This window comes from Rhinopithecus roxellana, chromosome 3 (genome assembly GCF_007565055.1).
Source record: "Rhinopithecus roxellana isolate Shanxi Qingling chromosome 3, ASM756505v1, whole genome shotgun sequence".
Lineage (NCBI taxonomy): Eukaryota > Metazoa > Chordata > Mammalia > Primates > Cercopithecidae > Rhinopithecus > Rhinopithecus roxellana.
This window is the reverse complement of record NC_044551.1, coordinates 146,512,483-146,756,666: the sequence shown is the minus strand read 5'-3', so window position 1 is coordinate 146,756,666 and position 244,184 is coordinate 146,512,483. Positions and strand designations below refer to the sequence as shown.

General features: G+C 38.9%; 1 protein-coding gene, 1 non-coding gene and 3 pseudogenes across 2 annotated transcripts; 3 read left to right on the top strand and 2 right to left on the bottom strand.

Annotated features, from left to right (window-relative positions):
* Nucleotides 1-4,819: 4,819 nt before the first annotated feature.
* Nucleotides 4,820-6,394, bottom strand: LOC115896489 (annotated as a pseudogene).
* An 18,327-nt stretch (nt 6,395-24,721) lies between these two features.
* HOMER1 (homer scaffold protein 1) lies at nt 24,722-162,254 on the bottom strand. The gene is given in 10 exon segments (XM_010364098.2): nt 24,722-27,810; nt 46,430-46,510; nt 47,130-47,240; nt 51,162-51,318; nt 80,111-80,146; nt 87,185-87,324; nt 95,261-95,353; nt 99,241-99,372; nt 105,176-105,332; nt 162,045-162,254. Coding segments are annotated over 10 exon segments (1,101 nt in total). The 5' UTR covers nt 162,050-162,254; the 3' UTR covers nt 24,722-27,621.
* On the top strand, nt 137,538-137,639 carry LOC115896604. Its single transcript, XR_004056523.1, has one exon. It is a non-coding gene; the product is annotated as a U6 spliceosomal RNA (small nuclear RNA).
* On the top strand, nt 159,722-160,186 carry LOC104662977 (annotated as a pseudogene).
* Nucleotides 162,255-179,211: 16,957 nt separating the features above from the next.
* On the top strand, nt 179,212-180,170 carry LOC104674564 (annotated as a pseudogene).
* The last annotated feature ends 64,014 nt before the right edge of the window (nt 180,171-244,184 follow it).

Here is a 244,184-nt window from a genome sequence, read left to right as displayed (position 1 = left end):
AGCTGGGCATGTGGCATTGCCTGTAGTCCTAGCTACTTGGGAGACTGAGGTTGGAGAACCACTTGAGCCTGAGAGGTTGAGGCTTTGGTGAATGATCGTGCCATTGCACTCCAACCTGGGCAACAGAGCAAGCCCCTGTCTCAAAGGAAAAAAAAAAAGAAAAGCTAAGGGTACAACATCAAGTTACACTAGAAGAAAACATTGCTTTTCTAGGTCTTAAAGATAGTCATTTTAGCAGCAGGTCATAACAGCAGAGTTAGAACTGGAAAAAAAGTCACAAGAGCTTACTAAAAAGCTGAAAAAGTTAATATCTCAGCTGAACCAAAATATATGCCTTTTCAAGAGGGGAAAAGAGAGTTGAAGACAATGATACATGCCCTCAAATCATGTGCAGTGAGACACAGCCAAAGCTGAACTTCTGAGATATGAATCCGAGAAACTTCTAGAGGAAAACTCTACCTCAAGAAATGAAATTACCGGGCCGGGCGCGGTGGCTCAAGCCTGTAATCCCAGCACTTTGGGAGGCCGAGACGGGCGGATCACGAGGTCAGGAGATCAAGACCATCCTGGCTAACACGGTGAAACCCCGTCTCTACTAAAAAATACAAAAAAAACTAGCCGGGCGAGGTGGCGGGCGCCTGTAGTCCCAGCTACTCGGGAGGCTGAGGCAGGAGAATGGCGTAAACCCGGGAGGCGGAGCTTGCAGTGAGCTGAGATCCGGCCACTGCACTCCAGCCTGGGCCACAGAGCGAGACTCCGTCTCAAAAAAAAAAAAAAAAAAAAAAAAAAAAAGAAATGAAATTACCACTCTGAATAAAAAAGACAGCATGTTTAACCTAAAACTATAGAAATTAAATGAATCTCAGGACAAAATATGGCAGTAATATAAACTGCAATTTAGAAGATGGCTGTTACAAAGGAGATTTCAGATTTAAAAATCAAAACCTCTTGCAATTTTACTAAGAGCAAATCAATATTTCAAGAAAATCAACTAGCCTGGGCAACATGGTGAGACCCCATCACTACAAAAATTTTAACAGTTATCTCAGTGTGGTGGTGCATGTCTATGGTTCCAGCTACTAGGGAGGCTGAGGTGGGAGGATCACTTGAGTCTGGGAGGCTGAGGCTGCAGTCAGCTGTGATCAGGCCACTGAACTCCAGCCTGGATGACTGAGTGAGAGCCTTTCTCGAAAAATAAAAAATTAAAAAATAAAACCTTGTTGTTCTAGCATAAGAAACTACACTTCAATTTTGCATTTGTGTATTTTTTTTTTTTTTTTTTAGATGGAGTCTTGCTCTGTCACCAGGTTGGAGTGTAGTGGCACGACCTCGGCTCACTGCAACCTCCACCTCCCAGGTTCAAGCAATTCTCCTGCCTCAGCCTCCTGAGTAGCTGGGACTACAGGCACACGCCACCGTGCCCGGCTAATTTTTGTATTTTTGGTAGAGATGAGGTTTCACCATGTTGGACAGGATGATCTTGATCTCTTGACCTCTTGATTCACCCTCCTCAGTCTCCCAAAATGCTGGGATTACAGGCATGAACCACTGTGCCCAGCTGCATTAGTGTATTTTTAATATCAAAGCTCACTTATAACGTAGAAACACTTACAAATAATTCCCCTCTAATTATACCCAACTGAATCACACACACAACTCCTTTCATAAATTTCTTCTCCACAAACCTTTTTCATGGCTTACTCATACCATTGACAACATGCTCAGACTTTCTGCTTTGTCCTATACTTCCTCTTAAACAACTAGTAAGGTAAAAATTTACCACATAAACACCAGGCACAGTGGGTCACCCCTGTAATCCTAACACTTTGGGAGGTTGAGGTTGGTGGACTACTCGAGGCCAGGAGTGCAAGATCAACATGGCAAGACCCTGCCTTTCAAAAAGAAAATGAAATAAATAAATTTACCACATAAGATTCTTTCTCATACAAATTTATTCTCTTTTCTTTTTATGCTTTCTTACCAAAAATACACCTTGCTTTCTTTCTTTTTCTTCTGTTGTTTTCTTTTCTTTTCTTTTCTTTTTTTGAGACAAGGTCTCACTCTGTCTCCCAGGCTGGAATGTAGTGGCACGATCTCTGCTCATTGCAACCTTCACCTCCTGGGCTCAAGCAATTCTCCTGCCTCAGCCTCCTGAGTAGCTGGGATTACAGGTGACCACCACCAAGCCTGGCTACATTTTTGTATTTTTAGTAGAGATGGGGGTTTCACCATGTTGGCCAAGCTGGTTTTGAACTCCTGACCTCAAATGATCTGCCTGCCTCAGCCTCCCAAAGTGCTGGGATTACAGGCATGAGCCACTGTGCCCAGTCATCTTTCTTTTCAGGGTTTTGCTCTGCTGCCTAGGCTGGAGTACAGTGGCACATTCATAGCTCACTGCAGCCTAAAACTCCTAGGCTCAGATGATTCTCCCACCTCAGCCTCCAGAGTAGCTGGGACTACAGATACATGCCACCATACCCAGCTAAATTTTTTGTTTTTTTTTGAGACGAGGTCTTGCTACATTGTGCAGGCTGGTCTCAAACTGCTGACCTCAAGTGATCCTGCCACCTCAGCCTCCCAAAGTGCTGGGATTACAAGTGTAAGTCACTGCATGTGGCACATAACTTACTTTCTCTCTTTCCTACTTACTGGTTCCTTTCTGTCTTGTTTCTATTTCCTTCCTAAATTTATATTTTGAAATAATTTTAAAATAACCTCAAAATCAGACAAACATACTCTTCTTACTCAATAAAGAGCACATTTTTGTCTTATAATTTTTTCTTACAAAAAACACACATTATTTTGTGTGTATTAATAGACTCAAGTATATTTAGTCTTTGTATAAAATTTAAGAAACAACAAATAAACTTATATTCAGCAATTTGTTTCAGAGTTTTTTTTTTGTTTTTTGTTTTTTTGAGACAGAGTCTCACTTTGTTGCCTGGGCTGGAGTGCAGTGGCGTGATCTCGGCTCACTGCAACCTCTCCCTCCTGGGTTCAACTGATTCTTCTGCCTCAGCCTCCTGAGTAGCTGGGATTAAAGGCACCTGTCACTGCGCTGGGCTAATTTTTTGTATTTTTACTAGAGGTGGGGTTTTGCCATCTTGGCCAGGCTGGTCTTGAACTCCTGATCTCGTGATCCACCCGCCTCAGCCTCCCAAAGTGCTGGGATTACAGGCGTGAGCAATCACGCCCGACCTGGTTCAATTTTTTAAAAATCTTATTTGGAAATGACCCAGACATTTAATGAGTATCTATTATGAGTATCTATTACTTAATTTAACATAATTTTAAGATTTCAAATTAAATGAAGTTTCTTTATAAATATTTATACCATTTACATTTACACAATTTAATAATTTATCTAGATTACTTATAAAAACTGACATATTAGACAAAGCCTAGAACCCTTTCAAATTATTTTGCTATTAACCATTTTTATAGTCTGTGAGTATCAGGTATTCACCTAAGTCACAACTTTAAATACAAACATATAAGTATTTTGTCTATGACTCATAAGATAAAGCTGTTTTCATTATGAGCAACATTTAATTAGTTTTACATATCAAAGAGTTAAACACAAAGATCATTCTGGTTTATGCTGGGTTTATAGTTATATAACCTTTGTGTCAAACCTGGACATCTTAAAACATCTAGTAGAGACAAATATAAAACTGTCTGACAAGTAAACCCTAGGAAAAATGTACGTTGATACTTCTGAAGATATCTGTATTTTTATTTTACCTATAGTTTTAAAAGCATCTTATAAACAATTTACTTAAGTCCTGTGAACTAAAAGACACTTGAATTACCACATATTTTATATGAGCACTCATTTATATAAGCCAATCTGAAAAGAATTTTTTTTTTCTTTTTTTTTTTGAGATGGAGTCTCACTCTTTTACCCAGGCTAGAGTGCAGTGGCGTGATCTTGGCTCAATGCAACCTCCACCTCGTGGTCCAAGCAATTCTCCTGCCTCAGCCTCCTGAGTTAGCTGGGATTACAGGCATGTGCCACCACGCCCAGCTAATTTTTTAATTTTTAGTTGAGATGAGGTTTCGCCATGTTGGCTAGGCTGGTCTTGAACTCCTGACCTCAGGTGATCTGCCCACCTTAGCCTCCTAAAGTGCTGGGATTACAGGCATGAGCCACTGCATCCGGCCCAACCTGAAAAGAATTTCTTAATGATTTCTGGCCAACCACAGCAGATTTGATCATGCAGACACAACATAATATATGTACATATGCACAAACATACCTAAACACACACACACGCACACACAAACGAAGATGTTACAGCTTTCATTTTACAATTTTATTCATGAGATAGTGATACAAACTCACCAGCTTATAAAACATACTTGGATTGTCGGGCACAGTGGCTCACGCCTGTAATCCCAGCAGTTTGGTAAACTGAGGTAGGAGGATCACCTGAAGTGGAGAGTTTGAGAACAGCCTGACCAACATAGAGAAACCGTGTCTCTACTAAAAATACAAAATTAGCCGGGCATGGTGGCTCATGCCTGTAATCCCAGCTACTCAGGAGGCTGAGGCAGCAGAATTGCTTGAACCTGGGAGGCAGAGGTTGTGGTGAGCTGAGATTGTGGTATTGCACTCCAGCCTGGGCAACAAGAGTGAAACTCTGCCTCAAAAAAAAATAAAAATAAAAAATGAATAAAACATACTTGGATTCAAGTTATGACAAAATTTCAGACAAAACTGGGACATATTTATACAACCAAACGTATTTTCCCCAAATAGGTAATCTAATGAAGGCTGTGGACTAAAATGTTGGGTAAAGCAATTTTCATAGCAGTGTTTTTTTTTCAAGAGAATTAAATCGTTTATTGATTACACATGATAATGGATGATACACAAGCTTCATTCCCATCTATAATTTTATCTGGTACCATTATTCAATTTAGATATATTGCATAGGATGTGCCAACAATCACTTTTATAACCAATAATTCCATGATTTTGCTTGTGTAATCCCTTTTAATGGTGAACTTCAGGTCACAACAGTAACTATCAGTTCAACTACACCAAGGTTTCCGAAGACAATGGCTTTTCCACCCAAGCAGGTTGTATATAAATTCCAAATAGAACCTGGCATCACCCTGAAGGAATTCTAACTTCACACTGTTGGGGAAATTTACCAAGATGGCTTCAGAGTAGACTAACTTTACACAGCACATTAAAAAAAAAAAGACTTTTATTCAGCGTCACGATCAGACTATTACATTTAGCAATCAACAGCATGGGTGCAAAAAAAAAAAATCTACATTAAAACCCTTTGTTGGTATACTTTACACTTTCCATAGAACAGAAACTAAAATAACCTGTTATACAAGTAGTCACAAATACAGTCCTTGAGTTTTTTGCCCATACACATGAGTATTTGTCTAAAACATGTCTTCTTTGTAGCAGCTAGGCCCTGCCACCACTGTGCTTGGCTGAGTTCACAAATCTGTTGTAACCTGTAGCTTCCCTGTCACTTCTCTGGCTCTCCTCTCCTGCTAAGATTTGTTTGCTAATTAAAATCTTCTGCCACTGCCATAGCTACTGCTGCTGCTGGAACCGCCATAGCCACCTTGATTTCGTGGTTTTGCGAAGTATTGGCCTCCACCACCATAGGGGCCAGAGCTTCCGCCTCCAAAATTTCCTCCCTTCATGGGTCCAACATTTGAAGACTGTTGTAATTGCCAAAATCATTGTAGCTTCTACCACCTCCAAAATTGCTTCCATCATTACCAAATCCATTATAGCCATCCCCACTGCCACCATATCCACCACCACCACAGCTGCCACCTAAGCCACCACGACCACTGAAGTTTCCTCCACGACCAAAGTTGCCATTCCCACTGAAACCACCTCCACAACCACCACCAAAGTTTCTAGAACCACTTCGACCTCTTTGGCTGGATGAAGCACTAGCCATCTCTTGCTTTGACAGGGCTTTCCTAACTTCACAGTTGTGGTCAATCACAGTATGGTATTTCTGAATGACAATCTTATCCACAGAGTCATGGTCGTCAAAGGTTACAAAGGCAAAGCCCCTTTTCTTGCCACTACCTCGGTCAGTCATGATTTCAATCACTTCGATTTTCCCATACTGTTCAAAATAATCTCTTAGGTAATGTTCTTCAGTGTCTTAATGCCACCAACAAATATCTTTTTCACAGTTAAGTGGGCACCTGGTCTTTGAGAATCTTCTCTTGAGACAGCTCTCTTTGGTTTCACAACTCTTCCGTCTACCTTGTGTGGCCTTGCATTCATGGCTGCATTCACCTCCTCCACAGTGGCATATGTGACAAACCCACAGCCCCTGGAACGCTTGGTGTTTGGATCTCTCATTACCACATAGTCCGTGAGCATTCCCCATTGCTCAAAATGGCTCCTCAGGCTCTCATCGGTTGTTTCAAACCTCAGCCCTCCAATGAAGAGCTTCCTCAGCTGTTCGGGCTCTTTAGGAGACTCTCAGACATGACGGCAGGGAGAAGAGAGACTTTAACGATGCTTCTTCGGCGGCGTCCACGGGCAGATAGCAGTTTGATTTTTTAAAAACTCCTTCACCTTTTTTTCTCTTTTTTCCTTAGTTTCAAATAAGTTTAGTGTCAAATTTTCAATGTTTATATTTTAGACAGGACTGGCCAAACTGTATAAGAAAAACAAAATATCTAAGTAGCTTTGTATTCTTTTTTGGAGACAGAATCTTGCTCAGTTGCCCAGGCTGGAGGGCAGTGGTGTGATCTCAGTTCACTGCAGCCTCTGCTTCCTGGGTTCAAGCAACTCTCATGCCTCAGCCTCCCAAGCAGCTAGGATTACAGGCATGCACCACCACACCCAGCTAATTTTTATTTTTTTGTATTTTTAGTAGAGATAGGGTTTCACCATGTTGGCCAGGCTGGTCTTGAACTCCTGACCTCAAGTGATCTGCCCGTCTTGGCCTTCCAAAGTGCTGGGATTATAGGCGTGAGCCACCACGCCTGGTTGGCCTTGTATTTTTAGTAACAATCTATCTTTTGCCAATCTGGTGTGTTTGACTAGTCAAGGTGGGCAGGGAAACATCTTAGAAGGCTTTGCTTTGTTTTTGTTTTGACTTTCTCCTTTTGGCCCCTGCATGGCAGACAAAGCAAATTTTTTATGCTGGACAAAGATATCATATTATTGCTCTAAGCTCAAGATTTTGATATATTTGATCTGAGTGTATAACTTTATAAACATTTATCTGGTTTTTTGTTTGTTTGTTTATGTGAGACGGAGTCTCACTCTGTCGCTCAGGCTGGAGCGCAGTGGCATGATCTCTGCTCACTGCAACCTCCGCCTCCTGGTTTCAAGCGATTATCCAGCCTGTCTCCTGAGTATCTGGGATTACAGGTGTGCGCCACCACACCCGGCTAATTTTTGTATTTTGTATTTTAGGAGTTTCACCATATTGGTCAGGCTGGTCTCAAACTCCTGACCTCATAATTTGACCACCTCAGCCTCCCAAAGTATTGGGATTACAGGTGTGAACCACTGCACCTGGCCTTATCTGGTTCTTTTTCTTTTATACTATCAATCCTTCAGTTATCCATTTCATCACAATATGCAATTATTAGTCAGGCAAACCTAAATTTACATTCCCAAAGATTTCTAGATTGTTACTTGCCATGGAGCTATTGTAATGTGTAAAGCCAATAATTTGAAAGAGCTTTAAAATCTTTTTTTCTTTTTTTTTTTTTCTTTTTGAGACAGGGTCTCAGTCTGTCACCCAGGCTGGAGTACAGTGGCATGAACAGAGCTCATTGGAGCTTCAAACTCCTAGGCCCAAGTGATCCTCCTGCCTCAGCCTCTCAATTAAGTAGGACTATAGGCATGCACCACCATGCCCAGCTAGTGTAAAATACTTCTTTTTTCTTTTTCTGGTAGAAATGGGGTCTTGCTGTTTTGCCCAGCCTGGTCTTGAACTCCTGGCTTCAAGCAATTCTCTTGTCTCGGCCTTCCAATGTGCCGGGATTACAGGCATGGGCCACCATGCCCAGCCCAGTACCTTTTCTGGAATGCCATAAACAGTGAGTTTTATCTTAACACCAATAGAAAAGTCAGCAGATTCAAAGTAGGCAGAAGAAAAAAGAAAATAGAGAGAGGCAGACAAATAACTCAGAAGGCTCTATATGCTAACTCTATAGTTGCAAGGTTTTTAAAGAGAGTTTAAAATAATGAGCATTTTGGCTCTGAATTTTCCATGATGTACTTTGTCTGTTAAAAAATATGCACAAGTACTGGTCATATGTAGCTGGCTTCAGTCCCAGAAAACGTGGCATGCCATAATGTTTGAGAATCTCATTCTGTTCTCATTAACATCTTGAGAGCAAAGACAATCCTATAAGTCCCATCAGAGAATGTCAGGACTTTGGACCAATGTTTAGATGGTGGCTGCCCTAGTGGCTTTTAATTAGCCATTTTGTGCCCACTATTTAGAATTTTTATTTTTGCTCTCAGAAGATATTCAGTTGTAAACAAGCAAGGGAAAAGGGTCAAATCACAGATGCCTGTAACCAAATGAAACCAGGGTAAGAGTGTTCACAAAAATTTTAAGCCAGGTTTGCAGATCAAACAAAATATCAAATTAAAAAGTAAGTTCACCAGAAAAAACATGCCTCAAAGAGTGTAAATTCCATAGAATTCGGAGTGCTCATCCCAGAAAGACACTTGTCTTTGTATCAAAAATAACTTGCCAGAAAAAAACAAAAAGTGTTTTATCATTCCAGGAGGGATCTGAGGTCCTTTTTTTTTTTTTTCTTTTTTTGAGACGGAGTCTCACTCTATTACCCAGGCTGGAGTGCAGTGGCAGTGATCTCGGCTCACTGCAACCTCCACCTCCCAGGTTCCAGTGATTCTCCTGCCTCACTCTTCTGAGTAGCTGGAATTATAGGCGCCCACCACCATGCCCAGCTAATTTTTGTATTTTCAGTAGAGACGGTGTTTCACCGTGTTGACCAGGCTGGTCTGGAACTCCTGACCTCAGGTGATCTGCCTGCCTTGGCCTCCCAAAGTGTTGGGATTACAGGTGTGAGCCACTGTGGTTGGCTAGGTCCTTTTTTTTTTTTTTTTTTTTTTGAGACAGTGTCTCACTCTGTCACTCAGGTTGGAGTGCTGTGGCGCCATCTTGGCTCACTACAACTTCTGCCTCCCGGGCTCAAGCAATCCTCCCACCTCAGCCTCCCAAGAAGCTGGGATTACAGGCACATGCCACCATGCCTGGCTGATTTTTGTCTTTTTTGTAGAGATAGGATTTTGCTATGTTGCTCAGGATGGTTTCGAACTCCTGAGTTCAAGGATCCACTTGCCTTCTAAAGTGCTGGGAATACAGGCATGAGCCACCATGCCCAACCTTTAAGGTCTTTTACTAAGGTAGGCTTATAACCAAAGTGATCCCCCCAAAATTTTTAAAGCCTCTACCAAAAAGAGGGAGGCTCAGCCTGAGAGAAGACTCACCAGGGCAGAAGAGGTGAGTTGCGAAAGTGGAGCGCCCAAAGGGCTCCTGTAAGTGCTGCACACTGGTATCAAGAATTGCCAGCTCTGTCCAAAACTGATCCTACATCAGGTCCTGCTTCCAGATACTATTTGTCACCCTAAATAACAGAGAGGCTCTCTAAAAAAAAAAAAAAAAAAATTCAGGAATAGAGCATTGCAATAGGAATATGAATGCCATAGCAAACTATGTATATATTCAGGGAGGCAAAAGAAGACAAAAGGTTTTAAAGGAAAAATGAGGAGGATTACAGATTACATAATTGTTTTGAAATGATTATTCTAAACTACGAAGATCAACAACAGTGGTGACTGAGGTTGGACAGGTAGTTGCTGAGCAGATGTCCTCATAGAAATATTTTCTGTGTAAGGTTGTGATGGCCTTTGTGCAAGGTTGTGGGTTTTGCAGTCTTTTGTGATAGCTTTTGTTATCAGGCATGCAAGTGAGAACCCTCTCTTCATAGCCCTCCCTGGATCTATTTGTTAGGGTTTTATTTTCCTCTTTTTATTTTTTATTCTTTTGAGATAGAGTCTCACTCTGTCACCCAGGCCGGAGTGCAGTGGTGTGACCTCGGCTCACTGCAACCTCCGCCTCCCGGGTTCAAGTGATTCTCCTGCCTCAGCCTCCTCAGTAGCCGGGACTAGAGGCACCCACCACCACACCCGGCTAATTTTGTATTTTTAGTAGAGGCAGTTTTCACCATGTTGGCCAGGCTGGTCTTGAACTCCTAACGTCAAATGATCCACCCACCTCGGCCTCCCTAAGCGCTGGGATTATTGCGCGAGCCACTGTGCCCAGCCAATTTTTTACTTTTTTTTGAGACGGAGTCACAATTTTCCTCCATCACCAACGCTGGAGTGTGATGGTGTGATCACAGCTCACTGCAGCCTCGACCTCCTGGGATCAAGTGATTCTCCCACCTCAACCTCCCAAGTAGGACCCCCAAGTCCCCCAAGTGGCACTACAGGTGTGTACTACCATGCATGGCTAATTTTTAAACTTTTTTTGTAGATATGGAGTCTTTCTATGTTGCCAAGGCTGGTCTCAAACCCTTGGCCTCAAGAAATCCTTCCACCTCAGCCTCCCAAAGTGCTGAGGTTACAGGCATAAGCCACTGTGCCCTGCCCTTTTCCTAATTTTTAACACAACTGACTCCATTTTGATTCTGATAACCTTCAAAAGTGCTTCCTCATGACAGTTCAACAGTCAAAGCAAGCAGCTTGTTATGAGCTTTGATACTGGATTTGAAGAAGGAAAAATTGATACTAATGACTTACAATATTAGTAGCCACACTTCTAACCAGAACGGTCATTAGAGATAAGCATAGATAATATGCTAGAGAGGAAAGCTTCCTATCACTGGATTGGGTTACCTTTAATGCAGCCTTACTCACCTCCATAATGTTACTGCAAGGTAGATTGTAATTCACATACACAAATAACACTTCTGTATGTTTTGTCAAGGTGCTATGAAGATTATTTTCACTCTATTACCCAATTCTCCTTTTAAGAAAAGATCTCTGTCTCAACTTATTGTGAGAGATTAGGACTAGATACATTTGTCCTTTTTGTATCTAGTCCTAATCTCTTCCTTCCAGGCAGAGAGAACTACATAAATCCATCATTCCCTCATCACTGTGGCTCTTTAAATGTCCTATAGCATCAAGCAATCAAGTGTTACTTCTGCTATTGTTGATATATAGATTGACTACTGGGAAAAAGCTTCCTTGAATTATTTATCAGAATGAACTTCATAACTAATATATGAAGACATCAGCTATATGTCAACTGTCAACCTTAAAGATAGTTTTTTTAAAAAGTGTACAATTATGATATTTTTCTCTTGTTTTGTTTTTTTGAGACAGGGTCTTGCTCTGTCACCCAGGCTGGAGTGTAACGGTGCATTATAGCTCACTGCAGCCTTGACCTCCCAGGTTCAAGTGATCCTCTGGCCTCGGCCACTTGAGTAGCTGGGACCACAGGTGCATGCCTGGCTAATTTTTAGGTTTCTTTTTTGTAGAAATGAGGCTTCACTATGTTGCCTAGGTTTGTCTTGAACTCTCGGCTTCAAGTGATCCTCCTGCCTTGGCCTCCCAAAGTGCTGGGATTACAGGTGTGAGCCACCACAGCCAGCTGACTTAGACTTTTTTTTTCAATTAGCTATTCTATATCTTGCCAAATGCACCAAAGATTTGAAGTAACTTTTGATGAAAACAAATTTATCAGACCAGTATAACAGGACCAAAAAACTGATCAAGAAATAGGAGCAGGAACAAATAAATAAGGGCTAAGAGGAAGAAAACACTAGAATTATAGAAACTATCTGAGGAACATTATAGCAATTAAGCCCAAAATCTGGTCTTGAGCTTCCCAGGAGCCACAGTGAAGAGGGAATGATGGATTCATGTAGTCCTCTGCCTAGAAGACCCATAGGCCAAAAAGGACAAATTTATCTAGTCCTAATGTCTGACAATGATTTGAGAGAGATCTTTTCTTAAAAGGGGAATTGGGTAATACAGTGAAAAAATCCTAACAGCATGTTGACAAAGCACACAGAAGTGTTCTGTGTGTATGTGAACTATAATTTACCTTGCAGTAACATTATGACAAGTAAGGCTGCACTGCATTAGCACAAATTAGTCCCTGCAGTCAGCCTCCTGGCATCCCTGGGCAATGAGAACATTGTCTTAAGTTCCAATGTGAGGCCGATAATTTCCTGATCAATAAGAAAAGCCTAAGGCCGGCATAAAAAAAGATGAGTTTGCGTCCTTTGTAGGGACATGGATGCAGCTGGAAACCATCATTCTCAGCAAACTATCACAAGACGAGAAAACCAAACACGGCATGTTCTCACTCATAGGTGGGAACTGAACAATGAGATCACTTGGACTTGGGAAGGGGAACATCACACACTGGGGACTATCATGCGGAGGGGGGAGAAGGGAGGGATTGCAGTGGGGAGTTATACATGATATAAATGATGAATTAATGGGTGCTGACGAGTTGATGGGTGCAGCACACCAACATGGCATAAGTATACATATGTAACAAACCTGCACGTTATGCACATGTACCCCAGAACTTAAAGTATAATAATAAAAAAAAAAAAAAAAAAAAAAAAAAAAAAGCCTAAGGCCAGGCATGGTGGCTCACACCTGTAACCCCAGCACTTTGGGAGGCTGAGGAGGGCAGATAACCTGAAGTCGGGAGTTCAAGACCAGCCTAGCCAACATGGCGAAAACCCGTCTCCACTAAAAAATACAAAAATTAGCTGGGTGTGTGGTGAGTGCCTGTAATCCCAGCTACTTGGAAGGCTGAGGTAGGGATAATTGCTTGAATCCTAGAGGCAGAGGTTGCAGTGAGGCGAGAGCGTGCCATTGTACTCCAGCCTGGGAGACAGAGCAAGACTCTGTCTCAAAACAAAACAAAACAAAACAAAACAAACAAACAAACAAACAAAAAAAACCATGATAAAGAGTTTCTGTGCAACCCTGAACTATCCTTGGGCTGGATGCTTTGATTGTTTGATTATCTGGCATCACTTACCAGTTCTTCTTCAGGTCATGTTGGATCTTTCTTTACAGGGTCCTTTCCAAGTCCTTTTCCCTGCATACTCTTTAACTGTCAGGGTTTGCTAGGGCTCCTGTTCTCTTCATCCTCTATTTGATTTCATTTGCTCATGGCCTTACCCACTGCTTTTCTGGTAACCCCCAAACTTATTTCCCCAGCTTATACTCTCTCCCATGCTTCAGATACAGAAGACTTCTGGAGAAGCAACTCAAATTCAAAATGTCCAAAGCATCTTTCTTCAACCAAATCCAGAAGCTTCAAAGTCCTCCAGAGTGGTATCACATCCTGCAATGTCTATTGCTAGTGGGAACATCTTCTCAGGTCATAACTAGGGAATGCAAAGAATATAATTTTGTTCTTCTAAATTTTGTTCCAAAATTCATTTTTCTACCTGGCAGTAGAAACATTGTTTTTGTCAAGTCAATATAAACTCAGAGAATTTAAGGTTTCTCCTCTGCCACCTGCTCCCTCGGGTTACATCTAAGTGATGGCAGTGTTCAAGCACTTCGGGGCTGGGGTGTGGCAGGTTCTGTTTTTTTTCTTTTCTTTTTTTTTTTTTTGAGACATAGTTTCACTCGTCACCCAGGCCGGAGTGCAACGGCACGATCTTGGCTCACTGCAACCTCCCCCTCCCAGGTTCAAGTGATTCTCCTGCCTCAGCCTCCCAAGTAGCTGGGATTACAGGTGCCTGCCACCATGCCCAGCTAATTTTTGTATTTTTAGTAGAGACGGGATTTCACCATGTTGGCCAGGCTGGTCTTGAACTCTTGACCTCAGGTGATCCATTCACCTCAGCCTCCCAAAGTGCTGGGATTATAGGCGTGAGCCACCGTGCCCAGCCAGGGGTTCTGTTTCTTGATCCACCTGATTTATGCTGGCATTTGCTCAGACAGTGGGCTCCCTCTGGCCCTGGTCACTGGCTCCTTTCTCTACCAGCATCCACTGAGATGTCCATCTTGTCTTTGGTCCCATATCCACCCAGGTGAACGTGTGTCCTCATTATCTAACACAGTAGCTCTTTTGTCATACCTGCTAGAGCAATGGGACACGGAAACATTTCAGAAGCCTTCCTATGCCACACTGGAGCCCCAAGAAATGTGTGGGGCCCCTCTTGGCTTAAAAACACCATGTTGTCATTTCCACTCAGTGGCTGCTGCATCACCCTGGCCCAAGGATACTCTTCTGTAGGTCACACCTGGAACTTGAAGCATGGGCGTCCTCTGCTCTTCAATCTCCTCTCCCGTCTGAAGGTTCACTTTTTTACCCTCCCTGCTCCCATCTAAGGCTGATGTACTGGGCAACCAGGGAGAGGAGGTTGTGCTCAGGGCCCCTCCATAGTGATATTTGCCACCCTCTCATTTCCTTCCACTCTCCTTCCTTGCTACACGCAGGGGTGTCATTTTAAAAAAAAAATCTCATTTGAGGTGGGAAATTCAAAAATAGAGAACTGACCCTTTCATTACTATGGTAATAACCCAAACCTGAGGGCCAAGTGAGTAGAATACATTTGTTGAAACGAACAATAAATGCCAGGAAAGCAGCAGAAATCCAAATTTTAAAACATCATCCCATCACATACCTCTTGAACATCTCTCATATTCAGTTCAGCTGTTTTTGCATCATTACAGTTGTCTCTTACCTGGATTGCTACAATAAAAAAAAAAAAAAAAAAAAAAAAAAAAGATCTTCCTGAATATGGTTTTCTATAAGCTTTCTTGTTTTAAGAAACTATTATTAATTTTTATAAAGACGAGGTCTCACAATGTTGCCCAGGCTGGTCTTGAACTCCTGGGTTCAAGCAATCTTTCTACCTTGGCCTCCCAAAGTGCTGGGATTATAGGCATGAGCCACTGCACCTGGCCTTCCATAAATCTTTTTTTTTTTTTTCTTTTAAGACAGAGTCTCACTCTGTCACCCAGGTTAGAGAGTGGTGGTGTGATTTTGGCTCACTGCGATCTCTGCCTCCTGGGTTAAAGTGATTCTCATGTCTCAGTCTCCTGAGTAGCTGGAATTATAGGCAAGTGTCACCATGGCTGGCAAATTTTTGTACTTTTAGTAGACAGGGTTCCATTATGTTGGCCAGGCTGGTCTCAAACTCCTGACCTCAAGTGATTTGTCCACCTCGGCCTCCCAAAGTGCTGGGATTATATGCATGAGCCACCACACCTGGCCCCATAAGCTTTCTTTAGGTCATTCTTGACACTGTAGCCAGAATGTTTTACTGTCTCTAAAATGTGCATCCAGTCATGCTATGTCTCCTCCTCAAAGGCTTCAGTGGCTTTCCACTGCCTTTGGGAAAAGTCAGAAGTGCTGAGGACATGAAACGAAGTCCACAGTCAGGACTCTGTGTGACGTGTTTTCTCTGATTCCCCAAGCTCAGCCAGACTGTATGTCAGGACTGTGAATTCAAATGTGTGGCTTGCTTTCCTCCATCACTCCAATCTTCAAAGTGAACATCTATTCATCTTTCACACTTAGTTCCAATGTTACCTTCTCAGTGATAGTGGCTAATTCTCCCCTGTGTATATCCTTTCATAACAGCATTGATGTCTGATTGTTTCTTGGTTAACATGTATGCTTCCCTCATTAGATTATAAGCTTCTTGAGGATAGGACTGTGTCTTCCCATCTTTGCATTTCAGTGCCTGGCATTGTACCTAGTGACATTGTAGGTATTCACAAGATGTTTGACTGAATAGCCAACTGGCAGAGGATGCTTTCAGAAGCAAAGCCACCAATCGGGAGACAAAAGGCTCTTGACGTAAGAGAGAAAAATGTCTGGATATACTGGGGTTCAAACATTTCCCTATTCCTTCTTTCCTTTTTAATCCTACCTTTTACTTTCCCACTTTGAAGGCTACAAAGCACAGCACTTTGGGTTTTAAACTTGGTGATCCCCAAGCATCTCCAGATGATGACACCATACAATAGTTGAAAGATCAAGTCACTGAGCAAAGGTTAAAATTTACATGTGGTGGCCGGGTGTGGTGGCTCGCCCCTGTAATCCCAGCACTTTGGGAGGCCAAGGTGGGTGGATCACTTGAGGTCAGGAGTTCAAGACCAGCCTGGCCAACATGGTGAAACCTGTCTCTACTAAATATACAAAAATAAGCTGGGCATGGCGGTGCGCACCTGTAATCCCAGCTACTCGGGAGGCTGAGGCAAGAGAATCCTTTGAACATGGGAGGCAGAGGTTGCAGTGAGCTGGGATTTCGCCACTGCACTCCAGCTTGGACAACAGAGCGAGACTCCAGCTTGGGCAACAGAGCGAGACTCCATCTCAAAAAAAAAAAAAAAAAAAAGAAAAATTACATGTGGCACCTTCTCTTTCCTAAGGCAGTAAACATGTACAGTCATTTAACACATTTATTGTGCAATTATTATGTCCAAAGTATGTTGCTAGATATTGTTTGAGTATAGTTTGGAAAGATTTTCATCAAAGCTAGTAAAACTTATTTTTGAGTTTTAATTTTCCGGAATATTTGTTCATCTGCAGTTCATTCTCCCCAGTGAGAGAAGACATTAGAAGCACTGCAAGACATTTGGTGACTGGGTACTAATTATTCCTGAATATTGCTAACATTTAACAAGTAGCCTCAATGTGGGGAAGAAGTGGGTGCATGAAAATGAAAAGAAAAAATATTGAAATGTTTAAATAAATCATATATAGCTATAAAATGAAATAATACTCTGAAGGAGTTAGGAGGAATAAGGTTGATCTGTACGTATTAACTTGGACAGATCGTCTAATAAGATTAAGTTCAAAAAGGCAAATTGTAGAATAAAACATATCATATGATAAAATTTATGACTCTTTGCCCTCCAAAACTACATGTTTCTATAAGTACATACATATTGTATAAAAATGCATGTAAAATGCTGAAAGGACAGACATTAAAGAGCTTATAGTAACAGTTTTTAGGGATAGAACTGAGAGGTCAAGGATGACTTTTGCTTTACCTGTATTATTAAAAACAATTACAAAAAAAAGTATACATGAACCACTTACATAATTAAAATCAAACTTGTTTCTCCTAAAAAAAAAGGTAGGGTGAAATTCGAAGACATAATACTATTGTGAAATGGAAAACCATTCGATCCTTCTCGTTAAGTGATAGATTGATAAATATTGAAAACTGATAAACTCTTGTACCTGCCTTCTTAAAAAATACCCACAGGTCAGTTCAGGCATGATGGAGAAAGGCACAGAGGAGGCAGAGGACTTGTTTTATTCCTGGTTCTGCCTCTTATTTGGCCGATCACTTTATCTTGCTGAACCTCAGACTCCCCATCTATAAAATGGGGATAACAATTTAACACTGAGGTCATGAAAGTGCATGAAAACTGTTGTGAGACGGAGTAGTTGGCCATGCACCATAGACTATGTAGTTCTATGCTTTATACTATTATGTATAACGCTGAGATTTTAATGCACAGATTGTAATATAAAATAAAGGCTCTGCTACAGGAGACCACTATTAATCACTAAGTAGAAAAATATAAACAAAAGTTGTTTAAAAGTTAGACTTTATTAGAAAATTTGCAAGTGATCTGCAAATTTTCTGGGTTATTTGGAGCCAATGTTGAGTACTGATCATTCCTTTTTTCTTCCTGGACCGTCGAACATGCTCAATTTGTTGACCAAGTAGTGTAAGTCATGTCTACTCAAGAAATTCAAACTCATTTTAATTGTAATTTAAACTGGAAATAAAAATCAAATACCATACAGTCGTCTAAAACCAAATACAGAGTATAATTTGAGAGCATTTCTATCAGAGATAATTTGTATGCAGTTATGTTTATGAGTCAATATGAAAAAAAGCGTCAGGACCATTTAAGATAACAGAAATACTAACTCTCTAAACTTTCTATAGCAATGCAAACACAAAGTTACGTGGTCCTTGTGATGTATTCAGTATCAAAACAATACATGTAAAAAGAAACACAATACACACAAGCCTCTAAAACTTGAAGAGAGGCAAATAAGCCACAGAAAGAAAGTGGTGTTGGTTAACTTCTTCTTGGCTACATACACCTCCCCATCCCTTAAAAATGACAACATCAAAGCCCCATATATTAACAGAAGGAATGGGATGTCACACTTAAGCAGTAAGTCATTCAATAGAAATCATTTTCTTTTTTTCTTTTTTTTTTTTTTTGAGACGGAGTCTCGCTCTGTTGCCCAGGCTGGAGTGCAGTGGCCGGATCTCGGCTCACTGCAAGCTCCGCCTCCCGGGTTCACGCCATTCTCCTGCCTCAGCCTCCCGAGTAGCTGGGACTGCAGGCGCCCGCCAGGTCGCCCGGCTAGTTTTTTGTATTTTTAGTAGAGACGGGGTTTCACCGTGTTAGCCAGGATGGTCTTGATCTCCTGACCTCGTGATCCGCCCGTCTCGGCCATAAATCATTTTCATAAACAAACATTTGAGACTAGGTTTACAGAAGACAGAAGTTATCTTATGTAGACCCTATTTCTGTATTTTGTTTCAGTGACAAAGCATTGAGAAAGCCGTGATTCACACTGAGAAATGGTACCAGTTCTTTTAACAGCTCACCTTGAAATACCAGGAAGCTCTTCAATTTACCAGAGATGGCCTTATTCTGGCATCTGCACAAAAAAAACAGTTAACCTGGCACTGATGTTTGCTGGATTTCAACATTTTAAAATGTTAGAAACACCATATTTGAGTTTGTTAGTTTTTAACTCATGTTAAAATATATTTCAAAACCAAATATTAATGAAGGATCTCAACAGAACACAGTTTAAATACCATCACCTCGAGACACAAAGTTGATTTGTTGATGTTTCTGTGTGAAATCTGGCTTTCTGAAACTCCACTCAAGCTCCCGTGAGCTCCCACTCTTCTGGTTGTCCGCCCATCCCTCTTGGCCATTCCTTTCACAAGCTCTTGTCCTGCATCTGGCCCAAGGTGACATTTTCACCCTGCATTCTCTTATGCCCTCAATTACCACTACATAAAGTGACAACTCCCAAATATTTATCTCCAGCTCATAGTTATCTCTCAAGCTCCATCTAGACCCACAGTTCCACTTGGATATTCGATAGGCATGTAAAATGCAAAACAGAACTCACAAAACTGAGTTTCTGCCCTCCTGAATTCGCTCTCTGGGGAAATGAGATTATTCATCTGGTTGTCCACGAAATCTAGAAGCATCCTACATTCCTCTTTTCCTTGCCACCTAAATTAGTCAAGAAGTCCTACTGGTTCTACTGCCTATAGACTCTCTGGATCCATTCCCACCGCTACTGCCATAACACAGCCTCTCAACAGGGATTGTGATTTACATAGCTGCCTGACTTATAAAACATATTATTTTTTATAATTTTTTTTTTTTTTTTTAGATGGAGTCTCACTCTACCGCCCAGGCTGGAGTGAGGTGGCATGATCTTGGCTCACTGCAACCTCTGCCTCCCGGGTTCAAGCGATCCTCCTGCTTCAGTCTCCAGAGTAGCTGAGATTACAGGGGCCCACCACCACGCCCTGCTAATTTTTGTATTTTTCAGTAGAGATGGGGGTTTCACTATGTTGGCCAGGCTAGTCTCGAACTCCTGACCTCAAGTGATCGCCCACCTCAGCCTCCCAAAGTGCTGCAATTACGGGCGTGAGCCACTGTGTCCGGCCTATTTTTTATAATTTTTAATTTTTGTAGATACATAATAGCTATATAAAATATATTTCTGATTACATCATTTCTTTGCAAAAAAAAAAAAAAAATCCTCAATATTTCTCCATTACCTTCAGCATGAAATGGAAATATTTAAAATGACTTACAAAGTTCTTCCTGCTCTCGCCTTTGGCTAGAGCATCTGCATCTTTTGCCATGTCCTTCCCTAACATCCTATGCTTCAGCTGCACTGATCCATTCTAACTTTCCATATGTCCCAATATTTTCGTCACTCTTCTAAGCCTTTGCACAGCACACTCTCTGCAATTCTCTTTTACCTCTTCTTCAACTAGCCAGCTCCTGCTCCTCCACCAAGCCTCAGGCAGATGTCACCTCCTCTGGGAAAGACTTCCCAAGCTCTCTTCCCTCTGGACTGCCCTGTCCTAGTGTTCTCCTTTGTCATATAACTTGTGCACTGCAAAGTAACTGTGTTCTGCAATGAACTGCGAGCTTCTCTATAGCTTGTATTCCAAAATGGGGCCTGCGGCAAAGTAGGTGCTTAATAAATGTTTTAGGAAAGAAATGATAAAAGGCATGACTCAGGGGCCAATTAATTACACGCAGGTCTATTAACCATTCTATTAACCAGACACTAACCACAAGACTGATTTCCTAGTGAGCTATCACCTTGTTCTACAACTCTTTTAGGTTTACCTAATTCAAACCCAATCCTTTTGCAGTTCCTCAAAAAGTTAAACATAGAATTCTCACATAATCCAGCAATTCCTCTCCTACGTATATAGCCACAACAATGCTAGAAAGCAAGAACTCAGATAAATTGTACACAAATGTTCATAACAGCAACAATCACAAGAACCAAACAGTGGAATCGACCAAAGTATCCATCAACGGATGAATTAATAATCATATATCCACACAACAGGAAATTATTCAGCCTTGAAAAGTAATGAAATTCTGATACATGCCACAACATGGATGGATCTTGAAAGTATTATGCTAAATGAAACAAGCCAGACACAAAGAAAACAAATATTATACGAGTCCACTTACATGAGGTACCTAGAATAGGCCAACTTATAGAGGGATAAAGTAGAACAGAGGTTGTCACAGGCTGCAGGGGCAGGTGGGGAGGGTGGAGAGGGTAGAGAGGGTAGAAGAAATAGGGAGCTATTATTAAGTGGGTACAGAGTTTCTGTTTGGAATGATGAAAAGTTCTGGAAAGGGATACACGGTGATGGTTACACAATGTTGTGAATGTGCTTAATGTCACTGAATCATACACTTAAAAAATTGTGAAAACGGCAAATTTTGTTACGCACATTTTATTACAATAAGAAAGGTTAACAATTCAACACTTGAGGCTGGGCACAGTGGCTCACTCACCCCTGTAATCCCAGCACTTTGGGAAGCTGAGGTGGGTGGATCACCTGAGGTCAAGAGTTCAAGACCAGCCTGGCTAACATGGTAAAACCCCCATCTCTACTAAAAACACAAAAATTAGCCAGGTGTGGTAGCGTGCACCTGTAATCCCAGCTACTCAGGAGGCTGAGGCACAAGAATCGCTTGAACTTGGGTGACAGAGGTTGCAGCGAGCTGACATCGTGCCACTGCACTCCAGCCTGGGCGACAAGGGCAAAACTCTTAAGTCTCAACAACAACAACAACAACAACAACAAAAACCACGAAGTGTTTTCACCCTGATCTTTGTTACCATCTGTCTGAAGATCCTAGAGCCATGAGTTACTTCTGCAACTGATCTAATAGTTTGATCAAACTAGAAAGACATTAAGTTCTGGGCCGGGCACGGTGGCTCACACCTCAGCACTTTGGGAGGCTGAGGCAGGCGGATCACGAGGTCAGGAGATCGAGACCATCCTGGCTAACAGGATGAAACCCTGTCTCTACTAAAAATACAAAAAATTAGCCAGGCATGGTGGCAGGCACCTGTAGTCCCAGCTACTTGGGAGGCTGAGGCAGGAGAATGGTGTGAACCCAGGAGGTGGAACTTGCAGTGAGCCAAGATGGCACCACTGCACTCCAGCCTGGGGGATAGAGCAAGACTCCGCCTCAAAAAGAAAGAAAGACATTAAGTTCTGGCAGAACCAGAACTGACCACAAAGTCACCCAGTACTGACAGCAAAACCCATTCCTGTTGAACTACTATATAGTGTTGGGGGATGAGTTTTACAGGTTTACAACTCATTTCATTAAAAACTTAAGAGATGAGCTGCTTTCCCAAGGCCGAATAGTTTGCTACTTAAATTTTATAGATTAAAATTATGCATATAAAGTATTACTTACTTTCACTGGATTATTGGAAGTTTCTAAGTTGTAAAAAAAATTGAATCCAAAACATATTGCATAAATGACACCTGCAAAGAAAGTATAATTTATAACTTCATAAGAAGTACTGTAAACACCAAGGAAGGCTGAAGATGTTCAGAAGAGCAGATATGAAATATTTAGTTAACAAGTGCCCTAACAGAGATACTCTAGAGAGGCAAGGCATAAAAGCCAAAAAAACTGTACCACAAATATAAGCAAGACCTCCACCTTTTCACCAGTGTGCTGGATAACCCCAAGACTGATTTGCTAGTGAGCTACCACGTTGTTCTACAACTCTTAGACCAACAACCATGGGAACAGCAGGTAGAATCATCTGAGCCTCTCCCCTTCCTTATTTCCCTCCCCTCCCACAGGAATACCCCTGGAAAAGCCACTGTCCATAGAAATAAAATGTCATTAATACAGTGCCTATCACATAGCAGATGTTTAATACATACTTCTTGATGTTCCATTTCAAACTGAAGTCATAGGGAAAACATTCACTTCAACCACATTTACTTTCTAGTCATGCTTCCTGAGATAGTCATTCTTTATACATTAAGGTAGAATAATCAAGTCATATCCACAAGACATATAGAGTGACTGACAATATATCTGTGTATATAGTAAGGTAGTTATAATACACAGATAACGAGAAAAACCATGAATGTTGATAAAAAAACACAAAAGACATTTTTCTGTGCTACAGAAATGGCCTTATATTTGCAATTATTAGGTACCCATTATCTTCACTTCATATTGTTAGAAGAAAACAGAGCAATATTTCTATCCCTGGGTATATATGATATGAAAACAACTGACAACAGTAGGTCAGGGCCGGGCATGGCCTGTAATCCCAGCACTTTGGGAGGCCGAGGCGGGTGGATCACTTGAGGTCAGGAGTTTGAAAGTGGCCTAGGCAACATGGCAAAACCCCGACTCTAATAAAAATGCAAAAATTGGCCAGGCGTGGTGGCAGGCGCCTGTAGTCCCAGCTACTCAGAAGGCTGAGGCAAAATTGCTTGAACCTGGGAGACAGAGGTTGCAGTGAGCTGAGATCGCACCACTGCACTCCAACCTGGGCAACAGAGTGAGTGAGACTCCATCTCAAAAAAAAAAAAAAAAGGGTAGGTCAGAACCCCACAAAATGGTGAGTTCTGAATGTCATGTGTCTTATATGGGGTTACAAATCCTGACAAGACACGTGACAGGGTTTTCTGAAAGTCTCTGAAACTCATTAGTGCCATCTCAGTCTGGTTACAAGCAGCAGCAAGGTAGGAGATAGTTGGTCTTTGTCTCTGGCCATCCTAATATGTCTTAGATAAAAACTGAAGGCAGCATGTTCCTGTTCTTTTTTCTGCATCTGCTTTCACAACAAATATCCTCTTTCCACCCACATATAATATTGGTGTTTTCTGGAATGTGTCCTTTAACCTACACTTGATCTTAGCCAAAAGGCCAAGGAGCAGTGTGTCCTTTAACCTAAAGAAGAGGTCCTTACAGAGATCAGAGATTTGACAAGAAGTCGACTAGGAGTTTGTGGCCTTCTGTCTATTCTAGTCCAGATGCAATTTCTCCTTAGTTCATGTTTTTGGTAAAAATCACTTAATTTTTTTTTCTTCTTCTATTTAGTGTACTAAGCAGAAACCACTAGGCAGTGCAATGCTGATTGAGTTTTTTAGTTTTCTGGGATATGATTTTTAGCTGTTGTACTAGGTAATATATAAACAAAAAATGCTAAGTACCCACTACTTTAATTCAGTAACTTTGCTTGTATTTGTGTGACATCTATATATCAGTTTCTCATGAAGAAAAACTATCATAAACATTTTAACGTAAAATTTAACATGATTAGGAAAAATACACTTTCGCAATTTGGAGTAAGGTGAATTACACATCCTTTCCTTTTCTAGTAATTTCTAAATTTAGAAATTTGAGAAATTTTCTAAAAGTGTCAGTCTCAACTACTTCTTACCCAAAAGGTTTCTTTAAGATAAATTAATATGTATTAAGATTAATTAATATGTACCCAAAAGGTTTCTTTAAGATAAATTAATTTATAATAAGATAAGTATAAATTAATTTACTTCATGCTATACATTTAGGAAGCAAAAATTCAATGAAAACCATTTCATGACTTCAAGCACAGAATTTCAGGATGTCAAAATCATTTGATATCAAATAAATGCAATGATTAAAACGACAATAATAATCCACTGCCATCAAACAAACTTTCTGCCAACCTGCCTCCCATTCCAGTACTGACAAAATCAAGACCACAAGGAGATAAGTGACTGAAGTGTATATACTTCAGAGTTAAATAAAAACATGGGAGACTGTAGCCCACATGTTAAAGAATACATTTAATTTTAACAGGGCAAAGAAACTAGTTTTTAAAGGTAGTGGTGGTGGTGGCTTAATTTTGAGTGTTCCTTTTATTTCCACCTGAAAAAAAAAAGTGAGTTTTTCCTCTAACTGCTTCCCAACAGTTCAATGACAGCAGAACATCAAATCTATGATGGTACTGGAGATCTTCTATAGAGACAAGGAGAGATGCAACTTCGCGAGCATGTTTTAGTCTGCAGAAAGAAAGTGGAAAAGAGAAAGAGAGAGAGAGAGAGAGAGAGAGGAGAACAAAAACTAATTTTCCAGGCAGGGGAATACTTATAAAACCTTTTATGTCAAAGTTAGGATTTCACAACATAACACACTAATGCAAAATCCAGTAGCACCTGAAAGATTTAAGTAAATGCTGTCATCATTTAAATGCTTTTAAATATCTGTAAAAGACTGGAGGAAAAAAAGATAAAGTACATTCTCCAGAGAACAAATGTATTTCAAAATAAAAACTGTATTTTTGCTTTTCTTTTTTTTCAATTTTTGTTTTTGTACAAGATTCGATAGTTATCACATATTAACTTATACACAACGGGATCAACCTCCTCCTCCATGTCGCTTCAAGTCCACATGTTCAGGCTATAGTCCCCAACATTATTTTCTGAGAAATATATTACCACAGTTTGATTTAAATATAGATACAGTATATAATACTTGTCTCTGGGAAAAATCAAATTTTAATATGCAAATGTTTATATAATACAGAAATGGAAAAAGCTACAGTAGGCACACAACCTAATTATGACTTGTGGATGATGATTTCTACATACTCTCCTACTGTAAATGAATAGTTAAAAGTCTTAAGAAGATTTTATATATATGTGCACTTGTGTCCACCTTATCCCATATACTGTACATGTCTATTGACAATCTGGGAATTTAAAGGTGCAGCCCTCAAGAGATTGTTAAATCATTAAAAAAGGAAACAATTAGGCTCTATTGGACAAGAAAAACACTCACAAAATTTCCAATTTTAAATTTCTTATCAGTAGGAAAGTATTAAAAATAATTTTCTGTATATACATATGGGTATATGTATATATTGAATTACACATATGTCCCACATTATCAATACAATTCAAATGGAGCCATTTTGGTGAGTTTTTTCATTAAATGATCACTATGTCAAAATTTAAAAATATTTTATTACATAATTAAAATAATTCACTTGCCATATCAACAGCTTACACTGGTTTTTAATTTTTTTAACTCTTCATAACTAAACTCCCTGATCCCCAGTGTTAAATCCCCTATTTAAATTAAAACTTGGTGCTCTTTGTTACTCAGAAACTGATGGATAAAATCACATTTACTTCAAAATTCATCAATCAAATACATTTTGTTACCTGATTTATCAGAGAAATATCTCAGCTCTGAGCATGTGTATCTAAATTATTCTCCCTATAATAAATAGGAGAGGAAAATATCCTAAAAGAGATGGAGATAACATACATGATGTTACAGCACATATAATACATGATGATTGTTTGTTATAAATTTTTCAGAGACACCTGAAAACTCACTTTAGAAACTAACTTCAGAAACAAACCATTTATTTTTCACTCTAATGTAAATTAATATGTATGTATTTACGTACATACACATACATAAAAAACAAAATTGTCTAGTATTGAGTAGCTGTTTATGAGTGAAAAAATGGTTACAAATTGGTTAATTAGCTTAATTTTATACTTAACAATTCGATCATTTGGGGGTACAAACAATAAGTCAGTGCATTTATAGACTCCAGAGAGTCAGATACTCAAGCATACACTTTAAAAAAGAACCCTCCTCAACATCACAGGCATTGTACAGCAAGAATATATGTACTCTGATGCAATTCCTACTTTATAAGCAGACTAGACAGCACTTGGCTTACTTTTAAAATAGCTTCATAAAAGAAATATATAAAGAAATGCATGTTTGCTAAAAGTCTTTTAAAATTACATCAAAACAACATTAAAACCTGTTCACTGAGAAGAGCCTATTGAATTTAATTCCTGTTTTGAAATACCTAGTTAACAGTTCAGAATATTGCCTTGTGAGGTTTGAATCAAGATGTGATTGATGTGTAGAGCCAGATAGAGCACACAACTCCATCTCTATCTGCCACGATCACAATTTAGATAGTCCTCTGATCAGCTGTTTGATGTAAATGGATCCCCTTTAAAATAGCTATATACCTTAAAATTATCTATAATAAACAGTTCCCCAATAACCATTATTATTCGTAAATTGAAATGCATTGATCATTCAGAAAAGATTTCTTGCAAAATATATAAATAAATGTAACTGCATATTCTGTAAATATACTTAACATTGCTAGACCAGACCGTCAATGACGGGCTGCTGTATTTCAGTACTGTGTGTCAAATTTATTAGAAATTTAAAAAGAAAAATTTCTGAGGGACTCAGCTGCCTTCGTTAGTTGGCTTTAAAATGTGTAATAAAATGGGAGACAGTATCTTCTCATAAATACATGGAATCAATATGGAAAAGTAAACTATACAACAGACAAGATTAGAGAACATCAGAGTGTACCAGAGTAGTCACCAGAGTGAAATATCTTCCAGCACAAAAAAGGGAAGAACTCTATACACCCAGTTATAGTATATTTCAATTAAAGATACAGCTCTCTCTCACTCCTGGCAAGAATTAATTGGTAATGGCACTGCTTCTCAGCAGTGCAAAAATATCCTGAGAAATTATTCAGATTACAACAAAAGACAGGCTTTCATCACTAAGTTTTTGCACAAAACACAGCTCTAGATATCGTAAATAAATTAATTTAAAAAGCAGATAATCTTCACTGTGTTGAACACAAAAAGGGGATGTGACCCAGACATTGTTAATTCTCCCATTGGCTAATATCAGGAAAAAAGATTGCATTAAGTGTCTATTTATAACTTTCAGTTAACTATGGCCAATAATATACATGGAGGTAATTTGTAGTTCAAGTTTTTCATCTCTTTTTTCCCCAACTAGCTACAAGCTGGATTCTAAAATTTACAGTGAAATATACAATTCCAATTTTCAAAAGATCCTCCTCCTGGAGGAGTGATATTCAATTTTTTTGTGTGTGCAATCTTGATGCAGAGCCTAAACAGTCCTATGAAGAGAGACAGTGTATCTTTTAATTAATTGGCACTGAAATTTCACTTTCCTTAGCTGCATTCTAGTAGCTTGGCCAAGTTATCTCGTAATTCTGTTAGTTCAAATATTTTTCCATCCAGAATTTCTAAGAGTGTCTTCAGGTTATTGCGAAAAGCTTCTTGTTCATTCTGACTTTTCTCCAGACGTTGCTCTAAGTCAGACAGTTGTCCCTCCAGGTCTTTGTTCCGAATTTCTACTTCCTTCAGAAACAAAAGTGTAACACGTATATATGTCAATTCATCACTTAGAAAACAATACAACTCTCTATTACCAATATTGTGGTAATCAATGCAGTTTGACAGTCAGGATGAGCTTCAGAATCTTAATTTAGAACAATTTAAGGAGATTTTAGACTTGGCCATCCCAGAGAGCAATACGGTTTTAATGACTGGCTTGGTTATCACTCAATCTAACTACTCAACAAAAATCTACTGACTCATTACTTTGTCCCAGGCAACACTCTAGGTACTTCAAATACCAAGACAGGCTTGAAGACCTATTTATGGATCACTTAGATATTATTTTTATTGCTGTCCTCCTATTTCCCCTAGCGCATAATTATTAGCAAACACAGGTGAAAGCAGGCAGAGAAAGAGAGAAATTAACTTTTTCTGTTTACTGGCTACTCTAGAGAAAGATTTAGACAAGAAAGTAACTCTCTAAAATGTGATTTTAGGATCCTCTGAATATGCAAATTATTCTTTACTTTGCCTCAATATCAAATAAATGTGTATGTACAGAGTATCACTCATCTGCTAGAAACTGTAGTGAAGATACATAATAACCATACATAATAGAGAATTATAAGTTAACAGTTTCAATATATTGCAAGCCAAGGGAAAAAAAAAATGATAAAAGGAAATCAAATGTTCATGACAACAACAACAAAAAACACTAAACAATTTTTTTTGACAGAATAAACTCTGGCACACTTAAAAATTATTTAGAAGTTATTACTGCTTTTGTTTTTTTTTGTTGTTTTTGCTGTTTTTTGAGACGCAGTCTCACTCTGTCCCCCAGAACGGAGTGCAATGGTGCAATCTTGGCTCACTGCAACCTCCGCCTCCTGGGTTCAAGCCATTCTCCTGCCTCAGCCTCCAGAGTAGCTGGGATTACAGGCGTGCGCCACCACGCCTGGCTAATTTTTGTATTTTTAGTAGAGATGGGGTTTTACCATGTTAGCCAGGCCGGTCTTGAACTCTTGACCTCCAGTGATTCACCTGCCTCGGCCTCCAAAAGTTCTAAGATTACAGGCATGAGCCACCACGCCCGGCCTATTATTGCCTTTAAAATGTCTCTAAATGTGACAAATATAATAAAGCGAGTCTAAAAAAAATGACATAAATCAAGCTAATGATTTCATTTTGGTTAAAAAATCAGATTGAGAAAAACGGGAGAAAGCTAACACACTTTAAATAACCAATTCAGATAAGCAATGAATTGAAAGTTATATATCCTTTCTGGAAAGCTCACTTTTACGTTTGAGAGAAACTAAGTGACTGACACAAATTACATTAAGATATATAAAGTATATGGGACAGTGAAAATATCTTGATGTTAGTTACACAACATGATAGCCTCAGAAAATAAGATGTTTCAAAATGTTGATACATCATTGAAATATTAATTTCTAAAGGAATTCAATCAAGTCTAAACGACAGTGGAAATTAAAAAAAATAGATCACTGAAAGACAATCTGGTAAATGTTAAACAAAAAGAACAGAATATAGAGTAGCTCACTGAAACTGGTAAAAATTTGTATGCATGAGGACAAATACTAGGAATTAATGTAGAAATAGGAAATAAAAAATAGTTCTGGTGTTGAACTTATGGACACTTTTTCCCCAAAATTTATTTTTCTCCCAAGTTGGATAAAGAATGAAAAAAAAATTAAAAATTAAAATTTTCTCACAATGTAAAAATTAAACTTTCAAGAAAAATAATCGGGGCAGGGCTCACGCCTGTAATCCCAGAACTCTGGGAGGCCGAATCACCTGAGGTCAGGAGGTCGAGACCAACTTGGCCAACATGGCGAATCCCTTTGTCTCTACTAAAAATATAAAAACTAGCCGGGCGTGGTGGCGTACGCCTGTAATCTCAGCTACTCGGGAGGCTGAGGCAGGAGCTACTACTGAACCTGGAGGCGGAGGTTGTGGTGAGCCGAAATTACATCACTGCACTCCAGCCTGGGGTGACAGAGCTCTGTCTCCAAAAAAAAAAAAAAAAAAAAATGGAAATTGGCTCGAATACATTTAAAAAGTAATAACTCTGAGTTATCTTTGTCAGTGGTTTGACAAGGCTCAAGCAAGGATGCTACAGATGAGTTGCAAGAGCCTGGGAAAATACAAGAAAGGAATCAAGCAGCTATAATGATTTTTAAAGGAAGAATTTAAGGAATTGAATCTCAAACTATTGACTGTTAGATGTTAGCCAGGTATGTTTCTAATCTCTTGACTTTGGATAATCTGCAAGGTCAAGATAAATAAATTGAGAAGAGAATCTGAAACTAATAAAATATTTATAAATTCAGAAGCCAAACACATGGAGGTTTTAACTATGAGGAAGGAAACAGATCCTGAGATCAAATGTAAAAATTCCACTCATGACTGCACAGCATGCTCTCTTGCCTGCTTAAACAATAAGCTTAAGGGTAGAATGTTTCCAACTATAAAAATAGATCGAATGTCACTCACTAGCAGACACCCACTTCACCAGGCACCACCCAGCTTGTCCTCTAAAGCCCTCCTAAAAATGAAAGGCTCCCTTGTTTCTTTGCCAATCAATGAAACAGCCAAACATTTTCAATGGAAGCAAGCAAAACACAAAATTCCCTCAGCTAATAAAATTGTGTTATTCTCTCCAGAATGAATCTCCTACTCTAAGCATCTCTCTGTTTACAGGAATTTTACAAGTTAGATAACAAAAGGGACCTAATACACTGCTTGATGGTGCTAGTCTATTTTTAGGCAAAGAGAATATGTTCCTAGAGCAAGAATAGACAACTTAGAGCACAGGGGCCAAGACGTAACAGAAGCCATAGTGAGTGGCACTTTTCAGGTGTCTACCTTTTATCTATCTATCTATCTATCTATCTATCTATCTATCTATCTATCTATCTCAGAGAGAGAGAATTTTATATACATATATTCTGACAGTAATAACTTCAGCACCTTTTGCTCATATTTTCCAACCAACCTTTCCCTTCCTGCCCTTCTATTTGTTATTTTTTTGTAGAGACGGGGTCTCACTATGTTGCCTAGGCTGGTCTCAAACTCCTGGGCTCAAGTGATCCTCCTGCCTTGGCCTCCCAAAGTGCTGGGACTACAGACGTGAACCACCATGCCCAGCCTTGCCTTTCATTCTCCATCCAAACTCATTCTTCTGCTCACTATCATTTTGGCTCTGTTATTTCCCTCTTTTCCTTTACTGATGTAAGGCACACACCAGGGGCAACTAGAGAGAGGCATAGTTCAGCCCTGATAAAGCACAGTAGACCAGAATCATCAACTCCCTTCTGAGTTTTTTAAAAGGTGGGAGAGGATACAAGATGGCTGACTAGAAGCAATTTGTACTTGCCTTCTCTACTAAGAAGAACCGAAATAGTGACTAATCATACTACAAATGGATCATCCAAGAGAGGGCACTGGAATTCAACAGAAAAACTGACAAGAAATACCTAAAGCAAGGAAGGAGAAGGAAGTCAGCTTGGCCAGGATTGGTGGGGAGCTGAGATTCCCCAATATGCATAAAGGGTAAGAGAACCTCGGTGGTCCGTATTTCCACCATGAATCCTGCAATCCTAACCATGGGAAAGTCTCTTGGCCCTCCAGGCACTGGAAACTAACACTGCTGGGAGACTGTGTGACAGCACTGCTCTCGGGAGAGCGCTAGCGCTGGGTGCCACACGACCCGAGACCTAAGCTGCAGCAAGGCACCATTTTAGAGCCCACCTCCAATAAACTGCAGTGGCCTAGAGCCCAGCAGTGCTGTGGCTAAGGCCCAACAGAAACATGGGCTGTTATACCCAGTGCTTAGGTGCAAGTGACTGCGGGCTACTGCACCGAGGCTGAGTGCCATCAAGGCACAGGCTACCACCGTCAGAGCTAAGGGACAAGTGGTGTGCACACTTCCCACGCATCAGCCAAGGCTGCTAACAATGAAGGTGGCACTGTCCTCCTGAGCAGCAGGGCAACAATGTGAACATTCCTGGGGATTGCCCTGCCCCTACCTACCATGGCTGGCACCTGCACATACCATCAGGAGGCCTGAAAACTAGCCTAATTGGCCTGGCCTTGATCCCCTCCATGTAACAGCATACAATTGGGGGGTAGGGGGAGTGAAGGGATTGCCCAGCCCAGTCCACCAATGTTGGCACCTGAACACTCCTCCCAGGGGAATGAGGTTGGGCTTACCTTCCCGGCTGCTACCACCACAGCTGGCACCTACCTGCACATGCCACCTGCAGGCCTGGAGACTGACCTGTCCAGCCCTTTGCAGCCACTGCCAACACCAGCATGCACTGCACGAGACACAGAGGACTGTCCCACAACTGCTATCGCCCATACTACACCAGTTGCCCAGGGGTCAGAGAACTCACCCATCCTTGCACTGCTACCACTACTGGCTTCCAAGATACCAGGAGACCCCAAAATCAGCTTGCCTGGAACTGCTAACACTGGTGCAAGCATACACCACCCTGGAGCCTAAGGACAGGCACACTTGGCCCACTGCTGCCACCATCAGGGTCCAAAGACTGGCCCACTTGATGTCCTAGTCCCCAGCAAAATTTCACCACAGCCTCCACTAATAACTGCACCCTAAGCCACTAAGAAAATCACAGGTACTATTGATGCTATTTATAGCCAAATAAATCATACAGAGACCATGCTACTGAACACACTCAGAATAAAAGCCAAAGTGCCCTGTACATCCAATACCATAGACACATCTACAGGAAAGAATATTCCCCTATGAAAGCAAATTTTAAAAGCTGGCAGAAGTGACTGTTACACCAGCTATGTAGATATGAATGTAAGAATACATCAAACATGAGAAACACCTTCCAAGGAAAAGAATAATTTTCCAGCAACACATCCCAATCAAAACAAAATTCATTAAGTCCCCCCAAAATAATTCAAATTATTGATTCTAAAGAAGCTTAGTGAGATACAAGAAAATTCTAAAAAATGTACAAAGAGGCCGGGTGCAGTGGCTCACGTCTGTAATCCCAGAACTTTGGGAGGTTCCGGCAGGCAGATTGCTTGAGGTCAGAAGTTTGAGACCAGCCTGGTCAACATGGTGAAACCCTGTCTTTCCTAAAAATACAAAAATTTAGCTGGCCATGATGGTATGTGCCTGTAATCCCAGCTACTCTGAAGACTGAGGCAGGAGAGTCACATGAACCTGGGAGGCGGAAGTTGCAGTAAGCCGCGATTGTGCCACTGTGCTCCAGACTGGGCCACAAAGCAAAACTCCACCTCCAAAAAAAAAAAAAATACAAAGAAATCTGAAAAATAATTCAGACTATGAATGAGACATTTACTAAAGAGATACACACTATAACAGAAATTCTGGAAATGAAGAATTCATTTAATGAAATAAAAAATACATTCAAAAGATTCAACAATAGGCCAGATCAAACAGAAAAAATAATTTCAGAACTCATAGACAAGTCTTTTGAAATAATATAGACAAAAATAAAGAAAAAGTAATAAAAAAGAATAAGCAAAGCCTTTGTGACATATGGGACACCATAAAGTGGCCATAAAATATGCAAATTATCAGGGTTCCAGGAGGCAAACAGAGAGCAAAAGGGTAGAAAACCTAGTTAATGAAATATCAGATGAAAATGCCCCAAATCTACCAAGATATTTAGACATCCAGATACAGGAAGTTCTGACATCCCCAAACAGATAAAATGAAAGAAGGTCTTCTCCACAGCACATTATAGTCAAATTGTCTAAAATCGAAATTCTAAAAATAGCAAGAGATAAGCATCTTGTCACCTAAAAAGGACCCCCTTCAGACCAACAGGGTATTTCTCAGCAGAAACCTCACAGGCCAGGAAAGAATGGGGTGATATATTCATAGTATTGAAAGAAAAAAAACAAAAAACAAAACTGCTAGCCAAGCATACTACATCCAGCAAAATTATCCTTTGTAAATGAAGGAGAAATAAAGTCTTTCCCAGAGAACCAAAGGCTGAAAGAATTCATCACCAGTATATCAGCCCTACAAGAAATGCTCAAGGGAGTTCAAAGTCTGGAAATCAAAGGATGACATTTTCCATCCTGAAAACATATGAAAGTATAAAGCATTGTTAAAGCAAACACACAAACAAGGAAGAGAAAGGATTCAAATGGTATCACTACACCAAATCACCACAAGGAACAATAGGATAAAAAGGAAGGAACAAACAACAAAACAACCAGAAAGCAATTAGCAATGTGACAGGAACAAAACCTCAAATATCAACAGTAACCTAGAATGAAAATGGATTACATTCTCCACTTAAAAGATAGACTGGCTGAATGGATTACAATTATGACCAACTATATGCTGCTTACAAGAAACAGACTTTACTTATAAAAAGACTTACAGATCAAAAGTAAATGTATGGAAAAAGATATTCCATGCAAATGGAAACCAAAAGTGCACAGGAGTAGTTACACCTATATCAGATAAAATATACCTTAAGCCAAAAACAGTAGAAAACATGAAGTCACTATATAATGATAGAGAGATCAATCCAGCAAGAGGATATATATGTTTCCAACACTGGCATACCTAAACTCATGAAGTAAATATTACTAGACTGAAAGACAGATAGATTCCAATACAGTAATTTGTATGGTACTTCAACACCCCAGTCTCAGCATTAGACAGATCAAGACAGAAAATCAACAAAGAATCATTGTATTTAAACTGGGCCTTGGACAGATTGTAGTTAACAAACAGACTTAACAGACTTTTTTTTTTTTTTGAGACAGAGTCTAGCTCTGTCGTCTAGGCTAGAGTGCAGTGGTGTGATCTTGGCTCACTGCAACTGCTGCCTCCCGGGTTCAAGCGATTCTCCTGCCTTAGCCTCCCGAGTAGCTGGGACTACAGGCACCCGCCACCTCGCCTGGCTTTTGTATTTTTAGTAGAGACGGAGTTTCACCATGTTGGCCAGGTTGGTCTCAAACTCCTGACCTTGTGATCCGTCCACCTTGGCCTCCCAAAGTGCTAGAATTACAGGCATAAACCACTGCACCTGGCCTACAGAACATCTTACACAACAATTCTTCTCATTACCACATGGAAATTTCTCAAAGACAGATCATATGTTAAGCCACAAAACAAGTCTCAACAAATTTCTAAAAATTGAAATCGTATTAATTATCTTCTCAGACCACAATGAAATAAAAGCAGAAATCAATACCAAGAAAAATTTTGGAAACTATACAAATATATGAAAATTAAACAACATGCTCCTGAGCAACCATTGGGTCAATGAGGAAATTAAGATGAAAATTAAAAAATATCTTGAAACAAATGAAAACAGAAATACAACATACCAAACTCCATGTGACACAGCAAAAGCAAAAGCAGTACTAAGAGGCAAGTTTATAGCAATAAATGCCTACATCAAAAACGCAGATTTCAAATAACAATCTAACAATGTGCCCCAAGAAACTAGAAAAGCAAAAATAAACCAAACCCCAAAATAGCAGAAGGAAATAATAAAGACCAAAAAACAAAACAAAAAAATAAAGGATCAATGAAACAAAAATTTGGTTCTTTGAAACGATCAACAAAATTGATAAATCGCTAGCTAGACCAAGAAGAAAAAAAACCCAAATAAACAAAATCAGAAATGGAAAAGGAAGCATTACGACTCACACTACAGAAATACAAAAGATTACGAGAGACTATTATGAGGTACACACGAACAAACTGGAAAACCTGGAGGAAATGGATGAATTCCTGGAAACTTATAACTTACTAAGATTTGAATCAGAAACAGAAAACGTGAACAGACCAATAACGAGTAGCAAGACTGAATTAGTAGTAAGAAGTCTCCAAACAAAGAAAAGTGCAAGACCAGAGGGCTTCACTGCCGAATTCTACAAAACAATAAAGAACTAATACCAATCCCCTTCAAACTATTCCATAAAAATTGAAGAGGAGAGAATTTTTCCTAACTTATTCTATGAGGCCAGCATTACTCTGATGCCAAAAAGCAGACAAAGACACAACAAAAAAAGAAAACTATAGGCCAATATCGCTGATAAACACAGACATAAAAATCCTCAACAAAATACCAGCCAACTGAATTCAACAGTGTATCAAAAAGATGATATACCATAATCAAATGGGATTTACACCAAGGAAACAAGGATGGTTTAACACAGAGAAATTAATAAATGATATAACATATCAACAGAATGAAGGAAAAATATATGATCATCAATAGATGCAGAAAAAACATTTGATAAAATCCAACATCGCTTCATGATAAAAATGCTCAAAAAACTAGGCATAGAAGGAACATGTCTCAAAATAATAAAAGCCTAAGTGACAAACCCACAATTAACATCATAATGAAGGAGGAAAAGTTTTTCCCTCAGAGATAGAGTGAGACCTCTATCTCTCACCATATATAAAAATCAATTCAAGATGGATTAAAGACTTAAATGTATGACCTAAAACTATAAAATTACTAGAAGAAAACATTTTAAAAAACACTTCTGGACATTGGTGTAGGCAAAGACTTTATGTCTATGACTTCAAAAACATAGACAACTAAAACAAAAATAGACAAATGGGATTATATTAAACTAAAAAGCATCTGCACAGCAAAGGAAACAACAAAGAGACAACCTGTTGAATGGGAGAAACTATTTGCAAACTATTCATCTGACAAGGGACTAATATCCAGAATACACAAGAAACTCAAACAACTCAACAAAAAACCACAAATAATTCCACTAAAAAGTAGGCCAAGGACAAAGACAGTTCTCAAAAGAAGACATATTATGGCTAACAGGTATATTAAAAAATGCTCAATATCACTGATCATCAAGGAAATACAAATCAAAACCAAATAAGATATAATCTTATGGCCACGTGATGGCTCATGCCTATAATCCTAACACTTTCAGACGCTGAGGCAGGTGGATCACCTAAGGTCAAAAGTTCCAGACCAGCCTGACCAACATGGTGTAAACCCCACCTCTACTAAAAACACAAAAATTAGCTAGGCATGGTAGCGGGCATCTGTAATCCCAGCTACTCAGGAAGCTGAGGCAGGAGAATAGCTTGAACCTCGGAGGTGGAGGTTGCAGTGAGCTAAGATCGTGCCATTGTGCTCCAGCCTGGGTGACAGAGTGACACGCTGTCTCAAAAAAAAAAAAAAAAAAAAAAAGACAAAAAAGAAAAAGAAAAAAGAAAAGCTATCATCTTACTGTGATTACAATGGCCATTATTATTACTTTTAGATAACATCAGAATTGAATTGATAGAATAACTATCATTAAAAAGACAAAAAAGAAGAGATGCTGGTGAGGATACGGAGAAAAGGGCACTCTTACACAATGATGGTGGAAATGTAAATCAGTACAACTACTAAAAATTACTGGAGATTTTTTTTAAAAATTAAAAATAAAAAAACTACCATACAATCATGTAATCCCAATACTGGATATATGTCCAAGGGAAAATAAATCAGTACATCAAAGGGATACCCACACTTGCATGTTTATCACAGCACTATTCACAATACCAAAGACATGGAATCAACCTAAGTGCCCATTAGCAGACAGATGGATAAAGATAATGTGGTATATATACAATGGAATATTATTCAGCCTTAAAAAGGAGTAAAATCATTTCATTTGCTGCAACATGGATAGAACTGGAGGTCATCATGTTAAGTGAAATAAGCCAGGTACAGAAAGACAAATACTCCATCTTCTTACTGATAAGTGGGACCTGAAGAACTTGATCTCATGGACACAGAGTATAGAATGATGGTTACCATAAGCCAGGAAAGGTGTGATGGTGGGAGGAGAAAATGAAAAAAGATCAGTGAATGGGTATACATTTACAGTTAGATAGAAGAAATAAGTTCTAATGTTTGATAGCAGACTAGAGTTCCTATAGTTAGCAACAATATATTGTATATTTCAAAGTAGTTATAAGAGAGGGATTGAAATATTACCAACACACAGATAAGTATTCAAGGAGCTGAATACCTTGAACACCCTGACGTGATCATTACACAGACTACACATGCAAAAATTATCACATGTATCCCATAAATATGTAAAATATTATCTATCAATAAAAGGAAATAAAGGCAAAAACAAAGTATAAAATCCTACTGGGCAGGAGGTTATGCTCTGTATTTGTTAAAGAGCCTAAAATACTACAATGATTAAAAGAAAATTAATAACAATTATAAATACCACCAATGGGGCAGATTAACTTAATTTCCTTCCTTCCTCCTTCCTTCCCTCCCTTCCCTCCTTCCTTTCCTTTCTTCCTTCCCTTCCTTCCCTCCCTCCCTCTCTCTTCCTCCCCTTCCCTCGATTTTCCTGACTCAGAGTCCTGAGTAGCTGGGACTATAGGAGCATACCACCATGCCCAGTCAATTTTAAAAATATTTTTGTGGGCCGGGCGCGGTGGCTCAAGCCTGTAATCCCAGCACTTTGGGAGGCTGAGACGGGCGGATCACGACGTCAGGAGATCGAGACCATCCTGGCTAACACGGTGAAACCCTGTCTCTACTAAAAAATGCAAAAAAACACTAGCCAGGCGAGATGGCGGGCGCCTGTAGTCCCAGCTACTGGGGAGGCTGAGGCAGGAGAATGGCGTGAACCTGGGAGGCAGAGCTTGCAGTGAGCTGAGATCCGGCCACTGCACTCCCGCCTGGGTGACAGAGTGAGACTCCGTCTCAAAAAAAAAAAAAAATTTTTTTTGTGGAGACAGGGTCCCTACTATGTTGCCCAGGCTGGTCACAAACTCCTAGTCTCAAGCAATCCATCTTCCTCAGCATCCCAAAGTACTGAGATTATAGTACCAAATCCAGCTTTAATTTTCTATAAATTTAAATCTTGCATCATTTAATCTAAATAAAAGCTGTAGAAAAATTGACATCTGATATACATCTTAAGCTCTTATGAATAAGATGTATTATTGCCCTATAAGATTGTTAACCTTCTATATAATAGGAAATACAAATAATCAAGACAAGTATGAATAATTTAAAAGAAAAATGGGTAAAACACATACACACACATTTTGAAGAAGTTATTCAACAATTACATCTTCTGTGTACTAGGCATTGGGGATAAAGCAGTAAATAAAACAAAGGTGGTTCCTATTTTAATAGAACATACATTCTAAAAGGAAGACACTGGCAATAAAGAGGTAAACAGAATAGATTTCCGGGCAGCCATGGTAACAGTGACTGTGTATACTGCAATCTACCAACTATCCTCCCCAAACTGTATAAACTATACAAAGGTGTGCAAATTCCATGACTTTGACATAACTAGAAGACACAGAACAATACAAACATCAAATTGCCTTTAATTAGAAAATATAAGCATCAATTTCCAGCAGAGGTATTTCTCAAGCTCTCACTCTAACCCTTTGCAAAAGGGAAGGCAAAGTTGTGGGGGCAATGCCCAGAAGAGTAGAGAACAAAAGGCCTCAGACTAAACTACAGTAACCTCAAGAAAGAGAAAGACCATTACCAGTGTGAATGCCAGAATACTGAAAAAAAAGTTCTAGAAAACCTGAGCAGACTATAAGAAAGGAACTTAACAGTATAAACGAAACTTGAGGAAGTAGTCTGAGAAACGCTGAAGACAATTCCAAAGAGCAGAAGATAAAAGGAAGAGAAAGGAATCTTTCCGAGTAAAGGGAAAAAGAAGCAAGAAAGGAAAATTTAAGACCAAAGACAAACTATTAAAGGACATACAATCTTTCTTCCAACTGTCTCTGCAAAAGAGGGGGTTTTTGAACTAACAATTTATAAACCACCCCACACTGCTATTCTATCCACAAAACGCAAATGTGTAAGCAATCTTCATCTACACCAACTGTTATAAAAGGAAATAGAAAATAGAAAATGCTAAAAACACTTGAGTAGATGAATCTGCCCAAAACCAACTATGAAGCAGAAGAAAACTCTAACACAATATTCCACTCTGAACTAAATATTCTCAAATAAGCATTTAAAAACAAGTTTGAATTACATATTGAAAAACTTAGAATAGAAATGGGTAAAACAAACAGAACTCCAAAGAACAGAAAGGTTGACTGAACTCATGAAAGAAACAGAAGAAAAAGGCAAAATCTATCAGAAATGAAAACTGAGTTATAAGGACTCAAGGAAAAATAGATTTGAATAAAACTGTTTTTAATTCAATTATTACTTATTATTTTAAATAATCCTAGAGAATGAAAGTGAGATAAAGTAGAGAAAATAAAAAGAGGTTGCAAAAGACAAGAAATCAAATTACATAAAATTGGAGCTCCTGAAGAAGAAAAACAACACATTAGAACAGAACTAGTATTTAAAACTTTTATGCAAGAAAACTTCCTAGAAATACAGAAAAACCTGGATATACAAATTAAAAAGGCCCACTGTGTACCTGGGAAAACGCCCTCAACAATGGATTTTGTGAAATATTCTAGAATATTATTTAAACTTTATTTTAAAAATAAAGGAAAAATCCTCAGGGCATACAAGCAAAATGAATCCAAAACTTATAAGGCAAGAGAATCAGATTTCTCAAAAGAGATATACAAAACCCTTGTATAATGTAGTGTCATTTTCAAGTAATTCAATGAAAGAAAATTATGAACCAGGGATTTTATATTAAATATCTTGCCAAGCTGTCACCCCAATACTGAATATATGAGAAAAAAAAAAAAGTTTAAACAAGCAAGATCTCAGAAAATATGTATCCATAAGCTCTTTTGCAACCATCCACAAGAAGATAAGCTTTATCCAACCAAGAGATCACGTGGAAACTTCAGAAAAAGGACTGATGGTGAGTGCTATGATTTGAATGTGTCCCCTCCAAAATTCAAGTACTGAAATGTAATGGCCAATGAGATGCTATTAAGAAGTGGGGCCTTTAAGAGACGATTAGGTCATGAGGGCTCCTCTCCTCATGAATGGGAGTAAGGTCCTTATAAAAGAGGTTTCCTCTGCAGTGTTGCTGGCTTGCTCTTCCATCTTCCCCCACGTGAGGAGGCAGCATTCATTCCCTCTGGAGGATGCAGCAACAAGGCAATATCTTGGAAGGGGAAAGCAGTCCCACAACCAAACCTGCCCATACCTTGACCTCGGCTTTCCAGCTGCCAGAAATGTGAGAAATTTCTGTTCTTTATAAATTTCCCAGATTGTAGTTTTCTATTATAGCAGCACAAAAGGACTAAGACAGTAAACATTTAATATATTTCATGTATAAAGACTAAAACAAATGTAGACGATGGTTAAAAAATAACCTGTTAAGTATTCTGACAAGGTAGAAATAATGCAACCGAAAAACAGGAAGAGAAAGGGAAAAATGAAAGCAGAATAAGCACATTATTATTAAGTATGTTAATAGTTCAGAGTCAAAGGATATCATTAAAAACTAACAAACCAGGCCAGGTGCGGTGGCTCATGCCTGTAATCCCAGAACTTTGGGAGGCTAAGGTGGGAGGATTGTTTGGGCCCAGGAGTTCGAGACCAGCCTAGGCAACAGAGTGAAATCCCATTTCTACAAAAAATTTAAAAATTAGCCAGGCTTGGTGGCATACACTTGTAGTCCCAGCTCCTTGGGAGGCTGAGTAGAGAGAAATGCTTGAGCCCATGAGGTCGAGACTGTAGGTATCTGTGATTGCGCCACTGGCCTCCAGCCTGAGTGACAGAGTGAGACTGTTTCAAAAACAAAAACCAGCCGGGCGCGGTGGTTCAAGCCTGTAATCCCAGCACTTTGGGAGGCCGAGACGGGCGGATCACGAGGTCAGGAGATCGAGACCATCCTGGTTAACACGGTGAAACCCCATCTCTACTAAAAAATACAAAAAACTAGCCGGGCGAGGTGGCGGGCGCCTGTAGTCCCAGCTACTCCGGAGGCTGAGGGAGGAGAATGGCGTAAAACCCGGGAGGCGGAGCTTGCAGTGAGCTGAGATCCGGCCACTGCACTCCAGCCCGGGCGACAGAGCGAGACTCCGTCTCAAAAAACAAACAAACAAACAAACAAACAAACAAACAAACAAACCCCCCCCCCAAAAAACAAACCAGATAGTATATAAATATGAACACAGGTAACTAGGAACATTCTAAAGGGGTGGAAGTTCAAAGGTAACTATTACAACAAAATTAAGATCATTTTAAATATCAAGAGATATTTAAAAAGCAAATATAAAGAAAGTTAAAAAGAGCAAAGAACACATCATATAGAAAAATTATTAATATAATGCACACACAGAAATGATAACATAATGATGAGTTGAGACCAAACATAAAAATCACATCAATAAACACGAATGAGTTATCTACCAAAAAATATTTTCAGTTGGGTCACAAAGCACTATCCAAGTATATGTACACAAGACACACAAGGAGCATTCATAAAAACTGATAAAATATTCGGTCACCAAAAAAGCAGCAGTAAATTATGTAACACAGAAATTACACAAATAAAACCCTGTGATCCCAATGCAACAGAACTAGAAATTAATAACTAAATCAAAAGATTAAAAAGACCCTTCCACCAGGAAATTAAGGGACTTTTTATAGTTTTCATACAGCTGTTGTATGAAAAGGAAATAAGGTCAAAATTACAGAATTTCCAGAAATAATAATAAAAACATTAAATATCAGAATCTATGGGATACACTTAAAGCAATGATCAGAGGAAGATCAATAGCCTGAAACACATATATAAACAAAAGTGAAAGAATGAAAAAAAGGAATTAAATCCCCTTTCAAAATGCTAAAACATAGAAAACCAAACAAAGCACAAGGCAGGAATAAATAAGATAAAAATGGAAATTCATAAGGTAAATTCATAAGTGGCATTTACTAGTTAATCAAAATCTTGTGGGGTTTTTTTTTTTTCCAGTGAGACAGGTCTTGTTCTGTCTCCAGTGCTGAAGTGCCGTGGCACAATCCTGGCTCACTGCAACCTCAACCTCCTGGGCTCAAATGTTCCTCCTACCTCAGCCTCCCATGTAGCTGGGACCACAGGTAGGTGCTACTGGACCACAGGTAGGTGCTACCACATCCAGCTAATTTTTTGTAGAGACAAGGTCTGGCCATGTTGTCCAGTCTGGTCTCAAACTGCTGGACCCAAGCAATCTTCCCGCCATGGTCTCCTAAAGTGCTAGAATTACAGGTGTGAACCACTGCACCTGGCCAAAATCTTTTTTTTATGTATTGAAAAAAAAAAAAGGCCAGGTGCAGTGGCTTATGCCTGTAATCCCAGCAATTTGGGAGGCCGAGGCGGGCAGATTACAAGGTCAGGAGATCGAGACCATCCTGGTTAACACAGTGAAACCCCGTCTCTACAAAAAAATGCAAAAAATTAGCCGGGCGTGGTGGTGGGCGCCTGTAATCCCAGCTACTCGGGAGGCTGAGGCAGGAGAATAGCTTGAATCTGGGAGGCGGAAGTTGCAGTGAGCTGAGATCACGCCACTGCACTCCAGCCCAGGCAACAGAGCGAGACTCTGTCTCAAAAAAAAAAAAAAAAAAAAGAAAGAAAAGAAAAAGAAACTTCACAAAGTAGACACATCACTACTAACTTTAGGTAATCACAAAAGAAAGTGAGAAAGAACAAGTATATCAAATAAGAAGTATAAGAGTTCCCACTGAATACAGTCATGCACAGCATGACAATGTTTTGATCAACTGTGACCAGCATATGCAACAGTGGTCCCATAAGATTATAAGGGAGCTGAAAAACTCCTATCACCCAGCAGCTGCCATATCGTCACAGCACAATGCAGTACTCATGTGTTTGTGGTGATGCCTATATATCTACCATGCTGTCAGTTGTATAAATGCATAGCACATACAATGATGTATAGTACATAATATTTGATAAAAATAAATGGCTATGTCACTGGTTTATGTATTTATACTATACTATAATAAACTTTTAAAGTTACTTTAAAGTGTACTCCTTCTACTTATTTAAAAAAACATTAATTATCTGACAGTCCCAGGCAGGTGCTTCAGGGGGTATTTCAGAAGAAGGTAATGTTATCATAGGAGATGACAGCTCCATGCCTGTTATTGCCCTTGAAGACCTTCCAGTGGGACAAGATGTGGAGGTAGAAGACAGTGATATTGATGATCCCGACCCTGTGTAGGCATCGGCTAATATATGTGTTTGTGTCTTTGTTTTTTAAAAGAAGTTTAAAAAGTTTTAAAAACATTTTTTAATAGGAGGAAAGGTTATAGATTAAGGATATAAAGAAAATAGTTTTGTACAGCTGAATACATGTTTATGTTTGCAGCTATTACAAAAAAGTAAAAAGTTAAAAAAATTTAAATGTTTATGAAGTTAAAATGTTACAGTGAGCTAAGGCTAATTTATTACTGAAGAAAGAACATTTTTTAAAAAATAAATGTAGTATAGTCTAAGTGTAGTGTTGATAAAGTCTACAGCAGTGTATGGTAATATCTTAGGTCTTCACATTCACTCACCACTCACTCACTGACCCACCCAGAGCAACTTCCAATCCTACGGGTTCCATTCATGGTAAGTGTCCTATTCAAGCATACAATTTTTTATCTTTTCTACTGTATTTTTACTGTACCTTTTCTATCGTTTCTACTGTATTTTTACTCTATGTTTTCTGTGTTTAGATGTGCTTAGATACAAATACATGAATACTTACCACTGTCTTACAAGGGGGTGGATGGAGGGAGGGAGGGAAAAGAAGGGAGAGGAAGAGAGAGAGAAAGAAGAGAGCCATCCAGAATAAAACAAAGCAAATATAGCCAAAATGATATTTGGGGAATATAAGTAAAGGGTATATAAAAAATTTCTGTATTATTCTTGCAACTTTTCTGTAAGATTGAAATTATTTCAAAATAAAAAGTTTAAAGAACTTATTTATGTAACCAAACACCACCTGTTCCCAAAAATCTATTGAAATAAAAATAAATAAATAGTTTAAAAACAAAATAGATAAAAAACAAGATCATTTCAGATAGTGATAAGTACTAAAAGGAAAATAAAAATTAGTAATACTACAAAAAAATACCTGGGATGGGGTATGGGGACTGTAGCATAGTGAGTAAATTGGGAAGTCAGAGAAATTAACATCTGAACTAAGACCTAAACTAAAAATAGAAGCCAGCCATCTGAAGATCTGGGTAAAAGTTCCAGGTAAAGATATTCCACATGTTCTAAAGTGAAAATGTACTTGTGACTTCAAGTCACATATGTTAAGGCATATGTTAAGCATTTAACTTACATTAGCTCTAATTCTCACATTAACAGGTGGGGTATCCCCATTTTCAAAGAGAAGACAGCAGTTCAAAGGTGTTAACAAGTTATTAAGGCACTTAGCTAGAAAGTAATGAGGCCTAGATTTATTTTATTCCAAAGTCTTTTCTTTCTGCATTATCACACTTCTTCAGGCAACAGTCAAGTCATCCTTAATGATTCTTTTAAAAAATATTTTCAGTTATATACACATTTACATTGTCTCACTTATGAAGAGAAACCAAAAATTAAAAATCTTGGGAATTATTTCACTTATTGTTTAATATGTATTTGTTAATGATATTTTGATATTCAGTGAAATGATGGGTAAGAATTATATTCACAATTTCAAGTGCCAGCTATAAAATTCAATTACTGCTCTATAATGAAATCTATTCATTCACACATTTATTGAGAAAGGGTCTCATTCTGCCACCCAGGCTGGAGTGCAGTGATATGATGTCCAATACACAATTAAAAATGACTACATGATAGTTCCTTAATATTTTACGCAAGCGTAATACCACTCAAAAAAAATTTCATCCTAAAAAAAAGGTCACAATCTGACTTTATTCCATAAAATACCTTTAAATTTGACATGGAATCTAATACTTGGTACACATATGACTACCATTGACACATGATGTTTTTTGTACACTGGAATCAGGAAGCATACTATTTATGCAGAAAAACAGTGAGTAAAATTAATTACACTGAAGAACAAAGAGTACTAACTTGTGTTCCATTAGGGCACAACTATTGGTCTAATTCATACATTAGTACATTGTGGGGGGGGAAAAAAAGAGCAATGTTCCCAAATTGAATAAAATCAATTTGCAAATTTTTCTTTAAATCCAGGGTTTTCTTTCTTTCTTGTTCTTTCTTTCTCTCTCTCTATTTTTCTTTTTATTAAGACAGGATCCCATTCTGTTGCCCAGGCTGGAGTACAGTGGTGTGATCATGACTCACTGCAGCCTCAACCTTCTCGGCTCAAGTGATCTTCCTCAGTCTCCCAAAGTGCTGAAATTATAAGCATGAGCCACTACGCCCAACCCCAGGGTATTTTTTGTTTTTTAATTAAAAGTAGAAATTTCCAAAAGAATTTACTCAATAATTTACAATTTATAAATGACCATCTATGATAATTATAAGCTACATAGATGAAGTTACCAAGTAACTTTTTAAAAATCAAAGATTAGTCATGAATCAGAAGTCCTGGAAAAGAAAAATGACCAAAACCTACAAAAGGGAGTTTCAGAAAAAAAGTCACTGGTATGTGAAAAAATGATGCCTTTCTATGCAGAGATGAATAACAATTTTTACTACAGCTCACCTGTAGTTTCTGAGTCAAAGAGTCCCTCTGTTCTTGTAGTTCTCTGGCATTATCAATTTCTTGTTTTAATCTTTCTATTTCCTAGAAAAGGCAGAGAAATGTCTTAATATTTAAACTATATCAAGGAAAGGGAAGGTCTTGTTTTTCCCTGAAATTATTTATTTTAGAAAAAGATGATTTTAAAAACATTCCTTCATACTGACTTTTGGAGGGATGAATTTATCTTTATAAGTACGTTGTCTAGAACGGAATAATCTTAAGCAACAGCAACAAGTCTAACTTGGTGGTTCTGGTACAGCACTGCTTTGAAATAACAATCTGAATATTTTAATGTTGCTTCAAGCTTTGTGGATATAATTAATTCCTAAGATATTAAAGTTTTGACTGGAACCCAGAGAAAGCAACAGCTTTTAAAATCCATTTAACCGCTAATGATTTTCTGTTGACTGTATAAATGCAACTCTCATCTGGAAGGCAATAGGTGGTATCTCAGTCTGACTGCCTCACCACAGTTCACAATAACAGAAATGAGGATAGGGAAAATATGAGCAAGCGTAATACCACTCAAAAAAAATTTCATCCTAAAAAAAAGGTCACAATCTGACTTTATTCCATAAAACACCTTTAAATTTGACATGGAATCTAATACTTGGTACACATATGTTAGTTAGATTACAGATGAGTAAAAAGCAGCAAATACCTCTTCCTTCATTTTCAGTGTCTCTTCCAGTTCTTGTATTGTCTGATTTAACTCTGTCTTATGAGTATGTACTGCGTTTGCTTGGCTACTAACACATTCAAGTTCAGTCACCTAAAATCAAATGAGAACACAGATTAACTTAAAGTTCAGCTTTAAAGAGTTTCTTGCTAAAGACATAGCCCCAAATAAGTGAAGAGTATATTCTGAATAAATACATAAAAATTAATTTGAGAAATATTAAGACACTCAAGGTAGAGTGAATATAAAACTAGGAAAAGGGAAAAAGACTAAAGGAAATAATTATTTACATGGTTTGGTCATGGAAAGGTTACGATAACTTAAATTAAGTGATTAATGACAGTAGAGAATCCCTATAATGAAAGTCTTCTTTAAAAATTTCTTCCAAAAACATATTCAAGATCAGATATGGCCATCTGTCCTTCATCTGTAGCCTTCAAATTCAATATGGGTTCTGAAAACTGGCCTTGCAGAAGTGAGAATTTTTTCAAATACATTTCCAACATGTAAGAGAATCTGGAAGAGAAAATAGGCTTAAAATACAACTTAAATCATTACATACTAGAATGACTTTACATCAACAGTGTCTCTCATGGGTAAGATAAAATTTTGTTAGTCAATAAGAATTTACCGAGGTCCCAAAGAGTAATATAACTTTTAATGCGCACTTGGTATTTTCTGAGAGAACAGAGAGGGGCACTGTCCTTAAAGTTATACCATCCCAAACTAGAATCAATAATAGAAGTCAACATAAACACACACTCACACACACACGCACACACCCTATCGCAGCTCTTTACACATATCATGTACTCACAAAATTTTGGTTTACTAGAAAATAGTAAATTCTAGACTATTAAGGAAACAGAGTAAATCCCTCCCCCTGGCATTTTCCAAATACCAAATTACCTTCTACATTCTGTGATTCTATCTCTTATAAAATTTTCTTCTTCTTATATACTAATAGCCTCGTTACAAACCCTTATCACCCAGGCCTGAACAAAACCAACAGCCTCCCAATGGACTTAATTATAACCTTTTCCTATTCTTCTCTGCAAATTGCTAACAGATTCATCTTTCATTCCTGTGATTCCGCCATTCAAAGACTTTCAGCAGCTCATCTTTTTTACGATATCAGATCTAAATCCTCAGATCCTCTGTATATTGGCCCCAACCTTCTCAACCATCCACACTGCCCAAGATATTCAGTGAGTATTTCCAACTAAAAGCAGGCAAATCTCCTTGTCCTCAGAACAAGTGATATTCATTCCCAACTTGTTGATTTAACTTGAATGTCCTCTCTTGCCTCTGAAAACCGTTCAGACCTAACCAAACCCTTAACTCTTAGCTCAGCACGTACTTTCTCCAGCAAGTCATTCCTATCTGCCCAAGCCTTCAAGGCTCTCCTCTGGTTCATAAAACCAAGCATCTGTTCAAAAATCTTGGGAATTATTTCACTTATTGTTTAATATGTATTTGTTTTCTTTGTCTCATTATATAATAAATTCCTTAAGGGGAGTTCCAATTCTGATAATGATGAAATAGTTTTTATTGGAGTAACTTTCCTATAGAAAACAATTGCAAATTGTGGGCAAAACGTAAAAGTCAACTATTTGAAGTACCTGGTGAGTAACCAAAGTGGGCAAAAGACAGCAAGAAAGCAGTCACTTTGGGTGACATACACATTTCCACATCTGCAAGAAAGCAGTTACTTTGGGTGATATACACATTTCGATATCTTTTTGCCTGAAGGCACTCTGCAGTCTGGCTGCATTGCTTGACTGAACTCAAACAGAAATCCATAGTCTTATTTCTCTGAGGAGCCTGAGAATTTTAGGACTCTGCAGAACACCTGGAACAACTAGGAAAAGAGCTGGAAGGCTGAAAGAACTAAACTGTGACGGTGCTCAACACAGAGATGACAGTTTGAAGTTCTGCTAGTCCCTGCTAAATTAGAGGGCCTTGGTAAATACCTCAAGCTTTTCAGTGAAACCTTGGAAGGGTTATGTCTTAGAGATAAAGATTTCCTAGGACAATGTGATTTACCCTAGGGTTACAGCAAAATTGAAATAAATGAATTCTAACAAAGCATAAATACACAACTCCACAAATTCAAGATAATCCCCAAATAATTGAACTGCCTGCTGAAACAAAAACTGATTATTCAAAAATAACAAAATCTGTGGTCTCTGCAACATCTCATTTACGATGTCTAATACACAATTAAAAATGACTACATGATAGTTCCTTAATATTTTCTGACTATGACAACTGTCATAAATTGTTTTTTTTTAATTGTGGTAAAAAACATATAACATAAAATTTATCATCTTAGTCGTTTTAAGTGTGTAGTTCAATGGTGTTATGTATATTCACACTGCTGTGAAACAGATCTCCAGAACTTTTTTAACTTGCAAAACTGAAAGTCTATAACCATTAAACAACTCTCCTTTCCCCCATCTAAGTTAATTTTTATACACAGAATAGAAAAACATTTACTCAGGTTTCTAACTTTTCCTCCCTGTCTCAACTCCATTTCCTTTTTTTTTTCCTTGCTGTTAACCAAGCTGAAGTATGCAGTGGCGTGATCTCAGCTCACTTCAGCCTCCGCCTCCTGGGCTCAAGTGATGTTCCCACCTCAGCCTCCTGAGTAGCTGGAACTACAGGGACATGCCACCACACCCAGCTAATTTTTTTATTTTAGTGGAGACAGGGTTTTGCCATATTGCCCAGGCTGGTCTAGAACTCCTGGGCTCAAGCAATCTGCCCTCCTTAGCCTCCCAAAGTGCTGGGATTATAGATGTGAGCCAATGTGCCCAGCTTGGAATCCTTTTTAAAAAGAGAACTTAAAGGCATCTGTTGGGTGAAGCACTTCTATGCCTTGAATTTAAAAAAAAAAGTCTTCTTTTTTTCTTTTTTAGAGACAGGTCTTGCTCTGTCACCCAACCTAGAGTGCAGTGGGGCCATCATAATTCACTGCAGCCTCCAATTCCTGGGCTCAAGCAATCCTTCCCATTCAGCATTTCAAGTAGCTAGGACTACAGTATGTGTCACCATGTTTGGCTAATTTAATGGAGATGGGGTCTTGCCATGTTGCCCAGGCTAATCTCAAACTCTTGGCCTGAAGCATTAAAACACTTTACAAGTAATTATTTGGGCTTCTGATAGTAATGGTATTGAAATTTCTGATTTTCTTTTTCTGCACCAAATCTCTAATATTACCAAAGTTAATAATTTTCTACTTGTATTTTTCAAGTTATTCCTTCTTTAAAAAGAAAATAATAAAAGCAGCTTATTGACTCACTGCAACTCATTGAGACAGTGCAATTATATGGCACTTAAGTGTCTCAACAAATTTTCATAGGAATTGTACAGAATACATATTTTTGACTCGGTGCAACTACATGCCAATTAAGTATTCAATTAATCTTCATAGGAATTGTACAGAGTACTTGTTATTCCTATTTTACAGATGAGAATATTGACCTGGAAGAAGGAAATAACTTATCAAAGATCATATAGATAATAACCAGTAGAACTGGAATTCACACTCTGGAACACTCTCGTCTTGTAAACCAGAAATGGAGAATCCCCAACCCAGGACAACTTAGGGGAAAAGCATTCTCACTTCACCATCAACACCCAAAGCTGAAATTCTAATTAAACTACTCCCTGAATTTTTTCTCAGCACACATTTTAACTACCATGTCAGTACTAATCAACTAGCACTAATACATTAGTGCTTTTATGTACTTTGTGCATTACTGCTAGTCCCCATGGACAATATAGGGAATCAACATGGTTTGTTGACTTCAAAAGGCATATATTCTTCATTCTCATTAAACTATGGAAAATATTTTTCTTAACCAAACAAATGCATATAATACAACCCGTACATATGTCCTGACATCGTAGAACTAGAAGATACTCCTGTGCTGAATCTACATGCAAATTTCTTCTGATCAAGAAAACCTGTTAGCTCTAAATCCCTGTAGACATCAGCCCTGAAATTACCCGCTTGTGCAGACGTTCTGCTTCCTCTTGATAGGCAGCAAGTTGCTGTTTCCATTGTTTCACATTGGCAGTGGACTCCAGCAGGGCTGCAGTGAGTTTGGCATTATTTCCTTTGAGGGTAGCCAGTTCAGCCTCCCAATGTTTGCTGATTGCTGAACTGAAATAAAACAAAAAGAAAATTCTATCCATTACACCAACTACTGTTACCTTGAAGGGACAGCAGTACTCAGTTCTATTGTAGGGTTTATAGTCTAAGAATGTTTTCTTTTCTTTTCTTTTTTTTGAGATGGAGTCTTGCTCTGTCGCCAAGGCTAGAGGTGCAATCTTGGCTCACTGCAACCTCTGCCTCCTGGGTTCAAGTGATTCTCCAGCCTCAGCCTCCCAAGTAGCTGGGACTACAGGTGCACGCCACCATGTCCAGCTAATTTTTTTTATTTTTTTAGTACAGATGGGGTTTCGCCATGTTGGCCAGGCTGGTTTTGAACTCCTGACCTCAGGTAATCCACCTGCCTCAGCCTCCCAAAGTACTGGGATTACAGATGTAAGCCACCATGACCAGCCCTAAGAATGTTTTCAAAGACAACCCCAAAATACTAAAAAACACAAATACTTCGCCAAAATATTCCTAGTAAAGAAAACCTGGGCCGGGCGCGGTGGCTCAAGCCTGTAATCCCAGCACTTTGGGAGGCCGAGACGGGCGGATCACGAGGTCAGGAGATCGAGACCATCCTGGCTAACATGGTGAAACCCCGTCTCTACTAAAAAAATACAAAAAACTAGCCGGGCGAGGTGGCGGGCGCCTGTAGTCCCAGCTACTGGGAGGCTGAGGCAGGAGAATGGCGTAAACCCGGGAGGCGGAGCTTGCAGTGAGCTGAGATCCGGCCACTGCACTCCAGCCCGGGCGACAGAGCGAGACTCCGTCTCAAAAAAAAAAAAAAAAAAAAAAAAAAAAAAAAAAAAAAAAAAAAAAAGAAAACCTGGCAAGCGAAGAAATACAAAAAGTACCCAAGTACCAGGCTTAACGTGGAATGTTTCCCACCTTCATTATGACAGATACAGGTAACTACAGAAGAGTTTCCACCTATTCTCTTTTAAAGAACAAACATTATAGCCTGAAAAACATTTATTTAAAAAAACTAACAATGTATTATATTTTTACTTGTGTCAAACCCTGAAGTATAATGTCATTCCTTAATGAAAACATATGAGGATGCTTAAATGTCATAAGGTTTGGGATATGTAATGTAGTATTTCTTTTGAAATTGTTGTTGATTTATTTCATCTTATTCAGCACCTTAAAATGTCAAAAATATAAACATTTGCTACAATAAACTGATTTCATAGGAAAGGCTATGCCTAGAAACTGGTTCTAATGACTTGACTTCTGATATAATTCCAGTGTCATAAAAAGAAGAAGACTAAAGCAATCACCTTTTTTCCTCATTTAATGTTCTACTTGTTAAGCTACTACAGTTAAGTATCTCAACTAAGACAATTTTCTACTACAAGACAATTCTTTTAGTTGGAAAGACTCCTCTTGAAAATTCCTTTCTTAACTTTCCAATGAAGAAAGAATTGCCTCATTAGAAAGAAAAAGGTTGTTTCTCTTTCTCATTATTGAAGTTTATTTCTGTTAGTAAAATTCTACTAACCTCATCACATTAACTAAGTAGTTACTAAGTCACCATTTTTTGGGGGTTTGATAAGTCATTCGTATTCTAGGGTAAATTTGATGGATGGATATTTTATAGTAATTTTAGTTTATATTTTATTTTAAAAGCATAGTTTTCATCACCAAGATTTCTAAAGCTTATCACCAGAAATATGACAGATCAGCATCATGAACCCCTTGATATGATGATGCAAAGAGAACGACACAAGATTGTGTCTGTAGTATTCTTGCAATAAATGCGTAACTTCAGTCAAAGAATGAGAAAACATCATATAAACCCAAACTGAGGGACAATCTGTAAAATAACTGAAGCTCTTCAAACATGTGAAGAAAATGAAGGAAACAAGAAATAACAGTTAAATGCAAAGTGGGATCTTAGGTAGGTTCCTAGAACAGAAAGGGAACATTGGTGAAAACTGAGGCTTAGTTAGTAGTATTGTATCAATGCTACTGTCGTGGATTTGATCATTGTATTATGTTTACACAAGATGTGAACATTAAGGGAAGCTGGGTGAAGGGTATATGGGTACTCTGCACAGATTTTGTGATTTTTCTGTCTAAAATTAGTTTAAAATGAAAAGTTAAAAATATTCCTAAAGTTTACTGAGAAAATATCATCAAAACATGAAAGGACAGAATCAAGCAACAAGCTAAGCTATTAATTTAACAATTCATTTCTATCCTGAAAAAGAAAGCTCTTTTCTTATTCTTCCTTTGTAAAATGATTTTTCAGATTCAGGTCTTCTGAGCAAAGCATGCTTGGATTCACCTGCTCTAACTGAATTATAGATTTTTCTTTAAACCACCTACCAGTTTTTCCCCCTACAGAGATGCATTTTATTTAAATGGAAACTTCAATCTGACAATTGAAATCTTAGTGAACTAATTTAAACATTTGTTATATGTCAATAGCAGACCCTTCTTTAAAAATTAACTAGAAGAAAAAACGAGTATATACTCCTAAAATCCATTTGTCAAAATTATACAATTATAAAGTAAAATGGATTACCACATATTTATAGCAGGAGAAATAATTTTAAAATGAGGGTCTTTTTCTATCATATTTATCTGGGTTTTATTTTATAGTCACTAGACAGTAAAATCCATCAAGCATTTCATAACTGCTCACATCACAAGTATTCAGTAATTATCTATGTTACTTTGGAGCCAACACTCAAGCACTTTGGTTCTCAGTTCTTTATATGTCAAATAAAGAGATCAGTCAAGATTTATATTATCCAAATATTAGCATGTGGCTATTTAAACGTAATAGTTCAAAATTAAGGTAAAAAATTCAGCTTTGAATTTGAGACACATTTCATGCGCTAAACAGCCACACACGACTAGTGGCTACCACCCTGGACAGCAAAGATACAGAACATTTCATCATGACAAAAAGTTCTACTGAGCAGTACTATTCAAGAGGATCCCTACATTCTGCCTTTTCTTTCCTTTTTTTTTTTTTTGAGACGGAGTCTTGCTCTGTCGCCCAGGCTGCAGTGCAGTGGCCGGATCTCAGCTCATTGCAAGCTCCGCCTCCCAGGTTCACGCCATTCTCCTGCCTCAGCCTCCCGAGTAAGCTGGGACTACAGGCGCCCGCCACCTCGCCCAGCTAGTTTTTTGTATTTTTTAGTAGAGACGGGGTTTCACCATGTTAGCCAAGATGGTCTCAATCTCCTAACCTTGTGATCCGCCCGTCTCAGCCTCCCAAAGTGCTGGGATTACAGGCTTGAGCCACCGCACCCGGCCATTTTCTTTCACTTTTCTTTTCTTTTTTTTTTTTTTTTTGAGACGGAGTCTGGCTCTGTCGCCCAGGCTGGAGTGCTGTGGCCGGATCTCAGCTCACTGCAAGCTCCGCCTCCCGGGTTTACGCCATTCTCCTGCCTCAGCCTCCCGAGTAGCTGGGACTACAGGCGCCCACCACCTCACCCGGCTAGTTTTTTGTATTTTTTAGTAGAGACGGGGTTTCACCATATTAGCCAGGATGGTCTCGATCTCCTGACCTCGTGATCCGCCCGTCTCGGCCTCCCAAAGTGCTGGGATTACAGGCTTGAGCCACCGTGCCCGGCCCACTTTTCTTTTCTTTTCTCTTCTCGTCTCCTTTCTTCCTTTCTTTCTTATTTTGAGACAGAGTTTTGCTCTTGTTGCCCAGGCTGGAGCTCAATGGCACGATCTCAGCTCACACAACCTCCGCCCCCCAGGTTCAAGTGATTCTCCTGCCTTAGCCTCCCAAGTAGCTGGGATTATAGGCACCTGCCACCATACCCAGCAAATTTTTTTTGTGTTTTTAATAGAGATAGGGTTTCACCATGCTGGCCAGGCTGGTCGCTAACTCTTGACCTCAGGTGATCCACCCACCTCGGCCTCCCAAAGTGCTGGGATTACAGGTGAGAGCCACCATGCCCAGCCCTGATTGCGTCTTCAATTCTGTGCATGAGGCTGAACTGTGTCCCTCCAAAATTCATATATTGAAGTCCTAACTCCCAGGATCTCACAGTATGACTGTATTTGCAGATAGAGTCTTTAAAGAGGTAATTAAGGTTTAATGTGGTCACTAGTGTGGGCCATAATCCAGTATAAATGATGTCCTTACAAGAGGAGGAGATTAGGACACAGACACATGAACATAAAAAGCGACCACAGCCATCTACAAGTCAAGGAGAGAGGCCTTGGAAGAAACAACCCTGCAGACGCCTTGATCTCAGACTTCTAGCTTCCAGAACGATGAGAAAATAGATTTCTATAGTTTAAGCCACCCAGTCTACAGCATTTTTTAGGACAACTCAAGCAAACTAATAAACATAATTTTTTAAACCCACACTATGTAGCCTATCAATTTGCCCCATCTTCCTGAACTGAAGTACAAGGATTATATTTCCTGTTCTAATCAAGCTGGCTTTTCTGTGATGAGCTGTTCTCAATCAGATTCTCATTCGTTTTCTATGAATTTTTGTACAATTTTTTTCTATATTCAGAATCCATTTATCAGATTGCATTTTTTCCTTTCACTGATTCAAGTTTTCTCCAACAAGTATTTTCCAGTTATTACATCCATCCTTTCACTTACCAGCAAAGCCTGGTGCTTGCCAATCTGTGCATGCTTAACCAATGTGCTGACTAAATGAAAAGTAAAGTTATTCACTATGAAATAAGTGCCAGGCCAACCTCAGATCAAATTAATTAATTAGTACATTTTATAACACTTTAATTTTAATAAAGTTTTCAACACTAATAAAAACCTCAAATATAAATATTTTAGCTCTCACATCAGGGAGTAAATTTCACACTAGTTTTGGGTAGTAGAATCATAGGGAGTTTCTTGACTCCCATTTTAAACCTATCATGCATGCACATATGATAACAGGGATTTCATCTATAAAACACTGTAGATCTAGAACATGGAGAATCTACAACAAACCTGTTTTATTTATTTATTTATTTTTGAGATGGAGTCTCGCTCTATTGCCCAGGCTGAAGTGCAGTGGCTGGATCTCAGCTCACTGCAAGCTCCGCCTCCCGGGTTCACGTCATTCTCCTGCCTCAGCCTCCCGAGTAGCTGGGACTACAGGCGCCCGCCACCTCGCCCGGCTAGTTTTTTGTATTTTTTTTAGTAGAGACGGGGTTTCACTGTGTTAGCCAGGATGGTCTCGATCTCCTGACCTCGTGATCCGTCTGTCTCAGTCTCCCAAAGTTACAACAAACCTGTTTAAGAAAAGGTTGGTATTCCTGAACAAATTGCCTTGTTCTGGTGTAATTTACAACTTAATACCGACTGGCAGAAGTACTTTTTACATGAGTAGTCTAGGTAGTTATAATACCACATCAATTATTTTAAAACGCTTGACTGTTGAAATGTATGTTTAAAGTAGGTTAGCAGATTCTTCAAATTCATCCTAGCATCTTCCAGCATTTTCATATTTGGTCGGTATTTAGACCCAAGGAAGCTCAAGTTTAAGATACAACTCTGGTAAAATCTTAAAATATACGTTAATGATAAAATCCAGGTAAGTGTAATCATTTTATTTTCTACATGTATCAAGAAGATAACTTCACAATTTCATGTTTGGAATGGTACTTATGAGCAAGATGGCTACTAAAAGCATTTCTAAGGCTCTTGGGAGCCAGAGATACAAAAGGGAATTTGTACCCTCTTGCAGGCTCTTTACCACAGACTTCTATCAGGTTCTCAGGAGAAAGATTGGAGAGGCAGAGAGAGAGACTAAAGAAAGAATCCTGGATGAGGGGAGAGACTTCCATTTGGGAAATTCACAAAGTCTAGCCAAGACCCTTCTCCATAGGACCAAAATTTTAAACCAATGGGAGAAGAATACCCCTAAATCCTGTCATTCTCCCACTTAATCTGGATTTAGGTGAAGACCTGTTATGGCTGGAGGCAAAGAGAATAAAACTCTGTAACTCTGTTGAGAGGAACAGAAAATAGTTCTGGATTCAGAGGTCTCTAACCTATGGGACAGAGGCAGGAAACTCCTACACAAGACTCTCAAATACCACAAGGCTGAATTTACCTGCTACTGGGAGAGGGGCAGGATCACTGAGAAAGCCTCATTTCTGAGATCCTGGGACAAAGGGTCTATTCAAGACTGAGGCTGGACAAAAACAACAGAGAACCCCATTCTGTCCTCTATGATAGCAGCCTTCCATTGCAGGAAGGTCAAGACTGCAGAGACAGACCTTCTTTGAGGTGTGCACACACACAAAAATGACCAAAAATTGAGTATCGAGCAGTGAGTAGAACCCTCTGGCAACCCTAAGCACAAGGTAATGCTAGAGATGTTTAAAGGCTATAGCATACTCATAGTAACCACACCAACAACAAAATCAAAATCCATTTCAACCCCTGAATGGACTAATGTTCATATTAACAGCCTAGCAGAAGAGTCATACCCATTTCTAGGAGGAAATAGTGTTAATCATTACTGTCCTCCATGCAATGTTTGGCATTCAATGAAAAAAAAAATTACAAGATGTATCAAAAAGCAAGAAAAAAAACAAACAAAAAAAACACTACTCACTGTCAAGAGAGAAAGCAATCAACAGAATCATACTCAGAGATTAATCTGATCTTGAATATATCAAAGAAGGAAGTAAGACAGCCATGCTAAAGGTGTTAGTGGAAAGGAGGACATCACTTTCACTCAGATTGTGAATTTTAGCAGAGTAATGAAAACTATGGGAAAGGATCCAATAGAAATGTTAGAAATAAAGAACATAATAACAGAGGTGAAGAATGCCTTTGACAGGCTCAGTGAACTGGACACAGCTGCATAAAGTCGGTGAACATGAAAACAGATCAATAGAAATCAGCCAAACTGAAACACAAAGAGAAAAAAGAAAAAGAGTTTCTAAGATATGAAGGGCCATATAAACTATCTAACAAATGTTTAACTAGAATCATAGGAGAAGAAGAGAGAATGGCAGAGGAAATATCTGAAGACATAAAGGATGAGTACTTTCAAAAAATAAAAGACATGAAACCACAGGTGCAAAAAGCACAAAAACATATTATACATGGAGGAACAAAAATAGCAATTACAGTAGCTCCTTATTCATTGTTTCTCTTTCTGTGGTTCCAGTGACACATGGTCAACTGTAGTCTGAAAATATTACAGTATGATAAAATATTTTGAGAGAGGGAGAGAACACATGCATATAACTTTTATTACAGCATATTCCTAGAATTGTCCTATTTTATTGTTGTTCATGTTGTTAATCTCTTACTGTGTCCACTATATAAATTAAACTTTATCACAAGTATGTATCTACAGAAAAAAACATAATACATATAGGGTTCAGGAATATCCATGGTTTCAGGCATCCACTGGGAGTATTTCAATATATCTCCTGTGGTTAAGGAGGGACTACTGTATAGTAATACTCCATCACAGACAATGTAATCCAGAAGACAGTGGAGTGACAGTGTTGAAAGAAAACAATTCTCATCCTAGAATTCTACACATAGGAAAAATATCTTTCAAAATGAAGGTGAAATAGGGAGCTCAGACAATTTATTACTAGAAGATGTGTCCTACAAGAAATATTAAAGTTCTATAAGTGAGAGTATGATCCCAGACAGAAATGTAGATCTATACAAAGAGATGAAAGTATCTGAAAATTATTAAAATGAAGGTAATTATAAAAGGTCCAAAAGTATGATAATTCAAAGGAGAAATAATAGTCTTTTAAATAAATGATGCTAAAACAACTGGATAACCACATACAAAAATAAATAAATCTCAACCCATATTTCAGAGTCCATACACAAATTAACTAAAAATATAAAACTTCTATAAAATATAAAACTATAAAACTTGAAAAAATTCTTTGTGACCTTGGGTTAGGCAAAAATTTCTTAGATATTACACAATACCAAAAACATGGTCTATTAAAAAAATTGATCACTGGAACTTCATAAACTTAAAAACTTCTCTTTGAACAACACTATTTAAAAACTGAAGAGGCCAAGGCAGTGGCTCATTCCTGTAATCCCAGCACTTTGGGAGGCCACTGTGGGCAGATCACTTGAGGCCAGGAGTTTGAGAACAGACTGGCCAACATGTCAAAACCCTGTCTCTACTAAAAATACAAAAATTAGCGAGGTGTGGTGGTGGATGCTTGTAATCCCAGCTACTCAGGGGGCTGAGGCATGAGAAGTGCTTGAACCCAGGAGGCAGAGGTTGCAGTGAGCCAAGATCATGCCACTGCACTCTAGCCTGGTTGATGAAGCAAGATTCTGTCTTTAAAAAAAAAAAAAAAAAAATTTGAAGAGATCCTGGAATGCAAAGATGGTTCAACATACAAAAATCAATGTCATGACCAGGCGTGGTGGCTCATGCCTGTAATCCCAGCACTTTGGGAGGCCAAGGTGGGCAGATCACTTGAGGCCAGGAGTTTGAGACTAGCCTGGTCAACATGGCAAAACCCCGTCTCTACTAAAAATACAAAAATTAGCCAGGCATGGTGGTACACACCTGCAGTCCCAGCTATTCCAGAGGCTAAGACAGGAAAACCACTTGAACCAGGGAGGTGGAGGTTGTGGTGAGCCAAGACTGCTCCACTGTACCCCAGCCTAGGTGACAGGGCGAGACTCTAGCTCAAAATAAAAAAAAAAAAAAAAGGAGAAAACCTTTGTGACATTGGATCTGCAACGATTTCTTGAATATGACACCAAAAAAGCACAGGCAACAAAAGACAAAATAGATAACTTGGACTACATAAAAAAATGAAAAACTTCCATGTGTCAAAGGACACAATCAACAGAGTGAAAAGGCAATCCATGGAACGGGAGAAAATATTTGCAAATCATATATCTGATAAGGAATTAATATCTAGAATATACAAATAACTCCTATAACTCAACAATAACATTGTTATTAATTGTAATTAATTTTATTAATTTAATTGTATTTAATTTTATTAATTAATAAAATTAAAAATGAGCAAAGAACTTGAATAGACATTTTCCCAAAGAAGAGAAACAAACAGGTGCTAAACACTTGAAAAGATGTTTAACATCATTATCAAGGAAATACAAACCACAACCACAATGAGACACCACCTCACATCCACTAGGATGGCACTATCAAAAAACAAAATCAGGGTTGGGTTGATGAGGATGTGGAGAAAGTGGAACCCTGGTACGCTGTTGGTAGGAATGTAATATGGTGTAGCTGCTGTGGAAAACAGTATGGCTATTCCTCAAAAATTTAGAATTATAAAATCCAGCAATTCTACTTCTAGTTATATGCCCAAAGGCAGTGAAGCAGGGTCTCAAATAATTTTCTTTTTACCATTTTCTTTTTTCTTACATAGGTATTTCTTATATAGGTATTTACTTTTTTCTTACATAGGTATTATAAATTTGAATCTGAGAACAGTCTTGCTTCCTCTATTTTATCAGCTGCTCCTTTAATAATCTGTCTTTCTAGAGCAGTATGAAATACAGCTTAGGGTCAGGCACAGTGGCTCATGCCTGTAATCCCAGCACTTTGGGAGGCTGAGGCGGGCGGATCACCTGAGGCCAGGAGTTCGAGACCAGCCTGACCAACATGGAGAACCCACATCTCTACTAAAAACACAAAATTAGTTAGGCATGGTGATGCATGCCTGTAATCCCAGCCACTAGGGAGGCTGAGGCATGAGAATCGCTTGAACCCAGGAGGCAGAGGTTGCAGTGAGCTGAGATCACACCATTGCATTCCAACCTGGGTAACAAAGAGCGAAACTCTGTCTCAAAAATAAATAAATAAATAAATACAATTTAGGAAGCAAAATGTTTTTGATTTCGGTCAATCCTCCCTGTTCTCTTTGTAGCTTTTTCATATATTCCTTTCATCAAGTATAATAAATGCTCCTATTAGAATATCCTATACAACTTCAACTTATAATAAATTTCAAAAGATACCCTGAAGGAAGTTCTACATGTGAGCTATCTCAGATGTGTTCAATCCTTATACCCACACCCCTCAATACTTTGCACATTAATTTTGGGAAAAAAAGTTCCTTTCTTTAATCTTCAAATCAAAGATATGACATTTCTCCCCCATTAGACTTATTAGCAATAATTAATACCTTAGGATTAATTCTGATACCAAAATTTTAAGTTAGCATCTCACATTTCAGGAATACTTGTTTAGAACTGTTGCGGTTCTCTGGCTGCTAATTTGGTTTCTTTTTTATAGGTACAGTTTTGGTAGTTTTACCTTAAGAAAGCTGTTCACAAAGAAATCACTAAATTGCTTAGCTGGAGAGACCAGTGATTCAGAAGATATAGTGAAACACCATTATGATCTCACATCTGAACACTGAAATAAGGGCAACCCAATTCTGTATTCTTGTGGCTGTTAAGTAAAGTTTCCCTTGGAAATGGACCAGCTGGTATCCTGTTGGCTTTAAATCTAGAGGAAGTTCAAAACACTTCAAAAACACCATTTGAAAGGTTCCTTAAACTGGAATTTTACAGTTTTTCCCTTATCTAAAGTCAAAGTTCTGGCCAAGCACAGTGGCTCATGCCTATAATCCTAGCACTTTGGGAGGCCGAGGCAAGCAGATCGCTTGAGCTCAGGAGTTCAAGGCCAGCTGGGGCAACATGGCGAAAACTAGCTTCTACCAAAAATAGAAAAATTAGCCGGGCATGGTGGCACGTGCCTCTAGTCCCAGCTACTTGTGGGAATAAGGCAGGAGGATTGTTTGAACCTGAGAGGTCACGGCTGCAGTGACCCAAGATGGCGCCACTGCACTCCAGCCTGGGTGACAAAGGGAGACCCTGTCTCAAAAATAAAATAAAAATAAAGTCAAAGTTGTTCTATGAGAAAGTATTAAACTTCATTGAATTAGTTTATGTAAAATCAAGAAAAAGTACTTCAAAAGGCTCTATTTTCAAAATAAGAGTAATATACTTATCTAACCTACAGAGTAATGGTACATGGGAATGGTCACTTGCAGAGTCTAAGACAGCTGCCTCTCCCCCATTTCGCCAGGGCCTAGGACCCATAATTAGTCTCTATAATGGTAACGCATTGCATGTACTTTTTAGGCATGCTAATTATGTAGAACTGAGAAAAATTATTCCAACACTCTTTCAAAAACAATTTAAAAACGGTGCAGCTGGGTGTGGTGGCTCATGCCTGTAATCCCAGCACTTTGGGAGGCCAAGGCAGGTGGATCACTTGAGGTCAGGAATTCAACACCAGCCCGGCCAACATGGTGAAACCCCATCACTACTAAAAATACAAAAATTAGTCTGGCGTGGTGGCGCACACCTGCAATCCCAGCTAATCGAGAGGCTGAGGCAGGAGAATTGCTTGAACCTGGAGTTGGAGGTTGCAATGAGTGGAGATCACGCCACTGCACTCCAGCCTGGGCAACAGAGCATGACTCCATCTCAAAAATGAAATGAAATGAAATGAAATGAAAATAAATAGGTTGCAATAGGTTTTTTTCTTAACATTATTCTCTGTGTCAGTAGTGGGGTCAATCCCTGACTATGAAAGCACTCCACAGCACTGCTTGTCTCAGGATCTGCCTGCTGTCTTGTCTACTCACTTCCCATTCCAGAACTATGAATGCAGAAGCAACCAATATTGACTTAAAACTACTTGTGTGCTGCCTTCTGGGCTAGGTGCTTTCATATCAGCCTGTTGGCCCCAAGCCATAATAGGTTATCTTAGAAACTAATGACATTTTCAACAGTTTAGGGTCTGAATTTTTCTTTATAGAAGTTATCCTTTTAAAGGAAAGAAATGAAAACAGAATAATCTTGCATTATTTATAAATAATACTTATTGTCAAAGGACCTAAATGAGTAGCGATTTCAGGTCCCACTAGGCAAATAGCCTAGTATATGAAGGAAGTTTTCTATTAGATATAACTGAAAGCCTCCATTTGCTGGCGAGTCATTAACTTACTAATCACAGTACTTCTTGGGATCCTCTTATCAGATGTTTGCATTATTCTGATCTTTAAAAAAAAAGTTTATTATATTGTTATTTTGAGATAGGGTCTGGCTTTGTCACCCAGGCTGGAGTGCAGTGACGTGATCACTGCAACCTCTGCCTCCCCCAGGCTCAAGCAATCCTTCCACCTCAGCCTCCTGAGTAGCTGGGACTACAGGCATGCAACCATACCTGGCTAATTTTTGTTTTTATTTTTGTTTTTTTTATACAGATGCAGTTTTGCAAGGTTGTCCAGGCTGGTCTCAAACTCCTGGACTCAAGCGATCCACCCTCCTCAGTCTCCCAACAGTGGGCCTGGCCAGTTATTCACCTGGCCTGTTATTTTTAGAGACAGGATCTCCCTCTGTTGTCCAGGCTGGAGTGCAATGGTACAATCATAGCTCACTGCAACCTTGAACTCCTGGGCTCAAGCAATCCTCCTGCCTCAGCCTCCTGAGTAGTTGGGACAACAGGTACATACCACCACAATTGACTAATTTTTAAATTTTTTGTACAGAGGGGATCTTGTTATGTTGCCCAGGCTGGTCTTGAACTCCTGGACTCAAATGATCCTCCTCTCAAAGTGCTGGGATTTCTGCCTCTCAAAGTGCTGGGATTACACATATGAGCCACTGTGCCTGGCCCTGTTCTATTCTTTATACTTCTGCTGGCACTTGCTTCTAAATGTCACCTCCTCTGGCCCTTGTTTTTTTTTTTAATGTGCCTTGATAATCCCCCAGGTTTTACTTTCCATCTCAGATTCCTTCTCTGCCTAACAATCCACCACCTTTGCCACATAGTCTGGAATGTCTGGATCAACATACAATATAGTTGGCTACAGGTAAACAGATTGAGATATATGTTGACTGATGAAGTTTTACAGGAAGTTCCTATAATGAACTAGAAATCACTTGGTCATATTCTAGGAAACACAGTGTTTAGAAGTTAAGTAGAATTTAAGTACTAACACTTTTAATAAACATTGGAAGAAAATCCCAGAAATAAAAGTAGAATAGTTTTTTGGTTTTTGGTTTTTTGAGACAAGGTCTCACTCTGTCACTCAAGCTGGAGTGCAGTAGTGCAATCATGGCTCACTGCAGGCTCAACCTCCTGGGCTCAAGTGATCCTCCCACCTCAGTCTCCCAAGCAGCTGGGAATATAGACAAGTGCCACCACGCCTGGCTATTTTTTGTATTTTTTTGTAGAGACGGGGTTTCTCTATGTTGCCCAGGGTGGTCTTAAACTCCTGGGCCCAGGCAATCCACCTGCCTCAGTCTCCCAAAGTGCTGGCATTACTGTGCCTGGCCGAGAAAAGTTTTTAAAGAAACAATGTATCACCAATGTTACTGATAGCACACACACAAAAAATGATATTGGAGTGAAAAACATGGACATAAATTGTAGTCAGAAAGTGAATCAGAAGAGCTGGACCCTGCATATGATGAAGTTATAAGAACACCTTAAGCCATTTATTTTACATATATTATGTGTGTTCAAAAGAGGCTAGTATTAAAATCTATGTCCATGTAAACCTAAAAGAGTTGTCACAGTCATAGTTTAATTGACGATATTTTTTCTTGGTGCATCTTAGATCAGATAAAATATGGAATTTTACTCAGCTCTGGTAAAGAAAGCAAAACACTATTGACTTTTCTGAGGAAAATTAATCTGAAACAAATTACTTCAAAATGTATAGTGTGTGCCTTTATCACTCTATAAATATTTCTGAGTTTCAAAGAATTTTGTTAAACATCTGTATTAAGAATCAATTGCTGTAACAGCTGGTTAAAAGTGCAGGCTCGAATCTGATGACTTGCTTCAAACTATGGCTGTAGTCATTTAATAGTTATGGGCCTTGGGCAAGTTACCTAACCTCATCAGGTCTCAGTTTCCTCATGTATAAAATTAGGGTTAATAATAACTATCTTTATAGGGTGATTTTGAGAAGTAAATAGCCTATGTAAATGTACTCCTGAAGACAAAAAATAGACACTCAAATGGTGGTACCTTCCATATATGCAGTCAATAAAGAATCCTCAAAGAACCTTCTGCGAACTGCTAAAAAGCTGAAAAGATTTAACATTAAATATTTTAAAGTGGCTCCTTTTGATTAGTGTTGTAAAGAACAGAAATAGAAATAATTTAAATCAAACCCAGTTAATGATTTATATTGTATGCACTCAATGATTTATACTGTCATTCTTAGTTACTACAGATGTATTATTTGTAACAACTTTAAACCTGTCATGTAACCTGAGAATAAATTTAGCAAGTTAATGAAGCAATGAGAAAGTAAGTAAACATAAATGATTCTAAGAAGTGGTATGGTTAATTTCTGATTGTGAGAAGGGAGAAGGGAATCTACGTTATGTGTACTCCATAAAAACATTCTGTACTTTAGTGCAGAGTTTCCCATTTGATTTGAGAGAGCACAGCAAAAGTCTAGCTCTACTTCCATTTTTATTCGCTACAATGAAGAGTCCCATAAGGGGCCCTGAGAAATGTCCTGGTTCCTATAACTGTGCTTCTAGCAGTAAGAGCAACATTTCCATGTGCTGACGAGCAGCTCCCATTGGAGATGGCTCCACACTGTAACATCTGCTAACACGTGTGCACTGTTTGCCTGGCACAGTGCCTTCTGTAGTCTTTGCCACATGCCCTAACGTAGCTGTGGCTGAGGAATGGAAATACAAGGGTGAAGAGCCACAGGCAGTCCCGGCTTCACTTCCACTTTGTATCCTCGCTGCTGGTCCCTACCCACGATATGCTAAAGCCTCTTAAGAAATTCCCTTTGAAAATTTTAAGCAGCTTATCCTCTTTTAGGAAGGAGATGTGGATGCTAACTTCTTGCTCAGGGATATTTGTGAAAGGTTCAAAGTGCCTTACAGGTGTTTTAAATACCTTAATGTAAATCGTAGTTTCCCTACATCAGTGAATTTGGAGGGCTGAGAGACAGATCTGAGGGAAGGGAATAAAAAACCATTCAGTGGACCTACTGCTAGTTCCTAAGTGAGAAGAAAAACAAATTGACCCAAGGTGATACTGTGAATTACGTATCTACTAGATTCATAAAAGTATTTTTGTTGATTTCCCTTTTTAAAAAACTGACCATTGATTAAAAGTTTCTTTGGAAATTTATTCAAGAAATGATATTAGACCATTCCACAGTGGGATGTCTTCAGAAAACCAGTCTTACATACTGAATAAAAAATTATGTTTCTTTCAACTCCTATGAATATACATCTATCTCTTGCCAAGAGTGAGATCAATTTATTTCAAGCCCATTCTCTTATTTACAGGGTAATAGCATTATAATTATTATAATATTCAAGACAGAAATGAATGTTTTTATCTGGCCTTCTATAATTTGATTTAACTTTGGAGGCAAAAATGCCACCATTTCCTTGCAGAGTAGGTCACTGAAGGAAAATTCACCCTAAAAATTGTTTAGCACAATATATAGTGTTGTTGGAAAACACCATAATAATTAAAATAAAAATCTCTCTAGGTACTGGCAGAATTGAAAAGATGCTTATTAACAGATTTTACCAAAGTTAAAATTGCATGAAAAGATATGGATAATTTTACAGTAAAATGTGTTTCCAAATTTGTCATAAATTTTCATCTTTTAGAAAACAGTAGTAACCAATAATAAACTTTTGCATTCAGTTTAAATTCGTTTTTGAAGAGGAGGCCAGAATCAAAGGATATAACATCAAATTATTTAAATGTTTGTTAATAGCATGTTACTTGTGGCAGAATCATCCCTATCAACTTCATTTATTTAATGCACATATAAGCTATGTAAATAATATGCAAAGGTAAGGACCCTGATGAAAAATATTATGCAAATGAATTCTAAGCAAAGGGAGATGATAATAAATGAGTACAGCCCAGAATAAATAATAGCCTAGTCCACTACTGATTGCTCAGCTATTATCAAAAGAGGCTTTTCTTGGTTTTCCTTCTAAAGGCTTCCTGATCAGCCTCGATGGAAGCAAAAGTCTGCTATCTACAAGAACCAACTTTACTGGTCAATGTGATGAAGCCTGGCTGTATTCCAACTCCAGATTAGTTCAGCAAGAGTCACCACTTTAGCTACAGAAAGACAACACAACAGAAATTTCTTTCAGCAGGATATTTGCTTTGTTGTTTTTCCAGTACAGTGACAGTCTTGAGCATACTCCTCAGCTTCCCTTGATCTAACACGCTCTTTTGTAATCTGTGACTTTGAAAGAATTTTTCTTTGTAAGAAATTGTCATGTATGATATCTGGACCAGAGACTTGGGTTTCCTTTAACCTAAGTATGAATTAACTAACATAGGCTATTAAATTCAAATGCTGTAATGGATGGGTACTTTGTCTTCCATACCACAGCAATATTAAGATGCCCACCGTAAGGTTTTTCAAACTGAACTACAACGTCTTTTTTCACATGTGCTATTCCTTTGCTCTGTTACATTAGGGGTAATTTACAATTGGCTATATGCAGTTATATATATGGGTGTTGAGAATGCCACACAGAGATCACTGAAAAATAGGTGACTACTTTTAAACTAGTTTAGAATATGGATTAATAAAAACTAGTGATAATCAGATTATGCTAATCAAAAGGAAAAGTTGAGGTCAAATTATTTAATAGTTTGGTAAAGTATGGATTAAACGGATTTAAGTTATTGTTCTAAGGGCCTTAAATATCATAGCAAAATTTGCAAAACATATTTCAAAATGCAGAATAGTTACAAATATGGATGGACAAATAAAGTAGAAAGGATGTCCACATTTCTTTTTGAGGATATGGAAATAATAGACATCTATCATTAATACTTGAAAGACTTTACACTGTAGAGATGGATGACTGCATGCTTTGCCTATATTTATACGAAAAGTAAATAATTTTACAACAGTATGTAAACATGGATATCTGTGGAACTACTTCAGGCCTTACTGTTAACATTTGCTAGACTGCTTTCTATGGATGAATGCAGATTCTACTAAAACTAGGTTCTAAGTACTAAAATGTGCTTCTATAGGTTTACTTAGCTTATTAACAGCTTTCAGAAAACCATCCCAAATGACTACGTAGTCCCAAGCTTGAGAGGGGCTTTTATCATATACATTATGGTCACCCATATTAGTGAACTGCTTATGTAAAAGTTTATGAGCTTGTGATAAGTGGTATTTTCCCTTATCTTTCAACCAGTTAAACTATATCTCTGTGACTATTTCTTATTTATAGAAAACAAACTAAAGCCTGGAGACATTCTATATAGATCTGGAAGCATATCTGCCATGCTGAGTATTCTTCAAAAATAATATTAAAATGACTTGTGGCAACAAACTTCATATGCAAGCTAAAAAATGTTAATCTTTTCAAAATAAGTCATTCTTTCAAATGCATTTTTGTAAAGTTAATAAATTCAAGAAGAAAAACGCTTATTCTAGTTTCCATTTACTAATACTACTTAACATGATATTCACAGAGGATCTTAACAAACAGTGCTAAATGACATTCTGGATTTTAACACAAAAGTACCTTTTCCTTAAAATTTTTAGCAATTGAGAACCATATGACAAATTTCAATACAATTTGGGCATTTATATATCTTGACTCATGGGTTTCATTTGGAGGAGATGTAAAATGATTAAAGAAGCATTCTTTTTTTATCTGCATTATGATTTGCGTGTCTAATTTATTTAGACAGGTGATGCTGGTATTGTGATGGTCATGTACAACTAAATGGGCTCAGTTTGTGTAATTTCTGAACTTAAGCAATCAATGTATTAAATGCAATAAATCAACATTTATTGTCTTTTATGTATCTAATATTTTGGAAGATACAGATGTTATTGGCTAGTGAACTAGAAATCTATTTCTTCCTATTTCCTTTCTCTCAAAGCTAAATAGTGAACAATTCTCTCATTTCTTCCATACCAGTCCTTCTCTATAGATTCCTTCCAGTTGTCACTACCACGACCTCAGGATGAGGGCACTAAAACACCTAACTGCTTCAAAGGCCAAAGCAGATGCCCCTCCCTCTGCCGGGAGCGCTCCTTCCCCACTTTACAGGCCAACTTCGATCCACTGGAAGGATGAGTTATGTGTGACTCCACAAGGAGCCTACTTTCATGATCCAGCCATACCACCGTCTGCCCTCTTCCCTCACTTGGATCTCTTCTTTTGTGGCACTTTTCCTAACAGTAATTATATAGTTATGCAATTATTTCTCTTATTCCCTCACTGAAGTTTAAACACTATAAGAACAGAGACTGTTTACTTGTTCACTAATGTTTGCCTGGCACTCAAATATTTGTTAAAACTGTAAAGAAAGTATAACATCAGAGAATGTTGAAGTAATCATGGAGAGAGCTTGGGGACTCTTCTTTGAGTTTCCAGAGCACCCCATGGATCACTACCTCTGCATCATCCATACTGGTTATATATTCTGCTGCCTCATGAAGCCCTTTGAGGGCGATCTTATTCACCTTTGACCTGGCACAAAGACATGCTCCATACATGATTTTGAACTAAGTAGTATTAAAACGGACCTATGCCAAAGAGTTGCTCATGCTCGGTCTGGACACTAACCACTTACATGTGTGTGCTCATGGTGATTTTAGATGCAACTTGCTAGTTAAATGATTTCTAATTCATGTGATTATATATGTATATAACACGCCTACAAAATATTCCACAAAGATGACTATGCTTTCCAGGTACTCCCAGACTCTTGATATGTTTCAGTCACTGGTTTACAACAGAACTACTTTTGAGCTCTTTATTTCAAATAAAATTTAGAAACTATTTTTGAACTATTAGGGCAATATTTTGCAGAATACCTTTGAAGCTATGTTACAAGTTTCAACTTTCTACTTCTAAGAAATGACTTTTGTTACCAAGTTCCCCCAGATGCTGTAAGGTTGCTATACCATTACATGCAAATCTGAAAACTTGTAGGACAAGTGTTCCAAATGTTTGGTTATGTTACGCTGGTTTCAGAAACATAAAGCTTAACTCTCAGCGTGACTGAAACCTTTAGCCAGCTACTTGGTAAACATGCAGACTGGATTCTTAACTATATTACCAAATCAATAGACAAAAGAGCAAAGAAAGAATATAACATATAAGGAAAGTTTACCATGGCCTATAATCACGTAAATTACCTTAATCTAAGATCCTCTAATACTTTTGCTTTGTAAATGTAAACTACTAGTTACATAATCAAGAATACTATGAGCACACATACACACACAAGCACACACACTAAACCCTGTTAAGATATTTTTCTTTTTTGTTGAGAAAAGGCCTTGCTCTTGTTGCCCAGGCTGGAGTGCAATGGTGCAATCTTGGCTCACTGCAACCTCCGCCTCCGGGTTCAAGTGATTCTCCCACCTCAGCCTCCCGAGTAGCTAGGATTACAGGTACCCGCCACTATGCCTGGCTAATTTTTTTCTATTTTTTTAGTAGAAACAGGGTTTCTCCATGTTGGCCACACTGGTCTCAAATTCCTGACCTCAGGTGATCCACCTGACTCAGGTTCCCATAGTGTTGGGATTACAGGCATGAGCCATCGGGCCTGGCCAATATTTTTCAACGTAAATAGTTAAAAAATCAACATAGTCCAGACGCGGTGGCTCACACCTCTAATCCCAGCACTTTGGGAGGCTGAGGAGGGTGGATCATTTGAGGTCAGGAGTTCGAGACCACACTGTCCAACATGGTGAAACCCTATCTCTAAGAAACCTACAAAAATCAGCTAGGCGTGGTAGTGCACGTCTATAATCCCAGCTACTCAGGAGGCTGAGGTGGGAGAATCACTTGAACACGGGAGACAGAGGTTGCAGTGAGCCAAAATCGTGCCACTGCACTCAAGCCTGGGTGACAAGAGGGAGGCTCCATCTCAAAAAAATTAAAAAATAAAATAAAATCAACATGACCATGCTGACTTAACCGAAATACACAATATTTTCTTAAATATATTAAATGCCTATAGACTCAATACTCATTGAATTTCAACTACACATTTTAAAGATTCATAACTTATTTTTGCATCAAATAGTGAATCAATATTGTTAATTATCATCTTTCTGATATTTGGTCTCCATATGGTGACTTAAAATTTCTTCAAGACAGGTTAAGGAAAGACTGAAGTAGAGAAGCAAAGGATTCTAGAGTAAAGTTCTAATTCTGGTACCTAGCTATAGATTTTAGAAAAATTCCCTAACCATATGCTTTGGATTTTTCTTTCTGAAAAATTAGAAATTGTATCTATTCTACTTCTCATGAGACAACTGTCCAAAAAAAAAAAAAAAAAAAAAAAAAAAAAGCGTAGAGATAAAACTATAAAAAATAAAAATTATGAAAACACAGGATTAAATATAAACCCAAGTAGGCCCTTTTATGAATAGACTTCTACACACTATACCATCTAATTTTTGGAAGTACTAAGGATAGTGCTCACTACCGAGCATTCAAAGTTTTATACTGAGATTGCTGAATAAATGGACTCTTAAATCATTATGATTATTATTATTATTTTGACTAGTCAAGTAAAGCAGTGGGAGTGGAGCAAGATGATCTCTTAAGGAAGAAACATGAAGAACAACAAGGATCATCTTTCTCTCATTTGTTATCACTAACTTCACTGAATTAAAAACAAGTGATAGTCTTCCCTGGCCCTTCTGGGTATAACGCTTAAGTTAGTCTAGAACTTATACTAAGGACTGTAAGGTATGACTCACAGGTGAGATATCAAACAACACTACTTGAAGCACTAAATGTCTACAATATTTCCAAGTATAGCAGTATGTAAGTTATTAAATGTTTACATCTTGCTTTCCCAAAAATGGCATAATTGACTTCACTATTTTCCATTGATTGATATCATGTTTCAAAGAGAGCCACTAGACAGCACAAGTTGCATTTTGGTTTCTTTTTGCTGGTTATAATTTAATACTGCTAAAATCCATCCCCAAGTATAGAAGATTTAATTCAATCTATAAGTTTGAATCTATAAGCCTAGCTATTAGACAGCATTGTAGTTCAGAAATTTATCCCATTATAATAATCCATTCCAGGATACTATGAAGTAATGCGGTCTCTTGTGCTAATTTTACATTATTGTTGAAAAGTAGTAACTGATGGATCACATATTTTTAATCCATGATGCCATCTGGAAGGAATTTCAGTAATTTTAATTATGTGTGTGCATAATGCAAAAGCATAGGACACCACTTTTTTTCTAATGTTCTATTTAAAGACAGAAATAGCTAATCTGCCTTATGTAATGGGTTCTTTTCTATAGCACAATAACATTATCAGTGTTTTAATGATTATAAACCCAGTACTAAATCTCATGCTCTGCCATGGAGGGCCATAAGAGGACATCTTATTTATTTCCTAGACTAAAGGCAGGATCACTTTAAGATAATCAAGATAAGGAGATTAGAAACCATTACCCACCTGACCACCCCTTTTACTTAATATATGAGAAAACTGTAGCTCAGAGAGATAAAGTCTTTTGTCTAAGACTGTGAACACGACTGGTGGCACAGCTAGAAGAACCCAAGCACAATCCCTTCATTTTTGAGAGAGAGATGGTGGTAGGAATGCCATATTTTTAGAGACCAACAAAATAATGACAGACCACTGTATTATTCACATTTTCTCCCAGGAAATTATTTTCTCTTGAATTTTATCAGGTTCAGAACACATTCTATAAACTGTTCCCATAATAAAATGGGAACTGATACAACAAGCCCTTCTAAGTTTTAAATACCAGAAAAGCAATACTGTTAAGGTAATGACTAATTCTGTTATATTTCTTCCTTATTTCTAAAGTACATCTTCACCAATGTTAATATTTGCTTTCTATAATAGAAGAGCACACATATTGTATTAGTATCATATTTTGGGGAGGAAGTACCCTTTCTCTAAATATTTTAATCAAAAATAATTTATTGGTGTTAGATTCTAGAAGAGGTATGAATAATTAAATCTCAACTAAATAAAGGGGGAAACCAGACATTTTTACTTTAGCTTTTCTTTAATTGTATAAAAGCTCTTGGTTAAAAAAAAAATGCAACATTTCACGCAAATTATTCTTTATACAAGGATATGCACTGATAAATCAAGTACAAACTTCATTATCTTCCATTTAAAAATGTTACCTAATATCTATTCATAACTATGGGAAAGCATTTGTAAATTCTAAAATAAACAAAATCTTATGATTATAACTACCCACAAGAGTTATTATTTCTAAACTTTTCTTAGGAACATTTAAAATTTGCCTCACAACATCCCTGTGAGGTAGGGAGGTAAGTGTTCTCATATGACAACAAACCAAATTGATCAAAATATTAGTATCTGGTTACATGTAGAAACTGGCTATATTTTTAAATCTTAAAATAAATGGCATCTATGAGTCAGTTCTACAAAGAAGTCCAGGAAGATAAGGTTGCTTATTTTTCACTATATTTATCAGAAATAACGCTATTTTGATTTTCAACCAACAGAAATCTTTCTCCATCAAAGGCTTTTAAATCTTCTAAAAATTAGCAGAGCAAGTATAACGGCATTTCGCCAGAGAAACAAAACATGGGATGTCACGCCAAGTCATTCTCTTCTTCCTCTACATGGAGATAGCTTAAATGCTATCTAGGCATACAAAGGAATCCAAGCAGTTAAGTGTCTTCTTTAAACATACTACTTCTTCTGATTCTTCCAAGTTAAAGCTGTGATTACTGGGTCTTTTTAAATTTTCATGTTTCTTCCATGTTAGTTTCTCTCAGTCAGGGACTATTTGCATCTTGTCAATTAGGAAAAATTGTAGATCCTCTTCTTCCATGAGAAATGGTGACTCCACTAAGTTCCAAAACTAACGGTGATCAGAGAAATCATCCACCAAGGGAAACTGGCTGTCTCCGGAGTATGAAAAAAAAAATCTAACTTGGAGAACTGATCTTCTCTGTCTTCAAAAATATATCCAGTAGATATCAGGATGTAAGAGAGTAAAGAGTCCAGCTTTTCCATAAAAAGACAAAATGTTCAAGCAGAAAATTTTTAAAAAGTGGTAACGGGAAAGGGAGGAGAAACTATTTAGGTATGTTATGCTTTTTCTTTATTACTTACTGCTCAAGATAATTCTCTCTGCAAAAAACCCAGATGTGATAACATGTCTAGTATTAGTTCAAGGCTGAACATCTAGTAGATCACATGGGTTGTGAGACTTCAAATAAAGTACAGTTAAAGATCAGCTTCCTTCCTTGCTATGGAACCTAAGACTTTCTGACCATATGTAATAATGACAGAACAGTTTATCTGTTTTAAAAAGCTGAAAAGATATAACTACTAATAGTAGTGGTGTTCTTGGACTCAGGTAACACCCCATGATGTGGTTCTTCACATAACTTAACCAATTACTAGTATCCATTCTCTGTAACTCTAGAGGAAAAAAAAAAAAAAATCTATTACTTCGTAGAGCCAAAGAGACCTTAGGTGTCTCTTTAATAGTAACTTAGATTGTGAGTAAAGCATATCCTAAAATGATCCAATTACAAAAGGTAATTAAGCCATAAGATCGGGGCCGGGCGCGGTGGCTCAAGCCTGTAATCCCAGCACTTTGGGAGGCCGAGACGGGCGGATCACGAGGTCAGGAGATCGAGACCATCCTGGCTAACACGGTGAAACCCCGTCTCTACTAAAAATACAAAAACTAGCCGGGCGAGGTGGCGGGCGCCTGTAGTCCCAGCTACTCGGGAGGCTGAGGCAGGAGAATGGCGTAAACCCGGGAGGCGGAGCTTGCAGTGAGCTGAGATCCGGCCACTGCACTCCAGCCCCGGCGACAGAGCGAGACTCCGCCTCAAAAAAAAAAAAAAAAAAAAAAAAAAAAAAAAAAAAAAAAGAAAGAAAAAAAAAGCCATAAGATCAAATAAGCTTTCTGAAAACACTTTTGCTAATATAAATTTCCAATAGCCTCATGTTACAGATACCAATGCAGCTATGAAGGGAAACTTTCTCCATTAACTATGTCACATTAAATGTCATGGAGAATCTTTACTGTTGAAAATTAAAAAAAAAAAAATCCCTTTGGCGTGTCAGGTAAATGAGACTTGAAAGATTTGGATTTATTATCAAAGGGACAGAAAATAGCAAATGCTGGTGAGGATAGAAAGAGGAAAGTTCACACCCTGTTGGTGGGAAAGGTATATTAGTACAGCCACTATGAAAAACTGTGGATGTTCCTTAAAAGACTAAAAACAGAACTCACATGATCCAGCAATCCCACTGCTGGGTACATATCTAAAAGAAAGGAAATCAGTATATCAAAAAGTTATCTGCACTCCCATGTTTACTGCAGCACTATTCATAATAGTCAAGATACGGAATCAACCTAAGTGTCCACCAATGAATGGATATCTACCAATAGTACCACATTGTGTATATGTGGTACTATATGTGTTACACATACACAATGGAGTACTATTCTGCCATAAAAAAGAATGAGATCCTGTCATTTGCAACAACGTGAATGGAACTAGAGAACATTATGTTAAACGAAATAAGCCAGGCATAGAAAGACAAATGTTGTATATTCTCACTCATATGTGGAAGCTAAAAAAAATTGATGTCATGGAGGTAGAGAATAGAATGATTACCAGAAGCTGGGAAGGGTAGTGGGGAGGGCGATATAAAAAGGGGTTGATTAATGGGAATAAAAATAGTTAGATAGAAGAAGTAAGATCTAGAGTTTGGTAGCACAGTAAGGCAACTATAGTTAACAATAATTTATTATGTATATCAAAATGACTAGAGTATATGGGGAATGTTCCTAGCACAAAGAAATGATAAATGTTTGAGGTAATAGATATTCAGCTACCCAGATTTGATTGTTATACATTATATGTTTGTATCAAAATATCACATGTACCCCAATAAATATGTACAACTATAATGTATCCATAAAAATAAAAATTTAAAAAATTGGGTTTAGTGACTTAATTCTGTACTTTGTACATACAGCAGCCTTTAAAATATCCTTTGACATAATTATGGCATTGATATACTGCTTGAAGGTTAATATACAAGTATGCTGAATACTCAAAACATGTATCCAGAAAAACAAACCTTCTATAATAAAAACTAGGTAGAACACTGTCCATGTAAAACAAGTATTGACCATATAATTGGTCCTTTAAAATAATCATCAGCTGACATTTATATAATGCAATAAGGGAAAACACAAGTTAAGTCTTTTTCTAGAGTAATAATTACACTAGAAATAAGAGTTATTTGAAACATAATTTTTAGAATGTGTATTTTTATTCATATTTAATAAGAACATGCTTTATATTCATTGGAATAATCTTATAATTTATCAAGTTTTTTTGTGTTTGTTTGTTTTTCGGTTTTTTTTTTTTTTTTGAGGCAGAGTCTCGCTCTGTCACCCAGGCTGGAGTACAGTGGCACGATCTTAGCTCACCACAACTTTCGTCTCCCAGGTTCAAGCGATTCTCATGCCTCAGCCACTTGAGTAGCTGGGATTACAGGTGTGCACTACCATGCTCAGATAATTTTCATATTTTTGGTAGAGACGGGGTTTTGCCATGTAATGTTTACAATCTTCTTTCTTTCTTAAAAAAAAGGTTTTTTTGTATTATTTTCTTTCAATTAAAAAAAATTAAAGGAAAAAAATCAACTAAACCTCTTTAAAAGTCAGACAGCAAATGTACCCCCATTCCCAGTCTCTATAAGAGCTACCTCACCTATTTTGGAGAGATAAAATGCTAGAAGACAGGAAGGTTTCATATTTTTACATAGGAAAACTGATACTCAGTGAAGAGCTCTTAAAGATAGTGATATTTCAGTAAGAATTCTTCCTCTTTAGTCCAGCTCATTTTTCCTTTAAAATAAACCATCAATTAGCTTTTAAGAAATAAACATAAAAAAGCATATTGCTCTATTTATCAAAGAATAAATTCCTAAAGCCATCATGTTGTGAGGGTATAAGAGGAAATCATTAATCAATAGGAACAAACATTAATAGAAAAAACCAAACACTAAAAAACTAGGAATATAGGGGAACTTCCTCACCCTGATAAAGAGCATCCATGAAAAACATACAGTTAACATCATACTTAATGGTAAAAGACTCAATGCTTTCCTTCTATCAGGAACAAGATTAAGATGTCCACTCTTGTCACTTCTATTCAACACTGTACTACAGGTTCTAGCTAGAGCAATGAGTTTAAAAAAAAGAGAGAGAAAGAAAAGATATCCTGATAGGAAAGCAGAAAGTAAACTATCTTTATTTATAGATGATATAATTTTATGTATAGAAAATCCTAAGGAACCCCCTAAAAATGATTAAGACTAATAAATGAGTTCAGTAAGTTTGTAGGATACAAGATCATTATACAACAATCAATTGTCTTTCTATATACTAACAATGAACAATTCAAAAGTGAAAGTAACAAAACAATTTCACTTATAATAGCACCAAAAAGAATAAAATCTGAATAAATTTAGCAAAAGGAGAAAATCTATACTCTGAAAACCAAACAACAACATTGTTGAAATTAATTAAAGCAGCTCCAAATAAATGGGAAAACAGCTCATGTTCATGGATCACAAAAGTTAACATTAAGAGGAATATTTTGGCCATGAGCTCCAAACTGATCTACACATTCAATACAATCCTTATCAGAATCCCAATTGGTTTCATTGAAGAAACACAGAAGGAAATTCATATACAATTTCTAGGCACTAAAATTCATAGGGAAATTCTAAGTACTGAGAAGAGTCAAAACAATCTTGAAAATAATGCAGAAGTGATCATACTTCCCAATTTCAAAATTAACTACAAAGATAAATTAATTAAGACAGTGTAGGCCAGGCACAGTGGCTCACACTTGTAATCCCAGCACTTTGGAAAGCCAAGGCAGGAGGATCACTTGAGGTCAAGAGTTCAAGACCGGCCTGGCCAACATGGCGAAATCCTGCCTCTACTAAAAATACAAAATTAGCTAGGGGTGGTGGCGCCTGTCTATAGTCCCAGCTACTCAGGAGGCTGAGGCATGAGAATCACTTTGAGGCATGAAAATCGCTTGAACCCAGGAGGCGGAGGTTGCAGTGAGCCGAGATGGCCCCACTGCACTCCAGTTTGGGTGACAAAGCAAGACTCTGTCTGAAAAAAAGAAAGTGTAGTACTGGCATAAACATTGAGACCAATGGGACATAATTAAGATTCCAGAAATAAACCCTCATATTTACCATCAGCTGATTTTTGACAAGGGTGCCAAAACAGTTCAGTGTATAAAAAGCAGTCTTTTCAACAAATGGTGCTGGAACAACTGGATAGATGTGGGCCTCTATCTCACATCATATATAAAAATCAATGGACCAAAGACCTAAATCTAAGAGCCAAAACTATAAAACTCTCAGAAGAAAACATATGTGTTTATCACTGTAGCCTTAGATTAGGCAGTGATTTCTTAGATATGACACCAAAAGTGTAAGCATGAAAAAAATGAATTAGACTTATTTAAAAATTTAAAACATTTGTGCTGCAAAGCACCAAAAAAAGAGAAAAAAATTAGTGAAAAGACAATAGAACTGAAGAAAATATTTAAAAATCAATTATCTGGTAGGAGGTTAATAACTAGAAATTATAAAGAACTACAACTCAACAACAAAGAGACAAATAATCTAATTAAAAATGAGCAAAGGATCTGAACAGCCATTTTTCCAAAGAATATGCACAAGTCACTAATAAGGCACATGGTAATATGCTCAGTATCATTAGCCATCAAGGAAATACAAAACAAAACCACAATGAGATACCACTTCACACTTAAACCAGGATAGCTATAATAAAAAAGACAATAACAAGTGCTGATAACACGGAGAAATCGGAATCCTTATATATGTGCTGATGGGAATGCAAAATGGCACAGCTGCTTTGCAGTTCCTCCAAAGGCTAAACATAGAATTACCACACAACCCAGTGATTCTACTCTTAGGTATATACTCAAGAGAATTGAAAACATATGTCTGCACAAAAACTCATACACAAATGTTTATAACAGCATTATTCATAATACTGGAACTTTCAAAAAGTGGAAACAACCAAAGAGTCTATCAGCTGATGGATGGATAAATAAAATATGGTATATCCACAGAACAAGAACATGAGACAAGAAAAGGAAATGAAATACTGATATATTCTATAACATGGATCAACCTTAAAAACACATGCTGGCTGGGTGCAGTGGCTCGCACCTGTAATCCCAACACTTTGGGAGGCCGAGGCGGGTATATCACTTGAGGTCAGGAATTCAAGACCAGCCTAGCCAAGATGGTGAAACCCCATCTCTACAAAAAATATAAAAATTAGCCGGCATAGTGGCGCACTCCTGTAATCCCAGCTACTTGGGAGGCTGAGGAAGGAGAATTGCTTGAACCCAGGAAATGGAGATTGCAGTGAGCCGAGATCGTACCACTGCACTCCAGCCTGGGTGACAGAGCAAGACTCAAAACAGACAAACAAACAACACATGCTAAGTGAAAGGAGCCAGTCACAAAAGACCATGTATTATGATTCTATTTATACACAATGTTCAGAATAAGCAAATCTATAGAGACAGAAAGTTGATTTAGTGGTTGCCTAGGGTAGGTGGAGGGAGAGTGGAGGTGTATAGGGAGAATGACTACTAATGAGTACAGGGTTTTTTGGGGGTGGGGAGTAATGAAAATGTTCTAAAATTCACTGTGGAGATGGTTATGCAATTCTGTGAATATACTAAAAACCACTGAATTGTATACCTTAGGTAGTTAAGTTATTTAGTACGTGAATTATATCTCAATAAAGCTGAGATATAATAAAACAGGATCCCAAAACCTAACAATTTTGTCAACAGCGAATACACGGCCAAGCTAAACTCTAAATGGAAAATGGCAGACAGAAAACAAAAGTACAATGTACATTTATTTAAACTGTTCAGTCATATCTACATTTGACACATTCTACAAAGAAGGCAGTACCTGGAGAATGACCACTCTCAATATCAGTGATTGTGTCCTTATTTCCACATGAAGTGTGACTCTTATTTATTATCCCCATGATGCAAGAATGGATCCAATCTTTGCAGAGATTCCTTTTAAAGACGTAGACTAGAAACTATATGGGTTACCTAGTCTCCAACCTCGTTTGGCTTCATTTTAAAAAGCTGTAATATGTTTAGGTGAACCCTGCCCACTCCATTTTACCAAAGGCCTCACCACTATTTACTGTCACATATAACACAAATGTCACGCATTTTGTGGCTTGCCTGGCCTCTGCCTAGGTTTACACCTTTATCTTGGCCCTAACTATTTTGGTTAAGAGAAAAGATGGCCAAATCCAAAGGAAAAAAACGTTCTTCGCTATGTCCTAGAGCAAAACTGTCCATATCACCTACCTCCCTTCCAATGAAATCCCCACTGTAGCAGGCTAGAAACAGAAGTGGAGGGGAAAAAGGAATTTTTTTAAGCCCTCCACAAGAAAGAGATCATAATTAATCTAGGATCAATCTGTTCCATGGCAAATGACCACACCTGTATTTCCAGCCACTCTTCTTGAAAAGAGAAACTGACAATCACTAGGAATGGATTGATGAACATTCTTTCCCATTAATTATAATAGTAAGGCAGAGGTGAAGAAGAGGAAGGGTCTAATCGCCATTGGAGGTGGGTTAATAATGTCTTTATCTCACATGGTTTTTTTCTTGTGAATAATCTATATCAAGTGATAGTGCTTGACAAAATGGTGTAGCAAATTTTAACTTTTACCTCAAAATCTTTAGAGAATAAACACTAGTTCTTTAAAAAAATTCAAGACATGAAAATGTAAATGTATCTATTCAGAAAGCTAATAAACACTTAGTCACTAAATTATATTTCTTATTTCATCTTATTTTAAAATAAACAAACTGCTTCTCAGTTTCCAGAGAATGCAGAACAGTGTAAATGACCAAATTACTACATACTTCTTATAAAATACTATTGTTCACAATTATAGTAAAAAATGTCTGCCATCTCTAAATTGTTGAATTATGATCTCTCACAAATGTTCCCTGCCTTCAAGTTAATCTGGAAAAATCTAATCTAGTTTTTGAGTTTTGATGGAGGAATAATGATATTTAAGTCAATTATTAAGGAGAATCCTATAACTTAAAATTTTCACCTACAATTATATCAATGATAAAGTCACTTCTTCTGAAATCAAGTCCCAGCTTTATATACAGTACGCAGTCTTATCCAAACAAAAGTTATCCACAGAAATTACTTCTACTTTAGTTTATTACTATAATCTAAGATTTGCTTACTATCCATTAAAAAGGGAAACATATCACAGTGTGGAGAATATAGTACCTGAGAGCTCTTAACAGCCAATCACTTTTTTCCTGTTTTTATCATCTTAAAAGTACAGTAAATCCAAACTATATTTAAGATCAGGGCCAGGCGTGGTGGCTCATGTCTGTAATCCCCTTTGGGAGGCTGAGGCAGGCGGATCATTTGAGGCCAGGAGTTTGAGACCAGCCTGGCTTACATGGTGAAACCCTGTCTCTACTAAAAATACAAAAACTAGCCGGTCGTGGTGGTGTAAGCCTGTAATCCCAGCTACTTGGGAGGCTGAGACAGGAGAATGGCTTGAACCCGGGAGGTGGAGGTCGCAGTGAGCCGAGATCACACCACTGCACTCCAGCCTGGGCAAGAGAGTGAGACTCCATCTCAAGAAAAAAAAAAAAAAAAAAGAGTAAGCACTTCCTTTTGTATTTTAGTTTGCATTTATTCTGGTAAATATAAAAATGTTGTACTTATTTTGATGTTTTTGTATTTAACTAGCATTTAGTTAAAATGCTATGTAAAATTTCCAGGGAAATTTAGTTTTTGAAATTGCACAAAAATTCCTAGTCATAGTTTTAAAGTAAAGTGTTTCTAAAACTCTGATGATAAATACACACGGAGTAAACCCATACAGATGTCATACATTTTGATAAAACTGTAGTTATACTGATTTAAAGCAAGACTAATATGCTAGAAAGAAGTATTTCTGCATACATCCTTTAATGATTATCTGTTGGAAACACACAATGTGGCAGAAAACAATCTCTTTAACAGAATAGAAGGTACATGCAATATCCCCCAAAATACATAAATTCTAGAAGCACCATGAGAACACATTATCTAAACATTAGAAGAATCTAAATATAATCAGTGTTACCAGTGTTTAAAAGAGCCCATTTTCTATTAAGGTAATCAAACTGTTATTAAAATTTATCAGTACAAAAATAGCTTCACAAACTGCTAATGTATATCTTTTCTAAACTCTTGAAAATATGACAACAATTATTTATCAATATTGTACCATATTTGAGGATCAAAAAATTGTAATGAACAAAATGAAAACTTTAAGTTTTCAGTATTACATTGTGACAGCACTAGAATACTATAAAATCAACTATTTCCAAGATAATTTTCAGTGGCTTTAAATCTTTTTTAGAAAATCTATTATTATTTATTTAAAAAACAAACAAAACAAAACAAAACAAAAAAGTAAATTCTAGAATTCCAGACAGTTGATGCTATGAAGCAAACAAGAATTCCCTGGAAAGAGAACAAAACCTTCCCTCTTACGTATATGCCAGTCTATTAGTATATAGCTACTTTTCTTGATATATAACTAATCTAAGATTGGTTTCAAAGGATTTTCAAGTGTATACCTGCTCAATCTCAAAAGACATTATCATTTAGGTTAAAAAAAAGATAAACAGCAATTTAGATAAAATTTAATAACATTTCCCCCCCAAAAAATCAGTAAACATTTCATCCTCATGTATCTCCCTTTTTTACACATCTCTAAACTTTAAAAATAAGTACACTAAAACAGTATCAATTCACTGAAGCTTATTCAATAAGAATATTTTTGCATAGTTTATGACAAGGATATAATACAGTACTATAGCACTTGACTAAGGAGTATTGAGCAGCTCATACATTTAAAATTTAGTTCAGCTGCATAGCTAAAAATCAAAGAAAGTAGTAAATGATTCAAGGTAATTTATAATGCCACTGAATCAGGTATAATACAAAAAGTTGTAATAGCTTAGTAAATATGTTTTTCAAAAGTTCAAAAGTAATTTTAGAAAAGTATTTGTGAATTTGTTTTAAGAATAACACAGTGGAGGAGGAGTAGATGAGGGCAGAGATGAAACAAGACTGGCCATTTTTTCATAACTGTTGAAGGCAGGTGACATGTTTATATGAGTTCATTACAGTATTTTCTCTCTGATGTATGCTTGAAAATTTTTATAATAAAAAGTTATAAATATTAAAAATGTTTTAAATCTTGCTTATTTCTCTAAAGCTAAGTAACTTTTTAAGAAAGACTTAAAGAACAAACTGTAACCACATTACTAAAACTTTCAGTGCTAAATGAAAAGCAGGACCTTCTTTTGATATGTTAATTAACAAATTCATGAGGTTTAGTCATAAAATTTGAATTTTAAGAAAAGAACAAATAGCTTGCTAAGTAGCTGTTACTACAGTCAACTCTTAATTAATCTGACTGACTAGATCACTGTTTCCTTTATCCCCCTCCATCTTTTTTTAGAACGTAGACATTCCAGTGATTTTGCTCCTTATTCAGCAGTTAAATGGAATCAACTAAAACAGAAATACTGGCAAAAAAATTTTTTGCTATTGATTATTTTCTGCTAAAACACATATTGGAGAAGGAAGACAATATAGTCTAAGCATTAAAAACTTAAGATTTTATAGCACGTTGGGAGGCTGAGGCGGGTGGATCATGAGGTCAGGAGATCGAGACCATACTGGCTAACAGGGTGAAACCTCATCTCTACTAAAAATACAAAAAATTAGCCCGGCGTGGTGGCGGGTGCCTGTAGTCCCACCTACTCAGGAGGCTGAGGCAGGAGAAGGGTGTGAACCCGGGAGGTGGAGCTTGCAGTGAGCCGAGATTGAGCCACTGCACTCCAGCCTGGGCAACAGAGTGAGACTGTCTCTAAATAAATAAATAAATAAATAAATAGTTAATTGTGTTCCTTTGCGATGGGAAAAAATAATAGTGTGCCCAGTTTAAAAACTTGTGAGTTTTAGATTTCAATAAAATTTATTTTAATATTCTTTTTCTAATCATGAAACATGGATCTTATTTCTATACAGGTCTCCCAGGACAGGAACAGTTACTAACTTCCTGACACAACAATGTGCTTGTATTGGGTATTTGCCTAATGAACTGTAACTGACAGTGTATACCAGGATCAGAGCTGAGCTGTAGACTCACATTTGTTACTAATGAACTGTGTGACTTAGGCAACTCATCCAACCTCTGGGATTTAGTCTTCCACATGCCAAAGGCACACACTTTCAAACTTTGACATTTTACACTGTAATCAGCACACACACATATACGTACACTACTGAAACAGTTTCTACTCTCAATATGAGTTTTACTCTAATGTTTTCTCTTTGGTTTCATTATATTTCATTTTTCAGAAAGCCACAAATGGCCTATTAAACTGATATCAAACTACCACAGTTCGGAAAATCATGGATTATATCATCTCTGAGGTCTCTTCTAGCTCTGATATTCTGGGATTCTAGCATTAACTTAAAATACTCAATGTTCTACACCTCAGGTGGAAATTTTGTTTTCAGTCTACTAACTAGCTGAATACTAATTAATATTGACTAACGTAAAACCAAAACAAGTTCAGAGAATGTCTTAAAAAATCCTGTGAAGTATTTTTCAACAAGAACTACAAGATTATGTGATACCTCTCACATAATTAAAAACTTAAATTGACCTGTTAAGTTTTATATTCAGAACTCCGTCAAGTATCTTCATGACTCATCTATAAATTCCAGTAGTCAAAGCAGCTACGTACTTCAAGTCAAAGTAACTCTTATTAAAGACTCTTGAGAACAGAGAAAAACTATGGAGAAGACCAATTCCAGGTAGTAACTCCAAATACCAAGGATTGACAAAATTGTAGACATTGGAAAATTTTAGGTGCATAAAGTAAACTACAAATAGCTTTTACAAATGTTAAATACAAAATTTCTTATTTCTAAATGCTACAGTATTCAACACAGATAAGCCAAAGAAATCAAGTATATAATTACATTTGGTGAAGTTGTAAGTCTGTTTATTAAATGGATATGTTAAATCTAATTTAATAGCAAGAAAATTTTTCCTTTCCTCAATATAGTAAAATATTTGTTTAAATTGCATACTAATATGATTATTTACTTGTAACTGCATATTTTAAAAGACTATATAATGTAAACATATTATTCAGATCGAAAGAACTAAAATTTTTCATGTGTTCAGTCATCTTTATAACTATAAATAGAAAATATGGTTATACCACAATAAAACAATAAATCTATAACTCCACAATATATCTACTGTTTTACGTAAAATTATTAGCACTGTTAGCAACAAATTAGAATAGCCTCATAGTCAGTTTTCCTCTGTTCATTCCTAAACAAACTTTTTGTTTTTTATAGACAAGGTCTTACTTTGTCACCCAGGCTGCAGTACAGTGGCACAATCATAGCTCACTGCAGCCTTGGATTCCCAGGCTCAAGTGATCCTCCTGCCTCAGCCTCCCAAGCAGCTAAGAGGTGTGTGCACTACCATGCCTGGCCTAAGTTTTTACATTTTTGTAGAGACAGGGGTCTCACTATGTTGCCCAGGCTGGTCTCAAACTCCTGGCCTTAAGTGATCCTCCTACCTCAGCTTCCCAAAGTGCTGGGATTACAGGCATGTGCCACTGCACCTGGCCATTCCTTAAAAAATCTTAACTAATTTTTTCTTCTTCCTCAGCCTGACAATGAGGTCTCTCAATTTTAGCCTCTACTATATTTAATCCTATGCCCTTAATATTCAACAAATTTCAATCAAAATAAAAATTCTCATGAGAAAGACAGTTGAAGAGTATCTCACTTCACTTCAATTTTGCTTAATATGCCAAAGGATTTTTTTTAATTTGTCCCCAAAAGAAACGTACAATGAAGGAAAATTGTTTTCCTAATTTTAACTAAAACTAACCTAGTGAAAAGTTTCCAAAGAAGGATAAAAAATTAACTTTAAAATGGATGACTGATAGGTATTTGTTTTACATTTTCAAGATTGCAATTGCACAGACCTCCTTACATCCCAAATATACCAAGTATAGCCAATAATTAATGTAACTGGTTTGGAACACATTTAGGATAAATTATATGTTTTCAGAGTTATCAGATTCTTTTAAAATTCAAAAGCAAGTGAAGACTTATCTCCTGTTAGTTGGTGTACAAAGATAAATCTGCCATTAACATTAACAAACCCATGCTAAAAGTTATCCCACTGTTTCCTTCCGTGAAATCATGTGGTGAGATCACCTCAGACTATGATAAAGCTTAATTTCAGAGTGGAAAGCCTACTTAAAAAAAAAAAAATTCCAACTTACAACCTTCAAGAACATACACAAAAATAGAAACCAGGTTAATAAAGCAGGCCTTTTAGAGGCTATGTTAAAAGACAGGTAGAAGCAACTTACAAGATTTTATTTCACTGAAAAACAATTTGTACTGTAATTAGCCTAGTGCTCCTTTTTCTACATAAAGGAAATGTTCACTGCAGTCCATCTATGCAACTATAAACTATAAATTAATAAAAAGTTTGTGTATTTCATTTCTGAGGTTAACAGAAGCAGTAAAAAAAAAAAAAAAAAAGTCAAAGTCAACCTAGAATTTCCACTCAAAGCTTGTAACTACAAGGGTTCCTGAAACCAAACATTTCCATATTTACACATTTACTTAATCATGATTGCTGAATTGAATCTGTACCTATGTGAAAATGGCAATGCATTCTGAGTTGGTTCAACCCTTGGCTCTGAGTTCTGTGTCACATCAGGTGTTCTTTCATCGTCTGTCCCGTTGATACTTTCTGGTGTTAAAGGAGATTGAAGATCCCCACCTGCAGATTCCTTTAAAAAAGGGGGTGGAGGATAAAGAATAGTTACACTTTTGTTAAAGTACACAATATCATCTTTAGGTTAAAACTGCCATTGATGTATGCTAACTGATGAACCAAATTTCAACTGAAATTTGAGTCAAAGACTTAAAAAATAAAACATGGAAATTTTTATTTTTTATTCATGGCAAGCTATGAGAAAAAGTTTTGGAAGCTGGGCTACTCACAAGAAAACTCTCTGAAACATACAATTTAGAAATGGAAATATAATGCAATTTAGAAACAGTTTCAAATAACCGAAAAATGTTTGGTTTATATAACTAATTGGTCGGAATAAAAGATATTCAAAGAATTACTATACTTCAGAGGAAAAGATGCACAAAAACACACGAAGATGTGATTCTGGTGGAAGAAGTAGATAATGGAAGGGGTATAGGAGAAGAACTGGATGAAGAGGGGGGAGGATGAGGAAAGGGGTGAATGAAATTTGCAGTACGTTTTATCTGCCCTACTTTTCAATCCCTATAGAGCTACTTAGAAAAGCAAGAAGAAATGTCTCTATAACCTATTATCTAAAATGATGTTAGTGCATTTCAGCTTACCTTGTCTGGTACTCATAATGGAATTATTTTTCTTCACAAAATTTCCTGTCTTATTTCTACTTTTCATTAAGATTTGTCTTTCAAAGTAAATTTATTTAAATAGCATTAAAATTTATTTCATTTTAAATAAATTGAATTTAAAAGGAAGCTCAAGCTGACACTTATGTCTGCCACCATCGGATTAACCAAATTTGATATTGGAAATCAGAATGAGGAGTCATTTGATAGACCTATTAACTAGAGGAGGTGCTAAAACCAGACTGTTAAAGAGCAGCTTGGTGGACCTCTTATGATCCCTGGGCAATAAAATGTCACAATTGAAATATCTGTCTATATTTGGGGGCAAAAAATAAGTGTCCAACAGGACAGTGGTTAGGAATGATCATAATTTGTCAACTTAAAAAAATACAAGATTTCCTCTAATAAAAACAAGACAAATATGAGCAATGTAGCAAAATGCATATAATTTTTAAAACTCAGAATGTAAAACAGTAACTGGGTTATGATATTTATATCCTTCACATTTAGAATGTTACACATGAAGTGCTAGAAAAAAATATGTAAATATTAATGTGGTGAGACTTACGTTTTTGGGACTTCTGGTTTTATACTGCTGTATGTATTTTATTTCACATTTAAGTATTTTAATTAATAGTTCCATAATGCTATAAACTATACAAGCTGTTAAAGATCAAAAGGATACTTTCTTAATTCCACATTATCACTTAACCATTTTTCAATTTTCAGTAGAACCTCTATTTTGATCTTTAATTTCGTTTTTATTAAATCTTTCTCCTAAATCTGCTTTGTTTCCATTAGCTGACAGTCAATGCACGAATAAAATCTACAGTATAATGTGACAATATAAAAATGTTTTACAACAAAGTCAAATCCTATTAAGTGAATAATGGGAATAGCAATCACAAACCGACTACTTCTAGGTCAGTTATGGACCATATTAATTAGTCAGAAAAAATTTAACCAGCCAGTAAGAAACCATAAAATAATAATCTCTGGTATTAACAAATCAGGCTTATTACTCTCCAAGACAGGCCAAGCCAAACTAAAATAATAAAACATTGAATGTGCAAACTACTAAACAGTTAAATTGCTGAAGATTCAGTTCAGTAGAAATGATAAGAGAAACAAATTACCGGCTGGGCGCAGTGGCTCACACCTGTAATCCCAGCACTTTAGAAGGCCAAGGCAGGGGGATCACCTGAGGTCAGGAGTTCAAGACCAGCCTGGCTGACATGATGTAACCCAATCTCTACAAAAATACAAACAAAATTAGCTGGGCATGATGGCAGGTGCCTGTAGTCCCAGCTATTCGGGAGGCTGAGGTGGGAGAATTGCTTGAACCCAGGAGGTGGAGGTTGCAGTGAGCAGAGATCATGCCACTGCACTCCAGCCTGGGCAATAGAGCAAGACTCCATCTCAAAATAAAAAATAAAAATAAAAATAAGCAAATTACCTATTAAACTTAAAGGGCATAACCAGGGTTAGTAATTAAGGATTAACTCAGGGATTTGCTGGAACTGGTTGACAAGAGTGTGCAAAAATACATTAGGATCAAAAGAGAGAGAGGAAGAGCAGTAGCAGTTTGACTCCTGGTTGTTACCATCTTCTGGGATGAGGGTAACATAAGAGGGAGCAGGGTTTGAGGCATGGAACTTGGGGAGGCTACAAATGTTAATGCTACTAAAGTAGAAAGACTATTCCCAGTGGCAAGTTAAGAAGGGGAGAAAGAAAGGGATAGAGGTTGTAGCAATCCTAACATCTCAAAGCAGCAAGTTTTTCTTCAGAAAACTTGAATATTAGTTATATTTAAGTAAAGGCATAGTTATCCTAGGTCATTATACCTAAAATGAAAAACAAAAAGCCCACTCAAAGCATGGTATTTTATTTTATTTTTTAATTTTTTATTCTGAACCAATTGAGAACTTGGGTTTTTTAAAAGTTAGTTTTAAAATATAAAATTAGTATTTACTGATGAGACATAAGAAAAAATTCCAACAGTACATGAGGGCACAAAAGGAAATTGAAACCCTCTTTCCCTCCAACTACCCCAGAGGTAGCCAAAAGTATTCTGTAAAACCTTCCAGAAATTTTGCATATGCTAAAAATAGTACTTGAAACATATTTTGTATTTAATATATTCTAAGCATCTATTTCTTTTTTAATCTAAATTTTGTGTAATTTCCTAAACATCCTACTTCAGTTATTCTTTTTTGGGGTGTGTGTGTGTGTGTGTGTGTGTGTGTGTGTGTATACCCAAAGCTGATAAGAAAAATGAAAAAAAGCAAAAAATAAAACAAAATAAAGACAGATCAAATGATCCTTTCTATTGACTTTATATCCTTCCTTTGAGAAAATAAAACCACTTACATCTCATTTTGTTTCTGAGAAACTCTCCCTATAATTCCCACCGAAACAAATAATCTACAGTAAGAAAAAGAACAGTAGCACTGAAGAAAAAATACATGTTTAGAAGTACAAATCTGAGAGAATATCAAGGAAACCAAAACTAACAGATGCAACTTATTATAAAAAAGGCACCTGAGCACAGATGTGAGATTCAGGAAATGCTTCTTAAGAATTCTCTCTTCCTACCCATTTGTGAAGTGGGTAACTTAAAATTAAAATAAAACCCACAAATGAAATTTTGGCTCAAAAGTCAAAAAATGAGAAATATTCTGGGACACATGGAAAAAAAATTGACCTTGACCCTCACTCTAGGACAAGCCTTTAGGGTGTTATCAATGACCTACTGCATATTGGAAGGGTGGGCTGGGGAGGTTCGCAGCAGCACTGCCATGACCCACTATACCAAATATCACTACCACCTTCCATTTCATGCCAATAAAACCTGAAATTCCCATTACAGTTTCAACCTTGTTGGCTTAAGGAAAATAGGGCCCTTTCTTTACCATTTAACAAAAATTCACGGAAGACTCAGTCCATTCTAGTGTTTTATACTTAAACAAAGATGAGAACCACCACTGTTTTCTGAGCAGAGGGTCTGACAGAAAAATTGGGGGAGGAGCTAATAGTGTTGAGATCCTATGGCAGTGAGAATGGAAAGAAAGAAGACAGCAGGAGGATACATAAAGGAAGATGAGGCTGAGCTCTCAAACAAGATCCTCATATCCTCAGTCATACATTTTTCCTCTAGTTGGTCACCATCCAGAGCCACCATTTCTGAAATCCATTTTGTGACAACCACAGAAGTTCTTATAATCTGACTTTCTGGATTAATTTATGCTCTTCCTTCGCTATGTAAAGTATACTGGTTGATTGATGCTTAGGGTTAGTGGATTAACTGTCACTCTGCTTGAATATTTTGCAACCACGAGCTGCATCAAATGCTTACCAAGAGTCAGCTGTATGTGTCCCAAACCTGTTTATGCCAATTATATTTATATAACTGTAAAACTGAATTAAGTACCATGTAAACTACTGATTTTGAATGCAAAACTAGAGTGGTTATTTTAATGAAAACCAGGCTAAATACTTTGAAATGACTAAAATGTAAATGGCTAAAAAATTAAAATAAAACTCACAACTGAATTAGGCATATATAATATTCTACAATATAATATCTAACATAGGAATAGCTTCGGTATCTTCTAGAAACTTGTTAGAAACATAAATACTTGGGTACCATCTTAGACCTACTAAATCAGAAAGTCTGGGAGTGGAGCTCACCAACCTGAGTTTTAGCAAGTCTTTCAGGGAATTCTGATGCAGAATTCTGATGCACAGTATTTTTCAAATACATATTGTATAAATATACAATTAAGACATCTGCATTTTTAAAGACAACTGTTAGTGCCAGACACGATGTTAAGGCCTTACATCATCATCCTCCCCATTACAACCACATCAGTTGTTAATATTTATCTATTATCTACTATATGCTAAGTACTCTGTAATCCTCATTTAATTCTCACAATATTCCTAATAAGAACATATTGTTCTCATTCTCATTTTATAGAGGAAGAAAAACAGTGACTTGCCTAAGCTAAGAAAACTATTAAGGGTTGGAGCCCAATTTCAAATTCAGATTCTAGAACTCCCATTACTAACCATGACCTGACACTGTGTCGTTACCGTATTTATTGATGATGATCAATGATTCTATAAGTAACGTAATACTCATGTTACAAACATATAAACACACTTGTATTAAACAACCAAGTGTATTACATGGCAACAGAAAAGTAATTTATATCTAGGTTTGTCTGACTCAAACTTTTAACCAGTCTCTTACACCTCCCTCAAATAAAAACAAAAGCTATGACCAACCAAGTTTCTACTACTATCGATTTTCCTATTTAACCTATTATCAATTATCCCACTTAACCGTTCTTTTGCTAAATTCCACAGTAATGTTACATTCTTCAGGCAGCATTAATTCAGCAGACTGGATTAAACCACTGAGAATCAAGTAGGGTAGGCATGGCCAATGGTCATATAATTCAAACTAGAACAGACACATTAGATATTATCACCCAGGCTGCAGTGCAGTGACGTGATTGTAATAACTCACCGCAGCCTCAAACCACTGGGCTCAAGCTCCTCCCACCTTAGCTCCTGAGCAGCTGGGACTATAGGTGCATACCACGCCTGGCTGAACTGATAAACGTTTTTAAAAAAATGATTCTCTCTGGCTTCTGTATATTAAATTGACAATTAGGCTTCAAATGTTTTGATAAGATAAATTAAGGTCCATATATTTTGGCTCTCAAATAGTGATGAACTTAAGATATTTCCTTATTCTTTATATTTCATAGTATTTTTCAAATATAAGCATATTTTATATATTCCTTTAATCAAAGCAGAGGCTTAAAGTCATTCCTTCCACCAAAGAGGAACAGGTATTAGCAGCAACTTATAATGGTTCATGACCAGTTCAACTAAAACAGAAGTTACGATTACAGAAACAGAAACTAATTACAATGGCAAAGTTTAATCCATTGCAATTTTATTAAAATCCTTTGAGTACTCTTTTACTGAATGTGCTGTTTGTTGCATCTTCTCATAATACTGGAATCATTCACTAGAGGAACTAGAGCTCCCAACATGTACTGGCATTTAATTTTAAATGGGGTTTTATGTTTAAAAGTATCACTACACTTTCATAGCACTTAGAGAAGACAGATTCAAGAGAAGTTTCAAATGATCATCAAAGTTATTCCAGGTCACTGCATGTACAGATGCATAATGGAGCTTTGGCTTCAATCCAGGGTACACCTTTAGTCTATGAGGGAATATGTACTTTAAGCATATTTAACAGTGCTCTCCTTTATTCTTATTTAAAAAAAAAAATTCCACTCTCTATACCAGTAGAGTTTTCCAAATAGAGCTGGGTGATAGAAGTGGAAAGGGAGATAAAGAATACATAATTTTCTAAAATGTTCCAATCATTGGTTAGTTATTAAATTCCAAGGCAATTCCTATTTACTTTAAGAAAGTTCCATGTAAATCTGCTACTACTGACATTCCAGAGAAACATTTGTAATATCTGATTCTTCCTTTCCATAAAAGCTACTGAGTACAGTTCAGAAACAATTACTACAGAGGAGAACAGCCAAGAGCTGAATCCTACTCGTAGGAAACAATTAAAATAAAAATTAATTTTAGAAAAGCCTACTATTAAAAAGCTGAAAATAGTGGCATTCTATATTAATCATACAGTAAAACCCTTGTATTATAAAAGTACCAAAATGTAACTATTTAATCAACTTTACTTGGAGATACAACTTCCAACTGAAGGAAGATTATGATGGACAAGTAAAAGGTCCTTTGTTCAAAGAAAAAGTAATACTTTTATAAAACCTATAACCATTGTCTCAGTGCTAAGCATAAAGATGTTCCAACTGTCAGATTTAAGTATACTTTAAAAGTATGTAAAACAGGCTGGGGCAGTGGCTCACGCCTGTAATCTCAGCACTTTGGGAGGCCGAGGCAGGCGGATCACTTGAGGCCAGGGAGACCAGCCTGGCCAACATGATAAAACACCACCTCTACTAAAAATGCAAAAATTAGCCAGGTGTGGTGGTGCACACCTATAATCCCAGCTACTTGGGAGGCTGAGGCATGAGAATCACTTGAACCTGGAAGGCAGAGGTTGCAGCAACCGGAGATTATGCCACTGCACTCCGGCCTGAGTGACAGAGCATGACTCTAGCTCAAAATAAATAAATAAATAAATAATAAAAGTATGTAAAACAAACCCTATTGTTTGTGCGTGTGTGCATGCGTGTGCACGTATTTTAACTTTATGTATATTACGACATTCTGACATCTTTTAAAAAAATTTTCTGGCTGGGAAGAGACTGCTTCTCCCCTCTAGGGCTAGCTAATTCTTAAGGACAGCAAGAGCCCAGTCCAGAGCATGTCTCTGATATGCAAACTAGCCAATCCAGAGCCATACCTCCTCTATCTGATCCATACATCCCAGGAGACAATATTCCTCTAACTTAATCCATCCCAGGGCCAGTTACCAGACAATGAAGGACCACTCCTATAGTTTAGAGACCCCTGAAATTATTCAACCCAGCCAATCCTAAACTATTTCCCCCTCTGCTTTGCCTTTCCCATAGAAATTCCAATAAAGGCTCTACCTCGGCTTTCCCCTCACTCCTGCTTTCTGTCTCTTGACCACCTTAAGACTTTCCCTGTTTCTAGGACCTGCAAGTATAATAAACTTGTTTTCCTGAACTTTTCCTGTGACTCCCTTTGTGGTTACATTTGACTATCACATGATATTTAAGTACTTTTGCTAAGTTACAAGCACATTAAATACTTTGAATTGAATTACTAAACTGAAATTTTGATTAAAAATATTCTTGTAGGCATTGGCATATAGAAAAACCTTTTCCCACCAGTACAAATTAAGTAAAGGATGTATTTCTCTCTCTCTCTCTCTCTTTATTTTTCTTTTTGAGACAGGGTCTTGCTGTTGCCCAGGCTGCAGCACAGTGGCACAATCATAGCTCACTGCAGCCTCGACCTCCCAGTCAAGTGATCCTCCTACCTTAGCTTCCCAAGCAGCTGAGACCATAGGCTTGTACCACCACACTTGGCTAATTTTATTTTTATTTTTTTAAATTAATTTAATTTAATTTTAATGAGGTCTCCCTATGTTGCTCAGGCTGGTCTTGAACTCCCGGGCTCAAGTAATCCTCCCACCTAAGCCTCTCAAAGTCTTGGGATTACAGGTGTGAGCCACCACAGTAACGGGTGCATTTCTATGTGTACTTTGGATATTTAATTCTGGCATAAAGGATACTATGTGAAATGAACAAGGTTCATAATTAAGAATAGGAATGATAAACCCACCTGTGAAGGTGTACTGGTAAGTTCCATCTTCTCTTGTGATTTTTCCTTTGCTAGTCGAGCAGCTTCTTTAAATTCCTGAAACTTCTCTGCAAACTGAATGTATAAAGACTACATACATTAACCAAATAAAAATAGGTCACAGTGCCCACTTTCACCTCAGTAAAGTTATTCATTTTCTGAATAACTGACTCTACACAAGCAATATAGCCTCCAAACCAATTATAGCTTCTACTATGAAAATGACAGGAAATGAAACCTAATTCCAAACATTTGTGCACTATGAAGTATTTTGACAAATCTTCTTCAAAACATCATGATATATCTAAGTTAGACTTCAGAGTCAGCTAGCTTACCAAAAGGACTCCTGGTTGGTCAGAAATAATTTACTAAGACTAAGGTAGGGAAAGAATCAGTAAACATAGGCATACTGTGCTATGTTTATCATTGAGAAAACTGAATTTCACAAATAACCACTTTTTGTAAACATCACAGTATTTAGAAAACACTTTTAAATTCTACTAAAATATAAACTCTCATAATACACAACGCATTTTATTTTCACTAATACAAATAGCAATATTTACTATTTTCACTAACTGACATAACTAAAAATTAATTTCCGACGATTCCTAAACAGCTCATGTATAGCAGCAGAAAGGAATAATACTCAATGGTCTTTAAGATGGATAACAATTTCAAAACAAAAATTATTGTACATGAAACACTAATTCTTAGGAACTCATAGGAAACTATAAAACATCCTGGCCACAAGGAATATCTATTTATGTTTTGGAAGTGGAAGCTAGTCTATCACTATTATCAGTGAGAGTAAGTTAAGACTACATAACAACTACATTTAAAAACCCCACATCTCTATGCAACTTATAGTATCTGTTAGAGTTGGTAATTAAAACATGAAATTATAGTTCCTTTCTCAAATCTCCATAAACCAACTCTGATTTCATTTCCATCCTGGGAAGAAAAATTTTGGAAGGAAAGGCTTGTGATACTCTAATCTTGGAGAGATGGAGGAGGGTCAAAATTAAAGTCGTCATTATCACAACTTTTCCTTCTTACCTTAAACCTTGTCACTTCTACCTATAATCTGTAGCTCAGTAAAGTGAATTTGTGCTGCTATACTCATCTAACTGAACAGAGTATCTCCAAACAGTAAAATATCTGAATACAAAGCTACAAGGGTCTCACTCACATTGGTGGAAATGAAATCAAATCAAAACTTCTCTTTATATAATCTGAAATAGTATACAAGGTTTTTCTTACCCTAATTTAACATTCCACAACAGTTAATGCTTAAAAGCCTTCGCAACTTCGTAAAAATCTACACTATAGCTAAGTTTTATATCCCTAGTTTTCAGCAAAAGAAAAAAGTGACAGCTTAGGTTTCCATGATAACAAAATACAACTTAGTAAGCACTCTAACAATCCAAGCACAGCTGGAATTTTGTTCATACCGGTCAATCTTAAGAGACCATACATTTTTTTTTCAACGATGTTACTTTCCCTTATTTTGAGATGTCTTTGTCTAGAATTGCCTTCTCCAAACCGTTATAATGTTTTGACTTACTCATGGCTTTTAACTGATAAAACAAGCTAGAATATTTATGTACTTGCTTCGTTTATGTAAAATATCATAAACTCCTTTGAGCCTCCTACAGTCTGCAAAACACCAAAATTAGTCTACAAGGTAGCCTGAAAAATAAATTATGATTTTGTCTTCTTTGGATCAAAACATTCTGAAGAGACTGATCTTAAGCTCTTGGAGCCAAGTTCCATGAGTATATAAGCTCGAATTGGCTCCAAGAGCTTAAGAGCTGTTTCCCAATATTCAACCCACTTTCAAATACTAGGAGATTTACCACCAGTAAGGCTGGTCAAAAGTATACGCTAACTTTAAAGAAGAAAAAATCTAAAAAAAATAAATAAAAGCCATTCTCAGAGAAAAGTTCAAACAAAGGAAAAGAGTAGAATTGACAGAAGTTAATGAACTATTGCTTTACTACATTAGCTAGCTGCTCAGTAACTTGAAAGATGTCATGAAGAACTTAATTTATAGAGAAAATTACTTAGCCCAAAAAGCACTTAAGGCATTTAAGCCAAGTTTATTTGAGAAAATAATCCACGATTTAGTTCTTGTACTGTCAAGTTAAAAAATTCGGCAAGTAGATATATTTAGAGATTTTTTTTGCGATAGTCTTTAATAGGCAATAAAAAAACAAAAAAACAAAAAAACACCAAGTTCTAAAAATGTTCTGAATGATGGCAAAAGTGTTAGAATAAACATAAAATTTCTCAACAAAACTGTTTATGGAAGAGCAATGTTCACTGGATACCTGTATCCTAGTTATGTTGAGATACTTTCAATGTAAAACTCTTATCTTTACCACAGTTCAAGAAATATATTTAAAGAATAAGATGTGTACAAGAGAAACCAAAAAGATAATATTTGTTCATTGTTGTTGTTTTTTGAGACAGAATCTTGCTCTGTCACCCAAGCTGGAGTGCAGTGGCGCAATCTCAGCTCACTGCCCTGGGTTCAAATGATTCTCGTGTCTCAGCCTCCCAAGTAGCTGGGATTACAGTTATGTGCCACCATACCCAGCTAATTTTTTTGTATTTTTAGTAGAAACCAGGTTTTGCCATGTTGACCAGGCTGGTCTCGAACTCCTGGCCTCAAGTGATCTGCCCACTTTGGCCTCTCAAAGTGCTGGGATTAAAGGCATGAGCCACTGTGCCCAGCTTTAATATTTGTGTTAATCATCCTACAGAAAATGATTTATAATCACCAAGGCAAAAGTTAAAATAGGCTTAAAATTCAGATTTAAGCTATAATTCATATCCAAAAGATAACAAAAACACTTGAAAACTGTGTTAAGAAATGTTTATAATTAGAAGAAAACAAAATAGATTCAATATATATTCACAACACCAGGTGTAAGATTTCTAAAAAGAACCCAGTTTAAGAATTTGAATACAGAATAATTTCTTTAAAGCAAAACAGCTTAAAGTTTAATGTAAGTATAAATGGTGTATATCTTTGAGCCTGATTTCTCTGCACTTGAAAAATTTCAACTCTCTAGCTTGAGTTTTATATCATATCCTGCATATACCAAATCACATGTAAAGTATTTAAAATACATGGTTATTCTTTTAACTGAATGCTTCAAACAGAGGTTTTAAGAATAAATCTTTAGGTCTGGCAGGCACAAGATCTGAAGAGAAAAGTGAGTTTTACTTTTCTCCTTGATCACTTAGTATAATGAGATTGTTTTTTCTTATATATTATTTTCTGTGTAACATCCACAAGAACCCAAGGTGCTGCTGGTATAAACATTACCTGCCTTTTGCTTATTGACAGGAGAACTGTTTTATTTCCAATATTCACCCTGGTGATGCTTTGCATTTTATTGGCCTTTCTGGTCACTTGGTGAGTATTATCTAAAAAGTCCTCATAATGTCTATAGTATCTCCGTCTGCACTGCATCAGAACTCAGAGTATTCCACATCCAGATAAAGCACAATTTCCCCTAAACACAGTAATCTGTATGTACCTGCTGTCACATCAAAATGCTGAAATCTATATCACTGTCAACTTGAGTTTTCACAATTCAAAAGACCTCGGTAACTGCATATGTTGCAGACCATCTCCAATTAAGGGTACTAATCTCTGACAAAAATCCATTCTGAAGTGATAATCCCCACCTTTTAATTCCTATCATACAGACAATTAACCACATAAATCCTTCTCAACCAATGGTGACTGTTTTTAATGTGTACAATACATTTTCCAAGTGACAGTAGCATCTAATGATCTCTTGCTTCTTGCTCTGAAGTCACTATTGTTGTTCCAAGAATATTAAATAAATTTCTCCTATATTTTATACTCCCCATTTGGTATTATATATTTAAGATATATGACTTGAAGATGAAGATTTTCATTCAAATTTTATGATTTAACTCACTTTCGAAAGATGATGCTCAGAGGAGAATCCCAATCCATAAACGGTGTTTGCCCGGCTATCAGCCCACTGGCCAAACTTCTGAGATGTTTTAGTAAATGTCATGTTTGGGGTGATGGTACTATTTATTATTGCCTAAAAAATAAAGCAAGTATGAGTAACCAGCAAAAAAATCAGCAAACAGGCGTTTAAATACAAGACCATTCAGTTACATAAAAGCTTAGGATTATCAATAAGCCACAATGTTAAATACATAAAGATAGTTACAGAAATAGTTTCTGGCATTATAAGTGATAGTGTGGAAATATGTTAACTAAAATATAAATATGATGACACTATCAAAAATTTCAACATTTTACACTCAAATAAGTTTACCTATGATCCAAAAAATGTCAGAGTTTTTAACGTGATCAGTTTTTTCTTTTTCAATGTTTAGAATCGACATTTATTAATATTGGATGATAATCACTAGAAGACAGTAGGCCTTAATAGTGGTTTATTTAAAAGTAGGGTACCACCCTCTAAAGAATCTTTCAAAAATGAAAACATACATAGAAAATATGACACTGATTTTCTTCTTCTTCTTTTTTTGAGATGGAGTCTTGCTGTGTCACCCAGGCTGGAGTGCAGTGGCGCGATCTTGGCTCACTGCAAGCTCCAACTCCCGGGTTAACGCCATTCTCCTGCCTCAGCCTCCTGAGTAGCTGGGACTACTGATGCCCGCCACCATGCCCGGCTAATTTTTTTGTATTTTTTTGGTAGAGACAGGGTTTCACCATGTTAGCCAGGATGGTCTTGATCTCCTGCCATCGTGATCCACCCGCCTCAACCTCCCAAAGTGCTGGGATTACAGGCATGAGCTACCGTGCTTGGCCGACACTGATTTTCTAAAATCCGTAACTGAGTTTTCTTCAAGCTGATTTACCTGAAATACATTATGATACAGAAAAGACTTGCAATCATTTAGTACTTTTTCCCTTTACAAACTTCTAAATATAGAGGTATTCCTTGCTATACTCAGGAGATTGGTTCCAGGACCCCTGTGTATACCAAAACCCGTGCATACTGAAGTCCCATAGTCAGCACTGCAGAACCTGCATATATGAGGTCAGCCCTCTAATACTTGGTTTTCACATCCTACAAATACTCTATTTTTCGATCCACATATAAGTGAACCTGCATAATTCAAACCAGTGTCAAGAGTCAATTGCATACTCATTTCTTTTCTCATAAAGTGGTATAGATTCGTGATGTTGAGAATTGCTATCATTTTTGTTTCACACATAATTTCTTAGAAAACTAGCATTTTAGCATGTTACTAAATGTTAACTTTGGTGATCACCATAATAAATTTCAACTATCATAAAATGTTACCTCATTCTCTTTGCTAATACCATAAAAGTGAGGGGGAATCATTTTTTTAGTCTAATGCACTCCAAATTTAAGATTAGAAAGTGATTTCAATAGTAATAGACAGATGTTAACAAATTCATAAGCAGTCATCTGCTGAACTCTTAAATGTGGAATGAAACATCAAGCATTTTCTGAATTAAATTTTCTTACCATGTGAGCATTTTCTAAACAAAACTAAATTTGCTTACCATGTGAACAACAGTATAAAAGTAAATATTTAAGAGCTATGCAGGTATTGGAGAAGTCATAAAAATGAATGCATGACACCTGTCCTACTATAAAAAAAAAAAAAAACAGTAAAATAGAGTGGTCCCTTCCTTCCTCTCAGACAGAAGATATGTCCACTGTAATTATATGAGAGCCCTTATCCTCAATTAAGTGTTTTTACCTCAGACAAAATTTACATATTCATACTTATACAGTTTCCTTACCCTTCAGTTCAAAAACTGCTTTTCTTAGCATGTCATTTCGGATTTGTAAAATGTGGCTAATAACTGCTCTAACTTGAACGGCATCAAATGAAGTCATCAAAGACTAAATAGGAAATAATTTATTAACAAATGGTAAGGAATCATTCATTCATTCAACTTTAATTGAGTACCTTTTAAATGCCAAACACGGTTCTAAAAATTTGAGACACAACAAGAGGGGCAATGTAATTGCAGATTACAGTCTAGAATAAGAGGAGTCAGTAAACACACAAGTAAATAAATAACTGACCAATATAATTTCAGACAGTAGTAAGTACTGTGAAGACCAGGATGTGAAAGAGTGAAAGGCAAGAAGTCAAGACTGGTTGGCACTGCCTTAGATTTGCTGGTCCTGAGGAGGGCACGTCTGAACTGGGATCTCTGTGTTTTCTAAAAGACAAGGGCATTTTATACATGACCCTAATAACTCAAAAGTGAGTCAACAACAGGTTTTATAGGCATCTAAGAAAACTGACCAATGTGCTGTTAGTTGGTCACTAAGCCCCCTCATTTTAACTATTTCAAATTAACTTCTTTCTGCTTTGACGAGTTTTATTTTAATCTCCATTCTGACCCTTTCCTTGTCTCTGTATTACTTGTTCTTTAATGAAGAAAACCTTAAAATGATAGATGATCCCATACTTTTAAAAAGCTTTATTTCTTAGCTTCTTTGAGTAGAACGCATTTAAAAGAAAAATTTTAGTTCTTTAAAATAAATATGTCTCTCAACCCTGGAGTTCTAGTCCTTTTAAGGAAAAGAGGTAGAAATGCAGTGTCATTACTACCTCATGTACGGATCACACAGAGTGCCCTGATCCTGGCCCTTGACCATGCTGAGGTCTCTGCAGCATAATCAGAAAACCTTAAAGCAAACTTCATATGCACAGCAGAGGGGTTAAGTGAGAACAAGTGCATGTTTTCTAGGCAGGGCACCTAAGGGGTTTCCAACTCAATCATGAAGAGCAGAAGTGGGGGGTGAGATGGAGAAAACACTTGTTTAGCTGAGTCAAATAAACCACTACTGCTGACTTAAAAAACAACCACTCCCGTAGGAACTGAAGCAGTTAATAGCATCAGTTTAGAAAAGTAATTAGAAAATGTGACAGAAAATATAACTCTGCTACAGAAGATAGATTTTGTTAAAACAATACAAAAAGCTTTTCAAAAGACATTTATGATTCTAATAATTACAATCAGCAATGTATATTCAGAAATGGAAAAATGCAAGAGCAACATTTCATATTGCTTCAATGGGAAGAACACATGAGGATTATGTGTTAATCACTAAAATTCCTTCCTTTAAAATAACTCAAAGTATTTTAATCTGGTGAAGGTTAAGTTAGCAAATGAAATCTATTTACTCACTTCCATATGATTTCTTTTCTTGGACACTGGACAACTCAGTTGATCGTTATTTCTATACAACATTTAACCCTCCTTTCTAACAACGGAGGATTGTTATCTTTTTCTGTTATCTCTGTTAACCCTCCTTTCTAATAAAGGAGGCATGTTATCTGTCATTTGGGCCCAGAAACAAAACAGATTACAGAGAACTCAAGGTTCAAATAAAGGAAAAGAAAGAAACACTCTAGAGTCTCAGGTTATAATATTTAGTATCTGTCAAACTTCACTAAACCAGACAGTTACAAAATATGACAAAATTATTCTTCACTAAATTCTTCACTAAAAAAAGCTTCACAAAAATGAACTATTTCTATTTCTCAAGTCTTTTAAATCCTCTAAGCAAAAATGAAAAAATCAATTATTCAAGTAAATACATGTTACTTATATACAAGACACAAAGTGCAAACAGCCCTTGGGGTCTTATAATCTAGTTAACCTAGTTAAGGAGATAAGGAATGAGTACACAGAAAAATCAGACAAAAAGTTTAGCATTAAATTAAATTATCTTTTATTCCCTACATAACACTAGGCAATAATCGCCTGATACTAGCATTAATAACAATAGCAGTGAGTGTTTGTATTGTGATTACTATACACACTGTGTTTTTGCCTAAATTTATTTACTCTTCACAACAATGCTATGGTGTAATGACGTACGTATTTTTATTCACTCCTTTTTATAGACAAAAAAACTGAGGCATACAGAAGTTGTGTTTTTTTGTGCCCCCCCAACCCCCCCCCACCCCATTAAGAGACAGGTCTCACTCTGGATGCAATCATAGCTCACTACAGCTTTGACCTCCTTAGTTCAAGGGGTCCTCCAGTCACAATATCCTGAGTAGCTAGGACTACAGGCATGCACCAATACAGCTGGCTAATTTTTTTTCAATTTTTTTTTTTGTAGAGATGGGAATCTCACTGTGTTACCCAGGCTGGCCTCAAACTCCTGGTCTCAAGTGATCCTCTTGCCTCAGCCTCCCAAAGTGCTAGAATTACAGGCACAAACCTCAGTGCCCAGCCCTGCATGCAGAAGCTAAATACTTTGCTCAAGATCAGATGGTGATATGGTTTGGCTCTGTGTCCCCACCCAAATCTCACCTTGAATTGTAACCCCCATGTGTCAAGGGTGGAACCAGGTGGAGGTAATTGAATCATGGGGGGGCAGTTTCCCCCATGCTGTTCTTGTGATAGTGAGTCTCACCAGAGCTGATGGTTTTATAAGCATCTGGCATTTCCCCTGCTTGCTCTCATTCTCTCTCCTGCCGCCCTGTGAAGACGTACCTTCTGCCACGATTGCAAATTTCCTGAGGCCTCCCCAGCCATGTGGAACTGTGAGTCAATTAAACCTCTTTCCTTTATAAATTATCCAGTCTCAGGTATTTCTTCATAGAAGTGTGAGAATGGACTAATACAGAGGGCAAGCAGATGGTAGAAACAAAAATTCAAACCAGACAGTCTGGCTCTACAGTGTGTGCACTTAACCCCTTCATTTAATTGCAAAAATTCCTGGAAGTGGAAAGGCCTCATGGCTTTAAGAAACTGAAGACCTCATCTTTCTACAAACTTTAAATCTAGAATCTTAGAATCTGATTTTTCTTTGGAATTTCTTTCTCTAAGTAAGTTCTATGAAGTTCATTGATGATAAAAGGATCCCCCGTCCAGGTGCAGTGGCTCACGCCTGTAATCCCAGCACTTTGGGAGGCTGAGGCAGGCAGATCACCAGGTCAGGAGTTCAAGACCAGCCTGGCCAACATGGTGAAACCCTGTCTCTACTAAAAATACAAAAATTATCTTGCCATGGTGGTGCACACCTGTAATCCCAGCTACTGGGGAGGCTGAGGCAGGAAAATCGCTTGAACCTGGGAGGCAGAGGTTGCAGGGAGCTGAGATGGCACCACTGTACTCCACGCTGGGCGACAGAGCAAGACTCTGTCTCAAAAAGAAAAAGGGAACTCCCCGCCAACCCTTCTGAAGGGCACACTATCCACTAAGCACTGATTTAAGTGCTTTGCAGATATTAACTCATTTAATCCTTACAACTACCAATACTGAGTTGAGCACAGTGAGGCTCAGAGAAGTAATCTGCCCAAAGACAAAACACTCAGTAGATGGTGGAGTTGAGACCTGAACCCAGGCAGTCCTTGCTTCTGTTACATCATCTGCCTCTCCTAAAAATAAAATAGGATTTGTCCTTATACTTTCTCTTCAGAGAAGAAATGTCAGCTTTAGTATTGACACTGACAAACTTCCTAAGATATAGGGACTTTGATCTGCTACTAGTCTATAGCAGTATATTTGAAAAGAATTAGAGCTCCTAGAATTCTAGACCATGTCTATTCTGTGCACCACTATACTGCTAGTACCTGGCATAATGCCTGACACATAACAGATATGCAATGAATATTAAATAAACAGAATGACCTCAAATTTGTAGAATATTTTGGCATGTAATATAATAAAGTGGTTAATCAAAGTAATTTAGTGGACAAAACATGTTGCTACCTTAATAATTCAGTTTTGTTTCTTAAAAGTTTTAAGAACTCAAAAAGAAACATTTTATATTAATGAAGATAAAATCCTCTGAATAAAACTAAAACGCCATATTGAAAAAAGCAAAAACAGCCAAATCATTCAAAGTAAACGTAGCTTACCTTTGAGCCATCTAAACTGATTATCCTATACACATTTCTTGTGCTGTCATAGAAATAAGACACAGTAACTGCATGCTTGCTGGTGGGTACCCAGTTCTTCTTTGTGTTTGGGTCAATCTGGAAGACATGAGCTCGAGTGCTGAAGATAGGTTGTTCCCTGCAGGGCAGAAAAGAAAATGATGAACTGAAAGCAGCCATTTTTATTTTACTAGACAAGAGAACATGAAAACTGCAAGGATGATTCTGCTTAATCAACAATTTCCACATACCTGAAAGAGAAACTTTCAAATTTGCATATTCTAAGTATTCAGTCATAAGGTTTCTAAAAACAATTATAGTCAATCCTCATTATTTGAAGATTCTGTACATGTGAATTCACCTAGCCACTAAAATTTATCTGTAACCCCCAAATCAATACTGTGGCACATTCTTAGTCTTTCACAGATACACAAAGGGCAGTGCAAAACCATGCGTCACCTGACATGGCACATTTCCATCTAAAGCTAAACAAAGTGACATTGCCTTCTTGTTTCAGCTCTCATACTACATATACAAGTGTCCTTTTTGTGGTCTATTTAGCACCATGTTTTTCACATTTCACACTTTGTTGGTGCTTTTGTTTAAAATGTCCCATAAGCATCATGCTGAAGTGTTCCCAGATGCTAGCTGTTCCTAGGTGCAAGAAGGCTGTGATGTGGAGAAAATATGTGTGTTAGATAAGTTTCACTGAGGCATGAGTTACAGTGCTGTTGGCCATCAGTTCAATGTTAATGCATTAATAATATATATTAAGCAAGATGTCTTTAAATAGAAACACATATAAAACATGGTTATGTACTGATTAGTTGACGAAAATGTCGTGAGCAGAGGCTTGTGGGAACATGACACAGTATTTTTCCCTAAGAGCAATGGTTCAGTACAGTATTTGCTAACTTAGTGTTGCTGGCACCTTCATGGAAGACGTGAATAATGAGAATAAACTATGCTCTGCTAAAATACAAGTATCTTATGTTTGACCCTTACAAGGTTAATATTTTTATCCACTTAAAACCACATTTGAAACCCATGTAAACATATTTTACCCATCTAAAGCCCAGAATAACCTGGGAATAGGTAAAGAACTTACTGGGAAAACATACATTCACTATAATCTCTACTATACTTAAAAGTCTATGGAAAACAAAGTTGCTGAAACCACAAATATCTCTCACTTAGATCAAGCAGGGCACTAAAGATACAGAGATTTTTAAAATTACAAAGAACAAAAACTAATAAAAAATACTTACTTAAAATATCATTACAGAATTCTTTACAGTATGAACAAGCATGAGATGATCTATATATATGGAAGCACCATAATTCAGAAATTTCCAAGTTCTGAGTAAAAATTATCTTGGAAGCAGCATTTATCAAGCTTTTTTTTTTTTAAGAGCCCAAATAAAACTCATCTCTTTCATTTCATTACACGTATTTCCTTTCTAAAGCAGTTCAAGGTCATAAAGAAAATTTTAATTGGTAATATTTAATATTAAGTAAATTAATTTTAAAATTATAAATTTGAAGAAAGGAAGGGTAAATATGGAGAGGAGAAAAATTAGAAAAACAGGCAAGGCAAATATGAGTCCACGGCAAAATGGCTCTTAAGGTTAATAAGAGGTTGGATGACTCCCTATATCCATTTCAACCCTTAGAGAGTTGTGTGAAAGGGAGGTACCTTCCCTGTAGGTAATCTGGCTCTTTCCTAGTTTTACTTCTGGAAACCTCCTATACAACTTTTCTTATTAAAGAATCTCTCTTAAAAGAAAGTGATATATTTTGTGCCACTCTCTAAAATATGAAGTGGAGCCATTACTTCTTGTTTAACTGCCATTATATATGGATTCATTTAATAATTATTAACAATCTGGCAAAGCACTGTACCAGGATAATGAACTCTGAATTGGGAATAGGCCCTATTCATTCCCTCTTTCCCCATCCTCAACCACTGACTTTCAGTGAGGCTGGTGCTATAAGCTTGGGTTATCTTCCAAAAGCCCTGTAACCCCTATTTTTCTTTTTTCACCTTCTAATTAAAGTCTGAGGTAAAAGCACTGTTGATCAGGCTGAGAGTGGTTACTTACAAGTCAGAGATATTATTGTGTATAATATATGATTATACACAACTCTATTAAGGCACATAAGGAAGGGAGGTAGGACATTATTCTTTACTAACTCGATTACTTGATTTTTTTGTTGTTTTCATTTGATAGGGGTTAAATTTCTTAAACTCACCTAAATAACACAAGTTGGTGATTATAGTAATGTGTTCTAATAAACATATTTTCTAAAACAGTAAATTAGTTATTAAGACAATAATATTGCTTTTGCAAGCTTTCTACAACCAATCAACAAATCCTTACTCAATGGAAATGCAATGTTTTTAGTATGGTAAAGACTTTCTACATCATATTGAGTCATACATTTAATTAATCCACACAATTTCCCTTCAGAATAAAAATATTTAAACTAGCAAATGACATTTGAATATCAACTATAAGCAAATGACATTTGAATATCAACTAAGTACATAGCTTTCTTCAATTCTCTTCTGAATAGCTGGTTTTTTAAAGAAAATTACAGTTTTTAAGATTTCTGTGGTCAAAAGCCTGCGCTTCAAAGTCTACATGATGAAGACTAGGGAAATAATTTTCACTACAGATACAGGGAACAGAATTCCTGGAAGTAATGAGGATGTTACTGCATCTGACAGGGCATACCAATAAATGATTCAAACTTTTATTGAATATCTATTATATGCCAAGATGTAGGATCCAGATGGTCCCTGCCCTTGAAAAATTCAATTTGGTGAGAAAAGATGGATACGTTAAAAGCAAAATCCTCTTCACTATGATAGATTCTCTAAAAATAAGTAACTGACAGCTATGATAGAAAACAGATGCCTAAACAGAGTTTGAAACACACTGTTGCACAGTGAGAGGAGGGCTAAGTACACTGTGCAGCAAGAACCTTAGTACAGGTAAGTATGAGTACCTTTGAAGAATGAGGCTAGAATGAAAAAATAGAGAATGAAAAAAGAGAGAAGACAGTTCATGAGGGTGTCTATTGAAAGCTATTGAGATATTATAAGCAGGAAATAGTTATTATTATTATTATTATTTTGAGCAGATGGGTTCTCACTATATTGCCCAGGCTGGTCTTGAACTCTTGGCCACAAGCAATCTTCTCACCTCAGCCTCCCGAGTTGCTAGGATTACAGGAGTAAGCCACCTAGCTTAGCTTCAGCTTTGCATTTTAGAAAGATAAATCTGGGCCACGTGCGGTGGCTCATGCCTGTAATCCCAGCACTTTGGGAGGCCAAGCTGGGCAGATCACTTGAGCTCACAAGTTCGAGACCAGCTTAGGCAACATGACAAAACCAAAATTAGTCTGGTGTAGTGGTGCACACCTGTAGTCCCAGCTACTTGGGAGGCTGGGGTGGGAGGCAGAGGTTGCAGAGAGCCAAGATCATGACACTGCACTCCAATTTGTGTGACAGAGCCAGATCTTGTCATATACATGCACAAAACTTGGCCACAATAGAAAGAAGGTGGATTGGAGAGAAACACTGGACACAGGGAGACTAGTCAGAAACTTACTAAAGGATTGCAAATATTAACAAATAAAGAGGTTGGGAGTTTAGAGAATAGGATGAAGATGTGATAAGGGATTAAAGGTAAATTTAGGAAGTAGTATCAGTAGGTAAGTAATAGACTGGATATAGGGTGGTTCTCAAACTGGGGTGATTTATTCCTCGGGACATTTCACAATGTCTGGACACATTTTTGGCTGTCATAATGAGAGAAACTACTGTCGGCATCCAGTGGGTAGCATCCAGGGATGCTGTTAAACATCTACAATGCACAAGACAACTTTCCGCAACAAAGAATTTTCAATTGTGCCAAGGTTGAGAAATCCTGATGTATAAGACAAAGAAGGAATCTGAGTCTCCTGAGTTTCTAGTTTGGGTTACTGAAAAGAAGACAGTGCCACTAGCAAGGATGGGACACAGAAAGTAAAGTCTAAGACTGGGGAAGTGGAAGGGGAAGATGAGGTCAGTTTTGAAGGAGTTCAGATGCCTACAGGGTTTGGATGTAGAACTCTTGGGTCAGGAACTTAAAAACACTAGTTTGGAGCTCAGAGAAAACCAGGCTGGCATGCAGAGTTTGGGGAAACACCAGATTTTATGATGGGTATGTTTCAACACTAAGCATGTCCATAAATTTCATTTAGAAAAAAGCTGTAGAAGAAGCAGTAGAGAAGCTATATCTAAAATCTTTAAGAGATTTACATATACCTGAAATCTTAAAAAGCTATCTTAAAAATCTAGCTCTTAATCTCTTAAAAAGACCTGTAATACATTTGAAACTGATTGTTCCAAGTGTCCAGGTATAAAAGCTAATATCTTTTCATAAACTGTATAGCACTCATAAATAAAGGTTAGACACTACTTTCTTTTCAACAATTCACACAAACACTAACTGGATCAAATACCAGCATTTCCCAAAGTATATTTATATTGAACAACAGTCTGAGAAATGAATGTTCCATGTTTAAATAAGTTTCGCAAATACTACGTTATATTCTAAAACATTTATAATGTACATTAGTATGTTAAAGCTTCTGAGAAGTTCTGCAGTAAAGAAGCCACTCTAACACCAATAATCCAGCATCTGGCAAATTATTTGACCTCAGAACTCTTTCATGTAATATACTTACATCTCCTACGATTTATATTTATGGCTATAATATGAGAATCAAAATCAAAAGACAATTCTGAGGTAAATATTTCACTGAAAGTTGGTCTGTGAGACCAACTGAGATGGATAGTTTACCATTTTTTACTGATATTACTAATTATATTTATAATATAAAATTCAAGCCTTGTTCAGTAATGACTACAGTATTATTTCTTAAATGGGTACTTGTTAAGAACACTCAAAGTATCTCTTCTAAGAAACTAAAAATTATTCCTAAAAAATTACTCTAAAAATCAATTTTAAAGACAAATAGATCCATTACGGGTGCAGTGGCTCACGCCTGTAATCCCAGCAGTTTGGGAGGCCGAGGCGGGTTCATCACTTGAGGTCAGGAGTTCGAGACCAGACTGGCCAACATGGTGAAACCCCATCTCTACTAAAAATACAAAAATTAGCCAGGCATGGTGTAGCGTGCCTGTAAGCCCAGCTACTCGGGAGGCTGAGGCAGGAGAACCACTTGAACCCAGGAGGCAAAGGTTGCAGAGAGCCAAGATCACATCCCTGCACCCTAGCCTGGGCGACAGAGTGAGACTCCACCTCAAAAACAAAAAAAACCAGAAAACCACAACAGTTCTGAAATGCTTTAAACTAGCTTAGAGAAGCAAAACCCACCCCCCACACACACACTTTAATCATAGAGCACCATCTATTCAGTAACTTCTTACATCAATAACCAGAACAACAAGTAATTCAAACTACTTTACTGATATAAGAAAAGCTTACTGGAGTATTTTTCTGTTGATTCATAAAATAATTCTAGGAATTGGTGTAACAATAATTCTCAAGTTCTTCATCTTGAGCTACTACTCTGTAAAAGTACTACATACAGTGATGGATGCTAAAACTTACTATGGATGTGGAAAACTGGAATAATGTTAAGATAACCCTGAGAAAAAAAGTAGTAAAATCAGAATTTTATTTTAAAAACAAGACTTACTCAAACTCCCTAGAGCTGACATAAAGAATTACTACACTTAGCTCTCAGGCATCTGCGCAATAAGAAAGAAATGAGGATCATAAAAAACTAGAGCAAAACAGAAAACTATTTTCCAAAAGATACATAAGTTCTAGGTCTAGAAAAAAAGCAGACAGTTAATATTCATCACTTGGATAGCTCTGATTTTTAAAAATCAATGATGATGCTGTTTTAAAGTTACCAATGAAGTCTATACTTTCACAAATATTGTATGATTAATCAGTAAATCTTCATCCCAAGAGAGTGCAAAGGCATAAGTCCAATAAATACAATCAAACTCAAGGAAAGGAAGAGAAATTGTATATTTCCTAGTCTACCTTTAATGCCTACCTTAGAAGTGTCCTTTTCAGATATGTAAGTACAAATGGTTACTATAGCAAAGGAGATTATAAGGAAGGTTATTGTTTCAAATATTATCTTTCTTTTTATTTTTCCAATTATCTTTCTTTTTAATTTTCCAAAAGAAAGTAGCCTGAAAGTATTCTAAGTATTCTAATAAGTATTAGAAATAAGGCTGGTAATATTTTTCACTGAGGATTTGACTCTGCTGCAAATCCTGTTGGCTGACTATCTACCAACTGTTCTTCCTTGCTGCTCCCCAACAAACCTCAGATACTCTACCCTTTTCCATATGACCGTGAGCTTCACTAAGGATAATCATGGCAATCCCATTCTTGCCAGAAGTTGGGTTAGGAATGGACCTCTGAAACAATTCCAAGAAATAACCAAGAAAAGTTTGCCAGAAACTTCTAGGTACACTCACAGACAGTACACACGTAAGAAGGAATATTCTCTGAAACGGTATGTTTGCATGTGACATCAGGACCTAAAGAAATCCTTAGTGCTATGAGGGGCGCATACCTGAGAACAAAGCCAACATTCTCTGTTAATAATAGCATATGGAAAAACAAAGACTCTGGTTCCTTGACGATGTCACTGAACCAACAAATCAGCTTATCTCCAGGCTTCTATATGATAATAAGTTTGCTAATTGTTTCAAACAGTTGTCATTTAAAAAACTATGCAAATGAAAACTGAGGAAAGAGGTTTACTTACAACAAACTTTGCAATAACATGCCCCCCAATAACTGATTGGTGGTAGTTCAGAACTATACAAGCTACACACTGGTCATTCATTCACTTCATAACACCACCCCACAGTATACACAATTTGATTTTGGGGTCCCCATTTAAAATTGTAGAACCAACAGAGCAATTTATAAGAATAACTGCATTGAGATGGGTGGGAAGAGGAAGAAATGGAAAGGGAAATGTGGAAATTGCAAAAGTTCACCACTAGTCGACTTTCTGCAATAAGGATTTAAAATTCAAAGCTTTTAATTAAAAAAAAAAAAAAAGCAATATAAGAGCTTATTAGAGCTACAGAAGCAACCACTAAAAGAAATAAAAATTACAATTTTTAAAAGTAGTTGCCTCTGGGGATGGGGCTCAATGAAGGAAGGGATAAGACAGGGGCAATTACTTCTCTTTCTTATCCTTTAAGTATTGTTTAATTTTTCTTAACCTTGTATAAGTATTAAAATATCTTTCTAAAATGGCACTGTGAAGAAATTACACTTAGATAACAATTAACAATGGAAAATAATGCTTTAGGGGCCATTTTTGAACACTGCCAAAGAATCACAGAATGACAATTTTAATAGGTTGGAACTCAACTGAGAGGAATAAGGGAAAGTAGGAGAGGAGCAGAAATCTAAACATGCCTAACTGTAGGTCTGCAGGTGCTCAAGGTACATCCAATCCCCGACAAAAACATCCTCCTTGATTTGAAGTGAACAGGAAAGTAAGACAAAAAACATTCTACCCTCAGCTTGCCTTTGGGTGACTGAAGTGGCAAGAGAAGCTGAACAATACTTGTTCAGGTCAAAATAAGAATGGCAAGGACAAGTCCAGGAATAGACGGACACTAATTACCATTTAACTTGATAGGTAATGGCTGGAGAATTGTTTCAGTGCCACTATGAAGTGGCATAGCATGACTTCGGATGCAGCAGCTCAAGCACTGGAATTTCCTAGAAAGAATTATCCTGTACAACTTAATAATATAAATTGAAACTCTACACGATTATCAGACAACTGGTTTAAATCTCACCACCCCCTCTCTTTCTCATACATACAACCCACCCTAAGAAAAATCTCATTAAGATACCTGTTTTGATGCTGCTCAGAGATTTATGACTGCATAATCTAACATACTACCAACTGTATGTTCCTATACCATGATATGTGTAATAAGCTGATTGCTTACACATACAATGTTCTTTTTTAAAAACCATATACAAACTTTGAAGAACGCAAAGGTTTTTCTACTAATGGCTACCCAACACATAGTTATACTGCAATAACTCCATCTAGTGATGAACCAAAAACAGAGCAGGTGCATGTTTTTTAAAACCTGGAAGTTACTCTGTAGCAAATACAAAATTGTAAGGTAACCCTGCTGTAATAGAGGTATCAAGACTTCTGGAAGGAGTTATTTTTGGGTTTTTTTTGTTTGTTTGTTTGTTTTTGGTATGATCTGGCCAGGCACAGTGGCTCAACTCTGTAGCCCTAGTGCTCTGGGAGGCCAAAGCAGGAGGATTGCTTGAGCTCATGCAAGATCTCGCCTCTACAAAAAATTTAAAAATTAGCTGGGTGTGGTGGCACATGCCTATAGTCTCAGCCACTCAAGAGGCTGAGGCAGGAGGATCATTTGAGCCCAGGAGTGGGAGGCTGCAGCGAGCTATGATTGTACCACTGCATTCCAGGATGGGTGACAGAGCAAGACCCTGTATCTTTTAAAAAGAAAAAAAAAAAAAAAAAAAAAAAAACAGTATGATCTGGATTCCTTGATCTTTTAATCTGTTAAGTGAACACTGAAATTAAAGGTTTTAAAAAGTAAATGTTTGCATTACAGTTGAGTATCAGAAATATTTTCATGACATTACTTAATTGGCATATTTGAAGAAAATAACAAATCTAAAATTTCCATTTGGAAATTAAGATTATTAAGTTATAAAAATACACTTAGAGAGTAACAATACTGTTTACTTTTTTTTTTTTTTTTGAGACCGAGTCTCACTCTGTCGCCCAGGCTGGAGTGCAGTGGCGCCAACTCGGCTCACTGCAAGCTCCGCCTCCTGGGTTCACGCCATTCTCCTGCCTCAGCCTCCCGAGTAGCTGGGACTACAGGCGCCCGCCACCACACCTGGCTAATTTTTTGTATTTATCAGTTGAGACGGGGTTTCACTGTGTTAGCCAGGATGGTCTCGATCTTCTGATCTCATGATCCGCTTGCCTTGGCCTCCCAAAGTGCTGGGATTACAGGTGTGAGCTACTGTTTACATTTCTTATATGTCATCTCTCACTTTAAGAGTAGTTTTTATAATCTATAGACCATGGTATTAGTTACTAAGAGATTTTAGTACTTACTCTTGGGCACTTTCATAAGTAGCCATAAAAAATTAAGGAATATGCTGAAATTCAGAGTAAAAATCAAGCAACCTCATTCAATGTACATTTAAGCAACATCTTCAATGTTCAAAGAAACTTGCTTGCTATGCATTAAATAACTGCCAAGTGACTTTGTCCTTGCCACCCATTAAAAACCCTATCCATTTCAGGTAAAATGTCAGTGTTTAAAAATACATCAAAAAGTATGCTTGATATACCACATTTAAAATTACATTATTAGGCTGGGTGTGGTGGCTCACACCTGTAATCCCAGCACTTTGGGAGGCTGAGACAGGCAGATTGCCTGAGCCTAGGAGTTCAAGACCAGCCTGGGCAAGATGAGGAAACTCCATCTCTACAAAAAATTAGCCAGGCATGGTGGCGTACACCTGTGGTCCCAGCTACTTGAGAGGCTGAGGCAGGAGAAATCACCTGAGCCAGGAAAGTCAAGGCTGCAGTGAGCTGAGATCATGGCCACTGGCCAAAAGAGGAGATCCTGTCTCAAAAATAATAATAATAATAAATAAATTACATTTAGAATTGATATGGTACATTCCATTTTATTTGACTTTAAATATTCTCCTCTTCCCATATGATTTCCACTAACTCAAGCTAAATTCTGACAACTGACAATATATGCCTGGAAAATCTAAAGAAAGTAACCTCTTGTTAATAACTAGAGTTTAATTCTTGTTAATATAGGTAGTACTATTTAACCTACTGCCAAATAGATTAAACTCCCGGTGTTTTATTAAAAATCTAAGCAATTTCCCAATAGACATCCAGTTCTTAAAAACTTTATTTATGGCCGGGCGTGGTGGCTCACGCCTGTAATCCCAGCACTTTGGGAGGCCGAGGTGGGCGGATCACAAGGTCAGGAGATCGAGACCATGGTGAAACCCCATCTCTACTAAAAATACAAAAAATTAGCCGGGCGCGGTGGCGGGCGCCTGTAGTCCCAGCTACTCAGGAGGCTGAGGCAGGAGAATGGCGTGAACCCGGGAAGCGGAGCTTGCAGTGAGCCGAGATCATGCCACTGCACTCCAGCCTGGGCGACAGAGAAAGACTCCGTCTCAAAAAAAAAAAAAAAAAAAAAACTTTATTTTTGAGACGGAGTCTTGCTCTGTCCCCCAGGCTGGAGTGCACTGGCACGATCTCGGCTCATTGCAACCTCCACCCCCCGGGTTCAAGCGATTCTCCTGCCTCAGCCTCCCAAGTAGGTAGGATGACAGGCACTCACTACCATGCTCAGCTAATTTTTGTATTTTTAGTAAAGATGGGGTTTCACCATGTTGGCCAGGATGGTCTCGATCTCTTGATCTTGTGATCTGCCTGCCTCGGCCTCCCAACGTGCTGGAATTACAGACGTAAGCCACTGCACCCAGCCTTAAAAACTTTAACAACGAATGAATTAGGCTGGGCGCAGAGGCTCAGACCTGTATGCACTTTGGGAGGCCGAGGCAGGTGGATCACTTGAAGTCAAGACCAGCCTGACCAACATGGTGAAACCATGTCTCTACTAAAAATAAAAAAATCAGCTGGGTGTCGTGGCAGGGGCCTGTAATCCCAGCTACTCGGGAGAATGAGGCAGGAGAATGGCTTGAACCTGGAAGGCTGAAGTTGCAGTGAACTGAGCATTCCATTGCATTCCAACCTGGGCAACAAGAGTGAAACTCCATCTAAAAAAAAAAAAAAAAACTAATGAAATGTTGTTATAAAGGCCATTTAAGTGCTAATATCACCTTCAACAAACAATCATAATACTCTTAGGTACACTTTTCTTTTATACTTACTACAAACTAAATGAGTGGATACTCAGTCCATATAATATCTAAACAAATAAATATTCTAATAAGTAAACTCAGGATTGAATAGAAAGATCTGGAGATACTTGACCAAAATGTTAACATTTGTGAAATTTGAAAAGTGGTTATGTGTATAGTATTCCCTGTATTATTGTGAATATTTAAAATTGCTCAAAACAAACAATAAAACGTCACAGCACTTCTCTAGGAATTCTTATTGACAAAGCAAAATTTGAATAATCTGCCACATTTTACTTTATATAACACAGGCCGGTGTTTTCTTTTTGAGATAGGGTTTTGCCCCATTGCCCAGGCTGGAGTGCAGTGGTGCGATCACAGTTCACTTTACCCGTGACCTCTCAGGCTCAAGCGATCCGCCTGCCTTAGCCTCCAGAGTCGCTGGGACTGCAGATGCACGTGCACCACCACATCCAGCTTTTTTTAGTTTGTAGAGATGGGGTTTCACTATGTTACTCATGCTGGTCTCAAACTCCTGGGCTCATGCAATCCTCCCATTTTTCGGCCTCCTAAAATGCTGGGATTAAAGGTGTAAGCCACCATGCCCAGCGTAGGTCATTTAACTGCCACATAACAATACATGCTATGATTAGAATTACACTATCCAATATGGTGGCCACTAGCCACCTGACCACTAAGCATTTGAAATTCAGCTGGTGTAACTGAGAAAGTGAGTTCATTTAAACTTTATCTGATACTCAATTCAGTGTCTGAAAGGCTTTTAAGTATTTTCAGACACTGAATGACTTGAGGACCATGCAGAAAAGACTTAGCTGTAATTAGTACCTGGAACAACCTGGGTATGTGAATCTACTTTTTCCAATAGAAATTTAAATTCAGATCAAGTATTTCCAATAAACATTTAACATTCAAATTGAGATGTGCTCTAAATGCAAAATACATAATGGATTTCAAAGACTTAGTATTTTTTTAAATGTAATATAATTTTTACATTAATCACTTTAAAAAAGATAGCATTTTGTATAAACTGTGTCAAAATATATAAAAATTAGTTTTGACTTCCTTTTTAGAACCTTAAAACTAAATTTCAAATAACATGTTGTTCACATCATATTTCTTGTGGAGAATGTTGGACTAGACAATATTTTCTGTAGCTAGTTCCTTACCAACAGACATATAGGTAGTTCTCATTTTTGCACTGTTACAAACTAGCATTACAATGTTCCTGTATGTTTTCTTGTGCACACACACAAGAGATACACTAAAAGCAGAATTCCTAGTCATAGGGTATTAGCACAAGTCACAGCACCTGTACCAATTTACACTCATTAGTTTTACACTACACTCTCCTAACATTTGGTAATGTCCACGCAACATCTTTAATTTGTGCCAATTTTGGACATGAAATGGTATTTCACTGTAGTTTCAATTTGCATATCCCTGACCACTAGTGAGCTTAAGCAGCTATTCATGTATTTCTGGGCCATCTGAGCCCAACAAATTGCTATACTCATTTCTGAGCTTGTTTAAAACCTTATTTTAGCTCCAATAGTGAAAAAGCCAGAGTCTAAAATTCAGCACTCAAACCACATCTCATATATCCAATTCGAACCACATAAAGGTAAATTATGGTCCTTTGGTATAAAATTTAGTTTTTATTTTTCCATACCAAAGTGTTTCTGATACTCCTCTAAATTATTCCATCGCGAAAGGGTGAGCTGTGGAAGTAATGGAGGAGTAAGTAAATACATGTTAGTCAAACTTTTAACTTAGAGTTGCTTAAAATGTTTTCCTGGCTCAGCATCAAAAAACAATTTACACAAAACATATTTAATGTTAAACTAGAGGTCAAAAATAACACAGTTCTATTGCCAAATAAGTTAAACTCCTGAGTGTTTTTCAAACAGTAAATTCCCACTCTCTTTCTCTATGCAATTTTCTTTCCAACATCCCTCAGACTTGGAAGTGACTCTTTCATCTGATCAAGTTTTGTCTAGTCACAGGTACTAATTACAGCTAAGTCTTTTCTGCATGGTCCTCAAGTCATCTAGCTATAAGTCTACCAATGAATAGCATCTGTTATTTTATGTATGGTAGTCATACAGTCTCAATTTCCCGAGATTATCCAGGTTTCATATTATTTTTCTCTGTTGAAAAGGGGCTATATTAAATATAATTAAATGTGACTTATACTTTGCTTTTTTAAATTATTATTTTTAAGAGATGGGGTTATGTTGCCCAGGCCTAACTTGAACTCCTGGGCTCAAGGGATCCTCTCACCCCAGCCTCCCACTGGGACACTGGACACAAGCTACCTCACCCCACATTACTTGCAATTTTTGTCAGCTAATGTCTCAATTTTGGGTTTTGCTAATATAATCCCTGTAGTGATGTGGTGTTTGTGCTTGGATGCATTAGCTCTATTTCATAAAAGTAGTGTTAATACAACCCAGTCATCATGGTATCACATAAACCCAAATACATTTTCTGACTGTGAAAAGCAATTAACATTTTTCACTGACCAAAAATATGATACAGGAATACAATAATCTAAGTGGGAGGCCTTTTCCCTACTTAACTTTCCTGAAAGTGAATTATATTAGAGGTAGATGGAGACTGACTTCTGAGCTACCTGAGAGAGGGAATCCTATAGATAAATGGGCACCTTAACAAGACAAGCTTACTACAGTGTTTTTCAAACCCCAGGTCACAATCCAGGGAATCATGATCAATTTAATGGTCAAAAGGGGTATTTTTAAAAGTGAATGAAAATGCAAAATATCAGAAGTGCATCATACTTGTTGAGGACATATATCTTGTTCCAAGAAACTTTCAGCCACATATTTATATATACTTGTCACAATGTAAGATGCATTTCCCCCCCGCCCTGCAGAACATGATCAAAGGTTTGAAGACCTGGGCATACGAAATGCTTCTATTGAACATTCATGAAAATTCTGTAAAGCAGATACACAACACCCATCTTATAGTATGAAAACAGTGCTCCTGAGTGACTTAAAGTCGCACAGCTAGCAAATGATAAAAGCCTAGTTTTTAACGCAGATGAAAATGGAATTAAACCACTGGACATCAAATAACTAAAATGAAAACCATGAGTTATCTTTTTTTACCTGTCAAAATAGAAAACATTTTTAATGACTAAATTCAATGTTAGTGAGAGCTTAAGGAAACCTGACACTTTCCAAAGCAGCTGGTGGGAGTATAAATTAGTAAAGTCTTTCTGAAAAACACCTTGGCAATGCATATCAAAAGCCACTATACAGCCATGAGAAAACAAAGTTGTAGCATATCCAGTGACATAAAATGTGCAATATAATAAAGAAGATAGTTTATAAATAAGTGGATACTGTATGAAAACATATCTATAAAGCCTTAGAAAAAAATACACAGAGGATACACTTACTTCAGCCCTTGCTCTGCCTCTCCTCCTCTCAACACAGACACCAGAGTGATCCTTCTAAAAACTCAATCTAGCATTGAAATACTCTAGGAAAAAAAAAGTGGGGTGGGGAGGCAGGATAAAGCAAGCATGAGAAAATGCAAATGGCTATTAAAGTGGGTCGGATGATGAGTCCTTTTCTGTATGTCTGGAACATTCAATAATATATAATTTTAAAATAATAAAACATAAGTCAGGTAGATCATTCCTCACAACTCTCCAATGGCTTCCCATCTCACTCACAGTAAAATACAAAGCCCTTAAAATGGCCTAAAGGAGGCCGGGAGCAGTGGCTCATGCGTATGCTATCCCAGCACTCTGGGAGGCTGAGGCAGGCGGATCACCTGAGGTCAGGAGTTCAAGACCAGCCTGACCAACATGGTGAAACCCCATCTCTACTAAAAATGCAAAAAATTAGCCGGGCATGGTGGCATATGCCTGTAATCCCAGCTACTCAGGAAGCTGAGGCAGGAGAATTGCTTGAACCTGGGAGGCAGAGTTTGCAGTGAGATCACACCACTTGCACGCCAGACTGGGGAACAAGAGTAAAACTCCATCTCAAAAAAAAAAAAAAAGAAAGAAAAGAAAAGAAAAAAAATGGCCTAAAGGCCTTGTGCCAGTGTTTCTCAACCCTGGCTACACATTAGAAATCAGCTTCCACACCCCGAAGCAGTCGCCTGGGGGAGGAGCTCAGCATCAGTTGTTTTTAAGAGCCTCTAAGGTGATACGCATGTGTAGCCAGGAGGGAGAGCAACTAGAGGACACAATCCCCTCCTCCCTGCCCACCTTCATTTGTCCTTTGCCCTCTTTTGTTCCAGTCACAGTGGCCTTCCTGATGTTTCTCAAACATGCCAGGCACTGCCCCTGTCAAGGCCTTTGCCTGAAGTGCTCTTTTCCCTCAGGTCTGCCCAGTATGTTTCTTCCTCTCCTCCAGGTCTTGGCTCTAATGTTACCTTCTCAGTAGAGCCATTCTTGGTCATTCCATGTAAAAATTACAGTCCCTTCCAGGACTCCCTCTTCCCTTTATTTCTTTTATTTTCCCCCATGGTACTTATCACCATCTGACACACAATATACTATCTTATATATTGTCCCTTTCCCCCAAGTAAAGTATAATCTCCTCAAAGGCAAGGATTTTGACTGTTCTAATCATTGCTGTATCCTCAGCATCTCAAATTTCTGGCACATATTATATATTCAGAAAGTAATAATAAATGAATGAATGCTTATACACCAAAATGTTTAGAGTTCTTGATGGTGGAATTACAAGTGACTTATTTTTTCTTATCTCAATTTTCTATGTGAATTTTCTATATTTTTAAGAAAAATGGTTTTTCTAAGCAAATAATTTTTTAATCCAATGTATTTGCTTGCTTTTAAATACACAGCTAGTAGAATATTGTCTTAAATAAATACATCCATAGAGCTGCAGATTTGCGCACTTTACTGAATATGACATGCTTTAAATTTTTTAACAAAGTAAATGCCAATTGAAAATATTACAGCCCCAGACTGGGTGTAGTGGCTCATGCTTGTATTCCCAGGAATGGGAGGCTGAGGTAGGAGAATCACTTGATCCCAGAAGTTTAATCACTTGAGCCCAGGAGTTAAGACCAACCTGGACCACTAAGTGAGACTCTACTAAAAAAAAAAAAAAAAAAAAAGTTGGCCAGACATGATGGTGCATGCCTATGTCCCAGCTACTCAGGAGACTGAGGCAGGAGGATTGCTTGAGCCCAAAAGTTTGAGGTTATAGTGAGCAATGTTTGTGCCACTATACTCCAGGCTGGGCAACAGAGTGAGACGCTGTCTCTAAAAAAGTGTTTTTAATTAAAATAAAATTATAGCCCCAGTGATATTGGATTCATCTAGCAAATTCATCTGATTCATCAAACAGATTTGGGGATACTCTTATCTGGAGAATGTTTCTTACAAAAGAAATCAGCCACAAATTTCCAACTGATCCAAGTTTTGCCATCAACTATGTCTGTTCAGAATTCTCTCTGTAGTGCAGTTATCCCACACAAGTTATCCTACACAAGTAAGCTTTAACTACCAATATAGTTTTAACTGTGAACCAGCAAGCTTGCCCTGAAGAATCCCATAAATATGAACTTTAAGGAAGCCAATCATCTAAAGCTGGATAAAAATTCCTAACTCGTTCTCCAGCTACCACAGCATAAAAGATGATGGTTTAACTAAACAAGTACAGATAAAGAATAGCTGAACCAAATGATAAACAGAAAAAGTATCAGTTCTACTAAAGAAAGCTTGCCCAACTCAGGCCTGTGGACCACATGAAGCTCAAACAGCTTTGAATGTGGCCCAATACAAATTTGTAAACTTCCTTAAACATTATCAGACCTTTCTGTGATTTTTTTTTTTAAGTTCCTCAGTTATCGTTAGTGTTAGTGTATTTTATGTGTGGCCCAAGACAATTCTTCCTCTTCCAATATGGCCCAGCGAAGTCTAAAGACTGGACACCCTTATACTAAAGACTTTGTATTTGGCAGACATTCCACAATATTCAAATGGATTATATTAATATTAGAACTCCAATTTCAGTTGCCTCATCCAACCATTTAAGAACCAGTTATTTTCAGTTCTTTTAAAATTCACGCCCTGGAGTCTGGACAAAGTGGTAATACCTACTCTTAAATCTTTCTTAATCAAAAACAGCCTCTCATTATATGAAAGAGTTCTAGAATCTCAATCGAGTGCTCTTTTGAGACATTTGAAAAGAAGTAGTCTTATTTCTTAAGAGACAGAAGTGGTAATAATAATTACAAAGGTACTACAAACAGCAGCATGAGCACAGCACATCACCCTGCAACAATTTAACATCATGACAACAATTTTAAAAACTTTATTCCAATACTAGGTATGGCTAGACTACAGTGAAAAATGCAAAGTTTATGTAAATTTCTAAGTTACAACATAACATTAAAAAAATTTGACACCATCCTATCACCAGTATATCCTAAATGTACTTACTCTTTTCTGTTTTGTAGGTACTTTGGCAGAAATAGCAAAAGTATTTGTTTTTGGAGCTTGTTAACTATTCTAAATTTTCTTTTTTAAAAAAGAAAAAAATAGGCTGTCAGTCTGTCTCCCGGGCTGAAGTGCAGTAGCATGCTCATAGCTTATAGCTCACTGCAGCCCCAAACTCCTAGGCTAAGTGATCCTCTCCAGTCAGCCTCCCAAGTAGCTGGGACTAAAGATGTGCACCATCATGCCCAACCAATTTTTTAAAAAAATTTTTATAGAGACGGGATCTCACTTTGTTGCCCAGGTTGATCTAGAACTCCTAGCTTCAAGCGATCATCCTACCTTGGCCTCCCAAAGAGATGAGATTACAGGCATGAGCCACTGCTCCTGGTCTTTCTAAACTTTCTAAGACTAAATTCTTTCTCCCTGTATTAGTAATATAGTGAGGCAGCAAATTTCTGATTATCTCAATTCCGTAAAAGATGCCTTCACTGAATTAAGATTTAAAGTTCTCCCTTGAATTGTTTAACAGACTGATAAAAGAAACTCCCATTGGATCATCAAATCACTCAGTATCTTAATGACAGTGCTAGGCAAAAAAATCATCTGTTTGCTGTTACACCCAAACAAGACTACAACTCAATACACTCCTCACTCATTTGCCAAGAAACTCAGTCAGGTTGTTTTCTACTCTCATGATGATCTCATCTCAGGTTCCCACTACATCTATTCATCTTTTTCTTTTCAACAATGTGTTTTCAACTATCCTGTTTTACCTTGTTCCTGATTTTACAAAATATTAAAAATTCTCTGCAGAAACTGAATGGTTACAGATCTAACATAATGAAAACTGAATAGCTTAAACATTATTGATGGAGTCAAAAAAGTAATAGTGACAGGAAAAAAAGCTGATGACAGTTTCTCACCTTCTACAGTCGGAATTATGTGATGTCTCAGCAATTTTCCTTTCATAAATTGAGCACACAAATTAAAATTACTCAACAACAACTTCCATCATTTGTCCCAAAGGAGGGAAGCCACAGGCTGCACAATTCAAACTCAGAAATTTAAATATGCTACTCCTAAATTTGAAGACATAGGCCTAAACCTATAAAATGGGTATGTGGTACATTCTTTGGCCATAATTAACATTTTAAAGAGCTTAACATGTGGTCAGACACTGTTCTAAGCACTGTGCCTGTGTTACTGAACTCTCAGCCTTTATGAAGTTGTTATTACTATCCCTCTTTTGAAGATGAGGAACCTGAAGCATACAGACAGTATGTAACTGCTCAAGCTGACACATTATAGAGCTGGCATACTGTCTGGCTCTAGAGCCCGTATCTTTATCTTATACTGAGTCACTGAATGGGAGAATAATTATTTTATCATGTAAACCTGACAGTTCATCGCTGCCACCAAACTCATGCCTGACCCATGCGAGGTGTTCAATAAATGCTGAAAAAATTAAATTCTTAGATTTTTTTTTTTTTTTTTTTGCCTGAAAGAAACAAATTCAGGTGACAAGAACAGCAGGGGAAAAGTAGAAGGTATTTTTGAACTTCATACTTTATCAAAATATTCTGTCACCCTTCTCAGAATACCACATGTGATAAAATCTAGCCAATGTCTAAAGCAAATACGAGATGCTTTGGAATGAATAACCAACTTCTAGTCTCAAAGCCTCAACAGGCTAACACTATTATTATTTTTTGTAATCTGTTATAGAAGTGGGATCATTCTATCAAAATACAGATTATTTTCCCGTTCAGAAAGAAGACTTAAGAACTAGGGTAATTGTAATGACTGAAAATAAGTTTTCAGAGCCTTCCAAACCACACTATAATTCCAATCAAGTACTACAGCACAAACTGTCTTCAAAATACAGATAAAAGGTAAGTGCTATCAGTGCACATATATACACCTCATGAAAACACTCGGGTACCCTGAAAAGTGCTTAACGGTAATCATAATTATGTTGCTTGTACTATCCCACTCTGTCAATAAAATTCAGTAAAGAGACAAGTAATAAGATATATCAATAACTTGTCACTTACTCTGGATGCTAGTAACAGGATCTTCACAGTTCTCTCACCGTTGTTACTGAAATATTATACCTGACAATAGTAATAGCACAAAGCCCCCAAATACTATATAAATAAGAATCCAGTCAACATTGCTCAGGAATCTACCATCTGCATTGATGGCATTGCTCATCTCTTCTCCTTTCCACATCTCTTCCAATTGAAATAATGAAAATGAAAGGGTTCTAAGAAAACAGTTCTGAGTGGAAAAAACATGAACTCAAGCCATGTTTATTTTTTCCCTCACACCACAACAATTAACATAAACAGAAGACTTCTGTGACTAAATGTGGGGGATTTCTCCCCACCAACCAACAAGCAATCACTTTTGCAGTGGACACCAACTGGGTGTCCTCTAATTTAATTTCGACACTATCTACCTGGAGGTAGTATAGTGTCAGACTGCACAGGCTGAGAGCTCAGTCCCTCAAAACTGCCTTCTCTTTAGACACCCGTTGCCAGTCTGGGTCTCCAGAAATTCTGACCAACTGGCTTTAAGTTGGGATTCTACAACCCTCTCTTTGAGTTCAAATAATTTGCTGGAATAGCTCATAGAACTCAGGAAAACACTTCAGTTTACTGGTTTATTATAAAGGATATAAAAGAATACAGATGAAGAAACGTATAGGGCAAAGTATGGGGGAAAGGGTGTGAAGCTTCCAGGCTCTCTCCAGGCATGCCGCCCTCCAGGAACCTTCATACACATTTAGCTATCCAGAAGCTCCCCAAACCCTGTTCTCTTAGGCCTTTTATGGAGACTTCACTGGATAGCCATGAATGAAGCATCAACAACCACGTCAAAATGTGATTAGACAAAAAGGGTATAATTTAATGCTAATAAACTGAAAAAACCCAACGAGGCCTATCTCTTCAGATTTTTCTGGACTTTCTGTGCACACTCCTTCTCTAGAGTATGGGGCACGACCTTCTCTGAAATGAGGATCTTCTGACTCACAATCAGATCAGAATCCTGCCTTGGGTAAGTAAAAATAGGACAAGAAACAGGTCGGAGAGAAATTGTTTCCTGAGACCTGCTTCTGAGGCTAAAGCACCCCAACATTATAACATTATAGAGTCTGTAACAAAGGCTATGAAAGTTATGAGCCAGGAACTGTGGACAAAAAACAATATATATCATAACATCACAGCAGTCTAGCCTTACCTGTAATTTTTCGTATTTCTAGGACTTCTTCCAAGCTGACGTTAAGAATTAGTTATAATCCAGAAACTATTTATTGGACAACTTACTTTTACTGGGTAAAAGTAATCATACCTTTTAAATTTAAGTGTCTTTAAGCTCATTGTTCAGATTTACCATTTACTTCCTATAAGAGGAAGAGATATTTTTCTTTCCATGGTAATTTGGCCAGCATGGGCTGAGCTTTTCTCATTCACAAGTTCTATCTCCGCCACTCTCCCTTCTGTTGGCTGGATATGAGGCCACTGGATATGGATTTTTTTAGATCACAAACTTCAAAGGCAGCAGCATTCTGCTAAAAAGCAATCTGTTCAAATTGAACAGGGAGGTTCTCGGATTATCCAACATTTAAAGAGTAATCAATATACTAATCATTGTCATTTTAAAATGTTCATGTTTCGACAAAAGTCTAGGGAAATTTCCGAAATGTCTAACAGTTTTTGAGAGCCAATACCTGAAATCTGAGAAGACAATGACATGGATGCTTCAGTACAACCACCTTTAAATTGCAATAAAAACTAAGAGGAGATAGAAAACAGGTCCATGATAAATTCTAAACCTAAGTTTAGCCAGGAGTTGTAAGCATGCTTCAGAAGATTTTTTTTTTTTACATCAATCTTTATCCTGGTTTTATTTTCTCCTTCCTTGGTAAGAAATGTCAGTAGATAGAAGATGATGAAGGCACACCTAAAGGTATGCCACAGACTGAATAACAAAATTCTAAAAATGTCTGCATTGGTACAATAAGTTATTATTTTCAGTTTTGCATGGACTATCAATTGTATTCATAATTAATCTTGGGAAGCAGAAATGGCATTTTAACAAGACCATTTTTATACTTACAATGAGGCATTTAAAGAGTCGGGATTAGAAACCACATCTTCCGTTTCTAAAACCAGAGTTCCTTCTATTACCGTTCTGTACTGATTTCAATATGCCTTTGCTGTAGAACTCCAACAAATCTTACATGCATTGAAACACTTATTCTACTCTAATTTCAAAAACTCTTGATAAGAAACAATACCTTTATGCGTGGTGTACAGATTATAGAAGGATAAAGGGGTCTGTAACATGCCAAAACTTAAATTGGCCAATGAAAATTTTGCTGGATGGTTCAAAAGAAAGCTTCAGAATTTAGAGATATAAAATACTAGGCCGGGCACAGTGGCTCATGCCTGTAATCCTAGCACTTTGGGAGGCCGAGGCAGGCGGATTGCCTGAGCTCAGGAGTTCGAGACCAGCCTGGGCAACATGGTGAAACTTCGTCTCTACTTAAATACAAAATAAATAAATAAATAAATAAAATACTAAAGTGTGTGTTAAACAACCTGGATCATTTTTAACTCACACTCTGTGCAATGACCTTAAGTTGCCTTAAGATGTCATTCAAAATAATTCCAATCTGTCAAAAAATCAACCATAGGCCAGGCGCAATGGCTCATGCTTGTAATCCTAGCACTTTGGGAGGCTAAGGCAGGCAGATCACCTGAGGTCAGGAGTTCAAGACCAGCTTGACCAACATGGTGAAATACTGTATCTACTAAAAATACAAAAATTAGCTGGGTATGATGGTGAGTGCCTGTAATCCCACCTACTTAGGAGACTGAGGCCAGAGAATCACTTGAACCCAGGAGGCGGAGGTTGCAGTGAGCTGAGATTGTGCCACTGCACTCCAGTCTGGGTGACAGAGCGAGACTCTGACAAAAAAAAAAAAAAAAAAAAAAAAGCTAGATTCTGTAAAAATAAATTTTAATATGGCCTATTCTAGAAAGTACTTATTATTTCTTTGAAAATGATGCAATAAGGTAGGTTTTTTCTTCTGAATCATCACAATTAAATATTTGTGATACAGGCACAGGAGGAAAAACATACTTCACTGGGTGAAACCGTAAACAGAAGAGGGAAGATCAACAGAAGACTTCAATAAACTGACAGACTTTTAAATGTAGGACTGCATAAAAAACACTCTAACATTTGAAAAATTGAATTCATTCATAGCCCCTTCAAATGAGTGTAGAAGGCTGAATAATGGCCCCCAAAGAAACCTAGACCTAGAAGCTGTGAATGTTGCCTTATTTGGCAAAAGGGATTTTGCAGATGTGATTAAGTTAAGGATCTTGAGATGGGGGATTACCCTGAATTAGCCAAGTAGGCCCTAAATGTAATCATAACTACTATCCTCACAAGAGGGATGCAGAGGGACACTTAGCTACAGAAGGCGATATGATGAAGGAAGATACAGATTTGAAGATTCCCTGTGCTGGCTTTGAAGATGAAGGGAGACACCATGAACCGGGAACGCAGTTCTAGAAGCTAACAAAGTCAAGGGAACCATTGTCCCCTACAGCCTCCTGAAGGAGTGTGGGCTTCTGACACTTTGATTTCAGCCCAGTTAAACTGCTTTCATACTTCTGACCTCTAGAACTATATGAGAATGAATGTGTGTTGTTTTAAGCCACCAAGTTTGTGTAATTTCTTATCATAGATATAGAAAACTAATACAATAATCATGATACAAACCATCATCCAGTTAAAATCTATCAGCTCTCTGCCACCTAGAATTATTCTAAATTCTATTGTATGTGTTTTTTATTAAGAATGTTTAATAGTGATAGAATGACTGAAAACCGGCATAAAATCTTAATAAGAGGAACTTTATATTTATTAAAGCAATTTTAGGCAATATGTTTGCCAACTGGGTATCTTCGACTACAGTGTAATCTGATGAAAATTAAAGCTCAAGAATAACAAATTACTGTCATGGGACAAGTTATAGCAATTGTTCAAAAGTAACAAGCATAGTTGAGTAGCAAGTCTAATTTTCTCATTTCACTAAATAGCAAACCAACATGTCATTTAGAAATAGCACTGTTTCAGAAGCAAAAAGAATTAAAAAATAATGAAATTCAATGAGAGAATCAGAAACAAAAAGAAAAATTAAAGAAGAATAAAACAACAACAAAAGCAGCAGCAGTACTGTTACAAAAATAAAACACCTGAAAAGTAGGGGAAAAGGTGGAGAAAAACATTTTGTTGAATTCTTATTACACGTAAACACCTTATATATATAGTCTCATTTACATTTCAAACAACTCTAAGATATAAAAGTAGATTTAAAAAGTAATAACAAGACTTGGAGGAGGGGGCAGTTTAAATAACTAGTCAATGGTCACAGCTAGCATTGGTATTTCTGGGATTAAAATCCAAGACTAACTCCAAAGCCCATAACTTTTCACTACTGCCAAAGAAAAGTATGGTATCTGGTAATAGAAACTAAACTTAAATTTCTTCTTTACTTCTGAATAACTCAATGACCAACTCAAAATCTCATAAATTATAAATCTGTTACTGTCATGCTGGCAAAATACATTGTGTTTTCTCACTCCAAGACAGCCATATGCCCATGTAAGTTATTATACCTTTAAGTAAATGTTAGAAAATATTTTATTTCTTTGATTAGGCCAGGCCCTTCTAAAAACTGAGAATTTTAACTTTGCTCATGCAAACAAACTTTTCATAACTGAAAACCCTCAAGTATGAAACATGGTCTCATTTTCTTATTCATTCCTTCAACATTTATTTATTGACTGTCTACTCTTGTGTCTTGTGTTAGACACAATGGCAAGTAAACCAGATAGTTCCTAGCCTTGTCAAATCAATGGTCTAGTGGGGAAAGGAGGCAGACTACTAAATAATCAACTTACAATGTGTGATGTGTCATGAAAGAATGATGCAAAGAAACAGGAGTACAAAAAGATACTTTTCAACCATCACAATGCTTTATTTGCCCCACATAAAGCAATAGTGTATATAAGTGATTACTAATCATTTATGATACAGATCTATCTAAAACACATTTACAATTCATACTTTCCATCTTCTTAATTGCTTTTTCTTTCATCACTTAGGTATGGGATGATTACTGGGCAGCACTTTCAGAGTCTCCAAATAAACACTCTCATAGCACCAGTTATCTCTCCTCATGACACGTGTCACAATTACAACTTTATTTTTATCTGTGATATTTTAAGAGTCTACCCCCAGACATTTATGGGAGTACCAGATCTATCCTTCCACCTTAAATAACTAAAATACTAGACAAAATATACAAAACAAGTTTTCAGACACTGCACAATAAATAGCATGGCACCGTGATCTCTGAGAGGCAGGAAACAACCTTGCTCTACAAATATTCTCGCTTACTCACTGGAGAGACCTCCAGACCACAGCATAGGGAAGGGAACCATAACAGAGCCCTGAGTTTAAGACAAAGTTGAAAATTTGGAGAGGTAAGGCAGCTAGAATTTGCAGGACAGAGTATTAAAGAGGAGGGAGCTGAACAGAGGTGAGCTGCACAGAAAAAGCACTCGAAATCTATAGAGGATTCCTCTCATGTTTTCAGCTAAGTAGTGATCAGTACATATCTTTGACAAGACAGTCTAAGTCCAGAGAAGAGCCGCTAGGAAGAGCAAGTAGAACAATCCCCAGGAATCACATAAAACAAGGAACAGTTCATGTTCATTCTGCCAGAAGGGAGGGTACATGGGACACTGGGTAAAGTTTCCATAAACGCATCTCCTCAGTAGTGAGCTAAAATTAGCTGTACAGTAAAAGGCTGCTCTGGTCCCACACAACACAGCTTAAAAGTAAGCTTTGAAAAGATCATACTGTTTCCAATCAACTTCACTGAGTCTCAGAACAAAGCTCAAGAATATTTAAAAGAATACAAGTCTGGGCACGGTGGCTCATACCTGTAATCCCAGCATTTTGGGAGGCCAAGGCGGGCAGATCACTTGAGCCCAGGAATTCAAGACAAGCCTGGGCAAAATGGTGAAACCCCATCTCCACTAAAAATACAAAAAATTAGCTGGGCATGGTGGTGTGTACATGTAGTCCCAGCTACTTGGGAGGCTGAGGTGGGAGGCCCACTTGAGTCCAGGAAGTTGAGGCTGCAGTGAGCCATGGCTGCACCACTGCACTCCAGCCTGGGCAACAAGAGTGAGACCCTGTCTCAAAGAAATAAAAAAGAATAGAATACAAAAATAGCACCAAATAAGATACAATCCTAAATATCTAACATTCAGTGGATAAGTAAAACACAACCCATAATGAGTAGGAAATTCAACAACAGAAACACACCCAGAAATGACACAGATGATAGAACAGGTAGACAAGAATAATAAGATAGTTATTAAAACTACAGTCTACATGTTCAATAAGGTAGACAAAGACATAAGCAGTTACACTTGAATGTATTAAAAAGCCCCAAATCAATTTTCTAGAGATGAAAAGAGATGAAAATATGTCTGGATGAAATAAAAAGCAGATAAGGCATTACAGAAAAAAAAAAAAAAAAAGGAAACCTGTTAATTTGATGAGACAGAAATCAAAACTATCCAAAATGAAGCACAGAAAAAAAACACTGAAAAAAATATATAGTACCAATGTGATTGATTACTGTGGGATAACTTCAAGCAGCCTAACATGCATGCAACTGAAGTCCTCAAAAGTGGGAAGGATTAAAAATAATTGGGCCAGGTGCCGTAGCTCATACCTGTAATCCCAGAACTTTTGGAAGCTGAGGTGGGAGAATCTTGAGGCCAGGAGTTCAAGACCATCTGGGCAACATGGCAAGACCCTGTCTCTAAAAAATACTACAAAAACAAAAAGTAGCTGGGAATGGTGGCTCACACCTGTGGTCCCGGCTACTTAAGAGGCTGAGGTGGAAGAAACGCTTGAGCCCAGGAGGTTGAGGCTGCTGTGAGCCGTGATCACGCCACTGCACTCCAGCCTGGGCAACAGGTCAAGACCTGTTTCCAAAATAAATTATTTTAAGAATTTCACTTGAAAAAATGTCCAAATCTGATACTACTATAAAGCCATGGACCTGAGAAGCTTAACAAACCACAAGCACAAAAAAAATTAAGAAAACTATGCCAAGGGCAAAGGGACATCATAATTAAACACTTAAAAGCCAATGATGAAACCTTAAGCAGTCTTGGGGTATGGAGCACATTACATACAAATGAAGATAAGAACGGCAGTTGACTTCTCATTGGAAACAATGCAAACCAGAAGACAGAATATGTATAAAGTATAGAAAGAAAAAAAACTTGTCAACCTAACAATTTTCTACCCAGCAAAAAACATCTTTCATCTTCCAGAATTTACCCAAGTCAATTTAGGGTAATGAAAATGTCTTAGAACTACATAGAGGTGATGGTTACATAACACTGTGAATGCACTAAATGCCACTGAATTGCACTTTTAAATGGTTAATGGTTGATGTTATGTGAATTTTACCTTAAAAAAAAAAAACTCATAAAAACAGGAGAGTGGAACAAAGATTTTCTCAGACATACAAAAGCTGAAATAATTCATTATTAGTGGACCTGACTATGAGAAAATGTTAAAGAAAAGTTTTAAGAAGAAGAACATGATTCCATATAGAGATCTGGATCTACTCAAAGGAATGAAAAGCACCAGAAGTGGTAAAAAAAAAAAAAAAAAAGGGGGGGGGGGGTGCTGGGCACGGTGGCTCACGCCTGTAACCTGAGCACTCTGGGAGGCCGAGGTGGGTGGATCACCTGAGGTCAGGAGTTCAACACCAGACTGGCCAACATGGTAAAACCCCGTCTCTACTAAAAATACAAAATTAGCCGGGTGTGGTGGTAGGTGCATGTAATCCCAGCTACTCAGGAGGCTGAGGCTGGAGAGTCGCTTGAACCTGGGACGCAGAGGTTGCAATGAGCCAAGATCATGCCACTGCACTCCAGCCTGGACAACAGAGCAAGACTCTGTCTCAAAAAAAAAAAAAAAAAAAAAGTGGGGTTTATAACATTAGAATTAAATATATAACAATAACAAAGGCAGGTGGATAAAACTATATTATTGTAAGGTTCTTATTATATATGAAGTAGTAAAATGGATCACTTAAAAGTAGACTGTGATAAGTTAAAGATGTATACTATAAACCCTAAAGAATCATTTAAAAAGAAGAGGTATAGTTAGTAAGCTAACAAAAGGATGAAATAAATCATAAAAAATACTCAATCTAAAGTAACGCAAAAGAGAAAAGAAGCAGAGGAATAAAGAACAGACAGAACAAACAGAACATATATAAGATGGTAGACTTAAACCCAATCATATCAATAATCATATTAAATGTACATGATCTAAACACCCACAATTAAAAGGCAGAGATTAGCTAGGTACCATGGCATTTGCCTATAGTCCCAGCTACCTGGGAGGCTGAGGTGAGCTCAGGAATTTGAAGTCCAGCCTAGGCAACACTGCAAGACCCTGTCTCTTAGAAAATAAAATTAAATTTAAAAAATAAAAAATAAAAGGCAGAAATTGTCAGATTGTATATAAAGCAAAAACCAACTATATGATATTTATAAGAAAATCATTTTGAAGATCACCTTAAAAACCATTTTAAATATAAAGACACCTATAAGTTAAAAGAGGATGGAAAAAGATATACCTCGCAAACATTAATCATAAGGTCTGCCCCATCCCCAGAATGAAATCTCCATGAAGGCAGGGGCATGTGCATTTTATTCACCTTTTGTCTCCAACAACCAGCAAGACTGCATACAATATCTGTTAAGTGAATGAAATTCTTTTAAAATGTATGGGACCTTCTACCCCACATTACTATGATTCCCAGGCTACAATGTCATCATTGCTCAAGGTTATGAAAAACTATTTCCTGTCTGAGGCCATCAACAGCTGTTCTCCTTGCTATTATCTATACCTCACTTCCGAAAGTCTATTCTCTTTTCCCTGCCCAGTCTCCTGGGTGCTGAGAAACCTGATAACCAATCTTGTTAGAAGTGTGCCAAAAGTAAAAACAAACAAACAAACAAACAAACACTATTACTGAGTGAAGGTGTGTTTTGCTTTCCCTGAGTAAAATAAATATATTTGGCTATTCCCTGAGAGTACTAAATATTTCTTAGTTATCATACTTTCTTCTCAACAAATATTTTAAGGACCAGCTAGAAGCTTCTTGCCATGAACAGGGTGATAGAGGAATAGAAAACAGATTTGTGGGTTTGGGTTTTTACAGTATGGGAAGGGTAAGTAGAAATTTAGCTATTCCAACTGAGTTCTCCTCCCACCCCAACATTTTTACATGTTTTTCTTCATCGCATCCTCACCCTAAGCTAAGGAGTAAGGCATGAAATTTAACGAGTTAAAGGACTGACTCCTGGTGTTTCTGTGTATTTGTTCCATTTTCTTCCACAAAGTTTGGAACACGCTTTCCTTAGTGCAAACGTGATTCATGATGTTTACATTTGTAAGTAACAAATAACCCATTTTAACATTTCAACAGGTCCAATGCTAGGTACTTAGTACATAACAGGTCTTAACACCCATGGACTTAAAAAAATTACAAACTGTGGTAAGTGTTACCAAGGAAAATGAAGAGCTATGATGAGAAAGAGAGCAAACAAAGACAATGGAAGAAAGAGGGACCTAATTGAAGTTGGTTAGTTTGCTAAAGAGTGGGAATCTGACAGATAATAGTGTTTCAGGTTCAGGCAACAGCATGTGTATGGCAAAGTACATTACCCAAAGATGGCTGCAACAGTATCTCCTGTCCCTCTTTTAGAAAACCTTGTTATTTCCCTATCAAAAGGTAGAGTCTATGTGCTCTCTCCACTTGAGCCTGAGTGGGCCTTTGTGACTGCCTGAACCAAAATAATGAGGCAAAAGTAACACTGTGTACTTCTTGAGTCTACATTGTGTTAGGCCATTCAGCTTCTGCCTGCTTCTCTCAGGATACTCACTCTGAAAACCCAGCTACCATGCTGTAAGGACAAGCAGCTTGCAGAAAGGAATCAAGAGGAATCAAGACCTCCACACTAGTCGACTTCCTGGCCAAGAGTGAAGACTATCTTGCCAACCATATGAGTAACCCGTTGAAAAGTAAACCCCATAGCCCTCAGTTAAGCCACCCCCAGCCAATGCCATACGGAACAGAGATGAGCTACCTCTCACAAGTTCTGCCAAACTTGCAAATTTGTAAGCTTTTTGATTGTTGTTTTAAGCCACTAAATGTTGGGATGGTTTGTCATGTTGCAAGAGACAATGAGAACGATGTGCAAAGATCTTGACGCTGTCAAGAGCTTGGCACGTCCAGAAATTGAAGAGTACCAGTGTGGCTGAACACAGATATAAAAAACAACAGCATCAACACCAGCAGCAACCACAACAGCTAACATTTGGTATTTGTTATGTTATACAGGCATTGTTGCAGGTGATTGATATTCATTATTTAATCATCACAATGTTGATATTGATATGCGTTATTTAATCATCACAATCCTATTGGTAGATACTATTAGAACATCAATTTTTGATATGAAAAAATAGAGGGACCGAGCAGTTTAGTGACTTACCCAAGATCACACCCCAACCCCAGTCTAGTACAAGAGCCCAAGCTATTAACAATAATGCCACATTGCCTCTCAAAGCACAGAATGGCATAAAATGAGGTCTAGAAAGCCAGATAAACCCCAGGTTTTGCAGATTCCTATAGACTGTGGTAGGAAGTTTAGGCGTCAGTTTACAAGCAGTGGAACACTATTGAGTTGTAAGCAAGATAGGTAGTATGTAATCCATTTTATATTTAAAAGATCATTCTGGCTGCATACAGAGAAGGGAAGGGAGGGGAGGGGAGGAAAGAATTTCATAATGGCTGGATGAAGCTAATAACACTGAACTCCATGATCAATCTGAACACACAAAAAGAGAAATGGCAAGACAGATATTGTTATGTGCCTCCCTGTGTAACACAGCAGACAAGAAGCATACCACACCACCCATAACATACGCTTGGGAGGAAAAAAATTAAAACCTGAATCTCAGCATGCCCAGATCTAGCAACAAGTTTACCAGAAACAGAATAGAGGAACATTTTAAAGCATACCATGAGTCTGCCAAATAAAGATTGTGAAAAATTCCACAGGACAAATTGGGTAAATAAACAGCAAGAAAAGGAGGGGAAGGAGGCTGTTATAGACTAAAAGAAATCCACAAACACACCAACCAAATATAATGTGTGGACCATGTTTGAAAGCTGATTTGAATAATCCAATAGTAAAAAAGACATTGATGTGGCAACTGGGGAACTGTGATCACTTACTAGATATCAAGGAATTATTAAGTGATTTTTCTGGTATGATAATGGTACTGAAGATGTGTTTTTTTAAGAGTCCTTATTTCTTAGTAATACACAGTCATGTATTTACAGGTAAAATTATATGATGCCTAGAATTTACTTTAAAATAATATAGAGAGGTGCAGGCAGTACAGATAAAACATGAGCCACATGTTAATAACTGTTGAAGCCAGGTGATGAATGTATAGGGGTTAATTATATAATCCTCCTTAGGTTTTTGTATACTTAAAACTTTCTGTACACTTAATACAAAGTTTAAATTTAAAACATTTTTAGAAGTCTGTTTAAGATCCCAAAATCCAACTAAGGTGAGGTTGTAAAACTCCAGCAGGAAAAATATAAAACCTCCTCCAGTGTTTTGCTGTCTGCTTTAAGAACATGCAATCTGAAAGCAGACAACTATGTAAGTTAGAACAGGATTTATAAGAGGTGATTAGGCAGTGCCTTTAGCACTCTCTAGAAGAGAAGGGGTCCTGATGTAGCCAAATGGCAGGTCACGATTGATGCAGGAGCTTAATGTAGTATTAGATACCCAACCCACTATCCTTATTCCTCAAGCAAGCTTCTGATTACAATCTGGATTCCACTGTGGCATTTGTTTTCCTATGTGAGAATACATTTTTAATGACTTATTAATAAACTGCCATTCTAGTTTATACATCAGTCTCTTTGAGTTTTAGTATGGTAAACCAGTTCTTAAGAGCCCCGAATCAAACATCTTAAATAAGCAATCGGCAAGCTAAAAAGCCCAGAGTGGACAATCTGCTGACCATACCAAAATGTTGTCAGTTTTTCACCATGGACCTTTTTCTTACTGCACATCCTTCACATAGGTAATAGAGCTATTTAATATTATTTTAAAATGCATTTATAATAAATAGAAAATAAATTTCAAATGTAACAATAATAGTTACCATTCACTGAGCAGCTATTAGTACATCAGGCTAGACCCTTTGTATACATTTTACCTAAATCTTAAAGCTAGACGGGGCACGTATTCTCATTTTACAGATGAGGAAAATGATGTTCAGTGACCTATTCAAGATCACACAGCCAAGAAGAGGATGGAGCCAGAATTCAAACTTAGATCTGATGGTAAGCCAAACAGCCTCTTAAAATGTTGTAGACTAAATAGATTCCTGTGGTTTCACATTGTTACCAAACCCAAAATATAATCTCTATGAGTACATGTTTAATAATGTGAGTACCTAGTGAATGCCAGGAATTCTGTTAAGAGCTGTGAGGAATACACAAAGAAGAAACATACACAGGCTCCATTCTCAAAGACAGCTCATCTAAAAAAAAAAATATTGTTAATAGAAGATGATTACAATATGAGTGGAAAGTAATAAATGCCATGGGGAGGTAATATAAAGCACTATGAGGATTCAGGAGAGACAGATTTCAAAAACGTTGAAGAAACAAACTCATGTGCTCACTTCAGCAGCACATATACTAAAATTGGAACGATACAAAGAAGATTAGCATGGCCCCCGTGCGAGGATGACACGCAAATTCGTGAAGCATATTTTTGCAAAGACTTGGAATCAACACAAATGTCCATCAGCGACAGACTGGATTAAGAAAATGTGGCACATATACACCATGGAGTATTATGCAGCCATAAAAAAGGATGAGCTCATGTCCTTTGTAGGGACATGGATGCAGCTGGAAACCATCATTCTCAGCAAACTATCACAAGAACAGAAAACCAAATACCGCATGTTCTCACTCATAGGTGGGAACTGAACAATGAGATCATTTGGACACAGGAAGGGGAACATCACACACCGGGTCCTATTGTGGGGAGGGGGGAGGGGAGGGATAGCATTAGGAAATATACCTAATGTAAATGATGAGTTAATGAATGCAGCACACCAACATGGCACATGTATACATATGTAACAAACCTGCACGTTGTGCACATGTACCCTAGAACTTAAAGTATAAAAAAAGAAAATTTTTAAAAAAGAAAAAAAAAAGAAACTCATAAAACAGCCAATTTTTAGTTTGACACTGTACCAATGGATTACTGTACTAAGTGGTGGACATTTCTTTTTCTAAAGGAAAGAAGAATACACGGCCAAGCAACAGAAGGCTAGGCTCTACCACCAGCTAGCAATAGGACTTTGGGCAAAGTCCTCAGTTGCCTCATTTAAAAATAACACAGGCATCGCACCTGTAATCCCAGTTACTTGGGAGGCTGAGGCAGAAGAATTGCTTGAACGTGGGAGGTGGAGGTTGCAGTGAGCAGAGATTGCACCACTGTACTCCAGCCTGGGCGACTGAGCAAGACTCCATCTCAAAAATAAATAAATAAAAATAAAAATAAATAACACAGGCACCAATTTACAAGAGGCCATTCTATACTTGAAAACAAAAATAAAACATTAAAAAATTTTTAAAGGGCAGAATTTATTATCTCTAAGGTTATTTCCTTCATCTACATGAAAAATCTACTTTAAAATGTTAATATACTATTTTTTTTTTTTTTGGAGACGGAGTCTTGCTCTGTTGCCCAGGCTGGAGTACAGTGGCCAGATCTCAGCTCACTGCAAGCTCCTCCTCCCGGGTTTACGCCTTTCTCCTGCCTCAGCCTCCCGAGTAGCTGGGACTACAGGCGCCCGCCACCTCCAACGGCTAGTTTTTTGTATTTTTAAGTAGAGACGGGGTTTCACCGGGTTAGCCAGGATGGTCTCGATCTCCTGACCTCGTGATCCACCCGTCTCAGCCTCCCAAAGTGCTGGGATTACAGGCTTGAGCCACCGCGCCCGGCCCTTAAAATGTTAATATACTATTATAATTTTCTCTTCTGTTCAACTTAGACTACAACATTAAAAATTACTAAAAGAGAAAAAGTCCCTCTGGTGTCAAATTAGTACATTTATTGCATAGATGCTACATTTTTTAGGTGAATTGAAATTTCACTCTGATGCTTAGAATCCTCCAGAGATTCCCAAGATCTATAAAGACTGACTCGCAGAGGGGACATACAAAGTCCCCTGGCACAACTTGACTTGTAACCTCTAGCAGAAACTAGCTAGGTAAGAGGTCTAGGTTGCATGCCTGTACTCAGCCTGAGGCAGCTAAAGGTCATGGTGATGTCAATCACTGCAAATATAACTTACATGAAAATGCTATCTTACGAGGGCAGGGATTTCCTATTATGTCCATTGCTGTCATACTTCCAACATTTGGAAGACTGTGAGGCACAAGTAATTACTCAGTAGACATTTGTTAAATGAATTTATAGACAAGGCAATCCCTGCCCTCATGACACCTATAGTCTAAACTAATGCTACCATAAGAATTTAGAAATGTATTTTGAGGTAATATGAGCTTGTTTTATTTTTTTTTAATTAACTTTTCATATATTAAACCCCAGTCTGAAGAAACTGACAATATCTGACCTTAAAGTTTCCCATAAGTGGTAAACAGGTTTAATAAATAAGACCAAATCAGATATTTAAATACTTTTCTGTACTCTAACCAGTAAGATGACTCACCTATACAAAAGAGTTTTCATAAAAACAATATTACTTAAGCGTATCTTATAAAATTTATAACAGTAGAATTAGTGATTACTCATCATAAATAACATTTAAAACTCAAATTGCTTACTGAGAAGTAATATTTTTATGGCTCTATCACAGCCCCTAAAATCAGCATAATATTTCAAAAGAATCCATGAAGTCAGAACATTAAATAGATAAACTTGTTGAGCACAGTGGCTCATGTCTGTAATCCCAGTACTTTGGAAAGCCAAGGTGGAGGAATCGCTTGAGGCCAGGAGTTCGATTCCAGCCTGGCCAATATAGCAAGACCCCATCTCTACCAAAAAAAACCCACAAAAACAATAAAAAAAAAAAAAAAATTAGCCAGGCATGGCAGCACAAGCCTGTAGAACCAGCTACTTGGAAGGCTGAGGCAGAAGAATCCCTTGAGCCCAGAAGTTGAGGATGCAGGCTGAGTGACAGAGCAAGACCCTGTCTCTAAATTAGATAAGTAAATAAATAGATAAATAGATACTTGGAAATATAATACAGGGGAAGAAAAGGAAAACAAAAACTTTTAAGTGGATTTTGATTGGAAGGGAACAGATATATTCCATAAAATTATTTTTGGCCTTCAGTAGTACCAAAGCTTAAAAAAAAAAAAAAAAAAAAAAAAAAGCAAGCTTTTCATGTTCTTTATTTAGAAGTTAAAGAATTACAGGTCAGGTGCCAGTGGCTCACGTCTATAATTCCAGCACTCTGGGAAGCTGAGGTGGGTGGATCACTTGAGTTCAGGAGTTCAAGACTAGCCTGAGCAACATGACAAAATGTACCATCTCTACAAAAAATAGCCGGGCACAGTGGGGTGTGCCTGTAGTCCCAGCTATTTGGTGGTGAGGCAAGAGGGGAAGTAGGAGGCAGAGGATCACTAAAGTCCCGGAGTTTGAGGGTGCAGTAAGCCAAGACTGTGCCACTACACTCCAGCCTGCATGACAGAGCAAGACTTTGTCTTAAAAAAAAAAAAGGAGTTAAAAAATAAAATTCAGTTGAGTACTAGAAATGTAACTGAATACTCACCCTTCTTGCTTGGGCTCTCTTTATGTTGAAAATCAGCCTGTGTCACATGTGCTGTCATGAGTTACTGTGATACTGGCAATATATGTCCGGGGAAGAAATGAAAGGTTTTCCTTCCATCTCATTTTCTTCTTGACTAATGAACACTATCACAGCAGTTCTGGAACTGCTTAGTCAACTGGTTGTTTTCCTTATATACAAAATAAAGTAAAATGTAGCAAAAAAACAAAAATCCATAGTAACAATAGCTATGAGTTATTGAGAAGTTACTATGTGCAACAAACACTTTTAAATTTGTTTATTAAGCAAACTTGTTTATTTTAATCCCTTCATCTTCATAATTGTATCCCCATTTTACAGATGAGGAAACTGAGACACACAAAACTACCCTGCCCAAGATTATGGAGCTAATAAGAGGATCACTAATTTAAATGTAGCCACTACCTGGCTCTAGAGACCTCACTTGATTGCTAAGTTCTGCCTGTACTGTATCATGCTACACTTTACCATAGTCACAGCTTTTGTGGCCTAAATCCCTATCCCAAAGTTAAAAAAAGTCCTCTAAGGGATCCAGTCCAATCAATTTAGAGCTTAATAATGAAGTTATATAACAATGCATAAAGTAAAATTCATTTCATGTTGAGGCCTCTGTCTTTTAACTACTTCTGTCACTTAACAAATATTGCTTTAGTTACACGCATTCTATCATGAAAGTCCCCATATAAAAAAAAAATCCACTATTGAGGCTGTAATAGAATTAGTACAGGGGTACAGTTACTTTGGGTGAAACTACTTTGACTGAAAAGTATACCCTGTCTAGAAAGACTAAAAATATTTATCAAGAATAAGGAAGATAGGATAACTTCTAAAACTGTTTCCAAAATAATAATATACTGAATTCTCAGTAAGAATCAGAACAATGTTTAAGTGCTTATACCAATCAATTAACTTCTGCGACTTTCCTAGGTATGAAAGAAGGAAAAAAAACCCTACCTTATTAAAGAATCCCTATACACTTTGGTTCACACGAGCACAAGTGCTTTGTGTGTGGTATGTGTACTGAGCAGTAGTAGGAAATGGAAATATAAATATTAAATGCAGTCCCAGCCCTCAAAAGACTTCTAAGACTTTCCACAGGACTTGGTTTCAGGATGTTTTCCACAGAAAAGACATCAAATGTTTAAAAAATTGGTGACATTTTGGGAAACTTAATAATTACTAGGTTGGTCTTCCAAGATAAGAGATGTCCTACATAGAAGGAAAAGGGCCGCTAAGGGGGAAAAAAGTGATACATATATTAAAATAACAGAATAGAACACTACAAAAATGGGATATATCCACTTCTTGCTTTATTTTCAGCAGAATGAAGAAAATGAATGTTTTTTTTTTTTTAAAGACAGAGTCTCACTCTGTCGCCCAGGCTGGTGTGCAGTGGCACGATCTTGGCTCACTGCAACCTCCGCTTCCCAGGTTCAAGCGATTCTGGTGCCTCAGTCTCCCAAGTAGCTGGAATTACAGGCATGCGCCACCACACCAGGCTAATTTTGTATTATTAGCTGAGATGGAGTTTCGCCATGTTGGCCAGGCTGGTCTTGAACCCCTTGACCTCAGGTGATCGCCTGTCTCAGCCTCCCAAAGTGCTGGGATTACAGGCGTGAGCCACCGCATCTGGCTTGAAAATGAAAACTCTTCTAACACACTCTGCTAACCCTTCTAACTCTACTGTGCTCTTCAGGTACAATAATAACTAGATTTAGACGGCTTCAAGAACACCAGAATGTGTGGCTTCTAATCTCAGCTGGGACCTTTAAGTTACTCAGTACTGTCTCCCACTCTTCCCTCTATTACCAAGGCTCTGACAACCTTTACATCCCCACACTTTGCAGATGGCCCTGCCTTTTATCATTCACTGGAATGAAGTTCCATGAAGGCAAGGCTCTGTTCACAGCTCTCATAAACTTAGAACACTGCCTGACATGTAACAGGTAATCAATGTTTGTTAAATCAATGAATGAACGGAAGAAACAAAGGCCATCAGCTAAGGAATTCCCTCAGTCTCCTGCTTTAACCTACAAACTAGTCATATCCTTTCCTTCAGTCTATGAGGACAATATTCCTCCTACTGAAGGTTAACTCCTCCACCTGTGCTCCATATTGCATTCTCGCCCATCTCTTTCTCAATAATTATCCCTTTCTACTCTAATATTTTAAATACACCTTGCCATGGACTCCTTTGCCAGATCCTAAAAATAATGCTTAATCCCATTCCGTAAGCAAAACCAAAAGAATTTCCTGAACCCGAGAGCTTGCTTAAAGCTACTATTTCAAAGATGCTTGGTCTTAAAGGAGAAGCAGACACATTTCTAGTGTCTGCTCCTCATCCTTCAACACCTTCACTTCATGACAATCTGATTTCCACCCTAGGCTTCTCAAATTCAAGGTAAGATTGTTAAAGGACCATAACTTATCCAATCTAATTATTTCTTGCCTCATTTAATGTTTCTGCTACATTTGATCCTGGCTACTACTCGTTTCTTGAAACTCACTCCCTTTCTTGGCTCTTTTGACACTATTCTCACCTGACAGCTTTCTTAGCTGTCCCTTAAATGACTATTCCCAGAGATGCCTGATCTGCTAATATAAATACCCTGCATGAGCTCATCCACATTCACAGCTCCAACCAAAAATTATATATTCTGACTCCCAAAACTCTATCCCCAGCCCAGTTCTCTTTTCCTGAATACTAGACCAACAATATCCAATTATAAAGCATTCCCACGTGGTTGACCACAAATATCTCAGGGTTCCTTCAATTTGTCATCTCACCTTGCTACAAACTTGTTTCTCTCCTCTTGGTTCCCTTTATCAACTAATGGCTGACCAAGGCAATCTCTTTTACCTCATAATATCTATCTAGATCACTGTCAACTCCTATAGACATTACTACTTAAATCTCTTGAATTCAAGCCCTGTTCTACTCGGTTTTAATTCAAGCCATTATTCTTGACTAAATTGCTGCAATTAACCTATCTTGCAATTGAGTGTCTCAGCTGGGTGCGGTGGCTCACACCTGTAATCCCAACACTTTGGGAGGCCAAGGAGGGTGGAACACTTGAGGTCAGGAGTTCCAGACCAGCCTGACCAACATGGTGAAACTCTGTCTCCACTGAAAAACACAAAAATTAGCCAGGCATGATGGCGAGTACCTGTAATCCCAGCTACTCCGGAGGCTGAGGTGGAAGAATCGCTTGAACCCAGGAGGGGGAGGTTGCAGTGAGCCAAGATTGCGCCATTGCACTCCAGCCTGGGCAACAAGAGTGAAACTCAGTCTCAAAAAAAAAAGTGTCACTGAGACACCCAAGCATTTCTTTCTCTCTCTCTCTCTCTCACACACACACACACACACACACACACACACACACACACACACACACCTGCCTTCTCCAAGTCCAAAACTTCCTCCATATTGCAGCCTGAGTAGTTGATCTAAAATACAAGCGTGGTAATAACTACCAACTTAAAATTGTTCTATTGCTCACCATTACTTAACCACTTCTAAAGTTGTATGCAGGAAGAAGTTACTATTCTCCGTTATCATTTCTATTTTTATATGTTTTATTATACACACATTAAATATGTATATTTATATATTAATACAGAGAGTACATGTAATTTTATAAATATACACATATGAAGGAAGACGTTCAAAATCTTTGATATGGGTACTGCATCAAAAATATTTAAAGACAGCCGGGTGCGGTGCCTCATGCCTGTAAACCCAGCACTTTGGGAGGCCAAGGCGGGTGGATCACAAGGTCAGGAGATCGAGACCATCCTGGCTGACATGGTGAAACCCTGTCTCTACTAAAAATACAAAAAATTAGCCAGGCGTGGTGGCAGGCACCTGTAGTCCCAGCTACAGGCAGAAGAATGGCGTGAACCCGGGAGGCGGACCTTGCAGTGAGCCGAGATCGCACCACTGCACTCCAGCCTGGGCGACAGAGTGGACTCCGTCTCACAAAAATAAATAAATAAATAAATAAAATTTTTGAAGACCATTACATTAATCTAGAGGAAGAGTACAATCCTCTTAACATGACATAGTCATGATCTGGCCTCTATCCTTCTAGTCACATCTCCCTTAACTGCCTTAACTTTCCAATTAGCGTAATTCACCTCTGAAGCTTTTTACCCATGCCACCTCTCGGCCTAAAATACCCTAACAACTACTCATACATCTTCCCCTCCCCCAACTCTTATTTGTTCATTAAGGCTCAAAACAAACATGACTGGCTATGTGAAGCTTTCTCTGACCTTCCAAGGTAGAGGTGGGCACTTCCTTCTCCGTGCTACCAAACACAACATACATCTCTATTATAGCACTTGAATCACAGTACTATAATTTCTTGTTTACATGGCTATCTATTCATCTTTGTACTACCAGTGCCTGGCATGACTCATGACATAAATTAAGTGCTTACTGTTTTTTACAAGTGCTCATGAGGCACAGTGTTAGGAGACAAACTATAGCAACACCTTAGTTACCTGACACAGCTGAGTCAGTGCTCTCTTTTCCTTAGGTTTGGGCTAATCAATTTTAAGTTTTTAATTTTAAGATGTGCTTACATCATGCATTGGATTTTCAGATGTTGGTTACAGGGAGAGATTTTTAGAAAGCCAACACTTTATCATCCACCAAATTGCAATCAATTAACTGTCAACAGTGTCAACACATTCCAACACTGTTCTGAAAGATGCCTTATAGAAATTCAAAAGCTAAGGGCTCAGTGATTCTGGTCAAACATGGCAAATTAATTATACTCATTTATCTTCCTTTTCCAAAATTCCACTAAAATGAAAGTGAAGGGGGAAAAAACAAGGTATAAACCTATAACACCAAAGACTGTAAAAAGCAGTAGCAGTTCTTAAGTAACTTTAATACAGTTTTCAAAACGTATTAAAGATGGAAAATAGAAGGAATGGTGCCTGGTTTGACAAAACCAAGGAAACTATAATAAAAGTGCCTGCAAAGAGGGAACTAAGTGAACAACCTGCTGGCTAGAATTTAGAAGCAAAGGGACTGCAGAGGAGGTGTGAAGTATGCAACTGAAATGGAGGAACTGACTGAAGGTTTAAATAACAGAGAAATGAGACTCCCACCCCTTCCCACAGTCAATCAACTACCTTTTCCAATAGCAGAAGACAGGAGTGGGGCCTAAAATAGGAGCACCAGGATTAAGGCTGCAAACAGAACCTTGTCCCTGCAAAAACCTTCCCCTTCCTGACTTTCAGATTACAGCGGATGATATGCCTCGGAGGTATATAACAGAAGAATATACTTACCTTGCTCTCAGAATGTCAAGATTAGAACTCTACACTGGAAGATTCTCCTCTAAAGAAAATGAAAAGTGTCATAGAAAAACTTACAATCTTAGACAACAGACCTCCCCAAACTTGGGAATCAACCAAAAAAATTTAGGCCAGTTCACCATCTAAATATCTAAGTTGAAGTCCACCAGTGACAGGCCTCACTGATTCACAAAAAGCTTTTAATCACCTTTTTAGTATCATACACAGCTGAGGCTCACTAGATATTCCAGAATCGTTTCCAAAATGAAGTAAGAAACTAAACCAACAAAAAGGAACACAAAAGAAAGACAATTTAGGGAATAAAAAAATTTCAGGCCAGGCACGGTGGCTTATGCCTGTAATTCCAGCTCTTTGGGAGGCCAAGGTGGGTGGATCACTTGAGGCCAGAAGTTCGAGACCAGCTTGGCCAACATGGTGAAACCCCATCTCTACTAAAAAATACAACAATTAGCCAGTTGTGGTGGCATGCACCTGTAGTCCCAACTACTTGGGAGGCTGACACAGGACAATTGCTTGAATTCAGGAGGCTGCAGTGAACTGAGATCACACCACTGCACTCTAGCCTGGGTAATAGAGTGAGACTTTGTCTCAGAAAAGAAAAGAAAGGAAGGGAAAGGGAAAGGGAAGGAAAGGAAAAGAAAAGAGAAAGAAAGAAATATGTAGGCTTCAACAATACTGGACAAACTTAAGGATATCTAGACAGAATAAATAACTTAGAAGTAAGATTTCTTCCAAAAGCAGAAAACTTCAGAAGTCAAAGCAGTATCTGGTAGTTTAAAAAACAATACATTCAGAAATATCAAAAAGCAGAACTCTGACCAAGAAATGGGCATAACTGTTACAAGTAATCAGGTTTAATAAGATTAGAGACCAGTTTCAAGTTGTCTTGGATATTTTTGCTTATTAAAAAATAGACAGGGCTGGGTGCAGTGGCTCACGCCTATAATCCCCGCACTTTGGGAGGCTGAGGTGGGTGGATCACCTGAGGTCAGGATTTCGAGATTAGCCTGGCCAACACAGCAAAACCCAGTCTCTACTTAAAAAAAAAAATACAAAAATTAGCCAGGCATGGGGGTACGCATCTGTAATCCCAGCTATTCAGGAAGCTGAGACAGGAGAATCATTTGAACCCGGGAGACGGAGGTTGCAGTGAGCCAAGATCGTGCACTACAGCCCAGGAGACAGAGTAAGGCTCTGTCTCAAAAGCTTACTCAAGTTCTTCCCCCTTAGTTCAAACTTAGTTTTTGCAACTTCAAAAGGAAGGGGCAGCAAGCAAGCAAGCATACTTTAGGAGTCACTGAAGCTTTTGAATGGACAAAAGTTTTTCACATTTGATTTGTAAGCTTCATTTATCAAATGCAGTCACTCTCAAAGAAGTTCCCTGGACCAGCAGCATCAGCATGCCCTGGGAATCTGTTAGAAGAGCAAATTCATGGACCCCATTCCTAGATCCACTGAATCAAAAACTCTGGGGGTAAAGGAAGTCCAGCAATCTGTGTTTCTTTTTAACAAGGCCTCGAGGTGATTCTCATGCAGGTTCAAAATTGAGAACCACTGATTTAATAAGCATTTCTGCCACTGTCATACTAGATGCTGATGCTCTGGTCATGGACCCCATTACTAGACCCACTGAAGCAAAAACTCTGGGGGTAAAAGAAGTCCAGCAATCTGTGTTTCTTTTTAACAAGGCCTCGAGGTGATTCTCATGCAGGTTCAAAATTGAGAGCCACTGATCTAATAAGCATTGCTGCCACTGTCATACTAGATGCTGATGCTCTGGTCTTTCTTCTTCAGTCAAGAGTTAAAGCATTTCCAGGCCAGGTACAGTGGCTCACCCCTGTAATCTCAGCACTTTGAGAGGTCGAGGAGGGCGGATCACCTGAGGCCTGGAGTTCCAGACCAGCCTGACCAGCATGGAGAAACCCCGTCTCTACTAAAAATACAAAATTAGCTTGGTGTGGTGGTGCATGCCTGTAATCCCAGCTGCTCAGGAGGCTTAGGCAAGAGAATCACTTGAACCTGGCAGAGGTTACAGTGAGCTGAGATCGCACCATTGCACTCCAGCCTGGACAACAAGAGTAAAACTCCGTCTCAAAAAAAAAAAAGTTAAAAAAAAGTTAAAGCATTTCCAAACTGCCTGTATCTGACCTACATTAGAGTAACACAGTTGCTAGTAGGAACTCAAAAAATGTTTGCTGAATAAGGGATCAGGCTTCAGATGTCTTTCTTTGGCCAGAGGGTTTTAAGAATACACTGGATATGAATGGTTTTAGGCAGGATCTCTTCTCTTCACTTTCCTACAGTCCCCACCAGTCCCAACTGTCTTCTATCTCATATTATCACACATTTTTCTGGTCAGCCAATGACAGCATAAGAGTTTGAAAGCTCTGGGAAAAATAATTCCAAAAAAAAAATAATTTTAAATATGGATACAATATGGTCCAATCTTCTCTTACAAGTGAGGAAATCAAGTAACTTACAACTACCTCGGGATGATTCAGAAATTGTACAATATGCTACAATTGGTCCTTCTACTTGCAGGTCTCCACTTTATTATCTTTGTTTGTTTGTTTTTGTTTTTGAGACAAAGTCTTGTTCTGTCACCAGGCTGGTGTGCAAAGTGGCGCGATCTCAGCTCATTGCAACCTCTACCTCCCAAGTTCAAGCAATTCTCCTGCCTCAGTCTCCCAAGTAGCTGGGACTACAGGCGCATACCACCACGCCCAGTTAATTTTTGTATTTTTAGTGGAGATGGGGTTTCACCATGTTGGCCAGGATGGTCTCGATCTACTGACCTTGTGATCTGCCCACCTCGGCCTTCTAAAGTGCTGGGATTACAAGTGTGAGCCACCATCCCCAGCAAGGTCTCCACTTTTAAGCCCCAGGAAAAATGTTTCAAGATAGCATCTCAAGCTTTCTTTTTCTGGTCTGAACTCTTTAGAAAACTAGAGCCTGCCTATGTATTATGTAAATAGATGCATAAGTATTCCAGAGGCTCATGAGCCCAATAACTACAAAGGCAGTTAACAAGGCCGACTGATGGCATTTACATGTTAATATCAACTTTGAAAACTCTATACCAAAAACATGTAATAACATTTCATTTATGAGAAGTACTTAAATGTATTCAAAATACAGTTGACCCTTAAACATGGATTTGAACTGCACCAGTATACTTACAATAATGTTTTACAACTGATTTTTTTCAATAAATGTATTAGAAAAATTTTGGAGATTTGCTATAATTTGAAAAAACTTATAGACTAACTGCATAGCTTAGAAATATTGAAAAAATAGAAAAAGGCATTATGAGTGCATAAAATATGTAGATTCTAGTCTATTTTTTCATTTACTACCATAAAATACACACAAATCTATCACAAAGAGTTAAAATTTATCAAAACGTAGGCAAAAACTTACAGACCATACATGGCACATCTAGAAAACTGCAAATACACATAAAGATGCAGTATTACATCATAGCGTAACATTAACTAGTACATACTGTTCTACTGTAATAATTTGTAGCTAACTCCTGTTGCTATTGCAGTGAGCTCAAGTGTTCTGAGTGTCTGCTTAAAATGCCACAGTAAATTGTGTATCACAACAGTAAAATCACGGTTCTTGCATGTTTTTCATCCTTTTTAGTGCAATACCATAAACTTTGAATAACACCACGAGACCCATATGAAGTGCCACTAGCGATGCTGGAAGTGCTCCCAAGAAGCAAAGTCATGCTATCACAAGAAAAAGCTGAATTGCCTGATATGTGCTGCAGATTGAGGTCTGCAGCTGTGGTTGCTTACCATTTCAAGATAAATGAACCCAGAGTAAGGACCATTGCAAAAAAAGAAAAGAAAATTTGTGAAACCATCTTACCAGCAGGTGCAAAAACCTTGCACTTTTTGCAAAATACCTTTTTTCTCATATTGAAAATGCAGCTTCTATGTGGATGAAGGATTACTATTAAAAAAAAAATAGCTATTTAATATGAATTGAGAAAAAGCAGTTTTTTGATAACTTAAAGCAAAAAGAAGATGAAGGATCTAAAGCCAGAGAATTTAATGCCAGGAAAGGATGGTTTGATAATATTAGAAGAGCTTTGGCTTAAAAAATGTCCAGATAACAGGAAAAGCAGCTTCTGCCCACTAAAAGGCAGTAGATGAGTTCCTAGATGCCATTAGGAAAATCATTGAGGAGAAAGGATATTTGTCTGAACAGGCTTTTAATGCAGATGCCTCTGCCACCACAGATGGCAAAACCAATCCCTCCTCTTCCTCAGCCTACTCAATGTGAAGACAATGAAGATGAAGACCTTTAAGATGATTCACTTCCATGTAATAAACAGTAAATATATTTTCTCTTCCTTTTCTTTTGAGACAGAATTTCTCTCTGTCACCCAGGCTGGAGTGCAATGGCATGATCTCAGCTCACTGCAACCTCTGTCTCCCAGGATCAAGCGATTCAGCTCAGCCTCCTGAGTAGCTGGGACTACAGGCATGTGCTACTACACCCGGCTGATTTTTGTATTTTTAGTAGAGATGGGGTTTTGCCATGTTGGCCAGGCTGGTCTCAAACTCCTGGTCTCAAGTAATCCACCTGCCTCAGCCTCCCAAAGTGCTTGGGACTATAGGCGTGAGCCACTGCACCCAGCCATTTGTGTGTGTGTGTGTGAGACAAGGTCTGACTCTACTACCTAGGCTGGAGTGCGGTGGCAGGATCTCAGCTCACTGCAACCTCTGCCTCCCGGGCTCAAGCCATCCTCCTACCTTGGCCTCCCCAGTAGCTGGGACTACAGGTGTGTACCACCATAACTGGCTAATGTTTGTATTTCTGTAAAGACTGGTTTTCACCATGTTGCCCAGGCTGGTTTCAAACTTGTAAGCTCAAGCCATCTGCTGCCTGGGCCTCCCAAAGTGCTGGGATTACAGGCGTGAGCCACTGCACCTGGCTCCTTATGATTTTAATAACACTTTCTTTTCTTTAGCTTACTTTACTGTACAAATACGGCATATAAAACATATAACATACAAAATATGTGTTAATCAACTGTTTATGTTATTGATAAGGCTTTCCAGTCAGCTGTAGGCTATGAGTAATTAAGCTTTGGGAGAGTCAGAAGTTAAATGTGAGTTGGTGGGGCAAGTAGTACCTCTAACCTCCACCATGTTCAAGGGACATTGTATAATGTATTGTGCGAGACTTACTTACACTAAAATTAAAATGCAGCTTTTTTCAGTACCATCTAGAAGGAAAACAACATACATTTAATGAACTCATCTATAAGAAACTAAGTTTGCAGTAAAATTAAGTCTTTGTAAACCACTATAAGGACTTAGAAACCCTTCTCCAAATGAATCTATATCTATGTAAGCATGCATTGAGGAGCACCTGTTCTAATGGTAAGAACCCCAAGGAGCTGGGGAATCCAGCACATGATCTGCCATGTCAAAGCTGCATAACCTCCCATAGTCACAGTTTCCCTTTGGGCTGCATCTCCTTCTCCACAAAAAGTACAGTTTAGTGCTAATACGCTAATAACTGACAAGAGAAATACTCCTTACACTTAAACAAGTTTTGCTAGCACTACAGTAACTGCTTCTTTAGCCAATCTTGAAAAGAACGAGATAAAATTTGAGATAAAGCTAAAATTGATACAAATATCTGTAAGTATCCAGATGTAAGAACAGTGACTGGTCCTGATAACTTTTTTTTTTTTTTTTTTTGAGACAGAGTCTGGCTCTGTCACCAAGCTGGAGTGCAGTGGCGCAATCTTAGTTCACTGCAACCTCTGCCTCCTGGGTTCAAGCAATTCTCCTGCCTCAGCCTCCCAAGTAGCTGGGATTACAAGTGTGCACCACCAAGCCCAGCTAATTTTTGTATTTTTAGTAGAGACAGAGTTTCACTATGTTGGCCACGATGGTCTCGATCTCTTGACCTGGTAATCCGCCTGACTTGGCCTCCCAAAGTGCTGGGATTACAGACGTGAGCCACCGTGCCCTGCCAGTCCTGATAACATTTTACTGTAATCGATATTTTTTTTAAACCCTCACCCTTAAAACCCAAGAGAAGTTCTCTTTTTAATACCCTTACCCTTAAAACCCAAGAGAAGTTCTAAAACTTAATATGTTCATTATAGAGAAACTACAAGATTCAGAAAGACTAAAAAACAAAATTTTACAATCTTACCTCCCAGAAATAAACATGGTAGCACTTTAATGAGTCTCTTTCAAACATTTTTATGCATACACAGAATTTTATATACTTGAAGTCATTCAGAACATACAATTTCCTATCCTGATTTCTAACTGACCACTGTACCATCTTTGAAAACATTCTTTGGGATAGCTTCTACCACATGAATAGCCTATAATGTAACATTCTAGATTTTACACTGATTACTCAGAATATACAGTTAACCCTTGAACAATTTGTGAGTTAAGGATACTGACTTATGCTCAGTAAGAAATCTGCATATAACTTTTGACTCCTCAAAAACTTTACTCATAACCTATTGTTCACTGGAAACCTTATTGATAACATAGTCAATTAACATCTTTTGTGTATGTATTATATACTGTACGCATACAATTAAGTAAGCTAGAGAAAAAAACATGTTATTAAAAAAATCAGGCCAGGCATGGTGGCTCATGCCTATAATCCCTACACTTTGGGAGGCTGAGGCAGGCAGATCACTTGAGGTCAGGAGTTCGAGACCAGCCTGGCCAACACGGCAAAACCCCGTCTCTACTGAAAATACAAAAATTAGCCAGATGCGGCCGCATGGGCCTGTAATCCCAGCTACTCAGGAGGCTGAGGCAAGAGAATCACTTGAACCCAGGAGGCAGAGGTTGCAGTGAGCCAAGACTGCGCCACTACACTCCAGCCTGGGTGACAGAGTGAGACTCTGTCGCAAAGAAAAAAAAAGAAAAGAGGCCGGGTGCAGTGGCTCACGCCTGTAATCCCAGCATTTTGGGAGGTAGAGGCAGGCAGTTCACCCGAGGTCAGGAGTTCAAGACCAGCCTGGCCAACACAGTGAAACCCCATCTCTACTAAAAATACAAAAATTAGCCAGGCAGGATAGAGCAAAACTCTGCCACCAAAAAAAAAAAAAAAAAAAAAAAAAAAGAAAGAAAGAAAAAAGAAAATCATAAGAGAAAAATGTATTTACTATCTATTAAGTGGAAGTGGATCATCATAAATATTCTTATCTTCCTCATCTTCACATTGAGTAGGCTGAGGAGGAGGAAGAGGAAGGGTTGGTCTTGCTGTCTTGGAGTAACAAGAGGTGGAAGAAACTCTGCATATAAGTGAACCCACACAGTTCAAACATGTGTTGTTCAAGGGCATCTGTACTAAAATGTTGCAAAATACAATTAAACAGCAATGTCATCATTAATGTCTATTTCCACTATACTAATATAGGCATAGCAATAAATATCAATTTAACAATAGTAAAATACTAAATGAAAGCAACAATGAAATACACAACTAAAATCTTACAGATTATCAGTTGGGTAAGGAAAACAGCAGCCTGCAAGATCTAGAATTTTTTTTTTTTAATCAACAGAATCTCAAGAAAGATGAGTTTAAGAGTGACTTGGGAGTAATCCCATTGAGCTTAATGTATACAGATCCCTGGCAATACTGAGTACACAAGAGTAGGAGGAATCCTCAATCTGTAAACATCTTGGGAGCTGGCAGAGTGATTAAGCAAAGCACACAAATTTTAATGTTAAAAGCCATGAGACAGTGATTCATAACGGAGTAACAAAGAAAACAGCACTGTTTTACAAAGGAATAAGCAGGAAAAAAAAAGAAGCACAGAAAGGTAAAGGGATAGGCTAAATAACTTAAATATTGTAATAGGTTCAAAATAACTGTCCCATATACATTTAGGAATGTGCAGACTTATCTTCCAGGAAGACTGACTGATAGAAATTTCTAATATGAGTATTTTGAGGTCTTTGATAGTCATGTCCTAAAGATCATTATTAAGAGTCTAATGAGGGAAACTGGAAAGTAACTGGGCAGAAAATTCCAACTCACACAAAGAAAGTCTTGTTCAGAACAACCCTTATAAATACTTAAATAAAACAGAAGAAAGACAATAACGACTTAAGATTGAGATATACATAAATATAAAGGTAATTCAAAAATTTATCTAGAAAAATTATCAGAAAAATAATTGGTATATCCAACTATTGGCCCAATTGCTAGAAATCAGGATTTTCTGTATATGAGCACTAATTCCCACAAATCCTTTCAACTAATATTGCACATGTGTACTGCACTATGAATTTGTGGGTTAGGAAGCACAATGTATAATACCCAAAGAGATATGTATCAGAGCTATATCTCTCAGTAGACTTCTATTGAGATTCCCCAATTAGGCTGGGCGCAGTAGCTCATGCCCATAATCCCAGCACTTTGAAAGGCCGAGGTGGGTGGATCACTTGAGGTCAGGACCAACATGGTCCACCTCTATCAAAAATACAAAAATTAGCCAGGTGTGGTGGCGCACCCGTAGTCCCAACTACTAGGGAGGCTGAGGCAGGAGGAGCACCTGAGCCTGGGAGATGGAGGTTGCAGTGAGCTGAGATTGCGCCACTTCACTCCATCTTGGGTGACACAGCAAGACTCCGTCTCAAAAAAGACTTCCCAATTAGACAATGACAAATTAGGAACAAACTATTCTATGGAGGGGGGTGGAAATCAAGGACATTCTCCTCTACAGGCCTCTGGACTCTGAGGCATGTGACCACATGGATCCAGACATGCCAACAGACATGACATAATAAACATGACTTTCAATGACCTTATAAAGTAATGAAATTGCTTTAGTATCTGCGTTCCCTAAGCACAGTTTTTTGTTTGTGTTTAATTTCTATGCAACTCTCACTTGGTAATTTTACAAAAAGCCCTCAATTCTTATAACTTTTGTGCCTGGAGGACTTGGTGCCAACACTTCTCAAAAGATAACATTGAAACTCTTCTTGTTTTATGGAAGAACATTAAAAAAAGATGTTTGTAAAGCCGAGGTAATTTTTTAAGCTAATATTAATATTAGGTGTTAAGAGATAAAGGTGATTTTTTTAAAAGAGAAAACGCAAAGGTAAGTGCACTATGAAGATAAAACATTGATTAGATCACTGGTTTGGGGGGGGTTTATAAACAATTTTATTTTCTGATACAAGACAGAAAACAATGACTTTTTGCCTTCCTTTAGTAGTCTACCTTGACAGAAAAAAACATAAATAAGGGTAAATAAAATTCAGTTCTTAACTAAGTCAAATGTTAGTTCGATATATAAAATTATTTTAGCTACACAAGATCCATACTGGCTTCACAATCCATTATTGGGTGGACAAAACCTCACTGAAAGAAGAGTTAAAAAGATGACCCTATAAAATTAATTATATTATCCGAAGTATTTAGCAGACAAAAAAAAATTAAATTAATTCTAAATTGTACTTACCAGAGAACTGAACAATTTTTAAAAACTTTTAAAAACAAGATTTTTAAAAATGCAAGTAGAAGAAAAAGGCAAAACAAAAAAGATTATATGTGTCAATAATTTCCCTCAAAAATACTGCTTAAAACAAACAACATTGATTCTTATCAGTTTCATCTTTTTTTTCTTTCTCAGACATTTCATGAAGAAGCACAGAAATGACTAATGTGTTACACTCAGGGCAGATGGGAAAAGGGGTATCAAAAGGTATGAAATGTTAAAATTAAGAACATAAGTTCATCAATAAAGTTGACTCTTTTAACAGAGAGTCATCATGGATGTCCTAATTTTATAGACTACGGAGAGGTGTGCTATAAAAAGTAAGATTAAAATACATGATTTTGGCCAGGCGTGATGGCTCACAGCAAGGCAGATGTATCACTTGAGTCCAGGAGTTCAAGACCAGCCTGGGCAACCTGATGAAACCCCATGTCTACAAAAAGTACAAAAATGAGCCTGCCATGGTGGTGTGACCCAGCTACTCGGGAGGCTAAAGTAGGAGGACTGCTTGAGCCTGAGAGGTCAAGGCTGCAGTGAGCCATGATGGCACCACTGCACTCCAGCATGGGTCACTGCACTGTCTCAAATAAATAAATAGTTAAATATATATATATATATATATATATATAATTTTATTCACATACTGAAGACCATTGAATTATTAGTTTTTAAAAAGTTTTACCTACTCTTGGCTGGGTGCAGTGGCTCACACCTGTAATCCCAGCACTTTGGGAGGCTGAGGCAGGCAGATCACGAGGTCAGGAGTTTGAGACTACCCTGGCCAATATGGTGAAACCCCATCTCTACTAAAAAATGCAAAAATTAGCTGGGCGTGGTGGCGTACACCAGTAGTCTCAACTACTTGGGAGGCTGAGGCATGAGAAATGCTGGAACCCAGGAGGCAGAGGTTGCAGTAAGCCCAGATCGTGCCACTGCACTCCAGCCTGGGCGACAGAGCGAGACTCTGTCTCCAGAAAAACAAAACAAAAAAGTTTTACCTACTCTTGCAATACTCATTCAATAAGACAGATGTGAAAATTTTATCTGAATTCTTGTATATGGGCTAAAATCTACATAAATATTCCTTATCACATGTAGATTCTTTTGAAATGAAGATATTTAACAGACCTGAAACTTTGCAATGCCTCAAAAGCACTCAACTTTTCAAAAACAAACAGAAATATTAGCCACAGGTCATAAGGCATTACAAATATGCAACACAAAAAAACTGCACATTTCATTCCATTAGATATGTCCTGAGATATAAATCTACATAAAATGTTTTATAGTCATTTAAAAACTACATCAGAAAAAAATTATATCAGAAAACATTAAGCACTCACCACTCATTTTCCCTACTCTTCTGTCCAGTTAGTCATATTAATCCAAAATAACAATCCAGTAACTAAAAACAAATACTTCAACTAAACATTAAAGACTGAAAAAAAAAAAAATCACATGGCGGTAGAGAGGTCAGACCTTTTGGGATACAACCACCTTTTCTTCTGAGATGTTTAATCACTCAAAACTATAAACTATGAATAAAGACAGTTTCTTCTGTCAACCCCTTAACTCCCAAATTCACTATTTTATGACCCACAGTTAGTGACTCTGCTAAGAACATACCATGCTCTTTGCTACATTATTACCTCTGCACATGAAATGTCCTAATTCTAAAGAAGCTGCATTCAGTCAACTACACATCTCTCAGTCACTATTCCTCCCCTCCCCACTTCGGAACTTTCCAGGGCCTGCCCAATTATCCACTTCCTCTACCCAGCTCTAGTTCATTGTTCTGGCTTGGTGTTTCCACAGGATGCAAGACACAAAATTGAATTTTAAATGATTTTTTAAACTGCTCTCTTATTCTGCTTCCCTGATCATGTTCCTACTCTGCTTAAAACCCTTTAGTAATCTTCACACAGAAGAGAAGTGCTTTTCAAATTACCAGTTGCTACCACAGCGTCATTAAATAAATTGAGTGGGTCACCATCATCAGTCTATCTTAAAAATAAAATAGAATGGAACACAATAGAAACTACCAGAGTGCACCACACAAAGCAAGGGTATTATGTAGTGACATTTTATCATTTATATACAAGCATATTGGGTTGCAATGTAAAGATGGTTATTTTTCCAATGGGTCATAGCCAAAAAAACCTCTAAACACACTAGACTACAGGATAATCCAATCTTTCATTTGATCTACATGGCTCTCCAACCAGCCCCTGCATAATAAGGCTCTAGACCTATCTCTTGCTACACCAAAGGGAGCTGGCTCAAGCAAACAAGCTTGTCATGCCAAACTCATTTGCGGTTCCTCGTTTTAGTGGTGTCAATCACTGTTCCCTCTGCCTTGAATGCCCTCTAATTTTTCTAAGAGGCTCACTTGTACTCATCTTTCAGTATTTAACACCTATCACCTCCTCTACAAAGCCTTTTTATCCTTCCCTCAGCAGCTAATGCCCCAATACCCACTTCGTGTCTCCATAATGCCCTACATTATAGCTCCTACAAAATTTCATTGCACATTTTAATTTTAGGCTTGACTGTCTTCCCAACTTCTAAAGTAAAAACTCACTAAGGGAAGGAGTACATTGTACTAGCCTTCCTATCAGCAGCACTGAGCTAAGTACGTGCACTATAACATAGGTTCGAAGTTGGTAAAATGAACAAATGAAGAATCAAGGACTTGCATCTAACTTGTCTGTTGTCAGAAATGATAGGGTGGTTATCTTTGCAATAAAACCCCTTCATAGTGCTGGAATCAAGATTTTCACATTTTTGCTACAACCCCTAGAGAGCAGAACCCTGCAGTTTGAGGCAGAAGGAGGTGTCAGCTTCCTGTCTTTCAGCAAAGAGACTCAGTTTGGGCTGCAATGTAGCAGCACTCATTTCCACGCTTCCAGAAGTTACCTGGGGAAAGAGGGCGAGGAAGGACTCCAGAAGTTCCCATAAGCAGGTGAGGTAAATCAGAAGCAGCATTAACAGATTTCATTAGCAGGGAGAGCCCTATTTTACGTATAAGCAGCTCTTAATAAGAGAAGGGAGGGAAAGAATTCTTTACCATTGCTGATGGCACAAGGTTGCCAGTATGAGCTAAGTAAAAACAAAGGGTGTCGTGAAGTAACTGGTTGAAGTTACTTGATTTCTGTTGCCTACTCTAATAGTTCTGAAATAGCTACTGACTCACTGCTGTCATTATGAGATACTATTTGGAGGTGGGGGTCATACCTAACAGGGGCTTCTCACAGAGGCTTCAAAACTTTTCAGAGACTTCATTTTATATATGTGAATGCCTTAATTTTTAGGGGATCTGATACACCTATTTTACAAATCCATACTTTAGTTGCCTTCACTGCAATCAGCAGTTCATGCAACATCCAAGATACTTTGACAGACTTTGCCAACTGTCAAGTTTCAGCTGTTCTTTTCCATTTCCACAAAGTTCATAAACTACTATTAGGGGAGCCATAATTTTTTTCTGCCCAATCACTGATTTTATTAAAAATAATTCCTTTGTTTAGACTGCCCCTAGACTTGCAATAATTATCTACAATTAAGACAAAGATAAATCCTTATCATAACCTAACATTAGTTTAAAAAGAAATTTGTAATATATGAAACACTTGACCCACAGTATTAAATTTTAGATACCTATTACAGCAAGGTAATTAAGGATTGCTAAGGTAAAGCTTTAAAGGCCATTTAAAGCCCTGTTTCCTTTTGTTTGAAATAGGTCCAGGCAGCTATGCTAATTCCACAAACATTTATCAGGCATAAATACGCATAAAGTGTAGAAACATCAGCAAAGGCCTTTGCTTTGCTGTACGCTCTTCTACTTCCACCTACCCTTCCTCTCTCAACTCACATAAAACAAGGCACTATCAATGAGAAAGGGTAATAGCCCCAAACACAGGCTTTCCAAAAAAAAATAGCACCACAAAATGCCCACTCCTTTTTCTCCTCAGTCCATATATAGGACTTTATTAACTAAAGGACAGATACATTCATTTATAAACAAATTAATTATGCTAAGTGTCTAAATACATGTTATATGTGGTGCTTACTTTCCCATTTTAAACAATAGCCCCCTCAGTATTAAATTCATCCTGTCTCTTCTGGTTCTAGACACTTCAGGAGCCGCAGCTTAAGGTGCAAACATGACCAAGACCAAGAACCACACCACACACAACCAGTCCCAAAAATGGTACAGAAATGGTATCAAGAAATTCCAATCACAAAGATACGAATCTCTTAAGGGGGTGGACCCCAAGTTCCTGAGGAACATGCACTTTGCCAAGAAACACAAGAAGGGCCTAAAAAAGATGCAGGCTAACAGTGCCAAAGCCATGAATACATGTGCCAAGGTTATCAAGGCCCTCGTAAAGCCCAAGGAGGTTAAGCCCAAGATCCCAAAGGGTGTCAGCCACAAGCTCAATCAACTTGCCTACATTGCCCACCCCAAGCTTGGGAAGCATGCTCGTGCCTGCACTGCCAAGGGGCTTAGGCTGTCCTGGCCAAAGGCCAAGGACAAGGATCAAACCAAGGCCCAGGCTGCAGCTCCAGCTTCAGTTCCAGCTCAGGCTCCCAAAGGTGCCCAGGCCCCTACAAAGGCTTCAGAGTAGATATCTGTCTGCCAACGTGAGGACAGGACTGGTGCAACCCCCAACCAGGCTGCCACCTGCATGGGGCTGGGGTCCTCCTCTGCTATTTGTACAAATAAACCTGAGGCAGGAAAAAAAATTCAGCCTAAGCTTTCCTTGGTAAAATGGCAGGCATTCATGCAGCTTAAAGGTTGTGGAAAACTGATTTTCTTCCATGATGCTACTACTCCACAGTCTAGACAAAATGCAGCCATCAACATGAAACACTGCTGCTTGATTTTTTTTCCTCCAACATGTTTTAAACAGAGCTGCAGATGCTCAAGGGAAGCCATATTTCTAAGGTTTTGAACAGTAGTATTTTTCAGTATTTTTCTCATGTAAAATTGGTGCAATTCATCCAAAACATTTTTCAAATGCCATTATTTTTCAGCGTTAAGTGCTTAAACTGCTTAGAGAAAGGTCTCCATCAGAAAGATCGACTTCCAGAAACCAACTAGTGATCATTAAAATGAGGAGAATAAAAAGAAAATAATTCGTTTTTTACAGTTTGAAGAAATCTTTAAGTCATCTCTAATTCCTTCATTTTACAGATAAGAAATAGAGTCCACAGAGGTTAAGCAATTTGCCTCAGATCACTAAGCTACTAATAGCTGCGCTAGAAATAGAATGAGGCATTTTAATTACTCTTAGCAGTACCCCCAAATCATGCAAGTTATATATACTCTCATCACTTGTCATTCAAGTTTTTAAAACCATTATCACTTTGTCATTAATTTCTGAGGAAAGTCTCCTACAACATGTTCTAAATTTTCAAAGTTATGCATATTAAACTTCAAATTCTAACTCCAAAAAGAAGGTACTATTCAAGAACTTTCCTCAGGAGGTTTCAAGCGTGTGTACACCCCTAAACCATCACAATGAATTTCAGAGTCCATTCTTTCAAAATCTGTCCCTCAACTACACTTTAAATGTGTTTGTTCAACGACACACACACACACAAAAAGAGAGAAAATTCTGGAAGTTCTTCTGCCAAAAACCAACGACAATCTGTCAATGAAATCTGATTACTCCATTAACATATTATGGGTTTCCAGCTTAAATTAGGAAGTGTCACTAGCATTTCATCAACCCACAGTGTGAAGAGTTAATAAAAGACTGGAAAATGCACTCTCGGTTGGTTCTGGGTCCGAAGGAAGGTGTAGATCTTGATACTGTTAACACAAACTGAAGGGCTGAGCTTAAAAGCGAAAAACAAAAGGAGTGAACAAGTTCCTTAAACAAAAAGCCTTTTCCTACGGAATGCACCCGCACCGTGGTGACCGCATCAGTAAGACTGAATTTCAGATTTTCGTTTTAACGTCCCAGTAAATCAATTCTATACATTTTAGCTTTGGATATTCAAGGGCAAAACAGAGGGCACCGTGAGGGCAACAATTTATTCTGGATCACTTTCAAGGGCTGTTGTCTAACCACTCATTACAATCGTTCCTTTGTGCAACTGATTATCTAAAAGTACTGAGAGTGCAGTACTTCTCTTTGAAAGATAACCGTCAGCAAAAGCTAAGATAATGTGATTTTGATTACAAACTGATGCAGCAGTCTGACCAGTAAAGTGTAGAATGCGTTCTTTGTAAATATTACTCACAAATCCATATGCAAGTTACAAACGATATATGTGTTTCTTAATTATGACCTCTCGTACCGCTCTACAAAAATGCAAAAATAACCTAAAAGGTTAGCATGCCTATTTCTTTAAAGTATGACCAGCTTTAGCAAGGTGGCAAGTTTGTTTGAAAACACAAAACACAATCACCACCACCGCTCAATAATACACATACATAAACAGATTCGAAGCTGTGTTAAGCACAAAAATCCTTACCCCATTTTGCCCAATGAAAACTTGCTCTGAAGTTTCAGCTCTTATGCTACGGAATAACTTCCAAAGGAATTTCTCCGTCTGCTATTTCGCAGTTGCTTTTCCACCCCCACCCCCAGATCTTTGTCCGGAGGTATTTCAAGGATGCTGCCAATTCAATTAGTTCTCTTAGGTAAAATGACTTCTCTCTTGTAAACACCAAAACGTTCGAACAGAGGCGGCATTTGCTTATTCGAGTTAAAACGCTTTGCGGAGGAGACAGCGATCAATTCTATTCCACAAAATGAGTCTACAAGTAGGAAAATGCAGAATCTGGCTTCACCGAGTCCTATAAAAAATGAGTTCGCTGGTCATTTCACTCATGTCCTCCTCGACACTCAGGGAGAGCCAGGTAACTCGGCCTTTACAGAGCTAAGGCTGCGGGTTCAAATTTCTCCACCACACCAGGTCCCCGGGGGTGGAGCGAGCAACCAAACGCGACGTGCACGTGAATAAAAATCCCAAAAGCAGTAATGCCACGGCTTCCCTGCGCTCACATTAGGAAAAAAACTACATAGAAAAATCTCCTCGAAGTGCAAACCCGGCAGCTCGCAACCTGCACGGCACTCCACATTGGAATCTGTCTTTTTAAATGTTTCTTCTCCTAAGACTCGGAGCAGAGAAGAGGTGGGGAGGAGGAAGAGAAAGCTGGGCAGGATCGATTCATTCTCCCGAGGAGAATAAACAGAGCCATTTCCAGGCTGGCAGCAGGCTGGGGGCGCAGCGCACGCCGGGGAGCTGGAGGAGGGGGCCCGATCCCACCTCCCTCAGCCCCTTCCCGCCCCCCGCCGCCGAGCACAATGGAGCCCGGCTTGCGCCCGGCCCTTCATTCGCGGCTGCCCCCTCTTCCCTCCTCTCTTCAGAGCACAGCGGATCTGAGGCTCCCGTCGGCGGAGAATGAATGAATCACAGAGCCAAGCCCCACGCTTCCACTGGCGCCCTGCCCCCAGCTCCAGGGCGGGCGAAAGGGGCCGAAGGGTCGACGGGCGCCTGCCCGAGCCGAGGCGTGAGGCTAAGCCCGCGTCGGGGCCAGGAGAGCTGGGCTCGAAGCCGAAGCGCAGCCGCCGCTCCGGCGCCCCCACCCCTGTTCCTCGTCTCTCACGCTTCGCGCCGCCGCCACGCGCCGCCTCACATTCCCCGGGCCCCGCCGCCGCCTCTTCACACTTCCATCAGCGCCCGCCTCCGCCGGCCTCCGGCTCCCGCCGGGCAGAGCAGCGCCAGCCCCGGCGGCCTGAAGCCCGCCGCTGCCTCCGCCTGCACCGGCCGGCTGGCAGAGCGCAGGGTGCTGCTTTCCCAGTCAGCGCCGCCGGCGTGAGGCGAGCGCGGCGGCAGTGGACTGCGGGGGGCGGGAAGGGGGCGGAGAGAACGGGGGGCGAGGGCGGTACCTCCCCCTGCTCGCGGGAGAGGGCGGGAGGCGGTGGCCGCCGCGGAGCCGCGGCTAGGGCGCGGACTGGTCCCGGGAGCCCGACGGGCCCTGCGGGCAGTGGGCAGCGGGCAGCGGGAGCAAGCAGCAGCCGCGAGGCGGCGGAGAGGCTGGTGGTGCGGGGCCGAGTGGCCCTCGTGGGGAGCTGGGCCGGCGGCAGGCCCTCAGTCCGTCCGTCTTTGTTTTCCCCCCTCCCCTAGAGGCCGGCGGCTGGCGGGCCGTGCGCTCTGCTCCTCCGCTGGCTCTTGGCCCCGCTCCCGGCCGCCACAGCCTCCTCCGCGCCCCACACCAGGTGCTCGCGCTGTGTCTCCATCCTCCCCGCAGGAGGACCTTTAAATAGCAACGTCAGCGCGCTCCTCTCCGCACACACGTCACCCGCTGCTCACGTCACCGGGGTGCGGGGGATGATGTCACGCGGCCGGAAGTACTGCTAAATTAGGGAAGGAGCAGGGGGAGGAGGACTCGGCGAGCTCCTGTGTGCCCACCTTCTCTCGCTTCTCCTTAAAGGCCAAAGCACAGGAGACAGCCCGAGAGGAGCTCGAACAAGGAAGCGGCGGGAGGAGATTTCCTTGCAACAAATGTGCCAAACCGGAGTGAATCATTCGTAGCAGAAGTGCAGAAGTGTCAAGCGGGTAATATCCTATCTCCCACTCCCACCGCTGTTGCAGCAGCACCCCCGGGCTTCTCCTGTCCTAACTAGCAGGGAAATGTGGGAGGGAGAGCCTGATCACACTACTGGTAGATGTACTTCCAACAAGGACTTCGGAAAAATCACCTCAATTTTCAGTTATTGAGTGCCATTCTGGACGTAGTCGACTTTTAAACTTTTTCTGTTATTGGTTACCTGAAACACGAAAGAGTAAAGAGCAGAGCAATAAGCAAACGAAGTAATGTTATACAGGATAGTAATTTTATTTGCAAAACAGCAGTTTTGGCATAGGAAAATGAGTCAATCTTAGTTCACTCAGATAATTATCGTCACATGCATAGCAAATGCCAGTGTGTCCTCTCAGTTCCTCTTCATCAAGAATATGAGTTCCATGACACTTGCCTCCAGACAATAAAACAAGAAAGAGAAAAAAATATATGGGTTTCAGTCTGTGGAATTTAAATTAAAAATTAAAAATTGGAAAGACCACCAAATCCTTTTTCATTAACACAAGCATATTTTTATCTTCTTTAGTTTTGACCACGTAATATATAATTACAATATCTCTTAAGTGTGTTGTTTTGCATTTTCTGTATGGCAAGGGTTTCACCATTTTGGCTCTCTATAGGTGTGCTAGCTATGTATGTGTTTGTGTCTATAAAACACCATATTATGAATGCTTTTTACATTGTAAATTACTACAGTGTTCTTAAATTATTTTAAAATAAATAGGTAAAAAAAAATTTTTAAGTTTTAAGTTAGGTAAATTCATATAGTGAACTTTGGTTTTATTTTACTTAATCATGGCCAAGAAATAGAATTGATACGTATTGCCAAAGGCCAATACTGTTTCAAGTTAGTCTACAAATTTAGTGACCCTGTTTTCCAAACCAAAATCTAGACACACCATTTGACATTAGAAAAAAAATTTGAATCTGCAGTGACGTGGAAAATCCAGAACATAGGATTACTAGCCTATGAAGTGATTATTAGGAAAGTTATATGTCAATTTCAACGCAGTTTAAATAAAAGAAGGTAAAACTCGTTAGAATGTATACCACATGTGACTTTTAGAAACTGTAATGTTAAATTACTCACATGGTTCCTAATTAAGGAACATTGGTTTTGCAACTTTCCGTATTTACATTTTCTTGCTCAAGTTAGGAGTCCAAGATTAAAGAACACCACCACCAACAACAAAAAAGACCAATTTGTAACTGTTTCAAACACTCTGGTCATCTTAACATTATACAATTATGATCTTGCTTAAAGTTTGAAATATTAAAAGTCTTTTTTTGAGACAGAGTCTTGCTCTGTTGCCCAGGCTGGAGTGCAGTGGCGCTATCTTGGCTCACTGCAACCTCTGCCTCCCATGTTCAAGCAAGTCTCGTGCCTCGGCTTCCCAAGTAGTTGGAATTGCAGGCGCCCGCCGCCATGCCCGGCTAATTTTTGTTTTTTTAATAGAGATGATTTTTTGCCGTGTTGGCCAGGCTGATCTCAAACTCCTGGCCTCAGGTCATCCACCCACCCCGGCCTCCCAATGTGCTGGGATTACAGGCATGACCCATAGTGCTCACCCTAGTTTTTATTGTTGTTGTTTTTGTTTTGTTTTGTTTTGTTTTTGTTTTGTTTTGTTTTGTTTTTTGAGGCAGAGTCTCGCTGTGCTGTCCAGGTTGAGTGCAGTGGCACGATCTTGGCTCACTGCACCCTCTACCTCCCAAGTTCAGGCGATTCTGTCTCAGCCTCCTGAGTAGCTGGGACTACAGGCACTTGCCACCACGCCCGCCTAATTTTTGTATTTTTGGTAGAGACGGGGTTTCACCATTTTGGCCAGGCTGGTCTCAAACTCCTGACCTCAAGTGATCCGCCTGCCTCGGCCTCCCAAAGTGCTGGGATTACAGGCGTGAGACACGGCGCCCGGTTGCCTCAGGTTTTTTTTTGTTTTGTTCTATTTTGTTTTTAAGGTTATAACAAAAGGTTAATGAAAGGCAAATCCCTGCTTGCCAATTTGTCTAATGTATATTATTATCATATTAATAGAAACTTGTACCAATTTGTATTTCAGACAAATGGAGCTTCTTATATCTAAAATGTTAAAACAATAAAACTGTCATTCTTCAAATAATGTCATCCCTTGGCCCTTGCAAATTAAAATACAAATTATGTTCTTAACACTACTAAAATTTCTTTACAATTTCCTACCTAACTAAATAACTTATCTCTTTCCTGTTCTTTCCATGTTAATTAAACCTCTCACTTTACCATTTTCAAACACTTTATTCTACCCTTTCATCACAACTTCCTCTCATTTACAGTCTTTTTTCCCCTCATCTTTACCCAACTGTCAAAACAGCTTTTCAGTTACCTCCCTGCCTTTAGAGTGCTGACCCTTTGTTAGTTTCTACTTTTCACAACCACATCGTCTTTTCTCAACTGCTCTTTTGTCAACTGAAAATTGAGAGCAGCTTTTTTCTACATAAATCGAATGGTGTACTGTGATATAATTACTCAGTTTATGCGATTGTTTAACTTCAGCCTCTTAATCTAGAAAATTTTACCTATGATTGATTAATTATAGGTATCAATTTCTTGCCAGCTTATATGGGATCAGGATCAGTAAGTACATATGTCCATGTAGTCAAAAGAATATGTAAAACTTTGAAACATTTTATGTAATATGGCATGTCTTCTCAGAAAAAATAGCCTTTTCTCCCTGCTTGAAACAATTCCAATACAGTTTTAAGAGGCGTCAGAGAGGCATTCTATGGCTTTCCATCTATAAGTAAATTATCTTTTCTCCTAAGATGAGCCGATGTAACCCACATTTTAGTTGTGAATTCCCAACCGTGATTTTTTTGTATGTTTTTTAAAATAGTAAACTTCCTAGAAAGTAATATATTTTCTTTTACCGGAAGAGGAAGAAAGTACTTTAGTAGAGTTTCAAATTTTAACAGTTCCTGTTTCCCACTATGCTCTGAAAATTTGTAGGGCGGTTTATGAATACCCTCTGATTTTAGAATCTGTGGGCGAAGGCATCTGTTTTAGTTACAGAGTTTATTTCCATGCCCTTAATAGGAGATGGCAGTCTTCAATGGGGTGTTCATACATTGGTCATGAGATATGGCTTTTTCAATGAAAAGACATCTATGAGATAGAAAACCTTTGCAGGAAAGAGAGTAAAAGCCAGATTTTATTTTTAATTGCCTTACATTAGGTAATAACAACTTCCTTTTAAACGCCCTCTTTTTAATTACCAAAATACCACTGTTAATTCAAATAAAGTCAGATTGAAAAATAGGTTAAAAGATATCTCTCTATATAAAAGAAATATCATAATTCCTAGTTGGTAGTACATAGTCATGAAGAAACTAACCAGCAAAGAGTAAACGTAATGGTAAGAATGAAAGAGTTGCAGGGAAACAGAATTTATCCAGTGACTCTCCAAAATCATCCCACTTCCTCCATTTACATAGCAGATACCGGGTACCATTGAGTTGTGTATGGCCTGTAATAAAACCATCTTTTATTATCAGTAATGTTTTGAACAGAAGCAAAGTAGTTAAACAGTCTCAAGGGTGGGAACATGTGTGTTTGGCATCTTCAAGGCAAGGCTTGAAGACAATTTATTAGAGAAGTTTGAAAGTGGTAGAGTAAAGGAAGCGAAAGAATTAGCCTTAGGAAAACTATGGTAGATAGCCATGGGAAATGATCTCAAAACTACCTCCTGCTCTGATTTTTACTGTAAATTCATTTATTTTCCAAACATGGTCAGAGGGATACAAATGTAATCCTAGATAGTGAAAGAGGATGCTAGAAAGTTTTTAGTTAGCTGCTGTTGAGGGCCCAGATAGAACAAAATTAGAAGAAATGGTAGTACAACTGTCTATATAAAATTTTTTAAATATTCAGAAAAGATGGGGATATTGTACCTTTGAAAAAATTGTCTGACTTAACCTGGATTGGTTGGTTGATTGTTTCAAGCAGGAGTTAGAGAAAACGGGCTAGAAAAATATGCACATCTGCAGAGAACTACAGGAAAGAATGTGGAGTAAAGGTTGTGCTGTACCTGTGCAGTTACTTAGAATGGAATGCTGTGGAAGCTGATTGCCATGGTAACCAATAATCTTTTTCCTGAATGGGGGAACAGAACAACCATGAGGAAAATGTTTTAAATGAGCTACCTTGTTTTGTGACTGTTATGGTGCCAGCTAAAACAAAAACAACCCACAAGATATTTAGGACAGTCATTCTTATGGAAGGAAATGTCTTTATTTTCAGAGAGACAAGGCTGAGGCAGAAATTCTGGAGTATTTCAAAGAGAGATGGGGCTTTAAGATGGCAATTGCAAACTCTCTGAAGCAGAACATAATGGATAAATATTATGTTTAGGGCTAAAGCAGGCAGAAGCAAGACCTAGAACCCGTGTTAAAGTTTTTCCCAAGCATAAGAATCAGAAATAAATGAAGATTCTCAACACTTGAGAGTTTCAGCCAAAATATTTCATGAATTATTTATGAGGCTTTTTTTTTTCATCTTGTTCTAAATTTTAATTTCTCTAAATATTAAATGGAAATGGTAAATGTTTCTGTATTAGTTAGGATTCTCTAGAGAAACAGAACCAATAGGGTATATATAGGGAGAATGATAGGCAGGTAAGTAGATGATTGGCAGATACGTAGATAGATGTGAGATTTATTGGGGGACGTGGCTCATGTGATATATGGAGGCCAAGAAATCAATGTCTGAAGCTGGAGAACTAGGGAAGCTGGCAGCATAATTCAGTCTCAGCCTACAAGGCCTGAGAACCAGGGAAACCAATGTTGTAACACTCAGCTCAAGGCTGAAGGCCGGAGAACTTGGAGTTCTGATGTCCAAGAACAGGAGAAAACAGATACCCCAGCTCCAGAAGAGAGAGATAATTTGCTTTTCCTCTGACTTTTTGTTCTACCTAGGTACTCAGCAGATTGGACAGTGCCCACCTACATTGGTGAGGGTGGATCTTCTGTACTCAGTCCACAGATTCAAATGCCATTCTCTTCTAGAACCACCCTCAGACACACCCAGAAATAATACTTTACCCACTACTTATGTATCTTTTAAGCCAGTCAAGTAGATACCCAAAATAAACCATCATATCTATAGTCAATATTTATTCTATTATTATTATTATTATTATTATTTTGAGATAGAGTCTCGCTCTGTCGCCCAGGCTGGAGTACAGTGGCACGATCTCGGCTCACTGCAACCTCCGCCTCCTGGGTTCAAGCAGTTCTCTGTCTCAGCCTCCCTGGTAGCTGGGATTACAGGCACCCACCACCACGCCCAGCTAATTTTTGTATTTTTAGTAGAGACAGGGTTTTACCATCTTGGCCAGGCTGGTCTTGAACTCCTGACCTCAGGTGATCCACCTGCCTCGGCTTCCCAAAGTGCGGGGATTACAGGCGTGAGACGCTGCACCTGGCCTATTCTATTATTTTTAATAACGAATCATATATTTTTATCATATATATCAGCGGTCCCCAACCTTTTTGGCACCAGAGACCACTTTTGTGGAAGACAATTTTTCCCCTCGGTAGGGTGGGGGAGATGGTTTCAGGATGAAACCGTTCCACCTCAGGTCGTCAGGCGTTAGTTAGACTCTCATAGGAAGCGCACAACCTAGATCCCTTGAATGAATGAATGAATGAACTTGCATGTGCAGTTCACAATGGGGTTCATGCTGCTGTGAGAAAGAACCCTGAACGGTCATGCTCCTAAGATTCACGCTACTGATCAGACAGGAGGTAGGAGGTGGAGCTCAGGCAGTAATGCTCACTCACCTGCCACTCACCTCCTGCTGTGCTGCCTTGTTCCTCACAGGCCACAGACCCATATCAGTCTGTGGCCCAGGGGTTAGGGACCCCTGATATATATGATGGCAATACATGATAAAAATATAGTTTTCCTATTTTGATTAGGTCATCTTCTAAAATCTCTTACACTTAGAATAAAATCCAAACTCCATGCCTCGACCTAAGAGGTACTGCATGATCTGGCCCCTGCTCACCTCTCTTACCTTGGTTTCCATTTCCCCCTCCATTGCTTGTGTGTGGGATGGTGCATTGTCAACTGCATGAGCAAAAACTCCAGGTAATGGTGACTTAACCTATAAGGTCATTTTTTAATTTGCTTATTAAAAAGAAGTCTGGAGGTAGGTGGTCTTAACAGTTGATTTGGAAAGTCCAAGGTGTCATTAGAGTCTTTCCATCCTTTTATTTTGCTATCTTCATGTGTTGTCTTTTAAACCTGGATTGCTGTCCCTTTCTTTTTTAGAAGATTATTGTATTTCCAGGCATCACATTCAAAGAACACCCAAAGCAGGCAGGGAAGGAAGGAGACTGAGTTCTTTTCTCTTTTATGGCTGCTTTTCTTTCTTTCTTTTTTTTTTTTTTTTTTACCATGGAGAAAAACTCTGAAGGGACCTCAAGAAAATTCTTTCTCATGTCTTGTTGGCCAGAATTAGATTACATGCTCATCCCTAAATCAGTGATTGATAGTTTGGAACTGGATTTTCCTGATTGGCTTAGACAAATGGTGGTTCACCCCTTGAGTCTGCCTATTGCGACTGAACCAAATTAAAACTCTCAGCATGGAAGAAAGACCAGTGGCCATTGGGCAAACAAACCACATATTTGCCACGCAGCCTGAAGCCACTCATATTCCTGCTGATCTTCAAGTATGACAAGCTTGCTCCAAATGCAGGGCCTTTGCACTGTTTTTGTTCCTTCTGCCTGGAACGCGTATGTCCAAGACCTTCACATAGTGTGGTCCTCCTCATCATTCAATTCTGTGCTCAAATTACATCTCTTGAAAAAGATCCTCTTTATAAAATATCTGTACATCCATAGCCATTAATCTTCCACTTAATTTCCTTTATTTTCTTCATAGCATATTCAACACTGTCTAAAATAGTATTATATATCAGTGTACTCGTAGAATAGAGCCCCATGAAGAAGAACTTTGCCTACCTTGTTTACTTTCCTGTCTATAATAGCAAGACAATGTCTAGCACAGAGTGGGTGCTCAATAAATGATTATTGAATGAATGGATTTGCTAGGACTTTCGGTTATCCTTAGGTAGAAAGTACTTAAGTCAGGATTCTTTTTTTTTTGAGACAGAGTCTTGCTCTTTAGCCCAGGCTGGAATGAAGTGGCCTGATCTCAGCTCACTGCAACTTCCGCCCCCAGCTCACTGCAATCTCCGCCCCCCGGGTTCAAGCCCTTCTCCTGCCTCAGTCTCCCGAGTAGCTGGGATTACAGGCACCTGCTGCCACGCCCAGCTAATTTTTTGTATTTTTAGTAGAGACGGGGTTTCACCATGTTGGCCAGGCTGGTCTCAAACTCCTGACCTGAGATGATTCACCCACCTCGGCCTCCCAAAGTTCTAGGATTACAGGTGTGAGCCACAGCACCCAGCCTAGTCAGGGTTCTTAACAAGTTAGCTGGAGCAAACAACAGCATCTGCTCTAACTAGAACACAGGGACTTGGTAGGGTGGTATACATAGCTCATAGAATCATTGGGAGGGCTGGGGAATCCTCACGCTGAAGTCCCCGGAACAAGAACTTGTAGGAAACAGAACATTCAAATTAGGTATTTTGAGTTGTGCTTAATAAAAAATACTACTTTTTTTTTTTTTTTCCAGAGACAGGATCTCGCTCTGTTACCCAAGTTGGAGTGCAGTGGCATAATCACAGCTCACTGCAGCCTCAGCCTCCCAGGGTCAAGTGATCTTCCTGCCTTAGTCTCCCAAGTAGCTGGGACTACAGGCACATGCCAATACGGCAACTAATGTTTGTATTTTTTGTGGAGATGGCGTCTCACTATATGCCCAGACTGGCTCAAATTCCTGGGCCCAAGCAGTCCTTCCACCTCGGCCTCCCAAAGTATTAGGATTATAGGTGTGAGCCGCTATGCCCAGCAAAATGCTACTCTTTACAAAGGTGGGGCACAGTATAGGAAAACCATAAGAGAGAGGACAGTGGCTGGCATAGCAGCACAGACTATCCCATCTGTGCCTGAAAGGACAGGAAGAAAGAGCAATGCAAGGAACCTGGAGGCAGAGACGGCTGTGTGGAAAGCGTTGTCTGAAGTAGCTATATCCTTTGCTTAAAGGTCACAGCCAGCTCACAGAGACCCCACAATGAGGCAGCCCAGGAAATGAATAACTCAACTTTACTCTCCTTCCCACCCCACCTGCCATCTCCTGTTGCATTCCTCCTTCTAAAGCTGACATACAGGAAGCTGGGCAGAGAAGCCCAATGATGTAGTCCACGTCATCCTGGGGCAAGGAGCAGGAAAAAGAAGGCTCAAAGATGGATCTGGAGAGGCAAACTAAAGACACCCAGCCCAAATTCTGTTCAGCTATCAGATTAGCAGTTATTTTAAAGTTTGGCATATGGGAAAACAAGCACTACCACACAGTTAGTAGGAGTGCAAGGTATATCCTTAAAGACATATATAAATTTTGACACAGCAGTTTCACTTTAAGGAATTTATCCTACAGATACTCTTTTTCAAGTGTTCAAATAAACGTAGATTTTTTTGTATTGCTTTAAAATGAAAAAAGGGAGAAGAGACAACCTGTATGTCTATCAACAGAGGACTGATACAATCATATAATAAAATACTATGCAGCTATTTAAAAGAATGAGGTAGATCTATAGTTCTGATATGGAAAGATGCCTAATACAGAAAAAAATTCTGGATGGATATAATAAACTGAATTGTGGTTAACTTGAGAGAGTGCCATTGTAAATTTGAGATTTAAAGAGGAGAGGAGGATTTTAAAAGATTTCTGTAACACCATTTGTATTGTTTGCATTTTTTATCATGATTATATATTATTGTAATAATACAAAACCAAACCATATTATTTTGAAAATATTAAAAATACACAAATATGTTTAAAATTCAATTGTGGGAGAACCAAAAAAGACGTTAATATACTCTTAATTGTCCTATCTTTCTCTCCTTTATATCTTTTTTGTTAGAAAATACTGTAAGTTGGCTGGGCACGGTGGCTCACACCTGTAATCCCAGCACTTTGGGAGGCCGAGGCAGGCGGATCACCTGAGGTCAGGAGTTCGAGATCAGCCTGATCAACATGGAGAAACCCTGTCTCTATTGCATCATGAATAGTGGGATACCCTGTTGCTGAAGAGTCAATTCTATGAGGCTGCTAAGCAGTTTTAACAGTTGTATGCTAGAAGGGAAAGGAAGTGTTGTATAAAACAGAATTTGGTCAACCTTTGTATTCATTGTGGGTCCTTAGACCATACCTGAGTTTATGCTAATGAAATTACTCAACACAGGGGTAGGCCATACCAGAAATGCTAGGCATGTGATTAGAGGATGAGGGCTTTGAGTAAGACATTATTAGCTCAACCTCTGAGAAGGACAAAGGGACTAGGGATTGAGTTCAGTTACATGGCGAGTGAATCAATCCGTGATCCCTATTTAAGGAACCAGCAATAAGACTCTGGACACTGAGGCTCAGGTGGACTTCCCTAGTGAGTAGTCATACACTTGTGTGCCAGGAAAGTGTCCTGAGGACACGGAAGCTTCACATTTGGGATCCTCCCAGACCTTACCCTATATATCTTTTTAGTTGTCTGTTCCTGATTTGTGTCTTTTTTTTTTTTTCTTTTTGAGACATAGTCTTACTCTGTCACCGGGCTGGAGTGCAGTGGCACGATCTCAGCTCACTGCAACCTCCACTTACTTCCTGGGTTCAAGCTGTTCTGCCTCAGCCTCCCGAGAAACTGGGTCTATAGGCACGTGCCACCATGCCCAGCTAATTTTTGTATTTTTAGTAGAGACGGGATTTCACCCTGTTGGCCAGGATGGCCTCCATCTCCTGACCTTGTGATCCACCCGCCTCGGCCTCCCAAAGCACTGGGATTACAAGTATGAGCCACTGCGCGTGGCCTTGCGTCCTTTATAATAAAACTATATCATAGTTTTATTATAAAAGTGCTATCATAAGTATAGCACTTTCCTCAGTTCTATGAATTATTCTAGCAAGTTATTTAATGGGAGGGGATGGTGGGAACCCCTGAGTTTGTAGCCAGTTGATCAGAAATGTAAGTAACCTGGAAACTCCTGATCTTGTGGCTGGTATGTGAAGTGAAGTCAGTCTTGTGGGAGACTGCCCTTAGCCTGTGAAACATTACCTAACTCCAAATAGGTAGCATGATAATTGCACTGCAGAAGGAAAATCCACATACCTCCTCAGAACCCAAGAGACAATGAGAAACTGTCTCATGACACCCTCCTGAAAGATAGGAAGGCAAGTGAGAAATTGCCTTGAAGCAACTCCTCCCAGGTCTCCCTTGGTCTCATGTTCCAGGAGGATCACAAGAAATTCTGCAAAAATTTATGTCAGCTACAGTTAAGGCTTGCATGAAAAAAGGTCTGGAAATATGTTTGCCAAAGTAATGGGCTGGGCACAATGGCTCATGCCTGTAATCCCGGCACTTTGCAAGGCCAAGGCAGGAGGACTGCTTGAGTCCAGGAGTTCAAGACAAACCTGGCCAACACAGAGGGACCCTGTCTCTACAATAAATAAAAAACAAATTAGCTGGATGTGGTGTTGAGCACCTATATAGTTCTAGCTACTCAGGAGGCTGAGACAGGAGGATTGCTTGAGCCCAGGAGTTCAAGACTGCAGTGAGCTATGATCATGCCTCTGCACCCCATATTGGGCAACAAAGCAAGATCACATCTCTAAAAACAAACAAAAAAAAACAAAGTGATGGTAGTTGTCACTGGGTCATGGAATCCGAAGACTTTGGCTTGCTTTTTGCTACCTTTCTTCATTATACTTTATAGAGGCAATTTAGGGTGTGGTTAAGTATAGACTCTGGGGACATCCTGCCTAGGTTTGAATTTCAGCTCTGTCATTTAGTAACTTCATGTTCTTGATACTGATCCACTAACCTGCCCTTTCAATCCAAGGGCTCAGCCAGCTCCAGTCTCTCCTAGGAGTGCATTCACCTCTTTTATTAATACCTTCTTCATCTACAAGAACGTCATGTGGAACTATCATTTTCCTTCCTGAAATGAAGATTTAATATGTCCATGATAATGCCCTAATTTATCATCTTTGTTTTTCCATTAAATTTTAAATAACCCAATGAATAACAAGAAAAAAAAAAAAATTCTAGCTTGCCATGATTAGTTTCTTGGCAAACCAAGACTTCAAGCAAATTACTTAGCCTCTTGATGCCTAAGCTTTCTTATTTGTAAAATGGAGAATAAATAATAGTCCTTACCTCATACAGTTGTGAGGATTAAGTGAATGAAAACAAACAAAACCCTTGGAACGGTGCCTGGTACACAAAAAGCACTCATATATGTTAGCTATTTTTAAGACTTTTATATGTTATTTGATTTGTATACAGTGACTACATGTTACTGTAAACCAAATTAAAACATACAAAAATATCAAATTTTCTGTTTATATCTCATTAATTTACATTTTTCAATTCACAACTAGACGAATTAGCCACTTCTTTTTTTGAGACAGAGTTTTGCTCTTGTTGCCCAGGGTGGAGTGCAGGGGCACAATCTTGGCTCACTGCAGCCTCCGCCTCCCGGGTTCAAGCAATTCTCCTGACTCACCCTCCTGAGTAGCTGGGATTATAGGCACGTGCCACCACACCCAGCTAATTTTATTGTATTTTTAGTAGAGACTGGGTTTCATCATGTTGCCCAGGCTGGTCTTGATCTCCTGACCTCAGGTGATCCACCTGCGTTGGTCTCCCAAAGTGCAGGGATTACAGGCGTGAGCTACCGCGCCCAACCAATTAGCCACATTTTTGCTTATCATCATAACATTTCATAGTCGCCATGTAGAGAAATGGGATAAGTTTAAGCTAGAGAAAGCATTTGAAAACTGAGATGAATATCTTAGATGAATATATACATATAACTTTACTAAAAATTCTTTCACCACCACCTACAAAATAAACCAAAGTTAACATTTTAGTCTTATATGTATTTAAAGGAAGTGCATTAAAACGTTCATTATATTTTATCTCTGGTTAATGAAATGTTGTATACTTTTTCTTTATACATTTATACATATTGTAAATTCTTTCAAGTGAGCATGTATTACTTTTTGGAATCAGAAAAAAATGTTATTTTTAAAGGTAAAATTATTGTTATCAGAGTTCTTTTTGAACTGTGCAAAGAAAGAAACATAAAATATTTGAGGTTCCAGTAACATGAGAGATTACTTTTGAAACATTCTGAAATTATATTTTCTATTGGTTTTTAACAAGATTTACAACCTACTCAAAATGCAGTAGAGTGGGCATCACAAAGCAAATTTATTTGAAAGCACCAGACCCAGTACATGAATAGTCATGACATTCAGCAACATGTCCCTATTGAAAAACAATTTTAGAATCTATAATGTTGGTTGTTGTACTAACAGGGTAAGCTGCATGTAGAATAAAATGAAAAATAAAAGTAGTGATTAAAGATAATTAGAGATTAAAAAAGAAAATATTTTAATGAAACTGCCCTTTGTAATGTTAATACTAATCACACTCAAATACAAACATGAACTTTGAGAATAGCAGTAAATTCTTATATAGGGCTATTAAGAACATGAATTTTGGAATCAGATGGATTTTGAGTTTGAGTCCTCTTGGCCCAGCCAGGTAGCATGGGATGTGTTATTTAAACACATCATCTGTAAGCCTCAGTCTCCCAGATTCTAAGATGTGAATACTGATAGTACCTGAAGGATTTATTGTAATAATTAAATGAAATATTTACTAAGCAAATGCTTAGTAAATGCACTCTTTACATATGAAAGACAGAGTCTTGCTCTGACGTCCAGGCTGGAGAGCAGTGGCGCAAGCTCTGCTTACTGCAAGCTCTGCCTCCTGGGTTCACGCCATTCTCCTCCCTCAGCCTCCCGAGTAGCTGGGACCACAGGCACCCACCACCACGCCCGGCTAATTTTTTGTATTTTTAGTAGAGATGGGGTTTCACTGCGTTAGCCAGGATGGTCTTGCTCTTCTCACCTCGTGATACGCCCGCCTCGGCCTCCCAAAGTGCTGGGATTACAGGTGTGGGCCACCACGCCCGGACTTCTGTTTCTTTTACTGATGTGAAAATTAGTTTTCACGATATTGATTCTTCCTATCCATGAGCATGGTATGTTCTTCCATTTGTTAATGTCCTCTTTTATTTCACTGAGCAGTGGTTTGTAGTTCTCCTTGAAGAGGTCCTTTACATCCCTTGTAAGTTGGATTCCTAGGTATTTTATTGTCTTTGAAGCAATTGTGAATGGAAGTTCATCATGATTTGGCTCTCTGTTTGTCTGTTACTGGTGTATAAGTATGCTTGTGATTTTTGCACAATGATTTTGTATCCTGAGACTTTGCTGAAGTTGCTTATCAGCTTAAGGAGATTTTGGGCTGAGACAATGGGGTTTTCTAAATATACAATCATGTCATCTGCAAACAGGGACAATTTGACTTCTTCTTTTCCTAACTGGATACCCTTGATTTCTTTCTCTTGCCTGATTGCCCTAGCCAGAACTTCCAACACTATGTTGAATAGGAGTGGTGAGAGAGGGCATCCCTGTCTTGTGCCAGTTTTCAAAGGGAATTTTTCCAGTTTTTGCCCATTCAGTATGATATTAGCTGTGCGTTTGTCATAAATAGCTCTTATTATTTTGAGGTACGTTCCATCAATACCGAATTTATTGAGCATTTTTAGCATGAAGGCTGTTGAATTTTGTCAAAAGCCTTTTCTGCATCTATTGACATAATCATGTGGTTCTTGTCTTTGGTTCTGTTTATATGCTGGATTACGTTTATTGATTTGCGAATGTTGAACCAGCCTTGCATCCCAGGGATGAAGCCCACTTGATCATGGTGGATAAGCTTTTTGATGTGCTGCTGAATCTGGTTTGCCAGTATTTTATTGAGGATTTTTGCATCGATGTTCATCAGGGATATTGGTCTAAAATTTTCTATTTTTTGTTGTGTCTCTGCCAGGCTTTGGTATCAGGATGATGTTGGCCTCATAAAATGAGTTAGGGAGGATTCCCTCTTTTTCAATTGATTGGAATAGTTTCAGAAGGAATGGTACCAGCTCCTCCTTGTACCTCTGGTAGAATTCAGCTGTGAATCCATCTGGTCCTGGACTTTTTTTGGTGGATAGGCTATTAATTATTGCCTCAATTTCAGAGCCTGCTATTGGTCTATTCAGGAATTCAACTTCTTCCTGGTTTAGTCTTGGAAGAGTGTAATTGTCCAGGAAATTATCCATTTCTTCTAGATTTTCTAGTTGATTTGCGTAGAGGTGTTTATAGTATTCTCTGATGGTAGTTTGTATTTCTGTGGGGTCCGTGGTGATATCCCCTTTATCATTTTTTATTGCATCTATTTGATTCTTCTCTCTTTTCTTTTTTATTAGTCTTGCTAGCGGTCTGTCAATTTTGTTGATTTTTTCAAAAAACCAACTCCTGGATTCATTGATTTTTTGGAGGGTTTTTTGTGTCTCTATCTCCTTTGGTTCTGCTCTGATCTTAGTTATTTCTTGCCTTCTGCTAGCTTTTGAATGTGTTTGCTCTTGCTTCTCCAGTTCTTTTAATTGTGATGTTAGAGTGTCAATTTTAGATCTTTCCTGCTTTCTCTTGTGGGCATTTAGTGCTATAAATTTCCCTCTACACACTGCTTTAAATGTGTCCCAGAGATTCTGGTATGTTGTATCTTTGGGAAGGGGAACATCACACACCGGGGCCTATCATGGGGAGGGGGGAGGGATTGCATTGGGAGTTATACCTGATATAAATGATGAATTGATGGGTGCTGACGAGTTGATGGGTGCAGCACACCAACATGGCACAAGTATACATATGTAACAAACCTGCACGTTATGCACATGTACCCTAGAACTTAAAGTGTAATAAAAAAAAAAAAGAAAAAAAAGAAAAAGAAAAAACAATTAGTAAGTCACTGAAAAAAAAAAGAAAATTAGTTGCATTTTTTTCTATTCCTTGTATTACCTTACAATCAGCTACTTAAGAGGAACTATAAAATGAAAAGGGAACATTCGACTATGTAAGAATTAGGGAAACTGGCTCTCTCTTCCACCACCCAAGATGCCAAAAGGAACAAAGGCCAAGGGGAAGAAGGTGGCTCCAGCCCCTGCTGTCATGAAGAATCAGGAATCCCAGAAAGTGGTGAATCCCCTGGTTTGAGAAAAGGCCTAAAAATTTTGGCATTGGACAGGACATCCAGCCCAAAAGAGACCTCACCTGCTTTGTGAAATGGGCTTGCTGTATCACGTTGCCGTGGCAGAGAGCCATCCTCTATAAGCGGCTTAAAGTGCCTCCTGCGATTAACCAGTTCTTTCAGGCTCTGAACCACCAAACAGCTACTCAGCTGCTTAAGCTGGCCCACAAGTACAGGACAGAGACAAAGCAAGGAGAAGAAGCAGAGGCTGTTGGCATGACTGAGAAGAAAGCTGCCAGCAAAGGGGATGTCCCCATTAAGAGACTACCTGGCCTTTGAGCAGGAGTTAAGACCGTCAAACCTTGGTGGAGAACAAGAAAGCTCAGCTGCTGGTGATTGCACACAATGTGTGGCACACAATGTCTGGTTGTCTTCCTGCCTGCCCTGTGTTGTAAAATGGGGGTCACTTACTACATTATCAAGAGGGAAGCAAGACTGGGACGTCTAGTCCACAGGAAGAACTGGATCATTGTCACCTTCACACAAGTTGATGTGGAAGACAAAGGAGCTTTGGCTACGCGGGTGGAAGCTATCAGGACCAATTACAACAACATATATGATGAGATCCGAGACAATGTCCTGGGTCCCAAGTCTGTGGCTCACATTGCCAAGCTCAAAAAGGCGAAGGCTAAAGAACTTGCATCAAACTGGGTTGAATATACACTGTTGAGTTTTCTATATATAAAAATAATTACAGTAATGCAAATTTTCCTTTAAAAAAAAGAATTAGGGAAACCAACTTCAAATTTCTGAAATGTATTCTTTTAAAGCATCTGAAACCTGTGTGTTTTTTACACAGAGGCATACATGCCAACTCTGATCTTATCCAGTGTAAAAGGAAAGCAAAACAGAGACCCTAGCATACAAACAGAAAATATTTTTTACTTCATGTTCAGTGATCTCTGGATCCTTCTGAACTAAGCTACATTTTGGTCTTTTTCATCTATAAACGGGAGTGCAGATTATCATTGAAAATTGATTATTATCATTGAAAATTGTACCTAACTACAATTTTTAGCTAAACCTCCACAAGGCATTTACCCTTAAGGGAAAAGTCTGTCTTCATAGTTCTTCTGCCCTACCCAAAACCTACTTTAGAATGAACACCGAGGCTTCAGTTACATGGAGCTTTCCTTTTGCTCATGGCACTCCCTTAACTAACAGCATCTCCCTGCGATCCCTTTATTTGAAAGGGGAATCAACACTCCTGGACATTTAGTGTAAAACAATGGAAGCTGCTACCTTTCTGTCTACTTACCCGAACTTCAGGGTTTTCCTATTTTCCTGTCATTTCCCCCATTGCTATTGTAGGCATTCTCTACTTAGAAGAAGTCACATCATCTATGACCCTGGGTATTCTGGCCTCCAGATTTTAATATATTTTAAATATACACAAATTTTAAATATATTTGTCCCAGCAGAGGGATCTTCGAAACTCTGCTCTTTAGGCTTCTCCAAATTAGGATGTATTTATTGATTCATATACTCTTTCTTCATTTTAAACCAGCTCCCATCCCTATATATATATATATATATATAAATTTTTTTTGAGACAAGATGTGGCTCTGTTGCCCAGGCTGGAGTGCAGTGGCACAATCTTGGCTCACTGCCACCTCTGCCTCCCAGGCTCAAGCCATCCTCCCACCTCAGCCTCCCCAGTAGCTGAGACTACAGGCGCGCACCACCATGCCCGGCCAATTTTTGTATTTTTTGTATAGACGGGTTTTCGCCATGTTGGCCAGGCTCGTCTGAAACTTGTGGGCTCAAGCGATCTGCCTGCCTCGGCCTCTCAAAATACTGGGATTACAGGTGTAAGCCACTGCACTTGTCTCATGTATTTTATTAAAGTGCTGCCAATCCAAGGAAACCCAATTTAAAAAATTCTTATTTAAGGGAGGCTGAGGCAGGAGAATCGCTTGAACCCGGGAGGCGGAGGTTGCAGGGAGCCGAGACTGTGCCATTGCACTCCAGCCTGGATGACAGAGCAGGACTCCGTCTCGAAAGAAAAAACAAACAAACAAAAACTTATTTAAGAATAGGAAATATCTCTGCATATAAAGATTTTTGAGAAGTCTTATGTCTGTAAAGTGGATTTGCTGGTTTCCCCTTTGCCACAATAGTCATTATTTCCCTAAAGAGCTCACAATATTTATACATGAACTTCCTTTATAAGCTATGGTGCCTTTTCCCCAGTAGGTTGTTTTTACATTTTTCAGTGATCCTACCATTTAATTACAGATTCAACTAGTTTGTCCAGTATCGTGCGATATTCACTATGTGTATGTTTCCACAGCTATGCTTGCGACTCGTCTTTCAGATAGAATTCAGATAGGCAATTCATCAGTCCCCTGGAAAATTTGCCATAACACAACTTTGCTAGCAATTGCACAACGTTACCCTTGATATTCTTTAAAATCCTAGGTAGAACAAATTCTGTTGATTTATCTCTTTCTGGTGTGTTAGCTAGGTCCTGGGCATTTCCTACTATTCATTCATAAGAAAAATACCACCTTATATTTGTATAGTGCTTTATGCTTTCCAGTTATTTTCAGCTTTTCACTGGGTAAAATAATATCAATCTCTGTGAATCAAAAGCTAATTATTTTCCCTACAAACCTAAAACTGCTCTAAAAAGTGAAATCTAGCTGGGCACGGTGGCTCACGCCTGTAATCCCAACACTTTTGGGGAGGCCAAGGTAGGTGGATCACCTGAGGTCAGGATTTTGAGACCAGCCTGGCCAACATGGTGAAACTCTGTCTCTACTGAAAATAAAAAATTAGCCAGGCGTGGTGGTGGGCACCTGTAATCCCAGCTACTTGGGAGGCTGAGGCAGGAGAATTGCTTGAACCCAGGAGGTGGAGGTTGCAGTGAGCAGAGATCGTGAGATTGCACCACTGCACTCCAGTCTGGACGACAGAGCAAGACTTCATCTCAAAAAAAAAATGATATGCCAAGCATTATGCTAATGTATATTTCCTCACTCAACCCATAACAACCCTAATGGGATAGGTATTCTGTATTCATGCCATCTTTATAGGGAAGGAAAAGGAAGCTGAGCAGGAATTTGTCATTTGCCTAAAATCCACCTGCATTTGAACCTAAATCTGCCTAATTCCAAACCTTTGCCCTTAACCTCTATGCCCTTTTGCCATTTAATTAGAGCTAAATCAAGCATTTCTAGGACTATGGGTAGCTGGATTAGGATTCAGACTGTCTGCATTCTGGTCTGGCACTGCCACAACCATTTGATCAAGGGCAGGTGAATTAACTGGTGAGAACCTGTTTCTTTATATGTTAAATGAGATGATAGATTACAAGACTTTAATATTTTCTATTCTGTGATTTTATTTATGTAAATATTCACTAACCACCATATTATGAATAGGCACAAAACCAAAGTAAAAGACATTAAATTTAAATTTAAAATAAATTTTAACAGAAGGTACATGTTTGTTTTATTGTTTTACTTTACAGCCAAAAGCAAACCAAAACACCAGAGATGCTCATTTAAGCAGTAGGGCCCTAACTTTTGAGTGTGATGGCAGTTACGTCTGTAAATGAATTTTATTCATTGCTGTGATGGATAGATATATATGTTCACTTCCTGCAAAAATTGAAACAATGTTAACAGTATTTAATCTATTTATTCAGAGTGTATTCAGAGAGATTTAATGAAGAAATTAACACCGTGTCAGATGGGATGGGGCAGATCAATGTCCTATAATTGTGGGGACTAAATTTGGCTAAGTCAGATTTAGTTTTTCTCAGATAATTTTAGGGTTGCCAGGCTTTCCTTATTCTGTACATAATGATCCAGCCTTTTCTTGCCCCTGTTTATAATGGAAACCTTCTATGCTGGTTATTTTGCCAATGCTGCCCAGTCCTTCCCTTTCCTCTCCACCTGCATCTCTTCTTCCCCCTTCTGTGCCCTGGACTGTGCCTCAGAAGGCTGAAATGTGCTCCATAAGTCTGTTTGAATTGAAACACACAGGGGATCTGAGAGTGTAAAGTCGGCATGTCTTCCCTGCCCCCACTTTGGCACCCCATCTCTCACAGTAGCCGCATCACTCCCCAACCACACTGGTCTTCTTCCCCAGCTCCAGCTTCTACTGGGCCCTGCTAACTACTCTATTTTCTTTGTTTCTACAGCCCCAGGGGGAAAGTGGTTTTCCCTCTGAAGGTGGTCCCTGGGTATCTCACCGTATTTTGTCTCTTCTTAACCTTGCTTATGTATGTTTGAGTAGTCTTTTCATTAAAGTCTCTTCATTTGAACCATCTAGATGAATTTTGTTTCTTCCCCAGGATCCCAACTAATTCACTATCACTTACCTAAAACTCATTGAATTGGAATTTAAGCACCTCATCCCAAAGATGACATTGACTTCAATCAATGAGTACATGTTGAGCATCTTGATGTGCTTAAGGGTGTAACAAGAGCTATGACAGGTACAAGAGTCATTTGAGGCTAGCCCAAGTGCGGTGGTGTCTACAACAAATTGATCACAGTTAGTGGCAGGTTTCTTTGTTTCTTTTCTACTCCCATTGCTTCACATGACTAGCCTTAAGAAAAAAAGTCATTTGTGTGGCGTTCTTGCCCTTGAGAAGTTTATACTTTCGTTAGGAAGTCCATGATCAACACATTAAACTATTAACATGTAACATAGGACTTTAAATCTTATAGGTAGCTCATAGGACTAGGCAGGTGAAAGCAGATAAAATTATCTTAGGAAATGCTCACTTTCCATGCCCAGTTAATTTTTTATACTTTTAGTAGAGACAGGATTTTACCATGATGGCCAAGCTGGTTTTGAACTCCTGACCTCAAGTGATCCTCCTGCCTCGGCCTCCCAAAATGCTAGGATTACAGATGTGAGCTACCACGTCTGGCCATGTATTTTTTTTTTTTTTTTTTTTAAAGGAAGGAAGAACAGAAGTCAAAGGAAACAGAAGAACAAGTCAAAGGAGCCAATTTGGGAGATTTTAAGCTTTTCTTTTCTTTTCTTTTCTTTTTGAGACAAGGTCTCGCTCTTTTGCCCTGCCTGAAGTGCCTGCATTTTAAAATTATCTGAATTGGAATTTTTTTAATTTATCAGACTTATAAAATGTATTATTGTGAACTAGAAAGTATTAATGAAAGCTGGGCATGGCAGCTCACGCCTACAATCCTAGCGCTTTGGGAAGCCATGGCAGGAGGATAGCTTGAGGCCAGGAGTTTAAGACCAGCCTGGGCAACATAGCAAGACTCCTGTCTCTACAAAAAAAAAAAGTATTAGAGAAATTTCAACCAATTGTGAAATATTTATGCTCAAAATACCCTGAGTCAGTGAAATGTGTCCAAAGGTACATGCTGTATAAATATCATGAGGGCCAGTAGGTCATTCTTGTGTACAGAAGGGGAATTCATTTGTCAAACAAGAAGAACAGGGCATTTGCCGTTGATCAATCTGGAACTATCTACCATTCCCATACACTACTTGAGTAAGAAACTGATCAACTAATGACTCTTGTTTTCAATGGGAGTATTTTGATAGGCCCAGAGATATGTATTAAAACCCAAGCTTGTTAGTCAGTGTGTCTCCCCATTTGGGTCAGAGAGAAGGCCCTAGGGATGTGAGAATGGGCAAGGCATATGCTACACTCTGGTGTCTAATATGATTATTGCAACCCAATAAACATGTTACTGTTTTAAAAGCTTGGTTTCAAGAGTACAAATTTGATATAAGTTGGGAATGGAAAGACATCAGAATGTGCAGAAAGGTGTTGAGTTATCTCTGCCTGTGTACCGACAACAGTGGGGCTCTCTGTCGTAGGAGGGAAGCCTTTATGTGGTGTGACTTGGGGGTTTGCTCTCAAAACTTGATTAGAATTCAGATAGGTCAGACAGAAGGATTTGAAAGACAGCAACAATATAAGGAAAGGCAGAGAGGTGAGAATGAGCTAGGTATTACACACAGGACACTGAAGAGACCAGACAGTGAAGACTTGACAGCCAAGAACAATTTGAGCAATACAAAGTACTATTGGACAGATGGGATAAGGGCAGATCAACTTCCTATAATTCTACTGATGGAAAGGAACAGAGCATTAGAATTTCAAAGTCCTAGCAATGTAATTTCTCTGTAAGTAATATAACTCATTTTAAAACATTGATGTAGCCACTCTGTAGGATCATGGTTGCTTAGAAATTGCTATCATATTCAAGCAGAACTTGAAGTGGACTGGATCTCTGCTATGGTTTGAAAATGTGTCCTCTCCAAAACTCATGTTGAAACTTAATCCCCAGTGTGGCAGTGTTGAGAAGCCTTTAAGAGGCGATTGTGTCCTGAGGGCTCTGCTCTCGTGAATGGATTAATGGGTTATCCAGGGTGTGGGACATGTGGCTTTATAAGAAGAGGAAAAGAGACCTGAGTTAGCACACTCAAACCCCTCACCATGTGATGCTCTGTGCCTCCTTGGGACTCTGCAGAGAGTCCCTACCAACAAGAAGGCTCTCACCAGATGTGGCCCCTCAACTTTGGACTGCTTAGCCTCCATAACTATAAGACACAAATTCTTTTTCTTTATAAATTACTCCGTTTCAGATATTCTGTTATAAACAACAGAAAATGAACTTATATAATCTCATAGGATTTCAGATCTGGGAACTGATTTTGAGTTCCTGTACTTGTTAGAGTAGATGTAGGGAGAGAGGAAATTCAGAAGTGCATTCTCAGCTAAACTGAGGGTATGGATAGATTTACTAATGAGACAAAGTAAATTTGCAGCTATGGAAACAATAGTGTCATTCAAGATTGCTTCCTTTCTCAAAGTGGGAGGCAATAGGACAATGATTTTCTCTTCCTGTATAGGAGCCTACTTCCTACCAGGAGTGGGGGAAATGAGAGAAGCATCACCATTTATTACACGCCCAATCATTACAGGCACTGTTTAAAGGAAGGATCATAGGGATACAGAAATAATAACGGGTGGGGATAGAAATTTCCAAGGTCTTAGCAGGCACTGTCCTGTTGGTGCTACATTTCTGTAAACTTTTTTCTTTCCCACTTTACCCTCTGTTCTTCCAATTCTAAACAAGAAAAAGTGACACTGAAACTCACCAACCTTTAACAACTACTGCAAATACTTGGTTTTGGAGTGGCAATTACTGGAGCACTTACCTGAAAAATGCCTGCTGAGCCTAATCTCTAGATATCAGAGAATTAAATAAAACGCTTGAAAACTCAACAGTAATTTAGCAACATCAGTTATTGAAGTGACGCAGAAGTGTTTTTTTCACATTAAGTTACCAATATGATACCACAATCCCATCATGACAGTGGACTTGACCCCTTGAGTTAGCAGAACAAAAGACTTTATATAACTATTTTAGGCAGTGAAAATTTCCAGCTCAGCACCATTTTTTTCCTATAAACCTGTCCTGCATACATCACATTGATGTGAGAGTCAGATGAGATAATTATGTGAAGGTGCTTTGTAAACTGAAGAGCTATATAATGGTCAAGGAATCATTATTACTATCATTCAGTGAATCATAAAAGAACATGTTGGAAAGTCATTTGTAGGACAATATTCTTAAATTCTAGAAAAATGCAGTTATCTTTGAGAACTAAAGATATTGAAGAAAATTTTTGGAATATTTATTACACGTTTCGTAGGCTGGTAAGATGAACTGCTAACAAGAATGAAATACTTAAAACAGTATGAGTTCATTACTTTCCTTTTTAAAGCTTTAAAATACTGTGTTCCACATATATACAGGTATATTTAAAAGGATATTCACAGCAGCATTGGTATGACAAAACAACACAAAGAAACAAATAAAACTAATCTGGAAACAAATGTCCATCATTATGGATTTAAGTTATTATATATATATATGTATGTATACATGAATACTATGTGACTAATGAAAAGAATGAAGTAGACTTTATAAGTACTAACATGGAAAGAGACCCAAGAGATACAAGATGATAAACACGATGTGCAAAACAATATGTAATGTATGATGAGTATGTTTCTAAGAGTTATATAACAGTCAAGAAATTAAAAACGTCTATATAAGGATATGTGCTAGTAATCAGGAAAACATTCTTGACGAATATCTGCTATTTCCCTATTAACAACGGCTCTCCACATCACAAAAGTTTAACTTTCTACAATATTTCTGTAATGTTTTAACTTTTTATAACAAGCTTATGTTACTTTCATAAACATAAAAAGTTAAAATTACAAACGATGAAAGACCCATGCTTCAAACAAAACCTAAACACATTAAAGAACAGATATGATTGACTTGCAAAACTCTGGAAAGAAATACTGAAGATTTGAATTGTTAAGGCCAAATAAAGTTTAGTTCGACTTGCTGAGATTGATTTGGAATTGTAAGATTTGAAAAAATGCCTCCAAATATTGATCCCATTGCTCCGAAGCACCAGGCAATAAGTTCAAAATAGTGTTCAGAGTCTCCATGGGGCTGAAACAACTCTTCCTGCTAACATAAGCTGAAAAAAAGATGAGTTTTATCCCTTTGTAAGATGTTTAGCTTTTGTTCGTGACCAGCAAATCAAAGGTCCACATGTTTGTTGATGCGCTCTAAGCCCCAGAGAGAAATCTACTAAAATGGCTAGAATGTAGGTTGAATAAGGACAAGTTGGACTTGAATGAAAGATAGAACTGGTAATGACCAAGGCTAGCTTTGCTATTTGCTGTCAGAAGCAAAGCAGATGAGTGTGGATTGTCTGCAAAGGGAGATATTAAAAGATTCAGCCATTTCAAAAACAAATGATTACCTTCCCTTATTTTCCTGCGTTCGTCCATTTCCATACCTGTTAAAAATGTCTGGTTGATGATTGAATGTATATATACAGAGGGCAAAAGAGAGAGGAACTATGATGTTATTAAAATTGTAATGCTACAGACTGTCTAGCAACGTGCAAAACAAATCTGATGCAGAAACATAAAATAATGAAATTTTATTTTGTTAGGATGGTGAGATTATGGTTGACTTTAAAAATTCCCCATTATTGGTCGGGTGCAGTGGCTGTAATCCCAGCACTTTGGGAGGCCGAGGCGGGTGGATCACTTGAGTTCAGGAGTTTGAGGCTAGCCTGGCCAACATGGTGAAACCCTGTCTGTATTAAAAATACAAAATTTAGACAGTCATGGTAGTGTGTGCCTGTAATCCCAGCTACTTGGGAGGCTGAGGCAGGAGAATTGCTTGAACCTGGGAGGTAGAGGCTGCAGTGAGCCAATATAGCACCACTGCACTCCAGACTGGGCAACAGAGTGAGACTCCATCTCAAAAAATAAAATAAGACTGGGTGCCATGGCTCATGCCTATAATCCCAGCACTTTGGGAGGCCGAGGCGGGTGGATCACCTGAGGTTGGGAGTTTGAGACCAGCCTGACCAACAAGGAGAAAGCCCATCTCTACTAAAAATACAAAATTAGCCAGGCGTGGTGGTGCATACCTGTAATCCCAGCTACTTGAGAGGCTGAGACAGGAGAATCGCTTGAATGCGGGAGGTGGAGGTTGCAGTGAACCAAGATTGCACCATTGCACTCCAGCTTGGGCAACAAGAGCGAAACTTGGTCTCAAAATAAATAATAAAAAATAAAAATAAAAATAAATAAAATAAAATTATTGTTTTAAAATAGAGCAAGCCACACATTTAAAAACAACACAGACTTTTTTTGAGACAAGATGACTCCATGAAAATAATAGCTTCCTTTTACATCTCAAAGGTTGTACATGAAGAAAAAAATTCTCCAATACTTCATTTGCAAAACCAGTTTGCTTCTAGATTAAATCTTAAAAGTCTTTACAATTAGTTGTAAATGTAGCATAAGAAAAAAAATTGTACTCTAGGTGCAGTGGCTCACACCTGTAATCCCAACACTTTGCGAGGCCAAGGCTGGTGGATCACTTGAGCTCAGAGGTTCGAGACAAGCCTGGGCAACATGGTGAAACCCTGTCTCTACTAAATATACAAAAAATTAGCTGGGTGTGGTGGCACATGCCTGTAGCCTCAGGTACTTGATAGGCTGAGGCTGGAGAATTGCTTGAACCCAGGAGGTAGAGGCTGCAGTGAGCCCAAATCGTGCCACTGTACTCCAACCTGGGCGACAGAGCAAGACACTGTCTCAAAAAGGAAGGAAGGAAGGAAGGAAGGAAGGAAGGAAGGAAGGAAGGAAGGAAGGAAGGAAGGAAGGAGGGAGGGAGGGAGGGAGGGAGGGAGGGAGGGAGGGAGGGAGGGAAGGAAGGAGAAAGATAAAAAAAACTTGTTCTTTTGACATCCTTTAACTAATTACTTCCGTTTGTTCAACAGACTCTGCAATATCCCATTATAGGCAAACATTCAAAATACAATAAGCCTTTGAGAATTTGGAAGTTAGATTTTGTAAGTCCACTACATCCCTAGTGGCGTTATCTTACAGGAATATAGAGTAAATATGGATGGATTAAACAATATCCCCTTCTGGAAAAATAAAGATTAAAATAGAAAGCTCATATCCTCTATTAAATATTTACTACAAGTTCCTAAAAGCCCCCTAGGGAAATTGAGGTCCAGGATTCATAATGCTTATATTAAAAACATTGTGAACACCAGCATGTTTATAATTTAAATATATGAAAATATATTCTCTTAGAATGGCAAAATAAATTATAAATCTTGATCCAAAAAAATTTTAATTGAAAAGAGCTCTTATATTAAATTCAGGAAGCCAGTTAGAAGTAACATAAGCTTAAGTTTTGTTTTAATTCAGGCCATGTAAATATGCTTAGTAGCAGAAATTACATAAATTTGGGATTTAAAAAAATTTATTGTTAATAGTAGCTGCTGGGTGAATTACAGCATGTTAGAACCATGTTGATTTTCAACTAATTTTAATCAAAGATTATGCAGTATAATTACTTTACTTTTATTCTTATAAAAAGCAGTGCTTAAGTGGTGAAATTTAAGCGTTACATAAATGTATTTCCTTCTATTTGTATAATTGAGCTGCAGTGCTGTGCTTCTTGTTCCACTAAAATCTGATGTGTGTATATTTGCTCATTTATTTTTATTTTTATTTTTTGAGACGGAGTATTCCTCTGTTGCCCAGGCGGGAAGCCAGTGGTGAGATCATGGCTCAATACAGCGTCTTCCTTCTGGGCTCAAAACAATCATCCTGCCTCAGTTTCCTGAGTAGTTGGGACTACAGGTGCATGCCACCATACCTGGCTAACTTTTGTGTTTTTGTAGAGACGGGGTTTTGCTATGCTGCCCAGGCTGGTCTCAAACTTCCGGGCTCAAGAGATATGCCTGCATCAGCTTCCCAAAGTGCTGAGATTGTAGGCATGAGCCACTGCGTCTGCTTCACATAACTCTTTAAAACTTAGACTCAATAAGATTTAAGAATAAATGGTAAATAAATGTAATTTTAGAATAAATGGTAGATTTTAGAATAAATGGTAGAAGTTTTTTTGTTTGTTTTGTTTTTTGAGACAGTCTTGCTCTGTCACCCAGGCTGGAGTGCAGTGGCGTGATCTCAGCTCACTGCAACCTGCGCCTCTGGGTTCAAGTGATTCTCATACCTCAGCCTCTTGAGTAGCTTGGATTACAGGTGCGCGCCACTACGCCTGACTAATTTTTGTATTTTTAGTAGGGATGGGGTTTCACCATGTTGGTCAGGCTGGTCTCGAACTCCTGACCTCGTGATCCGCCCACCTCAGCCTCCCAAAGTGCTAGGATTACAGGCGTGAGCCACCGTGCCCGGCTAAATGGTAGAGTTATTAATATTAGAAGAATGGATTATAAATATTTCATGCAGTAAAGGCTACAGTTCTTTAGAATGAATACAGCTAAGTTATTCCATAGTTTTGCACCCACAGTATTTCAAATAAGAAAAATTTTATGAGTAGCCATCAGTCATCATGTATTCCAGAAATTTCTCTCATGTTAAATCTGCCTGATCAACTGAATAAAAACACTTCAAATAAAAGAAATCCATTTAGTAACCCCATCACTTTGGGAGGCTGAGGCAGTCAGGTCACCTGAGGTCAGGAGTATGAGACCAGCCTGGCCAACATGGTGAAACCCCGTCTCTACTAAAAATACAAAAATTAGCCGGGCATGGTGGTGGGCACCTATAATCCCAGCTACTCAGGAGGCTGAGGCAGGAGAATTGCTTGAATGCGGGAGGTGGAGGTTGCAGTGAGCCGAGATCACGCCACTGACACTCCAGCCTGGGCAACAGAGTGAGATTCCATCTCAAAAAAAAAAAAAAGAAAGAAAAAGAAAAAAAGAAATCCATTTAAATATAAGAATTTTTCCTCAAATACAGTTCAACAAAAATTTGTTGACTTTATTACACAAATGCACACATGAGTAATACATAGATCCTATCCTTAGGCTTTCCTGTCAAGCATAGGTCATAAGTAAGATACACAAATAATTACAGTGCACTGTGATAAGTAAAATTATAGATATGTATATAAGCTGTAGCAGTAGCAGAAGTAATTAACTCCACAACTGAAGGCCTCACATCAGAGGTGATGTGTATACACTGATTTTGAGGGATGACTGTGAATTTCACATGAAGATGAGAGGAAGCAGGAGTGTACCTTCCCTCCCTCCCTCCCTCCCTCCCACCCTCCCTCCCTTCCTTCCTTCCTTCCTTCTTTCCTTCCTTCCTTCCTTTCTTCCTTCCTTCCTTCTTTTCTTTTTTGAGACAGGATTTTGGTCTGTCGCCCAGGCTGGAGTGCAGTGGCATGATCTCGGTTCACCGCAACCTCCACCTCCTGGGTTCAAGCAATTCTCCAGTCTCAGCCTACTAAGTAGCTGGGACCACAGCCACGTGCCACCACACCTGGCTAATTTTGTATTTTTTGTAGAGATAAGATTTTTGCCACGTTGCCCAGGCTGGTCTCAAACTCTTGAGCTCAAAGCAATCCATTCATCTTGGCCTCCCAAAGTGCTAGGATTATACACATGAGTCACTGTGCCCCACCTGTTTGTCTTTCTTTATTCACAAAATAAAATATATTGTAATTCCATAATCATTTTGGCAAATAACTAACAACTTAAAAGTCGTGAAAAAGTACAAATTGACTTAGTATCAAAGTCAAGTATTATACATAATTTTTATTAAATAAAATAGTCTTTAAATTCTACATACTTGCAGTCGCATCAAAAACATTGGCCAAAAATTAAAAAGGCACTTCTTAACTTGTAGACGTGACACAGGGAAATAAAGGCACAGACTAGAGCCAGACTGCCTAGGGTTGATCTCAGGCTCTGCTTCTTACTTGGCTGTATAGTCTTGGACAGGTTACTTAACATCATTGTCCTTCCTTATCTGTTAAATAAGAATGATGATAATAGCAGGATGGGCTTCATAGGGTTGTTAAGATTAAATGAGTTAATAAAAGTAAAATAGACAGAATACTGGTGGCCAATAAGTGCTACATAAGTGTTGGATGTAGTTATTATTGTGTATTTCTTTTAAATACTCTAAATTACAGGAAAAAGGGTAGTCTCCTAGTTCAATTGTAGCTGACAGTTGGTTCAAAATAAATCTGCTGTTCTATCTAAGGAGCTGAGTTTTCCCTGAGAAGTGTCCCAGGAAGAAATCCCCAGGGTTGTCTCCTTGGTCTTTGACCAGTGATTGCAAATATGCTAAGTTGAATCCGTCCTGCAGGAAGCGTGGTAGATGAGTTGGCTGGGAGGGAGCCCACCTCTGCTGGCTGCACAAATGCACAAGTTTTGTTTTATAAAGTCATTTGGTACTGGAGGGTAAATTTTCCTACACAAGATGTAAACTTGAAGTCGCTTAAACTGTTGTGTCATTTTTTTCCGGAAAGATGAAAGATAACAAAACCATTCTAAAGTCAGTTAGCAATGCACACGCTTATAAAAATGAAATACTGCCATAAAGAAACAAAATTCCATTTTAGAATTCTGAAGAACCTACCTATCAGGTAACAAAAGCAAGATGTCTTGCTCCCTGGGAGACTCCTTACCTTCCTTACCTTCATGTCCAGCTGCCCAGTCACTATCTGGAGGCATTTATAACAGAGGAGTCAGTGATACAGTGAGATTCCCTCAGAATGCTCTAGAGTTGCACTAATTTACATGTACACAATTTAATTTATACCACCATTTCCATAAACATGGTGGACCGGTTCTGATTCACCTATAGCCAGCTGTGGATATAGCACACTGGTAGTTCTTCTCCTGCCTCTTGAATCCTATTTTCAGAGAGAGACTGATAGCTAAGGTTAATTTAGAACTTACTATGTGATACCCACTGTGCTAAGAACTTTTCATATATTGCCTCATTTAATCATTTAATCTTCTATTCTGTGAGGTAAGTACTATTATTATGCACATTTTACAGAGGAGGAAACTGAGGCATGAACTTGTGCCAAGGCCATATAATTTTTACAGGAGGATCTAGGGTTCATATTCAAGTCTGTCTAACTCCAAAGCCCATACCTTTTGCCTTATACTGCAATCTTCTCCAGTCCCTGAAGGAAAGCAATGTTTCTGTTAAGAGGAAGGGGCAAGGTGTAAATGGGTTTTAAAGTGAACACAATCAATCTTAGCCAAACTTTTTTTAAAAAGCACATTTGTTTTTGGTGCCTGCCCACCTCCATTTCTCCATTTCGATGTGCCTTTCTCCTACATTGTTAAGTTTCTTCTGTGGTTTGAGTACAAATTTAATAAAGCCATTGATTCTGTTACAATATTTACTATTTACAAAATAAAAGCTGTGTGCAGTGGCTAATCAAAGCATTTTGGGAGGCCTAGACGGGCAGATTGCTTGAGCCCAGGAGTTTGAGACCAACCTGGGCAACATGGCAAAACCCTATCTCTATAAAAAATACAAAAAAATTAGCTGGGCATGCTGGCACATGACTGGTGGTCCCAGCCACTCAGGAGGCTGAGGTGGGAGGATCTCCTGAGCCCAGGAAATCGAGGCTGCAGTGAGCCAAAATCATGCCATTGCACTCCAGCCCAGGCAACAGAGCGAGACCCTGTCTCAAATAAATAAATAAATAAATAAACAAATCTGATTATCTAATCTTTGTCATAGTTTTCTATCCTCTAATTTCTTAAGATATGCCAGCTCCATTTCCTTTCACTGCCGTGTTGCCTGTGACAGACTCTGATGCTGCTTAGCAGAGAGAGGAAGCCATTCTGCTGCCCCATATGGACCCTAACACCAGTCCCTTCTTTGCTGTTTCACTCCTCAGTGATGACCTTCTTGGATCATTTCCAAATCTCTTGGTCCTTATTACTAAAATGTAGATGTGAATGGATTGTCCATCAGAAATCTGACCTCTAAGAGCCTTCCTCAAGTTATGGTGACAGTCAACATATCCATGAATCCATATTTGCACACAGCCTCTTAGGAAAAGAATTCTCTGGCAAAATAACTGCAGTGTGTTCTGGTTTGTAAACCAAACATGTTTGATTGTCATATACCATTAAAACTTAAAAACCTTTAAGTTTTAGTGAATTGAGTGCTCTGATTTTACAGATGAGGAAATGAAAATCCTGAGAAGCTAAGAAATATCCTAAAGTCACACAACTTATTAACGCTTGTACAGAATTAGGAGCTAGATCTTCTTATCGTACCTCTTCCAGTGAGCAAACAAGAAGGCCAAAGTCAGCATGATGTGACAGTGGAGCGCTTTGCTGGGAATAAAGACAGCCAGGCTTAATGCCCAATTTTTCTACTAAATGTGGCATTAGATTAAACTTTTTCTCTCTCTGGACCAGTTTCTTCAACTATAACCTGATGGATTTGATCTAGAAGTGCCCAATAAGATAGTCACTAGCCACACATGTATCTATGGAGCACTTACAATGAACTTAGTCAAAATTAACATATTCTGTAAGTGTAAAATTACCCATTGGATTTCAAAGACTTAGTACCACACCAAGAAAGTAAAATATCTCACTACAAAACAATTTTTTAATTGCATGTTGAAATGATAATGTTTGGATATATTAGATTAAATAAAACATATTACTAAAATAATTTTTACCAGTTTCTTTTCTTTTTCAATGTGGCTACTAGCAAATTTAAAAGTACCTGTATGGCTTGTATTATCTTTCTACTGGATATGTTACTGTAGGAGACCTTTCAGGTTTCTTTTAGATCAGAGGTCAGCAAACTTTTTCAGGAAAGGACTGGAGAGTAAATATTTTTGCCTTTTGTGAGCCATATGGTCTCTGTTTCAACTGTTCAACTCTGGCCTTGTAGCACTAAAGCAGCCACAGAATACATAAACAAATGTGTGTAGCTGTATTTCAATAAAACTCTAGATACCAAAACAAGTGATGGGCCAGATGTGGTCTACAAGCTAACTATAGTTTGCCATGTACATTCCTTGGGTCTATTCACATTTTCTTCCATTCAACGTTTACTGAGAAGCTATTATCTATTTAAAGACATTTAGAATAAAGAGCCAGCCTCTGCCTTGAGCCTAGAGGAGGAGCCAGGAACATAAACACACAAGCCAGCAGGATACAATATGAACAACACTGTGATCAAGGGGATTGGAGAAGGCTTCTTAGGGGAGTAACAGCTGAGTTAGGATTCTGCAGAATGAATATGCAGTTTTCCAGGTTGAGGAAAGGTTTTATCTAGGGAGATATAATAGCACGCATGTGATGTGTGTGTATGGCAGCCAGGGAATACTGTGGTGGTGATAGTGGGAAGTGAGATGGGAAAGAGGAAAAGGGCCAGATGATGATTAAATGCCTTACCTGCCACACTGAGAGCATACACACATGCTCTGACAGCACTTCTTAGACAGGAATTCTGAGGGTCAGAGCATGCCATCCTGGGGTTGGCCCATGGCAGCACCAGCCATGAAGAGCAGCCAGCCTGGCAGGTGTGGAGAGGCCCCAGAGAACCACAGAAGCAGCCGCAGAAGTGATGAGTGGGCAATCTCCAGGTAACTAGATCTGTTTTGCATCAGGGGCTGAAACTAACCCAATGCTGGCCACCAATAGGGCTAAACAGTGTTAGCAGGTGCTGTCAGCAGGCCTCAGGCAGAAGCAGACAAGAGGGGACAAGAAGTAAGGGAGAGGGAGGAAAGGAGTTGAAAGAATAAGAGAATGAGGTGAAAGCTGAAGTCCCCACAGAGGTAACAAAGTACTGATTGATTACCTTAGGACACCCTCAGTGGTGCCAGGTGGGAGGCTGCTGGGGGCTTGTAGGCTAAGTTCAGAGACTGTTGGCCTAAGCTGAGCATTGGAATCTTTTATGTAATTGGAATTTTTTAAAAAATCATAATGTGGACTATAATGGCATGTCTTTAAAATTTTAAGTATATGTGAGGCATATGTGAATGAATGAAAGGTAAAAGAGAGAAAGAAGGAATACAAGAAGGGAAAAAGAAAGAAGAAAATGAAAACATGATTGACTGCAAAATAAATAAATAAATGAATAAGTACTCATGCCTGGGTCCCACCCCTGGAAATTCTAGTTTAATTGGAATCAGGGCCCAGACATCAGTAATTTTAAAAGATGATTCCAGTGCACAGCCAGGGTTAAGCACCACTGATTTGGTTTAACAGAAGCTGAAGTGATGTCCCATAAGTATTTGACTGGTAAGTAGGTACTCAGCAGAGGATTTTTCAAGGTGAAAGGAAAAAAAATGTACTCAAAAAAAGGCAGGAAAGCAACAGAAATAGAGAACCTAAACCCATTCTCATATGCTTGAAAACAGTTTAAACTACACTTGTAGTTGGTTAGTATTTTTATCTGTTGTATGTGAAATGGACAACATGAAATGCAAGAAATTTCTGCATTAGCTTGACATGACTAAAATCAGACAGCTTCGCCAGTTTTTGGTCCCAGACAATCTAGAGTACTCTCTTTCTCTGGAATTATCAACTCTTAGGTACATGTCTTCTGATGCCCCAAATTGCCAGTCAATTCAGAAAGTAGAATGTTGCTAAGTTGATAAATTGAAGCAGCTGCAGACAATCAGCAAAACCTAAGCTCTGGTTTAGTTTATTTATTTATGTATTATTTATTTATTTATTTATTTTCTGGCAGAAGATCCAACATAAAAATACTTAATGAGAGCATTTAAGTTCAAGAGCAATTAAAAATAGTAAGTTACCTTTTTATACTAGGAGGCTTATAAATGGACATTTCTCTGCTTTTGAAATCAAGAATAGAAAATACAGAACTATCTCAAAAGACAGCCTATCTGATCACCTTATTTTGTATTGTAATCCCAACTTCTGCCTTTTCTCATTTTTTCTCTCTGTAACACTTCATCTTTTTGCATACTGCATACTTGTTAGTTATTTTGTTGTGTCTTCTTCATCTCCACTAGAATGTAAGCTCCATGAGGTCAAGATTCTTATCTGTTGTATTCAGGTATATTCTTAGTGACTATCACTAGTGGGGGCTCAATAAACATTTGTTGAAAAATTGAACAAACTGTTTTAAAACTCTCATTAGTTTAACATGTTACAAAAACGTTTTAGAACAAGAGGGTAATGTCTAACATCACTTCAAGATTGTGTCACATTAAGAAGCAAGTTGTTAAAAAGATGTTATAATGTTATTAAAGCTGTTTCAAATGAGTCAATAATATACACATGGCAAGTGTCAAATGAGTCAATAATATACACATGGCAAGTGTAGGTATAAATTTAATTACGAGTGTGGAAGGAATTGGATGAAGTTAGTCAACAGTTGTAGAATGGCCTTTTGACTGAAAAAGGATCATCCTAGGATTTTTATTCCAGTCTAGATCATGCTGAAACATTGTCTCCTCTGCCATACACTTTTGCTATAAGATCAAAGAGATGAGGTCAGAAGGAACAGGGAAAGTTCGAGAAAGTAATGAATGCTGGTTTTCTACAATTTGTAAGCAAACCATTATAGGTCCAGCTGGAGTTTAAAAGCAGAGTAGGCTGGGCACTGTGGCTCACACCTGTAATCCCAGCACTTTGGGAAGCTGAAGCAGGTGGATTGCTTAAGGCCAGGAGTTCAAAACCAGCCTAGCCAACATGGTGAAACCCTGTCTCTACTGAAAATACAAAAATTATCCAGGCATGGTGGTTTGCACCTGTAATCCCAGCTACTTGGGAGGCTGAGGCATGAGAATCACTTGAACCTGGGAGGTGGAGGTTGCAGTGAGCTGAGATTGCACCACTGCACTCTAGCCTGGGTAACACAGAGAGACTGTCTCAAAAAAAAGAAAAAAAAAAAAGGCAGAATGATCAGGCACAGTGGCTCATGCCTGTATCCTCCTGCACTTTGGGAGGCCGAGATGGGTGGATCTCTGGAGGCCAGGAGTTTGAGACCAGCCGCGGCAACATGGAGAAACCCCATTTCTACAGAAAAAAAAAAAAAAAAAAAAAAATTACCAGGTATGGTGGGGCACACGTGTGGTCCCAGCTACTTGGGAGGCTGAGGCAGGAGTATTGCTTGAGCCCAGGAGATCGAGGCTCCAGTGAGCTGTGATTGTGCCACTGCACCCCAGCCTGGGCGACAGAGCAAGACCATGTCTCAAAGATTAAAAAAAATTAGGCCAGGTGCAGTGGTTCACGCCTGTAATCCCAGCACTTTGGGAGGCTGAGGCAGGAGGTCAAGAGACCTGAGGTCAGGAGTTTGAGACCAGCTTGAGCAATATGGTAAAACCCTGTCTTTACTAAAAATACAAAAATTAGCAAGGCGTGGTGGCAGGTGCCTGTAGTCCTAGCTACTTGGGAGGCTGAGGCAGGAGAATTGTTTGAACTCTGGAGGTGGAAGCAGTGAGCCAAGATCTCACCACTGCACTCCAGCCTGGGCAACAGAATGAGACTATCTTTAAAAATAAATAAATAGGCCGGGCAAGGTGGTTCATGCCTGTAATCCCAATACTTTGGGAGGCCGAGGCAGGTGGATCACCTGAGGTCGGGAATTGGGGACCAGCTTGACCAACATGGAGAAACCCTGTCTCTACTAAAAATATAAAAATTAGCCAGGCATGGTGGTGCATGCCTGTAATCCCAGCTACTCAGGAGGCTGAGACAGGCGAATTGCTTGAACCCGGGAGGTGGAGGTTGTGGTGAGCCGAAATCGGGCCATTGCAGTCCATCCTGGGCAACAAGAGCAAAACTCCGTCTCAAAATGAATAAATAAATAAATAAAATAAAATAAAATAAAAAATAAATACATAGCTGGGTGCAGTGGCTCACACCTGTAATCCCAGCACTTTGGGAGGCCGAGGTGGGTGGATCACAAGGTCAGGAGTTCGAGACCAGCCTTACCAATATGGTGAAACCCCATCTCTACTGAAAATGCAAAAATTAGTCGGGCATGGTGGTGGGCACCTGTAGTCCCAGCTATTCAGGAGGCTGAGGCAGGAGAATTGCTTGAACCCGGGAGGCGGAGGTTGCAGTGAGCTGAGATCGCGCCACCGCACTCCAGCCTAGGTGAAAGAGCAAGACTCCATCTCAAATAAATAAATAAATAAATACATAAAATTAGAATAAAAATAAAAGCAGAGTGAAAACTACCAACAAGAGTTTATTGATAAGTTGTTCCAAAGTCCCATAGACTTGGAGCCAGGACCCTTGTAGACTTTTGATTTGAAGAGATTTATGGCAAATTTAATCTGTGTAGGCCTGAGTAACCCTGGGCTAGTTTAAACAGAGGATTATTGAGGAGAGTATTTGATTATAGTGAAGTCTAATGAGCAAAGTTCTTGACTGTAGAAGGGTGTTAGATTTTCTTGACACTGTCATGCATTGTGACCATTTCCTAATAAAAAATACATGAGCACCATCATTGTGAATTTCACATAATGTATTTATGCAATTCAGTAACTTATGGAGTTGTAAGTGAAAGGGTATCATTTGGTGAGAGCTACTCCTGTAAGAAGCCTTCCCATTTGGGCCTATGGCTGAGTCATTACTGCTCACCTGTTGGCAGCTAACTGACTTTTGGGCATACTACCAAATGGTAATTTAGTCTTGGGGTACTTATCTATCATTGCAAACCGGTGAAGTGGTGGCACCAGTACTGAAACATTGATTTCAATTCTATGTCATAGTTGGTTGAGGGAGACAAACAGACTTGGGGGCTGAGGGAAGAGAAGGGAGAAAAAATGGAGAGGTAGAGGGCGAAAAAGATGAGCAAAGGAATAAAGACAGACATATCAAGAGACAGTGACAATAATATGCCATGCTCTTTTGTGCACAAACATATACACCTGTGCCTGTGCACCCACTGATCCTAGAAAGGCAGACTCACACAGAAAGATAGACTTTAATGGAGTTTAGGGTTTGTTATTAAAGGCTCCTAAAGTCATTTCTTTTTTCCCCAACCACAAGATATAAACGGGAATAACAACATCTGGTACTTGCAAAATGAGCCAAGACAATTAAATCAAAAGTAGAAGGTTAACCATCCTGCCTTGGAATGTGCTCCTTAGGCATTGAAAAACATCTCAAATTTTAGATTTTTCTTAAGGTAAAGTCCTTCAAATTACTTTTCAAGATTATACCTACTTAGAAGATGTAACAATGTGTTCAGATATCATGATGTCCTTGCATGAATCAAGGAAGGTAAGATTAAAAGAATGTTTTTAAAGCCATATATGAGACATACAGGAAGCAGGGAGAATAAAGTAAGGGAATTCTGAATAATATAGAGAAAATTCGAACCAAAATTGTGCTAAAGTCCCTCCATGACTGCCCACACCTCCTTTTGGGGAATCTGCCCTGCCCACCTTTGCTGACCAAATGGCCATGTTTTATGCCTCATGACCCTGCCTCTCCACTTCCACCCCAGGTGATGATGTCAAAAGATAGCGTGTGGCCTAGGTACTGCCAGTTCAGTGTCTTGATTGCGGTGGGTAGAATGTAAATTCCATGAGGGCAGACATGTGTATCTGTCTTTTTCACTGTCTTTACCCCAGCGTCTAGATGAGTCCTTGGCACATATTAGGTGTTCCATAAATATTTGATAAATGAATGAATGACTGTGGCTTGGCCCAAATAGATGAACAGTGTCAATTAGAGTTCTCTCTTATGGATCTGAAATTTGAGAAAAAGGGAGGACATAGTGAGGCAGAGTGAAAGGACGTAAGGGACTTGAATGATAGCCAAAATTCACAGGCAAGTTACCAGGAAATTGAAAACAGATGGAGCTGAGTGAAAAACACTAGAGCACGTACGTAGGAAGATGCCACGACATGACAAGAGATGAAAAACCTGCTCTGTACCAGCCCCATTTCCCATGAGGCTTCCTGTGCTTGGATTACCACAGGATCACTGCAGTGTCTTAAAAATACCCACAGCCCCAGCCCTTCCTTCCCTGGAGTTAGCTTGGGTGATTATCTGTTCCTTTGAATTATAAAAGTCCTGACTTCAGCAATAATGTATTTAATACAGTAATGATGCCCCAAGATAAGGTTATTGTAACTACTTTTATGAATATCAAAAGAAGGATGCTAAATTGGTATACATAAATGATTAAATCCTGTGAAAATGGGAAAAATAAGATAGATAAAATGAAACCAACCCAAGTGTTAAGAATACTAAAAAATATTTATTCATGCAACAAAGAAAGATTATTAAGTGTTAAGTGTTTACTAGGTGCAGGCATTGTGCTGGGGCTGGAGATGGCAACATAAAAAGACATGATCAACCCTCTTTAGGTATCAAAGGTCTAACAGGGACACAGCAAGTACAATGAAGAACCACAGAGAAGATGCAAACAGAGTGCGAAAGGAGCATATGAAAAGGAGGCATTTTGAACTCATATGTGAAGAGTAAGTAGGATTTTGCCAGCAATGAATGAGAAGATTCTGCAGAAAAATTGTACTAGAGATGCTGAGTGGGAGGAGGACATTCTAGGCGGGAGAAGTGTGCAAATGCAGAGAGGCAGGAAAAAAACAATCTTGGAATTATGAGTCTGTGAAGGGCAAAAAAGAACCAGCAGAAAATGAAGCTTGCTGAACAGGTAGGCAGGGCTAGATGGTGAAAAACTTGAGATGTTATTCTGTAGGTGATTGGGAGCCGTAATGAATACCAAGCACTAGGAAGGCATGGTTACATTTGCCCATGGGAAATTTCACCCTGATGTCAGGGTGGTTTGATTAGAGCCCAGCAATAGTTGGGGGAAGGGAGTGAGGGGGTGATGTGGTGGTGAATGGCAGCGGTTCCTGTAGAATCTACGGCAGCAGAGGTGGGATACAGAGAAGAACTGGATATGAGACTTTTGGAGTAAAATCATCGAGACTCAATGATTGATAAAGTCAAGATTGATAGGTTTGTATAGACAAAAAGGAACAAAGATATGAAAAACCGTCATTAACATTTGGAAATTACTGTTCCTAAAGAAAAGTTACTCATTTTCACTTAATCATCACTGTGGGAGAGGAAAAGCTGCTGCTATTATCAGAAGCTCCCATTTTATAGAAAAGAGTATGTCTTAGAGAGCTGAATTGGCTTGCTCAGGCTCACTCCCACTTAAGAGGCAGAGTCAGAGTTAAAGTTTAGTTTCCCTAACTAGAAGCCCACTCTTTTTTTTTTTTTTTTTTTTTTTTTGAGACAGAGTCTCGCTCTTTTGACCAGGCTGGAGTGTACAGTGTTATGATCACGGATCACTGCAGCCTGGACCTCCTGGGCTCCAGTGATCCTCCCACCTCAGTCTCCCAGGTAGCTGGGACTACGGGCACATGACACCACATTCAGATAATTTTGTTGTTGCTGTTGAGACGGGGTCTCATTATGTCGCCCAGGCTGGTCTTGAACTCCTGCGCCCAAGCGAGTCTCCTGGCTTGGCCTCCCAAAGTGCTGGGATTACAGGAGTGAAGTCCATTCTTTTTCACTCATTTGGGCTGCCTCTAGGAAAATCAGATGGACAGGAGACCACAGAAAAAGATTTCTCAGGGTAGCTCTACCATTGAAAAGAAAACAACAGGCCGGGTGCAGTGACTTACACCTATAATCCTAGTACTTTGGGAGACCGAGGCAGGAGGATCACCTGAGGTCAGGAGTTTGAGACCCGCTTGACCAACATGCAGAAACCCTGTCTCTACTAAAAAATACAAAAATTAGCCGGGCGTGGTGGTGCATGCCTGTAATCCCAGCTACTCGGGAGGCTGAGACAGGAGAATCACTTGAACCTGGGAGGCAGAGGTTGAAGTGAGCCGAGCTCGCACCATTGCGCTCCAGCCTGGGCAACAAGAACAAAACTCTATCACACACACACACAAAAAGGAAACAACAACCATAAAAAAGAAAATAAAAAGGTGAAAACATCTGTCAAAGTACTTTTATTTTCATTAAACTTATTTTGTATTTATTCACTAAAATGTTGAAGGAACTAAAACATTCCGGACTCAGAACTTGATTATTTTGTATATTAATTTTGTGTTTAAGTTCAGTGACAGGAGTCTTCATTTTTCTTATTTTCTTCTCTTTGAAGAAAAATGACACTTCATAATTTTGTGAGCAGGGCTATTTGTCTTGTTATGATTTTATACTCTATTTTAAAAATGGCGTAGAGTATATTTCATAGTGCCCTTGTAGCCAGTTTCACGTGATACTGAACCGAGTCTTTATATAGCACTACTCTTCTAAGGAACATAATATTCTTTACCAACGTTCAACTCACGAATCTCTATGATGTCCCTGGCATTTCGGCAGACATCAAGAATTTTCATTCCTTCCTTGCAAATAAAGAAACTCAATCTTGGCCGGGCGCGGTGGCTCAAGCCTGTAATCCCAGCACTTTGGGAGGCCGAGACGGGCGGATCACGAGGTCAGGAGATCGAGACCATCCTGGCTAACATGGTGAAACCCCGTCTCTACTAAAAAAATACAAAAAAACTAGCCGGGCGAGGTGGCGGGCGCCTGTAGTCCCAGCTACTTGGGAGGCTGAGGCAGGAGAATGGCGTGAACCCGGGAGGCGGAGCTTGCAGTGAGCTGAGATCTGGCCACTGCACTCCAGCCTGGGCGACAGAGCGAGACTCCGTCTCAAAAAAAAAAAAAAAAAAAAAAAGAAACTCAATCTTAAAGTAGTTAAGTCTGTTTCCAAGAGTTTTACAAAGTAGATCAATGCCATTCTCTTTAATCTACTGGAAACCTCAGACTCCAACTGAAAAAAAAAAAGTTTTCTTTTTCAGGTTCATAGTCATATCCATTTAACCCATTTTGAAAGCCTCCTATGGGTTGAGTACTATGTAAGTTATTTTGTTTAATTCTGAGGAGTTCTCTAGTCTTTGATCTACTTATATGATGATTAATGATATTAATTTAGTTGTGCGGTAATGCATCAGTTAATTTGTTTTTTCATCTTGGGGGCAGGAACCCTGAACCTTTGGTCCTTCACTTTTTACTGAAAGTGAGTTGCATTTACAGAAAAAGTAAATGCAAAATTGTAAGTGTACAGCTAAAAGACATGATTGCTAAGACCAAATGTTAATACTTATCTGAGAAAAATAATTTTGCATTTACGTGTGTTTTCAAAAATTATAGTAACTTCACAAAAAACCTTAAGTTCTTACTATTTTTAAAATTATAATGCCTAAAATGTTTTGCTCAGGGAAATTTTTGAGAGGCAATAACCACCATTTTAAGCTGGTTTCTCTAGTTGCAAGACCAGAGGGGAAACCACTAGGGGGCGTGCAAAACTGTCATTTCCAAAAGCATTCTGCAATTACTGAATCAGAATTTTAGAGAGGGAAGTGACCCGGAGGTCATCAAATCTGAACTTCATATTTTGGACGTAAAAACTGAGATCCCGTGAGATTACCTGATTTGCCCAAGATCACACAGCCATCTGTAAACCTATAAGAGGCAGTTTAAAGGGCGAACATATTTTGCTCCCGTACAGCCCATGTTCTTCCTGGTAGTAGTGAGATTTCAGTTCTTTCTATAATATCACTTGTCAAATATTTACCATCACTTGGTAAACCACTCCATTGAATTTCCCATCCTTCCAGCTTTTGCTTCCTAGGTGGAAAAACCTAGAGACTTGTTTTAAGTGTCTGTCTTCTTGTGGGACTGACTGGTGATGATAATAATATTTTGAAGCCAAAACAGTAAGCACAGCATGAGCACTCCCTGTTATATCATTATTCAGCAAGGAAATAATAATCATCTTAAATACATGCTCTGTGAATACAGTAGTTTGGAATTACTTTGAATTTTTATTTTTCATTGATTGATTGATTGAGATGAAGTCTCGCTCTGTCACCCAGGCTGGAGCGATCTCAGCTCACTGTAGCCTCTGCCTCCCTGTTCAAGGGATTCTCCTGCCTCAGCCTCCTGAATAGCTGGGACTACAGGCACACACCACCATGACCTGCTAATTTTTGTATTTTTTTTAGTGGAGATGGAGTTTCACCATGTTGGCCAGGTTCAAAATCCTGACCTCAGGTGATTCATCTGCCTCGGCCTCCCAAAGTGCTGGGATTACAGGCGTGGGCCACTGTGCCTGGCCTGATTTTTTAATATAACTATTTTTCCCGATGGATATTCTCTCCTTCCCTCCCTCCTTCCTTTCTTCCCTCCCTCCCTCCTTTCTTTCCTTCCTTCCTTCCTTCTTTCCGTCCACCACATACAATCATCCCAATTCCTCTCTTTCTTTCTTTCTTTCTTTCCTTTCTTTCTTTCTTTCTTTCTTTCTTTCTTTCTTTCTTTCTTTCTTTCTTTTTCTTTCTTTTCTTTCTTTCTTTCTTTCTTTCTTTCTTTCTTTCTTTCTTTCTTTCTTTCTTTCCTTTCTTTCCTTTCTTTGTCTCTCCTTTCTATTAGCAAGTAAAAATTGTATATATTTATGGTATACTACATGATGATGTGTTGATAGATGTATACATTATAGAATGACGAAATCAATCTATTTAACATAGGCATTAGCTCATATACTTACATTTTTGTGGTGAGACCTTAAAATCTACTGTCTTGGCAATTTTCAAATCCACAATGTATTGTTACTAACTGCAGTCACCATTATGTACAATAGATCTCTTATACTTATTCCTCCTCTCTAACTGAAACCAAGCTATTTAGATGATAATTAAACTCTCCACTTCTAGGTTTATACTCCAGAGAAACTTGTGCACATGGACACCAAGAAACGCAAATAAAAATGTTTATAGCACCTTTGTCCAGGAAGAGACAAAACGCTGGAATAGCCCATTTGTCCTTCAACAGTAGAATGCATAACTAAATTGTGGTCTACTCATGCAATGGAATATTACAGACAGCAATAGTGAATGTTACAGCTTCATATATCAATGGTTGAAGAATCTCAGTAATGTTGAACAAAAAAGCAAATCACACAAACCTAAATACGTGTGATTGCATTTATATAAATTGCAAAACAAGTAAAATTAGATAACATATTTCTTAAGGACACGCATATATCATAAAACAGTAAAAGCAAAGAATGACTAAGAAAGTTTCAATGTATGGTTACCTAGGGGTAGGCAGGAAAAGGGACATAATTAGAGGCATAAAGGAAACTTCTGAGGTACTGGTAATATTCTACGTCTTAAGATGGATGATAGGTACATAGCCATTCTTTTTTTGGAGACAGAGTCTTGCTCTGTCGCCCAGGCTGGAGTGCAGTGGCGCAAACTCAGCTCACTGCAAGCTCTGCCTCCCGGGTTCATGCCATTCTCCTGCCTCAGCCTCCCAAGTAGCTGGGACTACAGGTGCCTGCCACCACGCCTAGCTAATTTTTTGTATTTTTTAGTAGAGAAGGGGTTTCACCATGTTAAGCAGGATGGTCTCCATCTCCTGACCTCATGATCTGCCCACCTTGGCCTCCCAAAGTGCTGGGATTATAGGTGTGAGCCACCACGGCCGGCCCAAGCATTCTTTTATTATTCTTCTTTATTCTTCTTCTTCTTTTTTTTTTTTTTTTGAGAGGGAGTCTGGCTCTGTCGCCCAGGCTGGAGTGCAGTGGCCGGATCTCAGCTCACTGCAAGCTCCGCCTCCCGGGTTTACGCCATTCTCCTGCCTCAGCCTCCCAAGTAGCTGGGACTACAGGCGCCCGCCACCTCGCCCGGCTAGTTTTTTTGTATTTTTTTTTTAGTAGAGACGGGGTTTCACCGTGTTAGCCAGGATGGTCTCGATCTCCTGACCTCGTGATCCGCCCGTCTCGGCCTCCCAAAGTGCTGGGATTACAGGCTTGAGCCACCGCGCCCGGCCTATTATTCTTTTTAAAATGGCACATACACATATATACACTCTTATGGTGGTACTATATATTTCACAGTAAGAAAGTTTCAACAAGAAAAAACTAATAATTTCTGAATTAACTTGGAAATTCTCTATTGTAGTTGCAAAAAATACATTTTAAATAACGTTTTCATTTAGAATCAAAGCCTGGTTTTAACTCATATCTCAGAACATACTGAGAATTAGACATAGTATAAAATATTGCAATTAGGACCATGTTTTTGAGAGGTATAGGGGCCAGGCATCGTGGTCTATGCCTTAATCCCAGCACTTTGGGAGGCTGAGGTGGAGCCCTCTTGAGGTGGAAGGGCTCAAGATCAAACGAGGCAACATAGTAAGACCCTGTCTCTACAGAAAATTATCAAAAATTAGCTGAGAATGGTGGCTGTGCCTGTAGTCCCAGCCACCCAGGAGGCTGAGGCAGGAGGATCAAGGCTGCAGTGAGTTATGGTTATGCCACTGTTTTCCAGCCTGGGCTACCCAGTGACAGCCTGTCTCTAAAATAAATAAACAAGTAAAAACTGAAAGCAAACAAACAAAAAATACACTTAGTAAAAGTGTATTTCTTAAGGATATACTCAGATTGGGTAGGTTAAATATGGCCAGGTCTGATGTTGTTGGATAAAGCTGTATTTATACTGGGCTAATACATCTGAAAAACTAAACCTCCTATTTTCGTTGATGTTTCAGGAAATATGCTATCATGTCTAATAAGCCTTACATTGAAAATCAAATAAACCTGGTAATTGTTTGTTTGTTTTAGGCATGATATTATAAAACTGAAGTTGTCAAAAAGAACAGTAGAGCCGGGCGCAGTGGCTCATGCCTGTAATCCCAGCACTTTGGGAGGCTGAGACATGCGGACCACTTGAGGTCAGGAGCTTGAGACCAGCTTGGCCAACATGGTGAAACACCATCTCTTCTAAAATTACAAAAATTAGCCAGGCATGGTGGCATGTGCCTGTAATCCCAGCTACTTGGGAGGCTGAGGCAGGAGAATCACTTGAACCTGGGAGGCAGAGGTTGCAGTGAGCTGTCATGCCACTGCAACCTGGGCATAATGAGTGGAACTCCTTTTCAAAAAAGTAAAAAATAAAATAAAAAAAAAAAGAAACAGAGAATTGCTTCACTCTTCAGCCAAAAGGTCTTGATTTTACTCTTGCAGATTTTAATAAAATACTAGTGAGGACTAAGCTCTGATTGTTTTTATCTTGCCCAAATTCCTATCTGAGGGGCCTAGGGAGTTATGCCCTACAAACCATAAATTCTCATCAGATGAGTTTTATTTGACTCTATTATATTGTGACTGATTTTTGAATCTGATTCTGGCATAACATGAGACAAGAAAAAAAATCAAAATATTTCACCCCAAAATATATTTCCTTGCCATACCTTGAAATTTCCCTGCAAAGTCTCTTGTGGGGAAAATCCACATTCTATAGAGAATTCCCTTTCCCCTTTGTTTTCTTTCCTTCCTTTCCAGATCCAGGAAATTATCAACTAAGAGCCAGGCACCCTTTTAGGTCTGATAAGAAACATTTTACAACCTGCTCTCTCTCTGAAGTCTGCTGAGATCTTCCTCTGCACAATAAAACTTGGTCTCCATAATCCTCTCTCTTAACCTGAACATTTCCTTTCTACTGATCCCACGTCTTCAGATAAAGTCAACCAATTATTAACCAGAAAATGTTTACATTTACCTGTAGCCTGGAAGCCCCTGCTTTGAATTGTCCCACCTTTCTGAACCAAACCAATGTAACTAATGTAGCCTCCACCTCCCGGGTTCAAGAGATTTTCCTGCCTCAGCCTCCTGAGTAGCTAGGATTACAAGTGTGCACCACCACACCTGAGTGATTTTTGTATTTTTAGTAGAGATGTGGTTTCACCACGTTGGCCAGGTTGGTCTCGAACTCCTGATCTCAAGTGATCCACCTGCTTCGGCCTCCCAAAGTGCTGAGATTATAGGTATGAGCCACCACGACTGGCCAGCAGTTCTCTGCTTCAATTCCTAGGGGAATTGGTAGATCCTTAGGAAATGGGACCTGAGAGGGTAGGCTCTGGGAATGGGGTAACAGATGACAGGGCTGGATCTCTCTTTCTCTTGATCTAGATTTTGACTACAGACATTCTTGTTATTCTACCATGGATTTGGGATTTCATATCAATCTGAAGCTAAATTAAGTTCTCCATAGAGTCACCTTATATCTGCCCCCTGTGAGATGCCAGAGTGTAAGGAGTGCTTTATGTACCCCTATAGGGGAGGGGGCACTTCAAAACCCACATATCAAGATAAAAGAGTTTGGCATGTGCTCCTGGAATCAGGAGGAATCAGGAACCTGTCATATGTCTGAAAATGTCTAAACAGGAGGAGGCTCAGTGAGGGGATGTGTGGTAGCAGAGTGAATAGAGTTGGTGTGATGGTTAATTTCCATGTTAACTTGACTGGGCCACAGGGTTCCCAGATATTTGGTCAGACATTCTGGGTGTGTCTGTGAGAATGTTTCTGGATGAGTTTAACGTTTGAACTGGTACACTAAGTAAAGCAGATTGCCCTCCCTAACGGATGTGTGGGCTCCATCCAATCAATAGAAGGCCTGAATAGAACAAAGAGATGGACCTTCATGTGAGTAAGAGGGAATTCTTCTTACGTAATTGCCTTTGAGCTGGAACATCAATTTTTTTTCCTGCCGTTTGACATGAACTGAAACTTTCCTGGTTCTCGAGCTTGCTGACTATAGATCTTGGAATTTTTCAAGGTCCGTAACTGCATGAGCCAATTCCTTATAATCTCTCTCTCTCTGTCTGTCTGTCTCTCTCTCTCTGCATATACATTGTATTTTTTTCTGGAGAACCCTGAATAATAAAGTTGGAAATAAGGGTCTGTGGGACAAACACACAGGTTTCCTATGGTATGCATGTGAATTACATCAAAAAGGGCTAGATTCTGGTTGTCTTAAAAGGGACTTCACCAAAATGGTATTTCTAAAGAGTGGTGGTGGGCCATCTGAAGCTTCAAGCTGAGGTGATGTGGTTGGGGTGAGAAGTGGCAGAGAAAGCAGTTGTCAGCATGAATCATTTTATATGAAAGGAAACTGGAAGTAAGAGGTCCTCAGAAATGGAAACTCAGAAAGTCCATTGCATCAGTCATAGAACAATGTCCTTGTCTTCTACTCCATCTTCTACATTGACTAGACCGTAGAAGAGCTGAAAATAGCAGCTAGAAAATATAGGAGGTGGATTCGGAAGAAAGAATACCCCTACTGTATTAGTCTGTTCTTGCATTGCCACAAAGAAATACCTGAGACTGGGTAATTTATAAAGAAAAGACATTTAATTGGCACACGGTTTCACAGGTTGTACAGGAAGCAATGCAACATCTGCTTTTGGGGGAGGCCTGAAGGATCTCTTACTCATGGCAGAAGGCAAAGCGAGAGCAGGTGTCTACATGGCAGGAACAGGAGCAAGCGGGTACTGGGAGAGCAACGCCACACATTTTTAAACAACTAGATCTCACTCACTAGAATAGCACCAAGGGGGATGGTGCTAAACCATTTATGAGAACCCACCCCCATGATCCATCCAATCACCTCCCACCAGGCCCCACCTCCAACACTAGGGATTACAGTTCGACATGAGATTTGGGTGCGGACACAGATCCAAATCATATCACCCACTTTTCTGCCACATGCCACACATCCACCCTAGCCTTTCCCTTTTTTTTTTTTTTTTTTTTGGCTTGCAAGTTGATTCAGGCCTGTGGATTGAATGAGGGAGAGTGAGGGCCCCTAAAAAGAAGTATTGAATCAAATGAGAATATAATGCTTTGATATAAGATGGCACAAGGCTTCTTTTTTATCATTTATTATTTTTTTCTTTTTTTAAAAAAACTATTTTTTAAAATTAGAGATGAATTTTTGCCATGTTGCCCAGGCTGGTCTTGAACTCCTGAGCTCAGGCAATCCACCTGCCTTGGCCTTCCAAAGTGCTGGGATTATAGGTGTGCGCCATCACACCCAGCTGGCACTGGGCTTCTTAATATTTGCCTGTGACCAGAAAAGCTAGGATCTCTGCCTAAAATTTCATCCAAGGACGATTAAGAATAATTTGACAGAGAAGGTTTAAAAGAGCAGTAGAGAGAGTTGCTTTCATTTGCCTCTGACTGAGTCCAGCCCATTCAATGAACCAGTTACATGCAGTTAGCCAAAAAGGGAGCCCTGGTTATGCTACATTTTTGAAGTGCCAATTTGCAAAACTTCCATATAACTGCCATGACTATTGCATTCCTAAAATTATAATGGAGAGCTAAAAGTTCCCTTGAGATCTAAGCCCCGGGGAATTCTCTTTCTTCTTTTTTTTTTTTTTCCTTCAATGACTGTGCAATAGGCCAGTGAACTCATTTCCTGAGCCAATTAGATGATTCAAAGTTTCTCATCTTTCCCTAGCAAACGGACTCAGATTAAAAAAACAAACAAAAAGTTTCTCATCTCCAAAATAGAGCCTTAAAATTCTTTTATTTCTTCATTTGTTTCTTTTTTAGGCTAGTCAAGTGAAGCATTGGGAGTGGAGAAGAAACAAAGAAATCTGCAATAGGTTGTGATCAATTACTTGTAAACATCACTGTACTGAGACCTGCAGCCTAAAAAATTCTGTAAGCAGAGGTTGGGTATTGCAGCTTTGTATGTATCATTGTAACAGTATATGTATCAAAATGAAGTCAAGACTTAATGAACCAACAAGGTATGTGATTAACTCAGGGTGGTGGGAGTCCCTTCAAGAGAAGGCAGATAAAAGAAAAAGAAAAAAAAAAAAAAAGAGGGCAGAAGATGTATTGGCAAGAATCTAAATCTCTTTCATCAAGTGAAAGAGACTTCCTCATGAGATGTAAATCCATTTGTCCCTAAGGAAAGTGAAAGTTATAGGGCTATAGCTTTCAAACACTGCTCCTGTTTCCAGAGAACAATACCTTTCCCTTAAGTATTTATAACAACCTCTCAGCTTTAGCAACTCACTGCTTTTTGCCAGTCAGCAAAGTTCTTTGACAAAATGTTGTCAGATCACCAACCCATAAGCTATAAACCACCTACCCACCCGCTCTGTTCTTCAACACTAGTTTTCTTTCAATGTTGGTTTGTTTGGCGGGGAGGGGGAACAGGGAGCTGTTTTTATGATTTATAGCATCTGCTTGATCTCCAGGATTTGGTTTGTTTAAATATTGAGTCTGGAATTCTGAAAGCACTTGAAATATTTTGCAAATAAATGAATACCTTTTTCTTCAAATTGAACAGAAGGAATGATTTATCCCTTGGTTTCTTCTCATTTGCCTGAAAGTGGAGATCATGGAGAATCAGAAAACATCAAAAGGGGTGGAGCAGGGAGGGGGTACCTGTTATGCCAGCTTTGATTTATACAGTCAGAGTATAAAGCCTCCTTAGATTAATAATCTAGTTTTGGTTTGCAAAGCAGCCTCTGCAATCTCCTAATGAATAGCAGAATTTCAGGACCGCCAGTCTCATCTTGAATTTTCCACAGGATGCTACTTTCATATTCCCACACCCAAAATCTTTTCTTTTTTTTTTTTTTTAAGATGGAATCTCACTCTGTCACCCAAGCTAGAGTGCAGTGGCTCAATCTTGGCTCACTGCAAGCTCCACCTCCTAAGTTCAAGCAATTCTCCTGTCTCAGCCTCCTGAGTAACTGGGACTACAGGCAGGCGCCACCACACCCAGCTTTTTTGTATTTTTGGTTGAGACAGGATTTCACCATGTTGACCAGGCTGTTCTTGAACTCCTGACCTCTGGTGATCCACCTGTCTCAGCCTCTCAAAGTGCTGGGATTGCAGGCGTGAGCCACCGCACCCAGCCACACATCCTAAATCTTTGCCCTTTAAAGGACAACTTCTTTGGTCTGCCTCCATTCTCATTTTTTAAGCCGCAGGTAAACTTCCCTCTTAACTTCTCACATGCAGATAAAATGCTAATTGTTGCAGGCCAAAAGAGTGAGGGTCGTGATCAACTCAGTATACCACTGGAGGCTATATGAGTAAAGGCAAACAGTTCTCATAAATGCAGAATGTGTCCCACCCAGAAGGAATGCTGAGGGCAATCATGCCCCAAGTGCAGTGTTTCTTGTGATTAGGCACATCTGAAGCCTGTCAGCAATAATGTGAACCTGTGATCAATTAAGCAGCTGACCAATCGTTACCTCCTCCTCCCTGCCCTTTCTACCCAATAAATACAAAGGGCTGTAAAAGCTTAGGGCTGCTTCCTTTGCTCACTAGAAGCAGGGATGAGAAGCAGGGAGCTCTCTTCTTCTTCCCCAGACCCCTTCTTTAAAACAGTTTCTTTTGTCTTAAGTTTTCATTTCTATGTTCATCCCCCTTGTTCAGTCCTGTAACTATGGTCTTAAGTAGTAATAGTAACAGTAGTAACTGTCGTAGTGAGGGTCTCAAGTAGTAGCAGTGGCAGTCTGTCACGGCTAATGTCACAGCTAATGTCTTCTGGTCATTGTTTTTTTTCAAAGTGGAAACATGAGAACTTCAGAATTATCAGTCATAATCGAGACCCTTACAAAGAGCTCAGTGGGCATTTTCTTTTGCATATCAGAAGCCAAAAGCCTGGTTAGTGTACATATTATTTTATCTCTTAGGGTCATATACTGTACTGTAACATCATTATAGCTTGTAGGTCTAGCCCAATGGAGTTGAAAGAAACTTTTCTTTTTGCTTGCTTTCATTTCAGTTTAGACAAGGGGTTGGTAACCTTTTTGGACTGACAACAATGAAGCTATTGATGAGTTTAGAGGTAGGCAGAGAGAAAAATGGAAAAGCAGAAAGTAAGTGAATTGAGTGAGAGTAAGAGAAAAGCAAGTAAAGAGGAACAGAAGAAAAGAGAACGAAAAGAGAAATAGAGATGGGAGAGGAGTTTATGTAGAAGACTGGCATGATGCCGGTATCACATGCAGGGGTTACGAAAAACTCACTTTTGCCTTCTGAAGGTTCATGAAAATTAACTGAGAAAAGGCAGATTAAAGGAGAAAAGGCAGTTGGGTGAGGTGGCTCACGCCTGTAATCCCGGCACTTTAGAAGGCCAAGGCAGGTGGATCACTTGAGGTCAGGAGTTTGAGACCAGTCTGACCAACATGGTGAAATCCTATCTCTACTAAAAATACAAAAGTTAGCCGGGTGTAGTGGCACTGTAATCTCAGCTTCTCGGGAGGCTAAGGCAGGAGAATCACTTAAACCCGGAAGGCAGAGGTTGCAGTGATCCGAGATCCTGCCACTGCACTCCAGCCTGGGCGACAGAACAAGACTCCACCTCAAAAAAGGCATACAAATTTATTGACATGCATGGGGGAAAAATCACAGAATTATTCCAAATTCCCAGTGGGGTACAGAAGCTTATATGCCTGTTCTTTTTTTTTTTTTTTCCCCTGCTTTGAGGCAGGCATTAGCTTGTAAAAGAAAAGAAAAGAAAAAAAAAAGGCCAGGTGAGGTGGTTCATGCCATATCCCAGCACTTTGGGAGGCCAAGGTGGGTGGATCACCTGAGGTAAGGAGTTCGAGACCAGCCTGGCCAACATGGTGAAACCCCATCTCTACTAAAAATTCCAAAAATTACCTGGGCATGGTGGCAGGCACCTATACTCCTAGCTACTTGGGAGGCTAAGGCAGAAGAACTGCTTGAACTCGCGAGGCAGAGGTTGCAGTGAGCCAAGACCATGCCACTGCACTCCTGCCTGGGTGATAGAGCAAGACTCTGTCTCAAAAAAAAGTCCATCATGGTGGGTTGCATTCCTTGGTCTTCTTTTTTGAAATAGATAAGATTTTAGAAAGGAATAAAAGTCAGTTGTTTCTTTGGTAAGATGATTTCTTGATCAGGTTAGGAAACTTCAGAGTTCCTCCCTGACTTTGGAGTGGGAAAAAAACAAGACAAGGTTAGGAAGACTTTGATTCTGAGGCTTATTTCCAAGGCCTTTCAATTTTTCTTTTTCTTTTCTTTTCTTTTCTTTTCTTTTTTTTTTTTTTTTTGAGACGGAATCTCTGTCTGTCACTCAGGCTGGAGTGCAGTAGCATGATCTTGGCTCACTGCAACCTCTGCCTCCTGGGTTCAAGTGATTCTCCTGCCTCAGCCTCCTGAGTATCTGGGATTACAGGCAGGCGCTACCTCACACAGCTAATTTTTCTATTTTTAGTAGAGATGGGGTTTCGCCATGTTGGCCAGGCTGATCTCGAACTCCTGACTTCAGGTGATCAGCCTGCCTCAGCCTCCCAAAGTACTGGGATTACAGGAGTGAGTCACTGTGCCTGGCCAGGACTTTTAATTTTAAAAGCACTCAGCATGTCAAAGTGCCATATTTTGGGGAATTATTTTCTGCATCCCATTACACACATGCCAGGGAGATGACCCATTGCCTAATTTTAACGAATAAAATCATATATATCATACAAGATTTTTGCATGTTTCATAATGTAGAAATCACCAGAACATTTTATTTTCCTTGCTGCATTTGATATTTTTGGCCTCAGTCATTTTATTTTTGGAAGGGGAAGAGATATATACTCTTGGTTGTAAAGAAAATCACATGAAATGAGTATAAATAGTGTTGCCCTAAAGGAAAAAACTGAGGCAAAATTAATGTAAGTAGAAAGTTTATTTGGCCCAAATTTGAGGACTGCAACCCAGGAGCATAGATTCAAGTTGCTCTGAATATATGCTCCTATTAGCAGCAGTTACAAAGGTTTTTTTTTCTTTTTTTCTTTTTTTTTTTTTTGAGACAGACTTTTGCTCTTGTCTTGTCACCCAGACTGAAGTGCAGTGGTGTGATCTCGGCTCACTGCAGTCTCCACTTCCTGGGTTCAGGGGATTCTTGTGCCTCAGCTCTCCGAGTGGCTGGGATTACAGGTGTTCGCCCGCCTAATTTTTTTATTTTTAATAGAGACAGTGTTTCATGATGTTGCCTAGGCTGGTCTCCAACTCCTGGCCTCAGGTGATCCACCCACCTCAGCTTCCCAGAGTGCTGGGATTACAGGTGTGAGCCACTGCGCCCAGCCACAAATGGGTTTTTAAAGGAAAAAAGAAGAGGCTGTTCCTAAGTTGTTTATCAATAATTTATGTTACAATAACAAGCTATTGGTTGGCTATACATTGTTCTTTGTATCACAAATTCCAGGAACATGAAGACAGTGGGTGAGGCAGCTGTCAGAAATAAAATGCTTTTAAATAATTGCCCCTGGCTACTAAAAATACAAAAATTAGCCCTGCGTGATGCTGCACACCTGTAATCCCAGCTACTCGGGAAGCTAAGGCAGGAGAATCGCTTGAAGCCAGGAGTGGAGGTTGCAGTGAGCTGAGATTATGCAACTGCACTCCAGCCTGGGGACAGAGCGAGACATCATCCAAAAAAAAAAAAAAAAAAAATTTGCCCCTGGGAATGGGTGCAGTGAGATGTGACTGAAATCCTATACTCCTATCTCTCCAGGCCTGATGAATTTTGCATACTTCACATTTCTCAGGCTGCTCTGAGCTATTTTTCTTTCTCATTTCCTCCTTTTGATCAGAATGGTTCTCTTCTGAAAGCACTAATGATCAACATTTTAGATGTAAGTTTGTCCCATGTTCCTGGGAAGACTCATTCTCAGATAATCTTGTCCCATGTCAGAGGGAATCAGCAGAAGTACTATGACTTAAGAACTTAGTGAAGATCCAAGGCCGAATCGGTTGCAACAATTCAGGGATTGAACTGAACAATAAAAGGTCAGAGTAATGGAATCTTAGGCCGTTTACTTACACTGGAGTTGAGGCATGTTAGCTCATTTCTAAGCATCTAGCTATCATGATTTTTTTTTGTTATAAACTTTTGTAGTAGACTTTAGACATCTAGAAATACAAAGCATAATTAATTTAGGAATTTAAAATGTGACACGAATAAGGACAGTTATCAACAAAACACCTTGAAAGACAAATATGAAAAGTATTCCTATTCCTGAAGGTAACCGAATGAATATTGTAATCTATTTCTCGTCCTGGTCTAAAGAACAAAGTATTGGAGATCTCCACTGAGGATGATCTCCACTGAGGATGATCTCCACTGAGGATGATGTCCACTCAGGCAGGGCTGCCTAATAGTGTCCCTTCTAATGTAGTTGTTGGAACAAGTCCTTTATTTGATAGCATTCCCCTCCCTCCCTTCCTTCCTTCCTTCCTTCCTTCCTTCCTTCCTTCCTTCCTTCCTTCCTTCCTTCCTTCCTTCCCTTCCTTTCTTCCTTCCTTTCTTTTCTTCCCTTTCGTTTTTTCGTTCTTTCCTTTGGCATTTTCCATTAAACAAAATCTCCAGGTTGGAGTCCATGATCTTTGATGTTTTTGTCTCCTGCTGGGAGCTTACTGTTAAAATGATCCTTAATTAATTCAGAATTTTCAGTAAGAAACTTATAAGGCTTTGCAATAATGAAGAATATCACCTTGTTAATGGAAAAACCAAACTCTGTAAAAGATTTTCAAGAGTTTTATTCTGAGCTAACATGAGTGAATGTGGCCCAGGGAAACACAACCTCAGGAGTCCTGAGAACTTGCACCAAAGTCTGGATTACTGTTTGGTTTTATATATTTCAGGGAGGCAGGAATTATAGGTGAAGACTTAAATCAATACATGGAAGGTATACACTGCTTCCATATGAAAAGGTGGGATATCTAGTCTGGTGTGGTGCCTCACACCTGTAGTGCCAGCACTTTGGGAGGCTGAGGTGAGCGGATCACAAGGTCAGGAGATGGAGACCATCCTGGCCAACATGGTGAGACCCGTCTGTACTAAAAATGCAAAAATTAGCTGGGTGTGGTGGTGCACGCCTGTAGTCCCAGCTACTTGGGAGGATGAGGCAGGAGAATTGCTTGAACCCAGGAGGCAGAGGTTGCAGTGAGCCAAGATCGTGTCACTGTGCTCCAGCCTGGCAACAGAGAGAGACTCTGTCTCAAAAAAAAAAAAAAAAAAGAAAGAAAGAAAGAAAAGAAAGAAAGAAAGAAAAGGTGGGATATCTTAAAGCAGGGGCTTACAGGTTATAGGTGGATTCAGAGATTCTTTTTTTTTTTTTTTTTTTTTTTGAGACGGTCTCGCTCTGTCTCCCAGGCTAGAGTGCAGTGGCCCAATCTCAGCTCACTGCAACCTCCACCTCCCGGGTTCAAGCAATTCTCTTGCCTCAGCCTCCCAAGTAGCTGGGACTACAGGCATCTGCCACCATGCCCGGCTAATTTTTGTATTTTTAGTAGAGACGGGGTTTCACCATATTGGCCAGGCTGGTCCCGAACTCCTGACCTTGTGATCTGCCTGCCTCGGCCTCCCAAAGTGCTGGGATTACAGGCATAAGCCACCGTGCCCAGTCAGAGATTCTTTAATTTGGAATTGACCAAAAGAGTAGGGCTGTGTCTAAAACTTGAAGTCAGCACAAAGGGACATTTTTTTTTTTTTTTTTCAGACGGATTTTCGCTCTCTCACCCAGGCTGGAGTGCAATGGTGTGATCTCAAATCACTGCAACCTCCGCCTCGCTGGTTCAAGCAATTCTCCTGCCTCAGCCTCCCAAGTAGCTAGGATTACAGGCATGCACCATGATGCCCTGCTAATTCTGTCTTTTAAGTAGAGACGGGATTTCACCATGTTGGTCAGGCTGGTCTTGAACTCCTGACCTCAGGTGATCCACCAGCCTCGGCCTCCCAAAGTGCTAGGATTACAGGTGTCACCCACTGCACCCAGCCAGAAAGGAATGTTTTAAGTTAAGCATGCTATGTAGCACGATTGATGGCTTGCAGACATGACTTAACCCTTTTCTTCCATAGTCTTAGGTCTTATTTATAATTTGATATCTTACTGCCACAGAGTCTGTTTTTTCAGTCTTATAATCTCTATTTTAACATTAATGCTGGCCAATTGTTGTGCCTAAACTCCAAAAGGGAGGGGATACAATGAGGCGTGCTTGACCTCTCTTCCTGTTTTGACTGGGAGTTTAGTTTTTTTTTTTTTTATTTGACGGAGTCTTGCTCTGTGGCCCAGGCTGGAGTACAGAGGTGCGATCTCAGCTCACTACAAGCTCTGCCTCCTGGGTTCATGTTTCTCCTGCCTCAGCCTCCTGAGTACCTGGGACTACAGGTGCCCGCCACCACGCCTGGCTAATTTTTTTGTATTTTTAGTAGAGATGGGGATGGTCTCGATCTCCTGACCTCGTGATTCGCCCGCCTCAGCCTCCCAAAGTGCTGGGATTGCAGGTGTGAGCCACCGCACCCAGCCCCTGGGAGTTCCGTTTTTAAGTTTCTCTGGGGTTCCCTTGGACAAGAGGGGGTTCATTCAGTTGGTAAGGGATTTTGGATTTTATTTTTAGTTTACAACTTTTCTTTTTCTTTTGAATTGGAGTCTCACTCCATCAGAGTGCAGTGGCGCGATCTCAGGTCACTGCAAACTTCACCATCAGGTTCAACCAATTCTCTGCCTCAGCCTCCCGAGTAGCTGGGATTACAGGTGCCTGCCACCACACCCGGCTAATTTTTGTATTTTTAGTAGAGACAGGGTTTCACCATGTTGGCCAGGCTGGTCTTGAATTCCTGACCTCGTGATCCACCCACCTCGGCCTCCCAAAGTGCTGATATTACAGGCTTAAGCCACCAGGTCCGGCCTAATTTACAACTTTTAAGGAGAGCTGGCTCATAGGCTCCCTTATCCAGGTGCATGGGTAGTCCTATTCCCATTTCAAAGGCAGAAAGCTGATGTTTTCCAAACAGGGTAGAATGTAAGTTAAGCAAATGGAAGATCCTTAGGCCAAGGAAATTTAAAACTTCCTTTAAGCTTTCAACTGACTTTTCATTATTCTGTGTATTCATTCTACCAGTCTGGAAGACTGAGTGATTTGCACAACGGAAATGCTAATCCATCCAATCTCAATCATCTTTGACCACACAAAATACTATTTCTGGCTGAGCATAGTGGCTAATGCCTGTAATCCTAGCACTTTGGGAGACTGTTGTGGGAGGATTGCTTGACCCCAGGAGTTGGAGATCAACCTCGGCAACATAGTGAGACCTCGTCTCCACCAAAATAATTTTTTTATATAAAAAACCAAGATAAGATTTCTATAAACTTCTCATAACCACTTACTTAGAATTTTTTGCATTCTCTTTCTTTAACTTTCTATGTTCATGTACTTTAATCCATCATTCTTTCTTTCGTCCTTTCAAATTAAAACAGCCTTTAAAAGCCTCTAGACAAAATTAGTTTTCCCTTAACAAAAACCTCACTCTCATACTTTCTTTATAACCTTCTTTACCAAAAATACATCCTATTTTTCTTATACACTGTGTATACAGAATGGTTTCTCTTACATCTAGTAGTTTCAATTGCATGTATGAACTACAATTTTAACTTTAGCAACCTGAATTTCTGATGGAAAACTTAGGAAGTAATTTTGAACTGTTTTATATCAATACTGGTAGATGGATGAAAACCATTTTATGATATCTCAATTTATTTTTGTTTATTCACAGGTCTAAAATATATTTAGCTTTTCTATACCATATAAAAATCTCAAAGTATATACAGTTAAACTTATATTTAATGATTAATGTTTTAGTATTTTTACTTAGAGATGGTTCAGACATTTCATGAACATCTACTACTTAATTAAAACATGACTTTAATATTAAGTTACTGAGGCTGGGCACAGTGGCTTATGCCTGTAATCCCAGCACTTTGAGAAGCTGAGGTGGGCGGATCACTTGAGGTCAGGAGATCAAGACCAGCCTGGCCAACATGGTGAAACCCCATCTCTACTAAAAGTACAAAAATTAGCCAGGTGTGGTGGTGCACACCTGTAATGTAATCCCAGCTACTTGGGAGGCTGAGGCGGGAGAATCTCTTGAACCTGGGAGGCAGAGGTTGCAGTGAGCTGAGATTGCTCCACTGCACTCCAGCCTCGGTGACAGAGCATGACTCCATCAAAAAAAAGGTTAAGTTTTTGAAACTTTGAATCTTTTTACTGAAAAAGGTTTTTGAAAAGTTCATTTATCAATTTTTCAAAAACTCACCACTATACCAAATGAGTACACTGATCAACTTTTGTCTCTATTCATTTAACTTACTCACTTTTAACAATTATGCTTGAATTGTTCATTAAACAAAGCTAGCCATCATCTCATGTTATTTCCGTGTTAATCATTTTTGTAGCCTGCAAATGTTAGGCAGTTGCCACCGAAGCAAAAACCCTAAAGTTAAATACATGAGTATTTTGCTGATCCAAAGACATAGCTATTTTTATTAAACCAATAATATTAAAGTGGTCTTCTTTACTAAAGATTTACTCAAGTCATATGAACTGAACATTTTAGTTAGTTTCTATTTTGATTTAAGTGCTTACTTTTTTTTTTTTTTTTTGTAAGACAAAGTCTCACTCTGTCACCCAGGCTGGAGTGCAGTGGCACGATCTTGGCTCACTGCAAACTCCGCCTCCCGGGTTCCAGAGATTCTCCTGCCTCAGCCTCCTGAGTAGCTGGGATTACAGACATGCTTCACTATGCCTGGCTAATTTTTAATGTATTTTGAGTAGAGATGGGGTTTTACCATGTTGACAAAGCTGGTCTCAGTCTCCTGACCTCGTGACCCGCCCACCTCCAAAGGGCTGAGATTACAGGCTTGAGCCACCAAGCCTGGTCAAGTGCTTACGTTTTTTTTTAGAGCCAATTAGTTGGAGCTCTTTTGTATATTTTGGTAGTGAAATATCCCTTACACATAATATAAACATACATACGTACAGATCTTTTTTTTTTTTTGAGATTGAGTTTCCCTCTTGTTGCCCAGGCTGGAGTGCAATGGCACCATCTCGGCTCACTGCAACCTCTGACTCCCAGGTTCAAGCGATTCTCCTGCCTCAGTCTCCCAGGTAGCTGGGATTACAGGCTGGAGTGCAGTGGTGCGATCTTGGCTCACTACAACCTCTGCCTCCTGGGTTCAAGTGATTTTCCTGCCTCAGCCTCCCGAGTAGCTGGGATTACAGGCATGTGCCACCATGTCCAGGTAATTTTTGTATTTTTAGTAGAGACAAGGTTTCATCATATTGGTCAGGCTGGTCCTGAACTCTTGACCTCAGGTGATCTGCCCGCCTCAGCCTCCCAAAATGCTAGGATTACATGTGTGAGCCACTGCGCCAGGCCTGAGGGAGATTTTAAGCTATCTAAAAGGCCAGTGAAGTTTTACAGTTTTTTCTCAGCAAAAATCATGCCAACAAAATAGGAAACAGAGGGAACCAACGATTTTTTAAAATAAGGTTTTTAGTATATTAACAACAACAAAAAACAAACCCAGAAACAGAATACAAAAGAGGAAAAGCAGAAAGACCTTTATTTTTCACAAAGAAAGTTATAGTCTGAATATCAGTTTTTAAGCTAACTTCCAGCCATTAGAACTCTTTAAAAAATATTTTCAAATATTTTCTTATCAAATTTCAACCATGACAAACAATAAGTATGTCTTTCGGGCTGGACGCAGTGGCTCACGCCTGTAATCCCAACACTTTGGGACGCTGAGGCAGGTGGATCGCTTGAAGTCAGGAGTTTGAGACCAGCCTGGCCAATATGGTGAAACCCTGTCTCTACTAAAAATAGAAAAATTAGCTGGGCATGGTGGCACAAGTCTGTAATCCCAGCTACTTGGGAGTTTGGGGCAGGAGAATTGCTTGAACCCGGGAGGCGGAGGTTGCAGTGAACTGAGATCGCACCACTGCACAGCCAGGGTGACAGAGCAAGACTCTGTCTCAAAAAAAAAAAAAAAAGGTATGTCTTCCTTTCAGTTTGTCTGGTTCAACTTTTTCCAACTGTGGACACAAATGAATTATTTTACGTATTTCAAAGGATCCCCCCATTTCAGCCATTGATGTTTATGACCGTTCCAGGTTATGTGAGTCAATTTTCTTAGATATTTACAAGAGGATGCCCCATAAGCATTGTGCCTAAAACCAGCTGGTGTTTCTAAAGGAGGTTGTCCCTTTAAAGAGTGCTCAGATTTTGAAGCTTGATTTCCCGTAATTTTGGAACTTTTCAAAATTGATCGAGGCCAGAAATATATTTTGGGTCAAAGTGTGCTGCTTATGAGCATAAATTACCCATATGCATGTTTTGGTTTGGAATCAACAGAAATTGGTCACAAATGAAAATACAAGTCTAAATTATAAGTAATAGAAAGCAACTGCAGTTCTAAAAGCATGCTATAGAATTCTAGGCTAGAAGAAGTGAAACCACTGGTGCTAGAGTACCCATATGACCTCTAACTTGAACTTTTTGTCATGAGGTAGAGGCAGAGAAGGCAGAAGTCCTCTGCATAACTTCTTGCCCCACTGTGACCTGAACCTTCTGCTTTGAGGCCAAAGAGCTGTGAGGAACAAGAAGCAGGCAGCTCTCTGCAGAGCTTTTTACCTGAATGTCCTATCCAGGGAGAGAGACTAAAGCTCTCATTCTTAAAGGAAAGAGATGGTTTGCAGAACAGCTTAAAATCTAGACTGCAACTGAAAAGAAAGGAAGGTTCAGATTTAGAAGAAGTCACCCCCAACATGTGGTAGGACCTCCAAAAATGGAGAATGCAATGGGTTCATGCTGGTATCAAGCACTGATTTCAGAGAGAAACACGAGGTGGTGGTGGGAAGTCACTCTGAATCCTGCCGACCTAAAGGAAAAAACTGAGGTAAAATTAATATAAGTAGAGAGTTGATTTGGGCTGAGTTTGAGGACTGCAACATAAGAGCATAGATTCACGGTGCTCTGAATAGTTGCTTTGATTAGCAGCAGTTACAAGTGGGTTTTTAAAGGAAAAAAGAAGAGGCAGTTCCTAAGTTGCTTACCAAGAATTTACGTTAAAATAACACAAGATATTGATTGGCCGCACATTGTTCTTGGTATCTCAGATTCCAGGAAAATGAAGATAACGGATGAGGCAGCTAGTCAGGAACAAAATGCTTTTAGCCAATTGTCCGTGGGAATGGGGGATAACCGAAGTCCCAGACTCAAGTCTCTCTGGGCCTGATCAATTTTGCATACCTCACATAGCTCGGAGTGCTCTGAGCTGTTTCCTCTTCTCAATAGTAAATAAGAAATTTAGTCTAATGCCTGGTGTACAGTAAGTGCTCAGTAAAATGTCAGAATCCCTTCCCTTTGAAATGATAGATACAACTTTTCCTGTGGAGGAAAAATGAGCAGGAGAAAACCAACCACCACCAGCATAACGAATGGATAAAATTTATAAATGATTATGTAACTTTTATCTGTAGATTTGAAACTCTTTCTCTACCATGGAACTGCCATTGCAAAATTATAACTGAGAATATAATCACAGTGAAAAAAATCTGACCTAACTAACTTCATCTTCCTTCTAACCTCCAAGTTGTTCTTGCTCATTCCTGGACATAGGCCAAACTAACTTTGGGAGAAACTTAGTTTATAGTTTTAACTTTTTTTTTTTTTTTTCCTGAGACAGAGTCTTGCGCTGTCACCCAGGCTGGAGTGCAGTGGCACGATCTCACCTCACCGCAACCTTCACCTCCTGGGTTCAAGCTATTCTCATGCCTCAGCCTCCCAAGCAGCTGGGACTACAGGTGCACATCAGCACACCTGGCTAATTTTTGTATTTTTAGTAGAGACAGGGTTTTGCCATGTTGGCCACACTTGTCTAGAATTCCTGGCCTCAAGTGTCTAGTTTAACTTTGAAACAAAGACAATAACAGCCCTTTCCCAGAACAAATCCCCTTCCTGCCTGGGGACTAGACTGCCTTTGTGGGATTAACAAAATAGCCACAAGATTAGATATTATGGTTTAGGAGTCATGCAGCTGGAGGCTACAACATTTTGACCCTTCCCAAATTTTTCCTGGAGATAATATCACTATTGTAAAACTGAAGATCAGTACTCAAAATATTTTGTAGACCCTGCACTTGACAGATCAGCTTACCACCCAGATGGAATTATAAATTGGCTCATCTGATCTTATGGCCACCACCCAGGAAGTGACTCAGCACAAGAGGACAGCATTGACTCCCTATGATTTCATCTTTGACCCAACCAATCAGCACTACCAACTCACTGACCCCTCCCCACCAAATTATCCTTAAATACTCCAGTCCCTGAATTCTCAGGGAGACTGATTTGAGTCATAATAAAACCCCAGTCTTCAATACAGCTGGCTCTGTGTGAATTAACCTCTTTCTCTATTGCAATTCCCTGTCTTGGTAAATCAGCTCTATCTAGGCAGTGGGCAAGAAAAACCCACTGGGCAGTTACAAATCTGGGGGCTTGACCAGGATCACCCTTGTGGCTACCTGCCTGTGGCTCAGTACCCAACTCCAGCAATGGATCCAGAGGCCAGCCCAAATGGCCACTTATTTCTCCTGGATTCAGGGCTGACTCTGGTACTGTCTCTACCAGTGCGATGCTGCTGACCCAATATGCATGGATTTAATTGCAATAGAGAAATAGTACTGGGGAGACTGATTTGAGTAATAATAAAACTCTGGTCTCCTGTACAGCTTGCTCTGCATGAATTACTCTTTCTCTATTGCAGCTCCTCTGCCTTGATAAATCAGCTGTATCTAGGCAGTGGACAAGGAGAACCTGTTGGGTAGTTACAAATTTGGGGGCTCATCCAGGATTGTCCTTGTTTCTACCTGCCCACAGTTTGGTAGCCCCCTACTGGTGATGGATCCAGAGGCCAGCCCAAGCAGACATCTAGTTCTCTTTGACTCTGGCGTGGTATGTATTGGCATGGCATTACTAGCCCATGGTGCATGGATTTAATTGTGATAGAGAAATAATTGTGGGGAGACATCCCATAACTGTAGCCTCATCACAGGGTGTCTGTAGCCCCACCATGGGATGTCTGTAGCCTCACCACAGAGTGTCTGATTTGATGAGTATTCTAGGTGTTGCCAACAACCCCTTCCTTCTCCTGATTTGTTGGCCTCAATGAAAGGGCTGCTATCTATAACCCAATCATGGGGTGCCTGTCTGTAGCCCCATTACGGAGTATCTGCTCTAATTGGATGGGGATTAGGGGACGTATTTAGAGGAATACTCTTGGTTTGTGATTTAATCTGGAATTTCTGTCTGGAAGGACTTCTGCTTGACTTTTTTGTTGTATGTATTTGCATGTGTAAGGAGATCTCTGAAGAAATTGCTGATGAAAGTCCAACAGGCTCTTGTAGTTTGTCTGGTTGGTCACATTTGCTGAAACCTGGAGGAATTGTTAGTGGAAGCTCAACAGGCCTGACTCAGGGTGACTGTCCGTTCTTCTGGAAACTGCAGAGAAAAGAAACCTGGAAACCTTGTATGCTGACAAAAAGGGACACAATTGGATATGATGGTTATTTTACCAAGGTTTTGAAATGTCATGCTTTCAAATGTAAACAGACTGCTTTAAGGAATCGAAGTTGACTTATAGAGCCAATAAAAGCCGTGCAGGAAAGCTGGCCTCATACTTTGTCTACACAGTGTCTGTTCAGGGCTCCTGACCTGTGGAAGTAAAGAATGTCACTTTCTGAAAGACCAGGGATCCCAAATTATCTTGGGGCCTGGAGAGGAGGAAAATTCATCCAACTCATACAGGTATATTTGCAGGCATAGATAAATCCATGGATGGGCTTCAAGGCTTTAACAAGTATAATCTGAGATTCCTTACGGAACAAAGTTTCAGCAAAGCCAATTTTTATTTTATTTTATTTTATTTTGAGACAGATTCTCGCTCTGTCACCAGGCTGGAGTACAGTGGCTGAATCTCAGCTGACTGGAACCTCCAACTCCCTGGTTCAAATGATCCTCCTGCCTCAGCCTCCTGAGTAGCTGGGATGGTGCCCACCACCTTGCCTGGCTAATTTTTGTATTTTTAGTAGAGACGGGGTTTCATCATGTTGGCCAGGATGTCCTCGAACTCCTGACCTCAGGTGATCCACCCGCCTCGACCTCCAGAGTGCTGGGATTATAGTCATGAACCACCGCGTGTAGCCTCAGCAAAGCCAATTTTAAAAGGAGCCTATATAGCAAATAATTATTCTTGCTGCATTTTATACAAATAATCAGGCCATGCATAATACGACTAAAACTTATTTTGCTTTAATAAAAACAGCAACTGTAGAGATAAAAATTATGTTTCAGAAAACTATAGTACACCTATTGTTAGTTGTTCTCAAGTTTTTATTATTTTCTGCAATTTGGACTAAATGCTAAATTCTTCGTGGGCTATAAGTCCCCAAACTAATGCTTTCAAATCTTTACTTCTAAAACTAGGATTTACATTTCTTATCCTAGGACTCATTTACCTTATAGCATGCTACTCACTTAAAAGGTGTACTAAAACTGTATCTGAGAATACTGAAGCCTTTGTCGTGTAAGCCTTGGAACCCCAGCCCAGTCCCTATGCTCAGACAGCTGCAAAGTGGTTCCACTCCTCTCACCTTGCGGTCAACTCCTATTCCCACTACGCCCCCTTGTCAGCAGGAAGAAACCAGTGCAGCTTTTGACCTTTTCCCATCTTCCTAGACACACCTTTAGAAAAAGGTCTTGTAAAACCCAGACAGAGGGATTGAAATCACCATTGCAAAACTATAACTAAGAATATGATTACCGTGAAGGAGATCTGACCTAACCAATTCCCTCTTGATTCTAAACTCCAAGCTCTCCTTGTGCATTCCTGGGCATAGACCAAACTAACTTTGGGAAAAACTTAGTCTATAGTTTAATTTTGAAACGAAGACTATAACAGCACTTTTCCAAAATAAACCCCCTTTCTGCCCAGGAACTAGACTGCCTTTGTAGGACTAACAAATTAGCCACAGGATTAGAAATTATGGTTTAGGAGTCATGCAGCTGGAGGCTGCAAAATTTTGACCCTCCTCAAATTGCTCCTAGAGATAACATCACTATTGTAAAACTGAAGATCAGTGCTCGAGATATTTTGCAGACCCTGCACTTGATAGATCAGCTGGCACCACCCAGGTGGATAAACTGGCTCATCTGATCTTGTGGCCTCCACCAGGAACTGATTCAGCAAAAGAGGACAGCTTCAACTTCCTATAATTTTATCTCCAAACCAACCAATCAGCACTCCTGACTCACTGTCCCCTACCCACCAAATTATCCTTAAAAACTCCAAATTCTCACCAGACACGGTGGCTCACGCCTGTAATCCCAGCACTTTGGGAGGCCGAGGCAGGTGGATCACGAGGTCAGGAGATCAAGACCATCCTGGCTAATGCAGTAAAACCCCATCCATACTAAAAATACAAAAAATTAGCCAAGTGTGGTGGCATGTGCCTGTAATCCCAGCTACTTGGGAAGCTGAGGCAGGAGAATCACTTGAACCTGGGAGGCGGAGGTTGCAGTGAGCCGAGATGGCGCCACTGCACTCCAGCCTGGACGACAGAGCAAGACTCTGTCTCATATAAAACAAAACAAAACAAAACAACAAAAACCCCTCCAAACTCTCAGAGAGACTGATATGAGTAATAATGAAACTCTCGTCTGCCATATAGCCTGTTCTGCGTGAGTTCAAGTCTTTCTTTATTGCAATTCTGCTGTCTGGATTAATCAGCTCTGTCTAGGCAATGGGCAAGGTGAACCCACTGGGTGGTTACAACTACTTCTTTTTCCAGCTCTGTCAGCTAATAACAATTATAACTGATTTGAATTTTTCCTCTTCTGCTTCCTCTAGAAGAGGTGGTATTCATTTTGCTTTGGTGGGAAAGAGTGAGGTGTTTTCACAGAACCATTTTATGCCGTGCTAAGAAGAGTGGACTTTACTCTGCAGGCTGAGGAGCCAACAGCGTTTTTCAAGTGGGGAAGGTGGGAAAGTCTTTTAATTTCAGATTACCCATGTGGTGTAGAAGTGGAGAATAAAAGAGTGAGGCTCTAGGCTATAAATCAGTTACTTACTCAATAGATATGTACTGAGTGTCTACTTGGAGTTAGGCACTAGAGTTACCAGGTCTCTGACCTTTTCGGGCTGACTGCATAGGAGTCTGTAGTCTCACCTGCGCTTCGGTATATGCTATGAAGGAAAAGAATAGGTCTTATGACGCTCTGAGGACATGATAGTTGACCCCGAGAGTAATTAAGTCAGACGAGAGGAAATAAGAACTCAAGGAAAGACCTCATTCAGGAAGGAGACACTTGAGCATACTTACATACTGAAGGGAAGGATAAGGTAGAGAAGAGGGAGGAGAGGAGTGAAAGACAGATATAAAAGAGGGGATCATTCATGAAGCAACAACCCTCAGAGGGTAGAGGCAATAGGAAATAATTAGCCTTGGGCAGGAAGAAGGTTACCACTTGCTCTGGGGTAGGATGAAAGGAGAGAGAAAGCAGAAGTTTATAGATGAAGGATAAGGTATAGAAGAGTTTTCATGTAATGGTCTCATGTCCTCTGTGTAGTAGGAGGATAAGTAGCTGCTGAATATCGGAGAGCTGAAAGAGTAGAGGGCTTGAGGAAAGAGGTATATGGGTTGAAGTGGCTCCCGTAGGAGACCAGAGGGAGCCACAGCTGATTGGTCTGGCTCTGTTCCGAAGGCTCTCATGATTACTCTGATTTTATATTTTAGACTCATCTCTCATCCCTCTGAGGGATGCCCCCATAGTGTTTCCTTTCTGCCTTTAATTATTGCATTTTCCAAGGAATGCAGTAACGACAGACAGCAGCTGTGAGGACAAGCACAGGAGAAAGAATTTTCCCATTACACCTGTGCCTCCTACACAAAAGAAATAATACATTTATGCAGGCCTGCTTGCATCCATCCCTTAAGTGAAACCTGATAATGAGATTGGCAAAAATGAAAAATCTGACAATATTGAGTGTGGGTGTCAATGTGGGCAAAAAGGAACTCTTGTAAGTTGCTGGGGGAAGTGTAAATTGATACAAATACTACAAAGAACAATTTTGCAATATTTTGTAAAGTTTAAATTGCCACAACCTGTATATGCGTACACATAGACCTTAGAAAATTGTTTTGTAAACTACAGATGGAGACCCCAACAGTGGGTCTAGAAATCAATTTAGTGGATGTTAACTAGCAATTTAAATAACATAGATTTGGCCGGGTGTGGTGGCTCATGCCTGTAATCCCAGCAAATTGGAAGGCCGAGGTGGGAGGATTACATGAAGTCAGGAGTGCAAAACTAGCCTGGCAAACATGATGAAACCCCGTATCTACTAAAAATACAAAAATTAGCTGGAGGTCGGGCGCGGTGGCTCACCCCTGTAATCCCAGCACTTTGGGAGGCTGAGGCGGGCGGATCACGAGGTCAGGAGATCAAGACCATCCTGGCGAACACAGTGAAACCCCGTCTCTACTAAAAATACAAAAAATTAGCCGGGCGTGGTGGTGGGCGCCTGTAGTCCCAGCTACTCGGGAGGCTGAGGCAGGAGAATGGCGTGAACCCGGGAGGCGGAGCTTGCAGTGAGCCAAGATTGTGCCACTGCACTCCCGTCTGGGCAACAGAGCAAGACTCCGTCTCAAAAAAAAAAAAAAAAAAAAAAAAAAATTAGCTGGGTGTGGTGGCGGGTGCCTGTAATCCCAGCAACTCAGGAGGCTGAAGCAAGAGAATCCCTTGAATCCAGGAGGCAGAGGTTGCAGTGAGCCGAGATCGAGCCACTGCACTCCAGCCTGGGTGACAAAGTGAGACTCCATCTCAAAATAAAAAATAAAAATAAATAAATAAATAACATAGATTATGATGCACACCTGTAATCCCAGCTACTGAGGAGGCTGAGGCAGGAGGATGGCTTGAGCCTAGCAGTTTGAGTCTGTGGTGCACTATGATCACCTGTGAATAACTACTACACTCCAGCCTGAGCAACATAGTAAATAAACAATTAACAGATTAAAAATATGTTAACATCAAGGGCCATTTCTTTGTAGAAAGAATAAGTACTTTTTGCTGGGTGCAGTGGCTCATGCCTGTAATCCCAGCACTTTGGGAGGTCGAGGAGGGCGGATCACCTAAGGTCGGGAGTTTGCGACCAGCCTGACCAACATGGAGAAACCTCGTCTCTATTAAAAATACAAAATTAGCCGGGCGTGGTGGCGCATGCCTGTAATCCCAGCTACTTGGATGGCTGAGGCAGGGAATTGCTTGAACCCAGAAGGAGGAGGTTGCGGTGAGCCGAGATCACACTATTGCATTTCAGCCTGGGCAACAAAAGCAAAACTCCGTCAAAAAAAAAAAAAAAAAAAAAAAGAATAAATACTTTTATCATGAAACTTTAGTTTCAATTAAGTATACATAACTGGTCACAATGATATATAGGTTGGTCACAATGAGACATTTCTTATGGACTGGGTCTAAATATCTGAGAAACAACTTAGAGAAACTCTTGCACCTGTGTGCAAGGAAACATGAATAAAGCTATTTGCTGTAGCTTTGATTATAATAGTGATTTATAATTTAGGAAATAATCTCCATCAATAGATGAATTTAAAGTGGCGTATTTATACAACGAAATATTTAAGTCTAAATATATCAGCATACACGGATCTCAAAAACAATATTGAGTGAAAATGTGACTTGCAGAATATGTATGATACCATTTATGAAATTTTAAAAAAATTCACAAAATAATACTATACATTATTTCACTATACTTATGTGTATGTAAAATAATAATTTTAAAAAGATGGGAAAGATATGTCATACAATTTGATAGTTGTTACCTCTGAAGAGTAGGAATAGAATTGGGACTGGGCATAAAAACAAAGATTTTATTTCTAATTTTTTTAATTGAAAATGTTCCTGAGAAAAATATAAGGTAATAATTTCAGTCAATTTGGAGCAGTAAGTACACTACTATGTGTTATATTTTTCTTTGTACTCATTGTGGTTTAAAGGATATGTTTATAAATTCTGGCCAGGTGCTGTGGCTCAAGACTGCAATCTCAGCACTTTGGGAGGCTGAGGCAGGTGGATCGCTTGAGGTCAGGAGTTTGAGACTAGCCTGGTCAGTATGGTGAAACCCCATTTCTACCAAAAATACAAAAATTAACCAGGTATAGTGGCAGGAGCCTGTAATCCCAACTACTCAGGAGGCTGAGGCAGGAGAATCACTTGAGCCTGGGAGGTGGAGGTTGCAGTGAGCTGAGATCATGCCGTTGCACTCCAGCCTGGGCAAAAGAGTGAGATTCTGTCTCAATAATAATATAATAATAATAATAATAATTGAAATAAAAGATATATCTATAAATTTTTTGATATTTCTCTCCTTAGAGATGGAGCTTAATTTCCCTCCCCTTGAGTATGGGGTGGACTTGGTACTCGGTGACTTTCTCCTAGCAGATAGAAAATGAAAGAAATGATGGAATGTCACATCCAAGATTGGAGGAGTGGATACACCTACAAGATTAGGAGACTACAGCTTCTGTGTTGGGTTCTCTCTTTCTTTTTCATATTCTCTGATTTCTCATTCTGGGGACCAGCTTCCAAGTTGTCTGAGCAGTCTTATGAAGAGGCTCACGTGGTAAGGAACTGAAATTTACTGAATAAGCTCAGAGGGAGATTCTCCAGCTCCTTCAGATGACTGCAGCCCTGGCCAACAATCTGACTATAATCTCATGAGAGAGTCAGAGATGGAAGCATCCAGCTAAGCCACTCTCAGATTCCTGAGTCACAGAAATTACGTGAGACTAACGCTTGTTTAAAGCTGCTAAGTTGTAGGATAATTCATTATGTAGCATTAGATAACTAATATTAGTTCTTCTCTGTATTTAAATTTTTTCCCAAAAAAGAGAAAAGCATCTCTACATAAACTTATTAGTCAATAAATCTTAAAAATAAAATGAAGTAAAATAATTTAGAAAAGAAGTCTCCTTCAAATATCAACAGTATCAGCCGGGCGCAATGGCTCACGCCTGTAATCTTAAAATTTGGGAGGCTAAGGCGGGCGGATCACCTGAAGTTAGGAGTTCGAGAGCAGCCTGGCCAATGTGAAACCTCATCTGTACTAAAAATACAAAAATTAGCTGGCCGTGGTGGCAGGCACCTGTAATCCCAGCTACTCAGGAGGCTGAGGCAGGAGAATCCCTTGAACCCTGGAAGCAGAGGTTGCAGTGAGCCGAGATCACACCATTGCACTCCAGCCTGGACTACAGAGTGAGACTCCCTCTCAAAAACAAACAAACAAACAACAAAAAACCCACTATCAACAGGTATCAATGTCTGCTTCATGGTTCAGCTAAAAGATTAAGTGAATCAACACATAGAAATCAATTAGAACAGTGTTTCAACATAGTAAGCACTTTCTTACATGTAGCTGCCATTATTATTGTTTGAATGAAAGGGACCTTAAAAATAATTGAATTCAGCCAGGCACGGTGGCTCACGCCTGAAATCCCAGCACTTTGGGAGGTCGAGACAGGTGGATCACGAGGTCAGGAGATCGAGACCATCCTCACTAACACGGTGAAACCCCGTCTCTACTAAAAATACAAAAGATCAGCCGTGGGGAGCTAATCAGTAGTGGTGGGCACCTGTAGTCCCAGCTACTCGGGAGGCTGAGGCAGGAGAATGGCGTGAACCCAGGAGGCGGAGCGTGCAGTGAACTGAGATCGCACCACTGCACTCCAGCCTGGGCAACAGAGTGAGACTCGGTCTCAAAAAGAAAAAAAGGAAAAGAAAAAAAAATCTAATTCAGTTTCCTCATTTTGCAGGTGAGGAAAGTAGAGGTTTAGAGCGGTGAAACTCTTGGTTCAAGGTCTCAAAGTTATTTCCTTCTTGAAATGTTATTCCATGAGAATTTTCTTTTTTTCTCCTTTTACCTCAATTACATCCACTAAGCATCACAATTTGCAAAGATCTCTATTGGTTTTCTTCATGTATATTGCCTCATATAATACTTAAGAATTATAGATATTTTTATTATCTCAATTTTATTAAAAAAGAAAAAAACTCTGAGAGCTTATCACTTGCTCACAGAACCGGTCAATGATAAAGCCGGAGTTCAAGCTCGGGTCTTTTGAAAACAAGATTAGTGGCACAAATATTAAATTCTTTCCTTTTCTTTTCTTTTCTTTTCTTTTCTTTTCTCTTCTCTTCTCTTTTCTTCTTTCTTTCTTTCTTCCTCCTTCCTTCCCTCCCTCCCTCCCTCCCTCCCTCCCTCCCTCCCTCCCTCCCTCCCTCCCTCCCTCCCTCTTTCTTTCTTTCTTTCTTTCTTTCTTTCTTTCTTTCTTTCTTTCTTTCTTTCTTTCTTTCTTTCTTTCTTTCTTTTCTTTCTTTCTTTCTTTCTTTCTTTCTTTCTCTTTCTTTCTTTTCTTTCTCTCTCTCTCTTTCGCTCTTTCTTTCTTTCTTCTTCTTCTTTTTTTTTTTTTTTTGGAAACAGGGTCTCACGCTATTGCCCAGGCTGGAATGCAGTGGCACAGTCATGGCTCTCTGCAGCCTCAAACTCCCAGGCTCAAGCAATCTTCCTGACTCAGCCTCCTGGGTAGCTGGGACTGCAGGCACACACCACCACACCTGGCTAATTAAAAAAAAAAAAAATTTTTTTTTTTTGTAGAGATCAGCTCTCACTGTATTGCCCAGGCTGGTCTTGAACCCTTGGACACAAGTAATCCTCCTGCCTCAGCCTCCCAAATTGTTGTTGGGATTACAGGTGTGAGCCACTGCATCAGGTCCACAAGTACTTTCTTAACCGTTTGATGTTTTATAGACTGCTTTGATGATAAAGGTCCTATAGACTTTCCTGCCTATGACCTTATAGAACTCTAGGACAGGCATTTTCTTTGTATTCTTTATTGGAGATTATTATGGGCTGTTCTCATGCTTTTTCTAAGGCTGATCATATCTGGGATCCTCAGTTCATTCTTCCTAAGAAAGAGACCTATTTCCCCATAATGCACTGGTTTATTTTATTTCAGTAATAGTCTTCTGCTTGGTTCCCTATTATATATTCAAAAGAGGAACATTCCAATCAACCACTAAAATTTTGCATGCCATCTAATGAGATTTGGCAGAATATGAAGAGGCTGAGGAAATACTCTTACTCTATTAAAATGAAACTGAAACGAATCTGAATCAACCATGATGCGTTTGCTTCATTACTTGATTTTCACAACAATTCTATGAAGCACACTGAGATGTTTTCTCCTCTTACAGTGGAAATAACAGAATTTCAGGGAGTTGAAGTGACTTGCTTAAAGTCACAGAAATTAGAAGTCACAGAATTAAGACTAGAACTTGCATTTTCCTGAGTGTCCTTTTCAAAATATCACTGTATTTCCCCCAGTAATTCATCTGGAGCTGTAGCTTACAAAAAAAGCCAATTGTGCAAAAATATATGTACAAGAATATTCACTGTAGCATTGTTCATAGAGTGAAAACTTAAGGACTACCTAAATATTCAACCATAGGAGATTATTTGAATAAATTTAAAGAAATGATGACATATCCATATTATGAAACACTAAGCAGCTATCTAAAACAACATATATAGTTATACACACACAGTGACAAGGAAGACTATATTGTTCAATTTTAAAAGCAAGTTTTGGAAGAATATAGATCATATAATTTCATGTTTATGTGTTAAACACAAAGTGGGAGGCTATTGTTTTGGACTGAGCTCTTGTACTAGGCCCCAACAGACCAGATCAAATCAGAATGGAGTTGTAACCCATAGTCCCTGGGTTTTTTTTGTTTTTTTTTTTTTTGAGACTCAATCTCGCTCTGTCGCCCAGGCTGGAGTGCAGTGGTGCGATCTCAGCTCACTGCAACCTCTGCCTCCCAGGTTAAAGGAATTCTCCTGCCTCAGCCTCCTGAGTAGCTGGGATTACAGGCACCTACCACAACTCCCGGCTAATTTTTTTTTGTATTTTTAGTAGAGACAGGAGTTTCACCATGTTGACCAGGCTGGTCTCGAACTCCTGACCTCAGGTGATCCACCTGCCTTGGCCTTCCAAAGTGTTGGGATTACAGGCATGAGCCACCACGCCCGACTGTCCCTGGGTTTTTGAGTACACATTGTGAAAAAGTACCCCCTTGCAACTATTGCACATTGAGTTCTTGTTTCAAAGAACAAGGAAGAAGCTCAGCCCTGGCAAAAACAAAAAACAAAAAACACTTAGATGCAGAGATAACTCAGTTGGCAGTGAACTCTGGCAAACTCTCCTCATTACCATACTAAAAACTCCACCCAGAAAGGAGCTTATTCACCATTGCTTAAACGTGCGATGTATGAAGTCTGTAGAAGCATGATTGGCAACTGTACGGTGCTGCCTTTACACTGCTACATACAATGACTCAGCTAACCAGCCTAATATAAGCCCTGTTTTCCACTTTGTGTGGGGAGGCATTGCTTTGGAGAATTGTCCCCAGTGTTCTTAGTTGTTACAAGTGATAAAATCCCCTTGGAAAGTCCTCCTTGGTTGTTGCCGTTGGACTATCACCTGCCAAGTCATGGAACCAATCCAGTGTGGATAACAGAGTCATTCATGTTAAATGCCACATAATCAAATCGAAACTTTAAAAAAAAAAAAAAAAAGATCCTAAAATAGACCACGTTTCATTGAAAATGCGAGATTTCAATATACCTAAGTTAATATAAGGAAATCTCCTCTGCTGTAAACCTTATCGAAAAAAGTAACCTGATGTTGACCAATCAGCTTTTTTCTATTGTTTTTTACCTTGTTCCCACCTTCCGAAGCCCACAGTTCTGCCATTGCCCAGGGGGAGCTTTCATTCTATTATATAAAATAGAAGCTGACCTGATTTATGAATTACAAATAAAAGCCAATTAGCCCTGGCTCTGTGGCTGATGTCTGTAATCCCAGCACTTTAGGAGACTGAGGCAGACAGATCACCTGAGGTCAGGCATTCAAGACCAGCCTGACCAACATGGAGAAACCCCATCTCTACTAAAAATAAAAATTAGCCTGGCGTGGTGGTGCATGCCTGTAATCCCAGCTACTTGGGAGGCTGAGACAGGAGAATCGCTTGAACCCGGGAGGCGGAGGTTGTGGTGAGTCGAGATCGCACCATTGCACTCCAGCCTAGGCAACAAGAACAAAACTCCATCTCAACAAAACAAACAAAAAAAAGCCAATTAGATCTATAATTAAATGCGTAAAAATTGTAATTTTTCTTTTGACATATACAAGGAAAAACACTTGCAAATTAGTATGTCTGTGCATTAAAAAGGTCTGGAAAAACCCACAGCAAACTTAACAATGACAATCCTTGGGTAGGATAGTTGAGAGTGGGAGAGAAAAAGGTGTGTAACTCCAACCTACATTGTTTACATTTTTATAATGTTATACATTACTTTGTACGTGAATCAAATGTTTTAAGTTGAATTACTAATTTTTTTTTTTTTTGAGATAGGGTCTCACTCTGTTGCCCAGGCTGGAGTGCAGTGGGATGATCTTGGCTCACTGCAACCTCTGCCTCCCAGGTTCAAGCGATTCTCCTGCCTCAGCCTCCTGAGTAGCTGGGATTATAGGCGCACGCCACCACACATGGCTAATTTTTGTATTTTTAGTTAGGGATGGGATTTCATCACATTGGCCAGGCTGGTCTCGAACTCCTGACCTTGTGATCCGCCCGCCTCAGCCTCCCAAAGTGCTGGAATCACAGGTGTGAGCCACTGTGCCTGGTGAATTACTAAAATTTTTTAGAAGTTAGGCCAGGCACGATGGCTCATACCTGTAATCTCAACATTTTGGGAGGCTGAAGTGAGAGGATCGGTTGAGCCCAAGAATTTGAGACCAGCCTGGGCAATGAGTGAGTCCCTATCTCAAAAAAAAAAAAAAAAAAAAAAAAAAAATTAAAAAGTCAGTAGCCAGGCATGGTGGCACCTGCCTATAGTCCCAGCTACCTGGGAGGTTGATGAGGGAGGATTGCTTGATCCCGAGAGGTTGAGGCTGCAATGAGCCATGATCACACCACTGCATTCCAGCCTGGGTGAGAGAGTGAGACTCTGTCTCTAAAAAAAAATTTTTTTAAGTTTATTGAAACCTTGTTATGTGTGTGCTCAGCACTCTGCCAGGGGTTAGAGAACTCATAAGGAAGTTCTCTTGAGGAACTTGGTATCTGGTTAGAGAGAAAAGCAGAACTTAGAGAATGATATAAGACAACAGCTGGAAAAAATGACCAAAAGGTGTACCAGTCAGATGCCTTGAAAAAGTTATTACATTTTCTGTTGTAATAAAAAATGAAAACAGGCTCACATAGATTACATTCTCTGCGGAAGGTTTTTTACAATGGAAATTGTCTCAGGTTCCAAATTTCCTTACACTGGGACCTAGTCCAACTTTGAGTATCACTAAAAAAATCATAAATTGCTCAGTATCAGTTGGGCCAATTAAGCTGGAGTAATCTGTCCTTTATTGTAAATCATTTATAGTTCTCAAAGACAGAATTTGGCTTGTCTAATGTCACTTGACAACAATAAGAATGTGGCTACTGGAGAGCAACTGGGTGAAGTTGAGGTATGAGGCAGGTGGGACTTACCTCTGGACCAGATTGAAGACTGGCCACAGTCAGGAAGAAGCGCCTACCAGTGCCACAACAGTTTACCCTTGCCATGGCAACACTTGGAAGTTACCGCCCATTTTCTCACTATTTCTGGGCAGCCTGCCCCTTAATTAGCATGTCATTAAAAGTGAATATGGCCAGGTGCGGTGGATCACCTGAGGTTGGGAGTTCCAGACTAGCCTGGCCAAGATGGTGAAACCCTATCTCTATTAAAAATACAAAAATTAGCTGGGTGTGGTGTCACACACCTGTAGTCCCAGCTACTCGGGAGTCTGAGGCATGAGAATTGCTTGAACCTGGGATGCAGAGATTGCAGTGAGCTGAGGTGGCACCATTGCACTCCAGCCTGGGCAACAGATCAAGACTCTATCTCAAAAAAAAAAAAAAAAAAAAAAAAAATGGGTATGACTGCAAAAGTGCCCCTGGGCTGCTACTCTAGGCACACTGCCTATGGGGAAACCCTCCTCTGCAACAGCAGTCACTGAACTTAGTCTCAGTAAAGCAGTTTTCTTCTATTGCCGGCTTGCTCTTGAGTTCCTTCCTGAATGAAGCCAAGAACCTGCCCTGCATCAAAGCCACCCCAGAAGCAAAGCACTTGGTATCTTTTGTGTGTGTGTGTGTGTGTGTGTGTGTGTGTGTGTGTTTGTGTGTGTGTGTAATGAGGCCTCCCTGAAGTTATGTTCACATTACTTTGACTGGATTTTGGATGCTTGCAAAACTTTTTTTTTTTTTTTTTTTTTTGAGATGGGGTCTCACTCTCTTGCCCAGGCTGGAGTGCAGCGGCACTATGATGGCTCACTGTAGCCTGGACCTCTGGGGCTTAAGCCGTCTTCTGCCTCAGCCTCCCAAGTAGCTGCAACTACAGGGGCACACCACTACGGTCAGCTAATTTTTGTATTTTTGGTAGAGACAGGGTTTTCCCATGTTGCCCAGGCTGGCCTGGAACTCCTGGACTCAAGCCGTCTACTCACCTTGGCCTCCCAAAGTGCTGGGATTACAGGCATGAGCCACTGTGCCCAGTCTTGTAAAACTTTTTTTTTTTTTTTTTTTGAGATGGAGTCTTGCTCTGTCACCCAGGCTGGAGTGTAGTGGCGCGATCTCGGCTCACTGCAATCTCCGCCTCCCAGGTTCAAACGATTCTCCTGCCTCAGCCTCCCCAGTAGCTGGGACTACAGGCACATGCCACCATGCCCCACTAATTTTTTGTATTTTTAGTAGTGATGGGGTTTCACCATGTTAGCCAGGATGGTCTCTATCTCCTGACCTGATGATCTGCCTGCCTCAGCCTCCAAAAGTGCTGGAATTATAGGCGTGAGCCACTGTGCCTGGCCGCCTTGTAAAACTTAAATCACACATTAATTGAAAAATCTCTTAGGATTTGTAATTTCCAATTTTAAATAATTTTGTTATTATGCATAACATACTCATTCATTATTATAATAAATGAACACCAAGGTACCCACCCCCCAACTTAAGAGCTAGAATATCACCAGTATGTCCCATTCTCTGTCTCTTCACTCTCTCATTCCTCTCCCTTTCTCCCTATCCCCATGGGTATCTGCTACTCTGAGTTTTGTATTTATCATTCCCATGCTTTGTAAATAGTTTACCATAAATGGATGTATCCCTAAACAACAACTGTTTTAGTTTTGAATGTATTTTAAGCCTCATATAACCGGGATCATATAGATCTTTTCTCCTACATCTTATTCTTCCTACACTCAACATATGGGTGTATGAAATTCATCCATGTTGATATATGTAGCTGTAATTTATTTTCACTGCTCTATTGTTTTCTCTTTTACAAATAAAGCACAATTTATTCATTGAGTTTCTTGTCAAGGAATATGGGAGTTACCAGTTTTTGGTATTTGAAGTAATGCTGGTGTTGACATAATTGTACATCTCCTGGGTAGGAATTTCTTTCTTTTGTTTTTCTGAGACGGAGTCTCACTCTGTCACCCAGACTGGAGCACAGTGGTGTGATCTCAGCTCAATGTAGCCTCCCCCTCCTGGGTTCAAGTGATTCTCCTGCCTCGGCCTCCTGAGTAGCTGAGATTACAGGTTCCCACCACCTCACGTGGCTAATTTTTGTAGTTTTAGTAGAGACAAGGTTTCTCCATGTTGGCCAGGCTGGTCTCAAACCCCTGCCCTCAAGTGATCCGCCCACCTCAGCCTCCCAAAGTGCTGGGATTACAGGCATGAACCACCATGCCTGTCCAACAATTTGTAATTTCACCAGAAGTATTTAAGAGCTCTCATTGATCCACATCCTTATCAATACTTTATATTGGCCTATTTTAAAATTTCTGCCAGGGATATCATTCTACAGATAGCTGAACCTATATTTATATTTTTATTTTCCCTGTTGTCATTTTTTGGTTCAACTTTAACCTCAGTTTGAAGGTATCTTTTCATCATGTCCTTATACACCTACACTGCTTATCTATCATTTTAAATAAATCTAATTTGTAGATGCCGACTAAGTGCTGTATGATGTTTAGGTTGATTGATTAATAATATTAATTATTTGCCAGCATGGCATCATCTGGGTAGTGCACTGGCACAATTCATTGTATTCAGCATTCCTTGTATCCCCTTTGCCTCAGTCCTATTTATCCTCCTGCCCAAAACGTCAGGTTATTTCCTGGAGGATCAAGCTCAAGTGACTTCCATGCTGCAATAGCTAAAAGAAACTGGCCTCCAAAGTTCATTAAGTATAATTTTAATATCAAGACATACATTTTTGGTATGTGTTTAGAATTTGGAGCCATTCATTGAATTCTGCAATTGCTGAAACTAAAATCTAAAAATTCAACTCAGCAATCATTTCTTTCTTTTTTTTTTTTTTTTTTGAGGCAGAGTCTCACTCCGTTGCCCAGGTTGGAGTGCAGTGGCGCGGTCTTGGCTCACTGCAACCTCCGCCTCCCGGGTTCAAGCGATTCTCCTGCCTCAGCCTCCCGAGTAGCTGGGGCTGGCGCGCAACACCATGTCCAGCTAATTTTTGTGTTTTTAGTAGAGACGGGGTTTCATCATGTTGGCCAGGATGGTCTTGATCTCTTGACCTCGTGATCCGCCCGCCTCGGTCTCCCAAAGTGCTGGGATTAAAGGCGTGAGCCACCACACCTGGCCAACCCAGCAATTATTTCTTTTTCTTTTCTTTTTTCCTTTTTAAAAATTTTTTTGAGATAGAGTCTCGCTCTGTCGCCCAGGCTGAAGTGAAGTAGTAGGATCTCAGCTCACTGCAAGCTCCGCCTCCTGGGTTCACGCCATTCTCTTGCCTCAGCCTCCCGAGTAGCTGCGACTACAGATGCTTACCACCACGCTCGGCTAATTTTTTGTATTTTTAGTAGAGACGGGGTTTCACCTTGTTAGCCAGGATGGTCTCGATCTTCTGACTTTGTGATCCGCCTGCCTCGGCCTCCCAAAGTGCTGGGATTACAGGCGTGAGCCACCGGGCCTAGCCCAACTCAGCAATTATTTTTTAGAGACCTACTTTATCAATATTAATGCTGAAGTCCAACTTCAGGTTCTGTCCTTATGGTAGCAACCATGTTGTTCAGGTACACATTTCACAGTGAATAAGAGAATAATTCCTACTTGGTGATCGTATGCATATTCATAGTTTCACTGGAAAACAAAGGGTCTGGTAAGTTTTTTTGCCGGGGGCGGGGGGCTGGTGGTGGGAGTTAAGGAGTCATGGGTATTAGTAATGGTTAAGGCTAAACGTAATAATACTCAAGAAAAGATGAACTAGGTCTCTGAATTGAAATTCAATCATTCTTAATAGGTACTATTAAATTCTTATTAACACAGTATTAATAATACTAGGTATTCATAATTAACACTAAATTCTTAATAAGATTAAGAATGTAATCCTCAACAAAGAGGTAAGTACTATTATTATCTTCATGCAGGTGAGGAAAGGGAGATGCAGAGATGTTAAAAGTAACTTGCCCAAGGATCTGGGGCAACGGCTGCAATGATATAGCGAATATAGAGATAAAATACAAAGGCAAATAGACTTTTTGTTTTTGAATGATGTCAAGACTTTGAAGTTCTTTTTCTTTCCTTATTTTATTTTAATCACATTTCTATTTTCTGTAAACCCCATTCTAAAGCCCTATTCTTAGATTTCTGGCAGCTTGGACATCTACCCAGATGATTGGTATTTCAGTCTTTTTTCTTTTCAAAGTACTTACTTGTAGGTGGCAGTGTTAGTTTCAAACTCTGCTTTGCATTTTTCTGGGGAAGATTAGAAAAAGCCATCTGGTTAGTACTAACCTAAAAATTTCTTATCTGAGTGGAACTTCCTTAAGAAGAAATTGTAAGAGAAGAGAGTGTGGTATAAAGCTAGGCAGGAGACAAATAGAAACATTTAGAAACAGAAGCATTAAATTCTGATACCTGGGCCATGGAAGGTGGCTCACGCCTGTAATCCCAGCACTTTGGGAGGCCGAGGTGGGTGGATCACTTGAGGTCAAGAGTTGGAGACCAGCCTGGCCAACATGGTGAAACCCCGTCTCTACTAAAAATACAAAAGTCAGCTGGGTGTGGTGGTGGGTGCCTGTAATCCCAGCTACTCAGGAGGCTGAGGCACTAGAATCACTTCAACCTGGGAGGCAGAGGTCACAGTGAGCCGAGATCATGCCATCACACTCCAGCCTGGGTGACAAGAGTGAGACTCCTCTCTCAAAAAAAAAAAAAAGAAATCTGATACCCATGAGAATTACCTTTCTGTGCAATTAATTCACTTTTCTTCCAGCGCTTTTCTTTTCTTTTCTTTTGAGACGGAGTCTCGCTATGTTACCCAGGCTGGAGTGCGGTGGCATGATCTTGGCTCACTGCAACCTCCGCCTCCCAGGTTCAAGCGATTCTCCTGCCTCAGCCTCCCAAGTAGCTGAGACTATAGGTCTGTGCCACCATGCCCAGCTACTTTTTGTATTTTTAATAGAGATGGGGTTTCACCATGTTGGCCAGGATGGTCTCAATCTCTTGACCTCATAATCTGCCT